Source organism: Pituophis catenifer, unplaced genomic scaffold, assembly GCF_029215685.1.
Source record: "Pituophis catenifer annectens isolate HBS135680 unplaced genomic scaffold, rPitCat1.0.hap2 SCAF_4, whole genome shotgun sequence".
NCBI lineage: Eukaryota > Metazoa > Chordata > Lepidosauria > Squamata > Colubridae > Pituophis > Pituophis catenifer.
The window spans coordinates 70645795-70934152 of record NW_027256884.1 but is presented as its reverse complement, the minus strand read 5'-3'; positions in this window follow the sequence as shown (position 1 = coordinate 70934152).

Sequence of the window (288358 nt, the reverse complement as noted above, 5' to 3'; positions counted from 1 at the left end):
GTCGCTGATGATGTTTTCCAAACACCATGATTTTCAGTTTAGATTTACTAATGATTAGGAAGTTATTTTGGCAATAAGAGCTGAATCTTCTTAATAGCCTACGTAATCCTACTAGTGAATATGATAATAAAATCATATCATCAGCATAGAGCAAGCTGTTACAGTAAGTATTTAGGATCATTGGCATGTGTACCATGGGATCCTTCATTAACCCTGGCAAGTCATTGATATATAAACTAAATAATAATGGGGCCAGGATACACCTTTGCGTTACCCTTTTATTTGTGTGAATCCTGTCAGAGCCCCATTAACCCCATACCACACCCTCAAACGGTACTTGTGTAAAGGGCTTTAATCAAAGCCAGCGGTCTAGGATCTATTTTAAGAGATGTCAGTTTACTCCTTAGTACTTCTCTGTTTACCATATCAAATGCTGTTGTAAGGTCTATAAAAGCAGCAAACAGGGCTCTCCTCTTATAGGCATATTTGGCAATTAGATGGTTCAAGACAAAGCAGTTATCAATAGTGGATCAGCTTTGTCTAAAACCTGCTTGTTCTTTTGTGAGGATATTGTTTTCCTCTACCCAGATTTCAATTCTGTTCAAAAGGAACCTAGCATATATTTTTGTTGCAATGTCAACTAGGCTAATGGGCCTATAATTACTAGGATCCATTTATTTCCTTTTTAATATATGGGGACAAATATTGCCATCTTCCTGGTATATGGCCTGGTATATGGCAGGTGTTATTTATATGTGTAAAAAGACCTGCCAATACTGGACCCCATCAATTGGGAAATTTCTTGAATAATTCTGCTGGTAAAAAAATCCTCACCTGGGGCTTTATTGCTCTTTAAGCTTTTAATGATGGATTGTATCTCCTTTTCTGAGGGGGGGGGCGTGAGGGGGGGAGTTATAGGGTTTACTAGATCACTCCTTAAAGACAATTTCTCTGCAGGTTCCATGGAAGCAAACAAACACTGATAATAATTCTCCCAGTCCTGAACAGAGATTGTTATATCAAATGCAAATCTCCATTCTTTTAGGACACCTGCTACAGAGTGCCAAAATATTACTGAGTTATGACTTCTGGCAGCCAACTCAAGTTCTGACCAGATTGAAATGGCAAAACATTTTTTCTTTAATGTTATAATTTTTTTATATTCCCTTCTTGTATGCAACATCTCAGCTTGTATTTGAGCAGTAGGATTCCTCTGGGCAAGCGTCATGGCTATCTTCAATTTCTTTTTCAGTCGCTGGCATTCAGGATCAAACCAATGGGGTCTACCCACTTGGGGTCTTTTTGTAGCAGGTTTAGTTGTTAGGTGTTTCTTCAGAATATTACAGAGATTAGAGAATGCATTGAAGGCTGACAGTCAGTAGTAGATGACTGGATTGTTCTAGCCCACTTGGTAGCATTCTCTGTTTTAAGGCAGTCTGATATTGCCTTAGTATCAATTTTCGCCCAAATTAACCTTTTATTTTGGGCCACCTCTACCTTTTTGGTGAGCCATCTGTCAGCCATGTTATATGGTCTTAAATCTGAGTGGCCTCGCAATGTCATACTTATAGGCTGATGATCGCTATTGTCACTAAGGTGTACTGTGACCTCCGAAAAGAGGTCAACTTTATCTCTAGACCCGTGTTGGCGAACCTATGGCACACATGCCGGAAGTGGCACACAGAGCCATGTTACCTGGCATGCATGGTGTCGCCCATTCCTCTTCCAGGTTTCGAGGGTATGCATGCACACCAACCAGCTAATCTGCGGGTTACTGGTGCGCATGCGTGCATGACAATCAGCTGGCCTTTAGTGCGGGTGCGCATCAGCCATGCCATCGTTGCCCGCATTCAGCCCCAGGATATCCACCCCTTACCAGCCAGGAGCACTGCCACCAGTCACTCCCCTATGCCCGGCTGCCTGCTTGCCTCATCACCACCACTGCCACTGCAAGGAAAGGCCTTGCAGCTGCGCTGCCTGGAATCCATGTGGGCTGGCGCAGGGGGAGGACAGATATGGCTGCCTGGACGCTGCCTGGAGCGCAAGGGTGGCAGGAGGAGGAGCCGCTGCTGCCTTGTAGCCAGCGTGACCAGCCTGCTGCTGCAGCCTGCCACCACCCTCTCTCTCCCACCAGCTGCTCCTGCCACCGCTGGGGAAGGGGAGTGCAAGAACCGCCGCCGCCGGGTGCAAGGGGATGGTGGGAAGGATCTGCGGTCTGCAACTTCCCTGTCTCCACACCCGAGCAGGCTGTCCAGGGAAAGGGATTGAAGCCCTAGCACGCTGCTTCTGGCGCTGGCACCCCCTCATCCCTGGCAACAGCGGTTCTTGCGGTGCCTGTTCCCTGGCAGCACCAGGAGCAGGACTTCCTATGGGTTTTTTCCCCCCTTCACACTGCAACGAATGAAGAATGGGGGGGGCGGTGGGAGCAACCCGCTTAGCCCTTTTCTGGAGGAGGTGGAAAGGGGGGTGGGTGTGACGTTGTCTTCGTTATTCCGAGGCAGGGCTATTTGGGCCAGCCGATTCTTGTTGTGCCACAGCGGCTTGTAAAGTTCGGGCTGAGCCTGTGGGCTGCCAGGTCTGGAGCCAGCAGCAGCTTTTTCCTGCCCCTGGACAGCCTGGACAGGTCTGGAGCTTGGCTGGGGAGACAGGGAAGCCCTGAAAGCAGATCTTTCCCCCACCCCCTTGTACCCAGCGGAGCCAGTTCTTGCGCTGCCAGAAGCAGCAAGTGGGGGCTTCAATCCCTGCCCCTGGACAGTCTGCTCAGCTGGGGAGACAGGGAAGCCCCGAAAGCAGATCTTTCCCCCACCCCCTTGTACCCAGCGGAGTCGGTTCTTGTGCTGCCAGAAGCAGCAAGTGGGGGCTTCAATCCCTGCCCCTGGACAGCCTGCTTGGCTGGGGAGACAGGGAAGCCCCAAAAACAGATCTTTTCCCCACCCCCTTGTACCCAGCAGAGCCGGTTCTTGCGCTGCCAGAAGCAGCAAGTGGGGGCTTCAATTCCTGCTCCCAAAAGCCCAAAGCAAGTCCTGGTAGAGGGGGCATGAAGCCCATGTGGGGGACTGCGCATGCGCTATGCAGAACATATGCATGTGGGAGTGTGCGCAATGTGGGGTGCATGTGTGGGGTGTCACATGCGCATGCGCATGTGGAGGGGTCGCATTGCATTATGGGTGTTGGCACGCACAGGCGTTATCGCACACACACACACACACACACACTTCCGGCATGCAACGAGAAAAAGGTTCGCCATCATTGCTGTAGACACACAAAAGAGATCCAGTACACTGCTTGAATTGGTTGAGTGGTATGTGTAACGATATGTGTAATTCTTATCCTTACCTCCCAGAATTTGGAGATTACCCTTAAAGATTAAGGAGACTAGGAGCAGGCCAGGAGCATTACTTTTGTGATCTCTCAAGAGCAACTGAGGATGGTTATCAAAAACCTCCCCTGGGACTCCCTTCTTCTGGGCGAGCTCATACAAAGAGGGCCCCAACCTAGCGTTAAAATCTCCTAGTAATAACACTATGGACTGAAGGTACAATACAGATATATCATCTAGGATAACTTCCAAGCCCATCCAGTATTCAGAGTTATAATACCGGGATGTGTTTGGAGGGATATAAACATTTACCAGTATTAACTCGAACTCTTCATATCCAAATTTAACAGCTAGGAAGTACAAATACTTGTCTTCATTGTATAGTTTCTTCCCCTGCCATTGCAACTCTTGCTTTATAAGAATGCATAGCCCACCAGAGGGTCTCCCTTTGTTTTTTGGTCTGGGGAAGCCCATCCCTGAAAGCCTGGCAGTTGTATTGGTTCGTCCACTTTGGTTAACCAGGTTTCTTGAATGGCTATTACATCAAATCTAGGGAGAAAGCTCATTAGTCCACTATCAACCATCCCTTTCCAGCCAGCTACATTCCAGGTCAGCATCTATATGGGATTCCCAGAGACAAGGTGGTCTGGCTTGGTTGGTTGGCTAGATGGTAAAAATGCCGGATGTCAACTTGACATTGGAGCCGGATTGATATCAACTATGGTTCCCATATAAACACAGTTATTGTGAGGTTCAATATTTCTCCTCGTGGGTTACAAAACTTGTTGTTGCTCCTCTTTATCTTGATTGCCAGTGTGCCTCTGCCCTTGCTCCAAGAATGAAATTTTTTCAGATGGGCAGGTACTCCGGCTTTCCCTCTCCTCGTCTAGTTGTTCTACTGGATGGTGAATTTGGACATGTACTACCAAGTCCTGATGGATTTCCCTTTTCTCCTCTTTTTCTTTTGGACTAGTACACCTTCTCTTTTTATTTATTGATGCTTGAGTGCTTTCAGAAGTTGGATTTGATAACAATTCCATGGAGAAGCTGCCAGAAGGAAGCAAAACATTCAAGTATGATCTAGTGAAAACCAGGCAAATGACAAAGAATGCCTTATGTTAGCATGTAATAAAATTAAGCTGTTCTTTTGTTATATTAACATTTGGGAACAACTGATCAGAGACTGCTATTAACTTTTACACTGCTTTCTTTTACGCTATAAAAGAAAGAGATTCATCTATAATTCAGGGCTCCCCCCCCCATTCACTAGTTATTTTATTTATTGATTGATTTGATTTGATTTATATACTGCCCTACTCCTGAAGGATTCAGGGCGGTGAACAGCCAACAATAAAATCCATACATACAAAATTTAAAAGCAGAATTAAAATCAAATTAAATAGTTTTGGCTCAGACAAATTTAAACCCCAATCATTTAAAACCAATTTTAAAACCAATTTTAAAATTTGAATATATAAAATACTAAAAATATTAAAAATTAAAAATTCTTTTATAAAAGAGGGAGAAAATTAGGCCAGGCCCGCCTGGTGAAATAAAAAGATCTTTAGAGCGCGGCGGAAGGTGCGCAGATCCGGGATCCTCCGTATCTCTGGGGGGAGCTTGTTCCAGATAGTAGGTGCCCCCACAGAGAAGGCTCTCCCCCTGGGGGCCACCAGTCGGCATTGTTTGGCCGACGGCACCCGGAGGATCCCCTCTCTATGGGAGCGTACCGGCTGGTGGGAGGCTATTGGTGGTAGTAGGCGGTCCCGCAAGTACCCAGGTCCTGAGCCATGGAGCGCTTTAAAGGTGCTAACCAGAACCTTGAAGCGCACCCGGAAGACCACCGGGAGCCAGTGCAGCTCGCGCAGGAGGGGTGTTACATGGGAACGTCAAGTCGCTCCCATTACCACCCGCGCGGTCGCACACTGCGCCAGTTGGAGCCTCTGGGTCCTCCTCAAGGGGAGCCCCATGTAGAGAGCATTACAATAGTCCAGGCGGGAGGTGACGAGGGCATGAGTGACCGTGTGTAAGGAGTCCTGATCCAGTTTGATTTTTTTCAATTAATTCCTCAAACCTCGTTAACTCTCTACACTCTCCATTTTCTCTTATCCAATTTTTAGTCCATTGTTCCACTTGGCTATAATTTAACCAAGACAACCGTTTTCCTCCTAGAACCTCTTCCAATTCCCCACGTGTCCTCATTCCTCCTAACCATTCCCTTAATTTCATTTTATTTTTCTCTTTTAAAATTTCATTCACTTTATTCTTCAAATTCCCTGGGAACTTTTCCAAAATTACTATTGGTGATAATGGAGAGTTCTTCGGAAGCAACCTCCCTTTATATTTACTCCAAATTTCCCAATGAAACTTCAGAAGAGGATTGCTTATGCTCTCAGCCCATTTCTTTCCACCTTCCATAAAAAATATATTTTCCAACTTCCATTCTAATTTGGTTTTAATTTTAGATTTATCTTCCAACCATTCCAATTCCCCTATTCCTAAAATTGCCTCTATAACATGTGCCTGTTAGCGACATAATATAATTTAATATTTGGGAGTCCTAAACCCCCTTTTTTTTGGCTTAGATACCACTTATTTTTATTTATCCTCGCTTTCTTATTCCCGTTACAATAGTTGTTCAGTATATTCTGCCAACTCTTTAACTCTAATTCTGATATTTTTATTGGTAGCATCCTAAAAGCAAAATTGATCTTTGCTAAAATCTTCATTTTTACTAAGGCAATTCTTCCAAACCATGATAAATTCAACCTTTTATATTTATTCAAACTTTCCAAAATCTCCTTCTTTAAGCTGCCTAGATTTTCCTTTTCTAACTTCTCCATATTTTTTGTAATTCTAACTCCCAGGTATTTAATATGATCTTTAATTGTCATTTCGCTTTGCTTCCCTTCCCAATCCTTCTCTTCCCTATTAGTGTAATTAAACAGCATCAACTCAGATTTTGACCAATTTATTCTTAATCCAGTTATTTCTTCAAATTCTTTTAGATGCCATCCAATTCTTTCCATCTTATCCACTATATTCTTAACTGTTAACAATGTATCATCAGCAAACATATTTAGTTTTATTTTACCTATCCCTTCTATCTCCCCGTCATCTCTTAATGCGTTGGGCAAAAGTTTCATAACCAATAGAAATAGGACAGGTGAGAGTGGGCACTCTTGCCTTGTTCCTCTGGCGAGTTGTATCTTGTCTGTAACTCCATCATTCACTACCACTAAGGCAGAGTTCCGAGAATATAATTGATCTATTACACCTTTAAATTTCTTTCCAAACCCCATTCTGTCTATTACCATCTTTAATGCTTACCAGCTCACACAATCGAAGGCCTTAAAGATATCTAACCCTAATATCCCCGCTTTAAGCTTTAGATTTTTGATCTCGTGAATTACATTTAGCACTCTTCCAACCAAATTATGCATTTGACGGCCCATTACAAATCCACATTGATCTTCCCTTATATAATTACCTATAAAATTATTCATTCTTCTTGCTAAAATAGTTGAAAAATTTTTTGCATCTTGATTTATTAATGATATTGGTCTATACGAGTCAGGGAGCATCGGATCCTTATCTGGTTTAAGTATTAATATTATTAACGACTGCTCCCATGATTCTGGAATCTTTTCCCCTTCTAATATTGCATTATACAGCTTTAATAATTTCAGTACTAATAATGTTTTAAATATTTTATAGAATTCTGTTCCTAATCCATCTACCCCAGGTGATTTACCCACCTTTAAACTTTCAATTACTTCTGCAATTTCCCTTTGCGATATACTCCTTTCCATTAATTCTTTATGCTCCGTTTCCACACCCCTTTGTATATATTTCCCAATATAAGCTTCCATTCTATCCTTCTTAACCTCATTACCCTTGTACAACTCTTGATAAAATTCCTGAAATATTTTTAACTTTCCTTTCATTGTACTACAATAATTCCCCAATTTATCTTTCACTATACCTATTGAATTTTTAGCTTTCTCCTTTTATGTGAGCCTGGCAAGCATCTTAGAATTTTTATTGCTATTTTCAAAAAATTCTCTTTTCATGTATATTAAATTATTCTGAACTTCCTCTAAATTTTTATTCTCTAATTCTTTTTTTTTTAGCTTGTAATTCTATTAATTTCTGTTTATTTCTTGTACGCCAGTACTCTTTTTCCAATTTCTTAATCTGTTCCTCTAATTTTTCCCGTAATGCAGTTTCTTGCCTTTTAACAGTACAGGCTTCCCTAATACATATTCCCCATATCACCGCCTTCTTGGTGTCCCACACCATTCTCGTTGCTATTTCTCCTTTTTCATTAATTTCCCACAATTCTGATATCTCCTTTTGCATTTTCTCAACCACTTTCTCATTTTTAAGAATCCTTGCAGTCACCTTCCATCTAACCGCTTCTCTATAGTCTTTTTTTACCATAAAGTCTAAACTAACCACCGCATGATCTGTTACTTTAATTACTCCCACTTCCATTCTACACAACTTAGTTGCCATATCCCTAGAAACGAAAACATAATCAATTCTAGAATAGGATTTATAGGTTGGGGAATAATATGTGAAACTGGGTTCCCCACCTTTAAGAAAATGCCACCCATCCACATAATCTTTTTCTTTTATTAATTTATTTAAAATGGTGATATTATTCCTCCTTTCAGCACTTGTGGGATTGGTCCTGTCCAATCTATTATTCATAACCATATTAAAATCTCCACCTAAAATGACATGTCCTTCTTTAAATTCTTCTATTACTTTAAACAATTCTAAAAAAAATTCTCTATGTCCCACATTTGGGGCATAAACATTAACCAACGTATATTTTGTACTTTCAATTTGACCTTTAATCATAATAAATCTACCATGCCCATCTTTTTTTATACTCTCCATAATAAATCCAGTTCTTTTAGAAATCAGTATGGCCTCCCCATTTTTTTTTTGAAGTCCCCAGTGACTTTTCATAATGGAGTGACCACTTCAAACGCACTTCATTTACTCCCTCCTTATCCTGGTGAGTTTTCTGCAAGAAAATGATGTCAGATCATTCCTTGTTTAACAATTGTTCGATTCTCCTCCTTTTCACTACTGCCCCCAAACCTTTGACATTGAGTGTTGTAATTCTTATAGTTTTATCCATATTCAGCACATACAAATTCTTTATGATAACAGATACCTTGTGCACTTTAACTTAAATCAACATATAAGAAAACACAAAACGACCTCAACTAAATAACCCTCATAACCTACCCCCTTCCCCACCCCCCACCCCCAAATCTCCCCAAACTCTTTCCCCCCCACTAAATCCCCAGTAGCCTAATGCTCCAGCCATTCCCTTAAAGGGGGGGGAGATGAAGCCCACAGTCCAGAACCAGCAAGCCTTCTAGTATTAATATTTTACAGATTTATCATCTCAGTCTTGTCGCTTTCACTTCCCACTTGCTGTGGCTCCTCTTCCTCCACCATTGGTACTTTTAGGAACAGCATCGTCCTGCAATTCCAGCCCCAGACTTTTAAGTACCTCAATGCCTTGCTCCAAAGAGGTAATCCTATATTGTTTCCCATCATACATAAACCTCATAAATACTGGGTATCCCCATGCGTACTTTATCTCCCTTCTCTTGAGCTCTTCGGTGATTGATTTAATGCTGCGCCTCAACTTAATTGTTTGGTAACAAAGATCGTTATAAACTTGAACTGTAGATCCTTGAAACTTCAGCACAACTAATGACCTCAGTTTCATCATCAGCTGCTCTTTTTTATAATAATTAGAAAATTTTACCAAAATGTCTCTGGGGCGAAATCCAGCACTGAAAGCGCCCACTCTGTGGACGCGTTCACTGTCCTCTTCTCCCGTGGCCAAATTAGGGATTATTTCTTTAAACCATTCCCTAATTGGTCAATTTCCACTCTAAGAAGCTTAATCTGTTTATCATTATGACTAATATTTATAGTTAATTGGTCCATGCGCTTGTCAACTTTTTCTGCATAATCATCCATTCTTCTGAATATTGCTTCTTTAGTGCTAGTCAGCATTTCTCTGAGTTCATCGACTGTTGCTGGCTGTGAGCCAGTTTTCGCCACCATTATTGTTTCACTTTCTGAGCTCTCTTGCTCCGATTCACCCACAGATTGTCTTTTTAATCGTGCCGCGGTGTGATTTGAAGGATGGATACGTTGCCACTTATATTTGCTAACACCTTTTTGTTTTTTCAGTGGCATAAATCTTCACAGCCTGGGCAACAATCAAATAAACCTTCTGCTTCCAGCGGGTGTTTTTTTTTCTTTCTGTTTTTCTTTTTTGTCCGTAATAAAACAGGCTACTTAACCGTGTGAGGTTGTAAAGTTCTTAATCACTCCTTGAAGCTAGCTGCTGTCTAAAATCAATTCCAATTTCTTCCTGTAAAGGAAGAAAATAAAGGGATAAAAGGCTTAATGAGCGGAATCTATAAAATATTGTTGGAGGAAGAGGAGAGGGGAAATTTAGGAAAGATGGTATGGGAAACTGATTTGAAGATACAAATAGGGCAACAGAGTTGGGACAGAATTTGGCAACAAAGAGTGTTGAGAAATATGTCAGTAAGAATAAAAGAGAATTGGTATGGAGGTGGTACTTAACTCCGGTTAGATTAAGCAATATGAATCAGCACTATTCAGATAACTGTTGGAGAGGTTGTAGGGAAAAAGGAACATATTTACATATGTGGTGGGATTGTAAATTTGTGCAAAAATTGTGGAAGATGGTGTTTAAGAAGATAGAAGAAATTGTAGGAATAAAGGTAGAAGAGGCACCAAAGGTAGCATTAATCTCACTATTGGAAGATATAAAATGTAAAAAAGAGACTAAAGAATTGATAATAAATTTGTTGACCGCAGCAAGGCTAATGATCTCTAGGAACTGGAAGATACAAGGTGTTTATAATTTGGAAGAATGGTATAAGGAGGTATGGGATATTGCCATAAATGATAAATTGACTTGCAATATTAAAGTAAGGAGGGGCATAATGAAGGTAAACGATTTCAATGGAATCTGGAAACAGTTCCTAATATATGTGTTTTCTGGAGGAAAAGGGATACCACCACCAGAAGAAGCTTTAAGATTCTGGAAGCAGGAATGATCCCAAGGGGTGGGGGAGCACTTGTTGATTGTTTGTATTCTGTATATTGTTATATATATTATGATTCATGTATGTTATGTATGTTAATTTCTTTTTTATATATGTTAATAATAAAAAAAAATGGGGAAAAAAAAAGGAGTCCCGATCCAGAAAGGGACGCAACTGGCGAATCAGGCGAACCTGATGAAAAATCCTCCTGGTCACGGCCATCAGGTGCTCTTCTAAAGACAGCCGTGAATCCAGGAGGACGCCCAAGTTGCGTGCCCTCTCCGTGGGGGCCAATGATTCGTCCCCAATAGTCAATGATGGCACCAACTGACTATATCGGGACGTCGGAAACCACAGCCACTCGGTCTTGGATGGGTTGAGCCTGAGCCTATTCCTCCCCATCCAGATCCGCACGGCCTCCAGGCACCGGGACATCATTTCAAGGGCATTGTTGGGGTGGTCTGGGGTGGAGATGTACAGCTGGGTGTCATCAGCATACTGATGGTACTTCACCCCAAAACCACGGATGATCTCACCCAGCGACTTCACATAAATGTTGAACAGGAGGGGCGAGAGGACCGACCCTTGCGGCACCCCACATATGAGGGGCCTCGGGGTCGACCTCTGCCCTGCTATCAACACAGACTGTGACCGGTCAGAGAGAAAGGAGGAGAACCACTGCAACACAGTGCCTCCCACCCCTAACTCTTCCAACCGGTGCAGCATGATACCATGGTCGATGGTATCAAAAGCCGCTGAGAGATCTAACAGGACCAGGACAGAGGAGCATCCCCTGTCCCGAGCCCTCCAGAGATCATCTACCAACGCGACCAATGCCGTTTCTATGCTGTACCTGGGCCTGAAGCCTGACTGGAACGGATCCAGATATGTCATTTCATCCAGGTGCTGGGGGAGCTGTTGCGCAACCACACTCTCAACAACCTTCACCACAAAGCGAAGGTTGGAGACCGGACGATAATTTACCAACATTGCCGGGTCCAGGGAAGGCTTCTTGAGGAGAGGCCTCACCACCGCCTCTTTCAAGGTGGCAAGAAAGTCACCCTCACCCAACGAAGCATTTATAATCCCCTGGAGCCAGCCTCGTGTCACTTCCCGGGAAGCCAGCACTAACCAGGAAGGACACGGGTCCAATAAACAAGTGGTCGCTTTCAGTCTACCCAGATTCCTGTCCACATCCTCGGGGGTCACAGGATCAAATTCATCCCAGATAACATTCTCAAGACCTGCCCCAGTCCCTCCCCCTGAGACTACCCAGTCGGAGTCCAGATCTTCTCGAATCTGAGTGATTTTGTCATACAGATTCTGAAGAAAATCCTCGGCTCTACCCTCCAAGGGGTCCTCCCGTGCTTCCTGGTGGAGCAGGGAGCGGGTCACCCTAAAGAGGGTGGCCGGGCGGTTATCTGATGACGCAATAAGAGCAGCAAAATAACTACATTTCGCTGCTTTTATCACCACTAAGTAATTCCTAATATGGGATCTTACTAGTGTCCAGTCAGATTCAGAAAGACTGGCCCTCCAAATACTCTCTAGGCGTCTTTTCCGGTGCTTCAACTCCCTCAGCTCCTTGGTGAACCAAGAGCCAATTGAGATCGGCGCCGGGTCAGAGGCCGCAGAGGCACAACCCAATCCAGAGCTCCAGCAGCCGCCCTATCCCAGGCGGCTACTAGGTCTCCAGTCGAGGTGTGTGCCAGAGCCTCAGGAAATGGCCCAAGCTCTATCTGGAACCTGTCAGGTTCCATCAGGTGCCTGGGGCGGAACCATCTTACCGGCTCCGCCTCCCTGCGGTGGGGTGAAGTGGTTCGAAGGTCGAGATGAAGGAGAGAGTGATCTGACCATGACAAGGGCTCGGTAACTATATCCCCTATCTCAAGATCACTCAACCACTGTCCAGAGACAAAAACCAGATCCAGCGTGTTTCCCACCATGTGGGTAGGGCCATGAATTAACTGGGTCAGGTCCATAGCTGTCATGGAAGCCATGAACTCCCGAGCCACCTCAGACGCCTCACCCATGGACAGCAGGTTGAAATCCCCCATGACCATAAGCCTGGGGGTATCAACCACCACTGCGGCGATGACGTTGAGTAGCTCGGGCAGGGCTGTTGCCACGTGGCAGGGAGCCAGGTACATGTTCAGCAAACCCATCTGAACCCCATGACCCCATTTCACAAGGAGGGATTCACAGCTGGCCGTCTGAGGAACAGTGGCCTCCCTCGATCTCAGACCTTCTTTAATGATAACCGCTAACCCCCCCTCCCCTCCCCTGTGACCTTGGCTGATGGAATGCTTGGAAACCTGGTGGGCACATTTCAACGAGGGGAACCCCCCCCTCCTGGCCCAACCAGGTCTCCGTAACACCTGCCAGGTCCGCACTCCCCTCCTGAACAAGATCACAAATGAGGGGGGCTTTATTTACTACGGACCTAGCATTGCATAGCATCAGCCAAAGGCCCAGGTCCTGAGGGTCTATGCAACCTGGGGGGCGAGTGGAGCCTTGGGGTCCAGAGCACGCCACCACTCGTAAACAGCGAGTGTGCACTCCCCTAACATGATATGGCCCCCTGCTCCCGCCATATCTACCCCTCCCACCTACAATATTGATGTTCAGAACACTATCCGGATGAACTCTACCCCCCCTCGATCCCAGATCCCCCACCCCCATGCCGCGCTTCATGGCCAGACCCGACCCTACCCCTTGTGGGTTATCCCCCATACCCACAACCCAAGTTCCAATCTGACCCTCCCCCTCCCTGGGACCCTTTAAAAGTTTGACTAAAAATTTCAATAGAAAACCCCTCAATCCCCTAGTTTTCACATGCTACCTCTCTGGGTCCCAAGACCCGTCCTTGAGGTGGGCCCTCGATAGCGAGGAAGGCCACATCTGCGAGAGGGGGGAATCTTGCAGACCAAGAAGTTCAGTCCTAGAATACATCTGGGGGACTGTAATAATGATAGATAGGCTGACATAGTCTGGGAGCCTCAAAAGAGGAAACTTCATCGGCTGATGACAAAGTCCAGGGAGAAACGTAGCAAGCGATGAAACCAAAGCCCTCCCCATTGCCCTCTCACTGCAATGTGGGGGAATCCGAAGGTCGAGGACCACATGGACTGCTTTCTCACACCGGCCATGTGGGAGCACTAAAACCCCAGTCCTGCCGCTGGCAGGCAAGTTCCATCAGTCTGGTACATTGTCCCTGGTACCTCCTGGAGGGGAGCAAAATGGAGCACCCAAAGGGCCAGATAGACAATTCCATGCCAAAAGACATTCCAGATGGAACAGATAACAAAAGACCAGCCTCTCACACCCCCACCAACCACATCCCCAATGTGAAACCTGGGGAGGGGTGGCGGGAGGAGACTTGGGGAAATCCCCATCTATCATGTTGACTCCACTGTCTGGCGGCCCCAACTCCTCTGACCACCAGAGGGCCACACACAGTCTTGATGGCATAGCACGGTCCAGGGGCGAGGAGAAAGCCAGGGGCACTTGGGACAGAGTCCAGTGGGAATCCAGCAAGTCCAGCAGCTTCCGCAGCGACGCAAAGATGTAATGGCAGCCGTAACAACCTCAGCTGCCTTGGGGGTGCCCACCAACACTGCAGAAGCCTGGGGCAACCCCCCCTTTTGGCCACCGAGGCCAAAACCACTAATCATGGTTATCTGACTAACTGCTGTTAAAGGATATATTTATACAAAAATTCCTAGCCCTCCATATTTAGTTAGTCTGTTGTACTATTTTTTTCTCATCTCTCAATACAAACTGATTAGGATGCCTCCTCCATGATATTAATGATAATGCGACCAAAAGGTGGGATCAGCCAGCTCCTACTGGCCATTTTAAGCTGTTATAGGCAAGCCCCCTTCTTTCTAGACATTCTGCACTTTTTCCATGATCATTTTAACTCACATCAGTGGTCTCAACAGGACAGAAGAGGATGGTGCAGCACCATTGCAACATCATGACTCAATCCCAACACCACTATACATTTGTGATATTGCATGCATGCCTGCACAATAGGGGCAGTTGAAAGAAGCACAGTTTATGGTGCCACACAATCATTTTGAAGAAAGAAAGAAGCTTCTGCACATTCCCATGGCTTGGTAAAACAGTATTTGATCAACGGAAAGATTTTTATGCTTGGCAGCCCCTCACAACTATTTTTTTAATATAACTTTATTGTTAATTTTTAAAAAGCTCCTCACAATTATTGATCAACTAGCTTAGGACCAGATTTTGACAGTTGATCTAAGCTATTGGACAAAACTTATTCCTCTCTCAGGAAAATTTCCTCATGTTCCTCCCCACCTACCCCCAGGAATCCACTAATTGTTTTCATGAAGTTGTTCTGATTAAATCTGTGAAGATAACACCAGACACAAACCTTGTTGTTGGGGCAAAACGGGGTTCTTTAATAAGGGTAGTGCAAAATATTCTGATTTACTATGAGACATTGGAAGAAAAAACATGCTAACATGGCCATGGGGAAGAGCAATGAGACACTGACAGTGTTTCTGTTCTCTAGTTGCTTTATGGTAGGTAGATAAAGGAAAGAATTCTTCTAAAGTGACCTTCAGAAAGGAGGATTCACAGAAAAGTAGAGACAACATCAATTATCTCCTGATTGGTTTTACAGTTCTCAGAAACAACCTAATCTTATTTTCAGTGCTTATTGCATAAATGTAATACACTGAAAATAAGTGTCTTGCAACAACACATTTAACCTTTGCTGCCATTGATTTTGGCAATCTAGATGGGAGACGCTAAAAAACTTAATTTGCTTTAAATAGCTTGCTTCTTGTTGTGTAGGAGCAATACTCCTTTTAGGATCTCTCACCATCCTGAAATGCTTATGTCTTCCTGATATTCACTTTTATTTACATATTTAAAACCAATGAAAATATCTTTCTAGAGGAAAAATTTCTATTATTGATCTTTCTATAAAAGATATAAGGGACGTGATGGCTCAGTGGCTAAATGCTGAGCTTGTTGATCGAAAGGTCGGCAGTTCAGCAGTTCAAATCCCTAGTGCCAATTAACGGGGTGAACTCCCATTACTTGTCCCAGCTTCTGCCAACCTAGCAGTTCAAAAGCACATAAAAAATGCAAGTAGAAAAATAGGGACTATTGGTGGGAAGGTAACAGCGTTCCGTGTGCCTTTGGCCATGTACCTTTAGTCATGCTGGCCATATGACCACGGAGACATCTTCAGACAGCATTGGCTCTTCGGCTTTGAAATGGAGATGAGCACCGCCCCCTAGAGTCGGGAACAACTAGCACATATGTATGAGGGAATCTTTACCTTTACTTTTTATAAAAGATAAATCAAGGAAATACTAGTCAGTTGATTCTCATAGAATTTTCTATGAACAATCACCCTCATATCTACTCTCTTATAGTGTTTCCTCTATTTGTAACCCTCCTGTCTTTCTCCACCATTTCTTCTATTATTATTTTTTTTTAATGGAGGCAAAGATAGAATAGCTGCACAATGACCTTTGATCAATAGCACTAAAAGCCCTCTATATGGAAGAAATTTTATTTTACGATAAAGTGGACAGTAGTATTATATTGGGCTGCTTACAGAACTTGACACAAAGCATTTCCACACTACCAATTTGCAGTCTCATCCAATTATTACTGTGGCAATATATACAGTAATGAAGGCACTGTAGCAATGGCTGGGCAACACTATGAATCCCTAGTGGATCCATGGGACTTTACAAAGTTTAAGACCATGCTATGGCTATTCTCAGTTACTAATTGCCCATTACAAAACATCAACTTCTCAGAAGGAAAATTGCTGCAATCACTTACAACCACCTCTCACCACCCCTTTAACTTTGCAGGAAACTCTCTGCCAGCTTAGATGACAGTTTCCCTTTCTAAGGAATGATTTCCAGTCATGACTCTAAGCTGCAGACACTTATCATTTGCATTTTTTAAGAACACTTGAGTGGTCCATTATGAGGCTTGAAAGGCACTGTTGAAAACAGAGAGGCTGATATTTTGCTTTACAATGTAATAGCTTTCCATTTTTAAAATTAAAAGAATCTTTAAAAAGTCACATGGGGCATTAAGACTGGGAGGTTCCAAGGAAAATATTGTGGACATGTTGAAGCCAAAGGACTCCCATGTTTGAAACCTAGGGTACATTCAATTATTGGAACAGTATAAAATAAGAATATATGACATTTCAATTTCTACTTCAGACTGCAGGAGGAAACTACAGATTCATCATAAACTGGGAAGATTGGATGAACCTGCATAAACTAATATGTGATTGACTTAGTTTACTGACACTTTACTAGCTTTATACTTATGTGGGTCCTTTTTCCTTTTTAACTTGTAGAAGCACAACCCTGATATAAATCTATCACAAAAATTGCCAATTTAAGACATATTGGTAGTTTTTCAACCACTATGTCTCTGCCAAGTCTCATCCAGTCTGGATCACATTTGGCATATACGCTGCTGTTTCTCTCTACTCAAGGTGTACTACATTGTCATGTGTTGCAATAACACATAGAAGCAATAGAATTTTCAGCAAAATAACGAAACACCAAAAATCCTTCTTAACAGTATATACTGGCACCTCATAATAAAGCCAAGTCTTTCTTCCATCATCTAACCAGTTTTCAGAAAACTTCTGTATCATGGTGGGTCTCTTTCTTTTTCTGCTGTTTTTTGTTTTTAATATTGTTTTCTTTTTTAACTCTTCTTTTTCCAAATAGCTCAGAATCTAACATACTTTTCATTTCTTTTCTCAATATGTCCTTACAACAACCTTGTAGATTATATTGAAGAAATAATTTCTGAACCAGTGAACAGCGGAGAAATCTTTTTTCCTCCCTTGTCTTAATCTAACCAATGCACCTCCTTGGCTATATTACTTCTATTTCATTGTACGTAACTTGGGTAGGTTAGAGCCCATGGTATCCTGGTTTCTAGCCTAGTGCCTTAACTATTATTCCAAACTGGCTCTCAGGTGTAACATACTAAGCTAAGATGACATTAAGGCAGTTCTCTGCTTTAGGTTGCTACACAATATAAATACATTTATCTAGATTGTTCATTTTAGAAATTTTCATTCAGAAAATTGAAATAATTATCTACACCATGTTATTGAACACAGTATATTATCCTATATTAAATTGCAATTAAATACATTTTATCCCAAGATACGATACCACATGTATGGAGAAATCTGCAGTTATTTGACTTTGTTGATTCTTATAAAGCTGGGTAAGATATATTTCAGTTGTTTTAAAAATATTCCCATCACCTAAAATCCAATTCAATGTCCTAAGAATATTTCTGGTCAACTGAGTAAATCCTATTTTTTATTCATATATGTCCTTTCAATATCTAGTGGTTTCAAGTTGATCTGTGCTGAATTGTATTCATGTTGAAAATATGATGCCCAACTAAAAAAAACAGCATAAAATGTTTTAGTCTATAACTGAAAGAAATGTGAATGTCTTTCAAGCGTTTGAAATCATTTAAATGTACCCAGTAATGCAATCCAGAATGAAAACTAGTGTCATTTTACCTTTCTCTCTCTTTCCATTCTTTTTCCAAATACCTTTAATATTTGCCTTTAAGTTGCCCCATGAGATTTTTCACAGAAGAGCTAGATAAAAATGCTGCATTATTTTTAACATGAGTATAATCCAGCCAAATTTAGGCATTTTCCAAGCCCACATTTGACAGTGGGAAAATTAACTCAACTTAATTCTGTCTATAATGACAAATTGTATATTATGGGGTCCTAATTTCTTTTTAAGCAGTGATATGTGAAAATGGAAGAAAATTTAACCATCTTCTCTTTAATTTTACATTACATTATAGCTGCTTTATTGCATAGAATTCATAATTCTTATCTGCAATTCTATAGAAATAAAAATGGCCTGGGAGAATACTGTAGTTTTCAATTCCCATTCTCATTTATTTCCTTTTGGGACTTATAAATGCCTTTTTATCCTTGTAAACATCAACATGTAATCCCACAGGGGTCATGGCATTATGCTGGGAACAAATTAAAGCAGAAAGTGGCAGATACTGTATCATCCTCTACTTCTTCATGCAGAACCTGCTGTTCATTAAAAAAAAGTATTGACAGTTCTATGCGTATGTATATAATGCTTGACTGTGCCCTGAGATTCATGGACATTTAAATATGAGTGTAATTCTAAGAAGATCAATTTAAAAAAGAAGACCTTGAAATAGATGCTCTGCACAAGAAGCAATACAGCTCATTGTGAGAATAGTCTGCCAGAAAGAGATTATTGTTGCTTTCTTGTTGAAAAAAAAGTGATATGGTGACCTCATGCATTTACATTTGTTTGCAACAAGTAAATTTCCTCCCAACATGTGTTAGCTGCAAATTTAAAATCACATAGTATCCAAAGACGATGAGGAAAAACACTAATGGATTTTAGTGAAATTGCTGTTTAAAGAAGAGCAATTTCACATCTGGGTAACCAGAAACAATTAGAAGTTCATTTCACACTGACTAAAACAAATGTTGTTGTTTTTAAATCAAACCCACAAAGCTAGTTTCAGGGGCTTGTCAGCATTCCAGAAAAGCTTTCCTATTCAATGTTGTGTAAAAGTGTATAGAACTGCTACTCAGCATAGTTTCTAAAGTCATTTAAAAAGACTCAGTTAGTAAACCAGAAGTCAGAGAATTGCTGGTTAGTTTATCCAAAGCATCTTAAAGATGCATTAGAGAAGTACCTTAGGTCAATACAAATATTCCAGATGTAAATAATATTTTTTAAAAAGGGGGGGGAATTGCTTGCTATTAGTTCGTTATATTTTAATGGATTTTTGTAGTATGATATTGTTAGAAGAAATATCCTTCTGGGTTCAGCTTCAAGTGGGGAAAAAGACACTGGAAACATGGAGACTGCTTGGAAAGATGGTTTAATGGTGGACAGGATCACTTAGTTTGAGTTCCTGAACAGAAAAGGGGCCGAGATGCTGCAAGTCCCTGGGTTTTTATGCCCTCTCTGGGTTTTGAACTTCCTGGGACACAGGAAGAGTATCCTGATTGGTTGTCAGGCTTCCAGGGGGTGGGGGTCTTAGTTAGCCTTGCTGGCTGATGTAATCTTCTCAGGTGCCATGTGGTGAGTTTCTGTTGCTAGATGGGTCCTATTGTGTTAGTTTCTGTTGCTAGATGGATCTTATTGTGTTGCAGATGATGGTCCATTGACAAAGATGGGAGGGAATTGAGTTTCTGCCTCTGGCCCATTGACAAAGGGTGGGGGGCAGGAAGATGGGAGCTGCTTCATCTTTAAAATATGCTTCTCCATTTCTCATCCAGGGAAACATAATATTCTGCCTTTTTAATATTTCCTAAAATATTTCATTCTTCTAGGAAAGGGGTGGGTGCTAACTTCCTACAATCCCTCCTTTTTTTTCAAAACGTGAGTATTGAAACATGTTCTTGGCAAAAGATTAAAATTGATCAGGTCAGGGAGGCTTGATGGGTGCTGTTAATTGTTCTGATGCAAAGGGGAAGGCATTGATAGAGGCAACAGAAAAGGATTCCTTCAGTGGCTCCCAAAAGCTTTCAACCATGAAGGTCTAGCAGCCAGGAGAAAAGTTCTGGTAAGAAGTTTACAGTATCCAATTTCTATGCCAATTAATTTCAGATATCACTTTCTGTGAGCTTCCAGTCAGGTTTCAAGCAAGCACACATCCCAAATTTTTTCACAGCCATGGTTTTCCTTTAAATTACAGGCTGCCCATTTCATGGGTTGGTTAGTAAACCTGCCTACCTCTTACTTTAGTGCATCCAGGATTTGTGAGTCCAAATTGAGGTTAGTCTGTGCAATCCAGGCTTTTTTTTTTAAATTACACACAATGAGCCCTGGGACTTCTACTCATGAGACCACTAGCACAACATATCATGCTTTACTGGGCAACTGGGCAGCATTATTTGTGAGTCACAGTCAGAGCTTGGGTTTTGGATATCACTTTTTCTGCTATCTCTTTAAGTGAGGGAATTGCCTGAGGGGGATTGTCCCCTCCCCCATGGAATTAGCAGGGAGATATGACTTTCAGTCTAATTCTGAATGGGGTGTCTCTCTGTGTGTGCATGTGTATGGAGCTACTTTTACAATATAGGCAATACAGACATTTTGGACAAATTTCCCTCCCACCAGATAGACATCTAAGGTGTTCAGAACTTGCTGTGCCAGCCACTCTCAAATACAAGCCTTACATGAGTACATTAGACTGATTACTATATAAATGAGACAAGAAAGAAAACCTTACAATGAATTTCCACCCTCCCCCATAGTCTTTCCAGCTGTCTTCTGGGGATTGAAAAGAGTCTTTTAGTCTTTACTTGTACATCTCAGGGTATTTTCTTTCATGTCTGCTGGGTAGCATGCTTGGTGGTAAAGCTGGTTAGTCAGGCTTGGGAAGGTCTGCTCCACTTTTGAGAACTCATAAATCAAAGATACTGGCTAGAATGAACGATGTCACTAGGTATCATATTTTCTAGCTGAGAAATACAAATCTCAGCAACCTGTGAGAATAGAGAAATAGAAATAGAAAAAGGTCTTCTAGCCCAACCCCCTGCTTAGGCAGGAAATCCGGGTCTAGGACTTTTTGTATTGTTGTGGTTGAAGCTGAAGTAGTCATTGACAGGAAGGACATCGTGGCAGATAATTTTATGTACTATGCTTAGGTCAGACTGAAGTCAGTGTAGTTCTAAGTTGTCTAAGCCCAAAATTTGGAATCTGGTGGCATAAGGTATTTTATTGTGGTTAGAGGAATGGAGGACTCTTCTCATAAAATATCTCTGGACTCTCTTGATTGTATTTATGTCCAATATGCAGTGTGGGCTCCAGACAGATGAACTGTATTCAAGAATTGGTCTAGCAAATTTTTGTATGCTTTAGTTAGTAGTACAACATTACCAGAGAAAAAGCTATGCAAGATTAGGTTAACAACTCTTAATGCCTTTTTGGCAATGTTGTTACAGTGGGCTTGGGCACTTAGATCTTTAGAAATGAGTGCTCCAAGGTCCTTGACAGAGTGAGGGTCATCTACACGGTCATGTCCATTTAATTTGTATTTTATGTTTTGATTTTTTTTTTTTTGTCAATGTGCAAGACAGAGCATTTGTTGGTTGAGATTTGAAATTGCCACTTGTTAGACCAATCTGACACATAGTCAAGGTCTTTTTGAAGGGTAGTTGCATTGTCGGTGCTGTTGAATAGTTTAACATCATCAGCAAAGAGAACACAGTTGCTTTTACTTTGATCACAAAGGTTATTTATGTAAAATATGAAAAGTGTTGGACTAAGACACTGCCTTGGGGAACACCGCTATTTACATGTACAGGATTTGATAGAGCGCTTCTTATTTTGACCACTTGTTGTCTGTTTGACAGGAAGTATGACAACTTAACAACTGTAACAACTTGACTTAACAACTTGACAACTATGTGACAACTTAACCATACTTCAATTTCCTAATTTGTGATAAACGTGGAGCATGCCCACTAGTCAAAAACTGCTGAAACCAGTGCCCTTTGAGAAATTGACCCCTTAGAATTTAACAAAGCTTACAATGCAAGAAACATACAAAATTTTATTATTTATGAATGTGGAGTTTGCATTTAACCAGATGGTAAATGCCTGCCTACCTGGTTCCACCTTTCACCCAGCCAACAATGTCTATTTGTGAAAGCACAGGGAGGAAAAAGTCAACAAATTATGCCAGAATTTAGTTTTGCATTGTATCAAGAAAATGAAAATCATGGCATTTTATCAATTTTGAGTGGTTTTGTATCTAAGAAGCAAACAATGATGGAAAATATTTCATAATAATGAATATTGCTTTCAATTCCTGTCAACATAAAACGTCAGCTGCTTTGCAAAATATGATGTTTTATATATACTTCAGTTGCTGTAGAATATCCTTATTAAGACAAAGCTGCTAATCAATTACTTCTATTTACAGTTGAAACACCTGAGGGTCACATGGACTTTATATGGTCAGTTATACAGATGAATAGACATTGTTTGAGATCTTTACTAAATAAGGCTATTGCCAGATCCCTAAGGCATCTGTAGTTAAAATACTGTATACAATGCCGTTGTAAATCCAGTCCTGGAAATATCATTTGAGTTATTACAGCAATATCAATATGCATAACCTTGAAGACTGGAACAAACTTACACAATCCAATTTATAGCCAAAATTACTTTTGAATATTTTTTTTCTCTTCATTGTTCAAAATATTTAGCATGTTCTGACCTTTACAGTGGTAAAGGTCCATTCAGATGACAACATTCATGCTTTTATTGATATAATTCTATTTCAATATGCTTTTAAAATGCTTACTACTTACTCTGGCCCATTAGCAAAAAGCTAGAAAAGATGGGTAGAATGCTCCATACACTATGGTTGGAGGTCAATTTCTTGTTGGGAAAAGATATGAAGGGAGTGGTGAAACAACCCCTGAAAGCCATTCCAATCAGAACATCCTCAAGTTGTCTTTTGATTTCAATTCCTTCTGAAGCGATGATTATGGCAAGAAAGTTTTCCATTGAGTATCTGCTATATACTGTAGATGTTTATAAAAATATGCTCAATATGTAAAAATAATCCAGAATAGTAGGACTTTTTTGTAAAAAAAAATTTAAAAAAAAAAACCACTGAATCATCTTTCTTTTATATATTTTCCTTAGAAATTGGGCGGCAATCATTTGTTAATCATTGAGTGAATATTTTGTACATTATTATTCCTAAAAAGGAAGAACAGGTGCTGCCCTGTGGGCCCAGTCATATTGGTAGCAGGAAGCTTCCCAGAGTTTCCCTGTGGTAAAGATGGGCAGCTAATAAAATTTAAAAATAAATCAAAGGGATAACCTTAAGCCATTACTCCTATTTGTTATTCAGCTTCATTCAGGAAAGCAATTCAAAGATGGATGCTTCCCTCTATCTTTTCCATCCCTCACTATATTAGACAATCTGCTTTATATGTGTGTATGCACATATATACATACATATCGCTAAAATATTTCTGAATATATTAAGAACCAAGAGGGACAGAGAGGCTTCTCAAATCTAGGTTTCATTCCATTCTTGGCTTTTAAAATCCTAACTGGTCTACATCTGGGTAGGAGACTGTTTCCTCCAACACAAATTTAATCTTCAGTGAAGAACTTTGGAAGCCTCTCCAAGGGTTTATTTTTCCCATGAAAAGTGAGTCACAAGATCATTTAAATTATTCCCCCGAAATTAGTGAGCAATTTTCCTTTGCAGGCAAAGTCTACCTTGTTCTCTTATGCTTTTAACAGCATCTGATGGCCTTTATAGATTCTGGTTCTTCCTTGTATCTCTTAATGGACTCCTTTCTGCTTTATTTTATTTTTTTTGCAAAAAGTTTTTTTTTTAATTTTTTTTCAAACACACAAATTACATCTTTTTGAAACAGAGCTTTGATCCGGTCATCAATTTGTTCAATTTTTTGTCATCCTTAACCAAATTTTATATATTCTATTTTGTCATATCACTTATTTCTTAGTCTTATATCACATATTCCAACTAATACCATCTTAGAAAAAAAATTACTCATATTTGCTTAATCAAAAAACAACTACCCTTCTATTAACCCACCTTAAATCTTAACAATTAATACCCCATACTACATTTCACAATTCTTACCCTAAGTCCTCACTGTTAACAATACAGTTCAAACATGTTTATACATGTCAAAATTATTTCCATTTCTAAAACTTCCTTACATTTATTTATTACCTCATATAGTTCTCATTAAATCTTTATTCTAGTATTACTTTATCAAATTTAAATCTTATAAACATCAATTAAGTATTTTTTTGTAAATCATAATCATATATTGTTTCAATTTTTCTTTTCTTTTTTGCTTAAGTAAAAAATATTCAACTTATTACAATTGTTATACATATTTAAACAATATCCCAATTATTATGGCTATCAGTTTTCTCAAATATACCATCCAGCATCTTACTAAAAATTGATTCATTATGTCCATTATTATATTTTCTTTTTACTTGGTCTAATTTAACCATTCCTTTTATCATTCCACTGCTATTTCCAGTGTAATAATCTTTATTCCACTGTTAATCCAGTGTAATCATCTTTTTTTCACTGTTAATCTCAGTGTAATCATCTTTATTTTTTCCACTGTAAATCCCAGTGTAATATCTAGAAACCTTCTTTTATCATTCTACTGTTTATCCCAGCATAATCATCTTTTACTTAAATAAATACATTATTAAAAGTATTCAAATTGTTACAAATGTTATAGTTATTTGAATAATATCCCAGTTATTATAGCCATCAATTTTCTCAAGTAATACCTTCTAACCTCTTAATATTAAATTGATTCATTATATCCATTAATATATTTTCTTTTAACATAGTCTATTTCTTGTATGTTTTTCTCCCAAAGTCAAGCTGCTTGTAGACAAGAAAATCCTCCCCATAAGTTCTCACGTATATTATCTGTGAAGTCCACATTTTCCATAACAAAAACCAAGTTGCAATATTCCTTTTTACTCCAGATGGTGTCTCTCTGCAATCCACAATTTCCAGTTGTTTAAAAAGTATCCATTTTGTTTCAATTACATAACAATCTTATTTAGCTTCTCTTTTTCTTTTAGGTTTAAAAGTACCAAATCATATTTAAAGTCCAGTCCAAATTTAAATAGCTCTTTTCACTTCTTTTTTCTCCCCTTTTTTCCTTTTATTTGTACATCAATTCTTTTTGTTAAAGCTTATTATCCATTCTCTTTGTTTTTCTTAAAATTTAAAAAGAAAGAAAAAAAAGATCTCTTTATTTCTTTCCAATCCTTTGACCATTATCCAATTATTTAAGATTTCCAAATAGTTTATTCAAAAATCAATTTTCTATCAGGTTGTTGTCTCTTTAAAGTTACATTTCAGTCTTCTTTGCCCCCACGCTCCTTAGCCGATATTTATCATTAGGAGTCTTATAATTGAAAGATGTTTCTCTTGTTGTTGTTTCATGCCTGGGTTGACTGTCACTCACCCGGCTTCAAAAAACCCAGTTCCATTCCTTTCCTCTCTCCAGCTCTATGCTTAGTCTGGTTGTCCCAGCTTCGTGGCAGCCGCTCGTCAGCGGTTCGTCAGCTGGGGTTTTCGCGGAGCTCATTGGAGCCCACTAATTCCCTGTCTTGCCACGACCCCAAACCAGAAGTCTGACTCCTTTCTGCTTTATGGTCTTGGTGGTCTCTGAGCTTGGTTGCTTTCTTGCAGACATTTCATTACCCAACTAGGGAACATCATCAGTGTTAGGAGGGAGGAGGGGGGAGGGGGGAGGAGGAGGACTGTGGGGTCCTTGGTGCCTTCTGAGCTTGGTTGTTTTCTTGCAGATGTTTCACAAACTAGAGAACATCATCAGTGCTAGAAGGGAGTGGAGCTTGTGGAGAGAAGGAGGAGAAGAGGAGGGGGAGGAGGAGACTTGGTGGCCTTTGGTGTTCTCTGAGCTGAGTGGTTTTCTTGCAAATGTTTCATGATCCAACTAGGGAACATCATCAGTGCTAGAAGGGAAGGAGCCCTGGTGGCACAGCAGACTAAAGCACTGTTATTAACATCAGCTGCCTGCAATTACTGCAAGTTCAAATCTCACCAGGCTCAAGGTTGACTCAGCCTTCCATCCTTTCTAAGGTAGGTAAAATGAGGACCCGGATTGTGGGGGCAATAAGCTGACTTTGTATAAATATACAAAAGTATGAAGGCTATTGCTTAATGCATTGTAAGCCACCCTGAGTCTCCAGAGAAGGGTGGCATATAAATCAAATCAAAAAAAAAAGAGAGAGAGAGAGAGGGAGAAGGTGGGAGGAGGAGGAGGAGGCATTAGCTCACTTTTTAATTTAAAGCTTTATTTTATTTCTGTACTTTGTATTTATGGTGAGCATTTTATTGTTTACTGTGTTAAAGCAAATACATATACACACACTCAGTGGTGGGTTGCTACCGGTTCGCCCTAGTTCAGGTGAACCGGTAGCAGCAGCAGCAGGAGGCTCTGCCTGTTACATCCGGACAGCAAGCATGTGCGGTCAATAGAGCAGCGGATTGGTCCGTATGCCAGCAAGCAGACGGCAAATTGGTTGGCCCAGCTACTGACAGCTCAGTATAAAAGAGCTGTCAGTGCCTCAAAACGCCGCTCACTCTCCAAGGTAGTTAGCTAAGCAGAGCGAGTCACTGTTAGCTTTTATTGTTAGCAAATAAACAGTTGTGAAGTGTTTATCCTGCCTCGCCTCCCTTTTTGAGCCTTTGTTCAGCGAATAGAACACTGCCCACCCACCCGGACATCATCAAATATGATCTGCGCATGTGCAGAAGCTTCTGCGCATGCTCAGAAGTGGTGCAGATGTGAGCGAAGTGAGCGCGCATGAGCGCAAGTGAACCGGTAGCAAAGGTAAGTGAAACCCATCCCTGCACACACTCAAAGATAAAGAGATATGGCATATAAAAGGAGAAGCAACCAAATAATAGTTTAGTTCTTGTTATTCTTACTAAACTATGCTCTTTATACCAGATTTCTCAAATATAGAAAACACATATAGGATAAACATATTTCCATAAGAGCATCCTCTTATCCAGGTGTTTGCTCATGCTAGTAGCGCCCTTTTTAAAATTCTCCTCTTCTGTTCATATCAGAGGAAAAGCATAGATGGAGAGTCTTCTGATATCAGTCCTTAAGCAGTTAGGGTGCCTGAGAACCTTACTCTTTGGTGATCAGCAGTATAAAGATTAAAAAATAAGTCGAATAATTTATATAATTTTGAGAACAATAACATTTTGGGGGGAATTCATCCTGTAACAGTCTGAGTAGAAAAACACTTTGTTGCAGTTCTGTATAGCCCACAAAGTATTAATTTGTTGGGGGGGGGGGGTTGGGGGTTCAATACTAGCTGCTAGCCAGGTTGCTATGGAAACAGGGCTTATTTCCAGTGTTAACAGCTTTCAGAGCACTGTTACATCATATCAACTATCTAATAGGCTAAGAGATCTGCCCTAAACTTCTTTTTTAACAATGAACATATTGCTTCATGTAGAGGATGCAAAAACTAATGTCTCTATTTCATGTAAGTAGAGTGTACAATAAAACCATTGATGGACTTCAGTTTAATCATTTAATCCTTACTTATCTCCTGTTAAAGCTTTCTTGGCTTCCTGCTTCAGACAAAAAGTTTTGAAATTAGTTGTGCTGGATAAAGACCCCTCAAACAATTTACTGTAAGTACGGATGCTCTAAACATCCACAGGACAGCTTTCTTTTCTTAAAGAAAGCTACTCATTTAATAGAAAATGGATGAGTCAGTTTTATTTAACTGTTACTTTCTATTTACACAACCACAGCTTCCATTTGGGTAAATGGGTAGATCTTGCAGGATGGGGACTTACAGTCTGCATTAGGACAATGGCTTCAAATCAATTTATTTGTATTTTACTGGTGTGAACAAATAATCTAGTATTCTGAATTAGGTAAACATTCAAGAAGAATTTTCACCATCCAGTCAGAGCTGAAAAAGCTTCTTGGATAAGAAGCAAAACATCTTCAAAGAAAAACAAGAAAGTCCCATTGCCTCTTGAAAAAACACCTTTGGAACAATCAAGTCCATATAGTTAATATATTAAGACTACAAACTGCATTTATGTTAGTTGTCAGAAAAAATAATATTAAATCTATTTCTTTACTTTTCATATCTCAGGATCAGCATGAAAAAATTAAAGCTAGCAGCCTTAAAATCAGAAAAGTAGAGAGGGAAGGAGGGATGGCATGCTGTTTGTTAATCCTCAGAAGATTTGTAGTAAATCTCATTTCTATGAGCATGATTTTTATATAAGGATGTAAAATCTATGGCTCTCCAAGTCCACCTGTGCTCCATTGTACTCATCCTTGCCATGTCATGTTTTAAGAGAAGAAATCCAATTATCTATAACTAAGCATTTTGAGTGATGTTTTCACCAGGGAGCTAGACCAGGGGTGAAATGCTCCCGGTTCGGACCCGATCACCCGAATGGCGATGGCAGAGGGTGGTTCGGAGAACCGGTAGCAAAAATCCCTGCGACCCCCAACCCCATGCCCAGCTGAGCCGCACGATCATCAGAGGCTGTTTTTTTATTTTTAAAAGCATTTTTTCTACAACCTCTTCGGCTGAAAAAATGCTTTTAAAAGTTTTTTTTTAAAAGCCTCTGATGATCGTGCGGCTCAGCTGTGATTGTCAGAGGCTTTTCAAAGCATTTTTTTCTGCAACCCCTTCGGCTGAAGACGTTGTAGGGAAAAAAATGCTTTTAAAAGCCTCGGGTGATCCCAGCTGACTTGCCTGATCATCAGAGGCTTCTAAAAGGTTGACTCAGCCTTCCATCCTTCCGAGGCAGGTAAAATGAGGACCCAGAATGTGGAGGCAATAAGCTGACTTTGTATATAAAAGAACACGGCTTGTGGGGGGCGAAAGCCCTACTAAGCAGGTATATACAAAAGTATAAAGGCTATTGCTTAACGCATTGTAAGCTGCCCTGAGTCTCTGAAGAAGGGTGGCATATAAATCGAACCAATAAATAAATAAATGCATTTTTTTCCTGCAACCTCTTAAGGTTGTAGAAAAAAATGCTTTTAAATGTTAAAAAAAAAAGTTGGCCACACCCACCCAGTCACATTACCACCCCCCCCACCAAGCCATGCCCACAGAACCAGTAGTAACAAATTTTAGATTTCACCCCTGTGCTAGACCTAAAAGAAAACATTGAAACATTGATCTCAAATTCAAAAACAGTGTATCATGAACAAATCAGAGGTGGGTTTCAGCAGGTTCTGACCAGTTCTGGAAAACCGGTAGCGGAAATTTCTGACTGACCCGTCCCCCATCTATTCTCTGCCTCTTGAGTCCCAGCTGATCGGGAGGAAATGGGGATTTTGCAGTAATCTTCCCCCGGAGTGGAGAGGGAATGGGGATTTTGCAGTAACCTTCCCCTGGATTAGGGAGGGAATGGAGATTTTACAGTATCCTTCCCCTGGAGTGGGGAGGGAATGGAGATTTTACAGTAACCTTCCCCTGCCACGCCCACCAAGCCACAGCCACCAAGCCATGCCACACCCACCAAGCCACAGCCACAGAACCGGAAGTAAAAAAAATTGAAACCCACCACTGGAACAAATCATTTTGTTTTCTTTTAATGTTATATTTTCTGTAGGACTGTTATAGGGGCATGATGGCTCAGTAGTTAAGGACGCTGAACTTATCATCTGAAAAACTGACAGCCCAGGTGCAAGACCCAAGACCCATGTGATGGGGTGAGCTACCATTACTTGTTCCAGCTCCTGCCCCACCTAGCAGTTCGAAAGCATGCAAATATGAATAGATAAATAGGTACCACTTCTGTGGGAAGGTAACAGTGTTCTGTGTACCTTGGCATAGAGTCATGCTGGCCACAGGACCATGGAAATGTCTTTGGACAATGCTGGTTCCCTCGGCTAAGAAATGAAGATAAGTACCGCCCCCTAGAGTTGGATACAATTGGAAAGGGGGAAACCTTTACTTTTACCTTTAGGACTGTGATAGAGGGGTAAGAGATAAGGTTTAAAATAAATACTCTAAGGAACACTGAAACTGCAAGCTGGGCTTAGGTACAGTTTGGAAGCTTTGATATAGCACATTTATTATGCTCAATGCAAGTATAATGGTATGAAATAAAAGTAATGTATTATAATAAAGACACTTCCTTTGTTTCAAAATGTTATTTATGCATACATATACATTAACAAAAAAATTCCAGAAAGCTAACAAAACAATAGAATAATATATAAAATTAAATTAAAGAAATCTAAAAACCAGTAAATATGGATAAGGATAAATGATACAGGAAATTACAAATTCTAAAACATCTGAAGGACCACTGATTGCCTTTCTTATGTGGATTATCCTAAAACAGCTGAGAGCCAAGGAAAGGGCTTCTGAAGAAGATCTGAATATCTAAAGAGGACTATAAAGAAAAAGTATAATTTTTTAATATTGTTTAGGGATTTAAAGATTACAACCAGCACTTTGAAATGGCTAGCAAATAGATCAGAAATAAGACAGCTGACAAAACATGAGCTGGTACAGGTAGTTCTTGATTTACAGCTAATCACTTAATGAATATTTAAATTTATGACAGAATTCAAAAAAGCTGCTTACAACTTATCCTTGAAGTTACAAATCTCTCTCTCTCTCTCTCTCTCTCTCTCTCTCTCTCTCTCTCTCTCTCTCTCTCTCTCTCTCTCTCTCTCTCTCTCACTTTCTCCCTCCCTCCCTCCCCCTCCCCCCCTCTCTCTCTCTCACACACACACTGAGTGTAATGTGATTGCATTTTGGGTACTTGGCAAGCTGTTTGCACCAGTTGCAAGTCCCATGGTCATGTTACCAACATTTGTGACTTTTTTGTCATTTTCTAGCAGTGTTTTCTATGGTGAATCATTTAAGGAACATTGTAAAAATGGACATAAAATCAACTCTGGTCCTCGACATATGACCACTATGACTACAACCTATTCTATTCTATTCTATTCTATTCTATTCTATTCTATTCTATTCTATTCTATTCTATTCTATTCCTATTCCTATTCCTATTCCTATTCCTATTCCTATTCCTATTCCTATTTCTTGGTGGCGCAGCAGACTAAAGTGCTGTTAAATAGCACTTAGCTGCCAGCTGCCTGCAATTACTGCAAGTTCAAATTTCACCAGGCTCAAGGTTCACTCAGCCTTCCATCCTTCCGAGGTAGGTAAAATGAGGACCCGGATTGTGGGGGCAATAAGCTGACTTTGTATAAAAAGAACATCGCTTAGGGGGGGCCAAAAGCCCTACTAAGCAGGTATATACAAAAGTATGAAGGCTATTGCTTAACACATTGTAAGCCGCCCTGAGTCTCCGGAGAAGGGCGGCATATTTTTTATTTATTTATTATCAAATTTATATACCGCCCTTCTCCCGAAGGGCTCAGGGTGGTGTACAGCCAAAGTAAAAAACATAGATACAAACATTAAAATACAGTTAAAAAGATATATATGCGTTTGGCCCCATAATTAAAAGAACAATAACAAACCTATTAAAAACATGTAAAAAAGTGTTAAGCCAGTCCGGCTTGCTGAAAAAGAAAGGTCTTCAGGGCACGGCGGAAGGCACCGAGGTCATGAATTCTTCGTATCTCTGGGGGCAGTTGATTCCAGAGGGCAGGTGCCCCCACAGAGAAGGCTCTCCCCCTGGGGGCCACCAGTCTACATTGCTTGGCTGATGGCACCCTGAGGAGGCCCTCTCTGTGGGAGCGCACAGGTCAGTGGGAGGCCATTGATAGCAGCAGGCGGTCTCGAAGATATCCAGGTCCTATGTCATGGAGCGCTTTAAAGGTGATAACCAACACCTTGAAGCGCACCCGGAAGACCACTGGGAGCCAGTGCAGCTCACGCAGGAGAGGTGTTATGTGGGAGCAGCATGCAGCTCCTGTAACTACCCACGCGGCCGCATTCTGGACCAGTTGGAGTCTCCGGGTGCTCTTCAAGGGGAGCCCCATGTAGAGAGCATTACCGTAGTCCAGGCAAGAGGTGACGAGGACATGAGTGACTGTGCACAAGGAATCCAGATCCAGAAAGGGCCGCAACTGGCGGATCAGGCGAACCTAATAAAAGGTCCCCCTGGCTACAGCCGTCAGATGTTCCTCCAAGGACAGCTGCGTATCCAGGAGGACACCCAAATTGTGAGCCCTCTCCGTGGGGGCCAACGACTCACCCCCAATAGTCAGTGATGGAGTCAACTGACTATATCGGGATGCCGGAAACCACAGCCACTCAGTCTTGGATGGGTTGAGCCTGAGCCTGTTCCTCCCCATCCAGATCCGCACGGCCTCCAGGCACCGGGACATCACTTCAAGGGCATCATTGTGGTGGCTCGGGGTGGAGATGTACAGCTGGATGTCATCAGCGTACTGGTGGTACTTCACCCCGAAGCCACGGATGATCTCACCCAGTGGCTTCACATAGATGTTGAACAAAAGGGGCGAGAGAACCGACCCCTGAGGCACCCCACATATGAGGCGTCTCGAGGTCGACCTCTGTCCCCCTGCCAACACAAATTGCGACTGGTCCGAGAGAAAGGAGGAGAACCACTGTAACACAGTGCCCCCCATCCCCAACTCTTCCAACCACCGCAGCATGATACCATGGTCGATGGTATCAAAAGCCGCTGAGAGATCTAACAGGACCAGAACAGAGGAGCAACCCCTGTCCCGAGCCCTCCAGAGATCATCTACCAATGCGACCAATGCCGTTTACATGCTGTACCCGGGCCTGAAGCCCGACTGGAATGGATCTAGATAAGACGTTTCCTCCAGGTATTGTGGAAACTATCGTGCGACCACACTCTCAACAACCTTCGCCACAAAGTGAAGGTTGGAGACGGGACAGTAGTTGGCTAATACTGCCAGGTCCAGGGAAGGCTTCTTGAGGAGAGGCCTCACCACCGCCTCTTTCAAGGCCGTGGGGAGGTAACCCTCACTCAGTGAAGCGTTAATAATTCCCTGGAGCCAGCCTCGTGTAACCTCCCGGGAAGCCAGTACTAACCAGGAGGGACACGGGTCCCGCAAACATGTGGCCACACTAAGTCTCCCCAAAACCCTGTCCACGTCATCAGGGGTCACAGAGTCAAACTCTTCCCAGATAACATTCTCAAGACTATTCCTCACCACCCTGCCCGAATCTACCCAGTGTTGTGGCCCCACCCTCTGAGCCTATCTCATCAGAGGAAGAAAGCTCCGAACATGAGGAAGAGGAGTCAGCGAGGCCTCCCTCTCCAGGCCCCTCCCCTCTGGCACTGTCTCAGGTGCCGGCCGAGGGAGAGGAGATTAGCCAGGAGCCAGGTGTCTCGGATGAGAGCGTCATTCCTGGATGCCCGCCAACGAAGGCGTGATAAACGGTTGCAGCAGTTAAGGAGGTGTGCTAGGGATTAGAACTGAGTCACTGGACCACACCCCAGAGACCTCTTATATAGATAAGAGAGGGTGGTGGCTGGTAAAACCCCGTGACGAACAAAAACGAACTTTGGCTAGTCACTTGAACAATGTCTGAAGCTGCCAAAAGGGATATTGTTTTTGCTGGACTATTTGCAATGCGTATGTAATTTTCTGTTATCTGTTGCAGATAAAAGCTCTTGGCAGACGGTGATTATATTGCTGCCAAGTTTGAGATAATGACCTGTGTGCGTGCCAAGTACTTTCTTAACCCTCGGCTGGCTGTGTTTGTGTGTGTGTGTGTGGACGGGGACAGATCACCCAGTCAGAGTCCAAATCCCCCCGAATCTGTGCGATTTTGTCATACAGATATTGTCCGAATTCCTCAGCCCTGCCTTCCAGGGGGTCCTCCCTGGAAGTAGCAGGGAGCGGGTCACCCTGAACAGGGCGGCTGGATGATTATCTGATGATGCAATAAGAGCGGAAAAGTAATTAAACTTTGCCGCCTTTATCACCACTACGTAGGTCTTAATATGCAACCTTACCAGTGTTTTGTCAGATTCAGCAAGACTGGCCCGCCAACTACTCTCTAGGCATCTTTTCTGGCGCTTCATCTCCCTCAGCTCCTCGGTAAACCATGGAGCCCCATGGGATCAGCACCGGGTCAGAGGCAGCAAAGGCACGACTCGATCTAAATCCCCCCAGTCGCCCGATCCCAGGCAGCTACCAGGTCATCGGCCGAGTCGTGTGCCAGGTCCTCAGGAAATGGCCCAAGCTCCGTCTGGAACCTATCCGGATCCATCAGGCACCTGGGGCGGACCCATCTTATTGGTTCTGCCTCCCTGCGGTGGGGTGTAGCGGTTCGAAGGTCCAGGCGAAGGAGCGAGTGATCTGTCCATGACAAGGGTTCCATCCCGATAAGAACCAAACCCAACCACTGGCCAGAGACAAAAATCAGGTCCAGAGTGTGTCCCCCCCGTGAGTGGGGCCATGAACTAACTGGGTCAGGTCCATGGCCATCATGGAAGCCATGAACTCCCGGGCCATCTCGGATGTTTCACCAACGGATGGCAAGTTGAAATCACCCATGACCATAAGCCTGGGTGTATCAACTGCCACTGTGGCTATCACGTTGAGTAGCTCGGGTAGGGCCATTGCCACATGGAAGGGAGCCAGGTACATTAGCAACAAGCCCATCTGAACCCCCTGACCCCACCTCACAAAGAGGGACTCACATCTAGCAATCTGTGGCACAGTGGTCTCCCTCGGACCAAGACCTTCTTTAATAATAACCGCCACCCCCCCCCACCCCTACCCTGTGACCTCGGCTGATGGAATGCTCTGAAGCCTGGTGGGCACATCTCAACCAGAGGGACCCCTCCCTCCTGGCCCAACCAGGTCTCCGTAATACTCGCCAGCTCCACTCCCCCCTCCTGTATGAGATCGTAGATGAGGGGGGGCCTTATTTACCACGGACCTGGTGTTGCACAGCATCAGTCAAAGGCCCAGGTCCTGAGTATCTGTGCAACCTAGTACCCGAGAGGAGCATTGGGGACCGGGGTGCGCAATTGCTCTTGTTATGGTGTGTCTAAAAAGTATTTGTTGCTTGTGCAACGAGCAGAGCAGAAACACACAGGGAAGGAGATAAACGTGCAGCTCGTGTGAGAAAAATACTTTATATACAAGATAATAAGCAGTCTCGGTGTAGGTAAAACAGTCCAAGGTCATAAACAGTAATATCAGTCCAGTAAGTATCTTCCCTTACCAAAGCAAACAGACTTTAGTAACTCTCGGTATACAGTACCATATAACAATCCAGTCTAACACCAATCAGCAGAAAGACGCAGGAAGCAACAGGAACAATCAGGAACAAACAATCAGGAACGTTTCTCTGCGCTGCTTATTTATGCACTGTAGCCTAATTACAGGGTTCAGCAAACCCTGATTACGTGGCTCAGTTGTTTCTTAAAGAAACAGATATATTGCCTGACCAATAAGTTAGGGGTAAGCTACAAGCTGAACCTAACATTCTCCCCATTGGGCAGGACAATATACACAATAGATACAGAAACAAAAATACACATCCAAATCATACATTGTACAGTGGTATCAGTTACATTTCAGATTCTTAATCCAAATCATTCACAACAATTAGTGTGTTTAATGGCACCTTGCGCTTTGGTAAAATTATTGGCAATATTGTCCTCTGATGCACAATATTCCAATGTAATCATGTTATCCTTAACATATTGCCGAACATTCAGATAACGTATATCAGTGTATTTAGTCCTTGTCTTTACAGCAAGATTCATTGCCATTTTAATGGCTGCCTGGTTATCTTCATAAACCGTAATAGGATAGTCCATTTTGAATCCAATATCTTCCATCAACTGTTTATAATAAATCAGTTCAGTACATGTAAGTGATAGACAAGAAAACTCCGCTTCCATGGTAGACAAACTGATGTGTTTCTGGCGAATTGATCTCCATCCAATCAGGCAGTTATCCAACATGATTGCTATTCCAGACGTAGATTTTCTGGCAAAACTGGCATCAGCATATGCCTTTAACACCATATTGGCATTTGGTTCTAAATACATAGCAAAATGTAACGTTCTTTTAAGATATCTAAGAATACGTTTTGCAGCTTGCCAATGCCTATCAGTAGGCTCTGAACTATATTGTGCTAGTTGATTAACACTAAAAGCTATATCAGGCCGTGTCCAGTTGCTCAAATACGACAAACTGCCTATTAATGATTGATACAGTTCTTTACTGAACTGTGGACTCTGCAAACTATCCTGCTGGAATTCTTGTGTCATAGGAGTCTTGGAAGGTTTACATAATTCCATCCCATATTTTTTCAACAATTTGCAGATTTTATTAGATTGTGAAATTTTAAATCCTCTAGATGTTTTCAGGATATCCAGCCCTAGATAATGCCGTATATGTCCTAGATTTCTAAGTTTAAATTTTGTTTGCAACTGACCGATAATCTCTCTGGCCTCAGTGTCAGTTCTGGTAATTATGGCAATGTCGTCTGTAAAGAGTAACAAGAATGAAACACATCCATCCTGTTCTTTTTTAAACAGACATCTATCTGCTACGCCCTCATAGAACCCAATGTTATGTAATTCCTGCACTATACATTGGTTCCACTCGTAACCTGATTGCCTTAAACCATATAGGCTTTTTTGTAGCCTCCAACACTCAGTGCTATCCTGTGTATCATAACCAGGAGGTTTCTTCATATATATTGTATGCCTCAACGGAGCGTTCAAGTAAGCTGTCTCGACATCTACATGAGTAATAGAGCATTTATTCCTAGCTGCCCAAACCAGCATCGTTCTCAAAGTGCTCGCTCGTAAACTTGGAGCAAAAACCTCATCATAGTCTCTATCTGTCTGTGAGAACCCTTGTGCAACAAGCCGAGCTTTATGGGTTACTATCCCATCTACACTTTTCTTTACCTTGTAGACCCACCTACAGCCTATAAGTTTCTCATTTGGTGGTATTCTTACAACTTCATAGACACCAAGCCTCTTCAATGAATCAATTTCTCTATCCATTGCCTCTTGCCAGGCTTTTTGCTCCTTTTCTGGATATAATTTTATATCATGATAACTGGATGGTTCGATATCTACTTGGCAAACCACTGTGGCTTTATAGCGATCTGGTGGATGCCGGTCCCTGGAAGATCGTCTAGGCATAACAGGACTAACATCAGGTATATTGGGTTCATCTTCCCTTAACCCTGATTCCTGTTCCTGTTCTTCAACCTTAATAGATGGTTTATCATCCATCTCAGATGAACTATCATCAAGAATATGGTCTACCTTAACATCCACATCTGTAAAACCATAGTCTGCTTTTTCTAACCTGTCCCAGCCTTCATGTTCTAGGAATTTAGCACTAGCGCTACACAAAACTCTTGTTGTTCCTTTTTCCCAGAACCTATAGGACCTATGGTTAGCCTCATAGCCAACAAAAATCATTTTCTTTGCTCTCTGTTGGTCCTTCCTTCTCTGACTAACCGGTATATGCACCCAGGCTGGTGCACCAAAAGTATGTATATAACTTAAATCAGGCTTCCTCCTGTGCCATAAAGTAAAAGGAATTTTTCCTGTAGAGGAGTGCACCACATTATTTAAAATATGATTGGCACATAGTATTGCTTCTCCCCACAATTTATCAGGTAAACAAGCATCAGCCAGCATAGTCCTAGTCATAGCTTGTAGGGTCTGGCATCTTCTTCGACAGCAGCATTCAATGCAGTTATGTCCGGTGGATTATTAACCATGTCCCACAGTCCTTCTTTTTGCAAAAGTAGACAGCATTTTGTGGACCAGGTAACATAGTTTGTAGCATCCAACCGGGTTATGGTAGAATAACTTGTACCTTGCTCAAAAGCCATCATCTTGACTACTACACCCACTGCCTGCACTTCTCACTTCCGCAAAAACAAATTAAAGAGCCCTGGAACGTTCTGGGCCCATAACCAATGTTAGGGTGTGTGTAAAAAGTATTTGTTGCTTGTGCAACGAGCAGAGCAGAAACACACAGGGAAGGAGATAAACGTGCAGCTCGTTTGAGAAAAATACTTTATATACAAGATAATAAGCAGTCTCGGTGTAGGTAAAACAGTCCAAGGTCATAAACAATAATATCAGTCCAGTAAGTATCTTCCCTTACCAAAGCAAACAGACTTTAGTAACTCTCGGTATACAGTACCATATAACAATCCAGTCTAACACCAATCAGCAGAAAGACGCAGGAAGCAACAGGAACAATCAGGAACAAACAATCAGGAACGCTTCTCTGCACTGCTTATTTATGCACTGTAGCCTAATTACAGGGTTCAGCAAACCCTGATTATGTGGCTCAGTTGTTTCTTAAAGAAACAGATATATTGCCTGACCAACAAGTTAGGGGTAAGCTACAAGCTGAACCTAACAGCTCTCAAACAGCGAGTGCACAACCCCGGCACACAGTATGGCCCCCTGCTCTTGCCATATCTGCCCCTCCCATCCACCATGCTGATAGTACAACCCTCATTAGGATGGCCCTCCATCACCTCCCCAGCCCCTCGTCCTGCACCCTCCCAACTGTTACCCTGTGCCAGGCTCGGCTCCAACCTTGGTTGATTACCCCCCCCCATCCCCCTTGGTCACCCTCCCAGTTCCCCTTAAAAGATCATTAAAAGCCCTAATAAAAAAACCCCTCAATCCCCGCTGTAAAACATGCCATCTCTCGGGGCTCCGAAGCCTGTCCTTGAGGTAGGCCTTCAATAGAGTGGAAGACCACCACCGCAAGAGGGGAGCATCTCGCAGCGCAAGCAGATCCGCCGAAGTGTAAGCCATACAAGTGTGACGAGGTAGGAGAGAGTAACTCTGGGTGTCAGCAATAGTCCTAGAGGCGCGAGATAGCAATACGGTTGAATATGAGCAAAGCTGGGGCCCCTCACTCTCTCACAGCGATGGGGCATCCGGGTCCAATAGCTGCAGTGCAGGCAGATGGCCACAGCCATTCTCTCACAGCGGCTGGGTGACATAAAGCCAACAGAGTTCAGCTCCTTTCCTGCAGATGGAACAGCAGCCATTGTCCAGGACTCTCAGCTTCTCCCTCCAAACCTGCAATCTCCCTTCCCCCGAGCCAAGGCCAAAAGGCGGTAATCGGGAGGCAGGAATAGAACAACCAGCAGCAAAGAGGAGATAAAGATCAAATGGCAATAAATTCAAAGAGGGTGGTAGTAAAGTCCCAGAGTCAGTGGTGATGGAAAAAATGATCCGACCTCAAACAGAGAGTCTGGGCAGCAACAGGGGAAGGCCATTTTATAAGGAGGAGAGTGAATCCAAGGGGGAGACCAGATGGCTATTCATCGATCCTCCTCTATCACTTCAACCTCCTTTCAGTTTTCCGGACCAATTCACCCGTCTTCTCAAGGCAGACTCTGCCATGCTCTTCCCAGGTCCAGGTCCATTTAGGGGGATTTTCAAGCCTCAGCTAATAGCTGGGCCATACACCCCCCAATCCTCAGGTCTGGGCTAAATGTCTGTTTGATGCGGCCTAAGAGCCTCCGGGCACTGATTTCGATGCCATCAGCTTCCCCCCCCCCCCCCGCAGCAGCTGATCACTTTTCCGGCCGCCATAGCATCATAGGGGGCTTGGGTCGCTGGAGATGGTTCCCTCGGCTCCCTCGGCTCTCCATCTGGCTCCCTCGACCCCCTTAACTCCTTCACCTCCTTCGGTCGGGCCACAGAATGGATCGCCCGATCTCTGGGGCACCGTGGCTGTGGAGTCATCCTGGAGGCCGCCGCCACCCTCCTCGTGGCACTCCGATCACAACTCCTCGTCGCAGCTCTGCCATCCTTGAGCCGATCCTGACAAGGGATGGCTCATCAAAACCGCCAGACCTTCGGCATGCTGAACATGGGGCCCAAGATCGCTAGGTCATCCTCCAATGTTCCCAAAGTCCTCCGTTCCCTCATCGGCCTCACCAGTGAGCCCCTTGGAGGTCCGCCATCTTGCGCATGCACAGAGAAATATAAATGTGCAGGGCATGCGCAGGGAAATATAAATCGAACCAATAAATAAATAAATAAATAAATAAATAAATAAATAAATAAATAAATAAATAAATAAATAATCCTATTCCTATTCCTATTTGAATCACTGCTCTATCTGCCTAAAGCAAACCTCTGACCTTCTTCTTACAGAAGCATTGTAAAACATATCCTGTAGCATCCAGATAATGCAGGTATAAAGATTGACAGTATCAAAAACTAGAGCAATCAAATCACACTGCTTTTGTTATACCTCAGTAAAAATTGAACCTGCTCAGAAACACCAAATCTCAGGGCTGACCAAAGACACTTGGGCACCTGAGTGAAAGCAGCAAATATATTCTCCACGAACACTATCAAGCTAAATTGACCAAGTTATTTTATCTCCTGAGGCAGAAAATTTCACAATGTCACTTGTTCTGTCTCTAAAAATATTATAAATCAAACATTCAAGGATTTCATCACAATCCAGATTAACAGTCTGTAACAGATACTTCAGTCTGTTTAATAACAGAAGGTCTGGTGATGTCTGAAAGTATTCTTTTTTTAAAAAAAATATGTTGACTAATTAATGGCACTGTGGGAGAACTGTAATACTAAAATGGATTACATAAATAGTATCATATATATTTGAAATATCTGTATTCATTCTGTTCTCTGTAATGCTCTAAGATGAGAACAAGAACAAGTAGAACTTCAGTTCTTCTTAGAAACAATTCAACTGTGCTTTGTTTGTTTTGGATAGCATGTCCCCATTGGCTCTTGGCTTTACCAATACCAGCCTTCATTTTTCTTCCTTGACAAACAAAGAGGGTGTGGATGGGGGAATCTATGAAGCAGGGAAGAAGAAAAAAATTGCTTTTGTGGCTTGGGACAGAAATAATATCACAGTCAATGAGAGAGTGAACTAAAATCAAGGGTTTAAAATATAATTGCTATTGACATAAAGAAAATGAAGAGTAATGTCTTACATCTATATGAAATGAAATGAGATTAGCAATTACAAATGGAGCTGCAAAAAATGGGATTGTGTGAAAAACTGTTTCAAAGCACTTTGATCTTCTGTCCAAAACTGGCATTCTGTGACCACTCTGTATACTCAACCTTCATTGGGATGTGCTGTGATTTAATGTTGCCCTCTCCTAAAGATTTATTTAGTGAAGGTAATTCTGGAAAAAGCTTGCCAGTGGTGCTCCTTCATTAGTATTATTATGGCTAAATAAATAAATAAAGTTCAGAAATAGAAAAATGATAAGAGTAAATCATTCCTGGAAAGCTGGGGAGGGGTCCTATGTGTACCAAGCCCATAATATTTACCTCTGAACATCTGGAAATATTACAAATTCAAAAGTAATACATCAAATAATATACCGCTTTGGTTACTAGAAGCTATTGTTGTCTTGAGTGTTGACGCTCAAGAAAAATAACCATTCTTCTTCGTCTTTCTGTTACAACAAATCACATTTAAACAGATTCTTTTGGTTTGATTTACACAGTGATGATCCATACTATTTTAATTACCAATAAAAATATCCAAAAGTTTCCCCATCCATAATAGGGCTATCTGGTCCCTTGCCCAATAGATTGCTTGAAGCAGGTTATCTCACCTTTTGCATGGTAAAACAAGAACTCTAGATTTATAGATGGGAGTCAGAGTGTCCAAAAGACTAAGAATCACAATTATCACCAAATGAAATATTAATTGAGACTATTTCCTTTTGCTGCTGATATTTCTGTTTATTAAGCAGGGCATAAGCATTCTAAATCTGAATGTTCTGCACTTCTCTCCTGAGGACAGGGAAAAAGAGAGAAAAGAAAATATGATCAAGCAATGAGCAGCAAACAACTGAATCCAAAAACAATGTTTGCAAAGAGAAATATATTGACTCACAAATAACTGTAAACTTAGGCCTAGGGAATAATGAAAATACTATCATGAGAGCACACTGGACTGTAAAAAGAAAAAGAAGAGAAGCTTATATTATAATTGCATTCCTCAATTGTCCTTTTAACCATTAAGTGGAATCCAGCTTTTTGGAGTACACAAAAATACCCATCTTTTTCATCTGTTCTATTAGTAATTTGTTGGTGTGCAGACAAAACACTAAGCAAACAGTTATACTTTCCCTAAAACATATATATTAACAGCTTCTAAAGGCAAAAAACCCCACAGCAGATGGCAGCACCTATCTTTGGCTACTCTAAAAAGAAAAAGCTAAGCAAAGTTGGATCCAATTAATGCTTGGATGGCGAACACTGTAGAACAGACTAGGAGGTTTTAAAATGGCAGAAGGTAATCAAGGGAAACTTTTAAATATTGCTGCCAAGAAAGCAACACAAATATATCCATGTAGGCATGAGAAATTTATCTTGAAGTTTGGAGGAAACTTAAAAGCAGCCCTCTGCCTGCTCAGCAAACAAGGAATATATTAGCATTGATCAGATATATTGGGGGCTGAACAAAACAACTACTATTTCAGAAAATGGCAGAAACTTCACAGCCCTGCAACATGGTTTCAGTCAGTAGTGGGTTTCAAATCCTGTTGCTACCAGTTCACTCGTGGACGCGCGTGCGCAACACTTCTGCGTGTGTGCAACACTTCTGCGTATGCGCAGAGACATCCAGGCAGGTGGGCAGAGCCTCCCCCCTGCTGCCGCTACCGGTTTGCCCAATCCAGGGCGAACCAGTAGCAACCCACACTGGTTTCAGTGTATAAAAATGATAGGCAAATGTGGCAAACATAGGAAAACTTTAATCCAGATCAGCAACCTGGGACTACAAATATTAATCTTTTCAGCAAAAGATCTGTGTCTGGGTAAGCAAGTTGGAATCCAGGAAAAAATATTTTTATAATAATAAAGACAAATATATTAATGCAGATAATGTTCTATCTAATCGAGGCAATAATACAGAGCCATATAAAACTGAAGCTTGCACATTATTTTGTTATTTTGGAAAAGTACTTTCTGCTCTTAATACAGAAGTTTATTAAACTTGCAAGGATTTCAACACTACTGTGGGAAACTGGAATTACACTGAAACCTTGCACATGGAATGTGAATTCTATAGTTCTAATTCACCCCTTCTTCTGAAAGAACCCCAAAACCAAACAGATGGTATAATATGAGTTGCTGCTATCTTGTTGAATACATGAAAAGCAGTGGTGATATTCAGCCGGTTCTATCCGGTTCAGGTGAACCGGTAGTGGTGGCTGTGGGAGGCTCTGCCCACCCAACCAAATGTCATCACGTCCCGTTTTTGACGCTCTGCGCATGTGCACATGCTCACATCTGCAAACCGTAGCGAAGGTAAGCGAATACCACCCCTGATTAAAAGTTGTCATGGGACTGATAAATCTGTAAAATTCCTAGCTTTGTGATGTTCCTTAAGAATATAGGTAGTCCTCATTTAGCAACTGTCTCATTTACAGACTATTTGCAGTTACGACAGTGATGAAAAATAACTTTTTGACCAAGCTGTCCCAAAGGTGCTTTTTCAAGAGGCAACTGGACTTTCTGGTTTTTCTTTGAAGACATTTCTCTTCTCATCCAAGAAGCTTCTTCAGTGGATGAGAAGTGAAATGTCTTCAAAGAAAAACCAGAAAGTCCAGTTGCCTCTTGAAAAAGCATCTTTGGGACAACTATGACTTGCATGACTGAGAATCGCCATAGACATTTTTAACCAAGCCTCACAATTATAACCTTCACAGGTGTGTGTGTGTGTGTGTGTGTGTGTGTGTGTGTGCAAAATCTATCTATCTACGAAAGAGAGAGAGAGATCTACTATGATTAAAGGAAGTGGTTTTCATGAAGGTATAAGTTGGGCTGAGCTGCAAAGTTTTAGCTTCTTGCGCACAGCATGTGAATTATGTAACAGTCAGGCATCTGATGCAAATTTACTAATATGAGGTGAAATAAATGAGTGGAAACACAACAAGCCACTTTTCTTTGGAAATGAGTAGATAAATACATCAGGCTGGCTTTTTGTAGCTGAGTTGGAGAATATTAAGTAGGTCATCCTTGTTATCTGTAGTCAATAATATTTGAAAACATTCAGCAGGCTAACCTGCATGTATGATTACAGGTCTTTTCTATAACTGCAGCGTCAGTCTTGTACTTCCTGGTTTATAAATTGTGTATACAGCCATGGGTTCATCATTGAGATGGATATCTTGGTATGATTTTATTATATATTTAACAGTGATAGAAAATATGACGTAGATGTTAAAGAAGAGAGGAAAGAGCTTTGAAACCTGTAACATAACAAGGCGATGAGGACAAACTCACTTCCCCCCACCAACATTGATTTGGGCCAGATATAAGGGAAAAATAAGAACCACTGTAAAACAATGCCTTTAAATTTAAACAATGCCTGTAGGGGGTCCAAAAGGATACCATAATTGATGACATCAAAGACTACTGAGAGAGTACTAGGATGGATATTCTACCTCCATCCCACTCCTTCACAGGTCATCAACAATTTGACTGTCTCAGTCCTGAATCTCAGCCTCAAACCCAACTGAAAGAGGACTTAGATACTGGTAATGAATTTCCTCCAGAGTTGTATGCAACTACAGCTGACCACCTTTTCAAAAACTTTCCCCCAAAAGGGAAGACTGGCAATAGGGTGGCAGTTATTTAAAAATCATAGGTTCAAGACTGGTCTCTTGAGGAGAAGGTGTGTCACCATCTCTTTCAAAGCCAAAACACAACCTCTCTCTCAACATAGCCAACACCATAGCATGGACCCAACTACAGATCACCCACCTGTCTATTAACAACAATAAACAAGAAGTGTCTGAACTAACAAAGCAGAAAGCTCTGTTCACTTCCTAGCTGTCACTGACTCAAACTCATCCCAGATTGCACCACAAGACTGAGCCCCAGGCCTCTCTGCCAGACCTCTCCATTTGAACTCCAGTGGATCTGAGCAATTTTATCCACCAGATTAATATTCTTCACAGTGGCCCTGCAGATGACCAAGTAGCCTATCCCACCCCAGCAGATATCAAATTACTCTAAAAAGTGCCATTAAACTGCTGATAGAAGTAATAAGGATGGAGAAATACTGACATTTCACTGCTATTATTGACACAGAGATATGTCTGTCTGTCTGTCTATCTGTCTGTCTGTCTGTCTGTCTGTATATACCTATATATATGTACACACACACACACACACACACACACACAATATACAATACAATTAATACAATTGTAGTTGTACTGTAGTTGTATTATATTTGTAACTGATGTTCTACGTTTCTAAATAATACAAACTAATATAAATATAAGGGAGATGTGCGGTTAAAAGGTTTGATATATAAATAAAGAAAGTAAGAAAAAGAAAAGAAAAAGAAAGTAATCAGAAAACAAGCTAAAAGTGCAAAAAAGGGGGGAAAGGAACAAATGTAAAAGAAAGAAAAAAGATAAAAAGAAATAGCTTCCAATCTCCTTTATAGCAGTATTAAGTATAATTATTAACTTACCACTTTCTCTAACGTTACAGTTGTTCTTTCTATAATCTAATTTATCTAATCATCAAACCATATATCATAGGTTCATTTTTTTCTGTTTTATGCAAAAAGTTTATAAGGGATTTCCAGTCAGCAATAAACATAGGTAATGTCTTTTGTCTGATGAAACAAGTCAAATTAGCCATCTTGGCAAGTTCCATCATCTTCATCAACCATTCCTCCTTAGTGGGTAATGCAAAATCTTTACATCTTCATGCATTTAATAATTTCACTGCAGTTTTCATAGTTGAACAGCCCATATCTTCTGGGGTCGGGAGACCCCAGTGAGCTGAAAAGGCAATCAAAGAATGATCTGCCCATAGCAGTGGACTGATGTTAATGTCCCCTGATACCAGATCACGCTGCAACCGCTCAGGGAAAAAAAAAAACCAGACCTAATGCACAACAATTAATATGTGTCAAGCCATTAATGACTTGGGACATGTCCATGATTGCCATGGAGGTCATGAACTCCTGAGCTCTCCCAGATTCAATATCACTAGATAGCAGATTGCAGAATCCCCAAGCACTAATAGCCTTAGCATCTCTATTGCCAGCTGTTAGGAAATAATTATTACCTACCTTGTTGGGTTGGCAATATAAAACCAGCAATATAGCTTTAAGACTGCTCTATTGCATCATACTGTATCTTGATTGGTTAGCTCTGTAGCCAATGTCCTTAAGAGGGAGCTAGAAACATGGTTTGGTCTCTTTGCTGTTTTTGCTCTCTGATATCTCTGTATGCTACTGTTTGCAAATCCAGAAGAACTGTTTATTGTGAATGACTATGACGACTGGTAAGAAGACTTTGTTATTGGATTATCCCTGAACTGTCATTTTGGCTATCTCCTGCTTTATATGTGTATGACCTGGACTGTTTATTGGACTGTGCCTTACTATTTCCTGAAAGTAAACACAACTCAGTGTATCTCTGTGTTGGCTGTGTTTATTCGTAACTACTCTCAATCGCTTTCATGTGCACACCCTTGCTACTCAAGGGTTACTCTGCAAATTCCTTAACATTAGCATAACCCATCAGATTAGACAAGGGTATCACATGGGAACAGGAGATGTGGATACTACACCAGCAACAATTCCAGCATTCTCTTAGACCCAGCTTCAACCAGAGCGCCTCACACCCAGTTATCAATGGAGTGGAACTTCTGAAAGCCTGTATTGACTTACTAATGACAACCACCACCTCTGTTCCTCTTCCCTGAGCTAGGAAGTCTGAAATCCAGGTGGGCACAACTCTGTGTAGTTTTAGCCTTCCTGTAGAGTTAACTTCATAACCTGGTCTACCTAGTGGTACTGATACAAATCTTGCAAGTCTGATTATGCTGCACCTTCTAGAATAAGACAATGACAAGCCACTTCTGTAATATAGACAAAAAAATTACATGCATACAGTTGTCAGGAGTCAAAGGGTATTTTTACTTTTATAGTTGAGAGAACTCACTCAAAAACATCCCTGAGCAAATTAAATCTGTGTTTAATTTAAACAGAGGTTTTGATTAGCAGGTGGAGGATTTTGAGAAGTACATCTTGTAACTTACTTTTTATTGCTATCTCCATCCAAATATCAGTGTTAAAAACTTGCCCATTGAAGGCTAATTTTTAAAAAAGAAAAAGCATTCCATATCAACTTTCCTAAGACTCATGTAGGCTAAAGGAAATGGGAGTTGTAAGCCAATGTAGCTGAATGGCAGCAGATGGTAAAAACTGATCACATCCACAAGCGGCCAGAGAGACCATTCTGAAAATGAATGGAAAGAGGAAAATGTAGACAGGAAAGCTTATGACAGTTTCACACTTATTACCAAGGCTAAGTTTCCTTTAGTTCCAAGCTTAGGTTTGCAAGAAACTGATGGAGATAATGTTATTTTTGCAAAGAAAGCAATTTTTAAGAGTTGTGGGTATAAAAGTTCAGTAGGACATTAGGACATTAAAGGTAAAAAGTTGAAGACTGGAAAACAGGAAGAGACTGCTATTCCGATAAGCGAGTCAGCTTGGCCAAGCAGATTAGTTAAACAGTTTTAACCACACAGTCAAGTAATGTAGTGGAGAAAGTTTGCCTTTCTCCACTATAGGCAAATGTTGCCTCAATTTATTATGCTTATGCTGCAAGGATTGTAAGGAAACAAGAAATATAGGTTAAGAAATTTAAAAAGGGACAAAAGGTAGTATGGAAAAAGGGGAACTGGGCAAAAGGTGGGAAAACAGATTAAGCATGTGGAAATTCATGGAGAAACAGGTGTTCCGGGAAGATTGCAACCATGTGGTTTTTGTCAAAGGGGACTGCAGAGAGGGATTTGTGGTTTGGGTGGAGGGAATAAAAAATTGAAGAAATGTATTTCTCGGTGTGCCTACCTGTTAGCCACCCACTCTTGCAAGAACGTATTTTACATGCAATAAACTGCTTGTTGCTTCACTTTATGACACTGTCAAATTTCTGACTGGTGAATCTGTTTCTCACAGGTTTTTGTGTTGTTTAGATAAAAAGCATATTGTTTTCAGTGGTTTTGTTTAGTTACTACAGCAGAAATTTAAGTTTTCAGCAACTACATGAATATCAATTCAAGTTTTGAATACAGAAAAATTTGCAAAGTTCATTTTTAATTGAAGATACATAGCTGATCTTTGAGTCAACATTCCTACAAATTAGTTTTCCCACTTCAATATAATATTTTTATATATTATTTTCTAAAGAATCCTTTTGTAATTCAGAATCATTCATTGTATTTGTTTATGGCAGTTATGTCTTCTCTGTGACAGTAATAACTTTTACATAATGTTTTACATAACACTTTCAGGAAAAAATATCTTTAAAACTTTTGTTAGCAGCCTAACAGATATTCCAAGGCTCCATCCAATATTTCCTTATCTCTTAATGCCCTAGCTTGTACAATAAAGGCATTTTCTTTCTGGCTGATTTTTTGTTTATTTCTTTTGAGGTTTGAATATTATCCCATTGTAGGAGCTGTTCAACATTTAGAAATGGAGAAAAGAAAATGTATTACTAATGTTCCCTTTAAGAAATTTTAGAAATAGCTTTGAAAAGGATTGTTATTGTTGACTTCAATAAACTACTATTTAAAAATGCAGGTATGTAAATCAGGTGAATGTGTAATCTTGTTTATTTAAATATGGTTTCCTCTATTCAGCTTTTCTGAATTAAATTAGGAGTTGCTGACATTAGCATATGCAGCATCTTGCTGCTGTCATCAGAATGTAAAAATCTGTGTTACACTACAAGCTTCCCTCTTTTGTGATATGCATGCAATACTAAGATGAACTTACAAAAGGGGCAGGGCTTCCTTCTAGTCTTGCTTGTACCCAATGCTGCTTTTGCTACTCTGACACATTGCACACTCCCACTTTGCCACTCCAGCAGATGTCACTGATCTTTAAGCCAGACTGAATTCCTGATGAATTTGGGACAAATATTTACTATCTTGACCTTTTTCCAGCAAAAAACTGTAAATCTTCCAAATACTTTCCGTGATCTCTTTGAGTTTATTGGCGTATCTTAATCATTTTCTTTCTCTCCCTACCTCTCTCAATTTTGCCAAGCTTAGCTGTTTTTCCTACTCCATCATCCACTCATGCAGCATATTCAAAGTATGGAAGTTTCTGCTTGCTAATCAACACCTCAAGAAAGCAATCAGGATTTATTTGATTCTTCTTGCAGTCTGTGGGACTCTACTGCCTTTTAAAGCAATATGATTGAAAAAAGCTGCTTTAACTAATTTCATCTTGGTTGACATTGAAATGTCCTTCTCTTTCAAGAACTAAGTATGTAATTGTTTATTTTCAAGGATTAATTATTTCTTTACTCATCTGGCATGCCGTTCATCTATTTTTCTTGAGCCAACGCAAATAAATCTATCACCTCCTCTTTTACACTGTCAACTATCACTATGTAATACGGTTGACATTTTTTTAGTCTTATTAATCCAGAGTTTTAATTTCCAATTTTTAGTTTCATATGACTAAATTCTTCTAATTTTGCATTCTTTTCAGTTAATAAAGTGGTGTCATCTGCCTATCTCAAATGATTGATGATTGTTGATAATGGGGGGGGAGGTGGCAGGATGAGAAATGGGTAATGATGTCATCATGAAAATGCTGTGATTTGTGGATTTCCACCATTCATTGTGATACAATTATGCAATTGCAATATTTGCATAATACATTTGTATAATGATCTCACTGAACATGTGTCATCATTTTAGGTTTGCAGTTTATTATGATGTGATGGCTGCCTATACTCTTCTTGGTATGATTTTAAGCAAAATTTCCCTTTTTGCAATAGCTGAGTAATTTGTACTTTCTCTTGCATCTCTCTTTTTCAATAGGGATGTACTGGTATTTTCTAGTTTCTGGAGTTTTGTGTTGGTAAACAGCCAATAATACTTTAATTATCTCTCCTATTGCATCTTCAAACATTTCACAAGGTATTTCACCTGTGCTTTCTTATTTGATAGTTGGACTCTTGCCTGCCATTTTTCGCTTTCCAGCGTGACTCCTGAATGTATAGTGTACATACTTTCTTTCTACAATGTTATTATTATTTTATAGTCCTATTTATAAGAATTGTTTGGGACTTTCATCTTTCATCTTTCCCTGACTACCACAACCACCTGATTTAAAATATTTGGATTTTTTTTCTTTGCTTTGACTTTTTACAATGTCTTTTATCTCTTCCCATAATTTCTCAAGTTCTTTTCCATATATGAAATGTAATGTGCAGTATGTTGTATACATTAAATCTTGATAGCACACCCAATGTCTCATTTTCTAAATTTCACCATAATGTTAACTCTAATAATCCATGGTTTGCTACATTTCCTACAGTTTAAAGTATTGTGAATAACGTTTTTCCGTCTTGTGTTTCCTTATGCTTATATGCAAAAGTTAGCCATCCCTGGTTGTATTGTGTGTTTCAGGGAATCTCTAAAGCAGGGGTATCAAACTCATGTCATGGCGGCATCACATGATGTATCAGGACTTTTTTCCCCTTCGCTAAACTGGGCGTGGGCATGGCCAGCACGTGATGCATCCTGCCCATGGGCCGGAAAGTTGACAACCCTGCTCTAAAGAAACAGAGACTGATAAAGTTTAAATGGACAAAATTAAATACAACACATTTTCACAAATGTGATTTTCAGTAATATTCACATTTGGAAACTTTCCAAAAACTTTATCTTTCTTCATGGCTGATCTGAAGGTATGTTTTAGATGGTTGTGGAAATATTTAGCATCAATTTTTTCAGATTATGGACTTAAACTTCTAGGATATGTTTATATTTAGCTGAATCCATTCTTCTTTCTACCCTCCAATATTTCTTATACTACGCATGACTACAAAATCCCAAAACATAATACTGTAAAGGCATCTTTGTAATTAACAGCACTTTCCTGAAGGTCATTAGGGTTGGGGCCAACTGTATTCCCACTGAAACAAACAAAACGTTAAAATGTTATGATATTTATGTCGTTACTTACCAAGCACATCTAAATTATATTAAGGTAACCAAAATATCTTTACAATTCCCAAGGCATGTCACAACTTTTGAGAACCCCTAATGTAATGATGATGGGCATTACATCAATACTGTGGGTGGGAGGGGCAGATATGGTGGGAGCAGGGGGGCATATCGTATTGTGGGAGTACGCACCCACTGTCTTCGAGCAGTGGCGCGCTCCGGCCCCCAATGCTCCTCTTGTTCCCTGGGTTGCACAGATCCTCAGGGCCTGGGCCTTCGGCTGATGTTATGCAATGCCAGGTCCATGGTAAATAAAGCCCCCCTCATTTACGATCTTGTTCAGGAGGGGGGAGCGGACCTGGCGGGTATTACGGAGACCTGGTTAGGCCGGAGGGGGTCCCCCTCGTCGAAATGTGCCCACCCGGTTTTCACGCATTTCATCAGCCGAGGTCACAGGGGAGGGGCAGGGGGTGGCAGTTGTCATTAAAGAAGGTCTTGGTCCAAGGGAGGCCACTGTTCCTCAGACTGCTGGATGTGAGTTCCTCCTTGTGAAATGGGGTCATGGGGTTCAGATGGGCTTGCTGATCATGTACCTGGCTCCCTGCCATGTGGCGGCGGCCCTGCCCGAGCTGCTCAACGTTATAGCCGCAGTGGTGGTTGATACCCCCAGGCTTATGGTCATGGGAGATTTTAACCTGCCATCCATCGGTGAGGCGTCTGAGGCAGCCCGGGAGTTCATGGCTTCCATGACGGCTATGGACCTGACCCAGTTAGTTCATGGCCCTACTCACACAGGGGGAAACACACTGTACCTGGTTTTTGTCTCTGGTCAGTGGTTGAGTGATCTTGAGATAGGGGATATAGTGATTGAGTCCTTGTCATGGTCGGATCACTCCCTCCTTCGCTTTGACCTTCGAACCACCACACCCCGCTGCAGGGAGGTGGAACCGATGAGGTGGTTATGCCCCAGGAGCCTGATGGATCCGGATATGTTCCAGACGGAGCTTGGGCCATTCCCTGATACTCTGGCACACGACTCGACTGAAGACCTAGTGGCTGCCTGGGATAGGGCGGCTGCTGGAGCTTTGGACCGGGTCATGCCTTTGTGGCTACTGACCCAGCACCGGTCTCACCTGGCTCCTTGGTTCACTGAGGAGCTGAGGGAGATGAAGCACCAGAAAAGTCATCTGGAGAGCGGTTGGAGGGCCAGCCTTTCTGAATCCGACCGAACTCTGGTAAGGTCTCATATTAAGACCTACCTAGTGGTGATAAAAGCGGCAAAATGTAATTATTTTTCCACTCTTATTGCATCATCAGATAATCGCCCAGCCGCCCTGTTTAGGGTGACCCATTCCCTGCTCCACCTGGGAGCGCGGGAGGACTCCTTGGAGGGCAGGGCCGAGGATTTTGTACAGCATCTGTATGACAAAATCACTCAGATTCGGGAAGACTTGGACTCTGACTGGGTAGATTCAGGAGGGAAGATGGAGGCAGGTCTTGAGAATGTTATCTGGGAAGAGTTTGACCCTGTGACTCCCGAAGACGTGGACAGGATTCTGGGTAGACAGCGCGGCCACATGTTTATTGGACCCATGTCCCGCCTGGTTGGTGCTGGCTTCTCGGGAGGTTACACGAGGCTGGCTCCAGGGGATTATTAATGCTTCATTGAGTGAGGATGACTTTCCCGCCACCTTGAAAGAGGTGCTTTGTGGCGAAGGTTGTTGAGAGTGTGGTGGCACAACAGCTTCCCCAGTATCTGGATGAAATCGTTTATCTAGATCCATTCCAGTTGGGCTTCAGGCCTGGGTACAGTATGGAAACGGCATTGGTCACGTTGGTTGATGATCTCTGGAGGGCTCGGGACAGGGGTTGTTCCTCTGTCCTGGTCCTATTAGACTTCTCAGCGGCTTTTGATACCATCGACCATGGTATCATGCTGTATCAGCTGGAAGAGTTGGGGGTGGAGGCACCGTACTGCGGTGGTTCTCCTACTTTCTCTCTGACCAGTTGCAGTCTGTGTTGGCAGGGGGGCAGAAGTCAACCCTGAGGCGCCTTCTATGTGGGGTGCCACAGGGGTCGGTCTTCTTGCCCCTTCTGTTCAACATTTATGTGAAGCCACTGGGTGAGATCATCCGTGGTTTCGGGGTGAAGTACCATCAGTATGCTGATGACACTCAGCTGTGCATCTCCACCCTGGACCACCCCAATGATTCCTTTGAAGTGATGTCCCGGTGCCTGGAGGCCGTGCAGATCTGGATGGGGAGAAACAGACTCAGGCTCAACCCATCCAAGACCAAGTGGCTGTGGTTTCCGGTGTCCTGATATAGTCAGTTGGTGCCATCACTGACTATTGGGGGGGTGAGTCATTGGCCTCCACAGAGAGGGCTCGCAACTTGGGTGTTCTCCTGGATTCACGGCTGTCTTTAGAAGGTCATTTAACGGATGTGGCCGGGAGGACTTTCTATCAGGTTTGCCTGATCTGCCAGTTGCGTCTCTTTCTGGATCGGACTCCTTACGCACGGTCACTTGTGCCCTCGTCACTTCCCGCCTAGACTACTGTAATGCTCTCTACATGGGGCTCTTCTTGAGGAGCACCCGGAGGCTCCAACTGGTCCAGAATGCAGCTCCGCGGGTGGTTATGGGAGCGATGTGGCGTTCCCATGTAACACCTCTCCAGCTGCACTGGCTCCCGGTGGTCTTCCAGGTGTGCTTCAAGGTCTTGTTACCATCTTTAGAGCGTTCCATGGCTTAGGACCTGGGTACTTATGAGACCGCCTTCTGCCACCAGTAGCCTCTCACTGGCCAGTACGCTCCCACAGTGGAGGGCTCCTCAGGGTGCCATCGGCCAAACAGTGTTGACTGGCGGCCCCCAGGGGGAGAGCCTTCTCTGTGGGGGCACCTGCATTTGGAACGAGCTCCCCCTGGAGATATGGAGGATCCCAGATTTACGCACTTTCCGCTGGGCCCTCAAGACCTTTTTATTTCAACAGGCTGGCCTGGCCTAACTTCCTTTTAATTGTTAATTTTAAATTTGTTTTAAAACAGTAGGGGTGTTTAATCTGTATGGGCCAAATTATTTAATGTGCTTTTACATTGTTTTTTAAATTTTGTATTATGTGTGTTTTATCTTTTGGCTGTTCACCGCCCTGAGTCCTTCGGGAGTAGGGCGGTATATAAATCCAAAATAAAGTAAATAAAGTAAAAAGTTTGGAAATTGAAAGTTGAAAAATTTGACATACCCTAATCCAGGGAGAGGCTGTTCCATAATGGCAGAGAATGCACAAACATCTGCTCCCTGATGAGATTGCAGGAGATATGTGGCAATGCCTTTGAAATCAAACATTTTTTACATTTACCTTGCAGACACAAAAATGTTTTATCAATCCTTCTCACTACTTGCATAAATGTTTCTGCATAGTTACTTACAAAATGGAAATTTGAATTGTAATAGTTACAGCTGTATTAGTCCTTGTTTAACCTAAGAACTCCTCAATGCATTTTAAAAGGAATTTTATAATGTTTTGAGATACCTAATGAAGTCTGTCTGCTGCAGTTGAGTCATCTTAATGATATCGTAAAGATTAACACCATAGAATAGAATGGTTACAACCTACCTGATGAGAATTTTAAAACTGGGTCAATTACAGTGGGGGGGGGAGAGATCATAACATTGTATGCCATGCATCAAAGTACATTTTGCACATTATGATTAATAAAAATAATTTTAATACAATTATTTCAGAATAAAAAATGAAGAATTTGGTTATGAGCTCATTGGCCCAGGTAGGTAAATCTGATGAGTGTTGGACCCCAACAACCTCTAAGTATTCTCCTATAGTTTTTAGAACTGTTCATATCATTCGTGTGCAAATGTATCCAACAGAAAAAGAAGTAAGTTCCACATTCCCAGGTAAGTATGTCAGAGAATCTCACAATCGTTTTAGCACTTTTTTACTGTTCTGAATAGAACAGTATGTCCTGACTAGCTGAGTTTTAAAGTGTTCAGCCTTGAGGTACAGAAAAACATTTTTAGAAAGTAAAAGTTCATTATTATATTTTCAAAATGAAGCTTCCTTCCACTGTAGGGTATAAGGATTGAAGAGAAAATAGGACTGACTGAGAAGATCTGTAGTCTTGGGGTGATCAATAAACATGCTAAAGAAGCTATCAACCCTGACTCTGTTAAAGAAACATGCTTTGGTGATTTCTTCCTGCCTGTGATGGGTCATCTTTTTGAATAACTATAGCCCCATGAAATGGTTGAACCATAGCTACTATTTCAGTTAACTAACTACATGTGCCCTGCAATGTAACATATAACTTTAAATAAGGAGCTGAAATACACGAGTGTGTTGTTAGGCTAGCAACCCACATAGCCACACTCAGACACATGTTTATAGGCCAAGCATAGTAAGAAGTGTAACATGGTACACTTACATAGTAATATGGCAAGGGACAAGGAAAGCAGAGGAAAGCTAGACCCTGCTTACTTGAAGTATGGTTTACTGAATGTGCTCTTCATTGATTTTATGATTGGTTCAAAAGAAAACATATTTTATCTTCTCACTTACCAGTTTATATTCAAGCTTTTCATAAGAGAACACCCCAACTTATTAAAGGTAGGTACATAAGCAGCATGGGGGGGGGGTCGTGATGGCTCAGCGGTTAAAGACACTGAGCTTGTCAGATGGAAAGCCAACAGTCCAGGTTCGAGACCCAAGTGCCATGTGACAGGATGAACATCTGTTTCCCTAGCTCCTGCCCACCTAGCAGTTCAAAAGCATGCAAATGCAAGTCAATAAATTGGTACCACTTCTGTGGGAAGGTAACAGCATTCCATGCACCTCAGTATAGAATCATACTGGCCACATGACCATGGAAATGTCTTTGGACAATGCTGGCTCCCTCGGTTAAGAAAAGGAGATGATCACCACTCCTTAGAGTTGGATATGACTGGAAATGGGAAACCTTTACCTTTACCTTTACCTTTACCTTTACCTTTACCTTTACCTTTACCTTTACCTTTATAAAAGCTGCAAGAGAAAAAGAATTGAAAAAGGTCTGTGCAAAGATTACAGTTGCATAATGCATCTACCCATGAATAACTTAACCACAGTTTATTTGGGGGATCAAATTATGCACTGAAATATAAACTAGGTTTAGAGGATGGATTTGCACATATGCCAGTTTAAAATCTGGTTGTCTATTTTGTGATACTAGGTCTTCAGCGAACATAGCAAGATCTCAAAAGCATAGCCTAATGTTATAACAAATAATTCTTCCAACGTACTGCCACTTCTCTGCCAGGTCATAATGAAGTAAGGTAATTAATCACTTGTTTTATTTGTATGAACATGTGGATTTGTTTCATATGATTAACTTAATGGCAAGGGTGGGAGCTTTTGATGAAAAAAGGTCATCAGAAAGAACGAACATTTTGTGCTAAATTTTATGGGGCAAATAGCTCAAGGAGACTATGTTGTTTAGGAATGAACATTATGTTACAAGTTATTCATAAAATTAAACTCACAATGCTATTTCTTTTACAAATAAAAAAAACAAGTGAGGCTAAGAAGTAAGACAATTTTTTCAAGATGTGGCCATTACATTACATTGGCAGTGGATATCATAACTTGGCTATGCTCAGTTTCAAATGTTAAGTATATATGCTTTGCTTTCCAACTCTACTTGAAAATCAAAACATGGGACTTAGATCAAAGTTAAAACCAATAGGACATTAATTGGTATAACTGAGTATTTGGATGAAATTGTTATTCAGTGTACCTTGTTTCTAAGGGAAAAGAAGTTCAAGGGTTAGGGTTAGGGTTGTTATTTATCTATGTTCAATTTCTTTCACAGAAAGTCATGGTAGACTGTTGGCATTTTCATGACATTAAGTTTATTTAAACCTAGAATCAGTCTAATCATACCATGATTATTCACAGCATTAACACTCTAGCAGAATCCTATTCCTCACCAGATTTCCAGGGCATTAGTGCTGTACAGTGCCAATTATATACAAGAGACTAATGAAGATGAATAATAATAAATAGCGAGTTAATGAAGACTAGCACCATTCCAATCCACTAGCACAATTCCAATCCAGTCACCTGATATTTCCCAAGAAGCTTCTAATCTCCAACCAACCATACAGACATTCAAATTTCACACAGATTATAACTATTGCAAAGCAATCTCAACTTCTGAGCCCTTGTGCTGGAAAGCAAGATGAAGCATCTTTTAAAAAGAGAATTTATAAATCAATCTTCCTAAGATACTTCAACAAAAAGTATCTGCAAGATACAAAACTCAAGGAGTTCCCAAATTGCACAAATTATTGCCCACACTGCTGCAGTCTGGACCAATTGCAACTTCCAAATAATTTTCAAGGGCAGCCCCATAAACAGCACTTTGCACTAATACACACAGACAGTAACTAAGACAGGAATGACAAAGAGAAGGGATTTGGTTCCAGGAAATGTTGTAATGGGCATATTAGACGAATATGGGCAGAGTCCCCTAGTCACAGCTGCCCCCTGATCTCTGAAAAGGAAGTATAGTTCCAGGAAGATCCTCAAATTCTGCATCAACCATGCTTAGGTAAGTGCAACTCCATTCAGAATTAATGAAGGATAATCCATGGGGTCAACAGAGTCAGAAACTCAGTCTGGTCAGAGTTAAGTTTAAATCTCTTCCTCTGCATCCAGACACAAGAACCTTCAGGCACTGGGACAAGACCTCAACAGAAGTCTTGGGTCAAATATACAATTGGTTATCATCAGCACATATGATACTTTACTCTTTGCTGATAAATGATCTCACCTAGCAGCTTCATGTAGTTGTAAAGAATGTCAAGCCACAAGTCAAGAATCTCAGTTTTATCTTCTCCCCTTCAACATTCTTATCACATTATAATCTTTAATGAAGATTCCTACATGTGTTCAGTTGGAGTCACTCTTTATCGCCCTCCAATAATGCTGTACGCATCTATTCTGTCCTTTCAGGTGTCTTCTGACCTTGGAAAAATAGGAAGTCACTCAAGATCAACAAACAGGGAAAGCACATATAGGAGCAATCTGATCTAAGACCCTGAACATTCCACACAGCCTACAGATCTCCAGAAAAAAAATTCAAATTTCCCCATCAGGGTTCATAAGTCACCTAAGCTTTCCATGGGGAGAGCCAGCTGTCAGGCTTGGAAGCCATCTTTTTCATTGGATCTCTTCAGGCCTGCCACATTTACTACTGTGGGAAACTGGGTGGGGGGATTGCATGGACCATTGGTGACATATAGTCATAATAACATTCCTTTCTCAGAAAGTCAAGGACATCTTGGCCTGCACCTGGATGGCTGGAACTGGGAGGCATCTCCAGTTGGGACAGTGCTTTGATTGGAACATGTGATGGACATGTGGGTGTTGGGCAGGGACTTGACTTTCATTTGGGTGGGGAAAACCTGGAAGCTTTCAGATTCGGGTTTTCCCAGATGTGCCAATATAACATCTCTAATAAAATGGAACTTTGAGGAAACTCAAGCCTTGGAGTTTTCTTTCATTGGGGGTGTTACTTGGAACCCTGACACCAGCACTGGCCAGCTGAAAAGCAATAAGAGTGACATGACCAGGGGATTAATTGTAGCATCCTTTATCTTCATATTTCATCTCAACAGCCTGAAGATATGCCTCCCCACAAGATTTAATGTGTGACCACGAGTATGAGATCCTCAATAATCTGGAATAGACCCATGGTTGCCATGGTGTCCATGAATTCCTGAAGTGAACAGATTCATTGTTACATAAAAGCAGGTTAAAGTCTACAAAAATTAACTTCTTTGGAGACTCCATCACCATCCAGCAACAAAATGAAGCAGCTCAGGCAGGGATGTCGCAAAGCAGCAGGAGTCCAATTGATCCCTAGAACCTAACTTCAACCATAGGGGTTCACATCCAATTATCTGCAGTACAATGCAGATACTTTTCAGATGCCTTTGCAAGTCAGTTCTTGAGAAGTATAATCTCAACGCTAGATTGAAAGCATTTCTAGATAAGAATTTTGTACCAAATGGAAAGCAGCTCAGGCCTTCTCATAACATTAGCAGTGCTTTGTTGCTGAGCTAATCTACTGCTAGTTTTGTAGCAGTGAAGTATGAGAAAGAAAAATGCTACTGAAAAATGCTGTTGTATTAAAAACAAATCAAGTTCTCTCTACCTAGAATATTAGATATAGCAAGATGAAAGTAGAAAATACATCAGTTCTCAGGAATATTTGGATGGGAGCGGTGGTGGTATTGGAGTTACTTTTCTTGTATAAAAATATAAAAAATACTTACGTTTTAACATAACATAAAAACATAAGTTAAGAACCTATCACAGATTTCTGGCTAAAGCATATTATCTTCTTATATAGAAATAGAATACTCTTGAAGCAAAGATGTGATGCATTCTAGCTGGACTTTTCTTGACTTCAGGTTCTAAACCTGAATTGGAGGCTGTGAGGAACTGCAATTATATGCCTGTTACTTGATCCAAAGCATGCAGACCTCTCCCTGATGTGTAGCAACACTCTGGTATGAGGGGTTGTTCTCAGTTATGAGAATGTGTATTGTAACTGTCAGGCAATGAGAGTACATTCCCAACAGTTCCAAATGAATCTTCATACCAGCAGTCACATATTGGATTTAGGAGGAAAAAAGAGAATGGAAGATAAAGAATTGTAGCAGAAAATCAATGAATGGGATTTCACATTCACATTTACATTTTGCCAGCTTGCTTATTGAAAACTGTTCTTTCCTGTACCTGGTTTTCTGCAGTAAAAGCAGCTGCTGAATTTCAAGATACAATTTTGCAATGGGTAATTTGATTCATAGGCTGAACTGAATAGATAATTGGCCATGATGACAAGCAAAGGTATTCTGAATGGGAAATAAAATAGGAAGGCTCTTTCTATGAAAGCTCATCTAAAAGCATATGATTGTTTAAGTTCTACAGCAGGGGTCCCCAAACTTGGCAGCTTTAAGACTTGTGGACTTCAACTCCCAGAATTCTCCAGCCAGCATAGCATAGCTGGCTGGCTGGAGAATTCTGGGAGTTGAAGTTCACAAGTCTTAAAGCTGCCAAGTTTGAAGACCTCTGTTCTACAGTCTAGGACAGGGATGTCAAACTCGATTTCATTGAGGGCCACATCAGAGTTGTGTTTGACCTCAGGGGGCGGGGTGGGCATGGCCAGGGTTGGCATGGCCAGCTCAACGTCATTCCTGTTAGGGGCGCCTGTGGTGGCCTGAGGCCTCTGCTAGTGAAAATGGACTGCTGTTTTTGGCTGCTATGGCCTCCTGCAACCCTCTGCCAGTGAAAACAGAGCTTGGGGGGGCATGCGGCCCTTCCGAGCTCTGTTTTCACTGGCAGAAGCACCACAGGCTGATCCTTTTCTGTTTCCAGGGTAGCCCTGCGGGCCATATCTGAACATCCTGTGGGCTGGATCCAGCCCCCGTATCTTGAGTTTGACACCCCTGGTCTAGGAGGAGGAATACATATGAACAAATTGATTCTAGTTGACAGAACAGTAATTCTCCATGTCTTAAGTTACATAAAAGAGAGCAGGTCCACTCTGAGTTTGAGGTGCTCCCTCTAAATATGCACCCTTATAGACTCAAACGCTACTGCTTCCTCCTGTTTCCTTCTCTTCCTTGCTACTGGCAACACATCCTTTTCCTCTTTAATTGTTGTTCTTTCTTCCTCCTCTTCCTTCAATTGCCTCCTTGGTAGTCAGCATTCACAAGAAGTACCATACCAGTCAGTCACCTGCCATTTTAAGAAGAAAATGAAATACTGAAATATAAGCCACAAACTGTGGAAATAATTAAATGCTGTCTGTAGAAATCATAAGAGCCATGGTGGCACAGTGGCACAGTGGTTAGAATGCAGTTTGAGTCTCACCAATTCAATAGCAATAGCATTTAGACCAGGGGTGGGTTCTACTTACCTTTACTACTGGTTCGCAACAGGGCCGTGCAACCTTCTAACTTTGTGAGATCTTTCCCCCCCCCGAGAAGTTGGAAGGTCTGATTGTACTTTTTTTAAAACTGGTAGTCACATGGTCTTCTTTTGTTGCCCTACACGCAGGAGTATGGAGCTGGAAAGCAGGTTAGTGAGGGAATTGTGGTTGCTCTGGGATCGGGTGGGAGTGAGGATTTTGCATTATGATTGCTCTGAGATGGGGTGGGAATGGGGATTTTGCATTATGGTTGCTCATAAGTAAGTAAGAACCAGTAAAAGAGAAATGGAAAAATCCCAATTAGCGTTTCTCAGTCTTGGCAAGTTTAAGATGGGCAAACTTCATGCTGCCTGGGGAATTCTGGGAATTGAAGTCCATGCACCTTAAAGTTGCCAAAGTTGAGAAGCATGGGTCTAGACTAGAATTTAGGATTTTCCATTTCTGTTTTATTTAGAGTTTGGTGCAATTAAATAAATCAGCTGTGGTTTCCTTAACAAATAGCGATTAAAGCGATATGACCATTACTGGACTTTTTGTGAGAAACGGAAATTAAAAATTGATCTGGGGCTTTGATGATTAGATATGGGATTATGGAAATAATGTAGACAAATGTTAATCTTAGAGTAAGAGTTTGATATATTTTTTACTTATATCTGTACTAAAAAAGGTTGGAAGTAATTCTTTTTTGGGTTTCCTTCTTTTCCTCTTTCTTTCTTACACTTTCACTCTTTTTCTTTCCTGAGCCTTTTCTTTTTTCAAATCTGTTTTTTATTTGTTTATCCTTTAGCTTTGTATTTTTTTGGTGTATGAAGGATCAAATACTCAGCCATTATAATTCTACATTTCTTATTTACAGAAATCATATCAAAATTTAGAATGAAATCCACTGGGAGCCATCTCATATAAGGCAGGCTCTGAGTCCCTCTAACCAAAAAATGTTTATCGATAGAAAATAATATTTGTAGCTCAAGGTTGAACTGTGGGGTCTTGGTGCTCTCTGAGCTTGATGGTTTTCTTGTAGATGTTTCATTACCAAACTAGGTAACATCATCAGTACTAGAAGGGAGTGGAGTTTGCTCTTATTTTCATATACCAGTGGCTTACCCTGTCATGTTGATCAGTTGCTTCACAAAAAGTGTTTTGATTGGTGCTGGGTCTCTACAGCCTCAGGCAGAGAAGGGCTATTCTGCACCCCTCCCTCAAATGTTCTCTAAAATACAGAGTTTCCCAGCATTCCTTTAGGAACCTCCAACATGCAAACTGTGGTTACTCATCCTAAAATGAATCCTCCTTACCTGAAGCTTCAAAATTTGCTGTTTTCTGGGAAGGTGTGTAGCTAATAATCAATCTACATTTACTCTACATCTGACTTTGGGGATATTTCTTCATAACCAAACAAAAGTGTATTTTCTGTGCAGTTCACACCCCTTGCTCACTGGATCTGGGTGTCACAAAGCAAAGCCCTCATTTTCTAATTAACCCTTGCGCCCCATTTTGGCTGGCAGAGTGCTCCAGGAGGCTGAGTTCTATCACACCCATCCTAGCCACGCCCCCAGCCACACATCCCCTAGCCATGCCCCCAGCCCTCTGAGGTCAAACACAACCGTGATGCAACCCTCAATGAAATTGAGTTTGACACCCCTGGTCTAATTGCTTCAAATTCTTAACGAAAGGAATCTTTTCAACTAAACAAAGGGAATTTAAATTAAACAACAGGGACAGAGAGTTGATACAGAACATTTCTGTCCCCAACAATTTGGGGACTAATAGATTTATCTGTACATGTAACATAGATGTTTGTGCAGGAAAGAATATCAACCTTGCTGTCAAGCAAAATCAAGCATTTAATAGTGAGTGCAATACCATATGCACTAACCAAACAGGTGGTAAAGAAGTAGGGGAAGTCAGGTACAACACAGGTTATGTCGAAAGTAAACACAGGGTTAGTCAAAAAGGTCTCAAATGTCTATACACCAATGCACAAAGTATGAGGAATAAACAGGATGAATTAGAAATTCAAGTAAATGAGGGCAGATATGATATTATTGCCATTACAAAAACTTGGTGGGATGAAACCCATAAATGGAACATACAATAGAGGGATTTAAATTATTTAAAAGAAACAGACCAAACAAAAGGGGAGGTGGAGTTGCACTATATATAAGAAATAACTATATCTCTACAGAAATAGAGTACGACAAGGATGAAAACTGATTTGAATGCATTTGGGTCAATATAAAAGGGGGAAGGAACGACATTGCCATAGGTGTATACTATAGGCCACCCAACCAAACAGAGGAAATAGATGAACGTTTTGCTAGTCAGTTAACTAAGGTAAGTAAGAACCACATCACAGCAGTAATGGGGGATTTTAACCACTCTGACATCAACTGGGAGTGCGTGATGACATCTCAATCCATTGCAACAACCGTACAACTTCCCTTTGTATAAACCAAATTTCCTGATGAGCTGCAAAAGAGGATCCCCTCTCCATCATAACCTGGAATATAGCAGGTTGGACTGTTCCATCAAAATACCAACTGTTTTTTGACTATATATCACAATTTGACATTCTCTTTTTTCAGGAAACCTGGGCTTCCGCAGAGATACAATTAGATGGTTATTGGGTTAACTCTATCCCAGCTGTCCCAAGTAAGATGGGGAGGAGAGCTAAAGGGGGTATTGTAACATTAGTGAATACATCCTTGCAATTTAAATGTGTATCACTGCCATCTTTGCAGCCATGGGTTGTGACTACCTTACTCTTATTTAAACAGGTGGAGATTTTGCTCTTTAATATCTACATTCCCCCAATCAATAAGAATAATTTGATCAAAAAGATTTGGGATGGCATAGAAGATTTTATCCTGGGCTGCTTAGATGAATACCCTACAGCAGAATAATTATTGGGGGGGGGACTTAAATGCTAGGATGGGCCCAAACAATCAAGCATTATTTAATTAATTTAAGATCCATTATGATGAGAATGTACCAGGAGAACCCCTGCATCCCAGACAATTTAAAGACACTAAGGCAAATCGGGCAGGACTGTGTGTAGACAGATGACTGTACGCTTGGACCTTTGTATCCTGAACCGTTCCACTTGGGGTGACTACCCAGCAGACTATACTTATCGGGGAGCAGGAAGAAAATCCACAGTTGATTACTGGATAATATCAAACGACCTCCTGAAGTTCTTGAAGAAGATGGAGCTAGACTCGCATCTGGAAAGCGATCACGATTCACTTATCCTTACTCTTACATTACACCAGAAATTACTAAGGGTTGGCTCAATCTACCTACCCAGATTAGAGAGCCAAAATACCCAGGTAAAAATTAAATGGGCCGAGAAAAATGCAAAGGAAGTTACTAAATGGATGTTAGCTCCAGAAACCATAGAATTACATATATCTCTACTAAGAAATAAGTTTGAAGGACCATACTTAGAGGAGTTTGAAACTTTAATTTCAAATTTGAAATTGGTTCTCACTAAGAGAATACTAGCTCACTACAAAAAACCAGTTTTAAAGAACAAAAAATGGTTTGGTAGAGATTGCATGCAATTAAAAAGGATATATAATAAGGAATACAGAATAAGAAAAAATGACCCTTCTGAGGATCATACTCACTTTTTAAAACAGTTGAAAGCACAATATAAGACCCTCCTAAAAGAAAAGAAAAGTGCAGCTTTGAAGGAGTCTTGGCAGAAATTAATTACATCAGTCAGAACAAAAAATACATCCTTCTTTTGGTACATCACCAGAGGATTGGTGATGTACCAATACTAATCAGGTACCGATTCAGTCCTGGGAAGAATATTTTAGAGACCTATATACAGACCCCGACTATATAAGTAAGGAGAGCCAAATTAGTTTGGACCAAACTGCTTACTGGCCCCCTGTCACACTAGAAGAGGTATCCCGGCTGATCAAATCCCTCAAGACTAATAAGGCACCTGGTGCTGATAATGTCCTACCAGAAATAATCAAAAAGAACACCAGTTGGTGGGCCCCACTTTTAGCATCACTGTTTACATTTATAGATAAAACAGGCCGTATGCCAAGAAATTGGGGATTAGCAATTATTATACCACTCTATAAAAAGGGTAATAGAAATGATCCAGGAAATTATAGATCCATTAGTCTTTTGAGTGTTATTAGTAAATTGTATGCTAAACACCTACTATAAACTCCAGGATTGGTTAATTTCAGGAGGGATAATCAAGGATGAACAAGCCGGTTTTAGAGAAGGAAGATCTATGGTAGATCATATCCTGATACTTCACCATTTGGTGCAAAAATATACGCACAAAAAAAAATCCTCTCTCTACATGGCCTTCCTTGATTTTAAGCAGGTCTTTGATTCAATATCCAGGAACATCCTATGGGAGAAATTAGAATCCACTACAATTGATAAATGTCTCCTTTTCCTCATACAAAAATTGTATGCCAATTCCACCTTGAAAGTGAGGTGTAATCCTCAAGGGACTTTAACTGGCCCAGTAAGGGTTCAAAAAGGGGTATGGCAAAGCTGCATCCTGTCCCCCTCCCTTTTTAACTTCTATATTAACCCCCTGATTGATCTCTTACAGAACCCTGATCTACATCCTCCTAACATAGCACAATGCAAAATCCCGATTCTCCTTTATACCGACGATGCTGCTATCATTTCGCAAACGCCCATAGGACTGAAGAGGGCAATTAGGGCAACACTTGGCTTCTGTAGACAGAACAAGTTGGTCCTTAACTTTGATAAATCAAAAATTTTAGTTTTTGCTAAAAGACCCAGACAATACTCCTGGAAAATTGAAGGACACAGATTGGAACAGGTTAGGACATTTAGATATCTTGGGGTGGTCTTCCACTCGCAAGGGACATGGAAAGCACACCTGGAGCGAACATTGCAAGCAGCCAATAGGTCCTCAAATGCAATTAAACACTTCTTTTATACAGGCGGATATCAGTTAGTACCTGCTGCCTTAAAACTTTTTGAGGCCAAAACATTGGCGCAAATTCTTTATGGGGCACAAACAGGAATCCTTGCAAAGAAAAACTTGCTAGAAACTATACAAACCAAATTCCTGCGAGCCATTTTAGCTGCACCCAAAGGAACTCCAAATGCCCAGCTAAGAATTGAGACAGGTATGCCTCAAATTCAGGTAAGAGCCTGGAAGATGATGATCATTTATTGGCTGAAAATTCATTACTTTCCAGAGGGACTGTCCCCGCTAGTGCTGACTGACAACTTCCCCTCCCCCTGGAAACAGGCGATAGATCACAAGCTGGGCTCTTATGGGCTCTCATCAGTATTCTTAATGTCCCTCGGCTTTGACAAAGCAAAGCAAGTGGTAATTGATAGAATGAAGGACATGGAGTTCTAAGAAGGACTAAATAGGTTGCCTCTCCACAGTAGGGACAGAATCAAGCAGGGTGTGTGGGAATCAGCAGGATATCTAAATGATCTGATCTTCCCAAAACAAAGAATAGCTTTCTTCAGAGCTAGATTTAATATTCTCCCCTCAGCACTTCTCCAGGGTAGATACAAGAGAACACCAATAGCAGAACAGGCATGCATATGTGGAAAAGGAGAAGTCGAAGATATCTCACATGTTTTATTGTACTGTGAGTTATACAGAGTATGTAGATCAATATACATTATCCCCTTATTAGAGAGATTGCCAGGGAGGACAGACGACTTTTATGTAGGCTTTCTCCTCCAAGACTCTAATCTGGCTACCATGCGTGCAGTGGCAAAATTCTGTGTTGCTGCAATGTCCACAAGAAAAAAATTGGTTACCGAATTATAATATCAACTGGTGCCAATTTTTTGAGATCTATAACAATACATTTACCCACATACTTACACATATGTAAATTAGGTTTGAGATCATGTATTTTATCACAGAGATGTTATTATGTTAGAGATATGTTTTATCTCTAACATAAAATAATGTTAGAATTATTTTTAATTTATTGTATGTCTATTGCTGGTCAATGACCATAATAAAGTTTTATTCTATTCTATTCTATTCTATTCTATTCTATTCAACTGGGAGACAAACTATGCACCAAGTGGAAGATAAAACAAGTTCCTGACAAATCTAGCAGACAACTTTGTCTCCCAAAAAGTAGAGAAGGGAACTAGGGGATCAGCCATATTGGATTTAATTCTCACTAACAGAGATGAAATAATAGAAGATGTTGAAGCTACAGGAACCTTGGTGTGGAGAGTGATCATGCAATATTGGAATTCAACATTATGCAAGCACAAGCAATAGAACAAAGTCAAACTAGAATCTTAGACTTTAAGAGAGCTAATTTCAATAAACTTAGAGATAGCTTGGGAAGGATTCCATGGATGAGAATCCTCAAGGGGAAAAGAACTCAAGGAGCTTGGGAAATTTTGAAAAGTAAGATTATAAAAGCCCAGTCTATCACAATACCAATGAAGAAGAAAAATAATAGCTCTCAAAAGAAACCAACATGACTGCATAAAGAACTCTCTGATAAATTGAAAGATAAAAAGGACATGTATAAAAAGTGGAAAGAGGGGTACATAACTAAGGCAGAATATCAACAAATAGCCTGAGCCTTCAAAGATGAAGTGAGGAAAGCTAAGGCTCAAAATGAACTAAAGATTTAGGCAAAAGTAAAAAATGACAAAAAACCCTTCTTTCAACTTGTTAAAAAAAAAGTCAGGGAAATGATTGGTCCATTAGTGGGAGAAAGTGGTAAGAAGGTGACAAGCAACAGGGAGAAAGCAGAACTACTTTACTAATTTTTACACAAAAGGGAAAAACAGTCCAACCTATCAAAAACAGCACCGTAAAAAACAGGTTAGGAACACAAGTTAAAATAGGGAAGAAAATACTAAGTGAGCACCTGTCCACCCAAGACAAGTTCAAATCACCAGGACCAGTTGGATTACACCCCAAGGTTCTGAAGGAACTGGCAGACATGATCTTAGAACCACTGAACTATATCTTTCAAGGATCCTGGAGCAACGGGTAACTAGCAAAAAACTGGAAAAGAGCTGATATAGTTCCCATCTTCAAAAAAAGGGGAAAAATAGATCCAGGAATCTACAGACATATTACCTCAATACCTGGGAAGATTCTGGAAAAGCAACAAATCAGTGAACACCTAGAAGCAAACAAAGAAATAACCAAAAGTTAACATGGGTTTGTCACAAACAGATCATGCCAGACAAATCTTATTGCATTCTTTGACAAAGTGACAGAATTAGTGGACCAGGGGAATGCTGTGGATATAATTTACTTGGACTTCAGTAAGACATTTGATAAAGTAGACCAGGCATCCTCAAACTACGGCCCGCAGGATGGATGCGGCCTGCCGACCCAATTTATCCAGCGCACAGAGTGGTGGGGTTAAACCCCACCCCTTGTCCCGCCCCTTGCCCCTCTCCTCCCAGCCACTTCCTGCATAGCTGACTTTTCCTGGCTGATGGGGGCTCTGGGGAGGCGTCCTCCAGCCGTCGCCCTTATCTTCCACAGTCCAGCCACACTTCCCACTTCTCATTTCAATGGTTCATTGCTCTCCACATGTTGCTGCACAAAGATAAGGCTGAACGGCGCGGGTGGGCAGGGGAGGGCCTGTGGGCAGAGGGGTGATGCTGCTGGTGCAGCCACGTGCTTCTGCACCAGAGGGTGGGTGGGTGAGCAGCTGTGGATGGCTCCCCTTGCCCCAGAAGCACCAACTTCACACTCTCCCCTAGTGGCCCACCACCTTCTTCACAAGGAATTGCCCAGCAGCTTGACACGGGATTGCCTGCCTAGGCCAGGGCAACTTGGGGAAGAGCCAGGGCAAGCTCTGATGCTGCCATCTCCCACATGCTCTCCTCCCTCCCCACCGCCAACCTGGCCACAGTGTCAAAGATCGGGAGGGCCACACAGGAAGAGAAAAGGCAGCAAAACTTGCAAGAGCAGAGAGGCGAGAGCAAAGCAAGTGAGTGAACCTTCAGCCTGCTGGCTGGCCTCTTTATTCCCCCTTGCTCCCAAGGCAGCTCTCTGGAATGGTAGCAGAAGCACACGTGGCTGCGAGAAGAAGAGAGGCTGGGTGAGATCCAGACACTTTCCAGCTCCCCTTGTCCCAGAAGCATCAACCTCACACTCTTCCCTCTTTGCTAGCAGCCACCCCTTTTTCACATGGGATTGTCTGGCAGCGAAGAGGGAGAGGGAAAATGGGGCAGCTACTAGGAGAGAGAGGAGAGTGCGAGGTTGATGCTTCTGGGATGAGGGGAGCCGGAAAGCGTCTGGGTCTCACCTGGCCTCTTTTCCACTCAGCCACCTGTGTTTCTGCTGTCATTCCAGAGAGCTGCCTCAGGAGCAAGGGAGAATAAAGAGGCCAGCCGGCAGGCTGAAGGTTCACTCACTTGCTTTGCTCTCCCATTTCGGCTCTTGCAAGTTTTGCTGCCTTTTCTCTTCCTGCTCTGCCTTCCCGATCTTTGAGACTGTGGCCAGGTCAGTGGTGGGGAGGGAGGGGAGCATGTGGGAGACGGTGCCATCAGAACTCTCCCTAGCTCTTCCCTGAAGCACCTCCTACCAGCTGAATACCTTGGCATGAATTCCACCGCTGCCACTCCCTGCCTTGCTCAGGATGCTTGCAGCACTTTGGACAGGACGATGGCTGTGGTGTGGGGTGCTATTGAGGCTTCCCAGAACACTGCCTGGGCAGCGGCAGTGGGTGAACTGATGCGCTCAGGGAGGGAGCGCATGGAAGATGGTGTCAGAACCCTCCCTGGCTCTTCCCTGAAGCGCCTCACTGAATCTTGCTTGGGATGCTCGCAGCGACATTTTGGATAGGATGGTGGCAGTGGCGGGGGCTAGCAAGGCTTCCCAGAATGCTCTCTGGCTCTTTCCTGAAGCATCTTGCATGAACCAAATCCCCTGCCCTGAATGCTGCCTTGCTCGGGACACTCACCCTTCACTGCCTAGTTCCAATGGGGCAGGCAGAGTTTAAGGTGTTGGTGACCACCTTTAAAGCACTCCATGGCTTAGGGCCAGGGTATTTACGAGACCGCCTTCTGCCACCAATAGCCTCCCACCGGCCAGTACGCTCACACAGAGTGGGCCTCCTCAGGGTGCCGTCTGCCAGACAATGTCGGCTGGCGACCCCCAGGGGGAGAGCCTTCTCTGTGGCGGCGCCCACCCTCTGGAACAACCTCCCCCCAGAGATACGTACAATAACAGACCTCTGGATTTTTCGTCGGGCCCTGAAAACCTATTTATTTCAACTAGCTGGGCTGGCTTGAGTTAAATTTTAAATTGATTTTAAATTGGGTTGTTTTAATTTACGGCCAAAATATTTAATTATTTTAAATTGCTTTTAAATTTTGTATGTTCTGTTTTTTACTCTGGCTGTTCACCGCCCTGAGAAGGGTGGTATAGAATTGGAAACAAATAAATAAATAAATAAATTAATTAATTAATATCTGCCCCTGGGGAGCATGCTGAGGAGGGGGGGCTGGAGTGGCCAGATCCCTTTCAGGAGGCCCTCACGATAAAGAGGGCCCATCACCCCTACTTCACCAGTCAGGTGGCAGTGGGGCAACATCACTGGTAGGAAAACCCCCCAACCTCTGGCCCTGTGGATGTCACCTCTGCTGTGGACAGGCTTGCACAGCGGCGGCAGGAGCAGGAGCCCTGCACTAAGGGTGGTTTTCCTCCTCCCTGCTCAAGAAAAGAGTTTTGGCGCAACATTCTGAAAAAGCAACATTGTAGATTTTAAGTTTTCTTAATTGGAAAATGGGAGCAGATCTCCCGTGCTCCTCTATCCTTCTTCCTAGGTTTCAGATTGAGACTATGGGCTCCCCAATCAAGAGCAGAGCTGAGGGGAAGCTAGCCTTAATTTCAATAGCCAAATTGGGGGCAGGGATGGGGAGGGGGAGAGAGAGGCAACTCTTTCTGGGATGGCAGGCCAGTCTAGTAATGCCTCATTTTCCCTTCCCCCACCAGGCAGGCTACTATACTTGGTAGTCTAGTTCAGCCCAGGAAGGCAGAGGAGGCCCTTGTGCCAGAAGGGGCTTACCTGGGTCTCATGACTGCTACTTCAGCCACAATGAAACAGATTATCTTGGCAAGGGAGCTATTGGGGAAGGGGCAGAGGAATCAAGCCCAGAGAAGAAGCACCCCTTTTCCTTCTTGTCTATTCTGGCACTGAGCAGCAGTGGAGGGAGATCAAAAGAAGCCCATGCTGGTTGGGGGACTTGGCCAGGGAACAGTCCCAAGTATGCAAGAGGTTGCTGCTGATGAGTGCCTTTTTCCAGGTTCTGGGGTAGACATAAACCTGCTCCTTTGCCTCTCTAAGGAGGCCCAGCTCTTGGGCTGAGTCCCTTGCCTCCCATCCACCCAAAACAAGGAGAGGCAATGGCTTCCTTGGCTTGTTCTATTTGTTGATTGTAAGCTCCTTGGGGCTGAGAAAAATTGCTGAAAAACTGAATTTCCTGAAGTGGATCACTAGACACCTAAACAACTTAAAAAATGATCTAGTAAAAAGAAAAGTCAATCAAAAGAGCAACATGCAAACAAAAGCAAATAAAACACCCCCAGGAGCAAAACAAATTAAACTTTAATTTGGGTGTATTGTTTAATGGACTGCTAAATTGGCAAAATGGATTGCTAAATTGGCCATGCCCACCCAGCCACGTGACCACCTAGCCACACCCACCCAGTCACATGACCACCTAGCCACGCCCACCCAGCTGGTCTGGGCCCCCAACAGTCTGAGGGACCATGAATTGGCCCCCTGTTTAAAAAGTTTGAGGACCCCTGAAGTAGACCATAACCTATTACTTGAGAAAATAAAAAAAATGTGGGTTAGACAGTATAACCACCAGATGGATTCATAACTGGCTGACCAACCCCACTCAACATGTAGTCCTCAATGTAACTGCATCTACATGGAGGGAAGTATGCGGTAGGATACCCTAAGGCTCTGCTTTAGACCCAATACTCTTCAACATCTTCATCAATGATTTGGACAGCGGGATAGATGGGAAATTCATGAAGTTTGCAGCTGACACCAAGCTAGCAGGAATAGCCGACACTCCAGAAGATAGGCTTAAGATACAGAAGGATCTTGACAGACTTGAACATTGGGCGCTATCTAACAAAATGAAATTCAATGGTGAAAAAAGTAAGGTTCTGCATTTAGGCAAGAAAAACAAGCTGCACAGGTACAGTATAGGATTAGGTGGTACCTCACCAAATAGTAGTAACTGTGAGAGGGATCTTGGAGTCCTCATGAACAATCATTTAAATGAGCCAGCAGTGTGCTGCAGCTGCCAAAAAAAGCCAACACAGTTCTAAGATGCATCAACAGAGGGATAGAATCAAGATCACGTGAAGTGTTAATACCACTTTATAATGCCTTGGTAAGGAATTGGAATACTGCATTCAGTTTTGATCGCCATGATGTAAAAAAGATGTTGAGACTAGAAAGAGTGCGGAGAAGAGCAACAAAGATGATCAGGGGACTGGAGGCTAAAACATATAAAAAATGATTGCTGGAATTGGGTATGTCTAGTTTAATGAAAAGAAGGACTAGGGGTGACTTGATAGCAGTGCTCTGAAATCTCAGTGGTTTCCACAAAGAAGAGGGGATCAAGCTATTCTCCAAAGCACCTGAGGGCAATGGATGGAAAGTAATCAAGGAGGGCTTTCGGTCTGGCTTCCATCACCACCAGACGGTCCTTTGAGACCGCCAGCCCCGTTGCCTGTAAAGAGCCGCATTTACATCTGAAAGGCGGCTCGAAAAACTCCATTTCCTGAAGGAAATGTGAGACAGAGCAGGCAAGGGCAGGTAGAGCTCTCTGCAAAGTCCCCAGAGTTTTTTTTTTACTCTTGGGGACGAGCAGGTTGTGGCTCCCTATTTCCGCTCGCCGCTGCTCCGGGCTTCGGGAGAACTCTGCCTTTTTGCAGAGCTAGGCGCTGGAACCAGACCAATCAATGAAACTAACAGATGGATTAATTAAAAAGGATAAGATTTGGACTTGGGACCCTAAATCGCAAGTATTTTTAATGATTTTACAAGCGTTTCAGAGTGAAGGAAAAAAAAAAGTTTAAAATGGCGACTGCTGAGGCTTGAGAAGAAGAAGAAAGCCAATAGTGAAAGTCCTTCCGTAACAAGCTACAAAGTAGCGGAATAAACAGTGCTGGCTAGAATCTGGAAGAAAAATATCTATTTTAAGTTTCTTTTTTCTTGGAGATTTGTACTTGATCTTGTTTGGGGAAAAGTTTTCTTTCTTTAAAAAGAGTTTGTGTGGCAGGATGGCGTTAAAACTATAAATAAAGCCTGACAAACAAGCAGTGGGGGGGAGGGTGTTCCCCCATTTACAATGTGAACAAGTTCTGAGCTTACAGACTCAGCAGAATGGATTTAATTTAAAAGAATTTGTCCAGGAGGAAATGGCAAGATATCACGAGACTGTGAACCAGAAATTTGAAAAATTTAGGCAAGAAATTAAAGAAATGATACAACTAAAGTATGATAATTTGCAACGAAAGATTGTAACAGTGACTAAAGCTTTTTCAGAAATTGTTATAAAGATGGATACAGATATCAAGTTATTAGAGTCCAAAATGGAGGAAGTTGATGATAAGATTAATAATTTGGACAATAAAATACAAATAATTGAAAATGATTTGACAAATATTCAAGACAATAGTTTAGAAGTAAAGCCTAAAAAGGAAGCTGCTCACGAGACTTACAATGCAGAAGATATAAAGCATGGGATTGAAAAAGAAATTACAATGATGAAATACAGGCTCACGGAATTTGCGGTTAGAATGAGAGGGTTACAGGAAAATAATAGAGATGATTTAAGAAAAATATCTGCTCAAGTTCTGGCTGGGATTTTAAAGGTTCATCCTGAGGAAGTATCTTGTAAAATTGACAAGGCTTATAGGGTTAATTCTTGGATTGCAAAGCAAAGGCAATTGCCTAGAGATGTGGTGATTTACTTCACAGACAAAGAAATAAGAAATGATATTGTGCAAAAATCTTTTAATTCTACTCCACAATTGTATGGAAGAAAGATCTGGATATATAAAGAGTTGCCGCCTAAGATTCTAAAAGATAGAAAGAAATTTGGATTTTTGGTGACTGAGCTTAAGAAACAAAATATCTCATTCAGGTGGGACGTTCCAGTTGGTATAATATTGAGATATCAAGGAGAAAGATATCAGCTAAATACTGTTGAAAAAGCGGAAGAATTTTACTACAAGGTTCTCCAAAAGCAAAATCAACAGGAGACAGAAATTCTAGATAAGCAAAAGGAGGTGGAAATAATGAAAAAACAACAAGTTACAGAGGTCCCCCTAGAGGAGCCACTTCTGGATTCTCCTTCAGAGGTCTCAGCTGGACTATTTATAAATACAAGAGAGGCGGCTCTGGATTCTAAAGTGAGGACTTATCAAGTTACAGACCAGCATGGAAATCAATCAGTTGATATAAAACTTATAGAACCAGAATGGAGATTTAAGCCACAAAAGCAAAACCAACAAGATCAAGTTATAGATCAGCATGAAAACCAAACAGTTGATATACAATTTATAGAAAGGAAATCAGGATGGAGATCTAACCCACAAAAAGTCAAGAAAGGAAGAAGCAGGTCACACAAAAACAAAAACTTTTAAACCAAACAACAGTGTAATGCCAGTTATTTAAGAGATGATTGAACATATGAAAAGATAGTTGAGGCGAAGTATTGGTTTATATTATCCTGAGGAGAGTGACAGACTTCTGCAGTGCTGTATTTTTGGGATGTGAAAAGGGCCTTAAACTGAAATGATTGGAACTATCTTTTTTTTTGGACTCTTTGATAAATATACTATGTTTATGCTGAGTTACAAGGCGAGAGAGTTATGGAATTGGGGCACGCAGATGATCTGGCTGTTACCCTATTACGGTGGTTGGAATTAACCACTCGGGTGGTTTTTTTTTTTTTTTTTTATGAAGATATTTGCTATTGATGGGGGCAGATGGTAATTGAAGATACCGAACATACTGTTGGAATTAGGATGTGATGTTACCCTAATATGGGTGATGGAGTTTACAATCCAGTTGAAAGACATTACAGAAGATATCATATGGATTACAAGCTTAAAGTCTTTTTTTAAGAGGATTTTATTTATATAAGGGAATATTTTTTAGTGGTGTGGGCAGAAGAATAAAGATATTACGAATTATTAAGTATGGTAGTCTTTTGGAAAGTGGGTGGAGACAGGTTAGGTTATTGATTGTTTAGTTTAAGAAAAGAGATATTATGTTTAGATATGAATATATGTAAAAGATTTGAGTTAAGAGATATAACGATGGGGGTGAAGGAAATGGGTAGATTACGAATTGAATAAATGTTAAATTAGGATTTATTATATAGTTTTATAGCGGAAGGTTGCTTTGAAATGTTATATTAATATACATAAAAGATTTGATTTAAGAGATATATGTATGGGGGGGTAGAAAAAGGGTAGATTATGAGCAGAAATCGCTAAACTGGGAGATATAATAATATTATGCTAAATTAGGAGTTATTACATAATGTTATAGTAGAATGTCATTTTGAAATGTATAGTATAAGGGGGATATGATAATATTATTAGAAAGAAAGGGTCAGCACATGGGGATGGAGTAAAGGGATGGTAAAGTATTATATAATCTGTTATGAATTTGGGTTTTATTATGAAGAAGCCACAGGGGGAGGGGAGGGGGAGGGGGGGTTAGGGAGGGGGGGGGAAGGGGGAAAAATTTGTATTTGAAAAACTTTTTCAATAAAAAAAAAAGAAAAGAAAGTAATTAAGGAGAGAAACGACCTAGAACTAAGAATAAATTTCCCTACAGAATGATTAATCAGTGAAACAACTTGCTTCCAGAAATTGTGAAAGCTTCAACACTGAGAAGAGATAGCCTAAGCAGAAAACCCTATACCATTTCTATTCTGTTTTGTTCTGTTCTGTTCTGTTCTGTTCTGTTCTATTCTTTCATTCCACTCTTATTTTCAGTGCCATGTGGCCCTAAACATCAACATAGCCTGCATATAGGTTTATTTATTTGATAGCAATTATCAATCAGTCAGGCAAATATCAATACCCGTCTGATCATAAAAGTCTTATGAGGTATTCCTGTTCTGTCCTCATTACATGTTAATCTATGTGCAGCTTGACATGCAGATAAACCCACCTATCCTCCAATAAAACAGACCGTGTGCGTAGAATGCCTTATTGAAAGATATGGTGAAACTGGGGGAAATAGAATATTTCCAGGATACATACAATGGGAAGCAAATACAAGATAGACAGTATTGAGTTATTGCTGAACATAGCAATTAATAAATACAAGCAATTTAAGTCTCACCAGTGATGCTTTGTGTGTGGGATGGGTTTGTCCTTGGATGACCATGTGCCACAGATTAAGATGGATTCTTCTTTTTTCTTTTAAATAATCTTTATTTACATTTTCCATTAAAAAGAAACAAAAAATAACAACACACCATATAAATAACATACAACACAAAAAACATCACAAATAACAAACAAGTGATAGGTGCAGCTAGCACCTTAGCAACTAACTATTCAATATAGTATTACAATCTAGGGGAGATAGAACAATTTATATCTCTTTATATATCAATTAGGTCTAATCGACCTCACTTTCCTTGTATAATATAGTTTTCTCCATAACAACCTTTCCTCTTTTGGTTTGGGTTATGATTTTCTCTTCTCTAGCCAAGTATATAATTTTTCCCAGGATAAACATGATTGTGTTTGGTCTCTATCTTTTAATTTCTTGGTCAATTTATTTGCTTCTGCACAGTCCAACATTTTTTTTATAATTGCTTCCTCTGATGGGATATTTTGATTTTTCCAAAATTGCGTATATGTCAATCTCGCCGCCGTGATAATGTGAAGAGCTAAATACCATAGATCTTTCTTAATCTTATCCGGTTTGGAGCCGAGCAGGCATGTCTCTGGTGACCATTCAATTTTTTGATTTAAAATCTCATTCAGCCATTTTTTATTTTTCCCAAAATTTTTGTGCTTCCGGGCATGTCCACCATTGATGATAGTAAGTGCCTCTTTCTAGCCCACACTTCCAACAATCAGCCGATTGTCCAGTAAACATTTTGGCCAGTCTATCAGGGGAGAGGTGCCACCTATATATCATCTTGTAAATGTTTTCTTTATATGCCGTAGAAACTACTAATTTCATATTCTCCCACCATATCCCTTGCCATTTGTCTAGGTAGATTGAGTACCCAAATTTTTTCCCCCAGGCAATCATTGTGTCTTTGATTATCTTGTCACCTATCTCTAATCTCATTAATAATTTGTAGCTTTTGGAAATCATGCCTTTTTCTTGGCCCATCATGATTTTATCTAATTCTTGTAGATCCACATATATGCATTTCCCATCTCTGCTTTTTTAAAATTTGGATTGGATCTGTAAATAAGTCCACCAGTCTAATTGTATTCCTAATGAGTTCAATTCCTGTTTAGATTTTAATTTTCCCTGTACATTCAGTAGGTCTTTGTATGTTACTTTCTTTGTTGGGTTATAAAGTTTGGGATATGTCAATGCTTCCACAGGTGATATCCAACACGGTGTTTTAATGTAGTATTTTTTGCTGGCCTTTTCCCAGTTTCGAATTAAAATGTTTCTTATGTAGTGTCAAGTGAACCATTTGCTTTGTGGGGTGCCATTTCGCCAAAGTGCCATATGCCAGCCCTGTTGTAGGTCGTAACCTTCTAATTTAAGAAGACGATTATTACCCAAGGTAATCCATTCTTTTATCCACACTAACAAAGCTGCTGAATAATAGTTCTCCCAGCATGGCAGTCCTAGGCCTCCTCTTTCTTTTATCTCCTACATCATCTTTTTCTTAATCCGTGGCTTTTTCCCCTGCCAAACAAACTTAGTTATTATTTGATTTAATTCCCTAAAAAAAATTTTGGGTAAATTCGCTGGGGCAGTTTGAAATAGGAAGTTAAATTTTGGTAAGATGTAGGATTTGACTGTTGTTACTCGTCCCAGAAGTCCCTCTGGATTCTTCTGCCTTCTCCAAATGCTAAAGGAAAATGGAGTTTGGCTTCCCAGCATGCACTTGGTTTGAGAGAGCGGGCTGATGGATAAAATGGGTTGGGTCAGCTTCAAACAATATACTTGGTATTTTGTCTCTCCAGCCACTAGATGGAGAGTATATACACAACAACAGTATATAAAGATTGTATGTTGGGGCATATTTGTCCGTCCAGCCACTAGATGGGGCCAAGAACAACAACAGTATATATAGGTTATATGCTGGAACATAACCGGGGGTGAAATCTACTTACCTTCCCTGCCGGTTCAGAAGCGCACACGCCACACGTGCATGTGTATCACATGCACATTTGGACCCTCTGTAAAAAACAGGTTGCTTCCTGGTTAAAACTAGTGTGAGATGTAAATGCCTTATTCCCTAATGTGTAAATAATGTATATATGGGACATCGGGGGTTAACTTATTCTTTGGTTCCTAATGTATTCATAATTCACCACTCCCATTCTTGGCTCCACCCCTTGTATATATAAGGAGCCACCTTCACCATTTTCATTGCTTCTATCTGTGAATATTCAGTGAATATAGAATGCCTGTTATAATTAAAGAGAAATATATTTAAACCTCTAACTCTTATTATCATTATTGAGTCTGATCCTGAAAATATTGCAACAAGCTGGTAGCAGAGGATGGTTAATTGACTCAATAAATACTTAAAGATGCCTAAGAAAGATAGGCCCAACACCAGGGCCTACAGCAAAGAAATAGAAACTGAACAAGAAATAATCAACGAATCCACAAACGCGATTTCGAGAGAATCCGAAGAATACACCACTGAAGAAGAAGAACTAATAAATGAAAATAATGACCAGGAGGAAATCGAAATAGAAAATAACGAACTCAGGTCAGAGATATTAAAACTATTAAAAAGCCAGAAGAATGATGAAAGCCTCATCGCGAATCTCCAAGAAATGCTGAAAAACAGCGGAGCAGCGAGAGAGAAAAACATTGCTAAAGAGAAACCCAAAGACCAAAAAACTGTGAGTGATATGACTACAGAGAAAGTCGTTATGAAAAAGAAAAGATGTGATCCCGCGCGAAATTTTGAATGGCAGCCATCTTGGTTCCAACAAGCCTCCAAAGTGAGCGAAGCAGAGCCAATCAAAATGCTCAGTTCAAAATTTCTGGCGCGAAAAACGTTATCAGACAACGAAAGCGAAAAGGAAGATTCAAACTCTTCAGAAGAACCAGAATCAGAAAGCGAAGACGACTTAACGAAATCCCAAGTAAAGTCAGCAATGAAGACGCTTTTTGCTGCATTTGGGCCAAAATTGAAAATTTCCAAAGCGACAACGAAGAAGCTAGAGAACAAGCCGATACCTCAAGACCTGCACGCTCCCATCCTGACTTCGAGAGCGACGACGCCCGAGCCCAGAGAGCCATGTCGATTCCGCCCTACACCGCAGACCGGATCAAGTACCAACGCACACAAAAGAAAGAAAAGAGCAGTCGCCGCCATCAAAACTCCTAAAACCGAGCCAGAAACCGACTCGTCTGAAGAGGAGCGGAGCGAGCGAGCTGCAATGGAGAGAACCTTCCACGACGATGCCAAAGAAGAAATGAGCAACGCGCATGTGCGAAACTACGTAGACGGTCCGGAAAGACTTGAACTGGCCAGAGAACCGCGCAGACTCGTTGCGAGCATCCCCATGCCGTTTTGCAATTTCCTGCACTTGCGAGACCACGGACTACCTCAGGTTGTAAGTAATGAACAAAATAATGTGGGAAACTTACCCAGTGACTTCCCAAAACTTAGAGTTGATGGCATTAATTTGCAAGAATGGTATCAACAGCTCCAGGTTGTCTTTATGAAAGAAAATTTGCTATTCTTTATCACTAGTCCTCCAAGAAGACCTTGGACTTTAAAAATAGATTGTTTACATCATAGAGCATTTTTCTTAATAATATCTAGCGTGTCTCCTACAATGTATCATAGCATCAAACCAAACCTAACTGTTTCAGAAATAATTCAATGCATGTTTAATCTGTTTCACAGCGATAGTGTAGCTACCACTACAAGAATGTCTAAGGATTTCTTTTCTTCCAGAGTAAAACCAGGGGTTTCCATAAGTGAGCATTTGATATCTCTAAACAAAATAAGAGCTGAGCTGCATTTGAGGGGGGAAGTGATTTCAGATCAAACAATGAAAAGTGTTATTATCAATTCACTTGATTCATCATGGGATAGTTTTATGTCACACTTAGACACCATCAATCTAGGATATTTATCCATAGAAAGTCTATCTAACAAATTGATAGCAGAAGACAATTCAAGAAAAAATCGTTCCAGCAATCACACAGAACACAAATCTTTTAGGAAGGTAGCTTTCCAGGAAAAATACAATGAAGCTTTTAAATGCCATAATTGTGGGTCCAGGGAACACAATAGAAGAGACTGTCCCAAAATCTCAAAGGAGAGACATAGGTCAGAGTATAGGAGCAAATACAATTATAGACAGTCTTCCACAGATAGACATAAATATAGAAGCCCACCAAATTACAGAGATAGTAGAGGGGGTAGAGAAAATTCAAAAGAGAGAAAATCTGGTTCACTGAATGGACTAAATAAACAAGACAGCACTAAAACACAACAAAATGAGAACAATAATTGGCTTATTGATTCTGGGGCAACCAACCACACCACTAATAACAAAAATATACTGTCTTCATTTACAGAAGATAAATTTGTAATAAAGGTAGCTAATCAAGAAAAGGTTCAAGTATTAGGCAGAGGAAATGTGACCTTGCCTGGCCTAGGAAAAATAGAGGGGGTATTGTTAATTCCAGAAATACCTCATAACATACTAAGTGCCATAAAACTAAGCAGAGATTCTGACATCAATATAGTTTTCTCAAAGGGGAAAGCAACTTTAGAGAAGGACAAAACAAATGTAGGCACTGTGATGATTAAAGGAGGCCTACCCTATCTAATAACAAAAGAAAGATGGTTACATAACATTGATTCAAATATGGAAGATTGTATTGAGGCAGATGATGAAAATGTTAGTAACAGTGACAATGATGAATGTAAAATATCTCATGATCACGCAAATACACACAATGAGAAGAAACCAAGAATAGGTAAACCAATTCATGATGAGTGTGCTCACATCTTGCATAGGAAGTTAGGACATGCAAGTTTTCCTGTAGTACAAAAAATGACTGAACACGCAGAAGGTGTCAAAATAAAAAATTGTGAAAATTATTTGGAATGCTCAGTATGTAAATCCACTAAACTAAAAACTAGTCCCAGACCAAAAAAATCCAACAGATCAACTAACAAAATTTTTGACTTAGTACATATGGACCTAGTTGGTCCATTAACTCCATCAATCACTTATAGAAAACGTTACTTCCTAACAATAGTAGACGATTACAGTCGCTATGGTTTTGTTTACACATTAAAACACAAGGATGAAACCTTTCAGAAATTTAAGGAGTTCTACAAACGCATAGAAACACAACATAATATCAGAATAAAACAAATTATGACAGATAGGGGATGTGAATTCATGTCTAAAGAATTCTCCCAATGGTTAAAGGATAGAGGAATGCTACATTTCACGTCTAGTCCATTTTCTGCGTTCCAAAACGGGATTGTAGAGAGAAAGAATTCCACACTACAAACCATGATTAGGTGCACATTAGAGGATGCTGGTTTAGGCAAACAATTTTGGTCAGAGGCCTTACATTATTCAAATTACACTCAAAATAGAACCTGGTCCAGTATTGTGAATAAAACACCATATGAGGTGATGTATAATAGGAAACCCAAATTAGCACACATGCACATATTTGGAGTCACTGCAGACGTACACATACCTAAGCAGTTGAGAAGAAAGGGAGAAAACGTATCCAGAAGATTAAGATTTATGGGATATGAAACTGGCACCAAAGGGTACAGATTCATTGATAATAATAACAAATTTATAGTCTCCAGAACAGCTGTGTTCCATGAACAGGCCAATTGGTCTAAATTACATCTTAATGAAATATTTCCAAATAAATGCAAAGATACAAAATCTTGTGAGGAAGGGACAATAGAAAATCAAAATATCAACAAAAATAAAAACAAAACCAAAACTTGGACAAATAGTCAGCACAAAATAAAGACAGACACATTAACAAAAAAGGAAGCAAGATATTTGCATGATAACCATAGCAAACCCGAAAGAGCTATTAGAAACAATAGAAATCAAGTACCAAATAAATACAGAGATTACATAATGCATATGGATGGTGAACAAATGACACCTAATACATATGAGGAAGTATTAAAACTCCCTCGTGAAGAAAAGGAAAAATGGGAACTAGCTATGAAAAAAGAGATGGAAAGTTTGCAAGGATTAAATGTGTTTACACCTGCGATTGCACCTAAAGATAAAACGATTATAGGTACCAGGTGGATTTATAAAATTAAGAATCTAGAAGGAGGCAATACTCTATACAAAGCTAGATTGGTTGCACAAGGTTATGCACAAAAATATCCGGAGGACTACACTGACACATACTCCCCCACAGTGAGAACAGAGAGTGTTAAAACAGCTCTAGTAGTGGCATCTGCACTCAATCTTGATGTATTTCAATATGACATACAGACTGCGTATTTACACGCAAAACTAGATAAGGAAATATATGTAAGAGCACCACACAGTCAATACACTAATAAGAATGAAATTTGGCTATTGAACAAGAGTCTATACGGATTAAAGCAATCTGGCAAAAGATGGTACGATTGCTTGGTAAAAGTACTTAAGACCATGGATTTCAACGCTACCACTGCTGATAACTGTTTCTTTGTAAAAAAGAGTGATGATCATATTGAATTTGTATTAATTTATGTAGACGATATTTTATATATAGGAAAACACAAGGAGAGAAGAGAAACCTTTGTAAATAAGCTAAACGAACATTTCTCGTTGAAATCTCTAGGTAAAGTAAACAAATACCTTGGTGTACAAATTAACAAAACTAGAAGGGGATTCAAACTTACTCAGAAAGATAAAATCATTGAACTTCTGAACAAATGCAATTTAAACAATGCCAAACCCTGTGACACTCCTATGCAAACTGATTTCCTTAGAAACACTGATGAATCTTCCCCTGAATTCAAGGATAATACATTTTATAGATCAGTCATAGGTTCACTTCTTTATATATCTAATTGGACCAGGCCAGATATTGCATTACCACTCAACTTATTGTCAAGATATGTTAGCAAACCAACAATGTATCATTGGGAAGCAGTCAAAAGAATTCTAAGATATCTGAAAAGTACATTAGACTTTTGCTTAGTATTAGAACCTAGTAATGATAAAGAACCAAAACTTACATGTTACGCAGATGCGGATTGGGCTGGAGATATATCATGCAGAAAGAGCACTTCTGGTTATATTTTTCTATTAAATGACTGTCCAGTTTACTGGTACACTGGTAAACAAGAACTGGTAGCCACTTCGACCACAGAAGCGGAATATGTTTGTTTGTCCAAAGCTGCAAATAACCTTGTATGGTTTAATGATTTGATTTCAGATGTTTGGAAAAAACCTGCTTTGCCTTTTGTTATGCATGAAGATAATAAAGCAGCCATTGAAATATCCAGATCCGATGCCATTGGACAAAGGTCCAGGCATATAGATATAAAATTTAAGCATGTGAGACAATTGTCTCAAGATGGATTTATCAAAGCGGTGCATTGTGATACCTCTGAACAATTAGCTGACATATTGACGAAGCCTTTACCTTCTAAACAGCACAAATATTTAACATCAAAATTATATGTCTTATATTGTCCTGAATCTGAATGTAATTGGTGTTGTATAGCGAACCGGCATTTAGAGGGGGATTTGTGAGATGTAAATGCCTTATTCCCTAATGTGTAAATAATGTATATATGGGACATCGGGGGTTAACTTATTCTTTGGTTCCTAATGTATTCATAATTCACCACTCCCATTCTTGGCTCCACCCCTTGTATATATAAGGAGCCACCTTCACCATTTTCATTGCTTCTATCTGTGAATATTCAGTGAATATAGAATGCCTGTTATAATTAAAGAGAAATATATTTAAACCTCTAACTCTTATTATCATTATTGAGTCTGATCCTGAAAATATTGCAACAACTAGGAAGTAAGGACGACCAGGTGGGTGGGCGGAGCCTCATGCTTCCGTCACTACCGGTTCATGAATCACCCACCACCATCACTACCAGTTCGGCTGAACCAGTCCGAACCAGTAGCATTTCAGCCCAGACATGACCCTCCCTGCCTGGTATCAACTGATACCACTATTTGAGTTCTGAGATGGTACCGTGTTTCTCCTAAAACACGACCCATCCCAAAAAGAAGGCCCAGCACTGGTTTTTGTGCATGCATTAAAATTAAGCCCTACCCCCAAAATTTGGCCCTATTTAAGCACATGTGCAGCCAGGCTTGCCGGAGTGGATGATGGAAGGCTTTTTCGGGTGGATAGCTACTGGTAGTTGGAGATAGGCAAGGGTGCATGAGGCACATGGGTCACATTGCTCGTTCTTTTTGGCCATGAAAGAAGTGGCCTGGTGGCCTGGTGAGGTGCGTTGGGCAAGTGGGTCACTTTTTTCAGCTGTGAAATAAGCAGCCTGGTGGGCAGGCAAGGTGCGTGGGGGGAGATTAAGGCACCCCTCTAAAAGAAGGCCTACCTGTTTTTTGGGGGGTCAAAAGAAAATAAGTATTTTCGAAGAAACACAGTAGCATTAGGTGAGCTGCCATTGCTTTTTTGCTGATATGATTGTCAATGAGGTGGTGCCACTGCAGTTTCCAATGAGGCCTCTAGGAACCTAACAGTGATCTAAGTCTGGAATATAACATCCCATTGCTAGCTTCTCCCTTAGAATTGCTGAGGTCATATGATATATATCTAGCACCAGTGGTGAAATGTAAAATTTGTTACTACTGGCTCTGTGGGCGTGGCTTGGTAGTGGGGTAATGTGACTGGGTGGGCGTGGCCAACTTTTTTAAAAAAAACTTTTAAAAGCATTTTTTGCAGAAAAAAATGCTTTTAAAAGCCTCTGACGATCAGGCAACTCAGTTAGGATCATCAGAGGCTTTTAAAAGCCTCTGTCAATCCCAGCTGAGCCGTGCGATCATCAGAGACTTTTTTTTTTAACTTTTAAAAGCATTTTTTCTGCCAAAGAGGTTGTAGAAAAAATGCTTTTAAAAATTAAAAAAACAGCTTCTGATGATCACATGGCTCAGTTGGGCATGGGGGGCCACAGGGATTTTTGCTACCAGTTCTCTGAACCACCCGCCACCATCGCTACCAGATTAGGCGATCCGGTCTGAACCAGGAGCATTTCACCCCTGTCTAGCACCATTCTGTTGAACAGATACTGTGGTAGACATTGCAGAAGACTGGTTCAATTGCTTTTTGAAGCTTGCTGTTGTTTGTGGTGTGGCTGTAGGCTGCTATGCCATTTGAGTTGTGGCATTGTTCACAGGCTCTGAGGTATGAATGGCATAGATGGATTCTGGAGACTGTGGCAAGGAGCAGGCTACAGCTCGTTCTTTATTGTTAGTAGGCCCAAATGGATGGCTGTCAAGATGGAGGACTAGTAGGATATATGCTTCTCCCACCCGGCTTCTAAGTTTTTATTTCGTCTTTTATTGCGGTTTTTTTAACTGTGCTTTCAGCTTTACCCCCCGATTCCTGCAGGGGAGTTTTAAGGCAAATTGCATACCCGTTAATTTTCTAACTCTCCGGCAACTCCGATTTTACTCTGGCAACGAGCCCGGTTTTGCAATTCTTCTGATATCTTTGTTTGTTAGGCCTAATTGCCTGGCCCAGCGCCCTGCCTTCATTACTCATACTGCTTGCGAACAACTCGGCAAATGTTCCCTACAAGCTGCTTTAACTGCTCTAACTGCTTTGATGTATATGGGCTGACCTCTGTTGAAGCTTTACCCATATAATTTGTTTCCAACCGGGGGACTCTATAAACCAGGGACATTTTTTTAATCTACTATCAGAACGTTAACCTGCTTTGGGCCTTATTACTACCCAACATCCTCTACCAAAAAATCAACTGGTTGCCCTGATATGAGTCCACACAAATGTTGTTGTTCCTTGTCCCCGAGGGACCCTAGTCTGAAGACCTCCCTCGAAAATACAATGGGCCCCTTGCCTAAGATCAAAAAGACTGACACAATGAAATTGAACCAAGATCTGAACATATCAATTACTTCCTTGGACGAATTCTTCCAAAACTTAATATCTTTGGAGTCTCTGCCCAGCTCTCCTCTGGAAGAATCGGAATCCCTGGCTGCCTCACTCTGTAACACACCTTCTTTGCTGGACTGTCCGACACCATCAGATGCTAGTTCTGTCTTGCCCTGTTTCACTGCTTTGCCGTTCCCTACCGACTCAGTTCAGCCCTCGGATATCCGGCTTTTGCAACAGTTCTGTCTCCGTCTGGCTGACTCTATTACCCTTTTGACATCCTCTGTTGGAGTGCTGGAGGACAAAGTGGAATCCCTTAGTAAGTCGGTCTCAGCATCACATTCCTGTAGAACCATCAGACATGCACTGGACCTATCCCGAATGGATAGCCATCTCCCTCCACGACCGACGCCGTTAGTGAATCTCCAATTGCTCACAGCTAACTTATGTCTGAACCTGGCCCATTCTCACTTTAACAAGCACGACTGGACCAACCGTAAAACCATATTAGACTCATTGAGGCTCTTATCCAATTCTCACATCCTGAACAATGAGCTGCTTTCTGTGGAATGGCTTCCTAGCACATCCCACCACAAACGCCTGATTCTCAAGTTCAGCTCATCCAAGACCTCCTCGCTTTTATGTGGTCTTTGTAACCATCTGACCCACTTTGGAGTCTTTCCTCAGAGATCCTTTATAAATTTTGCTTAACGTATTGCTTAATGCATTGTAAGCCGCCCTGAGTCTCCGGAGAAGGGCGGCATATAAATCAAATTAAAAAAAAAAATACTCACCTATCCTCTCTTGGGAGTAAGCCAATCAACGTGGACACTTGTCGTCAGACAGGGACGGAGTGCAAGGACCTTCACATGGAAGCTGGTAGCCCTTTGAGGGCCCCAACTACCAGTTCCACAAATCCGCCGGCGACCCAGCAACAACAGGAGGACGACCTCCGGACTAGAAATGTTGCGCTCCCAGATCAACCCCTCTCTACCTCTGATTCTGAAGGCTTATCAGGACTCGGCCCCTTATCTCTGATCACTTGTTCCCCTTCTGCTCTGAGAATCTCGCTTCCTGAAATGCCACACTCTCAGTCCCCACAACCGGCTGATTTGACCTTTCAGACTCCTCGGGCTCCCCCTCTTTTGCCGTCTATCATCATCACCAAATCACATAACGGCTGCATTTTCTTTGATGACAACAACACCATACAGTTGTCTCCCCCAACAGTTCTACCTGTACGACATTCAAGCCACTACCAAGACCAGGATGATAACTTCAGTCCAAATCTGGCTTCCCACCAGAATTCTCCAAGATCTAATAATGACCCCAAAACTAAGCAAGGAAACCAAGGCAAGATAACAGATTTTTTCGGTCTAACTGTCCCCCGGTCTTTCCACCAGCCCCCTGTTGCTTCTAAATGACAGTCAAAGATCCACTCTCCAACTCTTCCTTGGTCCATCATGAATTGGAACATCACAAGGTGGGCATCCAAAAAAGCCGACCCAGACTTTTTGAACTACCTCAAAAACTTTCAAATTCTCAAATTTCAGGAAACGTGGGAGGTCAATGACATTTCGCTATGTGGTTTTGAAATCATATCCCTGCCAGCCCGTCCCTCACTGCTTGGTGGTCATTTGAAGGGCGGCCTTGCAACAGGTATCTCCCTGGATTTGCATGCAAACGTGGTTCTTTTGGACTCTCTTCCCCCTTATGCCCAGGCAAATTTGATATCCATCGGGAAGCTCTCGCTCTTGGTGTTTAATGTCTACCTTCCTCCCGGGGGCTCTCACCAGGACTTGGACAAGCTGTGGGCCGGTCTGAAAGATTTTCTCACTACCATCATACTTAGATTCCCTCATTCTCTGGTTCTTCTGGCAGGGGATCTAAACGCCCGCACTGCGGGGACTTGGGAAACCCTAGTTGCCTCTAGTTGGTGGACAGGCCCGGCCAGGAATGACCACCCCCTGGATACCCTGAAAGGGAGAGTTTCCAAGGATCGGAAAGTTGACAAAGCGGGGACTTGTCTAGCTCTCCTTACTGTCAAACTAGACCTCTTCCCCCTTAATGGCAGATGTGCCCCGATGTCCCCGGGGAATTTACCCACTTGGCCAAAAATGGCAACAGCACAATAGACTATACTTTGATTTCGAGAGCCTTTTTGCCATACATTTCTTCCTTCAAAGTAGATGACAAGATTTTCAGTGACCACCTTCCTCTCATTACGGTTGCATGGCTATATAGACCTCAAGGCCATCCCGCTCACGTTGTCTCAATAGACTCTAATCCCAGAGGCTCCCTGATGTTGCCGAAATGGTCAAAGTGTCTGGCCCTTTTCCACGCACGCTTTTATCATCAAGAAGCAGCCAATACCTTGTCAGCCTTAATCGGCACCGAGGCTACACCTGGTGTGCTACTGATTGCCTTCACTGAGTGTCTAAGCGGTCTTATAGCCTCCTTTCAGCCCCCCACCCTTATCCCTGGTAGAGTTTCCCAGAGGAAGGGAGCCCCTTGGTTTAACTCACAGTGCAAACAAGCCAGGAACCATATGAGATTTATATATTCTGCCCACAAATGAACAGGTTCATCGACGCCCCTCCCTCCCTGCCTATTTCGAGACCAAGAAGGCATACAAGCTAGCCCTTTCAAGAGCTAAGCAAGACTGGCACCGGCTAAGGTGGAACGCATTATTAGAGACCGCGAAATCCAGCAACCCCCGAGACTTCTGGAATCTGTTAAATAGGAGGCCAACTAGTAGGCTCACTCATTCCATCTCTGCCACTATATGGGAACTCTTTCTACGCCGAGTCTTTTACGACACTGACGTACCAGTTTCTTTGACCTCAGGCTCTCTCCCTAACCACCTTCCCAGATGGCCTCCTGTCGAACCATCCATGATTGCCAAGCTAATCGGACAACCCAAACTTCGAAAAGCTCCTGGCCCGGACCTCATCCCAGCCGAAGCCATTCTAGCCCATAAGGACTGGTGGATCCTGGTTCTTACTGAGGTATTCAATGCGATCAACCAAACAGGCCTTATCCCCAAGCTCTGGAAGGATGCCATAATTATCCCAATACATAAGAAAGGTGCCCACTCCGATCCCAGCAACTTCCGTAACATCAGTCTTCTTTCAATTTTGGGGAAACTCTATGCCCGCTATCTCCTGTCCAAACTGGAGTGCTGGGCTGAAGAGGCCAACCTGCTCAGATATGAGCAGGCGGGGTTCCGTCCAGACAACTCTACAATTGACCATGCTCTGATCCTTCATCATCTTGCCATAAAATATTCCACCCCCAGGAAGGGTCGTCTCTGCGTTGCCTTTATAGACCTAAAGGCTGCCTTCGACAGCATCCCTAGAGCTAAGCTGTGGGCCAAACTTTCCGCTTGTGGTATTGACAAAAGATTACTCTGGCTTATCTCCCAACTGCACGACGGAACAGAAGCAAAAGTGCACCTTACTCCGCAGGGGGATCTCTCTAATGCTATCCCCGTTAACAAGGGAGTTAGGCAGGGGTGTATACTGGCACCCTTTCTCTTCAACTTATATATCAGTGACTGGAGAAAGGCATTTTCGGATCACATGGTCTACATCCATGCCCCTAGATTAGCTGATTATAGATGTCCGCTCCTGCTCTACGCTGACAATGCCGCAATACTTTCATTTTCCCGGGTGGGCCTACGTAGAGCCTTAAAAATCCTTTCTGCTTATTGCTCTGCTAACCAACTCCATATAAACCACTCTAAGTCTAAAATCATGGTTTTTGCAAGAAGCAGGAAAATTTATCATTGGAATCTTGATGGCATCCCAGTGGAACAGGTCCACAGATTTCAATATCTAGGTATCCTCTTTCAATCCAATACCAAGTGGCCTGCACAGGTTAAGTCTCTCTGTAATAAGGCTAAGATTTCCACCCATGCCCTCTTGCACTTTTTTCATACTGAGGGAGCTCATCACATCCCCTCAGCAATAAAAGTCTACAGGGCAAAGGTGATAGCTGCTATCACCTATGGCGCCCCCCCTCTGGGTCCAATCCAACATCTCCTCGCTTGAGTCTGTCCACAGCCAGTTCCTACGCCATTTGATGGGAGTCCCCCCCTGCGTAAGTAATGCCGCAATTCGTTTGGAACCGGGCATATCCTCACTTGTTACAATCTTGTGGAAACATGCAATTGGCTATTGGTTGTCCCTGTGGACTAGACTCCCAGGCAATTACCTAGGCCAATGCCTATGGCGGGACCCTTTTCATAGTCCCTGGGCCCATAATATCCATACAAAACTTTTGAAGATCAGGATTTCCCCCTCTGAAGCTTTTATTTTAGGCCCTGATGCTGCCAAATCGTTGATTTTTCAATGGCTGGACGACATTGATAGACAATTAAATCTGGCAAACGGATCGGGAACATGCTTACCGTTTTCCCTTGGTATTGTTCCCTCGCCTCACCCTCCGCCTTACCGCTCCGTGTTACACTCTATCAAACATAGGCTCGCATTTATGAAGGCATGATTTAATGTGATCCCCTCGAATGTCCTCAACAGTAGGCTCTCGGGGGGAGTAAAACCCATCTATTGTACATGTGACGGCCGATCCCCGGAATCTCTGTTCCACATTACATTCGTATGTCCCCATTACCGAGACATAAGATCAAGATTCATTTCTCCTATTTCCCAGAGATTCCCTGGTTCACCTGATCAGTTCAGCCTTTATTTCCTACTCCAGGACGCAGACCCCAATATAACTCCAAAGGTGGCAAAATTGTTTGCTGCAGTCGTGGCTGAAAAAAAATGGGGGAAGAGACTGGTAACCCCTACGGTAGAGGATCACTAGTATTGACAGTACAGATTGTATCTGAGGCAGTACATGGTGTACTGTCACATGATCTATCTATATTTGTAAAATATACTCCCCTTCTATGTTTATTTTAATTTGGTCTCTGACCGCAATAAAAAGCTTACTTACTTATTTATTGTTAGTAGGTGTCGTCTCTGTGGTCTGAAGGGAAGAGGGATGACCCAATTGTCACTAACTTCTTTGACTAATCCCTGCTCTGTCTTTCCCAAAGGGAGTTTGTCCTCAGTAGATATTTCCACTTGACTGTTATCTTCCAATCTTTTGGAAGACTGTGCACAGTGGTGGGTTGCTACCGGTTCACACTGGATTGGGAGAACCGGTAGCGGCAGCGGCAGGAGGCTCCACCCGGACACTTCTGCGCATACGCAGAAGCATCACACACGCAAGGGGGCGCCCACGAGTGAACCAGTAGCAACGGGGGGGGAGGTGGGTTGAAAAATTTTATTTTTATTTTTAAACAAACATACATAAAAACATAAAACCATCTTCAATTACACACAGTGTGTCAGTTGGTTACAAGTCTTTTGTGCATCTTCACCATATTCATAGCTTACAGTTTTCCTAAATTCTTGTATTATTTGTTGCGGTATTTTCAGGATCAGACTCAATAAATAATTTGAGAATTAAGAGTTCAAATATATCTCTCTTTATTTACATAAGGCATTCTATATTCACTGAATATTCACAGATAGAAGCAAGGAAGGGATGTATGCAGCTCCTTGTATATACAATGGGTGGAGCTAGATATGGGAGTGGTGAAGTATGAATACATTAAGAAGTGAAGAATAAGTTAACCCCTGATACCCTGTTCATGTACTATTTACATAATGGAGAATAAGGCATTTACTTGTGACAAATCCCCCTCTAAATGCCGATTCGATATACTACACCAATTACATTCAGATTCAGAACAATATAAAACATATAACTTAGAAGTCAAGTATTTATGCTGCTTAGGCGGCAAAGGCTTTGTTAATATGTCAGCTATTTGCTCTGATGTTTCGCAATGAACTGCTTTGATAAATCCATCCTGAGATAACTGTCTCACATGTTTAAATTTTATATCTATATGTCTGGACCTTTGTCCAATAGCATCAGATCTAGATATTTCGATAGCAGCTTTGTTATCTTCATGCATGATAAATGGCAAAGTGGGTTTTTTCCAAATGTCAGAAAGTAAATCATTAAACCATACAAGGTTATTTGCTGCTTTAGATAGACAAACATATTCTGCCTCTGTTGTTGAAGTGGCCACTAAATCTTGTTTGCCAGTGTACCAGTAAACTGGACAACCGTTAAGAAGGAATATATAACCAGATGTACTTTTTCTACATGAAGTATCGCCAGCCCAATCCGCATCGGCGTAACATGTGAGGATGGGCTCCTTTACATTATTAGGTTCCAATAACAAACAAAAGTCTAAACTATTCTTTAAATATCTTAATATCCTTTTGACAGCTTCCCAATGGTATAGTGTTGGTTTGCTGACATGCCTGGATAATAAGTTGAGAGGCAAAGCAATATCAGGTCTAGTCCAATTGGAAATGTAAAGAAGGGAACCTATGATTGACCTATAAAATGTATTATCTTTGAATTCAGGGGATGATTCGTCTGTGTTCTTTAGAAAATCAGTTTGCATGGGAGTGTCACAGGGCTTAGCATCACTTAAATTACATTTATTCAAGAGTTCTATGATCTTATCTCTTTGGGAAAGTTTGAATCCCCTTCTGGTTTTACTGATTTGAACACCAAGATACTTATTTACTTTGCCCAAAGATTTCAGTGAGAAATGTTCATTTAGTTTTGTTACAAATGTTTCTCTCCTCTCTTTATGTTTACCTATGTACAAAATATCATCCACATAGATCAATACAAATTCTATGGAATCATCATCCTTTTTTACAAAGAAACAGTTATCAGCAGTAGTGGCACTGAAATCCATAGTTTTAAGTACTTTTACTAAACAATCATACCATTGTTTACCAGATTGTTTCAACCCGTATAAACTTTTGTCTAATAACCAAGTCTCATTTTTGTTTGTGTATTGACTGTGAGGTGCTCTTACATATATTTCCTTATCTAATTTTGCGTGTAAATACGCAGTTTGTATGTCATATTGGAACACATCGAGATTGAGTGCTGATGCTATAACTAGAGCTGTTTTGACACTCTCAGTTCTTACTGTGGGAGAGTATGTGTCTGTATAATCCTCGGGATATTTCTGTGCATAACCTTGTGCAACTAATCTAGCTTTGTATAGGGCATTGCCTCCCTCTAAATTTTTAATTTTATATATCCACCTAGTGCCAATAATGGTTTTGTCTTTTGGTGCAATTGCAGGTGTAAATACATTTAGCCCTCGTAAACTATCCATCTCTTTAGTCATTGCTGATTCCCATTTTTCTTTTTCTTTAGGAGGAAGTTTTAACACTTCCTCATATGTATTAGGTGTTGTTGATTCTCCATCCATATGCATTACATAATCCTTGTATTTGTTTGGTATTCGATTTCTGGTACTTCTGATTGTTTTTTCAGGCTTACTATCATTGTCATGTAAGTACCTTGCTTCCTTTTTTGTTAATGAATCTGTCTTTATTTTGTGTTGACTGTTTGTCCATGTTTTGGTTTTGTTTCTATGCATGTTGTTACTGTGTTCTTCTATAGTCTTTCTTCCTTGGAATTTGGTATCTGTGTTGGTGTTTGGGAATATTTCATTAAGATGTATTTTAGACCAGTTGGCCTGTTCATGGAACACAGCCGTTCTGGAAACTATAAATTTGTTATTATTATCTATGAATCTGTATCCTTTTGTACCTGTCTCGTATCCCATAAATCTAAGTCTTCTGGATACGTTTTCTCCTTTTCGCCTCAATTGTTTAGGTATGTGTACGTCTGCAGTGACTCCAAATATGTGCATGTGTGCTAATTTTGGTTTCCTATTATACATTACTTCATATGGTGTCTTATTTACAATGCTGGACCAAGTTCTATTTTGTGTGTAATTGGAATATTGTAGGGCTTCTGACCAGAATTGTTTGCCTAAGCCAGCATCCTCTAATGTGCATCTAATCATGGTTTGTAATGTTGAGTTCTTTCTCTCTACCACTCCGTTCTGGAATGCGGAAAATGGGCTAGATGTGTAGTGTAACATTCCTTTGTCCTTTAGCCATTGGGAGAATTCCTTAGACATGAATTCACATCCCCTATCTGTCATGATTTGCTTTATTTTAATATTATGCTGTGTTTCTATACGTTTGTAAAACTCTTTAAATTTCTGAAATGTTTCATCTTTATGTTTTAATGTGTAAACAAATCCATAACGACTATAATCATCCACAATGGTTAGAAAGTAACGTTTTTTATAAGTAATTGATGGTGTTAGTGGACCAACTAGGTCCATGTGTACCAAATCAAAAATTTTGTTGGTTGACCTTGTTGATTTTCTAGGTCTGGGACTAGTTTTAAGCTTTGTAGACTTACATACTGAGCATTCCAAATAGTTTTCACAATTTTTTATTTTAACACCTTCTGCGTGTTCAGCCATCTTTTGTACTACAGGAAAACTGGCATGTCCTAACTTCCTATGCAAAACATGAGCACACTCATCGTGAATTGGCTTACCTATTTTAGGTTTTTTTTCATTATGTGTATCTTTGTGATTATGAGTTACTTTACATTCATCATTGTCACTGTTACTATTGTTTCCATTATCTATTTCAATGCTATCATCCATATTTGAATCAATGTTGTGTAACCATTTCTCCTTTGTTATTAAATAAGGTAGGCCTCCTTTGATTATTACTGTACCTATATCTATTCTATTTTTCTCTAATGTTGCTTTTCCCTTTGAGAACACAATGTTAATATCAGAATCTCTGCTTAGTTTTATGGCACTAAGTATGTTATGAGGTATTTCAGGTATTAGTAATACCCCCTCTATTTTTCCTAGGCCAGGTAAGGTTACATTCCTCTACCTATTACTTGGACTTTTTCTTGGTTAGCTACTTTTATTACAAATTTATCCTCTACAAATGAAGACAATATATTTCTATTATTTGTAGTGTGATTAGTTGCTCCAGAATCAATAAGCCAATTATTGTTCTCTGGTTGTTGTATGTTAGTGTTGTCTTGTTTGTTTAGTCCATTCAGTGAACCAGATTTTCTATCCTTTGAATTATCTCTGCCCCCTCTATTTTCTTTATAATTGGGTGGACTCCTATACCTATGTCTATTAATGGAAGACTGTCTGTTGTTGTACTTATTTCTATATTCTGACCTATGTCTTTCTTTTGGAATTTTAGGGCAATCCCTCCTATTATGTTCTTTAGATCCACAATTGTGGCATCTAAATGTTTCATGATATCTTTCTTGAAATGCTACCTTTCTATATAGTTTGTGTTCTATGTGGTTGTTAGAGCGACTCCTCCTTGAATTGTCTTCAGCTATTAACTTATTGGATAGACTTTCTATGGATAAGTATCCTAGATTGATTGTGTCTAAATGTGACATATAATTATCCCATGATGGGTCAAGTGAGTTGATGATAACACTTTTCATCGTTTGATCTGAAATCACCTCCCCCCTTAAATGCAGTTCTGCTCTAATTTTGTTTAAGGATATTAAATGTTCACTTATAGTAACCCCTGGTTTTATCCTAGAAGAGAAGAAATCTTTAGACATTCTTGTGGTAGTAGCTACACTATCACTGTGAAACAAATTGAACATGCATTGAATAATTTCTGAGACAGTCAGATTTTGCTTAATGCTGTGATACATTGCAGGAGATACACTGGAAATTAATAAGAAAAATGCTCTATGGTGTAAGCAATCTAACTTTAGAGTCCAAGGTCTTTTTGGGGGATTAGTGATAAAAAACAGTAAGTTTTCTTTCATAAAGACAACCTGGAGCTGCTGATACCATTCTTGCAAATTAATGCCATCTATTCTCAGCTTTGGGAAGTCACTGGGTAAATTTCCAACATTGTTGGGTCCATTACTTACAACCGGGGGTAGTCCGTGGTCTCGTAAATGCTGGAAGTTACAAAACGGCGTGGGAATGCTCGCAACGAGTCTGCATGATTCTCTCCGCGTCTCATGTCTTCCTGGGCCGTCCGCGTAGTCTTGCGCATGCACGTTGCTCATTTCGTTCCTGGAGTCGTCGTGAGAGGTTCTCGTCGCTGCGGCTTGTTCGCTTTGTTCTTCTTCCGATGAATCGGTCTCCGGCTCGATCTTGGGAGTCCTGGTGGTAGCGGGTGCTCGTTCTCTTCTGTTGAAAGCGCTGGTCCTTGGATCGGTCTGCGGCATGGGGTGGTATCTGCAGGGCTCTCTGGGTTCAGGTGTCGGTGCTCTCGTCGTCTGGATAGGAGCGGGTAGATTTTGAGGCGTTGGCTTGCTTGCTCGTTTTTTGGTTGATTTTTTGGTAATCTTCAGTTTCGGTCCAAATGCAGCAAAAAGCGTTTTCATTGCTGACTTTATTTGCATGTCTGTTGAATCTTCTTCGTTCTCTGATTCTGATTCTTCTGAGGTATATATTTTTTCTTTTTCATTTTCTTTATCGAGTAATGCCTTTCGCGCCAGAAATTTTGAATCAAGCTTTCTGATTGGCTCTGCTTCGCTCACCTTGGAGGTCTGTTGAAACCAAGATGGCTGCCATTCGAAATTTTGCGCGGGATCGTTGTTTTTCTTCTTCACTGCGTTTTTGTCTGTAAGCGTATCACTCACTATTTTTGAATCTTTTGGCTTTTCAGTAGCGATGTGCTTCTCTCTCGCTGCTCCGTTGTTTTTTAGCATATCTTGGAGGTTCGCAATGAGGCTTTCATCGCTCTTTTGGCTTTTTAAAAGTTTTAGGATCTCTGACCTGAGTTCGTTGTTTTCTATTTCGTTTTCTTCTTGGTCATCATTTTCATTTATTATTTCTTCGTCTTCTGTGGTGTATTCTTCAGATTCTCTTGAAATTGCGTTCGTGGACTCATCGATTATTTCTTTATCCGTTTCCATTTCTTTGCTGTATGCCCTGGTGTTGGGCCTATCTCTTTTAGACATATTTAAGTTTTTATTGAGTCAATTCAACCATCCTCTGCTACCAGATTGTTGCGATATTTTCAGGATCAGACTCAATAAATAATTTGAGAATTAAGAGTTCAAATATATCTCTCTTTATTTACATAAGGCATTCTATATTCACTGAATATTCACAGATAGAAGCAAGGAAGGGATGTATGCAGCTCCTTATATATACAATGGGTGGAGCTAGATATGGGAGTGGTGAAGTATGAATACATTAAGAAGTGAAGAATAAGTTAACCCCTGATACCCTGTTCATGTACTATTTACATAATGGAGAATAAGGCATTTACTTGTGACATTATTGATCTAATATATATCTATGTATTATTGTCCTCATTAATCATTTATTTGACTATAGCTATTCTTCCCTCATTTTATACAAAATATTCTAAGATTTGAGTTAATTTATATTATAACATTCATTTCATCATCCTGAATTGATCCAATAATAATGCATCTTTATGTTATATTTTATATAGTTCTACAATTCTTGTATTATAAAAATCTCTATCATATTTCATTTCCATATTTTTATCTAAGCATTGATAAAATAAATCTCATATCTTATAATATTGTTTGTCTTCTTGTTCTCTAATTTCAAATGTCAATTTACTCATTTCAGCACATTCCATTATTTTTTTAATAACTTCATCTTGCGTTGGTATTTTCTCATTTTTCCAATTTTTAGCAAACACAATTCTAGCTGCTATTAATACATTCACAATCAGATATCTCAATTCTCTATTATATATTTCAGGTACAATCCCCAATAAAAAAAATCTCTGGTTTAAGATCTATGGTTTTTTTTTAATCATTTTTTCCAACCATGTGTGGATTTTAGTCCAATATCTTTTGGCTTCTGCGTACGTCCACCATATATGGTAATATGAAACCGGTATCTGATGACATTTCCAACATTTTTCAGATTTATTCTTGAACATTCTGGCTATTCTCGTCAGGGGTAAATGCCACTTGTAAAACATCTTGTACAAATTTTCTTTATATGCAGTTGACATTGTCATTTTATAATTTTGCGACCACAATTTTTGCCATTTCTCTAAGTCAATCCCATGTCCAAAATTTTTCCCCCAAGCAATCATTGTTTCTTTAACTTGTTCTTCTTCCAATTTAACCTCCAATAAATATCCATATAGTTTTTAAATTACATTTTCATCAGTACCTGTTAAAATTTTATCTAAATTAGTCAAATTATCATAAAAACCTTCTGTCTTAAAATCTTTATCGTATCTAGAATGTATTTGCAGATAGGAAAACCAATTCATCTTTATACCTTGTTCTTCTAATTCTTGCATAGATTTAAGTTCACCTTTTTCATTCAATAATTCACTATATCTAACAATTTGTTCCTTTCTAAATGTTATTGAATATGAGAATGCTTCAATAGTTGATAACCAGACTGGAATTTTAAAAAAATGTTGTCTTTTAATCTTCTCCCAATTTAATAGCAAAGCCTTTCGTATAAAATGTCTTCTAAAATACCCCTGTGTTTTTGTTCCCTTGTACCATAAAAAAAGCGTCCCAACCCAATAACAAATCATGTCCTTCTAGAGTCAATAATCTAGTATTTCTTAACATTATCCATTCCTTGATCCACATCAAATTTGTCGCTTGATAGTATAATTCCCAATTAGGCAAGCCAAATCCTCCTCTCATTCTAGCATCTTGCAACAATTTTAATTTTATCCTTGCTTTTTTCCCCTGCCAAATATATTTCAACACTATTTTATTTAAATCTTCAAAATAATCTTTCCCCAACCTAATTGGAATTGTCTGGAACAAGTATAGAATTCTAGATAGTATATTCATCTTAATCGTTGATATTCTCCCTATTAATGATAATTGTAAATTTTCCCACTTTGCCAAGTCTGTCACTATCTGTTGTTTGAGTTTATTATAATTGTTCTCTTTGAGTGTACTACATCTTGCTGTCAAATATATCCCCAAGTACTTAACCTTATTTGTGACTGTATCTTCAATACTTCCGCCAGGTCTTCTTTTTGTTTTGTTAACATATTTTTTCTCAAAATCTTCGTTTTGTCTTTATTTATTTTCAAACCTGCTACTTTTCCATATTCTCCTATCTTGTCTATCAATATAATTGCTGTTTCTAATGGATCTTCAAGAATAAAAACTAGGTCATCTGCGAATGCTTGCAATTTGTATTCTTCCTTTTGAATTTACATTCCTTTTATATCTTTTTTTTTCTCCAATATTTCTATTTAGCACTTCTAATGTTAACACAAACAACAAAGGTGACAGTGGACAACCTTGTCTCGTTCCTTTTTTTATTTCAAAGACTCTGTCAATTCTCCATTTATCATTACTTTTGCTGTTTGTTTGTGATATATGACTTCTATGGCTTGAATAAATTTTCTACCAAAGTCCATCTGCTCCAACTGTAATAACATAAATCGCCAATTCACATTATCAAAGGCTTTCTGTGCATCTAGAAATATCAAAGTCATTTGTTTTTCAGGATGTGCCTCATAATATTCCAAAGTGTCCAGAGTTATCCTCATATTATCTTTGTCTTTTTGGCAGAAACCCATCTTGATCAGAATGTATGAAATTATTTAGATATCTTTTAAGTCTTTCTGCCAATATTGAAGCGAAGATTTTATAGTCTGAATTTAGCAGGGATATAGGCTTATAATTCTTAATTTGTTGTGGGTCGGTATCCTCCCTTGGAACAAGTGTAATATATGCTTCTGACCATGACTTGGGTAGTTTCATCTTTAACATGACTTCATTCATGACTTCTAACAATGGGAGACTCAACGATTTCTATAGTGTCTTATAATATTCTGCTGGCAGTCCATCCGGGCCTGGTGCCTTCCCATTCTTTTGTTTTTTAAGTGCTTCAGTCAATTCCATCATCGTTATATTTCCTTCTAACATCATTTCAGTGTCTTTAGAAATCTGGGGTAGATTCGCTTTCTGCAGGTATTGTTTAACACTTTCCTCCTCAATATTCTCTTGCTCATACAGTTTTCTATAATAATCTTGTATATTTTTTTTCTTCTCTTTATTCCCATATCTAATTTGCCCTTGATCATCTACTAGTTGTGTTATTTTTCTTAATACTCTCTCTTTTTTCAGTTTGTATGTTAACCATCTACCTGGTTTATTTGCATCTTCAAAATAGTTCTGTTTGGCATTTCTAATTTTTTGTGCTAAGTCCTCTTTTTCTATTAATCCCATTTTATGTTTAGTTGTGTCCATTTTTATTTTAATATCCTTTTTTTTGTGGAGATTTCTAGAATTCTTTTTCAAATTTCTTATATTCATCCTCTAATGTTTTATAAGCTTGTCTTTTCCTAATATTTCTTTTCCTTGTATAGTCTATAATCAGGCCTCTAGCATAGGCTTTCACTGTATCCCAAAGGTTTTGCGTTGATGTGTACTCCTTTCTATTTTCTTTAAAAAAGAAAGGCAATTCTTTCTCCTTTTTCTGTGCAAATTCCTTTTCTTTTAATACTGTATTATTTAAAGTCCATCTGGATCTTCTCCTTTGTCCTTTCTATTTCATTGTTATTGGATTATGGTCTGCCCAGGTATTTGCTTCTGTGTCAATTTCTTCTATATTAAAAGTCAATTCCATTGTCGTCCATATCATGTCTATTCTAGACCATGATGAGTGTCTATTTGAATAAAAACGATATTGTCTATTTTTTATATTTCTTTCTCTCCATACATCCTTTAAGTTTATTTCCTCTATCATTTTAAAAAAAAGATTTCGGAAGTGTCTTTCTACTTTGCTTTGTCATCTTCTGTGTGTTATAATCTAATTTCTCATCTACTATACCATTGAAGTCTCCCATCAAGCAAATGTTGTCATAGTCCAATTCAATTATTTTCATGTGTAATTTTCTATAGAAATCTTCTTGCTTATCATTAGGTGCATATATTGCTATTAAAAGTATTTTCATATTGTTGTCTGTTATTTCCACCATCAAAATTCTTCCATCATCATCTGTATAAATTTGCTCATTGGGATTGTGTCTCTAATATATAAAACAACTCCTCTTTTCTTACATTGTGGCAATGAGGTGAATATTTTCCCTAATTTTGGCTGCACCAATATTTGTTCATGTTGCTTTTTAATATGCACTTCTTGTAAACAAATTATATCAAACTTTAATTTCTCTAATTTATGAAATATCTTTCTTCTTTTAGTAGCTAAATTGAGTCCATTTATGTTTATTGTAATCCGTTTTTTGTCTTCCATGTTTATATTTTATAAGAAGGGTTTATTGCTCTAGTAGATCTCAGTTCACATTGCTCTTTGTATTCCACCTTGCCACCCACTGCACCTTTTTCTTTTTCAATCATTGCTAGGCATTCCTCTTGTAATTCAGTCAGTGATTTTTCTCTTCTTATCTCTCCTTTTCTTTCTCTAAAGTATTCTAAATAAAAGGCTTTTGCTTTATCAATTGAATCTATTCTGTATTTTTGTTGTTGCCAAGTAAACACCAGGCCTTCTGGTATCAACCATCTGTAGTTTTTTTTTTTTTTTTATTTGATTTATATGCCGCCCTTCTCCAGAGACTCAGGGTGGTTCACACCTTTCTGAAGTAATATTTTGGTCAAAAATGATATTTTCTTCTCATCTCCCTCACTCTTCTCGGTATTTGCTTCAGAACCACAATCTCCTTATCCTTATATTTCAATGTTTTCTCTCTAGTAATCTGCAGTATTTGCATTTTAATAGATTTCTTAGTAAATCTTATATGGACTTCTCTTGGTAGTTTATTCCTCATTGCATATCTTGTATAGACTCGAAATATCTCGTCTATACCATCCATCATCTTTTCTTTGCAAATTTTTAATGCTTCTGCTAAGATTTCTATCATTATATCTGCCAAGTTTTCACCCTTTTCTCCTTCTATATTTTGAAATCTGAGATAAAATTCTGATTTGTCTATCTCCCATCCTATTCCACTCTTAACTCATTCAACCTCGTCCAATCTAGTGTCAATATCTCTGACTTTTTTATCCCTTTGTTCTTCCTTTTCTTCAATTTTTTTGGAGTCTTTCCTCATATTTCTTCATCATTTGGTGTATGTTCTCCACTTTTTCATCTGTTTTTTCTGTTCTTTGTTCAATTTTTTCTGCTGTCTGCTCAATATTCTGTACTCTTGATTGTATGTATTGAATTCCTTGCCAAATCATCTGCAACGTCGCTTCCTTTTCCTTCTCTCATTCCTTCTCCTTTTCCTGTTGCAACATCGTCTGTATTAATCATTGACCTCCAGGTGGTGAAGAGGAAGAAGTCGATGTAGAAAAACCAATAGCTGCTGCCACCTTTTTGCTCATTTCTGTGAAGTGGTTATGAAAAGTTCAATCAAATAAAAACATCTTCAGGTTCTTCTATACCTTAATCCATTTATACATGGGACAAATATTATCCCAAGTGGCAATAAGAAAAGGAAAAGCCAAATAAAACCACAAGCAATAGAGGAAAGAAAAAAATCTTCAGGCTCTTGTATGCCTTAATTCAATTAATTAGAGGGATATTGAACACCTTAACAATCTCTCCTCAAGAAAGGAGAAAAAGGAAAGGGGGGTGGGAGAAGAAAAAAATTCAAAAAAGAAAAGGAGAAAAAATAAACACAAATAAAAAATCTATGTATATATAAAAAATTAAAAGTCTTCCAAAAAATCACTGTTCTTTGTTCAATGTTTGTTCTATTTTTTCCGATCTTTGTTCAATTTTTTCTGCTCTCTGCTCAATATTCTCTACTCTTGATTGTATGTTTTGAATTCCTTGCCAAATCATCTGCAACGTTGCTTCCTTTTCCCTCTCTCGTTTCTTCTCCTTTTCCTGTTGCAACATCATCTGTATTGATTGTTGTCCTCCAGATGGCGAAGAAGAAGGAGTCAATGTAGAAGAACCAATAGTTGTTCCCTTTCTACTCATTTCTATGTAGTGGTTGAAAAAAATTCAAACAAATATAAAATCTTCCGGTTCTTCTATACCTTAATCCACTTATATGGAGACAAATATTGTCCTAAGTAACAATAAGAAAAAGGAAAAGAACAAGAGGGGGGAAAAAAAGAAAAAATCTTCAGGCTCTTGTATGCCTTAAGCCAATTAAATAGAAATATATTGACCAAATTAACAATCTCCAATCAAAGAAAAAAAAAGGAAAGGAAAAAAGCCAAAGAAGAAAGGGGGAAAAAACAATAATAAAAAATCTATGTTTGTATAAAAAGTTAAAAATCCTCTAAAAGGCCACAGTCCAGCTAAAAATAATTGAATAGGGGGGAAGTGGAGAAGTAACACCAATAAAAGTAAAGAAAAGAGGGGGGAAAAAACAAGCTTTCCGTTTGGAAGGAAGATCCACCATTGTATAATAACCAAAACTCTTTTGTTAAATTTCAAATAATTATTTACAGCTCTTTCCAGAGTCACTGCAATCTTCTTCTTTTCAGTCTTAGACTCCTGCCACTGATAGTTTCCCAGAAGAACACCTGAATAAACAATCATGTAAACAGTCTTTGATGCTCTTCCCACTATCTTATCTGTAAATAGTCTCTGAGTCCTTGAAATGTAACACAGGAACACAGTTATTACTTTCTTAAACCAGAGAAAAGAAAAGAAGAAACAATGTTTCCAGTCCACTAGATGGCAGTGTTACTTATTATCTCCACTTTCCCTTCCCTTCTTATATTCAATACACAATAAAACAAAAAGAGAAAAAAAAAGTAAACGAAAAGTAGGGCAAAAGAAAATTTATACAAAAAGGCACTAAGAATTTAGTAGATAAGATGGAAATCTCCAGTCCAATCCAGTCCAGTCCGAATTAAAAAGTAAAAGCATCCATAAACATCCACAAGTAAAAATATGTTAAAAAATAGGGAAATCTACATTAGACTCAGGCTTAATTTCACCACTTAACCTCTTCTGTCTTCGATTTTCATTTTCTTTTAACCTCAGGATATTCTCTCAAATAATATATTTAAAAAATTATCTCACCAAGCCAACACACTTTCTTCCCAACTTCCGTTTCGGAGCTGTCCCAACTTCAGCAGCTTCAATGGTTGCCTCTTCGCCGCCAGAAATAAGTTCCTGGATCAACCAGGGACTTTGCGGTGTCCCTGCGATCAGCAGGATGTGCCTTCCACTATCACCATCTCTACGGGACAGTGAGGTCCAAAACGGACCATCCAGTGGCGAAGATATCGATGGCGATCTTGGAGCTTCAAGATCATCTGCAGTACCATCGCAATGCCAGCTCCGCCCCCGCCCCCCCAGTAGCAACAGGTTTTGAAACCCGCCCCTGCTGTGCACCTTAAATGACCTTGGTCAGTATCACAGGCAAGGTTATCATTAAAGAAGCCTGTGAAGGGACAAGGCAAATGTGTGATGTGCAGTGGTTCCTTTAAGAGGAACTGGTTGTGGCTTGGCTGAAAAATAGAAGGATGTCTATTCTCTAATGTACTTGTCAGCATGCTGTTAACAGAGATTGGTTTGTGCATGCTTCCTAAATAGACATCTCCTAAACAGACATCTATTAGACCCACCCTAGGTCTAAGTTTGAGCTTAGGGAGCATTGTGGGGACCATTGAGCTGAGCTCTTGCCTTGTGGACTCGTAAAATATCTCTCCCTAGGAGCAAGACTATCTGAGATGGAGGACTGAGCTCTGGTATCAGATGTGCTATGTGGTTCAAATGTGGGTGATGATTTGCTGCATCTGGTGTAGGGATTTCAGATCTATGGTCAGGGATTTGGTTGCATTCAGTAAGAGTTGGTAAAGTCAGGCATATTTTCCCATCTACTGACTCAACTTGGTAACCAGATCCTCTTCTCCACACCGTCTCCACAATTCCTGCACAAGTTGTTAAGGAATATGGAGTGCTGGGGCCTTTAATGCCAAAGGCATCAAAGAAGGCTAAGCTGACCTGTTACTTTGGTTGTCTATGATGGCATAAAGCTTAATGGCTTTGTCGATTTGGCCTGCTGGGTAGATTCTGACTAAACAGATTTTGGAGCAGGACTTGCTGTCTGCAATCTCTTTGCAGACTTCTGTGCATTTTGTATTTATTTCTGTTGTGGTTGTAGCAGTGTGTTCTTCCTCCCTGCTGTGCTCACTGCCACTGTAAGTGTGTTGTAAAGTCCATGGTGCTGACCCTGGGTGCAAAGCTGTGTTGGCACCTGTGCTGCCACATTCCATGCATTTTACACTGACTTTACAGTCATTGGCAAAGTGAGGGACTGATGAGCAGCACTTGTAGCAAATGTTGTTTTCTTTCAGGAAAGCTTTGCAGTCTTCCATGGACTTCTCCCTGGAGGCTCTGCATTTTAGGAGAGGGTGTGACTTCTGGTGTAGAGGACACTGCTTACCAGGATCTCTGATCTCAGTTTCTAAGTGAGAGGAGCTGGCAGACCTGTGAAGGGAATCTGGAGGAGTCACATTAGTTTTGTGGACTGCTACTGGAGGCTTGCGAGAATTATGTTCTGAAGGGGCAGCACATGACGATGTGAAGTCAAAGATAGGATCATTTCTTGTTTTAGCTTGTTGGCACACAAAGTCCACAAAAACAGAAAAGGTGGGAAATGGAACATTGTACTCTCTTTTGTATTTGGAGCCATGTGTGATCCACTGCTCTTGTAATTTATAGGGTAACTTTTGTATGCTGGGGTTGACACCTCTGGCTATGTCAAGGAATGCAAGACCTTGCAAGTCCCCTTCTGACTTAGGTACTTGAAGTTCATTAGTAAGTCACTAAGTTCCCTAAGTTTCTGATAGGCTCTGTTTGGTATTTTGGGAAAGCTATCGTCTTTTTGAACAATGCATTTTCCACTGCTTCTGCTGAGCCATAGCACGCATCAAGTATGTCCCGGATTGCTTTAAGGCCTGTTTTGGGGTAGTTTATGTTTATTGTCCTGATTCGTTTTGCATGCTCAGCAAATTCAATTCTGAGCCATTTAATTATTAGATCTACCTCCTCGCTAAGCTTCTGATGACATTTTGGAAGGAAGAACACCAGGCTCTCTAGCTTTCAGGATAATCATTAAACTTTTCAAGTCCTTATGGGACTAGCTCACATTGTGCAAGGAACTTGGCAAGGTCTATGGTGGTTTGATTAGCCGATTGTGCATTGCTGTGGTGAAAAGGTGTTGTGTAGTCATAACTTTTAGGAGTCTCTAGTTTCACTTGGTCCTTTCTATGCTGCTCTGCATGAAGACGGATCCTGTAGGATAATTTGCAGACTCAAGTACCTTGGGTGTGGAGGGGTCTGCTGTTAGCCTGTAGTGGTGTTGAGTAGCATCTTTGGCTTGTTTCTTGTAGGGTGTCTTTTCCATTGAAGTGAGCATTGCTGCTTGGCCTGGAGTGCTGATAGACATACTCTGAAGTGTGTCGCAGAGGATCTTGGGGTTCAGCTTCTGGCTCAAGCACATTGCTGCGTTTACTGCATTCGTCATCAGAATATACAGCTCTCTCTAGGGCTTTGACTTCGGCTTTGACAGCTGCTACTTCTTTCTCTATGGTGACCCGCTCTAGGCTCAGTTCTAACAGGGCTTTCTGCATTTCCAGGGATGCTTCTTACTGCATTCTTTCAGCTTCTAACCATGCACTCTCTTTTTTCATTTCTATTTTTTGTTAAGCAAAGGCAGCTTGTGCTGGCAAGTGCACTACTGGCTGGTGACCGTTTGGAAGAATTAGAGACTTGAGACCTTGTCTTGTATGAAGATGCCTGGCTCTGTGACATGGTGTCTTCTGGAGGTACTTGACTGTCTAGAGGCTGCTGTATGGCCGTATGCAGATAACTGCATTGGCAGAGTAGCAGGTCTTTGTATAGTCATTACCCTGGATGACACTTGCTGAATAGCCACTGTTTCATTGTTCTGTCCTCACTACACGTTAGTCTGTGTGCACCTTGTCATGCAGCTAAACCCACCTATCCTCCAATAAAACAGACCATGTACATAGATCTGAACGCTTTATTGAAAGAACAGGATATGGTGATACTGAGGAAAATAGGGATACATACAATGAGAAGCAACTACAAGATAGACAGTATTGTGTTACTGCTGAGCATAACAATTAATAAACACAAGCAATTAAAATCTCACCAGTGATGCTCTGTGTGGGATGGGTTTGTCCTTGGATGACCATGTGCCCCAGATTAAGATGGATTCTTCTTTGTGCTTTTGCCTTCTCCAAATGCTAAAGGAAAATGGAGTTTGGCTTCCCAGCATGCACTTGGTTTGACAGTGCGGGCTGCTGGGTTAAATGGGTTGGGTCAGCTTCAAACAATGTACTTGGTATTTTGTCTCTCCAGCCACTAGATGGGGCTAGAGCTCAACAACAGTTTATAAAGATCATATGTTGGGACATATTTGTCCCTCGGGCCACTAGATGGGGCTAGAGAGCAACAACAGTATATAAAGGTTATATGCTGGGGCATGACAATTACCATAACTTTAGAAAGACAACTAAGCAGTGCTTGACCTACCACCATAATTGAGCCCAGAATTATACTATAAGATGTGGCAGCCGTGAAGCAGGTCACTATGTGAATGCAGACTTATAACTGGATTTTGGGTTTCCCAGGTATGATAATTAAGTGACGACATGGGTCCTAAAGTGGATGGAACCAAGACCTTCCTGCCAAAGGAGGGCAGGCAATTGGTTTCCATGCACAGAAGAGAACTGCAGCTCTGGGCTGGAGAGAAGTCGGGTCTTTGTGATCTGAGCTTCTTTTCTCCAGCCCAGCATTGAAGTTCTCCTCCAGCCCACTGGAAAGACTCCACCTGTGTGAGGTGAAATCAAACTGTCAGGCAGCAATTTTGCTCTCAGAAAAGCTGGATGGAAGAGTCTCCCGCTGATAGACAACACATTCACTCTCAAAAAGGGAGTAAAAGGCTGCTGGGACAAACAGCCAATTAAAGAGCATCTAATGTTCACAATGTTATAAAGATTCAGAAAAAAATGGTACTTCATTTTTTTTCTTTTAAATTTTACCTTGCAATGGTGTTTAGATGAGTAATTTCCTGATAATAGATCTGAAAAGTGAATTTGTAAACAAAAGAATGGCCCAAATGGAGCTGGGAAAGGGGGAAAATTATGCACCAAGACATCCAGGATAACAGTAAGCTGCTTTACGTTAATGATTTCCCTTCCCTGCAGCCCTTAGCAATACATCTAAAGTATCAAGTTAGAGCTGATCCATAGCATATAACCGTGATGGCGAACCTATAGCACGTGTGCCACAGGTGGCACGCAGAGCCCTCTCTACAGGCATGCCAGCCATCACCCCAGCCCAGCTCCACCGCACATGCGTGCGCACCTCCCACCGGGTCTCTGCTGGGCCTGCACGGGGGGCACATGCATGGGGACACGTGCGAATACGTGGTGGACGTGTGCGCATGCACAGGGGCACTCACATTGCATTTTGGGGGTTTGGGCACAAATGTATGCATTTGCATGCTTGCGCGCATGCTTTGGACACTCGGCACCAAATAGGTTAACCATCACTGACATATAATATCAGCAAGTGAGCAATATGACCCATATCCAGGGTTGTTAAAAAGATAAAGCAGCAATCTTTTAAATCATATCATCTTTAAAAATGATGTATACAAAGTTATCTGACCTAATGTATCTCAGATATATTAGGACCACAACTTTCTTCTAGGTAGTATGGCGCTTAAGTAAATTGGCTTAGAATTCTAGGAGTAGTAGTTGCAACATATCAGAAGGGCAACTATTCAGAAAGATTTATCCAGAAAAAAAAAACTTCTGAATATTAATTGTAATAGATCTTTAGTTCTCACAATACTTAGTTCTTATAATATACACTAATTCTGCATTTCATGTCTGGATGGGGAATTCTGAGAGTCTACATATCTTAAATGTTGTCAAGATTGAGAAACACTAGTATAGACAATCTTTTTTTTTTTAATGATTTTTATTGGGGTTTTTTTTTTCTCCTCTCCCACCTTCACCCACTTCACTTTTTTTTTAACAGAGTGTTGGTCGTTTCTTATCTTATACAATTAGTCAAATTCAAATACATTTTACTCAATTACAATTTTTACCAATATCGTCTTCCCCCCTTTTCCTTTTTTTAAAAAACATATCTCAGTTGTTAGGGTGTGTGTAAAAAGTATTTGTTGCTTGTGCAATGAGCAGAGCAGAAACACACAGGGAAGGAGATAAACGTGCAGCTCGTGTGAGAAAAATACTTTATATACAAGATAATAAGCAGTCTCGGTGTAGGTAAAACAGTCCAAGGTCATAAACAGTAATATCAGTCCAGTAAGTATCTTCCCTTATCAAAGCAAACAGACTTTAGTAACTCTCGGTATACAGTACCATATGACAATCCAGTCTAACACCAATCAGCAGAAAGACGCAGGAAGCAACAGGAACAGGAACAATCAGGAAACAAAGAACGCTTCTCTGCGCTGCTTATTTATGCACTGTAGCCTAATTACAGGGTTCAGCAAACCCTGGTTACGTGGCTCAGTTGTTTCTTAAAGAAACAGATATATTGCCTGACCAACAAGTTAGGAGTAAGCTACAAGCTGAACCTAACATTCTCCCCATTGGGCAGGACAATATACACAATAGATACAGAAACAAAAATACACATCCAAATCATACATTGTACAGTGGTATCAGTTACATTTCAGATTCTTAATCCAAATCTTTCACAACAATTGGTGTGTTTAATGGCACCTTGCGCTTTGGTAAAATTATCAGCAATATTGTCCTCTGATGCGTAATATTCCAATGTAATCATGTTATCCTTAACACATTGCCAAACATTCAGATAACGTATATCAGTGTATTTAGTCCTTGTCTTTACAGCAAGATTCGTTGCCATTGTAATGGCTGCCTGGTTATCTCCATAAACCGTAATAGGATAGTCCATTTTGAATCCAATATCTTCCATCAACTGTTTATAATAAATCAGTTCAGTACATGTAAGTGATAGACAAGAAAACTCCGCTTCCATGGTAGACAAACTGATGTGTTTCTGGCAAATTGATCTCCACCCAATCAGGCAGTTATCCAACATGATTGCTATTCCAGACGTAGATTTTCTGGCAAAACTGGCATCAGCATATGCCTTTAACACCATATTGGCATTTGGTTTTAAATACATAGCAAAATGTAACGTTCTTTTAAGATATCTAAGAATACGTTTTGCAGCTTGCCAATGCCTATCAGTAGGCTCTGAACTATATTGTGCTAGATGATTAACACTAAAAGCTATATCAGGCCGTGTCCAGTTGCTCAAATACGACAAACTGCCTATTAATGATTGATACAGTTCTTTACTGAACTGTGGACTCTGCAAACTATCCTGCTGGAATTCTTGTGTCATAGGAGTCTTGGCAGGTTTACATAATTCCATCCCATATTTTTTCAACAATTTGCAGATTTTATTAGATTGTGAAATTTTAAATCCTCTAGATGTTTTCAGGATATCCAGCCCTAGATAATGCCGTATATGTCCTAGATTTCTAAGTTTAAATTTTGTTTGCAACTGACCGATAATCTCTCTGGCCTCAGTGTCAGTTCTGGTAATTATGGCAATGTCGTCTGTAAAGAGTAACAAGAATGAAACACATCCATCCTGTTCTTTTTTAAACAGACATTTATCTGCTACGCCCTCATAGAACCCAATGTTATGTAATTCCTGCACTATACATTGGTTCCACTCGTAACCTGATTGCCTTAAACCATATAGGCTTTTTTGTAGCCTCCAACACTCAGTGCTATCCTGTGTATCATAACCAGGAGGTTTCTCCATATATATTGTATGCCTCAACGGAGCGTTCAAGTAAGCTGTCTCGACATCTATATGAGTAATAGAGCATTTATTTCTAGCTGCCCAAACCAGCATCGTTCTCAAAGTGCTCGCTCGTAAACTTGGAGCAAAAACCTCATCATAGTCTCTATCTGTCTGTGAGAACCCTTGTGCAACAAGCCGAGCTTTATGGGTTACTACCCCATCTACACTTTTCTTTACCTTATAGACCCACCTACAGCCTACAAGTTTCTCATTTGGTGGTATTCTTACAACTTCATAGACACCAAGCCTCTTCAATGAATCAATTTCTCTATCCATTGCCTCTTGCCAGGCTTTTTGCTCCTTTTCTGGATATAATTTTATATCATGATAACTGGATGGTTCGATATCTACTTGGCAAACCACTGTGGCTTTATAGCGATCTGGTGGATGCCGGTCCCTGGAAGATCATCTAGGCATAACAGGACTAACATCAGGTATATTGGGTTCATCCTCCCCTAACCCTGATTCCTGTTCCTGTTCTTCAACCTTAATAGATGGTTTATCATCCATCTCAGATGAACTATCATCAGGAATATGGTCTATCTTAACATCCACATCTGTAAAACCATAGTCTGCTTTTTCTAACCTGTCCCAGCCTTCATGTTCTAGGAATTTAGCACTAGCGCTACACAAAACTTTTGTTGTTCCTTTTTCCCAGAACCTATAGGACCTATGGTTAGCCTCATAACCAACAAATATCATTTTCTTTGCTCTCTGTTGGTCCTTCCTTGTCTGACTAACCGGTATATGCACCCAGGCTGGTGCACCAAAAGTATGTATATAACTTAAATCAGGCTTCCTCCCGTGCCATAAAGTAAAAAGAATTTTTCCTGTAGAGGAGTGCACCACATTATTTAAAATATGATTGGCACATAGTATTGCTTCTCCCCACAATTTATCAGGTAAACAAGCATCAGCCAGCATAGTCCTAGTCATAGCTTGTAGGGTCTGGCCTCTTCGTTCTATATATGCATTATGTTCTGGCCGAAAAGGGGCAGAACGTTTATGCTGTATCCCAGCATCCTTCAAAAACTTAGCCAACTGATGGTTAGTAAACTCAGTTCCATTGTTAGTAACAATGCATTTCACCTTAAACCTCTGCTTCCTTTCTACAAAACGAAGCCAGTTTGTGATACATTGGAACGTATCACTTTTGGACTTCATAAGGTAGCAAAAACCATATCTGGTAAAGTGATCAACTATACTCAAAATATAGCATGCTCCCCCTAAACTGGGTTTCTTTGGCCCTATTAAGTCTAAGAAGACTACCTCCAAAGGTTTAGTTGTTTTAAACCCATTGCAGCGGTTTGCAGGTGTAACTTTACTTTTATGCTGGTTATAAGTATTACAGTTCAGGTATTTGCTGCAAGCCCTTAACTTAATGCCTTTAGACTGCTTAACAGTCGAATGCAACAACCTGAAATTCAGATGACCAAGCCTTCTATGTAGTAAATGTACGCATTCATCATGCGGCTTTACATTTCCAAATTTAGCTTTTGTCTGAACTAACAGTAATGACTTATCCCTAATGACAAATAAGTCGTTTTCTAATTCTGCAGTAACTACAGTGCCTTCACATTCCAGCAAACATTTGTTGTTTTTAAAAGTTACTGTAAACCCAGAATGTAGTAATGACTTTACAGATAAAAGGTTATATTTCAAACTAGGGATATAAAGCATGGGTAAAGGGTGCTTACTAATAGAACATTCAACAAGTCCCTCCCCAGCTACAGTCGCATTCCAGCCATTAGCTAATTTGACCTTTTTAGTACTTTTCTTCATGTTTAGAAACAGTTTTCTGTTTTTTGTTATGGATTGAGAGGCACCGCTATCAATCACCCACCAATCATCTTTTATATTATTAGATGAACTGGTTGCTAAATTACACCCTTTCCTGGGTTTAGCAGAGTTTCTAGCAGACACTTTCTTATTTTTACAATATTTTGCAATGTGCCCCTTAGCCCCACATGCATAACAGCGTTTAACAATATTGACATTCTCATATACAGCTTCCACTTTTGGTTGCTGTTGCATCCTTAACTGGTTTCGTTCTTGCCTACGTTTGGCCTCATCCAGTAACCTACCAGTTATACTGGCCAATGTTAGTTCATCTCTAGACAATACTTCTAATGATGAAACAAAAGAGTCATAACTGTCATCCAACGATGAAAGAATAATATAAACTTGCTGCAGTTCAGTAAACACAAGGTCTTTCTCATGTAGCTCCTGGAAAAGCCCTGTCATGGAGTCCAGGTGAGCCATCATGTCTCCTCCTTTCTGAAGATGTAAGCAAAATAATTTCCGTGTCAGGTAGATATGGACACCCACAGAGTCACGAACGTAGAGCTTCTTTAGCTTTGTCCAACACCTCGCAGCAGACTCTTCGCCCCGGAAATGGACAAGTTGCTGGTCTCCCAGTGTCAGGCCAATGATGCATAAAGCACGCTCGTTGTCCCTGTGAAACTTCGCTATCTTTTTGGCATCTTCTTCGTCAGCAGCATTCAATGCAGTTATGTCCGGTGGATTATTAACCATGTCCCACAGTCCTTCTTTTTGCAAAAGTAGACAGCATTTTGTGGACCAGGTAACATAGTTTGTACCATCCAACCGGGTTATGGTAGAATAACTTGTACCTTGCTCAAAAGCCATCATCTTGACTACTACACCCATTGCCTGCACTTCTCACTTCCGCAAAAACAAATTAAAGAGCCCTGGAACGTTCTGGGCCCATAACCAATGTTAGGGTGTGTGTAAAAAGTATTTGTTACTTGTGCAACGAGCAGAGCAGAAACACACAGGGAAGGAGATAAACGTGCAACTCGTGTGAGAAAAATACTTTATATACAAGATAATAAGCAGTCTCGGTGTAGGTAAAACAGTCCAAGGTCATAAACAGTAATATCAGTCCAGTAAGTATCTTCCCTTATCAAAGCAAACAGACTTTAGTAACTCTCGGTATACAGTACCATATAACAATCCAGTCTAACACCAATCAGCAGAAAGACGCAGGAAGCAACAGGAACAGGAACAATCAGGAAACAAAGAACGCTTCTCTGCCCTGCTTATTTATGCACTGTAGCCTAATTACAGGGTTCAGCAAACCCTGGTTAGGTGGCTCAGTTGTTTCTTAAAGAAACAGATATATTGCCTGACCAACAAGTTAGGAGTAAGCTACAAGCTGAACCTAACATCAGTATTTCTATACTTGCATACATAAACACCATCTTCATTTATCCCTAAATTCTAACTTTATTATTTATTCATATTTATTCTTAAACAATTCATTCTTTATCTTAATATATTTATATTTGTTTGTTCAGAGCTGCCTTTCTTCCACTTCATCTTTTTTTATTGTACAGCAATCTTTCTCCTCAAACCTACCCTCTCCCTCTGCTCCTTCCTACTTTCTTTCCCCACCTTCTTCTTCTCTTCTCTACTTCCCCTTCCCTTTTCCTTCTCCTCCTCTCTTCTCCCCTGTCTTACCTTCTCTCCTACTCTACTTTCCCTTCCCTTCCTTCCTCCCTACTCTTCCATCTCTCTCTCTCCTTCTTCTTCCCTTCCAATTCTTTTCCCCTCCTTCATCTCTCTCTCTATTGCTGTATTCATTTCCAATTTAATATTTTCCATTGTGGAGTCCAGGCAACCCCGATCCTTTGTCTTTTTAATTATTAACAATATATTTCATCTTGTTCTCTTTTTTCCTTCAAATCTTTACTCAAACAATTTTCTAATCCCTTATCTTTTTTACTTTTACCAATATATTTTTTTCTGCTTTACTTCTTGCAAGTATAATATTTAAATCATTTTTATCATTTCAATTTCATTCAGTTTTAAATTCAATTCCAATCATTGAATATATTTCTCAAAACATCCTAACAATATATTTCCACTTATTCAAATATATATTTATAAAGCACATCTTAATCATTTCTCATTTTACCCAATCCAATTAGTTCTTAAAATATTCTTAATTTGTCTTCTTTTCTCTTTTTAATTATGTTTCAAATATATAGTTTAAAATATTCCAATTATTATATTTCCCCCAACTGGTTTATTCCTATTATTAAAATTTATCATTCTATAGACCTCCAATATTATTAAGCATGTGACATTTATTACAGTGTTCTCATTGTTTCCACTTTTCTTTTCCTTTTTCATATCTTTTCATTATTAATCCCAATGTATTTGTTTTGTATTTTAAAATCATGAAATCTTTGCCCTTTATTTCCTATTATTTTCCATCCCTTTTCCCTCTTTCTTATATTTCCACTGTAAATCCCAGTGTAATCATTTATATTTTTAATATTTTTTCTTCTCCTCCACCCTCTTTTTCTTCTTTTCCTTTTGTTTTTCCTTCTTCTTCCTCTTTTGTGTTTTAGAATTCTGCACTCTCCGATTGTGCCCTATATTTCCCATTGTTTCTCCTTTCTCTTTCCTTTTTTGTGTCTTTTCATTGTTAATCCTAGTATGCTTATTTTGTATTTTAAAATCATAAAATCTTTTATTTTGTCCTTTATTTCTTATTATTTTCCATCTCTTTCCCCTCTTTCTTATCTTTCCACTGTAAATCCCAGTGTAATCATTTAAATTTTTTATATTTTTCCTATTCCACCCTCTTTTCCTTCTTTATTTCTTTTCTTTTTGTCCATACTTAATATTACAATTGTTTAATTTTCCATAGTCAGTCTCTTTGTCTTTGTCTTCTTCATTATCCATCTCTCTTTCTTGTTTCTCATTAGAAACATGTTTCATGTTTCCTTTTCATTTTCAGTGCATTCTAGCTCTGTCTTCACCTCCTCAAATTTCGATTTTCCATGCAAATTTATTATCATTTCCTTTATTTCCAAACACATTGTCTTTATCAATTCGTTAAGTTCCTGTTCCATTTTATTCTTTCCGGGTTGATATTATTCCAGTTTTAAGTCACATTAAAGTCCTTCTTTTTTAATAATCAAAGGCAAAACATATCCTCCTTATTTCTCGCCAGTTATCTTTTTAAAAGTTCAAGGTTTTGTGTGTTTTTTTCCTCGCTTCTTCAAAGGTTTTCTCAAAGTAGACAATTCCATGTCATGCTCTTCCTTCTCCTGCAGATGTTTCTCTATAATCCACAGTTCCACTGTGCCATTTTATTTGTAATCCACATCCGTGTTTATTGAGTCACAAAAGAGAAAAAGCCAGTTTTCACTTCTTCTTTCACCTTTATATACAACCAATCAGTTTATAATCCGATCCAAATCAAATCCAAATTCCAAATTTACAGTTCCACTTGTCAATCAGTTTTAATTCTTTATTCGGGTTCTTCTATGGCATGCTTGACTAGTATAAACAATCATAATGAACAGTCATAATCATAGTTTGATTTGAAATTTCATACATGACATTAGTTAATGGATTACAGAGAGATGCTTTTCCTTATTCTATGTGCACATAATATAATTTATTTTATGAATATTTCTGAATTGTACTTTTTGTTTCAAAAAGGTGAAAGTGATTGATATTCTTTAAATAAGACTGAATTTTGTTTTGGGAAATTTGCTTCTTTTTTTCTTATAAATACAATATAATTGGTGTACACATATGGAAAGCCATATTCTTTAGGGTAATAAATGAAGCATTAAAAGAAATTCATCTTTCCATGTAAAAATCTACCAGATTTGTTGCCTGACAATGCACCCTTATACAAACTGCTGAAAAAGTAAGTACCACTGAGTTCCATTCCAGGCAAATACATATAGGATCATAGCTTACAACATTTTAAACTTTTTCCAGTTAAAAAAAGAAATCCCCATTGGGATATTTTATAGTAAGAAACATGTTTTCTACGTGCCAGACAACAAAATTAATTTTGAAAAGTTTGGATATTAAAAGTAGGAGACTGCATTTAATGCCAATCATTTTACCACCACCAAATGCTCCCTTAGTCACATAACCCTGTTCCTGAACTGATGCAGTAAATGTGATTTAGATATAAATAACACCTACATGCCCAAAAAAAAAACAACAACAACAACTAGAAGGCAGGAAGAAATACTAGAACCTACAACTTTTTTTTGCTATTCACTTAAGGAGAAACTAATTTTCCTTTTCTAATTGAAACCTTCACTTAATAAATAGCCTAATTACTTGTCTGAAGGCTGATGGAAGAAAAGGTCAGAACTCTTAGGTATGTCAAGGATGCTGAGAAATAAGAACAGAATAAGCAGGCCTGCAGCTTCAGGGGATGACAAGAGATGCTAGTATGGTTTCTCCAGTTCCCCAGCCAACAGCAGACTTTTGTGTATGCAATATTTTTTATATCAGGCAGAAAAATTGTTCCACTTTTTCTTTATTCTTCTTCCTTCCATTGGATAGCATTACAAACATAATAAGTAAATGAAACAGTTGCCACGCTTTCTGCATCAGCCAGCAGGTTGAAATTTTCTTCTTATAATAAGTCCCATACATTTGTACAGATCAGTAGTCAACAATAGCTATTGCTATTCTTTGCATGCAACAACAAATGCATTTAATATAGCTCTGATTTACATTTTAATGCATGTTTGTGCCTTTTGAGAGGATCAGAGGATAGCTTTAATCCAAAAACTGCCTCACATTTTCCTATTGTAGTTATTCACATTTGGAGAAATGAAGCCAATTGAAGATAATCTGCATGAAATGTGCAAGCTGTGTGAGCAATATATTTATTAGACTTTGATTCTTCTCTTTATTCACTGACTTCAAGAAGCTCTATTTGGTTATTTTCTTCCTTGCTCAGTTGCTACAAGCAAATCTCAAATGGTAACTAGACTAAGAGGAAGGGACCAGTTAGGGCTCTCCCACACATCCCCCTAACTACAGCTTTTACAGGCCATATTAACCATTTTTCTTAATTCCATGAACCTCCAGATGATGCCTTAATTTCCTATAATGTACAGTCATTTTTAACTGTTACAATTTTAAAGTACAGCTTTCCTTCTTTTCCTACTATAATGTTTGCCATGGATACAATTTACCACGCTTCACTAACTATGTAGTTGCTGACACAGCTGGGTCTAATCTGTCCAAATCTTATTAGCCAGTTGAGTCTGCTGTAGGTATGCCCTTACCTCCAATTCTTGGGACCTGTCCTCCATGGTAATTTTACCTTGGTTGCAGAAAGGACTAGATACCTGGCTTCCTTTTACTTAGCTCTCATTTGCACTACACATTATTTTATAGAAGTGGAATAAGCTTTCACATAAAATTTGTGTTTCAGCAACTGCTTTTTCATTCATAAAAAGTGTGGGGTTTTTTTTTTTACTTAAACAACCATACAAATCTTAAAAATTCTAATGATTGTTTCTGTAATGGTATATGGGAATGACTTTGGGAGAAAGGGGAAAAGCCACAGCCAGGGGAACAGTCACATAAGAGGCAGCTTAGTCCACAGAAGGAATGCAGAAAGGAGCCTTGTCTTGGGCTGTAAAGGTGAGGGGGGAGAAATGTACTTTAAAGCTTTCAACATTGATGCCAGCCTTGTGATGTCCAGACAGGCATGTCTAGATGAACTAATTCTACATTATTGTAAAGTTACATTAACATAATTTTGCAAGTCAAAAGTACAACTATGCATATAGGTGTAATGCAGCCTATGTGGATATAAAGTTCACCAAGCCTTTTTTAAACATTTCTAAACTTATAGTAAGTTTTAAGTAAATTTAAAAATGAAACAATAAAGAGATAGTTTTACTATTGCAGCTATAAAATATAATTTTTCCTAAAGAAAGATATAGTTATAATTTTGACATAGTAGTAAAAAATGAATGCCCTGCATTTGGATTTCACTGAGTGTCTGACTCAATGCACTTCTTCTTATAGTGGGTTGTCAACTTCAAACCGAACCTGGTCGCAGCCATCTCTCTGTTCCTCAGTTGCCACATGGGGGAAGAGGTGGGAGGAGGTTGGAATGCATTACTAGACACAACAAAAAGCTTTCTCATGAGAACCAAGGTCATCTCCACTGGCAACAAATAAGATTGAAAAAGGAGTACCTGAAGAGCCCACCAATTAACTTAATTGGCCAACGTGACCTGTGACACTTGGGGATGGGGTTATTTCCTAGTTTAATTATACTGAAACCGTGGGAAAGATTTGGATTTGGCTTTCCATTGAAGCTGTTTCAATATAATGTACTCATTAAAGAAGACCTTTGAGAAGGAGGCAAATCTCAGGGTTCTGATTTGCTTGAGTTCATTAGTTGGAGCTTTGACAATAGTTGGATATGATTATCTCTCAATTAAAAGAAAACAAACTTTCCGCTTATCCTGAAGAAATATAATGCAATGAAATTACTGTTTGTCTCAAGCAAAAGAAAATAAATGTAATAAATTTTACATTTATTATTATTTAACAGTATTAAATACTTTTACATATGAGCTCATAGCTAGTAACATATCACAAGTCCTCTTCAATGCTTTATACCAGTGGTCCCCAACCCCCGGTCCGCGGACCGGTGCCGGGCCGTGAAGTACCTGGCACCGGGCCGCGCAGCGGCCGGGGGACAGGAACGCTTCAGCGCAAAGGCTCCTGGGCCGTGCGCAATGGGCCTGCGCAAAGGCTCCTGGGCCGTGCGCAATGGGCTTGCGCAAAGGCTCCTGGGCCGTGCGCAATGGGCCTGCGCAAAGGCTCCTGGGCCGTGGCCCCACCCCTGCGCGCGCTCAGTGGGCCGCGGCCCCACCCCTGCGCGCGCTCAGTGGGCCGCGGCCCCACCCCTGCGCGCGCTCAGCGGGCCGCGGCCCCACCCCTGCGCGCGCTCAGCGGGCCGCGGCGATAAAAAGGTTGGGGACCACTGCTTTATACTACCCACTGGAAAAAAAATACTCGGGATAAAGTATCTTTTCCAGTGCTATTCTTATTCTCTTTCCAGTGCTACAACCATACTCAACAATCCATTATTCTCCATTTTTTCCATTCTACTCACAGAATATTTCTGCAAACCACAAATAGCTCATGAGTACTTTCTCAGTGATTGAAAAACTCTGGGATAAACCACATGCATTATATTGAGCTAGGAACAATGCTTTATAAATCTCCTCCCAATGGATTAGCACCTTATTATGGAGGGATATACCAGAAATTTGAGTGATCTTGAAAGTGATGACAACTAGAAGTTCACAAGTCTTGAAATTGCCAAGTGTGGATATCCCTGGTGTAGAAGAAGACTTTGAGTCCTGCCTTAGAAGGCTGAGTTCTAAGATAAATTCTGAAATTGGAGTTGGGCCCCCAAAAAAGGTCTCCTATTTGAGCAGGGGTTAAACTAGAAGACCTCCAAGGTCCCTTCCAATTTTGTTATTCTGTATTCTGAAGAGTGGGAATTCCTATCCTTGCCAGTAATGTTTAAAGGGGAAGACAGAAGGTAAGTGTAATCTACAATGGGATGAAGGCATGTGGATGAAGACATGTACGAGAGAAGCCAACCCATCTTTAAGAAGAAAGTACAAAATCAAACCTGACACTGTAACAATCAGCTCTAAATAATGCAGGTTGAATATTTCTGGATCTTATATTAAACCAAGAGCATACACACATCTGAATGAAACATTGCTTGCAAGGATTTTATAAATGCAAGCTAAATATTCCTGTAGCAAATAGAAAATATAAAAGAAATGAAGTAGTGATTCAGTCCAGAAAATAACTAACAGTCTCTTGGTATGTTAATGTTCTCTCACTATAGCATAATCTGTAGTGAGGAGAAAGTTAAAACTATAACCTTTTATCCAGCCACATCAGAGGAAATCAACACAATTTGGTTAACAAGCCTCACTTATGTGTGAACAAATTGCAGCTTAGTGCAAAGCTGGCAGTTCAATTATAAAATACGTCAAGGCCTTGTAGAAATGATTGCAACCCAACATTGAACAAAGATCACAAGCAAGAATGACTAAGCAGGCAATTTTAACACTATTTTTAAGTACTAAATAGAACTGTGTTCAAACTATGTGGCATATTTATCTACATTGCACATTCTGCACCAAACACTATAACTGCACTTAGCTACTACATCTCTAACTTTCCCATGTATATAAGATTAGGGGCAAAAGGTCATAGGCATCTATGTGAAGAGAACAAATCATGAAATGAGTGTTGTAATGTCATGGCACAAATTCTGTCTTGTACTTGCATGCAACATCACAAACAAGTACATTTCTGTCATTTTGTTGTGGTAATTAGGAACACATCCCTGCAACCACTTGTGTCTCCTCTACACTTAGAAACTTTGATGATCTGAAGAGGGATCTGGACATTGTTGTAGTCACTCAAGGCAATTTTAAAACGTTATTTTTTTATGTCCAGCATATAATATGCATTTTGTAATCCTAACAATGCAATAATACAGCCTTTCTCTCATTTCTTGCCTCACCTCAGATGTCAATCAGTGACAATCAATAAGAGTTTAGAATTGCCAAAATCCACTTGGTTATTGCAGACACTCACATACTGTAACTCCCTCCAGTTGTTCGGCATTGGGGTTGACTAGCTCAGTGGTGAAATTCAAAATTTTCCCTACTGGTTCTGTGGGCGTGACTGGGTGGGCATGGCTTAGTGGGAATGTGGGAAAACCAACTATCACACTTTACATAAAAATAAGACAAAAGCTACACAACTGACTCACACACAATGCAAAAGCAACTGGACTTCACACAAAATGACCCCTGCAACAAGCAGGAACTTCACAGAGTCACAGAGACCTCAAAAACACACTTTACACAAAAATACCTATTCGGGTAATAGATAGTAAAAAAATGCTTTTAAAAGTTTTTTAAAAAGTTCCAACGATCGCGCGGCACAGCTGATTGTCACAGCTGATCATTGGAACCTTTTTTTTTTACTTTTTTAAAATATTTTTTTACTACCTATTCGCTCGAACCAGTAGTAAAAAAATGCTTTTAAAAAGTTTTTTAAAAGTTCCGACGATCAACAGTGCTGCACGATCATCAGAACTTTTTTTTTTACTTTTTAAAGCATTTTTTTACTACAGGTTCAGGCAAACCAGTAGTATTACCGGCCCGAACCGGTAGCATTTCACCTGTGGGCTAACTCAAAAATTGGGCACCAGGCTGGTGCAAAGGCATTTATTTATTTATTTATTTTTATTTTATTTTATTTTTATACCGCCCTTCTCCAACAGGACTCAGGGCAGTGAACAGCCGAGATAAAACATAACATATAAAATTTAAAACCAGTAAAAGACATTTAATAATTTCGGCCCTCAATTTAAAACAACCCAGTTAAAACCAATTTCAAATTAAAACCAAAAGGATGGGATCAAGCCAGCCCAGCTAGATGAAATAAATGTGTTTTCAGGGCCATACGAAAGGTCCGGAGGTCTGGTATCGTGCGTAACTCTGGGGGTAGGTCATTCCAGAGGTCAGGTGCTGCCACAGAGAAGGCTCTCCCCCTGGGGGTCGCCAGCCAACATTGTCTGGCCGACGGCACCCTGAGAAGGCCCTCTCCGTGCAAGCAAACTGGCTGGTGGGAGGCTATTGGCGGCAGAAGGAGGTCTCGTAGATACCCCAGCCCTAAGCCATGGAGCGCTTTAAAGGTGGTCACCAACACCTTGAAGCGCACCCGGAAGACCACCAGAAGCCAGTGCAGCTCGCGCAGGAGAGGTATCACATGGGAGCACCCCGTCGCTCCCATAATCCCCCGCGCGGCCCCATTCTGGACCAACTGGAGCCTCCGGGTGCACCCGAAGGGGAGCCCCATGTAGAGAGCATTGCAGTAGTCCAGGCGGGAAGTGATGATGCCTGAGTGACTGTGCATAGGGAGTCCCGATCCAGAAAGGGACGCAACTGGTGTATCAGGCGGACCTGATAAAAAGCCCCCCTGGCCATGGCCGTCATATGCTCTTCTAAAGACAGCTGTGCATCCAGGAGGACGCCCAAGTTGCGAGCCCTCTCTGTGGGGGCCAGTGATTCGCCCCCAATAACCAGCGATGGCACTAGCTGACTATATCGGGATGTTAGAAACCACAGCCACTCGGTCTTGGAAGGGTTGAGTTGGAGCCTGTTTCTCCCCATCCAGGCCCACACGGCCTCCAGGCACCAGGACATCACTTCAAGGGCATCATTGGGGTGGCCTGGGGTGGAGATGTACAGCTGAGTGTCATCAGCGAACTGATGGAACTCCACCCCAAAGCCACGGATGATCTCACCCAGCAGCTTTACATAAATGTTGATCAAAAGGGGTGAGAGGACTGACCCTTGCAGCACCCCACAAACAAGGCGCCTCGGGGTCGACCGCTGCCTCCCTGCCAACACAGATTGCAATCGGTCAGAGAGGTAGGAGGAGAACCAACGCAAAACAGTACCCCCCACCCCCAACCCCTCCAACCGGTGCAACATGATACCATGGTCAAAAGCCACTGAGAGATCTAACAGGACCAGGATAGAGGAACAACCCCTATCCCAAGTCCTCCAGAGATCATCCACCAACACGACCAATGCCATTTCTGTGCTTTGCCCAGGCCTGAAGCCGGACTGGAATGGATCTAAATAGACAGCTTCATCCAGGTACTGTAGAAGCTGCCACGCCACCACACTCTCAACAACCTTCGCAATAAAATGAAGGTTGGAGACTGGACGATAGTTAGCCAAAACAGCCGGATCCAGAGAGGGCTTCTTGAGGAGGGGCCTCACCACCGCTTCTTTCAAGGCGGCCGGTAGGACACCCTCACTCAAAGAAGCATTAATAATCCTCTGGAGCCAGTCTCGTGTAACCTCCCGGGAAGCCAGCACTAACCAGGAGGGACACAGGTCCAATAAACATGTGGTCGCGTTCAGCCGTCCCAGAATCCTGTCCACGTCCTCGGGAACCACAGGATCAAACTCCTCCCAGATAACACTCTCAAGACCTGCCTCAATCATCCCGTCCGGACTTACCCAGTCAGAGGCCAGGCCTTCCCGAATCTGAGCGATCTTATCATACAGATACTGCACAAAATCCTCAGCTCGACCCTGCAAGGGATCATCCCGCACTCCCAGATGAAGGAGGGAGCGGGTCACCCTAAACAGGGTGGCTGGGCGATTATCTGATGATGCAATAAGGGTGGCAAAATAGCCAGATTTTGCCGCTTTTATCGCCACTAGGTAGGTCTTAATATGAGACTTCACCAGTGTTCGGCTGGATTCGGAATGGCTGGTCCTCCAACCGCTCTCCAGGCATCTTTTCCAGCGCTTCATCTCCCTCAGCTCCTCGGAGAACCAAGGAGCTAGATGAGTTCGGTGCCGGGTCAGAGGCCGCAAAGGCACGACGTGGTCCAAAGCCCTGGCGGCCGCACTGTCCCATCAGCCAGAGTCTCAGGAAATGGCCCAAGCTCCATCTGGAACCTATCAAGATCCATCAGGCGCCTGTGGAGGAACCACCTAGTCGATCCCACCTCCCTGCGGCAGGGTGTAGCGGTTAGAAAGTCAAGTCGAAGGGGCGAGTGGTCAGACCATGACAAGGGTTCGATGACTATATCCCCTGTATCAAGGCCACTCGACCACTGACCAGAGATAAAAACTAAGTCCAGAGTGTGCCCGCCCGTGTGAGTAGGGCCATGAATTAACTGAGTCAGGTCCATGGCCGTCATGGAAGCCATGAACGCCCGAGCCACCTCAGACGTTTCACAGATGGATGGCAGGTTGAAATCCCCCATGACCAAAAGTCTGGGGGTATCAACCGCCACCTCGGCTATGACATTGAGCAGCTCAGGCAGGGCCGTTGCCATGTGGCAGGGAGCCACGTACGTGATCAACAAGCCCATCTGCACTCCACGGTCCCACTTCACAAGAAGGGACTCACATCCGGCTATCTGTGGAACAGTGGTCTCCCTTGGATCAAGACCTTCCTTTATAATAACCGCCACCCTCCCACCTCTGCCCTGAGCTCTCGGCTGGTGGAATGCACGGAAGCCTGGTGGGCACATATCTACGAGGGGAACTCTCCCCTCTTGGCCCAACCAGGTCTCCGTAATACCTGCCAGGTCCGCTCCCCCCTCCTGAATAAGATCGCAAACGAGGGGGGCTTTATTTACCACGGACCTGGCATTGCACAACAACAGCCGAAGGCTCGGGCCCTGAGAGTCTGAACAGCCTGGGGAATGAGAAGGGCTATGGGGACCACCGCTCGGAAATAGTGAGTACGCTCCCCCACCACATGATATGGCCCCCTGCTCCCGCCATATCTGCCCCTCCCACTTAGCGTAGTGATGGAAAAGCCCTCAGCAGAATGAGCAGAATTTGCCAAAGTAAGGCCTGTCCAATGCTTCACAAAAGGCCTTTCAAGCTTTATGGAGACATATAGAATAGAAATAGAAATAATAGAAATAGAATAGCAGAGTTGGAAGGGACCTTAGAGGTCTTCTAGTCCAACCCCCTGCTTAGGCAGGAAACCCTATACCAATGATGGTTAACCTTTTTGGTGCTGAGTGCCCAAAGCATGCAAGTGTGCGAATGCACATGCATGTGCCCAAACCCCCAAACTGCAATGCGAGCACCCTTGTGCATGCGCCCCACACTGTTCATGTGCCCTGTCCCTGCATGCGCCCTGCCCCCACGCATGTGCATTGCCCCACACATGTGCACTGCCCTGTGCATGTACGCATCCCCACACATGCGCCCCTGCCTCCCCGCTTATGCACCCCACACCCCTGCACCCCATTTTGGCTTCCAGGTTGGTGCAGGCTTTCCAGGCCCAAAACAGGGCACACACAAACCCCCAAAATGCAATGCAAGCACCCCCATGCATGCTCCCCCTGCGCATGTGCCCCACCCCCGTGCATGCGCATGTGCATCCCCGCATGCCCTGCCCCTCCCCATGCATGTGCAGCAGAGACCCGAAGACCAGCTGGCCAGCAGCTGCCCACAGAGGTTTGCAATCAGAGCCCTATACCATTTCAGACAAATGGTTATCCAATCTCTTCTTAAAAACTTCCAGTGTTGGAGCATTTACAACTTCTGAAGGCAAATTTAATCTGATTAATTTGGTATACAGATGTTCTTAGAAATGTGTTTGGTGATGTTTTGACATAGCAGTAGATCTGTATTTAAAAAAACAAGATCAACATTTTCTTTAAAGAAGATCCATTTTAACCAAGGTAGAGAGCTGGGCTCTTCCAGTTGTTTACTGGATGGTTCTATCCCAAATGATTGTATTACAGATTTTCTGTTGCTTTTGCTGACAAGAATGTTTTGCTTTGTTTCGCAGGCATGCTTTTATATTTCATTATTTTGCAGTGCTAACATTTTGCCTATTCCAATGTCATTTTGCATACTTTATGGCTAATACTACAAAGAATATCATTCATTGGCAGCATTAACATATCTAGGGTATTTAAGAGCCAGGTAAAATGGATAATTCTGCCAGTGTCCCATTCCAGCCTGAATTTCAGGTCACAGGCTCAGCAGAGGAGTACAAGGTAAGGCAAAAGGGAGTACCCCACTGTACTTAGCAACTGCTCCATCATGCATGTGACCTGTCACTTGGGATATTTCTAAATGCAAGTCTATTGGTTTTATGGAAAAGCAGTAAACCGGTGTCCAGAAATAGTCTGGCTGACAAGTTGGTGAGGCAGATGACAGGCCCAGGAAAGAGGGAATTCCTCAATACTACATACTAGTTCACACACACACTTCATAAACTCCCCACCACTCTGTCAGTCAAATTATTTTTAGACACTGTAGGCCTATGTTTTCCAACCTGCAGCATTCTGGGAGTTGAAGTCAACACTTCTTGCTATAGACCTAAATTCAGAAACAACTTTAGTTCCAGGTTGCTCTCATGAAGCACCAGTGACCTATGTCTTAGGCAATTGGCTAAAGCCTCCATCTTGGAGACCCTGACCCATTAAATAGAAGGATTGGTGGTGGGCTTTCCCATCAGCTGATGATGCTGGGTGGAGGAGTCAAATGAACTCAGACAAATCCACCAGTTACTGCAACTGACCTGCAATAAATCTGTAAGGGCAGGACCATTTGCAAACCTCCTTACAGAAATCAACTAAAACCCATCCATTGGACAATGCAAATTAGCCCAGCTTTCTTTTCTTTTGATTCAAGGTACAGGAGTGCACATTAATATAGCCAGGAAGAAAAACCATTATCCTTTAATTTAATGGATTTTTAAAAGTTAATGCATTTGTTAGTACAAATCAAAATTATCCTGCTGTTATGGTAAACTAGTTTAGAACAGGCATAACTGACTAATGAAAAACTCTATAATTTGAATTACTGAAATACATCTTACTGACATATGATTGAAAGCTGCAGGCTATTGTTAAAGATAATGCAAACCACTTTCTAAACCCATTTAGTTCCAATGAGGCCTTTTTCCAACATAAATTTATGTAATTTTGAGTATGTTTGTATGCGTGTTAAAAAATAGTTTAAGTTTGCATTTCTGCTAGTCTGCTTAACAAGTGTATGGTTTAAATAATTGCCCCATTCTGGAATTGTAAATGCATTCCCTATATCATTAGATTTAAACTGAATTATTGGACAAATTATTAGGGAAGATACTGTAAACATCTTGCATTCCAACTTGATATATTTTAATTAGGTAAAATCTAATGCATCAAAAGAGGCTTCCTTCAAAATGTCCTAGATTAAACCTTTAATTTGCAACTTTGAAACATATAAATGATGATATGATATATCTTAACAATTTGATGATATACTCCAGATTTTTTGACATTACAAAATAATAGAACAGTTTATAAAAGAACAAAGTGTTAAATTAAGTCCCAGACACCCACAGTAAAAGCTTGAAGTGTAACCTGGAAGGAACTCAGAATCATATTACAGAACAGGGATCGAGAAAAAGACTCAAGATAATACATTTACACCATCTGCTCTTTTTTGAAAAGGTGTAAACAGAAGGTTTACAGAACTATTCTGTTGCCAGAAGTTTTGTCAACTGAGCTATTGTGTTGGAATCTGTAACAGATATGTGGGGGACTTTTAATGTATTGCCTCTTGTGTACTCATATTCATGGTGCCAATGTTTAGCAAAATACACAGAAAAGGCTTCCTGATTGCCACAGATTATGGCAGCTGAAGTTCAGCACAATTAGAAGACATTAAGAATGTAAATCCTTCCTTAGAATCATCAAGCACAGATGTGCAAAGTCAGTAACATCGTTGTAGATATCTTGAAAATTATTATTTTATAATAGTATAGAGCTTATCAAGAAATTTTGACCAAAAGTTTTCATATAAGGATCCCAAAGGAAATGTTCCAAAACTGCCATAATTTAAATAAGTAATAATTTTAAATTTTGCTTTGTGGTTGTTGACCAGGCATTCAGGATGTTTCCAAGATGCAACTCCCATAGTCCCTTCCAGCTAGTAAGAAGAAAATAAATTGCATCAATGCATAAATATACTGTAGGTTACTATTTTATAACATGTTTAGCACATCTCACTTAGCAACATAAATTTTGGGCTCAATTATGGTTGTAAATTGAGGATTACCTTAGTTTGCAAAAAAACAGATGATCACTAGATGACAGCAAAATGTTCACAGAAAAGACAACAAAGAATGTTCTTCCTGCGCCAACTCAGAAAGCTCAGGCTGCCCAAGGAGCTGCTGATACAGTTCTAAAGAGGAATTATTGAGTCTGTCATCTGCACCTCTATAACTGTCTGGTTTAGCACTGTAACCAATCAAGACAAATACAGATTTCAATGGATAATTAGAACTGCAGAAAAAAACATTGCTACCAATCTGCCTTCTGTTGAGGACCTGTATACTGCACGAGCCAGAAAGAGGGCTGTGAAAATATCTACAGACCCCTTGCATCCTGACATAAACAGTTTCAACTTCTATCCTCAAAACAATGCTATAGGGCAGTGGTTCTCAACCTGTGGGTCGGGACCCCTTTGGGGGTCGAATGACTCTTTCACAGGGGTCGCCTAAGACCATCGGAAAACATATATTTTCAATAGTTTTAGGAATAATTTTATGGTTGGGGGTCACCACAACATGAGGAACTGTGTTAAGGGGTCGCAGCATTAGGAAGGTTGAGAACCACTGCTATAGGGTATTGCATGTCAAAACAACTAGACACAAGAACATTTTTTCCCCATGCCATCACTCTGCTAAACAACTAATTCCCACAACACTGTCACACTATCTAAAAAGGCAATATTAACAACATTATTCTCATCTTCCCTATTATTTATCTCCTTATCTTCTTACGACTATAACTTCGTTGCTTATCACTATTGTTGTATGTACATTGAGAGCTTAAGCACCAGAAACAAATTCCATGTGTGTCTAATCACACTTAGCCAATAAAGAATTCTATTCTATTCCTTTCTTTCTTTCTTTCTTTCTTTCTTTCTTTCTTTCTTTCTTTCTTTCTTTCTTTCTTTCTTTCTTTCTTTCTTCTTCTCTCCCTTTCCTCCTTCCTTCCTCCTCTCCTTTTTCTTTTCCTTCCCTTCTTCCCTTCCCTCCTTTTTTCCCTCCTTTTCCTTCCTTCCTTCCTTCCTTTCTCCCTCCCTCCCTCCTTCCTTCCCCTTCCCCTTCCCCTCCCCCCTCCCTCCCTCCCTCCCTTCCCAGAATATGGCTGCTGTTGGGTGGTAGAGGGAGCAAGGGATTGTGGAAATGGCCATGAAGCTGTCAGGGAACATTGAAAAAGAGGATTATATATCCGCAGTAGTGAGCGGTGGTGATGAAACAGCCACAATTTTCCTAAATTTTCTTCCTTGTGCCGGCATTCTGTAAATTAACTAATTTGAGATACCTAGATTAAAACACTTAAACTACCTAGATTTAATCTGGATACCTAGATTAAAACATATAGTGCACTATTTAGCCCAGTTAAAGTTACAAATAAAATCCATGACCTATTAGGTCATAGTTTCAGATATATTTTTTTTAGCTGTAGAGTGAAAGAGAATGATCATTGGGAAGAAAAAAAAATTAGTGGCAATGGGAGTAACTTCCAACATTCTGCTGACCTGACCACCTTCCGGCAGTTGATCACAGGACCCGTTTACCCAGCCTCTAGAGGGCTAGGGTGGGATTAGTCTATTTAACTTCTGGGTGGAAGGATGGTGAGATGGTAGCTCAGCAGCAGTGAAGCAGCCACAAATTTTCTAAATTTCAATCCCATGGGAATCATGGGTCTGGATTTGGGGCGCATTCTGTAAGCCTATTTGCCGTACCTTGGTTCAAAAATTGTTGGTCTATGATACACTGTTTCGCTAATAGAAGGTTACAGCCATAAGAAAACTGGTAGTATATAGATAGATTTTATTGAAAGAGCTAGAGAACTCTTTCCCACTGAAATGTCTTTGTGTTTTCACCAGTAGGTGAATGCCTCTGTGTTATTCTTTTTTAATTTTAAAAAACAAAACTTTATTCATTCTTAAAAACATTTAAAACATACAAAAGCTTGATTAAGTTAAAAGTTAACTTAATCAAGAAACAAATTTACATATACATATACAATACACAACTTCAACTACTAACTAATTTCTATTATTATATATACATATATACAAACCTACAGTGACATATTTCATTTTCTATCTATCTGACAGTGCAGTTTTTAATTATATTAATTTCCTCTAAATTTCATCTCTACCCATTTGCCCTCCTCTGATTTATCCACTGGTACCATCTATTCCATATTGTAAAATATTTTGAATCCTCCTTATCCTGTAACTCTAAAGTTAATTTGTCCATTTCTGCACATGTGTATATCTTTTGTATTACCTCCTGACCTATTTGTTTTCCAAAGTTGTGCTACCGCTAATCTAGCCGCCATTATTATGTGAAGTATTAAATATTTTATATCATTCCTAATGTTCTTTTTAATCATGCCTAATAAAAAATTTTTGGGTTCTAATTCAATTTCATAATCTGTTATTTCTGCTATCCATGTTTTTATCTTGTTCCAATATTTCTTAATTTCTGGGCAGAGCCACCAAACGTGATAAAAAGTTCCCTGTGCTTTTTTGCACTTCCAACAGGTCGGATTTACATTTGGGTACATTTTTGCTAACCTTGTGGGGGGGCCAGATACCATCGATACCACATCTTATAGTGATTTTCTTTGTAAGCTACCGATTTTGTCATGCTATAGTTGTTTTCCCACGCTCGTTCCCATTCTTCTAGTTGTATACTGTGCCCAATGTTCCTCGCCCAGGCTATCATCTGCCCTTTAACCAATTCTTCTGCCAAATCATATTCATAAATCATAAATATTTATAAATTTTTGAAATTAATTTCCCTTCTTTGGATTCTAATAATTTGTCCAATCAATTTTGTTTTAAATCTATTCCTCCCTCCTCCTGATCCTTCCTATATCTTATCTTTATTTGTGAGTATGGCCACCAGTCTATTGCTATTTCTTGCTCCTTTAATTCTTCCCTAGTTTTCAGTTTCCCCTGTCTATCTAGTATTTCTCTATATCTTAATATTTTTTGTTTTGATAATATATTGGGGTGGGTTATTGCTTCTATTGTCGATAGCCAGCCGGGGATTTTCATGTAGTGTTTGTGTTGGATTTGTTGCTATGTGTTGATTAAAGATTTCCTAATAGTGTGGTTGTTGAAGTGTTTATATATTTTATTCCCGGTGTTCCAAATAAAGGCATGCCATCCCTTCATCAGGTCATGTCCTTCCAAGTTTAACAACCTTTGATTATCCAAGGTTATCCATTCCTTGATCCAAAGTAAGCTTGCAGCCTTGTAGTATTTTTGCCATGCCAGGAAACCAAATCTGCCTTTAATTTTATCGTCTTGCAATATATTTAGTTTTATTCTTGGTTTTTTCCCTTCCCACACAAATTTTGTGGTTATTTTATCCAAATTGTCAAAGAATTTCTTGTCCAATTTTATTGGAATTGTTTGGAATAAATAAAGGAGTCTTGGCAGTATATTTGATTTTATTGCTGCTATCCTCCCCAACAAAGATAATCTTAATTTCCCCCATTTCTCTAAATCCTCTTTTATTTTCTGGACTAAAGGTTCATAATTATCTTGTTTTATTGTTATAGTTCTAGCCATCAGATGTATCCCCAAATATTTCATTTTTTTAACTGCCTGTAATCCTGAATCTTTTACTAATTTCTCTACTTGTTTTGTTGTCATATTTTTTTATTATCATATTTGTCTTTTCTTTATTAACTTTTAGACCTGCTACTTTTCCAAATTTTTCAATCTCTTTTAGTAATTTCGGGCTTGTTTCTGTTGGATTTTCTATGAAGAAGACCAGGTCGTCAGCGAAAGTTTGGACCTTGTACTCCTCTCTCTTAATCTTTAATCCTTGTATTTCTTTGTTTGCCCTAATTCTAATTAGCAGGTTTTCCAAGGTTAAAATAAAAAGTAGGGGTGATAGTGGGCATCCCTGCCTTACTCCTTTATTTATTCCAAAAAAATTTGTTGGATCCCCGTTTATCAAAATACATGCTTTTTGGTTCTGATATGTTGATGTTATCATTTTAGTAAATTTCTCTCCAAAATTCATAGTTTTAATTTGTTGTTTCATAAATTGCCAATTTACTTGATCGAACGCTTTTTGTGCATCCAGAAAGATCAGAGCCACCTGTCTCTCTCGTAATATTCCAAAACATCCATTACATCCTTAAATTATTTCTTATCTGTCTTGTGGGCAAGAAACCGTTTTGGTCCTGATGTATTTTATTGTGTAATATTTTTTCAACCTATTGGCAATTATACTCATGAAAACTTTGTAATTGGTATTCAACAAAGAAATCGGCTTATAGTTTTTTATTAATGTGGTATCTGCCCCCTCTTTTGGTATTAGGGAGATATACGCTTCTTTCCATGTGTTTGGTAATTTTGCCTCCATCAGCGCTTCATTGTATATTTCTAATAGCATTCCATTTAATAATTCTCCAAATGTTTTATAAAACTCCATTGGTAGACCATTCCCCTATCATAATCTCCTTATCTAATAGTTGTTTTTCTTCCTCTGTTAGTGTTTGCACTCCCTCTCCTTTTAGATAATGTTCAATTTCCTCCATTGTTACTATGTCCTTCTCATAAAGTTTTTGATAATATTGGACTACTATCTCCTTTTTTTTCTCTAAGCTCTGATGGATCCTTCCTTCATCATCTTGTAGCTTCTGAATTCTCTTTTTTTTCTTTCCTTCCTCAGTCTGTATGCCAACCACCTCCCTGGTTTGTTTGCGTGTTCGAAGTAGTTCTGCCTTATATATCTTAAAGTGGTTGCGTATTTCCCTTGTTCTAATATATTCAGCTTGTGTTTTGCTGCTATCCATTTTACCCATAAGGGCAAATAAGGGAATGCCTCTGTGTTATAATCTGACTTTTTCTGCATTTGACTCAGAGAACAGGTGATTTCCTAAATGAAGCAACAAACAACATGTTCTACTTCTTCAGAAGCAAAGACCCTTTATTTCATTAAAGTAAGAACTGTTATTTGATTTATCAACTAGTATACATTTAGTTTCACCTTTGAATTATTCATAAAACAATGTTTTTGAATCTCTTATTTACTTTATTAATTTATTCATTTGCATGCCATCCAAAGGCTCTGAACAGCTAACTATCTTGAGCTAAAATAGCATCCATAAAGGAAGAACGAATAAAAAAAATAAGAATCCCAAATATAAAAACCAGATAATACAACAGTCATGTGCTTGTGAAGTCAATCTTCAGTTGTAGTATATTCTCAAGCTGTGTCAGAGGAAACAAACATGTCCTGTCAATTTAAAGTACTTAAAGTACAAGAGTGTCAGAGCTGAATGATCACTGCAGAGATGGAGTTCCAAAGTATGAAAAAGTCCACTTCCAAGGCTCATCAACTGATCTCATAAAGACAGGAAGTGGAAGAAGTTGTCACATCCAAGAATTACTATAATTGGCACACAAGATGTAATTATGCAAAAGCTTCCCTAGATACAGCTGCCAATTGTTTACCAAGCAAGAGTAGGAATCTTGGAACACCTCAAAATTATGAACTACCTCTTAACAGCAGAGTACAACTCCAGCCAGAGTTAGAAATGGTACTTCTCTGGAATGATTACACCCAGAAATTCAAAACTACTCCGTCTTGGAGGGACTCAATCTGTGTCTGTTCCCCCTCATTCAGATATAGATATCCTCCAGGTAATGAGTGAGCACTTCTACCCTATTGACCTTTTGGCTTAGGGCCAACATTCATAAATAAATAAATAAATAAATAAATAAATAAATAAATAAATAAATAAATAAATAAATAAATAAATAAATATTATCAGCATATTGATGATGCAGAATCCTGTGTTGATTTTTCAAAATTGACATCTAACATTTGACTGGAAATTTCAAGAAGAAACATTCATTATTATTTTATATCATATTTCTATTTTAAGGTCATATAACAATGGAGGTATTATTTCATATCAGCACTCTGGTTAATATGCTCTCTTTTGATACCAAAGGTACAAAAATCTAGGAGCATATGAATTTTTACTTTCTCTCCCAAAAACCACTTTAAAGAGATTTAAGTAGAAAATCCTCAATCAAGTTGCTTTATTTAAACAAACAGAAACTGCTCTACTGGATGATCTGAGTCTTCCTCCTTTCATTCTTTTTTGCAAGCATCAAAAATCTGATAACAAAAAAAAATGTTCAAAAAGCAATTAAGAATAACCATTAGAGATAACTACATTTCAACTTTTAATACACACAAAAATTATTGGGGGATTGATGAGCAGTTTTCATATTCTAAATAAACTTTTGTATTAAGTATTTAAGTCCAAAAAAACCAAATATCTTCATAAGTAATTCACATTTTTGTACAAGTAGTCCTTATTTGGTGACTGCCTCATACAGCAACCATTCATAATTACGATAGTAATGAAAAAATAGCTTGTAAACAATCATTGCATTTACAGCCTGTAAGGAAAGTTGAAGTAAGGTAATAACAGCCGTGGTTTCTCTTAGTGACAGCTTCACTTAACCAAATTGCCAAATATTGCCAAGTATCTGGAAAACTAACCAGATACTATCATAATAATATAAACATGTGAGTGGTTTCGTGAAAGAAAACCAAGACATAGAGAGAGGTGAATTAAACTCAGAACTCTACAGGGGAAACTGCAATATTGAAGGCTTTTATCAGTATGATGAAAGCAGAGTTCCACCATCACATAAACTCCACCTCTCTGTATATGCATATGATGTACATTGACAATTGCTGCACTGCAATTAAGAATTACTGCCTATGGTCAATTGATAAATTAAATTCAAACAAACAAACACATAAATAAATAAATAAATAAATAAATAAATAAATAAATAAATAAATAAATAAATAAATAATCAAGCATTTTGAGAAGGATTAGTTAAACCCTGCTTTTCTGTTGCTTAAAGATTTTCTTAGTGATTTGGGTGATTCAGTAGAATCATTCCTCTGAATGGAATTGCTATATCAATGCAGTGTGTTGAATTGAATTGGTTGCCTTTTAATTAATCTGGACCTATTCATACATTCTCTGTTACAAGTAAATGTCTAACATTGTGTTCCCATGGTAGGGGTTAACACCATCCACCCTACCTAGCCCTTCCCTTGACCCCTCCTTACCTTGACTCTGCCTCCTAGGTATATAAGTCTCTGTCCAGGAGTCCAGGGGCATTCCAGATGTTCACCTGCAAGAGATAAGTAATATGTAAATAAATGCTTTTGATTCAAACTTAACTTGTACTGGAGTTATTGGGCTGGATCCTTGGAAACACTTAACAGAATGGTAGCAGAGGATGGTTGGCCCATAACTCAAAATAATGGCAGAATCAGTAACTTATTCTGAAGCAGAAAACAGAAGAAACACAAGAGCCTACACCAAGCAAATGGCTGAGCTACATGCAATTGAAGGCACCACAGCAAGAATCGCAATGACTGAGAGTAAGCAGGACTGCAATCTGAACCCACTCATCAGAAGCGAGAGACCACGAGAGGAAGCAAGCAACCGCGAAAGAGAGGAATCACCAGAAAGAGATGAATTCAGGGCGACCATACTGAAGATGATGGAAGCGCCCATCAGCAACAGGGAGCTCATTGCGAAACTCCAAGGCCTCCTAGATAACCATGGAGCAGCGATGATCACCCAGGAACAAAACAATGAAGCCGCCAGTCCGGTAAGGGAAAGGTTTTCCCAAGCAGAAGCACCGGACATGATCGATTCCATTTTCACGCCATGCTCCTGGTGGCCATCTTGGGATGGCCAACAGCCAATGGGGAGCTGAGATTCAAACCAAATAGTGTGAAACAACGAGAACCCCAAAACAAAACGGGAACAACCCGAAAACAACCAAGAGGGAAGAATCCAAACCAACGGGAGCTCACCTACCGAGCTCGAAGTAGAAAAAGCCATTGAGACTGTAGCGGCAGCATTCAGCTCCGCATTCAAGCCTCCCGCACCAGCCGCAAACCACAACGAAACACTCGGAAGCCGAGAAGACAACAGACAGCCACTCCTCAGAGGAACAACACGCCCCGAAAATGAACGCCGAACCCCGGCTGCCTACAGGACCAACCAACGGCAGGATTCGAACTCACCACCCAACGCACCAACAAGGCGAGACCCAAGGGAGGGAAGGCAAGCCAGTTACTCACCTGCCCCACGACCTCCACCAGGCTTCCTTGCTCGTCCGGAGACCAACGACCACGAACTGGGGCCCATCGTCGCAGCCACCGCCGCCGCGCCGCCAAACTTCGGAGTTCCTCGACTTACGACCGCCGCCGCCACTGCGCCGCCGAGCTTCGGAGGTCCTTGACCTGCAACCACCTCACTTCCACAACTTCTGCCACTCTTCGCCAGAGACCCAGCTGCCCAGCAACGATATCCGATATCCAGCGAAGGGTCAAGGTACGCCAGGGGTGAGTCCAGCCTCCCACCAGCAGGCCTAGGCCTAGGCCTGGGAGCCACAGCAACGAGCTCCTCACCCGATGACCTCCGGCGCAAAATGAGCTTCGCGCATGCTCAGTCACCACCTGTAAGAAGAGAAGAGAGAAACGTAGAGATAAGTCCGTTCAGAGTTGTAACCAGTATCCCTATACCATATTGCGAGTTCCCTCATCTGCAAAACCATGGACAGCAACAGACAGTGAGTAATTTTCCACATAACACAATGACTTTACCAAATGATTTCCACAAACTGAAATTAGATGGGTCAAATCTTCTGGAGTGGAATCATCAACTCCAGATTGTTTTCTTAAGGGAGAATATGCTGTACTTAATCAACGACCCACCTAGAAAACCTTGGACTTTTGAAGTGGACTGCTTGCACCACAGGGCTTATTACATATTAATAGCAAGTATCTCACCCAGCATCTACCCTAGCCTTGGCCACCATTTGACTGTTGCAGAAATATTACAAAAAATATTCAACTTATTTTATAGCAAAAGTGTGGCCACCACCACCAGAATCTCCAGAGAGTTCCACTCAGCTAGGCACAAGGCTGGGACTCCTATGGGTGAACATATCTTAAATTTGAACGCTATCAGTGCCGAACTGATACAGAGAGGGGAAGCCATCTCTGAGGAAAGCATGAAAAGTATAATTATTAATTCCCTAGACTCAAGTTGGGACAATTTCATAGTGCAGCTAGATAGCCTCAATCTAGAACATCTCACCCTAGAGACACTCACAAACAGACTCATAGCAGAAGATAGCCTGAGGAGAGATCGCTCCATGTGTCACAGAGATAGTAGACCAGTAAAAAGGGTTGAATTCCAAACCAGGAACCACAACATCCCAGAGTGCTTCACCTGTGGTTCCAGGAATCATTATAAGAGGGACTGTCCCAGGAACTCAAGAGATAGGGACCACACTCACCGCAGAGACAGGCAAGGCCGGAGACCAGGTTTTTCAGATAGGCATTCACCGGACAACAGGTATAGATGCAGGGATTCCCCCAATCCAAGGGACAGAAGGGGGCAAAGAGACAGCTCCAGGGAAAGCCAATCAGGGTCATTGTATGGCCTTGGGGAATACAAGCCCAAACACATACAGCTAGGGGAAGGGAATGTGTGGCTCCAACCACACTACCTATGATAGAAAAATCCTCACATCATTCACAGAAGAGAAATACTACATCAAGGTAGCAAACCAGGATAAGGTTTTAGTGACAGGAAAAGGAGACACGTACATAAATGGGATAGGCAAAATAGAGGGGGTATTACTCATACCTGAGATACCACACAACATATTAGCCACACTCAAACTTAGCAAGGACTTGGGTATCGAGGCAACTTTCAAGGGAGGAAAGGTATACATGACCAAGGACAATAAAGACATCGGAAAGATCATTATCAATGGGGGGCTAACATACCTCCAACCTGAAGGGGATTGTCATTCAAGCATAAACACTCACCTAGAGAGTAAGGAAAACAAGATAGATACCTCCGAGGAGACAGAGGGGGATGAGACAGAATGCAACACCAAAGACAAATACACTCATGATACAGCACACAAGGGGAAAATGTCCATTGGCAAGCCTATTCATGATGACTGTGCCCACTTACTTCACAGGAAGTTGGGTCATGCCAGTTTTCCAGTCATTCAGAAAATGACTGACTGTTCAAATGGTTTGAAGGTAAAGAACTGTAAAAATTACCTAGAGTGTTCCGTGTGTAAATGTTCTAAACTCAAGACAAAACCCAAACCAAAGAAAGCCACTCACACCACCAACTCAATTTTCCAGTTAGTACACATGGACTTAGTGGGACCCATGAAGCCATCTATAAAATACAAAAAGAAATTCTTTTTGACTATAGTAGATGATTTCAGTTGTTATGGGTTTGTGTATACACTCAACCATAAAAATGAGGTATTTCAAAGGTTTAAAGAATTTTACAAAAGGGTGGAAACACAACACAACACAAAAATAAAACAAATAATGAAGGACAGGGGGTCTGAATTCCTATCAAGGGACTTCTCAAATTGGCTAAAGAAGCATGGGATATTACATTTTACGTCTTCACTGTTCTCTGCATTCCAGAACGGGCTGGCGGAACGAAAAAACGGTGTCTTACAGACCATGGTAAGGTGCGTGCTAGAAGGTGCAGGGCTAGGGCAATCTTTCTGGGCAGAGGCACTCACGTACTCTAATTACACCCTAAACAGACTGTGGTCTAGCGTAACAAGCAAGACCCCTTATGAGGTTATGTACAACAGGAAACCTCAAATAGCACATCTACACATATTTGGGGTCACAGCAGATGTGCGTATCCCAAAGCAGTTGAGGCGCAAGGGAGACAAAGTCTCAAGAAGGTTAAGATTCATGGGGTATGAATCTGGGAGAAAAGGGTACAGATTTATTGACAAAGACAATAAATTTATCATATCCAGAACAGCGGTATTCCATGAAAATACTAATTGGTCAAAATTACACCTCAATGAAGTATTCCCCAGGCAGGAAAGCACAAACAATACAAGGGATAAGAGTAAGCAAGACACAGTAGAAACCAAGGGAGAATTTTTTAACCATTTTCACAAATAACATCCATTCTGACAACAGGATTGTCTTTATTTCCCAGTAGAACTCCTGCAATTTTGATAACTGAAGAACAGTAAGGATTGTATACCTCCTTGCTCTATTACTAAGTTAAACACAATTTACCAGGTACATGTTCACATACTATCTAAGGATAAGTAACCATTCTGAAGATTTCATTCTCATAAATACTTTGTTTTTATAAATTATATGTAATTGGTTGGAATACATAGAAAGGGAAAATTATAAACAAATACTTATTTATACTAATTTTAGTCATTTTTCTCCTCCTTTTCCTTTTCCTCTTTTTTTTTTTCTGGATCATCACACAGTCAGCCAGATGTTTAGGCTGGATTTGGCATTTTTACCCATCTATCAAGTCCTTCCCAAGCACCTGCAATAGGCAGATGTTGTTTGATGATGTTAAAGTTATTGTCACAGGTTTTGAGCTGTTCCAAATAAAACTGCCTTTACAATTGACTGGTGATGATTTTGTCAGTGCCAATGGTGTTAAAGTGGTGCATCCACAGCATCAATTACTACTGGTGCTATCTTTGCTTTCTTTTGACAATGTTGTTCTACTTCTATTTGCAGATCTTTGTGTCTTATGATTTGTTGTAGATCTTCCAATGCACCATTGTTGCTACTTTATCATGCCATTGTTTGCAGTCAGTTTGTGTGATCTTCTTGCAGCAGCTTATTCACTTTCTTTGCAGGGAGAGCTGTCTGCAAGATTTGCTGTCTGTTGCTGTCTTCTCAGTTCTGGCTTTGTATGCATTTGTAAGTAAGGCTTAATCTTGTGTTAGCCCCTCTGTCTATATTACTCATCACATAAATGCTCATTATTTTAGCAGAAATTTTGGCACTAGGTTCACAGATTTATCCTCTTTTTCATGTCCTAAAAATAACAGAACACATTTTGTTTAGTATGGTCAAGCTTTTATTAATGTTAAACTGAGCATTAACTGTATAACTTTAGTAATTATCTTTGTGCACTTATTGTGATTATAGCTTCTGAAACTGTATCTTTGTTTTAGATAATAATATTTAAAAGATTCACTTGTCACTCTTGTGGGTGATGATAGCCTCACTGGGAATGAGAAGTACTCTTGCTCTTTCAACTTTCAAAGGGATCTAGCTGCCAATGAGAGCCAGAAGGTTGGATTGTGAATAAACAATGCTTATTCAGTCTTCAAATCTGTCTACAAAATTGCTGTTTCTGTTTGAGCAATTCAGAGAGAGTGGGGCTGTCACTAAGCTACTGTGCCAATGCTTTCATTCAAATTGCTCCACTTAGATAGACTTCAAGATACTTCTTCTGATACCATTTCCATTCCTTGATCTCACAAAAGCAGTTTCAAATCAAGATTCTTGCTTGAAAGAAAGACCAAGCAGTGTGGAACTTTGCAAGTCATCAATTTCACCTCTACTTGTTTCTATTGGGCTATTGGGGATAAGGCAGGTTTCTCCAAAGGGGTCAGTATTGGCCCACAAGAACCAGTGGGACTACCTATTATTGCTATTGTAACTATTGTTACTGTTATTAATATTGTTAGTGGTACTATTGTTAAAATAGTATTTGTTTGTTTGTTTGTTTATTTTCATATAATAAATGTTTCAGGCTTGATGAACAATTTGAAGCTTCAAGATAGAGTCAATTTGCTGAAGGGTTTGGGAATTCCTAGGGTAAGGTGTCAATGCTAGCATTCCCCTTATAGGACCTGTCAAGAATTTGACCGAGAAGACAAGATAATTCTACCATATTCTTGATTTCATATTAGTAATAGCAGTGTATCTTAAGAATACATTATTGTAATGATTACTAGCATTGTATCTTTTTTTCACTTTTAATACTGTAACAACAGTAGTGTAAAAACTACAACAGTAAAAGGCTTTTTTTAAAAAAAGAATACAAAGTAATAATGATGAAAAATATCTTGTTATTTTACAATGATTAAAGTAAGTTTAAACATAGTCAAAAATAATTAATTAATCAAAAGGGAAGGGGAGATTAATATAATAACCATTGGTATTAGTGCAAAGCTTATTCAATCCATAAACTTAAATTAAATTAAATCTAGACCCTTTCTCAGTTGTAGTACACAAAGACTTAAAAAACAGGCAAGAGACTCATATCTTAAATTCCTTACCATTGGGAAGATAAGTTTTTACTTCTTCTTCTTCTTGTGCCATATCTGTCATTGGACGTTGGCTATCATGTTGGCAATCCTATTTTTATCAATAGCTACACAAAAAAGTACTGTTGAATTTTATCCAAACCAGTCCCTTAGATTTTGAAGCCATGATATTCTTCTTCTGCCTGGACCTCATTTTCCTTCAATCTTTCCCTGGAGAATTAAGTAAAGTATGCCATATTCGTATGCCCTCTTCATATTTCTGCATCATCTAAGTATTTTTGGCCTAGTCTCACATTTGCTACCTGATGCCAATATAGATTCTTTATGTTTCGGATCTCTTTGTCATCTAGTCCCACTTGTTTCAAGATTTGAAATAGTTTACTGTGTCTTATTATATCAAATGCTTTTTCAAAATAAATGAAGCACATGTAAACACTGTGATTGACATCTCTACAACGCTGTATAAGAACTTGAATACTAAATAGGGCATCTCGTGTACCAAGATTGTTTCTGAAATCAAATTGTGTGTTACTTAGACTCCTCAAATATACAATTTTTTTGTATATTCTTGTGTGAATTATTATCAGGAATATTTTCAGGGCATGACTCATTAAGCTTATTGTTCTGTATTCAGTACACTTCTTTGCGTTTATTTTTTGGGGGGATTGTCACAAAAGTTGACTTTAACCAATCATTTGGTATCTTTCCTGTTTCATATATTCAATTGAAGAGCTGCAGTAAAAGTTTCTTCCCTTTGTCTTCCAGCAATTTAAAAATTTCTACTGGAATATCATCAGGAGCTGTGGCTTTTTTTGTTTTCACTATTTTTATTGCATGTTCAACCTCTCCATAATGATGTTTGGTCCAGTTGTTATGCTTCCCATATCAATATTATCCCTAATGTCCTCAAAAAGTTTTTCAACATATTCTTTTCATCTTATTAGTTTTTCATCCTCATCTAAGTTAATTTTCCCCTCCTTGTCAACGAAGTTGTTGGGGTTTTGTTTTTGTTTTGTTTTTTTTTTTTGTAGAGGCCTGCTGTTGCTTTCACTTTTTTTTCTTACATTTATATAAAATTCCCATGCCCCAAACATAAATTCGTCTTTTAGGAATATAAGTCAACATCCCATTAAGAGTTTTTGTTCTTAGGGAATCTCTTCCATTTCTGTATCTTCGAGGAAATTTCAAAAGTCCCCAATTTATATAACAGTATAAAAATAATAAAATAGATAATTAATAGATACCTTGTATGGCTCTGTTTACTGCCTGAATAGCCTCTCTCCAAAGGCCTCGCAGGACAAGCTATTCAGGCAGCAAATGGAGCCCTTCATATCCTTGGTAATTAACTGCCCATCATTGGCCTGAATTCCAGATATAAAATGTAATTGTTTTTGTTGCTTCAACTGATAAGACAATAACACTCCAGCTTTCTCTTCTGATTCCCAATAGTGCTGATTAATACATTTTAGGGACTATTCCATTTGTTCTGAGCATGGTGGCCCAATTTACATTTTCCTGCTATAAATGCCCAGTATGATTACTCTGCTGGGTTTCTGGCATACAACAAAAGTGAATCCTTAATTGTCCTTTTCAACTGTATAATTATAGTCTCTGATTCTTTTTTGCTCAGGCAAAAGCAATAATAGATCCCCAGATGGAGAGGATCCGGAAGCGGCGTGGCGTTACTGGCTAGGAAAATGCCAGGCTCCGATGAGCTTGGCAAAATCCAGCCAGACGAACCGTCACCAGGGAGTCTTTGGAGCAAAGCTGTCCTGTAGGGACAGTGAAGGAAGAGAGGCAGCTCGGTGTCTAAAGAGGGCCAGGCAAATCCCTTGGATAACCCAAGAAACTAGTGCTAGTGACGGGGGGCGCCAATCAGAGTGAATCACGATGAAGCTGGAGCCTCTAAAGCAAACAATGTGCAGGAGGGAAGATTTGGACAGAGTGCTGGTGTTGGGTGAGTGATTGGCTAACCCACACACAATAAAAAGAAAATTCTAAATATTTTTAACTACTAAACTATTACTAAAATTACCCCACCATGGAAATTGAGGCTAAATAGCGGCAGGGAGAGATGGCGGATGGAAAGAGAAAGTGAGAATGACAAGCGCACCATAGAAAAACCCAAATAAAGAATTAAAAGTGATTGACAAATGGAAATGTAAATCTGGAACTTGGATTCAATTTGGATTGGATTATAAACTGATTGGTGGTATATAAAGGTGAAAGAAGATGTGAAAACTGGCTTTTTTTCTCTTTTATGACTCGGTAAACACGGATGTGGATTACAAATAAAATGGTGATTTGTTAATTAGTCGAGTGGAACTGTGGATTATAGAGAGACATCTGCAGGAGAAGGAAGAGCATGACATGGAATTGTTTACCTTGAGAAAAACTTTGAAGAAATGAGGGAAAAAAATAAAACCTTAAACTTTTAAAAAAGATAACTGGTGAGAACTAAGGAGGATACGTTTTGCCTACAAGAGGATAGACTTTGATGATTATAAAAGAGGGATTTTAATGCAACCTAAAACTGGAATAATTCAACCCAGAAAGAATAAAATGGAACAGGAACTTAATGAACTGATAAAGACGATGTGTTTGGAAATAAAAGAAATGATTATAAATTTGGATGGAAAATCGAAATCTGAGGAGGCAAAAACAGAACTAGAATGCACTGAAGATGAAAAGGAAATGACTAATGAGAAACAAGAAAGAGAGATGGATAATGAAGAAGACAAAGACAAAGAGACTGACTGGAAAATTAAACAAATGTTATATTAAATATGGACAAAAAGAAAAGAAACAAAGAAGGAAAAGAAGATGGAACAGGAAAAATATAAAAAACTTAAAAGATTACACTGAGATTTACAGTGGAAAGATAAGAAAGAGGGAAAAGAGATGGAAAATAATAAGAAATAAAGGACAAAATAAAAGATTTTATGATTTTAAAATACAAAATAAACATACTAGGATTAACAATGAAAGGACACAAAAAAGGAAAGGAGAAACAATGGGAAATATAGGGCAGAATAGGAGAGTGCAGAATTTTAAAATACAAAAGAAAGGAAGAAGAAGGGAAAATAAAAGGAAAAGAAGGAAAAGAGGGTAGAGGAGAAGAAAAAATATTAAAAATATAAATGATTACACTGGGATTTACAGTGGAAATATAAGAAAGAGGGAAAAGGGATGGAAAATAATAGGAAATAAAGGACAAAGATTTCACGATTTTAAGATACAAAATATTAATAATGAAAAGATACGAAAAAGGAAAAGAAAAGTAGAAATGGCAAACTCTGTTCATTGGCTGCAATACTGCCAAAGACCATTATAACATTTTTTTGCACGAAGTCAAAAGAATCATCAAACTATATGTACCACTAATAACCCCCCAAACCAGGAAAAACAAATTACCCATAACAATAAGGAAGCTTCAGTCCCCCCAAAAAAACTTGCTGCAAAAACAAAACTGGCTACGTAGCTAACCTCAAAAGTTGCTACAAAACCTTATGCCAACAGATAAAGACAGAATGCATCAGTTATCACAGCAAACAAGAGGAAAACCTACTACACACAAAATCCACTCATGCCTTCTATAATTTTGTAAACAACAAACTTAAAAACTCAAGATCCATCCCACCACTAAAAGGGCCAAATGGGAAAGACTGTAATGATGAAACCATTAAGGCCAACCTCTTCAACATGTTCTTCGGTTCAGTCTTTATAAACAGCAACGGCTCATGCCAAACATTTTCCAATCATACCACAACTAATTACAATGATCTACTACATGTCGATTTTACAGAAGATGCCATTGAAAAGGCACTACGCAACCTAAAACCATCTCTATCTATTGGCCCTGATGGATTATGTGCCTACTTCTTAAAAAAGCTCTCAATTACCATAGCAGAACCCCTTAGTATAATCTATGAAATATCTTTCAGAACCAGCTCTTTGCCTAACTTATGGTCACTAGCCACAGTCATCCCTATCTTCAAAAAGAGTGACCACAGCCTAGTTGAAAATTACAGATTAATCTCATTATGTTGTGTCACCTGCGAAGTCATGGAATCAATCATAAACCATCCATTACCCTCTACTTAGAGACAAACAACCTACTCTCTAACAAGCAGTTTGGCTCCAGAAAAAAATTGTCCTGCAATCTGCAACTCTTACACTGCAAAAACATATGGACTTCACAACTCGACCAGGGTAAAGCAATAAATGCAATTTATATAGACTTCTGTAAAGCCTTTGATTCAGTGGTACATAACAAACTACTTCTAAAACTAAAATCATATGGCATTTCCGGATCCCTGCATAAGTGGATAGCTGTGTTCCTATCAAACAGGCAACAAGTAGTCAAAATAGGGAACACCCTATCAAACACTGCACCTGTTTACAGCAATGTCCCCCAAGGTAGCGTTTTAGGACCCACACTCTTTATACTTTACATAAATGACCTTTGCGATCATATTATAAGCAACTGTGTTCTCTTTGCTGATGATGTAAAACTATTCAACACCACTGACAATACTGCTACCCTACAAAAAGACCTTGACTACATGTCAGAATGGTCAAACAATTGGCAACTCCAAATCTCAACCAACAAATGCTCTGTCTTACACATTGGCAAAAAAAAATCAGAACACAAAATTCAAGCTGGGCAGATATGACCTCGTAGATGACCCTCACTCTGTCAAGGACCTTGGAATACGCATCTCAAATGATCTAAATGCCAGAACTCACTGTAACAGCATTGCCAAAAAGGCATTAAGAGTTGTTAACCTAACCTAGCTTCTTCTCTGGTAATATTGAACTACAAACTAGGGCATACAAAACTTTTGCTAGACCAATTCTTGAATACAGTTCATCTGTCTGGAACCCACACTACATATCAGACATTAATTCAATTGAACGAAGCCAGAGATATTTCACGAGAAGAGTCCTCCACTCCACTGCTCACAACATAATACCTTATGCCACCAGACTTGAAATTTTGGGCTTAGACAATTTAGAACTTTGCCGTCTTCGGTCCGACCTAAGCATATAAAATTATCTGTCCTACCTGTCAATGACTACTTCAGCTTCAACCACAGCAATACACAAGCACACAATAGATACAAACTTATGGTAAACCGCTCCAAACTTGATTGCAGAAAATATGCCTTCAGTAACAGAGTTGTTAATACCTGGAATACACTACCTGACTCTATGGTTTCTTCCCCAAACCCCAAAAACTTTAACCTTAGACTGTCTACTGTCAACCTCACCCCATTCCTAAGAGGTCTTTGAGGGGCATGCATAAATGCACCAGCATGCCCACCATCCCTGTCCTAATGTTCCCTTTTATTCGTATCCATTTCATGTATTCATAATCATGTTTACACTTATATCTGCTATCTAATACAAGCTTGCTGAAATAAATAAATAAATAAACAAACAAACAAACAAATAAACAAATAAATAAATAAATAAGTTTATGAAAATAAAATTTTTCAACCTTGGCAAGTTTAAGATGGGTGGACTTCAAGTCACAGAATTTCATCAGCCATGGTTCTATAGAGCAGTTGGGGAAAAAAATGGGTGGAAAAATGCAGATAGATAGATAGTGTTGTGGTCCGCCAGCAGCCTGCGGAGCTGGCAGCAGAGTCGGACAGCGATGAAGCTGAGGAAGAACATGGGCCAGTCCTAGAGGCTGGGGAAGGCCCGGATGAGGGCTCTGCATCAGAGGCAGAAATAGGGCCAGGGCCATCGGGGAGTGATGTGCAGACTTCGGAGCCTCCAGAGGCTGACAGTAGAGAGGCAGAGAAACAGGAGGAGCCTGTTTCTAGTGCACATATGAGAAGAGCTGCCAGAAGGCAGGAGCAGCTAAAACAGAGAGGATGACTCAGGAGTAGGGCCAAGAGATGATTGGCCCCTCCCATAAAGCTTAAAAGACCAGCAATGGCTCTTGGCCTCTTTGCCAGAAAACAACCGTTGAGAGATTTACTTCGTGTTTGGATGTATTTCTTTCTTGTCAGAGTCTTCTGTTCCTGAACTGTTGCCAAGAAAAGCCTTTGGCAGTTTGCCTAATTATCCCAAGGTCAGAGATAAACTGAAGAATGGTGTTTTGAAGACTTTGCTTTCATTTAATTTGGAATACGCTGAGAATGAGTTAATTCTCAGCTGTTTTAATAAAATCTGTTTGTTTTTTGGAACTGTTTTGCAGTTAATATTAACTACGTGGGCCTGGGTCACAACAGATAGATAGATGATAGATAGATAGATAGATAGATAGATAGATAGATAGATAGATAGATAGATAGATAGATAGTGTTAGGTTCAGCTTGTAGCTTACTCCTAACTTGTTGGTCAGGCAATATATCTGTTTCTTTAAGAAACAACTGAGCCACGTAATCAGGGTTTGCTGAACCCTGTAATTAGGCTACAGTGAATAAATAAGCAGCGCAGAGAAGCGTTCTTTGTTTCCTGATTGTTCCTGTTCCTGTTGCTTCCTGCGTCTTTCTGCTGATTGGTGTTAGACTGGATTGTTATATGGTACTGTATACCGAGAGTTACTAAAGTCTGTTTGCTTTGATAAGGGAAGATACTTACTGGACTAATATTACTGTTTATGACCTTGGACTGTTTTACCTACACCGAGACTGCTTATTATCTTGTATATAAAGTATTTTTCTCACACGAGCTGCACGTTTATCTCCTTCCCTGTGTGTTTCTGCTCTGCTCATTGCACAAGCAACAAATACTTTTTACACACACCCTAACAGATAGATAGATAGATAGATAGATAGATAGATAGATAGATAGATAGATAGACGTGTGTGTGTGTGTGTGTGTGTGTGTGTGTGTGTGTGTGTGTGTGTGTAGTGAGAGCAATATGGCATGTTAAATGACACACAGGACTTTAATTGCTATATAAAGGGACAAGAATCTTACCCTCAATCATGCATATTCTTTATGTGTATTTTCTCATGCATGTAATTTAAAAGGTTGCTATCAGTTAATTTATTAGTTTATTTGATTTATTAACACTACTTTAAAAGACTCTCAACAGGTTACTATCATATCAATTTACACCAGTGTACACAGTACAAAATAATCAAATTGAAAAAATATCTGAATATCTATCTTCTCCATTAAATCTTTTTCTTGTTTATCTGTAACATTTTTAACTAATATTTTAGTTTTCTCTTTATTCATTTTCAATCCTGCAACTTCACCATATTCTTCTATTATTTTTATTAGCTTGGGTCCAGTTTCTTGCGGTTCTTCTAGAACAGTAATGGCAAACCTTTTAGAGACTGAGTGCCCAAACTGCAACCCAAACCCCACTTATTTATTGCGAAGTGTCAACACAGCAACTTAATCTGAAGGCCAACACGGCAATTTAATCTGAGGAACATTGTCCATGGGGTCGGACACGATTTCGCAACTAACAACAAAAAGTTTAGAAAAAAACTCATACATGATTAATGTCTTTTCTCTGAAAAACGAAAGCACAATAACAGAGGTTTCAATGAATCAAACAACTTTTTATTGAAAGGTAAAAGTTTGCATTTGGCATGCTTTTGATTAATGTGACTTTTGCTGTTGTATGCATGTTGATAATTTTTCTAACCTTGGCTCAAAGTTTGTAAGTTTGAGAGCAACACATGCAGGTCATCTGTTAGTCCAGGGGTGTCAAACTCAATTTCGATTAGGGCTGCATCAGGATTGTGGTTGACTTTGGGGGCTGTGGTGGCTGTGGCAGACGTGGCCATGGTGGGCATGACCAGCTCCCACTGCTGCTGTGCTCGCTTTCCTTGGCCAGGTTGCTCATGGTGTGTGCAGGAAGACAAAGTATGTGGATCAGAGGGAGGCCCACTCCCTCTCCTTATGAGGAGACCTGGCTTTGTAACCAAAGCATCCGTAGTGATAGGATGGGAGATCACTAGGAGAGGTCAGCAGGAAGGGGACAAGAGGATGGCAAAAAGCAGCTGCTGGTGGTCAAGTGCTAAGGCAGGATTTACCTCAGACCCTCACTCTCTCTCATTATAATCTCCTTCCTTCCTTCCCTTCTTTTTCCTTCCATATTCATTCTTTCTTCTTCCTTTCCCTCTTTCCTTCTTTTTCTTTGTCTTTCCTGTCCCTTCTTGGATGCTCAAATGCAAAAGGGGAAACATTTCTCGATGCCTCCTCGCCTTGTGATCAAATGCCACTTTTGCAAGTAGTTTGTGGCCACTTAAAAGACTGAGAACAAACCAGGCTCAGCTTATCCCATGCTTGCATTTCATGGGTCCACAGATTACAGTACAGCAAAACTGTCAAAATGATGGCTCCGATGGTTGATCAGAGCTCCTCTGTTTTTTATGTGCTACAGCTTTAGCATTTAAGAACAGAGGTAAGTTACTTGCTTTTCTATTAATACATAATCCTTAAAAGGGCTCTCCTGTAGGAACCCTGCCTTAGTCTAATCCAGATTGGAAATATAGCTAAGGAAACTATTTTTCCCCACTTGCTTTGTCCTGTTTTCTCCACTGGAAATAGCTGTTTGCAACACACTAGAGGGGATACTTTTCTAAGAGCTCACAATTCAAGAATACCAATGTGCACACGAGGTATCTCAGGGTGGGGAAGGCCATGGGGGGCCTAGAGATAGAACAGGCCCTCAAGGCCTTTCCAACCCACTAAGATACCTCATGCTTCTCCCTCCCTTCCTGCCACAAGGACTCACTTACCTTGCAAACATCTATCTCCTCTCTCTCACTGGCACATGCAAGCGAGCAGCACACCAGGGCCACGGACAGCATTGGCCAATTCCGATTCCATGGCCAGCCTTACTGTTTGAAGGCTGAATGAAGCCTTCAACTGAGCAGGAAGCACTGCAGAGCCAGGCCCTTCACACTTCAATGCCACTGCCAGCACTGCTCAGCTGGAGGAGTAAAGATGATCAGGGTAGCGGGAAAAGGGGGCTGGTCCTGCCAAACCTCGCATGCCCACCCCGGGGATCAGGCTCAGAAAAAGCCAAAGCACCCTTGCCAAAAGGTGCCAAAATATACAAAAGAATGAAGGCTATTGCTTAACGCATTGTAAGCCGCCCTGAGTCTCCGGAGAAGGGCGGCATATAAATCAAATTAAAAAAAAAAACATTCACCCATCAGCTGTCAACCTGCCCACCCCATGCGTCTTTGCTGCACTTTGGCCGAGCTCAGCCGCTCGCTTGAGGAGAGTATCCCCGCTTGTGCGCACCTTCCCGGCCCCACAACGTCTGGCCAGTTGTGGGGCCAGGGGGTTGTGTGAGGAGAAGGAGGAGGAAACTGCCACCACAGTTCGTGCTCACTCCTCAGCTGTGGGCCTGTCCCCCTTTCCATCATACCCTTCTCCCGGATCCCATTCCCACCCCGCCAGCCCTCATGTTAGCGAGGTTGGCATTGGTCATGGCCGGGTTGGGCCAGTGTCTCAGGGCGCAGTGATGTGTGCCCACAGAGAGGGCTCTGAGTGCCACCTCTGGCACCCATGCCATAGGTTCGCCATCACAGTTCTAGAATAAATACTAGGTCATCTGCAAATGCCTGTAATTTGTATTTTTCTTTTTTAATTTCCATTTCTTTTATTTCTGGATCTTGTCTGATCTTCTGTTTAATACTTCCAATGTTAGTATAAATAGTAAAGGGGATAGGGAACACCCTTGTCTTGTGCCTTTCTTTATGTTAAAATTCTTTGTCATGTCCCCATTGGCCATTACTTTTGCAGTTTGTTTAGAATATATTGCCTTAATCATATTAGTAAATTTCTCACCAAAGTCCATATATTTTAATTGTAATAGCATAAATTGCCAATTTACATTATCAAATGCTTTCTGTGCATCCAGAAAGATCAACACCATTTGCTTTTCGGAATCTACTTCATAATACTCCAACGTATTCAAAATAATTCTCATGTTTGTAATTTGTCTTTTAGGTAGAAATCCATTCTGGTCCGAATGTATGAATTCATTCAAAAATCTTTTTAATCTCTCTGCTATTATTGAAGCATATATTTTATAATCTACATTTGATAATTTTTTATCTGTGTTGTGTCTGAGTCTTCTTTCGATATTAAAATTATATTTGCTTCCATCCAAGTATTTGGTATCTTAGCTTCTAACAATACCTCATTGTAAAGCATCTTGTAAGTATTTATAAAGTTCTGCTGGTAACCCATCTGGTCCTAGTGTTTTGTTATTTTTTTTTTTGTCTTTTAATCACCTCTGTTAGTTCCTTCATTGTTATCTTTTCATTTAACATAGCCTTCACTGTTTCAGGTACTTTCAAGTCTTCTAAACTCTTTTGATATTGTATCTTTTTCTTAATCTTTTTCTTAATTTTTTTTTTTTTTTTGCTATATAGGTTATAACTAGTTCCTGAATATATACTTTTGCTGTGTCCCATACGTCTTGTAGTGAAGTACCTTTTTTTCTATTTTCTTTAAAAAAGAAGCCCATTTCTTTTTCCATTGTTTGTATAAATTCTTTATCCTTTAATATAGATTGATTCAACATTGATCTCAATTTTTTCTTTTGTCCCTTCCATTTCATTTTTATTGGATTGTGGTCTGCCTATGTATTCGTTTCAATTTCTGTCTCTTGTACATTGGGTCTTAATTCCAATGACATCCATATCATATCTGTTCTTAACCATGATTGATGTCTATCTGAGTAGAATGTATTCTGATTTTTCTCTGGGTTCATTTCTCTCCATATGTCTTGAAGGGATAATTCTTCTGTCATTCTAAAGCAGCGGTTCTCAACCTGGGGGTCGCGACCCCTTTGGGGGTCAAATGGCCATTTCACAGGGGTCGCCAAAGCCCTCTCTTGCCCCCCCCACGCCTTCACTCACCCTCACCCTCTGCCTCTGTTGGATCGCCGTTTGCCATTCGCTTACCCCGCCCACTCCCAATCTATTGCTGCCTCCTGAGTCCCAGCTGATGGCTAGAGGGAAACAAACGGTTTAAATTCTTGCCGGGGGGCTTCAAAGGGCCACCCTACAGCTGATCAGTGTTAAAAGAAAACAAATGAGAAGACCGGTGCCTGCAAAAATAGAAAAAAACAGCCCCTTTCAGCTTCAGCATAGGTTAATTACCATAAGTTGATTTGATCAGCCTCCGAACGCTCAGTTGATTTGCTCTCAGCTGTTTTGCAGAGGGCTCTGTTGCTAGCTGCAAAGAGAGGAGCAGATTTTTCCCCCCTAGCTATGCTGAAAAAACAAAACTGAAAGTAAAGCAGGGTCTTTGCTGCAACGTGACAAAATGAGGCAGAGAGAGATTTCTTTTTCTTTTTCCTCACCAAAAAAGGTAGGTGCAAAACTGCAAACAATGAGAAATTGAGAGGAAAAGAGGAGGTTCAAGATTTTAAAACACAAAAGAAAAAAAGCTCTATTTAACTAGGGAATTGTAATAATTGAGATACTATTAATTGTATATTGTGTTGAAAGCAGAAATGGTTAAGTTCTGGTTTGGAGGAATATACGGGGGAAATTATTTGGTTTATTATTGTTGGTAAATATAATTAATTGATTTGTAAGAAATTGGATTGCATGGAAATAATTGGAATATTCATGTTGATGTTGATTGATATACAAAAAAGATAGTTATATAACTCATTGATTTATATTAAAATGTTGAATTTGTATTAAACAACTGTTTTACATAATTACATAATTAACCAATGTGAGGATGGATATAAAAATAGATGACAATGGGAAGGGGTATAATATAGAATAGAAGGGAAAAATTGAATTTGATTAAGATTAGAGATGAGGATGAAGGGTAATATTGGTTTTTTTAAAAAAAATAGATGAGGAATAAATATGGCAAAAAGGAAATATAGAAATTGTAAATTTAATTGAAATGACTAAACACTGTTTAAATTTGTGAACCGGCCAAATATTCTGTTCAAAGAAAATACATTGTATGTTTGTATGTGTGTTTCTAATCATTGCTATTTATTCATGTTTGTTCTCTTTTATTCTTTAAAGTTTAACAATTCATTTTTTATCTTAATATCTTTATATTTGTTTGGGGTTGGTTTTCTTCCCTTTCATCTTTTTTATTGTACAGCAATCTTTCTCCTCAAACCTACCACCTCTCTCTTTTCTTTCCTTCTTACATTCTCTTCCCCCCCTCTTCTTCTTCCTACTTCCTCTTCCTTTCTCCTTCTCCTCCTCTCTTCCTCCCTCTCTTACCCTCACTCCTACTCTAATTTCCCTTCCCTTCCTTCATCCCTCTCTATTGCTGTATCCTTTTATGCATATGGACTACTCAGAGGGCTGAAAAAGTTATTTTTGACTGGTCCTCGCACTTTTGACCAGTCCTCGAACTTACAACTGTCCTCACATTTTATGTTTTTGCCCTATCTTGTCACCATGGTGAAGAGAAGTAGTTGTGAAATGAGTGACACGGTTGTTAAGAATGCTACAATGGGCATAAATGATGACCAGTCATAAGTGCAATGACTGGTCAAAAGTGCGAGGATCTGTCAGAAATCACTTTTTTCAGCCCTCTTGGTAGTCCTTTTGTGCACATGGACTACTCAGAGGGCTGAAAAAGTTATTTTTGACTGGTCCTTGCACTTTTGACCAGTCCTCGAATTTACGACTGTCCTCACATTTTATGTTTTTTGCCCTATCTTATCACCATGGTGAAGAGAAGCAGTTGTGAAATGCGTGACATGGTTGTTAAGAATGCTGCATGGGCATAAATGTGAGGATGGTCATAAGTGTGAGGACCAGTCAAAAGTGCGAGGACCTGTCAGAAATGACTTTTTTCAGCCCTCTGAGTAGTCCCTATACACATAGCCAGGCCACCCAGTCACATGACCAGCTAGCCATGCCCGCCCAGTCACATGACCTCCAAGCCATGCCCACAAAATAAGCCACGCCCACAGAACCGGTAATAAAATTTTAGAACCCACCCCTGGTTGCGGGTCACCACAACATGAGGAACTGTATTAATGGGTCACGGCATTAGGAAGGTTGAGAACCACTGTTCTAAAGAAAGTCCTTGGTAGAGTTTTTTGTGCCTTTTTACCTATTTTCCTACTTCTATAATACAATTTTGCATCCACAATTGCATTGAAATCTCCTAGCACACAAATATTTTCATAATCCATTTCAGTTATTTTTGTATGAAGTTTTTAATAAAATTCTTCTTGTTTGTTATTTGGTGCATAGATTGCTATCAGCAGTATTTGTTTTATTATGTATTTATTATGGTTTATTACTGCTCATTCTTTTCTCGGGCTCACTTTCTTCTTGATGCATACTTTTTTCCACATTTACTGGTTCCTTTTGTCTTTTACATTCTACTTCCTTTCCCCTTTCCTGTTCCTCAGTTGAACCAAAGTGATGATCATAAAAGTCGTATGCTTTGTCTAATGAGTCCAATCTATATCTTTTTTCATTCCATGTAACTAGTATTCCCTCAGGTGTCAACCATCTGAAGTTTACATTATGTTTAATCAGCTGACCTATCAGGAATTGATATTGTCTCTGTAGATTTCTTACTCTTCTTGGCACCTGTCTCAGCACCACAATTTCTTTGCCTGTATATTGCAATGGTTCATCTCTTGTTTTTTTGAATATTTCATCTCTTATTATCTTCTTAACAAATGTCACATGTACTTCTCTTGGGAGGTTATGTCTTCTTTTTTTTTTTATTGAAAAGTTTTACAGAAAAAAAAGATTTTCCCCCCCCAATATTCCCCCCACCCTTTTCCCTCCCCACATCCCCCCCTAGACTTCCCAGAGCAAAATACAGGGTATTTCAATTAACAATCATAAGCTAATTCAACCTATCTATCCTTAGACTACAAAATCCCCCCCTGAAACCTGAACTCCACTACAGGTAACATAATACTTCTAATACTTAACATTCATTCATAAGCTATTTGATATTTTCTTGTCTGATACTTATTTTGAATATATTCAATCCATCTTCTCCATTCCAATACGTATCTTTCTTGTGTATAGTCCTTCAAATACGCTGAACGCTGATGTCACAAAGTGTGTACCTAATCTTGAATTTATCAAATATTTTTGGTCTGATAGTCTAATATGTGTTTCTTGCAAACAAATAACATCATTTTTAAATTGTTTCAAATAATGAAATTTTTTCTTTTTTGTGGTGAATTTAAACCATTAACATTCCAAGATAAGAATTTAGTTGCCATCTTTGGCTTTTCGAAGCTTCATGAGCATCAGCTGAACTTCCTCCTCCACCTTATCTTCGGCCTAGCTCCCCCTCCCACTGCTTCTGTTTTTTGAACTTCTTGAGGTAAATCTTGAAGTTGTTGCTCTTTTAATTGTTGTTCTTGACGTTTATAAGTTGCTCAGGTCAGTCGTTGTTCTCTTGGCTCTCCCTTCTTAGATGGTTCCAAAGTTGGGGGTGGGCCCCCAAGATCCAGATCTTTTTCCATGGTGATTCCTCCAGCTGCAACTTCAGCATAAGTTTGTATCTGCTTTCCATCTTTTTCTTGTTGTAACATCTCCATTTTCTTTCTACCCCCTCCCCCCTGGTGAGGGTGGGTATCCAGCCTTTAGAACATTAACATAAAAATCTTTTGCCTTCCAAACTGTGTTTAACCGGTATCTTTCTCCACTATAAGTCACTATTAGACCAGTTGGAACATCCCACCTGTAAGGCACTTGTTGGTTTCTCAGTTCATTTACCAAAAAGCCAAAATCCTTTCTACTTCTTAACATTTTTGGAGGGATCTCCTTCAAAACCACCACTTCTTGTCCAGCCACTTGAACCTTATTCTTGTAAGAAGCTTGTAAGATGTCATTTCTGATCCTCCTGGTTGTGAAATAAATCACCACATCTCTTGGCAGCTGTCTTTGTCTTGCCAGCCAGGAGTTAACCCTGTAGATTTTATCAATTCGACTTGCCACATCTTCTGGTCTTTCTTTAATTATCTCTGCAATAGCTTCAGCACAAATATCCTTTAAATTTTCCTTACTATTTTCTTTCAGGCCTCTCAATCTCAAGGCAAATTCCATAGATCTGTATTGTAACATTACCAATTCATCATCCACCTTCTCTGTTTTAGTCATAATGTCTCCTACTTTGTTTTCCAAGTTCAGATTGGCTTCATTGATTTCTTCCACTCTCTCATCCACCTGAATAACAAGTTTTGCCAATCCTGAGACTGCAAAAACAATATCATCTCTTATTTCATCATGCTTTACTTCAACAACTTCTTTAATTAACTTTATATCCTCCTCAAATTTCTTTAATTTCCCTTCCACAATTACTGTTAGATTGTTCATAGCTGCAGCTTGATTATTCATGGCTTCTTTTATAAATTCTTTGAGTTCATTAAAAGAAACCTCCTGACTCTGTGAATCAGCCAGAAGTTGTGCTTTCTGTGTCACCACTGACACTACTGGAGAACCTCCTCCTCCTTTAGCAACTCCTGGCTTAACTTGTTTAGAAGCCATCTTTTTTCCTTTCGCAGCCACAAAATCCCTTGAACAGTTTTCAAAAGCTTGTAATTTATAGTCTATAATTTATTTCTCAAACCAAATAGTCTTTTCTCCACAAACTCTCACTTCCCAGCGGCTTTAATCCACTCTCAGGGTGCAAAGTTCTCAATAAGCACTTTCGTTTCTAACTTTCACTTTCACACCCATCACAAAGGCGCCATCTTCAGCCTCCAGCTCAAAGAAATTCAGTTAGAAACAATGTAAATCTGGAGTTAAGCACTGTTACTTTAAAGCTTGTTCTCCTGTTTCCGCTCTGCCTGCGCTTGTAATCAATCAAACTCACTTTTGACAGCAGGATTGGCGTCTGGCTCTGTTTAAACAGAGTTGTCCCGAACTCGGAGCTTCTTAGTGGGCTGACTGGGGAGCTCTCACCCTCCAAGCCTCTGGAGTTATTCCAGAGGACTTTCGAGGAGCTCTACTCACACCCACCGGCTCTCCTCTCCTTCTTCTCCCGATGGAGAGGTTTTTCATCCGCCAGACAGCCGATTAGCGCTGTCAAGGCAGCTTTTACGAGAACGTGGGGCTGGCGGTCCGAGGAGACCGTCCACAACGCCTGCGGTGCCAACCGGAAGTCGGAGGTTATGTCTTCTCATGTACCATATTTTTTGGAGTATAAGACGCACCGGAGTATAAGATGCACCTACCTTTTTTGCTTTGTTTTTTTTTTATATAAAAAGTTTTTTTTTTTTTTTTAGACAAACACACATACAAACATACAATGTACTGTATTTTCTTTGAACAGAGTATTTGGCCAGTTCACAAATTTAAACAGTGTTTAGTCATTTCAATTAAATTTATAATTTCTATATTTCCTTTTTGCCATATTTATTTCTCATCTATTTTTTAAAAAAAACCAATATTACCCTTCATCTTCGTCTCTAATCTTAATCAAATTCAATTTTTCCACTTTATTCTATATTATACTTCTTCCCATTGTCATCTATTTTTATATCACATTGGTTAATTATGTAATATTACAATTGTTTAATACAAATTCAACATTGTAATATAAATCAATTAGTTATATAACTATCTTTTTTGTATATTAATCAATATGAACATGAATATTCCAATTATTTCCATGCAATCCAATTTCTTACAAATCAATTAATTATATTTACCAATAATAATAAACCAAATAATTTTCCCCATATATTCCTCCAAACCACAACTTAACCATTTCTGCTTTCAACACAATATACAATTAATAGTATCTCAATTATTACAATTCCCTAGTTAAATAGAGCTTTCCCCTTATGTTACTCATTTTCACATCTTAAACTCTCCCAATAACCCAAATAGTTTTGCCCATATAATCCTCCAAATCACAACTTAATCATTTCTACTTTCATCACAATATATAATTAAAAATATTTCAATGATTACAATTTCCCTAATTAAATTTTAAAATGTTCTAGCTGTTATCCAAGCTACAACTTAATCCTTTTTACTTTCACCACCATATACCATTAAAGGTATTTCAATTGTTACAGTTTATACTTGTTCATATTTCTAAAAAAAATAAAAAAAATAAAAATTTATCATTGTCTAGATTTCAAAAATACAAAAACAAATATTCCAATTATTATTCATTTCATTTTTACAATCATGATTTCCCATTTATTTCTTACTACTATTCATATTTCAATTCTAAATATGTATAACATCTTTCTCTTTCATTTCTTTTTCTCTCTTCCCATTTTTGCCTTTTTCTTTCTCCTTTTTTTCTTTTGTGTTTTAAAATTTTGAACTCTCCTCTTTTCCCTAAATTTCCCATTGTTTGCACCTACCTTTGTTGGTGAGGAAAAAGAAGAAAAAGAAATCTCCCTCTGCCTCTGCCTAATTTTGCAATGTTACAGCAAACAGCAAACAGCCTGCTTTACTTTCATTTTCATTTTCAGCATAGCTTGATTAGCACAAGGGAAAAAAAAAATCTGCTCCAGCAATTTACCTCTTTGCAGCAAGCAGCAGAGCTCTGGACAAAACAGCTGAGAGCAAATCAGCTGAGAGTCGTGAGGCCGATCCAATCAATTTGTGCTAATTAGGCTGTGCTGAAGCAGAAAGGAGCTGTTTTTTCTTGCTGTCTGTTTGCTTGCAAGGAGATAACTGCTGTGAGGCACAGGCCAAAGGGTGCGGGCCAGTGGGTGGGCGGGGCTACATTTGGTGTATAAGACACACCTAATTGTCACCCCCTTTTAGGGGGAAAAAGGTGCACCTTATACTCCGAAAAATATGGTAACTTGTATGTATTCTAAACACTTCATCAATCTCTGCCTCATTTTCTACTTGTTAATCTATATGGCATTCGCCAACAACTCTGTCATTATGTCAGGGAGGTCTTCCCCTTTTCCTCTTCCATATTTTGAAATCTCAGAAAATAAATGCTTTTCCATTTGCAACGAGATCACATTTCCTCCAGCTCTTTGTTTTCCTGTGTCAATCTTTGATTTATTTCATCTATTTTTTTCTCTGCTTGTTTTCATTTCTCTTGTATTATCTGAACCCTTTGTTCATTTTTTACTATCATTTGTTGAAAATTCCCTATTCTTTCCCGTCTCCCATTTCATTTTTCATCTCATTGTGATTTTTTGTTGTAGTCTCCTGTAAAGACTGAAACATCATCAACATATCTTTTTGGAATGTATTTGATTTTTCTTGTTGCAATATACTTTCTGCTGATCTTTGATTTGATGGACTTGATGCTGCTGCTGATGGTGCAGATGATGGTGCAGATGACGGTTTCTTTCCTAATTTGCTTAGATTTGGGTTACTTGCCATTTCCACCTTTAAAGGTGGTCACCAACACCTTGAAGCGCACCCGGAAGACCACCGGGAGCCAGTGCAGCTCGCGCAGGAGAGGTGTCACATGGGAGCGCCTCGTCGCCCCCATAATTCCCCGCATGGCCGCGTTCTGGACCAGCTGGAGCCTCCGGGTGCACCCCAGGGGGAGCCCCATGTAGAGAGCGTTGCAGTAGTCCAGGCGGAAAGTGATGAGTGCCTGAGTGACTGTGCGTAGGGAGTCCCGATCTAGAAAGGGGCGTAACTGGCATATCAGGCGAACCTGATAAAAAGCCCCCCTGCCGTCAAATTATCTTCTAAAGACAGCCGTGCGTCCAGGAGGATGCCCAAGTTACGAGCCCTCTCCATGGGGGCAAGTAATTCGCCCCCAATGATCCTATTAAGAGACAATATGGAGGACATCAGAAAATCATAGTAACAAACAGCAGTTCCCTCTTGCTAAGGATTAAATTTCTATTTCATCCCATCCAGATCCCACATAGCCTCCAGGCACTGGATCAGATTACTGACACCATCTTCTGGTCCAAGAAAATTAAATAGTGTCAGGATGGCGGCTTGTAGGTGAAGCTCCGATGCCTCGGGGGAGAAGTAGGGCCTGCTGAGGGCTCTCGGGGGGCCGAATATCAGCTGTTGGCCCCGGCCCAGCAAGAGGAATGTGTGAGCAGCCTGTTGCGAGCTTTTGAGCTCTCTGGACGATCAGCGTGGGCGGCTGTAGCTGAAAAACGCCGCGAGGCTATGGCGGCAGTGAATGGGAGGCTGGAACAGGGTCGGGGTGGCGCCGGGTTGCCTTGGTGCCCCCCCCAGTGGCACCGGAGCAGGGAGGGGTGTGGGGAGACAGCGGCTCGTTGGAGTGTCGCTGGACCCCCCCCCGGAAAAGCACCCCGACATGGTTCCCAGCTGTCAGCAGCGGCCGCGATGATTGGAGTGGCGGCTGCGGTGGCTGGGGATGAAACGACGGCCACTGGGGCGGTGCTGGGTGGAACGGCGCTACCCTGGCTGTTTTCAGACCGACTTTAGACCTTTCTACCAGGGTCGGTTATTCACTGTGGAGGGGAGGAATGGAAGAACGCAGTCTGACCAGTTGCTGACTCCTGAAGACCCCTGAAGACCGGGGACTTAAAGGGGATTAGAAGACCTAATGGAGACTGGGGGTTTGGCAAAGTTGGGTGACTGGCCTGCCTCCCCCTGGTCTGTATCCATTTTCCCCTCCCCGCCGCGGCCTGTTTATGGGCGTGGTTGGGGCTGTGGCCATTTGATCTGGACCTTATCTGCACCGGCACTGGACTGCATTGGACTTATTGGACCCCTGACCTGACCTGACTATACCTGATTATAATTGACCCCCGGTTTCCAGCTATTTCATCAGTCCCAGTCACATTTATAATGCCTTGCTGTGAGGAGAGGCTTAAGCCTGGGTGTGGTCACCGAGGGAGTCACCTTGCTGTTATTGCCACTGAATTAGACCTGTCAATACCAGCTGCCGTGAGAGGGTGGCTTGGTCATTGCTTTTCGGGGCATCGGCTTGAGACTCCTCTCCACTGCTGTGAGAGGACAGTGGAGTCCCGGTTTTGATCAGCGCCAAAATGGTGAACTGTCTCTCCTGGACCTTTAAACGTACCATCACTGAATCCTTAGCCTTATTCCATTTCCCCAGGCGGACTTGCAGGAATGTATTCACCGTCTGAGCTCTTTGCCTTGCGAGACTCCCCCCTCTTGCAAGCCTGGCCTCCCATGTTATCGAAGGCCTACCTCGATGAAGGGCTTTGGAACCCAGAGAGGTGGCATGTCGCGAAGAGGGGGTTGAGGGTTTTTTTATATAAAGTTTTAACGAATGTCTTAAGGGGTTCCGGGGGGGAGGGTTGGATCAGAAGTAAGGCCGTGGGTATGGGGGATAACCCACTAAGGGGAGGGCCAGGTACGGCTGTGGAGCACGGCACGGGGGTGGGGGGCCCAGGGTCAAGGGGGGGGCTAAAGTTCATCCAGATAAAGTTTTTACCATCAGTACTGTGGGTGGGAGGGGTAGATATGGCGGGAGCAGGGGGCCATATCATGTTAGGGGAGCGCGCGCCCGCTGTCTTCGAGCAGTGGCGCGCTCCGGCCCCCAAAGCTCCACTCGTTCTCCAGGTGGCGCAGATCCTCAGGGCCCTGGCCTCCATCTGATGTTATGCAATGCCAGGTCTGTAGTAAATAAAGCCCCCCTCATTTGTGATCTTGTTCAGGAGGGGGGAGCGGACCTGGCAGGTATTATGGAAACCTGGGTCCCCCTCGTTGAAATGTGCCCACCAGGACTTCCGGTTTGCTGCTTGTCCCTGCTGGACGCTCCTTCAGGATCGTCGAACCCACTGCCTGTAAGAGCCGCCTTTTTCAGCGGAATGGCGGCCTGAAAAAACTCCGTTTCCATTAGGAAACGGAGATAGAGCCGGCTGGGGTGGGTAGAGTCCTCTGCCTAATCCCAAAAGTTTTTTATTTACTTTTGGGAGGGAGCGGAAGAGACTCCCCGTATCCCCAGCCGATGCTCCGGGCTCTGGGAAATCTCTGCTACACGCAGAGCTAGGGGGCAAAAGCAAGCCTGTAAATCTGTCAAATAAATTAATTAAAGAAGATATGAGCTGGACCTCTGATCCTGAAGCGCAAGTATTCTTTTTATTTTATTTTGCCTAAGAAGTGAAGTGAAGGGAAAAAAGTTTTTTAAAATGGCGATTGCTGCTGCGGCTTGAAGAGAGTCTGAAAGGGAAACTCCTTCCGTTTTCAATTACAAAGTAGCGGAATGAACACTTTTGGCTGTAACTGAAGGCAAAACCTCACTCTCACTTCTGTTTTTTTTTCCTTTTTTTTTCCTTGGGGATCTGATATTGATCTTGGTTGGAAAAAAGTTTTTTTTTTCTCTTTTCCAGTAAATTTCGTCTGCGTGGAAAAATGGCACTGAGACTTATAAAGCTAGACAAACAGGCAGTGGGGGGGGATTCCCCCATTAATAAATTACATCAACAAGTTTTAACTCTCCAGTCTCAGAAACCTGACTTTAATATAATAGAATTTCTTCTTGAGGAGATTGTAAGAAGGGATGAGATTGTGAATCAGCAATTTGAAAAATTTAAGTTGGAAATCAAAGAAATTGGTGAATTGGTGAAATCTAAGTTTGGCTTTTTGGATCGAAAGATTTTAAAAACAGCTAATGGCTTAGCAGACTTTGTGATTCAGTTGGATGCAAATACTAAATTATTAGAGTCTAAAATGAAAGAAACTGAGGAGAATTTGGATGACAAGATCCAAAAAATTAAAAAGGATTTGGCAAACACTCAAGATAATAGTTCAGAAGACAAACTTAAAATGGAGGCTGATCAAAAGACTGGTAATGAAGAAAATGTACAACAGAGGATTGAAAGAGAAGTTTTAATGATCCAACACAATTTTACAGAATATGCAATTAGACTGAGAGGTCTGCAGGAAAATGACAGAGATGATTTAAGGAAGATATCTTCTGAAATTCTGGCTGGGATTTTAAAGGTTCAACCTGATGAAGTGTTTTGCAGGATTGACAGAATTTATAGAATAAACTCCTGGTTGGCAAAACAAAGGCAATTGCCTAGAGATGTGGTGATTTATTTTACAGACAAAGAAATTAGAAATAATATTGTGCAGAATTCTTATAATTCTACTTTGCAATTTCGTGGAAGAAAGATTTGGATTTTTAAGGAACTCCCGCCCAAGATGTTAATGGAGAGGAAGAAATTTGGTTTTCTAGTGAATGAGTTAAAAAAAAGGAATATTCTATTTAGGTGGGACGTCCCAGTTGGTTTAATATTGAGACACCAAGGAGTAAGATACCAACTGAATACTGTCGAAAAAGCGGAAGAATTTTATCAAAAAATTTTAAAAATAAATTTAACATCTTTAGGCATAACACAGGACAAGCAAAAGGAGCTGGAAATAAAGGGAAAACATCAAATTACAGAGGCTGTGGTAGATAAACTGTCTTCGGACTCCTTGGATATCCCAGCTGGACTGTCTATAAATTTGAGAGCAGTGTCATCTGATTCTAATGTGATGAATTATCAAGTTACAGACAAGTGCGTAAATCAACCAGTTGATATACAAGTGATGGAAAAGACATATGAGATAATAAAACAAAACCAACAAGATCAATTTACAAAGCAGAATGACAACCGATCAGCTGATACACAACTTGTAGGAAGGAAATCTGGATGGAAATGCAACCCGCAAAAGAAAAAGAAAAGAAACAGATCTCGTAGAAATAGTAGTTTCTAAACCAAGCAACAGTGAAGCCAGGGATTTTAAAAAATAAATGAATATGTGAAAAGATATTGGAGGCGAATTATCGTTTAATACTATCTTGAGGAAAGTGGCAGATCTCTGCAATGCCGTGATTTTGGGATGTGGAAAGAGCCTTACATTGTTGGATTTGAACTATCTATTTTGGATTTCTTTTACCGATAAATATATTATAACTATTTTGAGTTACAAGGCAAGAGAGTCATGCTGGGGCATGCAGAAGATCTGGCTGTTACCCACTAAGATGATGGGAATTTATAATCCTGATGAAAACCACAATTACAACTATATGGAATATAATTATAATGTCACTCGGGTGGTTGTTTTTACTTTTATATATACATGAGGATATTCATTATTGATGGGGGCAGAAGATGACTGAAGATTTTGAATAAACTGTTGCACCAGGATGCTATGTTACCCTATTATGGATGATGGATTTAACAATCTAGTGGAAAGACATTAAAGAAGATACTAAATGAATTATAAATTTAAAGTTATTGTCTTTTCTCTTTTTATAAAATGGAATGTATATATAGACATATGTATATTTTAGCAGAGTGGGCAGTGGATTATATTTAGAATTGTAGTGTATGGTAATCTTGCAGGAAACTGGGTTGAAATAGGCTAGTTTAGTGATTGATTAGTTTAAGAAAAAGGATTTTTAAGTCATATATTTTGGGGAGTGGAAGAATTGGATAGAACTGAATAAATGTTAAATTTGGAGAAGGCTGCTTTGAAATGTTATATTAATATATATAAAAGATTAAAGGTTATGTTGTTGTAATAATAATAATATTTTATAAGTTTGGGGGAGGAGAAAAAGGGTAGATTATTGCGAAAAGCGGAGAAAAGCGGAGTTATAAGAATATTATGCTAAGGGTCAGTACTTTGAGGAGTGAGTAAGGGCATGGTAAAATATTATGTAATTAATTATGAATTAGCTTATTGTTGTGAAGATGAAGTCACAGGGGGGGATGGGTGGTGAGGGGGGGTTAGGGAAGAGGGGGGGAAAGGGGGAAAAACTTGTATTTGAAAACTTTTTCAATAAAAAAAAAAAAGAAATGTGCCCACCAGGTTTCCACGCATTCCATCAGCTGAGGTTGCAGGGTAGGGGCGGGGGGGTAGCCGTTATTATTAACGAAGGTCTGAGACCGAGGGAGGCCACTGTTCCTCAGACGGCCGGCTGTGAATCCCTCCTTGTGAAATGGGGTCACGGGGTTCAGATGGGTTTGCTGATCACGTACCTGGCTCCCTGCCATGTGGCAGCAGCCCTGCCCAAGCTACTCAGCGTCATCGCCGCGGTGGCGTTTGAGACCCCTAGGCTTATGGTCATGGGGGATTTCAACTTGCCGTCCGTTGGTGAGGCATCTGAGGTGGCTCGGGAGTTCATGGCTTCCATGACAGCCATGGACCTGACCCAGTTAATTCATGGCCCTATCCACACGGGGGGAAACATGCTGGATCTGGTTTTTGTCTCTGGACAATGGTTGAGTGATCTTGAGATAGGGGATATAGTCACCGAGCCCTTGTCATGGTCTGATCACTCTCTCCTTCGTCTCGACCTTCGAACCGCTACACCCCGCTGCAAGGAGGCAGAGCCGGTAAGATGGTTCCGCCCCAGGCGCCTGATGGAACCTGACAGGTTCCAGATGGAGCTTGGGCCATTCCCTGAGGCTCTGGCACACACCTCAACTGGAGACCTAGTGGCCGCCTGGGATAGGGCGGCCGCTGGAGCTCTGGACCGGGTCGTGCCTTTGCGGCCTCTGACCCGGCGCCAATCTCATTTAGCTCCTTGGTTTACTGAGGAGCTGAGGGAGTTGAAGTGCTGGAAAAGACGCCAAGAGAGCAGTTGGAGGGCCAGTCTTTCTGAATCTGACCAGACACTGGTAAGATCTCATATTAGGAATTACCTAGTGGTGATAAAAGCAGCGAAATGTAGCTATTTTGCTGCTCTTATTGCATCATCAGATAATCGCCCAGCTGCCCTGTTTAGGGTGACCCGCTCCCTGCTCCACCAGGAAGCACGGGAGGACCCCTTGGAGGGTAGAGCTGAGGATTTTGTTCAATATCTGTATGACAAAATCACTCAGATTCGGGAAGATCTGGACTCCGACTGGGTAGTCTCAGGGGGAGGGACTGAGGCAGGTCTTGAGAATGTTATCTGGGATGAGTTTGATCCTGTGACCCCTGAGGATGTGGACAGGATTCTGGGTAGACTGAACGCAACCACTTGTTTATTGGACCCATGTCCCTCCTGGTTAGTGCTGGCTTCTCGGGAGGTGACACGAGGCTGGTTCCTGGGGATTATAAATGCTTCGTTGGGTGAGGGTGTCTTTCCTGCCGCCTTGAAAGAGGCGGTGGTGAGGCCTCTCCTCAAGAAGCCTTCCCTGGACCCAGCAATGTTGGTAAATTATTGTCCAGTCTCCAACCTTCGTTTCGTGGCGAAGGTTGTTGAGAGTGTGGTTGTGCAACAGCTCCCCCAGCACCTGGATGAAACGACGTATCTGGATCCATTCCAGTCGGGCTTCAGGCCTGGGTACAGCACGGAAACGGCATTGGTCACGTTGGTTGATGATCTCTGGAGGGCTCGGGACAGGGGGTGCTCCTGTGTCCTGGTCCTGTTAGATCTCTCAGCGGCTTTTGATACCATCGACCATGGTATCATGCTGCACCGGTTGGAAGAGTTAGGGGTGGGAGGCACTGTGTTGCAGTGGTTCTCCTCCTTTCTCTCTGACCAGTCGCAGTCTGTGTTGACAGGGGGACAGAGGTTGACCCCGAGGCCCCTCATATGTGGGGTGCTGCAAGGGTCGGTCCTCTCCCCTCTCCTGTTCAACATTTATGTGAAGCCGCTGGGCGAGATCATCCGTGGTTTCGGGGTGGAGTACCATCAGTACGCTGACGACACCCAGCTGTACATCTCCACCCCGGATCACCCCAACGATGCCCTTGAAGTGATGTCCCGGTGCCTGGAGGCCGTACGGATCTGGATGGGGAGGAACAGGCTCAGGCTCAACCCATCCAAGACCGAGTGGCTGTGGTTTCCGACGTCCCGATATAGTCAGCTGACGCCATCACTGACTATTGGGGGCGAATCATTGGCCCCCACGGAGAGGGCTCGCAACTTGGGCGTCCTCCTGGATTCACGGCTGTCTTTAGAAGAGCACTTGACGGCCGTGACCGGGAGGATTTTTTATCAGGTTCGCCTGATTCGCCAGTTGCGTCCCTTTCTGGATCGGGACTCGTTACGCATGGTCACTCATGCCCTCGTCACCTCCCGCCTGGACTATTGTAATGCTCTCTACATGGGGCTCCTCTTGAGGAGCACCCGGAGGCTCCAACTGGTGCAGAGTGCGGCCACGCGGATGGTAACGGGAGCGACATGGCGCTCCCATGTAACACCTCTCCTGCGCGAGCTGCACTGGCTCCCGGTGGTCTTCCGGGTGCGCTTCAAGGTTTTGGTTACCACCTTTAAAGCGCTCCATGGCTTAGGACCTGGTTATCTACGGGACCGCCTACTACCACCAATAGCCTCCCACCGGCCAGTACGCTCTCATAGAGAGGGACTCCTCCGGGTGCCGTCAGCCAAACAGTGTCGACTGGCGGCCCCTAGGGGGAGAGCCTTCTCTGTGGGGGCACCTACCATCTGGAATGAGCTCCCCCCGGAGATACGGAGGATCCCGGATCTGCGCACCTTCCGCCGCGCTGTGAAGACCTTTTTATTCCATCAGGCGCGCTTGGCCTAATCTCTTCCCTTTTTTAAATATGTAAATTTTAATCTGTTTTTAAATTATTGGGGTGTTTTAATTTGTCTGGGCCAAAATGATTTAATTTGATTTTATCTGGTTTTTAAATTTTTTGTATCTATGTATTTTATTGTTGGCTGTTCACCGCCCTGAGTCCTTCGGGAGTAGGGCGGTATACAAATCAAACAAACTAACTAACTAACTAACAATTGAAAAGAGCTTGGGAAAAATTATTCTCAATCAGTAGAGATTACTGAACTAAATTCTAACTCTGCTACAGCTGTAATTATAAATATAGCTCTTAAAATTATTCAGTGGCCAAGGTTAGAGCCCACACAGTATTCTTATGGGCACATTTCTGCATTTTGTACTTCTGTGTCTCTATAGATTTTCAGTTCTGGGAGGAGAAATTGCTCCATTTGTGCTTTACATGCAGGAATATATGCATCATCCAACAAGATAAAGTAACTATTTTCTTCAGCATTTGTATTCTTGTTCTTACAGAGTTCAAAATCATTACACACTTTAAATGGTTGCCCTTTAAAGATACAATCTCTATTTTTGTTGTGTTCTTTTAATTATACAACCAAGCAGGCCAGATTTCTTATCCTCTTAGCTTTCTGCCAATAGAAATTCCTGTTCCAGGATTTTGGTTTCCTCAAGGGCATTCAATCATTAGTCGCACTCATAATCTATCTGCTTTTCATTTCTATCTTCCTCCTCTTTCTTTGTGAAAGAAGAGAAATACCATAAATTCATTACAAACCAAGGATTTTACTTTGATTTTGCCATTAGTTGAATCATCTTACAGTTTACAGAGAGAGGAAGGAAGCATGCCAATATGCCATTCTGATTCTGTTCCCCCCTCCCCCCACACACATTTCTTGCCTGCTGCAGGAAAGTAACTGGCAATCCAAATGACACAGGTATTTAGGTGGCAATATACCACATGCAAGTTATTATAGGCTGTAAAACTAGTCTGGTTATTTGTTTCTACTTCTAAATCCCAGGCCTTTTCAGAAAGGTTTTTTTCTAGTTATGCCAGCTATGAGGGTATGTGACTTTTTTTTTCTTGCCCAAGAAGTAGCTGCCAAACCCAGCACTTTTTCCTAGAACAGTACAGATGCCACACATTTCTTTCTAGTTATTCTGAGCTTGATTACCAGACCTATCCTAGGCACATGGTCAAAAAAGGAGAGCTATTGCATCATCCCTAAAATCCTCTGTGCATTGTGTAATGTTCTGTATTTCCAGATGTATGTGGATGGGATCCAAGTTCTCAAGTTTGTTTTTTGTAAGTTTTTTTTTTCTGGCCTATATTGCAGTGTCATTAAATAATCAGCAAATTGTCAAACACAGCTATCTTCTCCACCTTAGCCACAGTGGGTATATATATGAAGAATGCCAAAAATGTGATAATTCTTTTTTTGGTCACTAACTTTATTCAAAAGCTAGCTATGAGCAAACTAGCCATTTACTGAAAATTTCAATTTAATAGGCTGCTGATTCACATAAAATGGGGTCACACATCTTTCTGGAAAGCAACCATATTAACATACATATAGCAATTCAACACTCCAACCATTGCAGTTGATGCTTGAATGTGCATGCACTCAGATTTGTAACTTTTTTTCATTTATTCATTTTAAATCCATTCATTTCCCTAACCAAGTTATATTTCTTTATTGTCTCAATGAAATAGAAACAACAGGTAAAAATATATGTCATCTTCAGAGACTAATCTGAGAGAGTGAATTGAGATCTCTGAAGATTTGGTACAGTGCCATAACTACCATAAAGAATGCTGCATCTCCTCTCTAATGAAAGCTTGATTTGGCAATAGTGTTAGAAGAACAAGCAGTCCTTTTTTTCAGAATGGCCTTTAACCAATGCACTACACCAGAGAGGGAAAATCATGTATTGTATAGCAGTCATAAAGTTTAGCACCCTATTGCAGGATGTACCTTTTAAGTACCCCATAAAACATTTATTGAAAAATTGCAATCTTCAGGGAACAAACAGAATGAGGTTGAAACTTTGTGAAAGGGCATTTCCCTTTCTGATCCTTCTGGGATTTAAGACACCCTCTGGAGCAAATTATGAGATAAAGACAACTATAGAAAAGGAGAAAGGAAGGTAATAAATCAAATTTGGATCTTTACTTCAAATATTTTTATTCACAAAGGAGATTTGCCATTTCTCAGCAGATACCCCCACTAGGCTTCACTATTATAGTTTGTTATTGTTCATTATAATCATGGGTATATTTCATTTGAATTGCCCTAAATTTGTTTTCCTCTTTAATATAACTTTTTCCAATACCTTCTAAATATCAAAAAACATATTTGTATTCAGTAAAATCAAACCACATAATCAATAAAAACTGTTCTACCAAACACTTTGGCCCTATATGTATACTATGTTTCACAACTTTTATTTCATTTTATTTTCTATAATTAACAGGGAAACAATGCTACAGAGGGTATAAAAAGAGAATTATAAACCAGCGGTGAAATCCGGCCGGATCGATCCAGCTCATGCAAAACAGTAGCACCAGCAGGAGGATGCTCCGCCCACCCACCAGGACATCATTACGTCCTGTTTTTGACCTTCTGCTCGTGCACAGAAGGCTCTGCGCGTGCGCAGAGGAGGTGCGCGCACTCACACTCCCGAACCAGTAGCGAAGGTAAGTGGATTTCACAACTGTTCTAAACCCTTATAGGCAGTGGTGGGATTCTACTGGTTTGGTAGAACCGGTTGTTAACTAGTTAAGCAATTAGGAGAACCTGTTGTTAGAAGAAATCTCCTTTTGTTTTTTTCCACTTTACAGGGTTAATCCTGTAAGGAATTACAAATTTCTGGTGTTGTTTCCTAGCCTAATCTTTATTGCCCTGCTTGCAGAAACTGCCTCTCCATTAACCCTTATTACATTATTGGCAATAGCTTAGACTTACTGTTGTTTCCAGTTCTGGAGCTTCTCTGAGGGTTTTTTTTTTTTTTTTTTTTTTGCTTGACTTTCTTAAAGGGGAAGGGTTGTTTTAAGCTGTTGGGAGGAAATACTCCCCTGTTGGAGTTCTTCCAGCCAAGGTGCAATGATCAGCACTTTGAAGAAATAATGAATAATGAAGCAGAAGTTTTTAATGACAAGAAACCAAGATGAGTGACATTCAGCAAGACTTATTGGCTAGCTAGAAAGATGGACATTCAAACGTGAGTTTACATACCCTTTCTGACTTTTGGTCTAAAACTGGTTTTTGGTGAAGTTTAATTCTGTGCTTGGTGATGTTTAATCCTGTGTTTAGTGATGAGATAATTTTCCCTGTTCAGCTTTGTTGGGAAGGAAAAATGTTAATTTCTGTTCCTGAAAAGCAGCAGCTTCAGAAATCTGACTAGTTCCTGTGTCTATTTGTTCTGGTAATTGTTTTAACAAGCAACAGATACTCTGCTCCTTTGCTTCATTCTGGAGAGCTTAAATGATCTCTCTGCTAAAGAGTTTCACTTTATAAGCAAAAATTGGCTGCTGATAGTTATCACTGCATTTTAATTCCTCAAGGTGCTCTGGCACCCTGCCTGATTTGTAACTCCAGTTTGCAGGTATTTCTAATCTAATGATTGGTATTTAGGGCAGCTTTTTGCAAGCAAAGAAGCTTTTTGTATTTTTGTACAGGTAATCCTTGATTTACAACAGTTACAATGGCACTGAAAAAAGTGACTTTTGACCGTTTTTCACACTTATGACCATTGCAGCAAACTGTCATTAGGGCAAAGAAGCGATGCCACATGACCACCTGGCCATGCCCACCCGGTCACATGAAGCACCTCAGTTGTGAAATGAGTGACACGGTTGTTAAGAATGCTGCAACGGGCATAAATAATGAGCGGTCATAAGTGCAAGGGACTAGTCAGAGGGCTGAAAAAGTTATTTTTGACTGGTCCTCACACTTTTGACCTGTCCTCGCACTTACGACTGTCCTCACATTTTACATTTTGCGCCCTATCTTGTCACCATGGTGAAGAGAAGCAGTTGTGAAATGAATGACACAGTTGTTAAGAATGCTGCAATGGCATAAATGACGACCGGTCAAAAGTGCGAAGACCAGTCAGAAATTATTTTTTTCAGCCCTCTGAGTAGTCCCTATGCACATAGCCACGGCCACCCAGTCCCATGACCACCTAGTAATGCCCTCCCGGTCACATGACCACCAAGCCACGCCCACCCAGTTACATGACCACCAAGCCATGCCCCCAAATAAGCCATGCCCACAGAACCGGTTGTTTAAAAAATTGAATTGCACCACTGCTTATAGGTAACCTATTGATTCCATTAAGTATACACTATCTGTTTATAATTCATCTCAATTTGTTTGCTATTTGTTACAGAAATACAAGCAGCAATAAATTTATTTCAATTTAGTGAGTTTTTAGTTTTTTAAAAAATAAAAATGCAACATTCCAATTTTTATTTATATTTTATCTGGTATAATTATTTTTCTTTTCTCAGAACTTTTTAATTTGGTTACTGTCAATGTTCAATGTTTGCAAAATAATTACTGGTATCTTCTCTGAAGCATAAATTATAAATTAAGAAAAGAAAAGAGTGGGTCAAGCTTGAAAGTTCTTTTTTTTAAAAAAAAATTAACCCACACTTCATCTATTTAAATATTTAACAAGATTTTTATATCCAAAGGACATAATAAATATGCAGCAATAGGCTCTGAAGTGTGCTTAAGCAAGCACTATCTCTGAGCTCACTCTGTCTCATGGTGTTATTTTTATGGTGATAATATTGGAAAAGGGTTATCATTTTTCTACCTTGAACTCTTAGAGTGAAAACAATATATGTCTAACAAGCAATAAGAAAAGTAACAAGCCACTTTCTTGTTATCTCTTCAAGATTGGCTCCTCTCTTCTTACTTTCTCCAAATCAAATTCAAAATACAGAGAACATGAAGGTTTTTTTCCCCTTCATCAAAGTTAAATAAACATAACTAAACTAAATTAGGTTTTTTAATATATATAAATGTATATGTATATGTGTGTACACTACAATTATCTATACTTGTCAGAATTAGTGGAGGAGAATAGCAGAAGCTTGTTAGATTCAATGATAGAAGAGACGGACACAGCTCTTTCAGTGACAACAGCTCTTTATTAGTAGACGAGTACAACCCAACAACCTGCTTGCCTGGCAGTGTCCCCTTTTATAGAGGGCTGCCAGACAGCTTAACCAATGAGCTTCAAGTACTTTCCTGCCATTTTGGAGGACCTGAGTGAAGCCTATGGCTCACTCCTTATATGGTACATAACACTCCCTCCCCTCCTAGAATACAATTACTTAAGTCAATATATGTACATATTTACAGATGTAATCACGCAGGTAGGCGGGGCTGGTGTGAGCCCTAGTAGACCTGCGCAGTTCAGTTTGTTCCTGGGCATCGACTTCAGTGGGTGGATTAGTTGCAGTGTTGTGGCCCGTCAGCGGTCTGTGCAGTTAGTAGCTGATTCCGACAGCGAGGAGGCTGGTGGAGGCTGGTGGAGCGCGCAGAGCTGAAAAAAGGCAGGAGTGGCTCCTCAGGAGAAGGTCTCCTCGAGAGTAAGGCTTGGGGCTAATTGGCCACTCCCCTAGCCTATTTAAGGAAGGACAACGACTGATGCAATTTGCAGGAAACAACTTCGTTCAAATTCCTTCTTGTCTTGATTCCAGAAAACGTTTTATTTGGCTCTTGTTTCTCTCTTATCAGTTTTCCTGCAAATTGTTTCTGGGCATTCTGCCAACCACAGTAAGATTATGGTTATCTGAAACACTGTGCCTCAGAACTGAGTTATTATTCTTTGAATTCTTGTCAGCTGTTAATGAAGTTAAATTAACAGCCCTTGTTCAGAAAAGACTGATTTATTGTATTTGTGTTCGAACAATTACTAAGAAAGCTCATTAGTAGTCTTTAATTAGTAAATTAAGGTTTGTACAGACTTTGTGTGTGCTGTGTTCTTTGGGATCCGTAGCTGGGGCAGAACATGCAGTGTCTGGACCTGCCAATGGAACCTCCTGGAACACGTCGCTGGACATGGTTGGAGCTGAAAGTCCCAACTCCTCGGGAATTCTGTGCTGGAGTCTTGATTCCACAGGTAGGCAATCAAGCTGCACAATCAGGTTTGAGTTAGTATTAGACATTGGATTTAACAGTTTAGAACAGTCAAGGTCTGTCCACTTGTCAGTTTGAGTTTGGTCTGCTGTGCGAAGCAGAGAGTTTGAAATCCGGCCGCAGAGTTGGTCCACATGCCGATGCCACAATCTCCCATCCTCTAGCTCAACCTTGTAGGGGCAAGGACCAGATAGTTCCACAACCGTGCCAGGAATCCAGAGAGCGCCCCCAGCATAATTGTGGGCATAGACCTTGTCAGTGGTGGGTTTCAAAATTTTTTACTACCGGTTCTGTGAGTGTGGCTTGGTGGGTGTGGCATGGCTTGGTGGGTGTGGCAGGGGAAGGATACTGTAAAATCTCCATTCCCTCCCCAATCCAGGGGAAGGTTATTGCAAAATCCCCATTTCCTCCCGATCAGCTGGGACTCGGGAGGCAGGGAATAGATGGGAGCGGGGCCAGTCAGAATTTTTACTACCGGTTCTCCGAGCTACTCAAAATTTCCGCTACCGGTTCTCCAGAACTGGTCAGAACCTGTTGAAACCCACCTCTGGACCTTGTCCCCAATTTCAAACTTCCTTATTTTCCCAGTTGAATCAGAGGGAGTGTCAGCAATATAATTTGGATGCAATCGGTCCAATTGTGATCGGATTCTCCATTCCATGAGGAGCTCCGAGGGGCTTCTATTGGTGGCAGCACAAGTGATAATATGTTGAATCAGTAAAAACTTATCTATTCAGGCCTACCAATTTCCCGGACCCATTCTGGACAATGCCTTCTTTGTAAATCTCACTAATCATTCGGCCTTCCCATTACTGGCCAAATGAAATGGAGCCACCAGGGCATGTCTGATGCCCAAGTTGGCTAAAAAGGCCTTGAATGGGACGGCCATCAATTGTGGGCCATTGTCCGAGACTAGCATGTTGGGGAGGTTGTGTGTAGTGAACAGTTTTCTCAGCTCCTTAATAACAGCCTCAGCAGTGGTAGAAGTCATTAGAGTAAGCGTCAACAACAATAAGGAACGTTTGCCCCTTTATTGGCCCCGCAAGTCAATGTGCATCCTGGCCCATGGTGCCTGGGGTTCCTCCCATGTTTTAGCCAGGGCCGGGGGGGGAGCCGATCAGGATTCCTGGCACAGGGAGCAGGTGGTGACCCATTCTGCAATGTCATGGTCCATTTTTGGCCACCAGACGTAACTCCTGGCCAGGCCCTTCATCCTGACTATACCAGGATGTCTAGCACGCAAAACTTCCAGCACTTCTCTTCGTAGTTTGGAGGGTATGACCACCCTTTTCCCCCATAATAAACAACCTTTCAATACAAACAGTTCATTTTGGTGCGAGAAATAAGGCTGTGCCGCTTCCGACACCAGGTTCCTCGGCCAACCTTGCCACACATAGTTTAAAATTTGCATTAGTTCAGTGTCCTTAGCAGTATGCTGGGCAATCTCAGCCACAGGAGGACTTGGCAGACTGGTGCAGGGTCTTCCACAGGGCAGGCAGGGAGCAGTGGCTCAGCACGTCGGCATGGCTCAGGGACTTTCTGGGCCGGTGAATTAGCCAGTAGCTGTAGGCTGCCAAGAATAGCGACCATTGCACCATTCGAGGTGGAATGACAGTCGGGGTCAGGCGGTCACACGCCAACAAGCCCAGCAGGGGCTTGTGGTCAGTCACAAGGGTAAAATGTCTGCCATACAAATAGTCATGGAACCTCCAGACCCAAGCGACCACAGCCAGCATTTCTCTGTCCAACTGGCTGTAGTTACGCTCAGTGGCGGACAAGGTGCGGGAATAGAAGGCAAGAGGAGCCTCCCAGCCAGTAGGAAGCTGATGGCTGAAAGTGGCCCCCACCCCAAAAGACAAGGCATCACAAGTTAGGATCAGGGGTAGAGAGTCACTGTAATGGACCAACACACTGTCAGATGTCAGCAGGTTCTTTACTGTGGCAAAGGCAGCTGCCTCGGCCAGGCCCCAACACCAAGAAGCCTTTTTTCCCAGCAGCCTATGTAACGGTTTGGTCACAGTGGCCTTTTGTGTCAAGAATATGCTATAGAAATTGAGCAGCCCTAGAAAGGCTTGCAGATCCCTCTTATTTTGTGGGGTAGGGGCATTTTGAATGGCGGCAATGTTGGACTTGGTGGGGTGACTCCCTGAGCCATTGATCATTTTTTTTTTTTTTTTAAATAAACTTTATTGAGGTTTTTTACAGAACAAAAAACAAAAAAAAAATATAAAAAATAGAAAAAAGAAAAGAGGAAAAACAAACATTCAAACAGAAACATAAAACATGAAGTACATAAATATGATAACATTTTCAATTAGTATCGGATGTGCAGTGTTTTAACTATTTACATAAATAGTATTTGGTGACATTTCAACTCACTTTTAACCAATATTTAATACACCTTTAGATCTTTCTTTCATTTTGTCATGCAACCACTTGTACCACCTTTCCCATACCATATAGTAAACTGACTTCTCATCATTTAATCTAGCCCTTTGACTTCCGGTTGGTGAGCTGCGGCGATATGGTGCTGAGTGAGTGATCGCTACTCCTCAACACTGCCTGTCACCACGTTTTGGGGATCCCTTCGGGGGCGCGGGACCTGGAGAGCCCCGCGGACAATAGAGGGAGTCCGGCGAGCGAGAAAGTGAAGCGCAAGCACTTCTCGCAAATCCGGGCGGCTCTGTCAAACCAGCGTGAGTGTGTCAGCCTTTTAATGGCTGACTTGAAGCTGTGGGGAGCTGACAACTAGAAGGAAGCAAGGAAGATCGGAGGTGGCAGTGGCGTGATCGAAACCTACTTTCCCTGCCTATGTGGATTTAAACATCAAAAAGGGGTCGGCGTAGACGAGATCGAGGGGCTCAGAGTGGAACCAAGCGGCGCTGGAGATCAAAGAGCAGTTTGCCAAGGCACAGAGCTCGTCTAGCCGGCGCAGAAAAGGAAAGTCTGAGGGCGCTGAAACTGTCTGCGTTAAAAGAGGTTTGGTGGTGCAAGGAACACATAAGAACTCAGAAAAATTTGTTCCTCATTTGCTGGCCATAGCGGGAAGGTGAATTAAGCTGAAGATCGGATTTTACTTGCCTGTATCGGAGAACAGGAAGTGCAGCCATTAAAGAAGCCTGACAGAGCAAAAGCTGAAAAGGACAGGCATAGAGACAATCTAGCTGCGAGATTTACCATAGAGCTTCGGCTGTGGCTAAGGAAGAATTGGAGGAGATTGGAGGAGATTGCTGACTGAGTGAAAAAAAAAAAAAATCAAAATCAAAAAACTTCCTCTTTGTGGAAAATACCATTTGTCCCTTATTGTATCTTGATAGCTTTCCTCTTTATTCTTTTTACTCTTTATAACGCTGTCCTTAACCCCCTGACCCTCTACATAGTAATAGTGTTATTAATAAGAACTGTTAATTTTTAGGCTATTTAAGTCTTGTTTTTATTTGCCTATAAGAAATACTATTATACAGTGTTATTTGATCTGCACGCATTTAATTAATTATTTAAGGATACTCACTTCTATCTATAGTAAATCTGCATATTCTATATATCAACTTATTAATATTTAGTAATATAAGAATTACAGTATTTTCTTGGTCTAGATATACATAATATACTCTCAAGCTATGATATTTTAAATCTTCTATATATATTCCGCTGCTTAGCATTTATAGTATTTATTTATTTATATAGTATTTATTAGTATTTTTATAATATTTAAAACTGTAATTGTATTTAAAATCAAGTATTCAAAAATTCCCATTTACAGCATTTATAGTACTTTAAGCATTTAAAAGTACAATATTTAGCCAAATTAATTGCTATAGTGATATATTGATTGTGACTTGTTGATTAATTGATATATTGATTGTATAGTATTGAATTGTCTAATCCATATCTATATATATAGATATATATCTAAAAAAAAAAAAAGATAATAGAGGCGCCAACTGGCGAATGAGAATTTGGAGTAACATTGATAGGATAATTAGAGAGCAAAAGAAAATTTTGAAAGAAATGACAAGCATGTCATTCACAGCGGGGAAAACAGGAAAAAAGACTCCCTCTAATCCCACTATAACGACAACCTCTCCGGCGACACAAAAATCAGCAGAAAGCCTGGCAATGCAAACTCTGCAAGCATCATTAACCCTGATCCAAGAAACAATGATGGCAATGCAGGAAAAACTGTTAAATAACCATGTCGAATTAAAATCAGACATACATGCATTGGACCAGAAAATGAATGAAATCCAAACATCAATAGTTAATAATGAACAACGAATTCAAAAAGCTGAAACTAGAATTGACCAAACTGAAAAGAAATTGGATATTGTGGATCAAACATTAACAAGTCAAAATAAAGAGTTAGAAGACTCAATAATCCAATTGGAGATGGACCAGGCTTCCTTCTATTTGCGATTTCAGAATGTTGTCGAGGACAAAGAGGAAGACCTAGGTGAAAAGATGGCGGAACTGATAGCTGATGCACTTCATCAAGACAAACAGGCGATAATTAGGGAGCTGGACGACGTATACAGGGTCCAGACTAATTACGCAAGAAGGAACAAGCTTCCTAGAGAAGTACATATCCGCTTCGCACGGAAAAAAGTTAAAGATATTCTATATAACATGGCAAGAGACGAACAGATAACATATCGAGGAAAAGAAATAATAATCCTAAAACAGATACCAAGAAGAGTCCGGGAGATGAGGAAGGGATACAGATTTTTGGCCATACAGTTGAACAAAAGAAAGATACTATTCAGGTGGCTTCTCCCAGAAGGGATGCTAATAACCTGGCAAGGAAGAAAAATCAAAATAGAAAGCCTGAGTACAGCACAAGATTTCCTTGACCAGTTGAGAGGTGTGGAAGAAGAGCAGGGTAGCAAGGAAGAACTAGAAACAGCAGTAGTGGAGGAGGAAGCCCTACACCAACAGAATACGAACGAAGCAACTGCAGAGGGGAAGACAGAAGAAGAAGAAGAAGCCAAAGAGAAGAAAACAAGACCAGTAAGGGCCGTAAGAAACAAACAAGAACCAATAATCAGATAGAGGTATAGAGATGAATGACTTGAAGCTAATATCTGTAAATGTCAATGGACTAAATGACTACAAAAAGAGGAAAAGAATTTTAACAAAATTAGGTAAACAAAATGTTGATATAATGTGTTTACAGGAGGTACACATAAAAAAAGAAGAGAGTAAATATTTAGAATATAAAAAATTCGGTCAAACATTTGATTCGCTGGCAGAGAAAAAGAAAAGGGGGGTGGTAATTTACGTAAAAAAAGGAATTGAAGCAGAATTGAAATTCAAAGATACAAAAGGTAGAATCCTCATGATTGAAATTAAGAAAGGGAATTCCAAGGTATTAATAGTGGGCATTTATGCCCCAAATAAAAAACAGGGAGAATTTTTTAAGAAACTCCATGAACAATTAGTGAAAATGGCATATAACGAAATCTGTATGATAGGGGATTTCAATGGTATTGTGGACCCGGAGAAGGATCACAAGAGCAATAAAGAAAAAAAAAATAAAAGGACAAATCTACCGAGAGCTTTTTTCGAGTTAGTCGATGAACTAGATTTAATTGACATTTGGCGTACCTTGCATCCAAACGATAGGCAATATACCTTCTTTTCAAATGCACAAAAGTCGTGGTCCAGGATTGACATGGCATGGGTTAGTAGGAATTTGGGGTTAGAAATCGGAACAGCAGTAATTAACCCAAATGATTGGGCAGATCATAATCCGCTAGAAATTAGATGGAAGCTTGCTCAGAGGAAATACCAACGGAGGTGGAGGTTAAATGCTAAATTATTGGGCGATAAAGACTGTATACAAAAATTCAAAGAAGAAATAAACTTCTTTTTTAAGGAAAATGAAAACAAAGGCACATCTCGCGCAATAGTATGGGATACAATGAAGGCCTATCTGAGAGGAGTCGCGATTTCATATACTGCACATAAAAATAAAGAAGAAAGGAAGATTCTGGAAGACTATTTAAATCACATAGGAGAATCAGAAAGAAAACTCCAAGATAACCCAGAAGATGAAGCTGCCAAAGAAAATTGGATGATGTGGAAGCATAAAGTAAATATTATGGAGCAAGAAGAGCTGGCACAAAGAATGAAAAGAACGAAACAATATCTTTTTGAGAATACTAACAAATCGGGCAGGTGGCTGGCTTATAAATTAAAAAAGGAAAATGAAAGGGGAATAATCCATACCTTAGAAGACTCTAAGGGCGAACTATTGTCTAACGAGGAAGGAAAACGGGATAGGGTGAGAGAATACTACGAATCCCTATACAAAGAAGAGGAGATACCGGATGACAAAATAGAACAATATTTGATAAAAGCAGAGCTCCCACAAATAACTGAAGATGAGAAAGAAATGCTCAACAGAAAGATTACAATTGAAGAACTAAAAACAGCCCTCTCCAAATTGAAAAATAATAAAGCTCCAGGACCTGACGGATTCCCAGGGGAAATATATAAAAAATTAGAAGAAATACTCCAACCGAAATTAGTAGAAATTTTTAATGATGTATTGTTAGATCAAAAAATCCCAGAGTCATGGAAAGAGGCGCATGTTACACTTGTGCCGAAAGAAGGTGCCGACCTAAAACAAATTCAAAATTACAGACCAATTTCGCTCCTAAATACTGACTACAAATTATTCATGGGTATAATGGCAGAAAGAATGAAAAAGATTTTAAATAATTGGATATACAAAGACCAGAACGGATTTTTACCGGGGAGACAAATTAGGGATAATTTGAGAATCGTGCTAGACACACTAGAGTATTATGAAGAGCACCCCGGAAAACAGATGGCTCTGATCTTTGTTGATGCTCAAAAAGCATTCGACAATCTAAATTGGAAATTTATGATTAAACAAATTGAGATTATGAAATTCGGAACAAATTTTGAAATGATGATTAAATCTATATATAATAACCAAAAGGCGAGCATCCTGGTGAATGGGGATAGGACCAAAACATTCCAAATTAGTAAGGGAGTAAGGCAAGGTTGTCCCCTATCCCCCTTATTGTTTATTTTGGCCCTAGAAGTTCTTCTCCGGAAAATTAGATCTAACGAGGAAATAAAAGGTTTGAAGATCAGGAAGGAGACCTACAAGACGCAAGCATTTGCGGACGACGTAGCTTTAATCCTTGAAGACCCCATAGAATCGGGACCTAAAGTATTAGAGGAATTAAGTAAATACGGAGAGGTGGCAGGCTTTAGACTGAACAAAACTAAAACCAAAGTATTGATCAAGAATACAACTGAGAGTCAGAAGAACGAGATAGAAGAAGCATTAGGATTACAGGTTGCCAAAAAAATTAAATACTTAGGAATTTGGATTACATCTAGATGTTCGACCTTGAAAGACGACAATTATATTCCCCTAATTAGAAAAATGAAACAAGACCTAGATAGCTGGAAAAAAATAAAACTATCACTTTTGGGCAAGATAGCCACAATTAAGATGAACATCCTCCCCAGAATATTATTCTTATTCCAAAATATACCGATAAATCTAAACAAAAAATTTTTTTTAGAATTAGACCAAATCATTAGAAAATTTATATGGGAGGGAAAAAAACCGAGATTTTCCATTAAAATTTTAAGGGGCAAAAGAGATATAGGCGGATTTGGACTCCCGGACTGGGAAACATACTACAGGGCAGCTAAGCTAGTTTGGTTAAGAGACTGGATCACCCTGGAAAACGAGAGGATTCTCACTTTAGAAGGCCATGACTTGCAAAAAGGCTGGCACGCCCACATTTGGGACACGGAGAAGAAAAGGAAGACACATTTCCACAGACATAAAATTAGAGACTCCTTGGTTCAAACATGGACTCAGATTAGGCAGAAATATTACAAAAAAATTCCAAATTGGCTCTCAACAATGGAGGCCCTGACCCACCCAAATAGGTGGGAGAGGGAGAAAATGGGCAGATACAAAGATATTTTGGACGAAGGAGGGAGGCTTAAACCAAATGACATCCTACGAGAGCAAGGAATAATCCTAGATTGGTGGACCTATTCACAAATAAAATCCAGATATCAGAGAGATAAAGAACAATACGGTTTAGAACTTGGACCAAATGGATTGGATAAAGTCCTGATGGGAACAAATAAAAAGATTCTGGCAAAACTATACAATTATTTATTAGGCGAGGGTAAGTTCGAAGATGTCACAAAGAACCAAATAATTGCATGGGAGAAAAATATAGGGCGTGATATAAATTTTGGGGAATGGGAGGAGGCATGGAACAGAAATCTTAAACTTACTAGAGCGGTGGCATATAAGGAAAACCATTACAAAATGTTGCATAGATGGTACCTAGCCCCGGCCAGACTAGCAAAGATATATTCCAATATACATCCCAACTGTTGGAAATGTGGCCATGGTCAAGGCACCTTCTTCCACATGTGGTGGACATGCCCGGAAGCGAAAGGATATTGGAATAAAATTAGGAGGTGGTTACAAGAAATAATTGACGAAGATATTGAACTAACACCAGAGATTTTCCTCCTGGGAATAATAAAGAAACCATATAGAAAGGAAATGATACATTTAATGATCCACATAATTACAGCCGCTAGATTGGCATATGCACAGTACTGGAAAGAGAAAACTCAACCACCAGAAGAGCTTACAATTAAGAAAATACTCGAGTGCGCAGAGATGACTAAATTAACTTATGAATTAAATCCTGAGCCATTGATCATATATCCCAGGAATTCCACCCGGGGCACTGCGATGTGGCATTTTTCCCACTTAACTTTAAGACCCGCCTCTCTGAATCTGGACAGGACAGTCCTGAGATGGGCAAATAGGGCAGGTTTATCGGTAGCAGACACCAGGACGTCATCAAAATAAGGCACCACCCCAGGGATGCCTTGTAACAGCCGTTCCATTAAACTTTGGAACAATCCTGGTGCCACGCTGACCCCGAATTGCAAGCGGTGGCATTTATTTATTTATTTATTTCATTATAAATTTTTATTTATTTAAAAATACAAACAAAACAAAACAAGTAACAACAAAACATACAGAACAGGTATACATCTTATCAAAGTTGTCACAATTGTAATCTATGTTCTTATTTTTGCTTTTGACTCCTCCTTGTTTTGGTCTATTCTCTTATATCTACCTTTGTAGTTCACTGTTAACCTGCATTAGTGGTTTGTGTTCGTATCCCTATATTAGGTCATTCCAGTCACTTCCTAATCTTTTTTTCCTTTTCTATCTTCCAACCAAATGTACCACTTCTCCCATACTAAATAATAGTCATGTTCCTCTTTTTCTTGTAATTCCTTTGTGAGTCTGTCCATTTCTGCACATTCCATGATTTTACTAATTACTCTATCTTCTGTTGGTATGTCATTACTCTTCCAATTTTGTGCAAAAATTATTCGTGCTGCTGTTATTATATGAATGATTAAATACTTTATTTCCTTTTTGCATTGTCCATTTATTATACCTAATAGAAAGGTTTCTGGCCTCATTTCTATTCTTTGTTGTGCAATTTCTTCTATTTGTGTTCTAATCATTTGCCAGTATTGTTTTGCCTTTGGGCAGGTCCACCACATGTGATAGTAGGTTCCTTTCTGTAGTCTGCATTTCCAGCATGTTGGGGAGGTGTTCTTGCCAGTCTGGCCGGTGGAAGATGCCACCTATAAAACATTTTGTGCAGATTTTCTTTATAGGGTACAGACATTGTTAATGTGTAATTTATTGTCCATAATTTTTCCCATTTGTCCAATTCAATATTATAGCCAAAATTCTTTGCCCAAATTATCATGTTTTCTTTGACCACCTCTTCTTCTAATTTATACCCTTGTAAATAATTATAAACTTTTTTTATCAATTTGTCCTGTGATCCTTGTAAAATTTTATCTAGTTTGTATTGGTCTTTTTGGAATCCAAATTGAGCCGAATCTTTCTTATATCTTGATTTTATTTGTAAGTATGGCCACCAGTCAATGTCTGTACCCATCTCCTTCAATTCTTCTCTTGTTCTTAGTTCCCCTTGGTTGTTTAGCAATTCTTTATAGATTTTCATTTTGGTGGTATCCTGGGCGTTTGGGTAGATCTGAGCTTCCATGGTTGATAACCATTCCGGAATTTTATTATAGTGTGTTTTTTAAATGCTCTGCCATGTCTGATATAATGCTTGTCTAAGAATATGCCTCTGGAAATATCCATGTCATTTATCAGTGCCCTCCCATAGAAATGTGTGCCATCCTCGTTGTAGATCGAATCCTTCTAAATTTAGTAATCTTTTATTTTCTAAATTCCATCCATTCCTTAATCCAAATCAGTGCTGATGTTTATAATATGTTTCCCAGTCGGGTAGTGCTAGTCCTCCTCTTTCTATTGTATCTTGTAGGTGTTTTATTTTAATTCTTGCTTTCTTCCCTTGCCAGATGTAGTCTGCTATTAATTTATTGAAATCCTTAAAGAAATTCTTCCCCAGTTTTATTGGGATCACTTGAAATAAATATAGAATTCTAGGTAGGACATTCATTTTAATTGAAGCGATCTTTCCCAAAAGAGATAGTTGTAGTTTTTTCCAAATTTCTAAGTCTTTTTTAATTTGTCTTGTCAATTTGTCATAATTATCTTCTCTAATTGATGAGCTTTTATTACTGAGCCATATTCCTAGGTATTTTACCTTCTTTGTCATTTGTATACTTAATTCGTCTTCTAGTTCTTTTCTTGTTGATTGGTGAGATTTTTCGTTAGTGCCTTTGTTTTTTGTTTGTTGATTTTGAGTCCGGCTACTCTCCCATATTTTTCTATTTTATCTAATAATTTAGTGCCAGTTGTTATTGGCTGTTCTATGATAAATACAATATCATCGGCGAAAGCTTGGAGTTTGTATTCCTCCCTTTTAATTTTCAGGACTTTTATTTCCTTATCTCTTCTAACTTCCTTTAAGAGTGTTTCCAAAGCTAATATGAATAACAGAGGAGACAGAGGGCATCCCTGTCTCACTCCTTTTGATATTGGAAATTGTTCTGTCATGTCGCCATTTATTGTTATTTTTGCCGTTTGGGAAGAATAAATTTTCTTTATCATATTTATAAATTTATCGCCGAATTTCATAGCTTCCAGTTGTAATATAAGAAATTTCCAGTTTAGGTTGTCGAAGGCCTTCTGTGCGTCTAAAAAAATTAAGGCCAATTGTTTGTCTGAATTTGTTTCATAGTATTCTAATACGTCAATTATTAATCTCATATTATCTTTTATCTGTCTCTTTGGGATAAAGCCATTCTGATCCAAATGAATGTATTCGTTAATTATTTTCTTCATTCTTTCTGTGATAATCAATGTAAATAGATTGTAGTCCACGTTTAAGAGTGATATCGCTCTGTAGTTTTTAATTTGTGTATGGTCTGTCTCTTCTTTTGGTATCGATGTAATGATTGCCTCCGTCCAGGAATTGGGAATCATAGCTTCCAGGAGTGCATCATTAAGTACTCCGAGTAAAATTTTGTCTATTGAATGCTGGCAGGTTTTATAGAACTCTGCAGGTATACCATCTGGCAAGCGGTGGCATTTAAATGCACTCCTATGTGTGACAATAGTTTGGGCTTTGGCTGTGCTGTCATCGACCGGTAGTTGTTGGTATGCTTGCGCAAGATCGAATTTGGCAAATGTTGTTCCTGTTCCCAATGAATGCAGTAGGTGTTGAACGATGGGAACAGGATAGGTGTTCTGCTGCAAGGCCTTGTTGATCATGCATTCATAGTCTGCGCAGATGCGGACCAAGCTGGCATTACTATTGGGGTCTCCCAATGGGCATGGTCCACCGGCTCAAGGATTCCCTGGCCAATCAATTTATCCAATTATTTATCAATTTTAGGTCTAATTGCAAGGGGAACCCTATGGGGCTTAATTTGAATTGGGGCCACCTTGGGATCTAGACTGAAGGAGATAGGCATTCCTTTGTACTTGGCTAGGCCACTACCGAATAAGTCCTCAAACTCCTTCACAAGGTCCTTGGCACCGTCGTCTGCAATGGCATTGATACCGGTCACTCCCATGCCCAGGGCCTTGAACCAGTCCAAGCTGAGCAGGCTTGGCAATGCCCCTTTGACCACAGTTATTTTAAAGGGACCGGAAAACCCCCCAAATCACATTTGGAATGTTCCACTGCTCATAACGGGGATGCGGTTTCCTACAACTCCTTTCTTTGAGTTGTAACCGCTGTGGCCTCAAGTCTTTCTTCCTTATGCCTGGAACAATGTTCATCATGGTGTTCCATGCATCAATGGTTAGGGACGATCTCGTGTTAATTTCCATCTCGCACTCTGTCCCCTCGAACAGTACTGTCACATGGATCTTTTTGGCCGATGAGCTGGTCTGTCATATATTCATCTGATACGCCCCTCTGTCAGCAGCTGGAGATTTCTCACCGCAGTTGGGTTTCCATGGTCTGGGTTTCCTCTTCTCTGGTATTGCAGAGGCAACCAGTTACTGTTTAGCTCTGAACGCATATGGCATACTAGCACGGCAGACCCGAGCCAGATGTCACACCTCTGGCACACAGTGTCCTTGTATCTGCATGTTGCTCTGGAATGTGGCCCTCTGCACCATGCACACAAGAGTTGTCTCCACTCTGCGTCGGGTTAGGCTCTTTTCTTATCATCTTGTAGCCGGTAGATGTCATTTTCTTCTTCTAATGACTCGATCAGCTCGGTGCTCTCATGATGCACTGCGGCGGTTTGGCGCAAAGTCAGCATGTTTCCCGCTCTTTGCAGGGCAGCGGCTGATTTCTGTGAGTTCTCTGCCACTCTGGCCTCATCTAAGGCCATTTGTAGAGTGAAGGCCTGCTTGGCTAACAAAGCTAACATCCCTCACCCCACTTATGAGTTGTTCCAACGGCACATCCTCCAACTCTCGGAACTCACAGTGTGCGGCAGCTTTTCTAAGTGCCGCTACATAGTGGTTCATGGACTCACCTTCTTCCTGCATTCTGCAATGAAACTTGCGCCGCCGTACAAACTTTGACTGCACTGGGCCATAATGTGCCCGTAGTGTGTTCTGTAGCGTGGCCCACAGTACCACTTGAACCGTGACTGGTTCAACGAGTGCCTTGGCCATGCCAAACATGTCCATACCACAATAACTGAGGAACAGTGCTCACTTGCGGTTATCGGAGAGTCCCAGGAGATTGTTCGCTTCCATGAAGCATTCAAAACAATTCATATAGGAGTCCCAATTGTCGGTGGCTGGGTTGAACGGAGCCAGTGGGGCATACGCGGTCATCATGCTGGCAGATGGTGATTCTGCAGGACAGCGAGTGATGCTGGTTGTTCCCTACTCCACTGGGTTTCTGGTCTAGGAGTCCTTATTCTTCCGATCCCACCTTTGTCGCCAGTGTTAGATTCGATGATGGAAGAGACGGGCACGGCTCTTTCAGTGACAACAGCTCTTTATTAGTAGACCAATACAACCCAATAACCTGCTTGTCTGGCAGTATCCCCTTTTATAGAGGGCTGCCAGACAGCTTAACCAATGAGCTTCAAGTATTTTCCTGCCGTTTTGGAGGACCTGAGTGAAGCCTATGGCTCACTCCTTATATGGTACATAACTAAGCTATTACTTAAAAAAAGATTAAAAGCCATTTGAGATGCAACACAATTTTGCTTTTTATAGACCTGGTTTTTTGCAAGATTCAAGATAGTATTCTGTTTTCCTAGTAAAAGTGGAAAAAATATCTTATGCAGGTCTGTTATCCTACCATATTTATAATATTTTCATACCTATAACAACTTCAAAAATGTCACCACATTTGCACACTGATATGATCCTGTCATCCCACTATTTAAAGATTTTAATGTTAGAAAAAAATGCTCATCTCTAGGACAAAATTACACACATACATAATTACAAGATATCCTTCCATATAAACTCAGTTTGACTGTCCCAGCTGAAAATCAGCCTCGCTAGTCATTCAAACAATATGCAAAATACCCATCTATAGAAGAATTATATGAGTGCAAGGAAAATATTGAAAACCATTAAAATACCTAACCTGTTCATATACATACATTGTGTTATGTTCAAATAGCATAGAAGTTTCATTTATTACTATTTCAAACTATGGTGTGTTTAATCATGGCTTATTATTATAATATTTTATACTTTACAAATTATGTACAATCAAACAAATTATATTACAATGCAAAGCATGCCATAAAGTTATACATTCTGTGGACAATTCAGAGCATTTTTCTCCTGGTTCCAGTTTTCATTGGCTCTGATAGATTTGAGCAACTATCAGAATGTTAGCTTCAAAGAGGAGATACCAGATAAGTCTTGAACTTCATGATGTAAAGATCACCCAAACCAAAATCTTATATCCTCAGTCCTGCCCGCACTGCTTGAAGTCTTAGCCGAACTGACGGTTGAGCTCTCCAACCTGATGATTGTGGGAGATTTTAATCTCCCATCAGCTGGTGAGACATCTGAGCTGGTTTGGGAGTTCATGGCCTCCATGACGGCCATGGACCTGACTCAAGTTGTACAGGGCCCTACTCACAGCGGTGGGCACATACTCGACCTGATTTTTGTCTCTGGGCAGTGGATAAATGCTCGGGGTAGGGGTGAACTTTCCATCCAACCCCAACCATTCCCTCCTTAAACTAGATTTTCCGTCCATCAACCTCCACCGCTGGGAGGCAGAACCGACTCGTTGGTTCTGCCCCAGATGCCTGATGGACCCTGATAGGTTCCTGATGGAGCTTGGGACATTTCCCATTGACCTAGCCAGCGATTTGCCAGAGGCCCTGGTGGATGACTGGGAACAGGCCACCACCGGGGCACTGGATCGAATTGCCCCTTTGCGGCCTCTCCACCGACAGGGATCCCGGACAGCTCCATGGTTTTCCGCAGAGCTATGGGAGATGAAGCGTCAGAAGAGATGCCTGGAGGGCTGTTGGAGATCGTCCCGCTCTGAATCCGATCGAGCACAGTTAAGAACCCATATTAGGTCTTATCTTGTGGCAATGGAAGCGGTGAAATGGGATTATTTCGCTGCTCTCACTGCGTCTGCAGAAAATCCCACAGCGGCCTTGTTCCAAGTGACCCGCTCCCTCCTCAATCAGGGAGCAAGGGAGGACCCCTTACAAGGCAGTGCTGAGGACTTTGCACAGTTTCTGCAAGACAAAGTCACTCAGATCCGGATGGGATTAGACTCTGATTGGGCAGGATCCAACGAGGAAGTGGGAGTTAGTGTTGAAGGCAACATCTGGGTCGACTTTGACCCTGTTTCCATTGATGAAGTGGACAGGATTATGGGTAGACTGAGGGCCTCCACATGTTTGTTGGACCCTTGTCCCTCCTGGCTTGTTATGGCAACCAGAGAGGTGACTGGAGACTAGGTCCAGGCAATTATCAATGCTTCTTTGAGGGATGGGGTCTTCCCCGCCGTACTTAAGGAGGTGGTGGTTCCACCCCTCCTCAAGAAGCCTGCTCTGGATCCGGCCTCCTTGAACAACTTTCGTCCCATCTCCAACCTTCGCTTTATAGCGAAGGTTGTTGAGTCTGTGGTGGCATACCAACTTCCACAATTCCTGGAGGAAACTGATTATCTGGACCCATACCAATTGGCTTCAGGCGTGGGCACAGCATGGAAACGGCATTGGTCGCCCTGGTGAATGATCTCTGGCGGGCCTGGGATGGGGGTTTTCCTCCATTCTGGTGCTACTTGACCTCTTAGCAGCTTTCGAAACCATCGACCATGGTATCCTGCTGCGATGGCTCCGGGGGTTGGGTGTGGGAGGCACTGTTTTACGGTGATTCTCCTCCTATCTCTCAGGCTGTATGCAGTTTGTTTGGGCGGGGGATCAGAGATCCTCCCCGAGGCCCCTCACCTGTGGGGTGCCGCAGGGGTCGATTCTCTCCCCCCCTGCTCTTTAACATCTACATGAAGCCACTGGGTGAGATTATTCGTAGTTTTGGGGTGGGGTATCATCAGTATGCTGATGATAACCAGCTCTACATCTCCACCCCAGACCAACCCAGGGATGCCCTTTCCGTGATGTCCCAGTGCCTGGAGGCGGTACGGGTCTGGATGGGTAGAAACAGGCTCAGACTCAACCCCTCCAAGACTGAGTGGCTGTGGATGCCGGCATCTCCTGATCTAGCTGCCCCATCACTTCAGATGGGAGGAGAGTCTCTTGCTCCCTCTGGAAGGGTTCGTAATCTTGGCGTCCTCCTTGATTCTCGGCTGTCCTTGGTGGAACATCTGACGGCCATGACAAGGGGGGCTTTTGCACAGGTTCACCTGGTGCGCCAGTTACACCCTTTCCTAGACAGGGATGCCCTCCGTACAGTCACTCGTGCTCTTGGGGTGCACCCAGAGGCTCCAGCTGGTCCAGAATGTGGCCACGTGGGTTGTTACGGGAGCTTCTCGTTACTCCCATGTGACACCTCTCCTGCGTGAGCTGCACTGGCTGCTGGTTGTTCTTCGGATCCGCTTCAAGGTGCTGGTTCTTACCTGTAAAGCCCTTCATGGCATGGGCCCGAGATACTTGCAGGACCACCTCCTACCGGCCTCCCACTGCCCTGTGCAGTCACATAGGGCTGCCCTCCTCTGGGTACCATCGGCCAGACAATGTCAGCTGGTGGCCCCGAGGATGAGGGCGTTCTCAGTGGCCGCACCGACCCTCTGGAATGAGTTACCCATCGGGCTCCAGATGGCCCCCGACCTCTGCACTTTCCGCACTGACCTGAAGACATGGCTGTTTCAGCGAATTCCCTGATCTGCTACGAGATTTTATTTTGTTTGGGGTTTTATATTGGCTGCTTTTAGGGTTTCTATTGTTATATGTTTTAATTCTGTACGCCACCCCGAGTCCTACGGGAAGAGGGCAGCATATAAATTTAATAAAAATAAATAAATAAATGCAGACTGAAACTCATTTAATCTGTCTGGGAACTGGTACATTCTCAATTAAATATTCCATGCTTACTTATGGCCTCATGCAAGAGGCAACTAAAAATCCATCTGGAAATAAGAGTACCTCAGTGAAATACAAATATCCAGATAAAAATGTGTCCCCTACAACGAGACCTGCTTCACAGGGAGAGGATAGAAGTTAAGATCACTATTAGGAGTAAGAAAATTCAGGTTACCTTGAGCAAGCTCTTTTCTTGCTGGAAACTGTCCAAGATGTTGCAAGTGGAGATTTTCAAATGTTTTGTGCTTGGCAATGTCATGAATGTTGCCTTCCTGTGAAGTAAATGGATTGCTGTTAATGTACTATTAAGTTCATCCACCTAGATATTCACTGATGTGGAACACAAAGTGAACCTTGTTCACTATTACTCTAGAAACTATTTTCTTCTTTTTCATTTTTGTTGATAGATTTTTAGAAGCTCTTCCAAACTTCTCTGGGATATGGGTGGGGTGTGGGGTGTGTTTTTTTAAAGTATCTTTTTTCTGCTTCTAAACTATTGAGATTCCAATTCTATGCACACTTACTCTGAATAAGAGCTCAATGAGAGCTCAATAAAACCTATTTTTGATGCATTGCATAGGATGGAGTTCAAGGTGTTAGATCAGGCGCAGGAAATGAAGACGTGACCAGCTCGATACATTAAGTAACTTTATTAGCTACAAAGTATAAGACAAGACTGAGGGCGCGCTGCCGGAGCTCTCCTTATATTCGCTCTGGCAGTCGCACCGCCCCTGACAGAGATTCAAACTTTCCCGCCCGATGGCTGGCAGCCAATCCGGGCGGATGTCCTTATAAGGACATAACACTCCTCCCCTCTTAGTCCGGGAACTGTCAATCCTCATTAATAAAAGTCACGTAATCACGCAGGTACGTAGGACGCCTCGGCACCCTAGTTGACCTGCGCTGTCTCACTTCTTCCTCGTCCCCAACCTGGACAGACGGGGCTCCTGTGTCTCCTGGTTCCCTCCCCGGAACCGGGCTCGGTTTGGCTGGCGAGTGTGCGGGGTCACCCTCAGCACCTCCGGCCGGACCGCAAACCTTGGATGGCTGGTTCTGGTGGTCTTCCTCCTGGCCTGTGGATCTATAGTCTCGTCGCGGTTGCTCGGTTCCGACCCGGGAAGAGCATCTGAGTCTCGGTAAGTCCCAGGCTGTCACTTGCTCCTCCCCGGTCTCCCGGGCGCTGCGGTTTGGCTGCGGTTCGGCTTGCTGTCGTTTGGGGGGTGGTTTGGATCGGTGCCCTCGGGTCCGGTCTGCCAGCTGTGGATGGTGTTGGCTCGTGTCGTGTTGTCCGACCTCGCAGGGGTGGTGCAGGTCCCCTTGGTTGGGCTGGCGTTGGCCTACCCCGTCGGGTTGGCGGCGGTCGACCTGGTCGGGGTGTTGTTGAGGGGCTACCTCTGCGGATCGGCGGAGGTCTCCCCTGCCGGGGTGGTGCAGGTCTCCCTGGCCGGGTTGTTGTCGGCTTTCCCTTCACCCTAGTCCCTGGTCTACCGCCGGTTGGTGACTGGGGTCATCTGGGTTGGGTTGTTGTTGCCGGGCTGTCTTCTGTGTTGGGCAGGGGTCCCCCTCACCGTGGAGTCGTATGCCACCCTCACCCATGGGTAGTGGGGTGCCCGTCTTGGCTGGGTCCCGGTCTACTCGCCTGGAGCGGAGGTCTCCCTGGCCGGGCTGGCGTCGGCTGTCTTCACTGGTGGGGTGCGATGCTTCCCCTCTGGGTAGGTCCCGGTCTACTCGGGGGCTGGGTTGGTAGTCCCTTGCCCTGTCGTGCCGGGTGCCCACCTCGCTGGGTTGGTGTTGCCATCCCCTATGCGGCTGGCCCCGGTCTACCTCGCTGGACTGTCAACGTGACAGTGCCTGGTAGTGTGCTTGGCCAGCCTCGTTGAGATGGTGGCAGTCTGCCTCGCAGGGGTGTGGTAGGCCTACCTCGTTGGGGTGTTGTAGGCCTACCTCGCCGGGGTGTTGTAGGCCTACCTCGTCTGAGTGTTGTAGGCCTACCTCGCCGGGGTGTTGTAGGCCTACCTCGTCTTGGTGTTGTAGGCCTACCTTGCCGGGATATTGTAGGCCTACCTCATCTGGATGTTGTAGGCCTCCCTCGTCAGGCTGGTTTTCGTGTGCTCCCCCCCACCTTTTCCGGAGCTGGTCGATGTGACGTCTACAGACCTGTCCATCTTCCAGCTCCACGGTGTAGGACTTCGGGCCGGTTGTGCTGTCTATCTTTCCCTTCAGCCACTTAGGAGAGCCGTTGAAATTCAGCGCGAAAACTGAATCTCCTTTGCTGAAGGCGCGAAGCGGGCGGCTGGCGGTTGCGGTCACTTCTGGGATGTATTGGGGGTGCAGCCGGTCCAAGGGTGACCTCAACCTTCTGCCCATCAGCAGTTCGGCCGGGCTCTTGTGGGTGGTGGCATGTGGCGTGATGTGCTGGGTGAGGAGGAAGTTGTCTATCCGTTCCTGCCAGTCTCCCATGCCCATCTTGGTGAGTGCCTCCTTGGTGAGTCTCACCATCCGTTCCGCTTGTCCGTTCCCCGCCGGCCTGTATGGGGCAGACAGGGCATGGCGGATGCCCAGTCCTGCCAGGAATGATTCCATGGCCAGGGACGTGAGTTGGGGGCCGTTGTCGGAGACCAGCACATCCGGCAGTCCATGTGTGGCGAAAAGGCGGCGCAGGGCCCGGATCGTTGCTTCTGTTGTGGTAGATGCCATGGGTACCACCTCGAGCCACTCGGACAAGGCATCTACCACGATGAGGAGGTGTCGCCCTTGCATCGGACCCGCGAAGTCGATGTGGATCCACGACCAGGGGTTGCTGGGGGTCTCCCACTTTGCTGTCTCGGTTTGTGGCGGCGCTGGGCGTACTTCTTGGCACGGGTCGCATTTGGAAACCCACTCTTCGATGTCTCTGTCCAGTGAGGGCCACCAGACGTAACTCCGTGCCAGGGCCTTCATGCGGACGATGCCCGGATGCCCTTTATGCAAAGTCTCTAGCGTCCGCTGTTGCAGAGTGCTTGGGATCAGCACCCTGTCTCCCCATAGCAAACAGCCCTTCATGGTGGACAGCTCCTTCTGCTTCCTAGCGAACGGGCTGAACCTCTCCTCCGTCTTTTCAGATGGCCACCCCCTGAGGATCCAGGACTTCACTTGGCGGAGTGTGGGGTCCTTTCGGGTGTGGACGGCCACATCTGCGGATGAGGCTGGACAGCTGGCGTTGTCATCTATGTGGAATAGGTGGAGCGTGGGGGCTGGGTCTTCTACGGGATCCTTCAATGGGCATCTGCTCAGCGCGACGGCGTTTCCTATGGCTGTGCCTGGCTGGTGCACGAGCCTATAGGAGTAGCCGGCTAGGAAGATGGCCCATCTCGTCATCCGCGGGGACATGAAGGTCGGGGTGGGTTGGTTGCCTGCGAGGAGCCCCAGGAGTGGCTTGTGATTGGTGACTATGACGAAACTCCTCCCGTAGAGATACTCGTGGAATCGTTTCACTCCTGCAACGATGGCCAGGGCTTCTTTGTCCAGCTGGCTGTAGTTGCGTTCCGCGCCAGACATGGTTTTTGAAAAATATGCGATTGGGGCTTCAGCGCCGTTGGGCAGTTCGTGGCTGAGGACTGCCCCCACCCCGTAAGGCGACGCATCGCAAGTCAGTTTGATGGGGAGCGTCTCGTTGTACTGTATGAGGACGCTTTTGGAAGTTAACAGTCCTTTTATGGCTCGGAGTGCTGCTTCCTCTTCCTGGCCCCACTTTCAGGAAGCCGATTTCCCCAGCAGGCAGTGGAGTGGCTCAGCAACTGTGGCTTTCTGTTTGAGAAAGATGGCATAGAAGTTAAGCAACCCAAGGAATGCCTGAAGTTCCGTTTTGTTTTTTGGGCTTGGAGCTTCATGGATTGCTTTCACTTTTGATTTGGTGGGGTGGATGCCAGTACTATCTATGAGATAGCCCAGGAACTCGACTTCCTGTACTCCTAGGATGCACTTATCATGCCTGACCCTCAAGCCCTTAGCCTTGAATCGCTGCAGGACAAGCCTGAGCCTTTCAAGGAGTTGTGCTTGTGAGTCTCTGGAGATAAGCACATCGTCAAAGTAAGGCACCACCCCTGGAACGCCTTGGAGAAGGCGTTCCATCATAGATTGGAAAATGCCGGGGGCAGCGCTGACTCCAAATTGGAGGCGGTTGCATTTGAATGCCCCCCTGTGCGTGACAATTGTTTGTGCCTCCGCCGTTTTTTCGTCCACTGGCAGTTGCTGGTAAGCCTGGGCCAGGTCCAGTTTCGCAAAAATTGAGCCAGATCCCAGGGAATGCAGCAGATGTTGCACTACTGGGACTGGGTATGCGCTCTGTGCCAACGCCTTGTTGATGGTACAAAGGTAGTCGGCGCAGATGCGCACAGACCCATCATGCTTCAGTGGGGTCACAATGGGGGTCTCCCATGAAGCATGATCGATCGGTTCCAGGACGCCCTGGGCGATCAGCTTATCCAGCTGCTCGTCTACTTTCGGCTGCAGGGCAAACGGAACCCGGTGGGGCTTAAGCCTACTTGGGGTGATTCCCTTGTCCAGATTAAAGGAGATTGGCCTTCCCACAAATTTCCCCAGCTTACCATCGAAGACTTCTTTGAACTCTTTGATGAGGTTGTCGAGTTCATCCCTGTGAATTTGGTGGATGCCTTCGATGGATAGCCCCAGCGGCTTAAACCACTCCACTCCTAGCAGGTTCGGTCGGCTGTTCTCCACGATTGTGATGGGAAGCTCGCCTTGGAAGTCCTTGAATTGGATGTGGATGGTGGTTCTGCCCAGGACTCCGATGGGGTTTCCGCTGAAGTCCACAAGCCTCGCCTTTGGGGGTTTCAGCTGGGTCTTTTTGCAGGATGGCTTCAGATGCTGCAGATGCTGCCAGTCCATGATGGAGTAGGCGGACCCGGAGTCTACTTCCATCTTGCATGGTGACCCCTCTGTCAACAGAGTCACATGGAACTTGGTGGCACCCTCGTCGCTCGTGTGGGCGATGGTGGTCTGGTGCATTGCTCTGTTGTGGGGATATTCTTCTTCTCCGCGCCGGGACTGGTTCGAGGACCGTTTGGATGTCCTCTGGGTTTCTCTGCGATTCTCACGGAATCTTGGCCTGGGCGGTTCCGGGGCTGGATCTGCTGCTCTGCAGGCCTCGGCGATGTGTCCCCTCTTCAGGCATCGGCAGCAGGTTGCATCTCTCCATCTGCAAGTTGCCCTGGGGTGGTCGCCTTTGCAACTGCCGCAACGTTCTCCCCGGTCACCATGCTGAGGGTTTTCCCGCCTGGGAGGGCGGGAAACCTTGTGGACGGCCATTTCCTCATCAGACTCTGATGGTGTGGTCGAGTCATCAGATGAGTTCAGGCCGGACTTGTGGATCTTGTGGATCCCTCTTGCCTTCACCATCGCGGCGGCTGCCTTTTCGGACGTTTTGGCAGCTGTGGCTTCGTCGAGGACTTCCTTGAGTGGGATCCTCTTTCGGCTCAGAAATTTCTTCTGCAGACCCACATCCCGCATTCCGAAAACAACGCGGTCTCGGATGGCATTATCCACGTTGTCGAATTCGCAATTGGCAGCGATTTGGCGGAGCGCTGCCACGAATTCCTTGATGGATTCACCTTCCCATTGGTTTCTTTGTTGGAAGGTGAACCTGTTGGCTATCGGGGTGCCTGTGGGTGCGTAGTGCTCCTGTAGGATTTCCTGCAGGTCATTCCAGGACATCTCCTCAATGTCCCTGGGCGCCACGAGGTCAATTGCCATCTCTAGGACATCGGACCCGCAGTGAGCCAGGAAGAGGGCTCTTTTCCGCTCATCGTCGAGGTTCTGGTAGCCATTCCCTCGCAGGAATTGCCGGAATCTGACCATGTACGACCTCCATTTCTCTCGTGCCGGGTCGAATGGGTTCAGCGAGGCAATCGGAGCTTGTGGGTTTGCCATTCTGAAGGTCGCTGCAGTTGAGTGACTTCAGCTCGGTTGGCGATCGTGCCACGAGTCTTGCTCAGGTTCTCTTCTCTAGTCCTTCGTCGCCAGTGTTAGATCAGGCACAGGAAATGAAGACGTGACCAGCTCGATACATTAAGTAACTTTATTAGCTACAAAGTATAAGACAAGACTGAGGGCACGCCGCCGGAGCTCTCCTTATATTCGCTCCGGCAGTCGCACCGCCCCTGACAAAGATTCAAACTTTCCCGCCCGATGGCTGGCAGCCAATCTGGGCGGATGTCCTTATAAGGACATAACACAAGGGATAATAAAAAGTCCTGTTTCTTGTAGCTGTGGAGAAACAAATTTTGAAAGACTATGTTTAGCTGCTTCCTATTCTAAGTAGAAACTGCTTTTCAGACCCAGCCCTCAATATACAGCACACCATTGTATCAGTGACATCTGCAGCAAACTGCATTTTTCCCAACTGACAACACACACGTAATGACATTATTATGCAAATATCTTAGTACCGTATGTAGTTGCCCCCTATTGTCTATTTAAGTTTGTAAGAGAGTCAAGTTTGTGTAATGGTTAAGGAACCAGGCTAGAAACTGAGAGACGGTGAGTTCTACTCCTGCCTTATGCATGAAAGCTGGCTAGGTGACTTTGGGACAATCATTCTTTTTCAACCCAATCTACCTCACAGGGTTGTTATTGTGGGGAAAGTAGGAGGAGTAAAGAATATTTGGTATGTTTACTGCCTTAAGTTATTTATAAAAAATAATAAAGGTGAAAGAGACAGAGACAGACAGAGAGACAGACAGAGAGACAGACAGAGAGACAGACAGACAGACAGACAAAGACAAACACACACAAAATTCTGGCATTTGCATGAATATTTTATCATACATGTTTTTTTGTCATTTCTTCCCTGGTCCTCACTGGTGCCAAAGCACTATGGCACACTTAATGATCAAGGATTAGCATTACAGTTAATGTTTCTGACATGATAGGAGCCGAAATCCAATATGTGTGGTTAGGGGAAAGATTGATGTAAATCATTCTTCTCAGTTGATTCATAGTTTTACATCCTAGATACTGTTGGTAATCTATTTAGTATTGGTGTCAGTTTAGGGGAAAATTAGAAATCTAATTTTATTTCTCATTGTTTTCCAATTGGGGTTGTTTACAAATGGTAGATCTTTAACTGCTCTGCTAAGAGGAAGAGGAGAATGATGCATGGCTTGATTAATTCCAGAAAAAGCATGTACATTTCTAATTGGTTATTGTAATGGAAAATCTTTTCTAATTTCTAGCTCAGAAGACGTTAAGGAATTTTAAAAATAAAATCTAATGTCTTATTATTAGCATTATGGATTGTCCATATATGTTTGTTCTATAAGGAATCCCTGGTCACCTTTTTATGTCAGAAGGAAACAGTATGTTGGAGGAGGGACCTAGTGTGGTAGTCCCATATGTGTTGGATTACATCTTTATAGTGTCAAGGATGATGTGATATGAGTTGTATTTCTACACATCTAGAAGAAAGCAGATTGAGAAAAGTTAGAATATCTTGCTTTTCCCAGTCCTTATAGTATCAGATCTTCTCTAATGTGTATGATTAAAACATCTTTTTAAAAGTCATTTAATCTTGATTTGAAGAAATGAAGATATTTCCCCAATTGTCTCTTCCAAAGGTTAATTACTTTCATTATTACATGTGTGCCTTCCTTTTAATTTTAATGTATCTGTATTACATTCAATTAAGGCTGAACTGAATATTCTTTGACAGACATTTCTAGAGCAAGAAGTTTAGTTTTCTAAAACATTTCTTAAAAGACAGACACAACTTTTTTACATAATGTTGTTGCTGGTCTAAGATACCAGCAAATGCAGCACCATTTCTGGATGTTATTTTGTGCTTACATATTTAGATTTTTGCCAGGTATTTAATTTATGTATATTTAGTGATCTTTGCATTCTTTTTTTAGAACGTTAAACAATAATTTTGAATTTTGGGAATAACATGAATAGTTGAATGATTATTAAAATTTAGAAAATACCAGTTATTATGCAGCCTTTGTTTCATTTTCACTTATATATTATCCATTTAGAAGGAAGCCAATTGGGATTCAACAGCACTTGAATGTTCCAGCCGCATTAGATCCCATAACCAAAGAGGATATAACTACTGCATTGTTTCACCTAAGTTTTATCAATAGGAAGCAAGAAAATAATGATAGAAGCTGAATAAGGGAAGTACAGTAGATCTGAAATTTGTGTGGTCAGTCAAATTGCTACTATAAAAAAACATCCACCTAATGAAAGAGAAGTCTGAGATATAGTCCACCTAGCAATCAACAGCTTTTAGAAACACTACATTTGTAATCATAGCAAAACCTAAATTAATTTAAATACTATCCACAGTACAGGTTGACTTGTCGTTGATTTATATTACTGTTTATGTTTTAAAATGCTCTTACCTGGATCTATCACTGAGTTTTCCATGCTCACAAAATGAATATCAAACAAAATCTATCTTATGTCATTCCAGCTGTCTTTTACAATCAGAATCTTTAGCTTTATTGCACTTTATATTTCCCAATCACTGGACAGTCTACTGTTAATATGATCTGTATTTATATAAAACCTATAAATGTATCACAATTACTTAGTTCTACTATTCTTTCTTTTTCTTTTTTATAATAATTTTTATTAAAGATTCAAATTACAACAGTAAAAACCAATAAAACTGAAAAAATAGAATAAAAAGAAAGAGTAGAGGTTGCAAAAAAAGAAAAGAAAAAGTGAACAAGTAGGAAAAGAAATAGGAAAAAAAGAAAAAAGAATATCATAAAGAAAAAGAACATTCCATATCTCACCTCTTATCTATAAACAACTAATTAAAGCTTCATTGTTCAGTTCTCATCAGCAAAAGTCCATTAAGGGTTCCCAGAGGTAACAACATATCTACTGTATCTTAACTTTGATCAAATAAACTACCATTATATTCCTTCTTTTAATAATCTTTATATTTAGTCCCTTCAAATATGTCCTAAAACTTATTTCTTTTTTCATTTTTTCTTTGTCACTTCTCACAAAATTCTCTAAAACTTTAACAAGCCTCTTTGGTAAATCCAATATGGAAAATTGTCCAGGTTTCTCTCTTGGATTGTTATTTGTATATTTCTTTTAATTTTTAAGACATCAACTGATTTCTTTTATTTGTATGTCCAATGTACCATTTTTTTTCCATACCAGTCTCAATCCTATCAGGTAGAACTTGTTCCTCTGTTCAAAAATATCTTTCAGTTTGTCCAGCGTTAAAATATTTTGCTTTATTCTGTAATTGTAAGTCAATTGTTCTTTAATTACAGTCTTCAATTCCTTCTACTTTCCTCTAATGTCTGATTTTAAAATTGTTGTATTATTATTGCTGTTTACTCCAAACAAAATGTTTAAGTTCTTAAGCTTATAGTTAAAACTTCTTTTATTAAGGATTGAAAAAAACTCCTCCATAAAATGTATCAATTCAAAGGTTCATGATAGCTGAAGAGCAGTTAACAAGCAATTTCTGAAAGTAATTAAGAAAAGGAAGTATGTAAATTTAGTGTCCTTTCAAAGTCTATGGAGATTCTCAGTCATCCAGATCATGATTGTCCCAAAAGTACTTTTTTCAAGAGGAACTGGACTTTCTGGTTTTTCTTTGAAGAGATTTCGCTTCTCATCCAAGAAGCTTCTTCAGCTCAAAGAGTTCAAAAACCATCAGAGAACATTATCTTAAGTTTTCCTCATAAGGAACAGCTATGTAGGGAGTACTTGTGGGTGATTTCAAGTCCTGTCTCTGTCTGAAGAAGAATTATCTTAAGACAATGACTATTAAGATCTGGCAAAACAGCTGTCAACTTGCAAAGCTTTCAAGTTGCCATGAGCAGGAGGGAGGGAAAACTGATAGAGCTGATTGATTTCCCTAACTGAAGCTACATTCCATACATGCTTTCTTTCCGCAATCAGAAGAAGGGTGTTGGATTTCACAGTTAGCCAAAGTGGTTAATTGGAGAATGTGATTTATGACATGGCCAGGGAGGAGAGGACAGGGTCATAGGGGAACGTAAATCTATGTGGGATTAGTTCTAACTGCATCCGAATATTGCCGAAATGGTGCTCCTAATAAATGACCGTATTTCTTTTGAAGTTTGGCTCATGGCTCATGAATTAATTAGGGCATCTTTCGGAAACCTCACAACAGCAACTACATACAACAGTTGTATTGTTAAGGTTTGTAGACAGTCAAAATATGCAGATTTAATCTAACAACTTGGTAAACTGTACTTGGTTTAGAACAATACAGATTCCAACAAACTTTTAATTTTTTTTTAATGGTTTTTCCATATTCCTCAGCAGACTAGTTTAGAATCAGGATTTTGACCTTCCACTGTTACCCAAACCAACCACACCATGGCAAACTATTGGAAGCATAACAAATTTTTTTGCTTTATACCAGTGCTAGGTAAGATAAGTGCAGTGCTGTTAAAGTAAAACTACATCCGTAGGGACCTCTATAATATATTTTAAAATACTATGGAATAATAAATTATTATTATTTTCTTGTCTGTCCTATTCTACAAGTCGGAAACAGAGAGAGCCTATACCAGAAATCTATGTCTGCCCCCATCCCCTTCTATCGTTGTTTCTCAATAATAAGTATTTAAGACATGGAGGCTATGATTCAGGAAGCTGTAAATAACTATATGCAGACACTGATAGCTTAATTATTCATGAACCAGTTGGTCTCCTTTTAAAATTATTTAAATTGGTTTCCATTACTATAATTGCTGGCAGTAAATCTTACAATTTAACTATGTGCTCAGTAAACAAATATTTCCTTTTCTCAGGCTTGCTTCTCATATTTAATTCTAATAGATGACTTCCAGTTCCAGTATTGTGAAGACGTGAAAAAAATATTATCTCTCCTTGTTCTTTATGCCATAGGTCTTCTTTTACCCACTTATATTATAGTGGCCCAGTGCTGTAGAGTTTTCCAAATTCCCTAATCATTTTGATTGCATTTTTTCACCTTTTCTAACTAACATTCTTCATCAAGTATGATGTGACCTTGCTTTCTATGCTGTAATCTGACTGTAGAATTGTATAGCATTATTATTTATGGGTGTACTTATTGCAGTTTAAATGCTTGGCTATTTCCAGAAATTTTAAGTAGTTTACCGAATTAATATCAGAAGAATAAAAACAAAAATCAATTAGTATAATTATGATGAGTGTGATACACCATCATTCAGAATAGCATGGTTTTATAGCTCCCCAAAAAATAAATTAAAGGGGGGGTGTATTGTTCCAAAGCACAGCAATTATCTAAGCAGCTCTATTTTCTACTCTTAATATCGCAAGTATGGAATGTCCCTCTTTTTTACAGCAGCTGCACAAAGAGAGGGCATTTTCATTAAGCTATCCGCTATAGTTCAAAGTTCTCTCTCCTGATAATTCATTGACAGTTCAGACTTTATTAATATTTAGTTGAAGTTTGGATATATTTATTTTGTGCTAGCATACATCACTTTATGCTTATTTACATTAAATTGCATTTGCCATTTTGAAACTCATTAACTCAGCTTAAAGAGATCTTTTTTGAAACTCTGCACAATCTTGTTGTTGTGTTTTGTTTTTTACTTTACTATCTTAAACATCAGCAACCTAGCCATTTCACTTTTCAGCCTTATCTCCAGGCTATTTATTTGCAAAATTGAAAGGAGTACTATTCTCTGGGGAACCTCATAATCTTACTAGTATGAGAATTGCTCATTTATTCCTAGTCTGTTTCCTGTTTCTTAAACATTGCCACTTTATGAGAACATCAGCTCTCTTATTCCATGACAGCTGAGTTTCCTTAAGAGCTGGAAGGCGGGGGGGGGGGGACTGGAGAGATCACCCTAGCCAAAAAAGAGCAGCAAGCAAGTTTACCAGACAATGGAAAAAACAAAGAAAAATCTGTACAGTCCTATAGTAATTTCTGCATTCTTTATACCGAGATTCCTCTTACACAGTGAAAAAAGTCAGTTTGATGCAAGAATCTATTTGTGAAAAAAGACCTAAATGTTAACATCTCCAGTCATTGGGATCATCAGGAAGAGGTGATATTAAGGTATTACAGGAAATTTTACCAATTTTTAGGCAATCCCAATTTGTCTTTCTTGACTTATGCTGCATGTATGGTTTACGCTCAAAGGCAAAAGAATAATTCTTACTCAACCTTTCAAAGACATGAATTTTGCCTCTAGATAATTTAACATGCTGAGTTCTTATAGATTATAGTTTGAAATACCAAAAATATGCTTCATTAAAGTGGACTTCTTCAGACATCACATCAAATCCTATTATGTCTGTGTGTGTATTATCTCTAGACATATTATCACCGATTCTGCCCAGAAATTTTTCTTGTAACGTTCATCAATATTCTGTCACACACTTAAGGTACACCTTTGTTCTTGTTATGTATCTAATTTTGGAGGGAAATTAGAGCGGGAAAAATCTCAATGTTCATTGGTTAAGACACTTGGCAAGTAGCTATAAAAGGAGAGCTGTCGAACTGCAAAGCCCCTGGAATCTCACTGTATAATAAAGAGTTGTTGTTCACTACGACCTGGCTCTTGGCTCCTCACTCGCCCGATCTAACACTGGTGATGAAGGTGGGATTGAGGCAGACAGGTTGCACAAAAAGAGCTGACAACTGATTCCAGCCAGGCGGAAGAAAACTCTGCATGTCTAATCTGTTGAGCCGAAGACAGCAGAACAATGTCCACCTTTGCACTGCCAATGCCATTCGATCCCGCGAAAGAAAAATGGGGATCATACATGATGTGGTTTGAATGCTTCCTTGAAGCAAATGACTTCCAAGGACTGTCAGATAATCGGAAGCGAGTTCTCTTCCTGAGCCACTGCGGCCATGAGGTTTTTGACACGGCCGAATCGCTGTCAGAGTCAACGCCGGTACAGTCTGCACCATGACAGGTCTTGCAGATCACATTGAGGACGCACTATGCTCCAGTGCCATCCAAATTCGTGCAGCCCTATGAGTTCCAGCAAAGATTCCAGATGAACGGCGAGTCAATAAATACCTACATGGCAGCGTTACGCAAGACTGCCACCTATTGCGAGTACCGTGATCTAGACGATATTCTCCTAGATCAACTAATCTGTGGGGTCAAGGACATTCACCTCCAGAGGGGTCTGCTGGAGTGGTTCAAAGCCCCAGGAATGGGGGTGACCAGCATCCACTCCATCAATGGCGGCATGATGGACTACCAGCTCCTCGAATTCCAGGATGTTTTCGACGACTGCCTTGACAAGTATGTGGGGACTCCTATTTCTTTTAATTTGAACCCTAATATAGTCCCCATTAGACTAAAGGCAAGGAGGGTGCCATTCGCGCTCAAACCTAAGATAGACCAGGAGCTGGACAAGCTCATATGCCAGGGAATATTAATACTGGTCAACCATGCAAAATGGGGGACCCCAATAGTCACCCCTCTTAAATCTGATGGGTCAGTGTGCATATGTGCCGACTATAAGTGCACCTTAAATAAGTCCCTACAGCAAAGCACCTATCCTGTCCCCATTGTGCAGCACCTGCTCCATTCCCTGGGCCCCAGCAAGGTTTTTGTTAAACTAGACCTTGAGCAGGCATACCAGCAACTGCCAGTAGATGGCGCTACCTTGGAGGAACAGACTATCGTAATGCATAGAGGTGCCTTCAAATGCACCAGACTACAGTTCAGGGTTAGTGTTGCCCCCGGGCTATTCCAAAGTGTGATGGAACGCCTCCTGCAAGGACTTCCGGGGTTGTCCCCTATTTCAATGACATTCTAGTCATCGCTGCCAACGAGCAACAACTAGGGGACCGTTTGTGGGGGGTGCTGACTATTTTCAGGAACACAGGGCTACGAGTTAAATGGGACAAATGCCAGATAACTGTGCCCCCTGTTGAGTTTCTAGGGTACAAGGTCAATGGGGCTGGCATACACCCTACAGAAAGTAAAATCTGGGCTATTCACAACATGCCAACCCCAACGAACCGGCAAAACTGCAGGCGTTCCTGGGACTTTTAAACTTTTATGCCATTTTCTTAAATGACAAAGCTACAGTGGCCAAACCACTCCATAGACTTCTGTCAAAATAGTCTCCTTGGGTATGGGGACGGACAGAAGCCGCGGCGTTTGCAGCTGTCAAAAAACTCCTCTCGGCTGACAGCCTCTTAATACAATAAAATGAACTGCTTCCCCTTGTCCTCATTTGTGATGCCTCCCCTTTCGGTGTGGGGGCAGTTCTGAGCCACAGACTGCCAATGGGACTAGAAGCCCCCATCGCCTACTTCTCCCGCACCCTGTCCAGCGCTGAAAGAAACTACAGCCAACTAGACAGGGAAGCCCTGGCGGCTGTTGCTGGGGTCAAAAAAATTCATGAATATCTGTTTGGGTGAACTTTCGACCTGGTCACTGACCACCAACCCCTGCTCGGACTTTTGGCAGGGTATAGACCAGGGGTGAAATGTAAAATTTGTTACTACCAGTTCTGTGGGCATGGCTTAGGGGATGGGGTAATGTAACTGGGTGGGCGTAGCCAATTTTTTAAAAAAAACTTTTTGAAGCATTTTTTCTACAACCTCTTTGGCTGAAGAGGTTGCAGATCAGACAACACAGCTGGGATTGTCAGAGGCTTTTCAAAGCATTTTTTTTACTACCTCTTTGGCTGAAGAGGTTGCAAAAAAATGCTTTAAAAAGCCTCTGCTGATCAGGCAACACAGCTGGGATTGTCAGAGGCTTTTCAAATCATTTTTTTTACCACTCTGGCCAAAGAGGTTGCAGATCAGACAACACAGCTGGGATCGTCAGAGGCTTTTCAAAGCATTTTTTTTACTACCTCTTTGGCCAAAGAGGTTGCAAAAAAAATGCTTTGAAAAGCCTCTGACGATCCCAGCTGAGCCGCACGATCATCAGAGGCTTTTTTTTTTTTTTACTTTTAAAAGATTTTTTTGGCGGAAGAGGTTGTAGAAAAAATGCTGGGCATGGTGGGGGGGGGGGGGTTTGCAGGGATTTTTGCTACCGGTTCTCTGAACCACCCACCGCCATCAATTGGACTATCCGGTCTGAACCGAGCATGCATTTATTTGTTTGTTTGTTTGTTTGTTTGTTTGTTTAATTAATATGCCGCCCTTCTCCGGAGACTCAGGGCAGCTTACAATGCATTAAGCAATAGCCTTCATACTTTTGTATATACCTGCTTAGTAGGGCTTTCGAGCCCCCCTGAAGCAGTGTTCTTTTTTATACAAAGTCATCTTATTGCCCCCACAATCTGGGTCCTCATTTTACCTACCTTGAAAGGATGGAAGGCTGAGTCAACCTTGAGCCTGGTGAGAATTGAACTCACAGTAATTGCATGCAGCTGGCAGCTAAGTGCTACTTTAACAGCAGTTTAGTCCGCTGCACCACCAAGGCTCCTGGGATAGACCCACCCCTGCAGCTATGTCCCCCCCGTTTCACTAGGTGGGCCATTTTTCTGGCTGCCTACTTGTACCATCTCGTCCATTGGCCTGGCTGGCGCCTTGTACATGCCAATGCCCTCAGCAAGTGCCCACTGCCTGATTTGCTGAAAGACCCGACCCCGGACATCCCTGTCTTGCTTATTGATGCTCTGGACTTTAGCCCCATCACTTCTGCTGAAGTAGCAAGGGCCTCTGCTAAAGATTCTGTATTATGAACCGTTATGAGCTGGGTGCATAGGGGGTGACCTCTCGGCCTGATTGGTGGGGAATTTGCCTGTAAACAACATGAACTGTCTACGTAAGGGGGTTGTTTGCTATGGGGTGACCAGGTGGTAATTCTGCCTAGCCTAAGGGAAGAGGTATTGGCAACGTTGCGTATTGGTCACCCAGGCATTGTTAGAATGAAGGGGTTGGCAAGGAGCTATGTGTGGTGGCCTAACATGGACAATTGCATTGCTGAATAGTTGCCAAGTGTACTCCCTGTCAAGAGTCTTGCCCATTCCCCCGGTAGCCCAGACCAAAGAGTGGGAAAGGCCCTGGGCACCATGGTCCTGCATTCATATCGATTTTGCTGGGCCATTCCATGGTCAAACCTTTCTGATCATGGTGGTCGCATATTCTAAGTGGCTGGAGGTCATTCTAATGCACTCCACTACTGCGGAGGCTGTAATTAAGGCACTCCAGAAACTATTCGCCACACATGGCCTACCTGACACCCTGGTGTCAGATAATGGGCCTCAACATACGGCTACTCATTTTGAGGGGTACTTGGCCAAGATAGGGGTCCATCACACACTCACAGCACCTTTCCATCCAGCCAGTAATGGTCAAGTTGAAAGGATGGTTAGATCGGCCAAAGAGGCTTTGGCCAGACTAGGACCAGGAGACTGGCAAGCTAGGATTGATACTTTTTTAGCAGCCCAGCACATTACCCAGTGCATGGCAACGGGACGAAGTCCGGCAGAGCTGCTAATGGGCAGGAGACTCAGTTGCACCTTAGATAGGCTCCACCCCACTTACTCCCCTGAGGGGTACATGGAAGCCGAAAGTAAGACCAAAAGTTTTTCCATTGGGTCCGCTGTATTCGCAGGGAATTATGTGGAGGGTCCCCTCTGGGTGGCTGGGCAGGTCACAAAAATTACCGGGCTCCAGTCATATGTTGTAGAAGTCAGTAATGGAAGGGTATGGTGAAGACATATTGATCAATTAAGGAAACGTCTTGCCCAGACAATGCCTGACGAACCAGACTGCAAAATAGATAAACCAGTCCCTGACTCACCAATCATTCATCCAACAGCTAACTCAAACCCAAAGTCGCCAGAAGCCTTACCTGATGACTTCGGTGTCCAATACTGCCTCCACGAGAAGCCAGGCCCATCTGAAATGTGCGATGCCCATAAGAAATTCCAGGAGGTTCCATTGGCTGGGCTGGGAGAGACAAAGGGTCCCTCCGACCAGCCCAAATCTCCGCCTCAGACTGAATTGTGCAGGTCAACTAGAATCAGGGAATGCCCTAGTCACTTGTATGATTATGTATGTAAATAGTTGGTAAAATGTCTTCTGGGAGGGGAAGAGTGTTATGTATCTAATTTTGGAGGGAAATTAGAGCGGAAAAAATTTCAATGTTCATTGGTTAAGACACTTGGCAAGTAGCTATAAAAGGAGAGCTGTCAAACCGCTGGAATCTCACTGTATAATAAAGAGTTGTTGTTCACTACAACTGGCTCCTGGCTCCTCATTCGCCCGATCTAACAGTTCTCTTTCTATAAAATTTGCAAAGAGGGTCTGCAGTTTCCCCCCACGAGTACCACAGGAGTAAAGGCCATGTAGGAGACCATGTATCCTCTGAAAACAGAAAACACAATCATCTTAATACTCCAGCTTTAGCATGTTTACATATTTAAAGCACTCTGGAATATGTAGGAAGCATTTAGAACTGAATGAAAAATTGTGTACATGTCAGTCTTTATATATCAAATTGTTCTAAAGAAACCCAAACTTCCTCTGTTTTAGAGCTGCATAACTTCAAATAATCAGGCCTGTGCAAATTCTATTTCTAGTCTATATCTGTTATTTCAATTTAGCCTCAAAAGCTAGATCCAGATCAGAAGCTTCCTGTTCATCTAACAAAAAAAAGTCTGTTCAGACTACAGAAGCTGTTAACCAAGGAGCACTGGCCAATTTTCAGGGGAACTGCTAGCATAAACTTTTCCATCTAGTGCCCTCCCTTATAATATGACTCCTAAGATTTCCATTCAGCAGTATTTAGAACATTGCTGCTGAAATATACATATATGTTTGTATTTTGCAATGCATGCTACACTAGAGGAGTCTTCATCTCATCCAGATAGCCATTTCTATTAAGGATCACTTATCCCAATTAGTCATGCATTAACTTGTTAAAATTCCTTATTTGACATTCTTTCTTTGAATGTTTATATGTATAAAAACACTTGGATGGAGCTTGGAAATATATTAAGCAAATGAGAAAGATCTGAAGGAAAAGCAAGTCACATTAAAATGTTATTTTTATTGGGGCCTAATGGAAATAGTTGTTATACCCAAATCCTTCTCAGGAATGCAAAACACTTTGGAGAGTATGGTATTAGATTTTTGACTGATCACACTTAACTATAGATTTAAGCCTGGTTATGAGACAGAAATAGCATTGGTCACACTAGTTGATGATCTCTGGCAAGAACAGGATGGGGTTAGTGCATCCATCCTTGCTCTTCTTGAACTCAGGGTCCTTTGATACCATTGACCATGGTATTTTTTGGGGCAGGTTATGAGGTTTGGGGCTGGGCAGCATAGTTTTGCACTGGTTTGGCTCCTATCTCCAAGTTTAGTCCCAATCAGTGTTAATAGGGAGTAAGAGACTCAATCCATGATTGAGTAAGAGACTCAATCCATGACTGGATTTGTGGCATCCTGCAGAGCTCAGTACTTTCTCCACTCCTACATGAAGCCGCTGGGTGAGATCATCTGCTACAATGGAATGAAATACCTTCAATACACTGATGATACTCAAGTCTACATTTTCATCTCAGATGACACAAGTGATGTTGTTGCTGTTGTCTTATGGTGCCTGGAAGCTATGTGGGACTGGATGGGGGACAATAGGCTCTGGTTGAACCCTGGTAAGACTGAGTGGCTTTGGATACATGGAGCTCCAGATTCCAAAACTTTAACATTGTTAGTTCTGGATGGGTTGCACTACCCCAAATGGATTCAGTGCACAACCTGGAAGTTCTCCTGGACTCACAACTCTTGCTCAATGAGCAGGTGGCAGTTGTGGCTAGAAGCCTTTGCACAACATATGTGCCAAATGTTTTCTTTCCTGGATTGGGAGTCCCTGACCTCAGTCACTCAAACCCTGGTCGTCTCTCAGTTGGACTATTGCAATGCACTTTACATGGGGCTATCTTTGAAGAGTATTTAGAAGCTTCAGCTGGTGCTGTATGCAACTGCATGGACAGTTCTTGGAGCCCCTTGGGCAGCCCATGTTATATCGCTGTTCTGCGAGCTACACTGATTGCCAAATTGCAATCTGGGCTAGGACCCCTAGCTGGGCTAGGACCACTATGGGGGAATGGAATCTTGGAAGTGACTAATGGATTAGTCAGACCCCCACCTCATCCCCATGTGCACTTTGCTACCTACCTTTCCATTTTGTTTAAATTAATTTTAATTGATTTTTAAAATAATTCACATTAACATTAAAATCAATGTGGTTCTTATTTATAGGTCTTATATGGTATTTTAACTATATAACTGTAAACCACCTAGAGTCACCTCAGTGAGATAGGCAGCATTTATTTTATTTTTTATAATAAAATAAATAATAAATAAATAAATCTCTTGTCATCCTAGTATCCAGGACTGAATCTCTCAATATCCATCATTTGTTTGTTTGTTTGTTTACATTTATTTGTTTATTCATTTATAAAATGTATTGGCTGCCCATCTTACAACAGGATAAGTCATAATAAAATCAAACTTTAGATTTAGATTTCTTACTTTGTCATAGGTACACCTGAATAGCCTAATACTTGAACCACATGTTTGAAACAACCTTAATCTGCTAAATATATACTCACCAAACCAATCATTACTGTTATAAATTCTTGGGTCTCTAAGTGGCACAATCTCTTTTTCTACATAGTCTTGTCCTGTCTCCACTATCCATTCATTTCACTTATCAGAAATTTCTCCAAATCTCATTCATTCAGAAATATTCCCCTCTCAAGTTATTCTTGATTCTTCTATTATCATCAGTCACATATATCTATCAACAACTGATGCATTCCTAATGTCATATGCACCCACAATGACAGATAAACTACCTGTAGTTCATGCTTTCGTACAAATATTTTAGCCTATTCACTTATTATTAAATCTTCACTGTGATTTCCTTGCATATATTCATCAGCTACATTCCACAAAATCCAAGCACTTTCACTTAGTTCTAATGCATCTTCTCCTTTCTCTTAGCTTTACACCTATGTGTGTATGTATTTTTCTGTCATTCATTTCACTTGTTAGTTATATTTCAAATCATAATTTTTCATATTCCATTGTTGTTAACTAATGGGCCCATAACTACTGACTCTGGGTTCTTTTCACTTTTTGGTCACACATAGATTTCATACAACATTTTTTTTGATAAATATTACTGGCTGGAAATGCCCCCTTTTTAAAAAAAATCTAAACTTCATATGATTTCTCAGAAGAAGGTCTCCTATTTTAGAAAACAACACAAAAAACTATTTAATACCACATTTAAAATCATTGATCTACTGGCTTTGTTTTAACTACACTGGCTGGTTTAGTGTTTTTCCTCATCCCATCTGGTAAGACTAGGAATTATATTTCAGGCTTCTGCATACAAAATAAGTCTCTTTCCATTAGTTCATTTCCTTTTCTTTTTTCTGAAAACATTGGTAAGTGTTCTGTATAGATTAGTAATAAAGACTGTAGGGACTATTGGTTGCAGTGAGGGCTGGAAGAGGGAGACACACAAATTGTTTTTTTCTATGCATAACATAGGTTTTATTTAAAGGGAAGTAAGCCCTAAAACTGTTAGGCAATTTCCCCTGAAAATAGAGATGTTACCTAACTTTTCCAAGTATATTTTAGGCTCTACACTTTTTTCTGATGAAGAATGATAGGTGGCTGCAGAATTTACTACTTTCATTTGGACCATAGTGGAATCTGGTTTGACAGATGTGTCATTTTGATCAGAAAGAACTCCATAATGAATCATTTACATCTCTACATCTAGACAGCAGTCAAGGAGACATGTAATTTAATACAATCCTGATTCAGCATTTGGTGCAAAGTTATAGAACGTCTGCATCAGTGAAACCACATGGGTATTAGCATAGGAAAAATACAACAGAATAGAGAGATGCAAGAAAGGAAATGAAGTATTTTTCCCAGTAAGGAATCCCTTTTACATTTCTTAGTATAATATTCCGAAATACATATATTATGAGTTAACCTAAAGACATTACCGTTATTTCACACATATGGCTGGTCTTAGGCAAAACTTGACTACAGCCAGTATATTTTTTGGAAAATAAGCTGAGAGGAGATAATACTATACATTTAATGTTATTTGGTTTTACCAAGGACATCAACTGGAGAAGGCAATAAGTTCTCAGAAACAGCCTGTATAGTAAAAGTATTATGATAATATGTGTAAAATTGTTTCCCCTTTCCTGCATTGAATAAGTACCAAGTATGAGGTTTGATGGAATGTGCTCAGAACCTAGAGCAAAAGCCTTTCTCTGATTAAAAAAGTGACATTAGATACGGAATTTACTGGACTCTGCTTAATCCTGGTACATCTAAATGGGATGACCCAGATCACTTGCCTAATCACATTTCTTGCCGAAGTTCTGGGGAGCCCTCTTGAAACCACAAAGTCTTGGCTAAAGCCAGAAGCTCAAAACTTATATTTCAAGATTCCTCTTTCTGGAAGATTAAAAATTAAGAGTATCACTCCCACTGGAAAGAATAATAATTTTAATCAGAATTTTAAAATGTACTGCCAATCATGTGCATCCAGTGATCCACCTCCATATGTCACACTGCATTTGAGAGTCACTAATGGACTGCTGATAACGTTTTCGGGAAAGTAATCTCAACGATTTTACTCTTAGGTAATTCTATAAAAGGAAGTTTGGAAGGAAAGTAACAAACCTGTAGTTGACCTAAAAAACAAAGAAGGATATAGACAAATAACAGGAATGGAATTTAGTCTTTTAAGATAATTTAAAATGTGAGCAGAGAAAATTTAGAAGAGTGAGCCCTCTATTTCCAATGCACGGTCCTGGAAATCAGATGAATACTCAATAAGAAAGGAACATTTCCTCACTAGATCTTCCATTATTAAGCAGACCTATTAATTGGGCACCCAAATGTATTGAATTCTGAAGAGGATATTTTAAAAAAATCAGAGCTTCCATTACTAATGATTACATACATAATAAGTGCATCAGAAATCACAACAAAACCTGCTTATTCAGTTTAACTTCTGAATATGTATAAACAAGGATCCATGCATACAGTACCTGATCAACTGTACTCAATGTGTAGTCCTCAATGGAACTGCATCTACAGGGAGGGAAGTATGCAATGGAGTACCCCAAGGCTCTGTTTTAGGCCCAGTACTCTTCAACATCTTCATCAATGACTTGGACGATGGGATAGATGGGGAACAGTGGTGGGTTGCTCCCAGTTTGCCCCAGTTCCGATGAACTGGTAGCGGCGGCAGGAGGCTCTGTCCACCAACCCAGATGTCATCAAAAATGCTCTACACATGCACAGAAGCACTGCACGGTGGCTACCAATAGTGAACTGGTAGTGCCAGGTTCCCACTACTGATGGGGAACTCATCAAATTTGCAGATGACACCAAGCTAGCAGGAATAGCCAACACTCCAGAAGATAGGCTTAAGATACAGAAGGATCTTGACAGACTTAAACATTGGGTGCTATCTAACAAAATGAAATTCAATGGTGAAAAAAGTAAGGTTCTACATTTAAGCAAGAAAAACAAAATGCACAGGTACAGTATATGTGGTACCTTGCTCAATTGTAGTAACTGTGAGAGGGATCTTGGAGCCCTAGTGGACAACCATTTAAATACCATGTTTCCCTGAAAATAAGACCCTGTCTTATATTTTTTTGAACCCCGAAATAAGGGCTTGGTCTTATTTTCGGGGGGTCTTATTATTTTGGGGCACAATTTTGGGATGGCAGGTGAGGAGGGGTGGGGAGGGGGAGAAGTGAGGGGCAGGAAGCTCTGCCATGCCTGGCAAGTGGGGGGCGGGGGGAAAAGAGACAGCAAGAATCACGGCTGCTTTTGCAGCCGATTGAGGTCTTACCTCAATCGGTTGCCAAGAGCTTGGCCCCAATTGAGGCTCCCTGGGGTAGAGCCCGCAGCCTGGCACTTGAGAGAGTCTTGGGGGCGAAAGCCTCTTTATGCAACCCAGCCTCTCTTTCAGGTGGTCAGGAAGCCTTCTCCTACCATGCAGCCAGCTGATTGAGAATCGGGCAGTCCTGGGAACTGCTCCTCAGCTGGACATGGAACTCCAGCAGGAAGGTGTCTCCTTTGGGCTACTGAGCGCCAGCCTGCATGCCTACTTGGTGCTGCAGGTGCCAGGCTACAATCCTGGGTCTGGTGGGTGCTGCAGCTTCCAGGCCAGCTGTGTGCAGAGCTGGCATGAGAGTTGCAGCAGTCGCCAGGGCCCGAAAAGCACCTGGCTCGGCGTAGCTGTAGCCCAGCCCCTGCAGCACTCAATAGGCATACAGGCCAGTGCTCAGCAGCCCAAACATTTGACAATGCAGGCTGGCACCTATCAGGCACCCAAACAGTTTCACCCACTTCGTCTCCCTCTAGGCAAAAAGTGTACAGTAGTTCAAGAGATCAAATATCTCTGTGTGTGTGTGTGTGTGTGTGTGTGTGTCTTTGCTCCTGGTCTTTTGCAACAGCCCATGCCCGATGTCCCATCCCATCTTGCCTCGCCCCACCCACTGCCCCAGGAAGGGGAGCAGGCACCTCGGCTGTGCCGGCCGCCCTGGAGAACCCTGAGCGGCTTGCCCAGGAGGTGCAACAAGTGAGGTGGTGTTGCCCCCAGCAGGCTTGGAATTGCAGTGTCCAGATCTGACCCCCAAGGCAGCTCCCCTGAGCGGACCCACCACCCAAGGAGCGCGATCTGGGGGCAACCCAGCCCGGGCAAAGCCAGAAGTGGTGAATTCCCCAACTCTGGTTCAGCAGGCCAGGGATGGGACGTCGGGCACGGGCTGCTGTGAAAGACCAGGAGCAAAGACACACACACACACACACAAAACCCGCATGCACAGCGGTACTGGTGAGGTTTTTAGCGAGCAGCGCAGGAAGACAGACTTGCCTTCACAGGTATGAAAGCTTCCTACAAATGGAAAAACACCAGGAGCAAGCATGTACTTCTTTTTGCACTTGCTCCTGCAGTTTTTCCATTTGCAAGACAGAGAGGAGGAAGAAGAAGAAGATGAGGGTGACAATCCCTCATGAAACAAGGCATGAAAATCCACAGCAGGAAGCTTGGGGTGAGTGAAAAGAGGAAGCAGCCGAGCGCTTTGTTTCTCCAGAACCGGTAGTAAAAAAAATGCTTAAAAAGTTTAAAAAAAAGTTCCCACAATTGTGCATCGCTCAGCTGATCGTCGGAACTTTTTTTTTAAAAAAAGTTTTACTACCACTTCGGCGAACCAGTAGTATTTTTTACTACCAGTTCAGGCGAACCGGTCCAAACTAGTAGCATTTCACCCGTGGTTTGACATAATATATAACATTGTTTCCAGTTTCCTCTAGTGTTTTAAAATGTTTAAATATTTTTTGCCTCTATGATTATTCTTACTGCTATTTGTTTGGCATTTATAATATCGTATAATAAAAATTTGGCTAATCATGTCATTCAGAAAGCATTTTGAGTAATGAACATGCTTCAAATAAGAATTGGCCAATATGCTCTGTTCAAATCTCTCCTTCCTCCCCCACACCCCAGCCATTCCACCCTACATGAAAGTTCTTTTGAGCAAGCTTCCTTAAATAATCATGGCAACAATGTTTTTTGGGGCTTTAATATTTTTCAAGTAGTTTAACATTTCCATTTGCCAGAATAAATTCCAGATCTCTGAAATTAGCAATAGCACTTAGAATTATATACCGCCCCATAGTGCTTTACAGCCCTCTCTGGGCAGTTTATAGTGTCAGCATATTGGCCCCAACAATCTGGGTCCTCGTTTTACCTACCTCGGAAGGATGGAAGGATGAGTCAACCTTGAGCCTCATCAGGATGAAACTCCAGGCTGCGGGCAGAGTTGGTCTGCAGTACAACATTCTAACCACTGTGCCACCATGTTGAAGTGTTAACATAGCAAAAATATTATGAACCCCTCCCCCCCATAATTTCCATGATACAGTGTGTTACTCAGGAAAATACTGACTGCCCATGTAGTCTCCCTCTTGTATAACATCAATCTTTATTTAATCTCTGCCTTTTAATACACAATGCTTGCCAATTTTAAAAAGGAATATCAAATAAGTGTCAATTTAGAACATAGCTTTGTATATGAATGTATTACTACAGTGATAATCTCTTGATCACCAATGATTAGAAATGACTTGGAGGCCCTTGCATCTCCCACCTGAACATATCAATTTCTGCTGATGTTATAAAGTAGGAAACTGGTGCATCAGCACTCCTTCTTTTATAATCCCTTGAAACATTGTTCTGGAATCCAGCTAAAGTTACTATTTACTCCCTTCTAAAAGATTGCTGATCTAATTATCAAGGGTGGTATCATTCAGCAAATGAGTTTGCTATTTGGCTTACTTTCACAAACAGATAAAAATGTTCTTCACAATTACCACTACCCCATTCTAGCTGTATTTTGCTGCAATATAATTTGTGAAAGATTAAATTTGGACATTCTAAGTATGTAATAAAACAACTTTTATTATTGATATGCAGAAAACAAAATAAACAAGTAATATGCTATTAAATAAGAGCCTGGGTGACACAGTGGTTAGAATGTAGTATTGCATGCTAACTCTGCCCACAGCCTAGAGTTTGATCCTCCCAGCTCAAGGTTGGCTCAACCTTCCATTCTTACAAGGTCAGTAAAATGAGGACTCAGATTATTGGGGGCAATATGCTGACATTATAAACTGCCCAGAGAGTGCTATAAGCATTGTTGGGCTGAATATACAGTAAGTAAGTGCTATTGCTATTGCTAAATTCTTTGGAAGGAGTTTGGCTACTAGCACATATCATTCACCATATTTCAATAGAGGGTGCAAGATGGGCTTTTCCAGATATTTTGCAGGATTTTTTTCATTTCATTTGAAGAAGTGCCTACAATAAACATCAGTAAAAATGAAAGGAACTGCAACATATTCTTATCCCACTCTATATGGGGTGCTAATGATTCCTTATCTAAGGGATCAATCAGGCCCAGTGGTGGGATTCAGCCAGTTTGCACCACTTCAGGAGAACTGGTTGTTAACTTTCTGAGCAGTTTGGTGAACTGGTTGTTGGAAGAAATCATTAGGGCAGAGAACCAGTTGTTAAATTATTTGAATCCCACCACTGATCAGGCCCATAGCTCATCAAATGAAGCAGCTTCTTGAAAGTGGTTTGTGGCAATCAGCCTGTCTATTTATCTGCTATCTTATGCTTAAATTTATTGTGCTGCTTTTTGGGTAAGAACTATAAGGAAGAATCTGTATTTTAATGAATAATACTTCTTTCCTGAAAATTCTACTTCCTACTCAGAACTAAATCTATGTCATAAAACAGAGATACAGTAGAAATGAGTACAGTAGAAATGAACAATTGGAGGATAAAGGTTATATATGCCCCCCCCCAGATTTTCAGTATACCAGAAAGCTTCATTAAATTAACATTTTTAAAGTGATAAAAGATATTTAGTTAAATATAAATAAGATTGGCAATACTTTTAGCTCTAGCCTCATTAACTGGTTTTTAGAATGAATCCTCAATTTGGTCTAGACCTCACATCCCAACTACCATGATCAGTGGCCATGTTGGAAACAGTTTGAGGAGTATTTCTGTAAGGATGCCATGGATCCACCCCCAAACTCCTCTCCAGACCTATATGCAGAGGAGGAAAGTGAGCTTAAGTTGGCAGAGGAAAGAATGGAGCTGACTGTTGGTCAGGATCAGGGCTTGGAAAGCCATAGCACGACAGAGCAGCTTCAGCTGAGTTGACTGGATGAGCAACAGGCTAAGGAAGGAGAGCCACAGCTGCAGCCAGTTGTCCAGGAGGCTCCAGGCAAGGACTGGGAGCAGCTGCCACCCATTAGCAATGAGAAGGAGGTAGACTCCATATCTCCTTCTGATCCAAGGACACATAGAACAGAGATGAGACAGACACAACACCGGTCAGCTAAACTACTCATAAGGAAGCAACCTCGCCTCTCATGAAGGGATGCACAGGTATCGCCTACTTAATCTTGCCCTGAGGACTTGAGCATTGCTCAAGCAATGTGCCCAGTTCTGTGCCTTGTGTGCTTGTGCCATGTATCCTGACCCGTTCGACTCATGGACTGCTTTCCTAGACTTCATGTGTGCCCATTGGACATGCTTACCCAGTGACTCTTGCTGTACTGAGCTTGGAATCTGGACCTATGCAACGAAGGTGCTTTCTGGAGACTTGTTTGAGGGGTTTGAATAAACACTGTAGAACTTTTGCTGTGGTGGGGGAGCAGAGCAGCACAAAGGGTTTCATGAGAGAAGAACAATATCTGTGTTACAGGCAGGCTGTATGGAATTTAGAGAGTTGTTTTGCTTTGATAAATGTTCCAAAAAGCTCCTTTTAAAGGTGCTTTGCAGAGTGATGCAGTATTTCACTTCCAGAAGCAAAGTGAAGAAGCCACATTGGTTCACCTGCCATGACCTTACAATAACTGGATGGCCTGAATTGCACATCTGAGCTTCCATAGGCCTATTTACAAGAAACCTTCATTCCTAGCTATTCTAGTAAATCAAAGCTACACCTAGGTGATTTTTAAAAGAATATAGAATGTAAATTCCACAAGATGATGCTTACCTTGTTAGAGTCAATTTGTAGTCTTCAGTAAATGAAAGCAATATAGATTTTCACAGAATTATCAGTAACAAATTATCAGTGAGGACTAAAAATCAATGGACTCACAAGCAATTTTAAAGGAATAATTTGCAAATTGTTGTTATGGAAGATGTTATGTATGTAGATTTGGGCGGGCAGTTTGAATTAACTGACCATCAGCTGATTGGCTGACCACCACAGCTGCAAGATATATAAAGGGAGCTGTTTCCCCTGGTCAGTTGCTGGGTTCTCACCCTACAATAAAGAGCTGTTGTCACTCACTGCCTGGCTTGCTGCGTCCTCATTCACCCAATCTTAACATTGGCGACGAGGAAGGGATATTGAGGCCAGAAGCCACGGAAAAAGCTGAAGCCACGAGCCGACAAGAGAGCTGCAAACCCAAATCCAGCCAGGCGAGCGAGCGGAATGCTTGGAGAAACTACCGACGATGTCTGCCTACGTACCGCCAGCGCCTTTCAACCCAACGGAGGAGAAGTGGGGATCCTACATGTCCCGCTTCAAATGCTTCCTGGTGGCCAGCGACCTACAGGGGCTACCTGACGTACGGAAGAAAGCCCTGTTCCTGAGCCATTGTGGCCCCAAGGTGTTCGATTTGGCCAAGGCCCTGTCGGAACCGAACTCGGTCCACACCATCTCGTGGCAAATGCTTCAGACACTGCTGAAGGACCACTACGTGCCAACGCCATCGAAGTACATGCAGCGGTTCGACTTCCGGCAACAGCTGCAGCATGAGGGAGAATCGATCAGCGAGTACGTCGCTTCCCTGCGCAAGGCCACAAACCAGTGCGAGTACCAAGACCTCGATGAGATGCTACTAGAGCAACTAATCTGCGGAGTGAGAGATATTCGCTGCAGAGAAGGTTGCTCACAAAGACAAATCTCACACTACACATCGCACTGGATGAGGCGAGGGCTCACGAATCCTTCTCCAAGGCAGCTGAGAGACTACTGGGGATGACGCAGAGCAGAACAGCATAGAAACCAGCCCTTGGTTCATCAGGAAACCGTAGGCATGGGGAGCGAGGAAGAGTCAGACGAGGAAGTCTGCCGGACCGAACAGGACCGGCAGGACCGGCGAAGCCACCAAGATGCCTGTGCAAGTTGTGGGGGACCCTATCCGCGCCAGACCTGCAAGTTCCGAGACGCCATTTGCAGGCAATGCAAGCGGAAGGGACACATTGCTAGAGTCTGCAGAGCCAAGCAGAACCCCCATTACAAGCCGTGGAGCAACGCTAGCCAATCAGAGATGGTGCAGCGGATGAAAACCAATCCGAAGGGTGGCTACAGGAAGAGCGCAAAATCCGAGAATCTCGAGGCCTGCACCATTCGAATCGGCCGGACCTGCACATCCCCCGGGGAGAAGACCTAGACGACGGTCAACATCGAGGGGCATGAGTGCGTAATGGAGATCGACACCGGATCCCCAATTACCATCATGTCCTGGGACAAGCTAAAGAAGGCTGTCCCCAGCATCCAGAGATGGCAACTACGGCACCAGCGGCTGGGACTGCGCGATTACCAGGGGAACCGCATCACTGTGGAAGGAATTGGCGAGTTCCAGGTGAAGTATGGGGAATTCCAGGAGAAGCTGCCCCTCACCGTGGTCAGCTGAAAGCTCCCAAGCCTCCTGGGCATGGACTGGTTCAGAGCCCTGGGCATGGGATTCACCGGAGTCTGCAACGTGCGAAGCACCCTGAAGGATGACCTGATGCAGGAATTCCAGGACGTGTTCGTTGAGCGGCTCAGCAAGTATGTGGAGACCCCTATTTCATTCAACCTCGACCCCAATATTGCCCCCATCTGGCTGAAACCCAGGAGGGTACCTTTCGCCCTAAAGCCCAAGATCGATGTGGAACTGGACAAATTAATCAAGCAGACGGTGTTAGTGCCAGTCGATCATGCCCAATGGGAGACCCCAATTGTGACCCCCGTTAAGCCAGACAGGTCTGTGCACATCTGTGCAGACTATAAGTGTACGATCAATAAGGCCCTGCAACAGAGCGCTTACCCAGTTCCGATCGTACACCATCTGCTGCATTCCCTAGGGCCAGGCAAGATCTTCGCTAAACTCAATCTTGCACAGGTGTATCAGCAGTTGCCGGTAGATGGTGCTACCGCAGAGGCACAGACTTTAGTAACACATAGAGGTGCCTTCAAGTGTACCAGACTCCAATTCAGAGTCAGCATAGCTCCAGGACTGTTCCAGAGCACCATGGAGTGACTGTTACAGGGGATCCCCGGGGTGGTCTCGTATTTTGATGACATACTCGTCACTGCAGAAGACAAACAGCAGCTAGGGGAGAGGCTGAGACACGTCCTAGGGAAGTTCAGAAGTGCAGGACTCAAGGTCAAACGCAACAAGTGCATGATCACAGTCCCTTCTGTGGGGTATCGGGTAGATGGAACCGGCATACACCCGACCGAGAGCAAGATTAGGGCGATCCAACAGGCCCCCACCCCCAAAGACAAAGCGGAACTACAAGCGTTCCTGGGACTATTGAACTTTTACACAATTTTTCTAAGGGACAAGGCAACAGTAGCGGAGCCCCTGCACAGACTGTTGGCCAAAAAGTCCAAATGGGTTTGGGGGAAGGCTGAGGCTACTGCGTTTGCTGCCGAAAAGAAACTCCTGTCGGCCGAGAGTTTTTCTAATTCAGTACAACTCTACGCTTCCCCTAGTACTAGTCTGTGATGCATCCCCCTTCGGCGTGGGGGCCGTCCTGAGCCATAGACTACCAAATGGTCTAGAGGCACCCATTGCCTACTACTCCCGGACTCTTTCAAGTGCCGAACGGAACTACAGTCAACTTGACAAGGAGGCCCTGGCAGCTGCTAATGTCCACCCCAAGTGACTTCTGGGAGGGGAGGAGTGTTATGTATGTAGATTTGGGTGGGCAGTTTGAATTAACTGACCATCAGCTGATTAGCTGACCACCACAGCTGCAAGGTATATAAAGGGAGCTGTTTCCCCTGGTCAGTTGCTGGGTTCTCACCCTACAATAAAGAGCTGTTGTCACTCACTGCCTGGCTTGCTGCATCCTCATTCACCCAACCTTAACAGAAGAAAAGTCAAAAGGAATTGGTCATTGAGGTCACAACAGTATTGCTAAACTTTCTGGAATTTTACTTGACATTCCCTAAATGACATGTATGGGGAAGCAAATATAACGATTTTCAAAGAAATTTTGCTCAGAGCAAAGGATAATGCAAAACATTACCAAAAGCAAACAGCATCTCCATCACACAGAGCTGCATGTCAGCATTATCAAATGGAGATCAAACAGTGCGTTTAATAAATAAACATCTGTATATTCATGTTGTCACAACACATATCCACATGCAGAAGACTTAAGCTCACTTTTGTCCTGACCATCCACATAATGGAGACAATGAGGTTAAGCACAATATAAGCTAAATATGCTTTTTGCGGCCGCCACTAAGAGCTTGCTCCCTGGTGTGCAAGCTACGGTTTGCGGGAGCGGCCTCTGCGAGGCAGTTCTGGGTAGATGACAGGTGCACGTTGGGCATGTTCACCCACTGTTCCACCCCCACCTCGCCTCCTCACCTCATGCTGTTTGCACAGCAGCTGCGCAATGCGTATAAGTTTTTGGTGGGGCTTATTTTCAGGAGGGCTTAATATAGCATGTGCGCTCGAAAGCCCAATTGGGCTTATTATCGGGACATGTCTTATTTTCAGGTAAACACTGTATTATCTGTCCCTTTTCCTGAACTCTCTTACCATCAGTCTAAAGTAGCTTTTGGTGGTGTAGGGTTGGACAGCCCACACATTGTAAGCATATTATCCTTCCTTTGATTTACTCAGCTGGCCACTGTTAGTAAGTAGCTTTCAGTCCCATGTTAACAAAACAAAAGTAAGAAAGAAAAAAGCACAGTTCATTTCTGGAGTGCTAAAAGATATTGGAGTTGTAGAATGCGCTCAGAAAAATGGGAATCCCAGAACACCTCATGTTCTCATGAGAAACTTACACACAGGTCAAGAAGCCGCAATACAGATAGAACATAATGAGACAGACTGGCTCTAGATTGTCAAAGGAATGCGACCAAGCTGTATATTCTCCCCTTATTTATTCAACCTATATGCTGAATATATATTAAGGACAGCAGGATTGGAATGAAATCGAAATGGTTTTAAAACTGGAGGAAGAAACACTGTGCTGACATTATTACTCTAGAGCCACAAATGCCAAGAATATGCAAGTTCTAGAAATAAAAATCAAGGAGCAAAGTAAAAAAAAATTGGACTAAAATTAAATATAAAGACCAAACTGATGACAACAGATAAAACAACCAGTCTTAGAACTGACAACGAAGATATCAAAGTGGTGGGTTGCTCCTGTCTTTCAGGATCAACTTTCAAACATAGAAAAACAATCAAGAAAATAAGAGAAGCAGTTTAGTGTAGGAGGCTTCTGTGTTCTAATACTGCCTTGAATTGAAGGCACCAAAATAACATTAAAAGACCTAATATTCTAAAATGTCAGAACAAGAAGATCTATTTTGAACCTTCTTCTAAACTTGAAGAGCACTCGGAGGCTCCAACTGGTCCAGAATGCGGCCGCGCGGGTGGTTATGGGTGCAACTCGTTGTGCCCATGTGACACCCCTCCTGCGCAAGCTGCACTGTCTCCCAGTGGTCTTCCGGGTGCGATTCAAGGTGTTGGTTACCACCTTTAAAGCGCTCCATGGCATAGGACCCGGGTACCTCCGAGACCGTCTTCTGCCACCAATAGCCTCCCACCAACCAGTTCGCTCCCACAGAGAGGGTCTCCTCCGGGTGCCATCGGCCAAGTTATGTCGGCTGGTGACACCCAGGGGGAGGGCCTTCTCTGTGGGAGCCCCAGCCCTGTGAAACGAACTGCCCCCGGAAATACGTAAGATCTCCGACCTCCGGGTGTTTCGCTGTGCACTGAAGACCCTGTTGTTCCGCCAGGCCGGACTATCAACATAATAGTTTTAAATTGGGGTATTTAAATTTTTTGGGGTTTTAAATCTGAGCCAAATTTATTTAATTATTTTAAATTTTAATTGTTGTTTTGTCTGTGTTTTTAAATAGGCTGTACACCGCCCTGAGTCCTTCAGGAGAAGGGCGGTATAGAAATAAAATTATTATTATTATTATTTATTGGTTAATCTTTAGTGAGATTCACAGCCTTTGAGGCTGGTTAATAGCTCAGCAGCTCGAGTCCTAACCAAGGACCTAGGAACTGTTAAGGTATTGTCGGAGGATGTAAGCTGTTCCGAGTAAGGTGGTTTTTTGTAGAGTCAAAATGTTCAAGTCCGGCAAATTTAGAATTTCTAAATAGCGGGGTAGCCCTTTGGGTATTGCTCCGAGGGCTCCAATTACAATCGGGACAACACACGATTTCTTTTTCCACAGTCGCTCAACTTCAATTTGTAAGTCCCGGTACTTTGTGATTTTTTCTTGCTGCTTATCTTCAATTCGTGCATCACCAGGTATTGCAATGTCAATGAACCATACTTTTTTCTTTTCAACTATTGTTATGTCAGGTGTGTTGTGGACCAAGTGCCTGTCAGTCTGAATCCTAAAGTCCCACAAGATCTTGAGTTTCTCATTCTCTAAAACTTTCTCAACCTGATGTTCCCAGTGGTTTTTGCTGTACTTAAATCCAAACTTCTGGCACAATTTCCAGTGAATGATTTTAGCAACACGGTCATGGCGTTGTAGGTAGTCAGTTTGTGAAATTTTGCTGCACCCACTGATCAGGTGGTCAACTGTCTCCTCTTTTTCATTGCAGAGGCGGCATTTGCTGTTGGTGGTAACATGTTGAATTTTTGCCTTCATACAGTTTGTGGCTAGGGCTTGTTCTTGAGCTGCCAAAATAAAGCTTTCTGTTTCTTTTTTCAGTACTCCTGATCTTAACCAGTTCCAAGTTAGTTTCTGGTCAGCTTTGCCTTCAATACTTTTCAAGTATTGGCCATGCAGAGCTTTGTGTTTCCAATTTTCAGCTCGCTGCTCAATTACTTCTTTCTTATATTCTGCTTTTGTTTTAGTTGTCTTTAAAAGGCCTCTTTTATTTACTTCCTTAATCATTGGTTCTTCACTTTTCTGGATGTAACCATTCAAGCTGCATTTTTCTTCTTCCACAGTCTGCTTTACTTGTAGGAGTCCTCGACCACCCTCTGCTCTTGGTAAATATAATCGGTCAACATCACTTTTAGGGTGCAAGGCATGATTCATTGTCATAAGCTTCCTTGTTTTTCTGTCCAAATTGTCTAACTCCATCTGGGTCCAGTCAATTATTCCTGCAGAGTATCTAATCACAGGTATAGCCCAGGTATTTATGGCTTTTATGATGTTTCCTCCACTCAATTTGGACATTAATATCTTACGAATTCGTCGAATGTACTTGGCTGAAGTTAATTCCTTGACTTTATTATGCATTAAGTCAGAGGCTTCTAAAATCCCCAAGTACTTGTAGCCTTCTTCTGATTTTACTGCCTTTATCATTTCTTCATTCTCTAGTTCTATTCCATCCTCTTCTATGATCTTGCCTGCCTTGCCTTATTATTATTATTATTATTATTATTATTATTATTATTATTATTATTATATTCTTTACCTCCAACAGAAATTTGTTCCTCAATATAATCATTGACATGTGTTGCCTGTCTAAACAAATAGAGGATTGTCACACAAATCTGTTTTTGACTCAGCTTGTGTTTTGTTTTGCTTTGTTTTGTTTTGTTTTGTTTTGTTTTGTTTTGTTTTGTTTTGTCTGTACTGATTCTAGGAACTTTTTTTTTCTCGTGCTGATTATTTTTACTTAAATAAAATACTTTATGATGGCTAGGATCCATTTCTAATCTTGGATATCTATGTATAAAAAGAGCAATAACATATAAAATAGAGGGCCCATAAAGTGTGTAGTAAGTTGTATGATATTAAGCAGTACTGTATACTATTTTCTCTGTTGCTTTTCTTCTACTTAAAAATGGAATTGCTGCCTTTGGGGCTAATAACACCTCAAATTAGGGCCTTTTTTAGTTACCTTCTACAACATAGGTATGAAATGCTTTAGAAACAAAAACAAGCTGCAGCCAGGAACACTGGGCTTGTATCTATCTTAAATATCCTTCTTCGTTGAATGTCCTCCCCAATTTAATGGAATTCATAGTAACTAAAATATTATTCTTTCAGAGAGGAGAGCAGAGGAGAAGAGAGCAGAGGATGTCAGGTTCCAAAAGAAAAGAAAAAGAAAAGAACACAACCAAACACAAACCTGGTTTGTTACTGCCTGCTTTACTTCCCTTCTGGCACACACTGACAATCACAAAAGGAATATTTTGTTAAGGCTACTTGCCCATGCTCCCTACCACCGTTTAAACACTAATCACTGCCACACCCACTCATGTGCACAGCTCCCTCCCATGTGCTCTGGAGTTGAAGCCACCATCTGCCTGCCTTCAGGCCCTTCCTTCTTTGCCTGCGGCCCAATAACGTCTTTGTGGGAGGACTGGTCCTCAGCTGAATGGCCAGTCCAGGATGGCCCAGGAGAGCGATGGCTACCTCCCGGCTACAGCCGTGCCTCCCTGCTGATGTCATCGCTGCACAACTGCCTCTCAGGTGTTCGGTAGCCGCGCTGCCTCCTCCCGGCATGCGCATGGCCAGCTGGCTCTTCCAGGTGTCTCCACTGTATGTCCGCTGCCCGGAGAGGTGAGATTCGGCGGGGCTGGTGGCTCCTGGTGTCCTGGTGGCTTCTGGGCTGGTGGCTGAGCTGGCAGCTGGCCGGAGGCTTCAGTGCAGTGGCTCCCCACCAAATGGCAGCTCTGGGCCAGCTGGCACACTGGAGTTGACAGAGGAGAGGAGAGGATGGGGGCAGGGGAGGGGAGGGGAAGGGAAGGGCAGGGAGGGGAGGGGAGAGACAGGGAAAACTGAAAAATGGGAAATGATTTCAACTCTTACTTAAATAAGATTAATGTAAATTACTGATAATAATAAGGCATGCCTATGACAGCATCTTAACCCTCCTGCTATTTTGATTTACATGCCAGGCATATATATACCAGCTAACTGGCAGAGGGGACTAACATGGTAACAATCAACACAGATCAGTAAATATAGGTCTTAAGGATAGAGTGTTTTAAGCTCCTTAATAGTCCTCTGCATCAGATTTGTCTATATTATGAAAATAATTCATTTCCTTTCTGATCAACTGGGGTGTTCCTCAGGGTCAGTTCTGTGGGAATCAAACATTATAGATTATTAAACAGGCTTATGAACTCAGGGAGTCCAAACTGAACTATAATTAATAAATAATTGTTGTAATTTATTAAAAATAGAATCAAATAAAACATAAGGCAATCACATAATCATTTCATATTCAACAATCACTAACAGAGAGACCTTAAAGTAACATCTAAAAGCTAACCAAAGGATTCAATTAACACATCTTTAAAATATTAAGTACTGATCATACAACATAATATAACAAGTGATCTATAAACTCCTTGGAGAAAGGACAAGCCAAGAGAAAGATCAGAAAAGAGAAAGGGTGGCAGAAGAATTAAGGGGCATTTAGTGTCAACTGGGAATTCAGAGCATTCAATTCACCCATTTCATTTAGAGACAAAGGAAGCAGAGACATTAAAAAAAAAATAGAAGTAGATACATTGTAAGGTTTCTTACAAAGCAACAGGGTAAGAAGACCAGAATATGGTTTCCTCCTAGCATGAGCAAAGAAGAGGTCAAAGGGGGATTGTTTCAGTTTCTTAAAATGGATCTGCCCAAGAAGAATGCATGGTTTAGAGACATTCCAGAGGCTCTCTTAATAGGTTTCTCATATTTTATCACATTTTATCAGAATCCATGCAATAATCTTTGCATATTCTTAGAGTCACCTGGTATTTGAAGGCTACCAAGTTCTCTATAGTCAACCATGGGGTCAGGCTTCACCTAATAAGCAGGACTGAAAGCAATTAGGTAAGCTCACAAGAATCCAAGAAGTTCTAATGAACAATCATTAGAAAAATTAGAAAGATGTAACAAAAGAATTTTAATTCTTGCTATGTTTCAAGAGCAAGCTCTATATATTGAAATAATATTTTATTTATTTGTCAAGAATGTATTAGGTATTTTATAAAATTATAAGCATGCATTTAATACATAAAATAGATACAAGTAGAGGAAACATTAGGACAGGGACAGTAGGCATGCTGGTGCTCTTATGCACGCCCCTTAAAGATCTCTTAGGAATGGGGTGAGGTCAACAGTAGACAGTCTTAGGTTAAAATTTTGGGGGTTTTGGGATGAAACCACAGAGTCAGGTATTGCATTCCAGGCATTGACCACTCTGTTGCTGAAGTCATATTTTCTGCAATCGAGTTTGGTGCGGTTTACCTTAAGTTTGTATCTATTGTGTGCTCGTGTATTGTGGTTGAAGCTGACAGGTAGGACATTGTAGCAGATAATTTTATGAGCTACAGTTAGGTCATACCGAAGATGGCAGAGTTCTAAGTTTTCTAGGCCCAGAATTTCAAGTCTGGTGGCATAAGGTATTTTGTTGCAAGCAGAGGAGTGGAGGACTCTTCTTGTGAAATATTTCTGGAAACGTTCAATTGTATTAATGTCCAAAAAGCAGTTTGGGTTCCAGACAGATGAGCTGTGTTCGAGAATTGGTCTCACAAATGTTTTGTATGCTCTGGTTAGTAGTGTGATATTACCGGAGAAGAAGCTATGCAAGATTAGTCTTACAACTCTTAATGCCTTTTTGGTGATGTTGTTACAGTGGGCTTTGGCACTTAGATCATTAGATATGAGTACTCCAAGGGATGGAGAAATGGATTATTATGCTAGACATGAAAAAACAGAACTTCTTTTCTCAAGTGGCCTGTTTAATTCTAATCTAAATACAGTGAAGAAACAGTGTATCAACTCACGAAGCATTCCTGACCTGCTCTCGAGTTGCCATAGGCAGAGGGATGGGGAATCGAGCCTTGCAGCTGCAGCGAGGAACTTGCACTTCAATCAAAACAAAGCACATTCCAGCTGGCAAACGTCAAGGCCATTTCCATGGAGATCCACAGTGGCCAGAGGGAGTGACTTCTACAACCTGCGAAATTGCTTCATTGGGGAATGTGACTGATGACACACCTTGGGGGGAGGGGGAACAGGGTCAGAGCCAAGGTGCAGAGTTTCCTTCACTTGGTCAGTATTTATTAGTTATTTATCCTAATAAATAACTGGATTTCTTTTGAAGCTTGGCTTGAGGCTCATGATTTAATTAGGGCATTGGTTGGAACCCTGACACAGTGCTTCATTCTTCCTTCATTATACTCTTTCCTACTTGAGGCAATTCCTGATTGCCTTTGATGATCAGGTGGATTCTTAACTACCAATTGCTTTCAAGCCAGTCTTCACTATAGACCACATCATTACAAAAGTATAAATAATGTATTTATCCTTCTCCATCACCCAATTTTCTTATTATCTTTGCTTTCTTATGAAAAAAATCTGCAAAAAAGTGTCAATTTCAGAATAAATGTATTCATTGTTAAAGATGGGGGCTTTTTTAATTGCCAAAGACTTTTAATTTCTTCAATACAGAGTTTGGAACTGGGGCAGAGAAATAAAGGCTATGGTCCTACACAAATTTTCATGGGAATAAGCTCCATGAACTCTATTAAGACTTCTGAGTTTACATGTTCAGATATTTATAATGTAATAAATTATTATCAGTTCTAGCACATATGCAAATGAATAAATAAATGAAACAAAACTCTGCACCAGTGGTGAAATCTAAAATTTGTTACTACTGGTTCTGTGGGCATGGCTTGGTGTGGGTGGGGGTGTAATGTGACTGGGTGGGCGTGGCCAATTTTTTTTACTTTTAAAACCATTTTTTCTATAACCTCTTCAGCGAAGAGGTTGTAAAAAAATGCTTTCAAAAGGCTCTGACGATCCCAGCTGAGTTGTCTGATTGTCAGAGGCTTTTGTTTTCTTTTAAATGCCTCTGATGATCAGACAACTCAGCTTGGATCGTCAGAGGCATTTAAAAGAAAAAAAGGGTTTTTTTCTTTTAAAAGCCTTTGATGATCCCAGCTGAGCCGCGCGATCATCAGAGGCTTTTTTTTTTTACTTTTAAAAGCATTTTTTCGACCGAAGAGGTTGTAGAAAAAATGCTTTTAAAAGTTAAAAAAAAAAGCCTCTGATGATTGTGTGGCTCAGCTGGGCATGTGGGGAGGCAGGGATTTTTGCTACTGGTTCTCCGAACCACCCACCTCCACCACTACCAGATCGGGCGATCCAGTCCGATCCGGGAGCATTTCACCCCTGCTCTGCACTCTTCTCCAAATGCATTTTTTCTTGATCTTCTGAAGTTTCACTTTCCCGTATTTTCCAGACAGAAATATTTTGGGAAGTTGTAATACAACTTATCTGAAGGATACCAAATTTATGTCCTTTCCAATTCTCCCTCTTTTATTAACACGTTTGGGACTTATTCCAAAAGAAATATTTGGCACAAATAAATGAGGCTGCTGTTGCTTGCCTATTATAGTGACATAAAGTCCATACTAAGCAAACATGCTACATAGGGAACATATCCAAGAGACAGGAGCTTCTATTCATGTGCATATTCATGCCAAAAGACATTTCAGAGTACAAAAGTCTGATCTTCTGATTTGGAATGAATATACGTGTAACTTTGGGCCTTGGCTCTTGCAAAATTTCACAGACCTAATATTATATAATTTTCTCAAGAGTTTTTTACTATCAGAATTTGGTGGGGATTTTGGGGGAGGCTGACAGTATTGAATTTTGAAAACCATCTGTCTGAATATACATTAATACAAATTAGTAATCCAGTTCCTTAATAAAAGATGAGATCAGCAATCAAGCTTTGCATTAGTCCCCACATCATCTTCATCATCATCATACAAGCATATGCTATCTGAATCTGATAGTCTGGTGCCAATTTCTGAGTTCTAGTCAAAACTTATGCATATAGGCATGGTATTTCCTGTGTGGTACTACTAGAGAACAAAGGACACTATGAAAACCTGTCTGACCAGTGAATAATGACAGCTTTGTCTTGGATCCTGTTTTGTTATGCAATAGAAATACAAGATATTTGAAAAGAAGCAAGAATTTGCAAAAGAAGAAGATCCATAAATGAGTTTGCTGTTTTAGTCCTGATTTAGTTATATAGATTTGGGCTCTACTGAAAGAACATCCAGAGAAGAAAACAACTGAGTCAAGTCTAGATACAATGAATTGTCAACTCAGTAAGTCTAGACAATATGAAAGAAAAGAAGGCTGATTTACAACATAAATGATGATGCTGTTTGAAAAATACTACTATCCATTTTGCCTACATTAATGACGATGTTGAGTATTTCAAGTTCCACTTTAAAGGTCGTTTATGACTTTAAGGGAAAATATCCCTTAATATCCCTTAATCTAGACATCAATTTGCTTCTTGCCATCTCAAAAGGCTCATCCAACATGCCCATTTAAAATCCAAGAGTTGTTCCTCTGTGGACCCTGAAAGCCAAATTGTGAGTTCTTACATACCTGTTAATGTTGGAGTAGCATATCCATATGGAGTGTTTATTGCTCCTATATTATTTTTTTTAATTTAATCTCTTAAACCAGTTTGTAATAGGCAATAAACAGTATTCTAAGCTAATATAAAAGTTGATAAGATGGCATGATGATGATGATGATGATGTTATCCATGTCCAACTCTTGGCAATTCTATAAACCAGATCTCTCCACAACTTCCGATTTTGCACTAAAGATGGCATAGAAAATAATAACACCTCATAAAGCAATAAAATATGACATGTAAATACTAAATTAAATATTAAGGTATAATAAATGCATTTAGAAAATAATAGCACTGCACATATTAGTAAAATATAAAATAATTCAATAAAATTTCAGGTACAAATAAAAATGATTTTAACATAGCAGTGGCAGCTAGAACAATTTATACACCCAAATCTATCAAAAGTAAACTGGAATAAAAAGACATTAGTGTTCACATGGATATTAAAAAGGAAGCGGCCAACGTATTTCCATGGATAGGATATTCTAGTCATGTTGTATCACTACAAAAAGGTCTAAATGACTGTGATCTAGTTCTGTTCAGCAAGAAAATAGAAACTAAAGAACTGAACATTAATTGATCATTCTGATGTAACACAGAAGCCATTCTATGAGACTCGACTATTTTGAAAATTTAGTCAATGTTTATAGTGCATGGGGCTACACTATTATTTAAACCAGCCATGTGTAACCCTATTTTTCAAAATACATTTTGCTGGATGACCAAAATAAAAAAGAGTTGACTCCAACTATGAGATGATATTCTCTAAAAATCTTCAGTGATATGAATCAATTCTCTTCAGATATTGTAAAATAAAATGCAGATGTGTAACAAGACGTCAGCATTTGAAATCATTAAGGTACCATCATTGCTGAAACCATTATTACTGCACCATTTCAGCCATAGTTCTTTTTAATATATGCATAAAAATACCCTACCTTCCATAGACGACATGTATATTGTCATGTATATTGCCTCAGAAGGACAGCTGAGAAGATATCTACAGATTATCTTGGACAACTCTCCCCCTTGGGATGGCACTATAGGGCATTGCAAGCAAAAGCAACTAGACCCAGGGAGAATTTTTTCTCCTTGTGCCATCAATCTGCTGAACACTTAATTCTCATAGTACTGTGTAATGTCTATTTATAGTTACCTATGTAATATTATCATTTATCCTTATTATCTTCTTTCTTCACCCCTCTTATTGGTATGATGATGATGATTTGGTTGCTTTGCATGTACACAGAGAGCATCTACACCAGAGACAAATTCCTTGTATATCTGATCACACTTGCCCAAATAAAGTATTCTATTCTATTCTACAGCATTCTATTCTATATTAATTTGCAAAAATCTGTTTTGTAATTTTTTAAATTACATCTGAATTACACCTGATCTGAAAAAAATAACAAGTGCTATTTTTAGAAAATTAATGCACTGATAAATATTTTTAAACCTTGGAACAACTGTTATATTTGTTTTTATTTGGCTATTAATGTTTTGCAGCAAAAAAAAACAAAAACTAGCCATATTTTTTCACAGAAAAAGGCTGCAAGTCACACTGGGTGAAAATGAATGTGGAAAGAAAAATGTAAATACTAAGAATACAGAAAGAATTGCTCCATTGAATCAGCTCATAGCTCCTTGACCCTGTTTGTCATTGGAGCTGGGTTGTTCCTAAAATATTTTCCAGACCAATGCCAGAGGGGGGCATTGTTTATGTACTGCAGGTCCTGTCCACTTCCTGCAAGAAACAAAATCAATACTATGTCTATGGATTATGGATAGACATTTGTGTAGTTATTGATTCATTTTCTACATCATTTCTGGTGTCTATATATTGCATAATGCAGTATAAATCTTCAAAGGGGCATTCTAGTAAAGGACTTTGCATGGCTGGAAACACATTCTGATATTTCCAGGAAGCTTCTGTAAGCACATAGAAGGCTTATTGGATTTTTGTATTCATTGATCAAATCCCAAGGCAAGAAAAACTGCCTTATTAAGAGGAATTGTGTCTCGTCTTTGCCTGATGGAAAAATTTGTGTTGTCTCACCAAAGCAAATTCAGTGCATGTTGCACTGTCTTTTACATTAACATTATAGCAGGGCTAAAATGCTATCAGTTTGGACCGGTTCGGCCAAACCGGTAGCGATGGCGGAAGGTGGTTCGGAGAACCGGTAGCGACGGCAGTATGAGGCTCCGCCCACCCACCCGGTCGGTACTTCTTGGTTTTAACCAGGAAGTAACCTGTTTTTTACCCTCTGCACATTCACAGAGGGTCCACACATGCAGATTTCACCCTGCATTATAGGCTGGTCAAGATGGTTGAACTAGGCTCAAAAATCTTAAAACGGTTAAAAATTAGAAAAGAGGAGTATAAAACACAGGCCTTCGCTGATGATATGGCTTTTATAAGAGGATCCTCTCGAAATGGGAGAATTGTTATTACAGGAAATAGAGAAATTTGGTATAGTTGCTGGCTTAAAAATAAATAAAAATAAAATGAAGATAATTACCAAAAATCTTACGCAGGGTCAAAACAAGAAATTAGAGGAGAAATTAGGGATTCAAGTAGTGAAAAAAGCAAAGTACCTGGGCATTTGGCTTACAGTGAGAACATCATCGATAAAGGAAGATAATTACTTACAATTATTGCAACAAATTCAAAAAGATTTAGAGAATTGGCTCTAAAATATCATTGACTGGAAGAATTGCTACTATAAAGATGAATATCCTACCAAAAATCTTATATTTATTTCAAATAGTACCTTTTTTTAATTTTTTTATTGAAAATTATTAAAAATTACAGAAAAAAATATAGCAATATGGATAGAATTACAGAGAGTAATATAATACATATAGAGTTTTAAAGCATTAATTTTTGCCTAGAGATCGTACAAAGCTCCATTAAACCAACTCATCAAAAAAAGAAGATTATCCAGAAGAAAAAATTCTCAACTGCCATGCAATGCTCCTATAAATATTTACCCACATTCACACTAAGATTCTAACATTTTACATTCTTCTTAAGATTTCTTTTTTTTTCTTTTTTCTTTTTTTTTTTGGCAGCCAAGCATACCACCTATCCCAACTCCTATATAACCCCGATTCTTGTCTATCTTGCAAAAACTTGTCTGCTTCTGCACAGTCCATGATCTTTGCGGTTAATGTAGCCTCCGATAGAGTATTTTTGGATTTCCATTCTTGCGCAAACGAGATCCTGGCTGCAATGATGATGATGTACCTATTAAATTAGGATTTTTTTTAAAAAAAAACTGAACAAAATAATTCTTAAATTTATATTGTTGGGGGGGAAAGGCCAGAATTAAACTAAAACTTCTTCAAGATTTGAGAACTAAGGGTGGCTTTGGCCTCCCGGATTGGGAATTCTACTATCAGGCAGCAGGGATATCAGGGCTCAAAGAATGGATAAATCTAAAAAATGGAAGATTATTAACAATTGAGAGACACAATTTACAGAGGGTTGGCATGCCTTTATCTGGGAGGGAAAGGACAAAGCCCACAAGAACGTCCAGAGACATCTGGTGAGAGAAGCTCTGTTAGAAATCTGGATGAAGATAAAAAGGAATTTTTGTGTAAAAATTCCCAGATGGCTATCAACAATGGAAGCCTTGGTCTACCCCAATTTAACTGATTTAAATAAAATGGTAACCTATAGAGTTATTAGATGGACAAGGGAATTTGAAATCTAAGCAAAAATTATTAGAACAAGGAATCAAAATAGGTTGGTGGCCTTACTTACAGATCCAAATAAAATATAAAAAAGATTTAGAATTATATGGATTCCAAAATGAACAACAATTATGAAACATGGAATAGCTGCTATAATTGGCTGGAAAAGAAATCTAAAATCAATGTATAGTGATTGTTAAGAGAAGATATTATAATAAAAATATAATATTTAATGCATAGTAGGTATGTATATTATGTAGTGACTATATGAATAAGTATATAACAAACAAAATGCATAGGTATATAATTGGCCAAAGGATAAAATGGATATGACTAAAGATGCCGGCATTGGAAAGCTGTTAAAGTGTAACTAAGATTTTAAAGATGTAAATGTTGAATAAAAATATTTTTTTAAAAAAATCTTAAGAGCCAAAGCACTGATTGGTTTTAATATACTTTATTAAGGATTACTCTATAGGCAGAAAACTGCAGCCAGTGTAAAATATTACGCCTAATACGTTAAAGAGACAGCTAACAAGAATAGTGTCCTCAACTTTAAACAAATCTGCTCTGGCTGCCAATATGCTACAAAGCTAAGATTTACATATGAAACTTATGTACATGGCATAGGAGATGGATTTCTGACTGCCCCTTTGTTAGTGGCACAATTGCCTGAGATTCATTATTTGGTGAACTTAAAGGAAATATTCTTCACAGAGCAGCCATCCTAACTGAGATTTTCTCCTTTGTCCATAACAGTTGGTAACAAGCATTATCAATGTTCAACATCAGTTAAAAGACCTTCACAGAAGGCTTTTGAGTGCATTTGTGCATTCCATGTTCTTCTTTCTTAATGGTTGCACATTTTCAGATTTGTATTATTTTGTAACCCTTTGAGTAGTCATTTTATAATGGGAAACGAAATAACAAATTATTCACAAATATACATACAAGCTCTATAATCCTCTCTTTGGAACATTATGCATATCCTTCTTTAACCTATCTTTGAATGAAAAACTAGCTTGTCCATAAGTTGTTACCTATTATCTATATTCAGTGGAAAAATTATTATGTGGTTTATGTTAGTCTATAATCAAAATAAAGTGGTGGTGGTGTTATTTTGAGTTCCATGTTCAAATTAATGGAAATTTAGCTCCTTCTGACAGTCCCATACCATTACAGAGTGTAGTCTCTTGGTTGTTTAAATGCAGGACTTCAGCACTTATACAATTCTCAATTTTCAATTCTGATTTCCACATTAGTAAATATGCAGAAGAGGCTAATGCTATGACTCTTATCCATAAAACTGTTGCTTAACTAGGATTCACACCCAAATAATTATGTGAAAAGGCACCCAAATAATCATATGCAAAGGCTAGAGCCATCAACTATAATTTCCTTTTCTTTCCCATGGGCCACCTATTTTGAGAACATCTTAGACTGTACGGCATCACTCCACCTGCTCTATTTACTTTTAATTCTTTGTGCCTTCCAGCACAAAGTGTGTTCTTTGTTTTCTCTTCATCCCTGCCCTCTCTTACAAACCTGAGTAATAGAATTTTCAAGCTAATTTCTATAAAAGTAGAATCATGAATGCTGCCAACAGAAGCAGCAGACTAAATCAGATGTACATTTCATTTCTAAAAAATCCAAAGGCCATTGGAAATACCAAATATGTAATCTCTTATTAGGAACTGGAATTCAGCAAAAAGGGATCTCATTAATGAATTTTGCTATCTGAGATATGAGAAAAAGATTGTTATGGCCATACCACTTCTCTGAGCAGAGTGAAGTTCTAAACATTCTCACCAAGGGCTGATTTTCTTTGGAATGCAATCATTAGAAGCTTCTTCAAATCTGGTTCAGAAATATCTATACATAAATTGAACATAAACTCTAACCCAGGGGTGAAATTCAGCAGGTTCTGACAGGTTCTGGAGAACCGGTAGCGGAAATTTTGAGTAGTTTGGAGAACCGGCAAATACTACCTCTGGCTGGCCCCAGAGTGGGGTTGGAATGGAGATTTTGCAATATCCTTCCCCCAGGAGAGGGGAGGGAATGGGGATTTTGCAGTATCCTACCCCTGGAGTGGGGTGGGAATGGAGATTTTGCAGTATCCTTCCCCTGCCACGCCCACCAAGCCACACCCACCAAGCCACGCCATGCCCACCAAGCCACACCCACAGAACCGGTAGTAAAAAATTTTGAATTCCACCACTGCTCTAACCCAAAGATTTGTTTGCAATTTGTTCCTTTGATTTTTCCCCTTACAAACACCTTGCTTAATAAGAAGAAAATGAATAACTATGAATGAAATGAGTAATTATATATAAATACTATAAGTTATATATGATACGTTTTCAATTAATAAAATATGATGCATGACCTTTAGGCTGCTTGTACAGAATTAATTTTAGCAGTGCAACCTGAGATGATGGAAAGAATTCTTGGAGTTCCATGGCAGTATACACCACATTGTTGACCACATTCACTTAGAAAGACCAGATGTAGATTGGCTGATGAGATGCCAGAATTTATCTTTATGTGAGGGGTTTATTTCACTTTCACATTTACCCAAGAGTCTCATGCCAGAGGATGCTAATAAGTGGGAAAAGGGAGAATGTGAGGGCATTCAATGCAGAAAATAGGCAAGTCCAAAATCAAATCTATTTTTCCCCATAATCTAGTTACCATTTCTCCATTTACTTTCTCTCATTTCTAAAGTTAATTACAAGTCAGTAAAAATCAGCCAGTTAAATGGGGGCAAAATATTGAATGCAGAGACTGGAATTTTACATCCAATTATCTAAGAATCTATTCCATCTCTTCTCAGTAACCATATATGAATAAAAAAGTATTGTTAATTACCTTTACACTTATTTGAATAATTCAGGGTTGGGATGTAAGACAATCCCATTCAGAAGTGCACATAAAAATGCAGATGTAATATATAAGAACTTGTAAATTTGAAAATACCTATATAGGTCGGCTTCCGGCGGTGACGTCAATGTGTTAGGGACGAAAGGAACGGCGCTCCATTTCCAAAGCCCTTAATATCCTCGCTTCGGGCACTGATTTCGGCGCTACCGACCCCGTAGAGGTCGGTAGAAAAAGGGGAAATTTCTGAGGACCTCGGGGAGGACGGCAATCCCCCCAAAGGTTCAGGATAACTCCTCTAACTCGGAACGAGGAAGAACCAGCCACCCGGCTGGCCAGAAATGCTGACAGCTGTTAGGAGGGAAAAGAAGATTGAAAAAGAAAAGCATCGGTGAAAACAGAAGTGAGGATTAAAGATTGAAAAGGTATATCCGCATTTTCTAATGGTTGGGAGAAAGCAGGTGGAAGGAACCCCTGAGTAAAAGAGGAGAGAGAGAAGCGGCGACCAATAAGTGGAGTGAAGGGGAGGAATCCATATTGAAAGTGACAGCGCGTAATCTGGTAGTCAGTGAAATTCGAAAAAATCCAGAGGGAATACGGTTGAACGAAGTGTGTGATCGACAACCAGAGCTTTATAACAAGAAGCTGCAGGAGCGAAGGTCTCAGAAAATTTAAAAGACTTAACGGGAGGATTTTTAGAGCCCTGGATACTTATAGAAGAAAGGACGGAGAAGCCATATTGAGCAATGCAGTCAACTTAGAACTTATAACATTGTTGCTGATACTTACTGGACAATTCAGATAAAGGCTTCCTTAACAGGATCGAGTTAACCGATCGAGTTAATTGGATAATAAAGCAATGGGACTATTGGATTGAGCTATTTGGGAAAGCAGACACTTGATACTTTTGGCGCATGATCGGTGTGTATTGGACAAAAAGTAAAGGGAGGAAAAAAAAAAGTACGATCGGACGTGAAATATACTGGATTTATAATTTTTGTTTCTGCCACAGCTTACCCCGGTGAGGACTTGAACTGAGGATTACGGAACAAGTGGATAATACATGGATATATTATATTGAAACTTTTAACAGTTGAAAAGAAGTGGACTTGAACTATAATTGGATATTTGATATAAGGATTGCCAGAATACAAGATACTACCAAGACCAACTACTAATTACCAACAGTGACTAAGAAGTAATACTTGGTATATATATACTTACTGCTTTGGAAATCTATACTTATATGACTGCTTAACATTACCTTATACTTATCTTGTACTCATTAAGTGAATTATTGCCTTATTAATTTGTTTTTATATATTTATATATTTAGAATCAAAGATATAGACTCTATTATAGCTAAATATAATTTCTATTAATTTGTCTTTATATAGTTAGAATCTCAATGATTTGTTAATTTGTCTTAATACAATTAGAATCCAAGATCCGGATTATATTATACTTATCATAGCTATATTATAATTACAAAAGTATATCTATATACGTATGTTATATAAATTAAAATAAATTGGATAAATTAGATAAGTAAGATAAATATTTAGACAGTTGCTTAAGGAATTTACGTTTGACATATGATTGCATAGTACGACCTTATTTATAAGAAGTGTATATTAAATAGATTAAGTGATATATTAATTTGATCTATATATAGTTAGTGTTAAAGACTCAGTCCATAGTATATTAGATATATTCATAGCACTCATTCCCTTCTTACTAATATAACAGTTACTCAAATACTTAATACCAGGGAGAATTAGCTGATGGATTGCTAGAACGCTACATTTTCCCCTCAACCCTCCCACTTAGCTTCCCATGCTGATTGATTCATAAGTATAGAGGAGCCTGGAAAAAAGCAAAAAATAAATTTGGGTGAAATTTTAAAACAGACCTAGAAATATTGACCAGTATTTGAAAATCTGGGAAAGAATAAAAAAAGAGATAACAATGGCGACCACAAGTATAACGACAACAGCTAAAATAAGTAAGAAAACACCATCGAGCCAAATGATACTTATGACCTCACCAGCTCAACAAAAAGTAACTGAAACCACAGAAAAGGAGAAGATGAGCCCTGCTCTACAGAACATCCACTCCGCATTAGCAATGATCCAGGAAGGCATGAATAGAATGCAGGAAACCATGGCACATAATCATGAAGAGACCAAGAAAAATCATGAAGAATTGAGGTCAGATGTGAGTGAAATTAAAGATAACATCAAAAATATGGATGAGAAGATAGAACAAATTCAACAAAACATAGCGGAAAACGAGCAGAGGATCCAAAAGGTGGAAGAAAGAGTAGAATATGCAACCAATAGAATGGAAAGAATGGAACAAGATCAAGGGCCATTTAATAAGGAAACTGAGGACGCGTTAACCTATCTGGAAATGGAAAAGGCATCATTCTACTTACGGTTTCAAAATGTAGAAGAGCAGAAGGATGAGGATCTAAGTGAAATAATGACTGAGATACTGGCAAAGGCAACCCAGGTGGAGAAGGATGAACTGCGAAATGGAATGGATGAAATATATAGGGTGTACACGAACTACGCAAGAAGAAACAAATTACCCAAAGAAATTCACATAAGATTCACGAAAAAAATCTATTAAGGAAGAGATCTACAGGAAGATGAGGGAAGAGACAATCATGCACAAGGGAAGAGAAATCATAACTCTCAAACAAATACCAAGAAGAACAAGAGATCAAAGAAGAAATTATAATTTCCTGACCACCCAGCTAAATAAATTTAAAATAAAATTCCGCTGGCTGCTACCGGAAGGCCTACTCATCTCCTGGGATGAAAGAAAGTACAAGATTGATAATTTGGCTCAAGAATTATTTGACCAGCACTTTACAATGGAAGAGGAACAGGAGACAAGGAGAGAAACGGAACCCGGGACACGGCGGATGGAGAAGGAAGAAAAAGATCAGGAAGAGGCAAAAAGATTGGAGAGAGAAAGAATGGAGAGAGAGGGAGCAAGGGAAAAGACTCAAAGAGTCACCAGAAACACAACAAAGTTGAAAATCACAAATAGATAAACTTGATAGAAATGGAAGGAGAAATAAAAATTATATCAATTAATATAAACGGACTCAACTCCCCAAGGAAAAGGAAATATATATTTACGAAATTGCAAAAATTGGACTTAGATGTGATAACTTTACAAGAAGTACACATTAAAAGACAGCAACAAATATTGTTGGAGAATCAAAAATTAGGAAAATTATTCACATCCCTAGGAGATAATAAGAAGAGAGGAATGGCAACTTATGTTAAAAACCATTTAAAAGCTAAACAGATATATACAGATTCGGAAGGACGTATTTTAATAATTGAAATACAAACAGAAACAAAGAAAATATTGCTAGCTTCTATCTATGCACCTAATGGAAACCAGAGGGAATTTTACAAGAAACTACACGATACAATTAAGGATTTGGAGTACGAAAATATCTGTGTTGTCGGAGACTTCAATGCAATTGTGACTATACAAGACGACTATCTAAGTAATAAACAAAGTAAGACCCGAAAGAGAATCCTACCGGATACATTCAAGGATATGGCTGAAGAATTGCAATTACATGATGGATGGAGAGAGGCCAACAAACAAACCAAACAATATACCTTCTACTCAAATCCACACCAGTCATGGTCTCGGATTGACATGGCCTGGATGACACCAGACCTCAGGAAGGATTTACAAGACATCGAAATTATACCGAACACATGGGCCGACCATAATCCTATAAAAATAACATGGAGAGGACAGCGAAAGCAGAAGAGGTGGATGATGGACACCGGAATAATAAAAGATAGAGATTATGTGCAGATGATGGAGAACGAACTTAGAATATTTTATCAAATAAACACAAAGGAGCAGACGTCAGTACAGAATTTGTGGGACACTACCTATATAAGAGGCCTCACAATAGCATACACAGCAAAAAAAAATAAAGATAAACAACAAAAGAGGAAAAAATTAATGGAAGAACTCAACATATATGAGTCACAATTACAGAAACAGCCTGACGACAAAACAAGGGAAAAATTGAATTGTACTAAACATGAGTTGAACTTAATTACGCAAGCAGAAATCGCACAGAAAATGAAAATGGCCAAGCAGAAATACTTTGAATATGCAAACAAAACAGGTCACTGGCTGGCATACAGACTGAAGAAAGAGAGGGAAAAAAGAATAATATACCAATTGCAGGATGAAACAGGACAACTATATAGTATGAATTTAGATAAAAAACGTATAGTAAGGGAATTTTATCAAAACCTCTACACACAAGAAGAGACTCAAGACCAAGATATTATGGAATACCTACGAAAAGCAAATATCCAGAAATTAGAGGAATCCCACAGAGAAATACTGAATAAACCAATAACAATGATGGAGTTGATGGAAGCCCAAAAGAAACAGAAGAACAACAAAGTCCCAGGTCCGGACGGAATTCCAACGGAATTTTATAAAAACTGCCAGTCTGCAATAGACGAACTACTACTACAAGTTCTCAATGAGGCACTGTTGGAAGCAGAAACACCTAAATCTTGGGCCGAAACAATCATCTCACTCATCCCCAAAGAAGATACGGATCCGACTAAAGTCCAAAATTATAGACCCATCTCGCTGTTAAATGTAGATTATAAACTATTCACGACAATTATAGCACAGAGGCTGAAAACAATTATACATAATTATATACACCCCGACCAAAATGGTTTTGTCCCAAGGAGACAAATAAAAAACAACATGAGGACAATAATAAACGTCCTGGAATACTACGAGCAAAACATCAATAATCAGGTAGCACTAATCTTTCTTGATGCGCAAAAGGCGTTCGACAATTTGAACTGGAAATTCCTTATAGCACAACTGCAGATTATGAATTTCGGCGACAAATTCCTGAAAATGATTAAGAAAATATATTCTTCCCAGACAGTGAGAATTATAATTAATGGAGATATGACTGAAAAAATAAACATCCAAAAGGGGGTAAGACAAGGATGCCCGATATCGCCTCTATTGTTTATAATCTCACTGGAAGTCCTTTTAAAGGAAGTAAGAAAGGAAGAAGAAATAAAAGGACTGAAGATAAGGAATGAGGAGTATAAATTACAGGCTTTCGTGGATGATGTGGTCTTCATAGTGGAACAGCCAGAAGTAGCGGGAGTCAAATTACTAGAGAAGATAGAGGAGTATGGCAAAGTGGCGGGGCTTAAGATCAATAAACAAAAAACCAAAGTCTTGACCAAAAATATGACAACGACACAAGAGGAAAAATTAGAAGAAGAATTAGGAATGCAAATTGCGAAGAAAGTAAAATATTTGGGAATCTGGCTTACTATAAAAGCAACAACTATTAGAGAGGACAATTACATTAAATTGATGAAGCAAATTAGAAAAGACTTGGAAAGATGGAATAAGGTACAACTATCATTTCTTGGCAGAATAGCATCTGTAAAGATGAACATATTACCAAGACTCTTATATCTCTTCCAAGTGATACCAATTGGTCCGGGAAAAGATTTCTTTAAGGATCTCAATAAGACAATAATGAAATACATCTGGCAAGGAAAGAAAGCTAGAATTAAAATAAGATGCTTGCAGGACACAAAGGAGAAGGGAGGCCTAGGTCTACCAGACTGGGAGCTATACTACAAGGCGGCGGCGTTGAATTGGATCAGAGAATGGATAGATCTATCAAATAGGAGAACGTTATACTTAGTGGGATTTGATCTGAGTCAAGGTTGGCATGCCTTTCTGTGGGAAGGCACAGACAAGCAACATCCGTACTTCCAGAGACATGTAATAAGAGGTGCACTATATAAAACGTGGCAAGGTATCAGAAGACAACACTATAGTAAAATCCTGCGATGGTTGTCGCCTATGGAGGCCCTAATTTATCCAAACACTATAGAAATAGGAAAGATGCGGAAATATCAAGAATTGTTGAGTAGTGAGGGAGACCTACTTACGAGACAAGAACTGGAAAGACGAGACATTATGGTTGATTGATGGCCATACCTTCAAATTGAGTCAAAATATACAGCAGACCGGAGACATTATGATTTTCAAAGCCAACCAAGTGAACTGGATAAAATTTTAAAAGGCACAGATGAGAAAATAATATCTAAAATTTATGGATATTTAATAAGGTATAAATTAGAGGAGGAAACAGTGAAAGAAAACATGGTAAGCTGGGCAAGAGATATAGGTCACAATATAGAGTTGGATAGATGGGATAAGCAATGGGCAGAAAATTATAAGATTCCATACAAAGAAAATTTATACAAGATATTTTATAGATGGCACCTTCCTCCGGCACGTTTGGCTAAAATGTTTCCAAACACATCACCAATGTGTTGGAAGTGCAAGACACAAAAGGGGACATATTACCATCTCTGGTGGTCTTGAAGGCACAACACTACTGGCAAGAGATTAAGAGAATAATTGAAGAAACAACAAGGCAAAGAGTAGAAATGAAACCAGAATTCTTTCTATTTGGAATGACTACACCACAGTGTACCAAGGAGATAAAATATCTTACCATCCACATATTGGATGGTAAAAATATCTTACCATCCACATATTGACAGCGGCACGCATAGTGTACGCTCAGAATTGGAAATCCGAGATAATACCAACAGAAGAAAAAATAATAACAAAAATAAATGAATGCGCAGAGATGGATAGGCTCACAAAAGAGCTCCAAGATAAAGAGAACACTGACTTTTATTTAATTTGGCAAAAATGGTACACATGGTTAGAAGGAAGGATAGGGCCAACAACATAGGACACTAGGAGAACATAACTCAAGAATTGCAGAAATAGATACATGAGATGAGCCGTAGGATGGTACAAATAAATGGTTAATATGATTGTAGAAAGATACTGCTGAACTTCTATGAATGTATTAAGGTATAAACAAGTAAATTTGTAAATAGTATGATTAAGGAAAATTGGGTAAATGGACATTAATCACCGATGCGAAGGTTTTCTAGAAGTTAGTCGATGGACTTCTTGTTAATGTATAAGTGTTTACATGTATTTGTGTTTTACATTTGTTTATGTTAATAAATAAAAAAAAGAAAGAAAATACCTATATAGGTCAAGGAAGAAGTATTTTTACAATACATTAAAAAATAAATATAATTAATTCACAATCTGGTATAATACCATGCATACAATGAGTTTCATTGGCATATTATTTTGAATTGCTGTCAAAGAAACAAGCTAAACAGATATTTGAGAATTGCAGCTCACAAACTGATGTAATTACATCTATATTTTCTGTTGATAGTTTAACTTTTTTTTTTTTTTTTTTTTACAAAAACAAGACTTCAAAAATACCATCTTGCCTAAACTCAAATCTTGTGGACTTTTCTAACCCATAGATTATTATTGGAGATTTAACTAAACCATGTGAAATTCAAAAGGGCGTGAAACAAGGATGCCCCTTATGTCCCTTGTGCTTTATATTGCTAGAAGTTTTTAATAAGGATAATTATAAGGCGTGTCAAATTTTCAGCTTTCAATTTCCAATCATTAGGGGTGCTCAAAAGTTGTGACATGCCTTTGGGATTGTAAAGATATTTTGGTTATTTTAATATAATTAAATATAATTTACTTGGTAAGTAACTACATAAATAACATAACTTTTTAACATTTTGTTTGTTTCAAGATAAGAAAATAACAGGAATAAATATTAAAAAGGAAGTTTATAAATTAAGAGCATTTGCTGAAGATTTAGTTCTATTTTTGCAAAATCCAAAAGCCGGCATAGAACATTTGATGAAGAAACTAAATTACTTTGGAGCTTTAGCGGACTTCAAGATAAATAAACAAAAAATAACAATGCTTGTTAAGAATATGACCTCTCAAGACTATGAAATATTGACCAAAAAGTTGTGTGTCTCAAGATGGAGATAAAGGTGAAATACCTTGGGGTTACACTGACAAACAAATACTAAACTGTTTTAAAACAATTTTGTGCCTCTGTAGAATAATATCAAAAAAGCCCTATTAAGATGGGCTAAATTGGAATTATCTTTATAGGGTAGAATCTGTGTAATTAAATTAAATTACATATGAGTTAATTTACAAACTTTGGTGCATGTAACGGTTTAAATCTTGTTAAGTTTTTTATTTGCAAATATAGTTATAAGTTGTTGAGAGTTACCCAGGGTTATGTTCTATGATAAATGGTCGTAAAATATATGCATTCATACAAACGAAATGTTAGAATATTATGTGAATATAGTAGAGCAATTGAAATATATGGCCATTATGGTCCTCTGGATTGCATTGTTTATTCTAATCAAGTAAGACTGGCTCTTTAGAACCCATTAGATAATAAAAATTATTTCTATGGCACCAAATTCCAATTTGATTCCATTGTTTCAAGTCAGATATGAATCTTGACTTATCCCCAGTCCCTTGCTCAACTATAGAGCTAAAGACAACTGCTCCTCTGGCTGAACTGCTCTCATCTAATCCACCCAACCAGTGGTGAAATCTAAAACTTTTCGCTACTGGTTCTGTGGGCATGGCTTGGTGGGCGTGGCTTGGTGGTCATGTGACCAAGTAGGTGTGGCCAACTTGACATCACTCACTGTTAGAGCCAAGAGCTGCACATTCTGCCCTTCTGAAGCCCCCAACACTTTGAATTTCCCTCTGCCCATCTGGTTTGACTGCCCAAGCGACCCTGGAGCCTTCTCTTGCAAAACGCGGTGGCATGGCACACGCATGTGCAGCAGCCTCGGGATGTCTGCAGCCCGCTTGCCTTCCCAGAGCACCGCCACACCGCTGCCTTTCACTTTCTTCCTTTTCCCGCCGTGAAACGAAAGCAAACGGCAGTGGGATTGCTTCAGGAGGTTGCTTCAGGCAGGCAGATGTCTGCAGTCAGGCGGGGAGGGAGGGTGGCGAGAGTGGCAGCAGCAGCCCCTTCCACGCGCAGCGCATGGAGGTGGTAAAGGGGGGCAAGGTGGCCCCAAGAGCCTGTTGCTGCAGAGGTGCGGCGATCGCTCGGCTAAAGCAGCCTCGGCGGAAGCTGCATATGCCTCTCCACCTGCGCCATATTCTGCTCCGGCCAGCCGCGCAACTTCCCTTCGGGAAGATGAAGGGCTAGTCGCGCTGGCCCGCCTGGGTAAGTGCTACTGCCCAGGCTGAAGTGAAAGCACCACGGGCTATGCGGTAGCACAGTCGGGCCTGGCCCTCTCCCCACATGGGGGGCTGCTGCCCTGCCAGCTGCTGCTGGCTTCTGCCCCTCTCACTATGCTTCTTCGTCATTGGGAAGTGGTGCCACTGCTGAGCCTCCTTCCCCGGAGCGCCAGACTCTGCAGGCCAAGTTCCCGGAGAAATCCAGTGAGCTGCTTTGGAGCCCCAAGCCTCACAGAGCTGGCATGGGAGGCACATGGGCCAAGGTGGAAGGTGGCCTTTTCTGAAGCATCCCCCTCCCCTCTTTAAATCACTTTTCAGGGGGGCTCTGCCTTTGCAGAAATGGGGCAGGTGCATGTGCAGCAGCCCAGGGATGTCTGCTTGCCCTCCCAGAGCACCACCACCACTCCTCTCAGCCCCAGCTCAGCATTTGTGTTTCCACCAGGGTCCACCCACCCACCCACTGGCCAGGATGGATCTCGGAAGGCAAGCCGGGGTGGGGGACCGCCGGGAAGGCAGCATGAAAGGCAGGCAAGCATGGCAGGGCTGCGGGGAAGGGAGTAGGCTGCTAGCTCCCTTCCCCACAGCCCTGTCATGCTTGCCTGCCTTCCACGTGGCCTTCCGCTTGCCTGTCTTCGCAAGCTAGCCATGGGGATGCCAGGAAGTCTGCGTGGAAGGCAGGGAAGCATGGCAGGACTGCGGGCTGCGGACCGGTTTGGGGGCATGGCCAGCCAGCGATTGCTACTGGTTCGGTGAACCAGCCCCAATCTCCACTACCAGTTCTCCCGAACAGGTCCGAAACGATAGTATTTTACCCCTGCACCCATCAGTTCTCCATGTTGTTTCCACAGTCATCATATTTGCATACATAATTCCTTTCTGATGTAGACCCATGCTACAGCTCCTAGGTTTATTGTTTTGCTTTAAATAGAGAGAAAATCTTGAAGAACTGTTGTACATTTTGCTCAGATTTAATGAAAACTCCATGTTATGACAAATTTAGTTAAGCAGGATATCTTGTCTGTTAACACTCATAAAGTGGTAACTGATAACATCTCCATAGAGAATTGATACAGAAAATGCTTACTCCTTTTTTACAAGGTGAAATATTTTTTTGCAAGATAAGACTAGAAACATTTAATTAACATTAGCTAAAAGATATAGCATCATTGAAAAAAGGAAACTTTACCCTTATGGACTTATTATACCTGAATTTGTTAATCATTTGTTTACTATCCATGGTTTTCTCTGTTTTAGAAAAGACAATTTTATGAACCACCTCTGCTAAGTACAGTATGAGAGGTTCAGCCATTATACAGATACCTCAGAGAAACACTAATATAGATTTTGTGGAAGATCTATCTTCACCCATGTCCACCAAATCTTACTCATGTGCCTATCTATCAGATTGTGGTCCTGAGGGATAGAGCCTCCTTGGTTGTACAACCTTTTCCTCTGTGTAAACCAAAGGTAGGATTCAGCTGGTTCGCACCAGTTCAGGCAAACCGATTGTTAACTTTTTGTGCAGTTTGGCGAACTGGCTAACCCCACTATTGGCTAGCCTGCCCTACCCCACCCCACCCTGCTCCACCCCACCCATCCCAGGAGTCCCAGCCACTACTTATCTCACCTCTCCCACCATTCAGCCCCGACGGCCCGGCTCAGTTGCCTGCCTTTGCCACAGCCTCCCACACGATCCAGCTCCCTGCCTGATGAGCCTTCCTTCGTCGATCTCTGCTCCTTGCCCAGCTACCTCCCATACGGCCCAGCTCCCTGCCCGGATCTCCACTGCCTCCCATGCAGCCCAGCTCTCTGCCTGTCATGCCCCCGTCATGGCCTGAATCTGTAGGGGAAGATGAGCTGGAACCTGAGCTGACAGAGATTGACGGGGTGGCTTCACTGTCTTCAGAAGAAAATGGGGAAGGGATTAAGACAGATTGTGGGCAGGGAGGAACAGAGGCAGGATGAACATGAGACAGAGATTGAGCAAGGAGCAAGGACCACCCCCTCCTGATCCAAGGGCTCAGAGAGTAGACAGAGAAGGCGTGAACAGCGCAGACTGAGCAGGCTACTTGGGAGAAGCATGCCCCACCCATCTTCACAAGGCATACCTGGGGAATGAGACTTAAGGAGTTGCTGGGGGGAGGGGCCTTTGTTGGGAACAAACTCTGAGTTCCTGAAGTGTTGCGTGCTGATGTTTGAACTTTCCAAGAGTCCTTGCATTCCTTCTGGCATTCTGGACTAATTACCTGGATCTTTTGCTTCCTGAACTCCTTGATTTGCCCTTGATTTGCCAAATAAATTTGGATTTATTGCTGTGCAGCCTTGGTGCAGACAGCGCTGGGCTGGACTAATTGCAGCCAGAGGCTGCTTGAGGTTTGCCTGGGGGTTTGTTACCATTCTGTTCTGGGACTTGCCAGAAACATGGGAGTGTTTGGGGAAATTTGGAGCAATAAAGGGGCTGTTTGAACTGCCAGCTCTTTGTGTTATCTCTGTGCCGTGCCCTGGGTCATCACACTGCCTGCCTGGTGAGCCTTCCTTTGTCATTCTCCACTGCATCCCACACAGCCCAGTTCCCTGCCTGGTGAGCCTTTGTGCAGCAACAGCATTCTGCCTTCATCGCAGTACATTTGCGCTCAAAGCAGCCCTTGCCTCCCACCGCTTCGGGCTCAGAGCTGTAAGTTTTTTGCAGCAGGAAATGGTGGGCGACTACCAGTGGTGGGTTGCTACTGGTTCACCCAAACCCAAATATGATCTGCGCATGCGCAGAAGTGGCGCATGCACGAGCAAACCAGTAACAAAGGTAAGTGAAACCCACCCCTGGCAGCTACTTCCAGCCTTTATTTTATTATTTATTTTTTATTTATTTGATTTTTATACCGCCCTTCTCCAACAGGACTCAGGGCGGTGAACAGCCAAGATAAAACATAGCATATAAAATTTAAAAACAGTTTAAAAGATATTAAATAATTTCGGCCCACAATTTAAAACAATCCAGTTAAAACCAATTCCAAATTAAAACCAAAAGGATGGGATCAAGCCAGCCCGGGTAGATGAAATAAATTAGTTTTCAGGGCCCGACGAAAACTCCAGAGGTCTGGTATTGTGTGTATCTCTGGGGGTAGGTCGTTCCAGAGGGCAGGTGCCACCACAGAGAAGGCTCTCCCCCTGGGGGTCACCAGCCGACATTGTCTGGCCGATGGCACCCTGAGAAGGCCCTCTCTGTGCGAGCGTACTGGCCGGTGGGAGGCTATTGGCGGCAGAAAGCAGTCTCGTAGATACCCCGGCCCTAAGCCATGTAGCGCTTTAAAGGTGGTCACCAATACCTTGAAGTGCACCCGGAAGACCACCGGAAGCCAGTGCAGCTCGCGCAGGAGAGGTGTCACATGGGAGCGCCCCATCCCTCCCATAATCCCCCACGCGGCCGCATTCTGGACCAGCTGGAGCCTCCGGGTGCACCCCAAGGGGAGCCCCATGTAGACAGCATTGCAGTAGTCCAGGCGGGAAGTGATGAGTGCCTTTATTGGTGCAGCTACTTCCGCCTTTGTTGGTGCAGCTGTTCTCTGCCCCAGAGACACTGGCCTGCCATGGCCAAACAACTCAGCTGCAGGGAACAACTCAGCTGCAGCACACGGAGCTTCATGGAGGAGCAGCAATGGTTTGGAGCTTGAAATCTGGCAGGAGAAACCCGGGCAGAGAGGTGGACCTATCTCCCCCACTCCCTTTCCTTGAGGAAGGCCGTCACCATGGACAATGTGGGGAGCATGGAGAGCATGGACTCTCACAGATGGACTTCAGAGTGCACAATCTTCCCCTCAAGCTCCCAATGCCCGAACCAGGTGATCTGGAAGAGAGATTCGCCATCGTGCTGGTGAGTGCAGACCGAATGGGCTTTTTGTTTTTTTCCCCCACCTCCTCATCCCAGTCCAGCGCAGTGCAGACAGCCCAATGGAGGTGGAAAGGGGGTGTTTCCGTTGGCCCTTCTCTTTTTTTCCCCCTAGCCTCCTTTTGCCAGGATGTACCAGGCAGGCTTGGCAGGCAACGGTGAGGGGAAGCAGTGAGGTTTATTTTGTCAGCCCAAGGGGAGAGAAGCTTGGAATGGTACCTAGGAAATCACCCTGTCTCTGCAGCAGCTGATCCATTGTTTGTCAGCAGGCAGGCAATGAGGTGGCGACGGGTGGCAGGCCTTGCCCTGAGTGATGTTGAGTAGGCCACGTCCACTCAGTCACATTACCCCATCCAGCCATGCCCACCCAGCCGGTCATTAGGAAGAACCGGTTGTTAAATTACTTGAATCCCACCACTGATATAAACTTGTTTCAGGTTCTTGTCAATCCTGTTTTTTATTCTTATTTATTTACCTTAGCCTATAACTGGATGAGGATTCTGCTAAACTACTGAATACACAGTAGTTTTCTTGTGACTATTTTGATTTTGTCAGTGTTCATTATTATTTGTACTATTATTTTTTTCTAGTTAGTTTCTGTTGTATACCAACTATGGAAAGTTTATCCTAAAAAGAAGTTCATACATCTTTTAAATAAATAATACAAAAATGCTGTCCATATTTTTCAGATACAGAATATATATTGAAAATATTTTATACTGCAATGATATTTGAACACTCACAAGATTAAAAGATTAAATAAAATACTACAGCACTGAAAAACCTAATACCAGCAGATAATAGATACACCCAAGGGCAGTAATAATTCATATCCAACTATGCTTGCAATCCACAAATCATAACAAAAGCATGATGATAATTACAAATGATTGCATTTAGAATTATACTTTATAGAACACTGAACCATCAGCCAGAAACCTGGATGACAAGATAGTCCGTAATTACAAATGCTAAATATGCTCTTGTCTTGAAAATAAAAATTAAAAGTATGTTTTCATTTGTGTAATGCTACACAACAATTTCATTTAAATGTAATTTTTTCACTCTAAATTTTTAATCTTAAAAACTAAGGGCCACTCAAGCACAGAAGAATCCATGAAATCATGACATTTCAAAATATGAATTCACAGAGACATGAGATTGCAGATGCTGGGGGAAGGGGGGAGGCAGCTCTGGCTTGATTGGAGGCATTAATGTTTTACATTGGTTTCTAAAATATCTGATTATGAGAAGCAAGAAAAAAATAATTAAAAAGTCATGGCATTGCAACCTCAGTTTCTCAATCTTAACACAGCGTATCAGATTTTATTTTTATATATGATTGCAAGAAATAATACCCCAATAACAGGTACCTAGCTCTGCTTTAAAACACTAGTTTTTATATAATTGATTAAAAATCTTTCAACAATTTATTTCTCATAATAGATATATAATTGATACAAATACAGAAGAGTTGTAGAGACAGGTAGAGACAGATGAACAAAACCAAACTGACAGAAAAATAAATATTATAATTTGATATTATGTTTTATACCTTAAATTTATAGAAATTTAAGATAGCTAACAAGCAATCCAATGCATGTTTATTTGGCCAAAAATCTTACTATGTATGCAATGGTGGGATTCAGCCAGTTTGCACCGGTTCTCTAGAACCGCTTGTTAATTTTATGTGCTGAATTGCCTCGGCCTAGTCCCATCTTGCCTCCCTTGCCTGGCCCCGCCTCGCCCCTCCCCTCCTGAGGCTCTCCCTCTTTTGAGAAAATGACCTGTCTCAAGATCCCGTGGACAACTTTGGCTCAGGCAGTCGAATTCCACGCTCGTTCCCTCTCTCCACAAAGCGAAGGAATTGCCAAAGGAAAAGTGCAAGCAAGGTATACAGCTGCCCAAAAGTTCCTTTCCTTTGTGCAGCAAGGCGGCAGCATCAGTGTCCATAGCAGGAACGCAGGAGGAAAGCCCAGCAATGGAAAAGCAGCCATGGTCCCACTTTGAAAGCAGGCTGCCAAGAAGTGCTCTGGCTAAGCATTTTCATGTGTATTTGGAATCTGAGTTAAATGTCTAGATTGAAACTGATACATTCAGGAGATGCTATCTTAGGTCACAGGTAATAATCCATAAATATTGAGAAGGAATCTATGTGTGTGGGGGGGTAAATAGGATTATTTTAAATACTATGTCTTCAGTGGAAATATTCAAATAAATACTATATCCTCAAGGAAGAACTGATTTAGTTTTACATTTCAGACAGGATGGTCTCTCTCCCAGCTTCAATTTCCTATCTATAAAATGGGACCAATAACTATTTCACAAGGTGTCACAGGTGATGGGAATGCAGACTCCCCACACTTGCACACAAATGAACATCTGAGAAAATGCTAAGTATCCTTAAATTTGGAGCTCTTTTTTCCTGAGCTGGACAGGATCTGTGTTCACCTGAATGCAGGATGCATTTTGGTTTGGAGAACAGTATCACCTCTATGTCCCAAAGATGCTTTTTCAAGAGGCAACTGGACTTTATGGTTTTTCTTTGAAGACGTTTCACTTCTTGGATGAGAACACATCCATTTCGGGGGGGGGGAGGGGGGACCTCTCCAAAAGTCCAAGAGCGGAGTGACGGAAACCAAACCGAGACACAAGAAGAAGCGAGAGGGGAAAGAAAAGGCCAGGAGAATTACTTAATCACCAGTCTAACAGCTGCTGCGGCTGTTTTCTTTCACCTTGCCTAGCCATGCTTTTTTTCTCTGCCTCTCCCCCCACCCCCACCCCGGCCGCCTCATGTCTATATAGGAATGATAGAGGAGGAGGAGTAAGATGGGCAGAAGCAGCCCGTTATTTTAGCTAATCACCCTCCAGGTTTTCAAGCACTAGGAGCCTCTGTGATGTCGCGCTTACTCTCCGAACAAGTGTGGAGTTAGAAGCAAAAGCAGAGATCAACTAGATTCCGCTCACACCCCACCCGGTGATTAATTAGCCATTCCTGCAGGATTTGCATAATCTCTCATTGTGGGTTGGGAATACACCTTCCTTCTAACCTGGCTGCCTTCGATCCCAGAGTGAAAATGCCACTCGCAGAATTTGGGGAGCTGATGCTTCCCCCCCCCGCTCCCCCCCTTTTTTTTCAAAAAAAAAGAAAAAAGACTGAAATGAAAAGTTTGAAGAATGATTTCTGTGTCACCAAAAAGACAATCGCGAAGCATGAGGATGGAGCTGGCACAGAATGGAAGAATTCTACTTGACTGTGTAAGAAAAGACACAACTTCCCCAAAGGAAAAGCCCCCCACATTAATACAGAACCCCTAAGGAAGAGAGAAGCTAAGCAAAAGAACACAGAGACAGAATGCCGCTGCCTGCCAACGTAGCCCCCACCCCCAGGCCTTCACTTCCTGGGCCGAGAATCCCACTGCTGATGCTGCCCTGCCTGCCATCACCACCAGCCGGAGCCTCCAGGCCTCGGAAGAGACCCACAACTCGGAGACCCGATTGGCAACTTGTGCTTGGGGTGAATCGGTCGAGTACAATGGAGCCTCTGCGAATCACCGGCGACGGAGGTTGTGGGGGGGGGGACGGAGTTGCAGAGCTAGGGGTCCCTCAGCATCAGAGAAACGCCAGCAGAGGTTCAGCTGAGTCTGAATGCCGGCTGTCAAGGGGCAGTGGCTGGAGAGCTGGGGCGAAGGGGGCGCAAGCATGTGGCGGAGGCGAAAAGTCTGCCACCGCCATTGCCTCGCCCGTCCAGTTAGGCAAGCTCTTCGTCCAACTTCTCCGTAGGGGCTGCGGAGTTTAGACTCCGGCTCCTCCAAGGCAGAGAAAGGAGTCGCGGCCACCACCATCGCCGCACCTGGCGCTCTGCACACCCTCGGTTGCCCTAGCGCCCACTCCGAGTTGCTCTCGCAATTGGCACACTCAATACCCAGCAGGGCAGAAACACCCGCCCGCCGCAATGAAGAAGAACCGGATGGGAGGGAAGGTGAAGCTACCGCCCGCCTTCCTCTTTGCCCCCGCTGCCCCCTCGTCTCGCCCAGCCAGATGGACAAGGCAACTCCCCAACTATCCGCCCCCACTAGCCGTGCCAAGCTGTCCCATTCTGTCCTGGTCTGCCCCCTCCCCTCTCCTGCCACAACTTCTTCTCCGCTTCCGCTGCTATCCCTGTTCCCAGCCCCTTGCAAATGAAAAGTAGACCACTTCCAGAAGAAGGCATAAGTCAAACATGTGTTTCCGCTGCCAAAATATTTTCCTGCTCTCTATTTCACTGTTTCCAGAAATACAAATGAGAATTGATTACAAAGGAAACACCAAAAGCTCTTAAATGAAGCTCGGTGAAGCGCTGCGAGGGAAGGCAGACTTTCCCTTGTGGGAAAGTTGCTTAGAGGGGGAGAGATCCAGCCCAGGACACAGCTCCCTCTCCTGTTTCTGCTTCCTCCCCTCCAGGTGGCAAGTCCTCCCAAGAACTCACCATAGCAGCCCCCCCCCATGAGGCCCCCAGCACCGCTCCCAGGAGCAAGAGGGACACCCATTGCAGTTGCAGCGCTCTCCAACCACCTGGGCTTTTACATCTGCAATCGAAAACATCCAACCGCAGCCACCGAGGAAGCATTTGGATCCCAGCAAGTTAAACCCTGCAAAGCAATTGTCCGTTTATTTATTTATTTATTTATTTATTTATTTATTTATTTATTTATTTATTGCGATTTATATGCCGCCTTTCTCCCTAGGGACTCAAGGCGGCTTACAAAATGACAACTTCAATACAAATCACAATACAATACCAAATTGAAATCAGTAACCCAATTAAAAAACGATTTAAAATTATACCAGTGTACCCCCAAACGGATCAGTTTAATTGGCGGAAGAGCCATGTTTTCACGTGGCTCTTTCACGTTTCACGTTTCTACTGAAGAGACTGGCTTTTAGTTATTTTAGAAAAAAGAGTAAGAAGGGCTTGTGTATCTATAGTCTATCCAGCAATGAATTTATTCAGTGAAGCAATGATTAATGTTGCTAGACTGGTTTTACTGATTATTTAGAATTTTGTATTAAACCAATTTTATGTGGTTTTCTATGTCTCTTTCCCCTGTATATTCAATTTTATAGAGCGAGCTTTGGCTTCAGTGATTTAATAAGGGAACTTTTCATTAAAACATCTCCATGTGAAAGACTGCAGTTGCAGTTACCTTTCAAGATTGGGTCAAGATTGCATTTCTGGGTTTTGAGTAAAAGAATCCAACCTACCTTCTTTTTTATTTTCCTAGAACTGGACTGAAAATTGTGGAATTGTTTGGCACTGCAATTATCATAACATTAGTATGAAGATACTAATGAAGTTTGTCTGATTGAACAATGGATTTTTAAAAATGTCAGGCCCGAAGAATCAAGAGTAGTTCCTTTATTGTTATTTACTTACAAACAAACATCTTACCAGACTAAAGCAATTATCTGCAATAACTAAAAATAGACTGTGAATTGCTAAGGAGAGTCCAACCTGGCTCTCTTCCTGCCCATCAGACATTTCAAGCTCCTCTGTCTTTTGGCTCTCTGGGAAAGAGCTCCTGCACTCCAACTACATTCTACTAGAAAAGTAGAGTCCAAATCCAAGGCAGAGGAGAAAGAGTTGACCTTTACTCAAATCATTGGGAATTATAGAGCTGTCAGTGAAGCATTTTAAAATTCTTCTGAACATAAGAGAATGAATAAAACAGTGTCCTTAAAAGCAACTCATGAATTCTGATTCGTGTGTTTTATCTAGGGCTCAGTTTGTATATTTCTAATTGTCTTCATTTCATCTCTGATTGCAATTCCTCTCATATGGGTTGAGGGATAGCTTCTGCCAATCAGGATGTTTTCTATAAAATCCTATGGGTTCCTAATTCCTTTTCGGGAATTGGTTTTGTAATCCTAGGGATGGCTCTGAATTATTTGTCGACTCAAGCAATGCATGGAAGGTAGTATGATTTGTGGAATGCACATAAAGCATATTGCACTCCTTCATATTTTGTACAACAAATCCCATTAACTCTAGCCAATGTGAGCAACTGAGAATTCTGAGAATTATAATCCAAAGCACTTGGAGTAAAGCAGGTTCTCCATCTCTTTGTTAGAGAAATTCCAGTGCACCTGTTCCATTGGCAAAATGCACTTCTGGCCTAGTTAGCAACACTTGTAGACATATTTTGATTTCATTGCAGGTTCCAAATTAATGAATTTAAACTAGGAGCTCTACTAGTTCAGCTCCAATCCAAAAAAAGGCATGCAGGTTGTCATCATATCAAATGGAGCCCAAAGAACCAGCCAGGAAAATAGAAGAAACTCACAAAGCAGTGACAAATTTTGAAAAGCAAAACAAAAGAAAAACTTTGTACCTGGAAATCAGTGAGAAAGAAAGCCAACTGATCCACATACGGGAATCTGCTTCGAAGTTCTAGGGTGGTCAAAAAAATATTCAGGCCCTAACCCTTTCGATATATTGTTTTTTTATACTTAAAATGGTCATTAGGGCAGAGAACCAGTAGTTAAATTATTTGAATCCCACCACTGTATGTATGTATATACAATAAAGTAATATTAGTTTTCTAATAAAGGTATCTAAGTGTTTTTTAGAGTTATCAAGCTTTTAAAATTAATCTTATGATTCCAGGTAATCTCTGTGTCCAAGGGTGGGAGATGAAAACGGGGGAAAATCAAGGAAGCAGGGAACCAGAACTTTTCTTTCCATATTGCACTTTGTGCCAGATCAATCAATGTTTATTTGGAAATATTCCTTTGATTAAAACCAAAGACTCACAAATAATTTGCAGAAGGTGCAGTCTTCAAATACTGAAATACCATATGTACATGCCCAGAGATACTGTTTCCATATATCCCTTTTATATCAGATGAATCAAAATATTAATTAAATAAAATTCTTTACTAAGTACACATCTGACGATGAATAGAAGGGAGTCACCTTATAGGGGAGATGGGTGACACAGAAAATTAATTAATAAACAAACAAGCAAGCAACAAATTATAATATCTACCAGTGGTGGGTTGCTACTGGTTCTCCCCGGTTCTTGCGAATCAGTAGTGGAAATTTTGAGTAGTTCGGAGAACCGGCAAATACAAACTCTGCCTGGCCCCGCCCCCAATCTATTTGCTGCCTCCCGAGTCCCAGCTGATTGGTTAGAAGGAAAAAATCAGGGCTCACTTGACAAAGAAGAGAAGAAAAAAACAAGACACCGTCGCTTTAAATTGAGAAGCCAAGAAGCCTCCCAATGGATCGGCTAGAAGGAAAAAATCAGGACTTGCTTTTCAGCCAGGAGATCACTTGGCAAAGAAGAAGGGGGGGGGAAGACGCTGTCGCTTTAAATTGACAAGCCAAGAAGCAACTGCTGGAAGGAGGTTTTTACTTGCAGAAGCGAAGTAACATTCAGCAGTTCGTTTCTGGGTCAGCTGAACAACAAACTGGATAAGAGGAGGGATTCTTATATGGTTCTATGTTTTTGAAGTTTTGGGGTTTGTGCAACATGGGCTTTGTGTTTCTAAAAAGGTTTGGGTGATTTCCATTGTGAAATATTCTGTCTTGAATGAGTTTTCTGCCTGCTTGTAAATGGAGCCGAACTTCCGGCTTCCACCTTCTATTATCTCTAAGCACAGGTAGCTGTTTTCTTCTTACAAAGTTTTCTTTATGCAGCTGGCAGGAATGTGGAATGAGTATCAGGCAGGTTCCTTGTTAGCAGCTTGATTTTTCCTTGCTTTTCTGGGAGCCTTTTCTTATGAGTTATATTTTATTTGGGGAAATGAAGAAAGGGGAGTTTGATTCCTTCCCATGAAGTTAGCGGGGTGGGGAGGGAATGGGGATTTTGCAGTATCCTTCCCCTGTCATGCCCACCAAGCCATGCCACGCCCACCAAGCCACACCGACAGAACCAGTAGTAAAAAAAATTTTAAAACTCACCACTGTGTAAGTCCATTTTAATATGCTATTCCTAGTATGTGATGTTTTATATACATACAGAGAAAGAAGCACTCTTGTAATCTTTGACTTTTAGGCTTGCTGTCAAACATCAGCCATAATACTAATGACTGTTTTGAATAATATTCAGGTTGTATTACATGAATGGCTATTTTATATGTGAAATTATGACTGAAATATTTCTGCACCTATATTGGTTCACACTGTCAGGAAGTTTCTCCTTAGTTTTAGGTTGCTTCTCTCTTTGTTCAGTTTCCATCCATTGCTTCTTGTTTTGCCTTCTGGTGCTTTGGAAAATACATTGCCCCCCCCCCATTCTTTCTGGCAGCCCCTTAAAAGCCTGTTGTCTATCACACTCTTGGGCAAAGCATGTGAGCCATTTCCTCCTTTCAGTGGTCCATGAAAGTGCATCTATAGTATGTAGATAATAAAGCTGAAAAAAGGTGAACAACATTTTTACAGAACTATAGATACATTGAGGCTGGGTGTGACAAGGAATGGCTGGGAGGGGAGGGGCCAGGTGAGGCACCCATTGACATGAGTGACATTGAGTTGGCCATGCCTACCCAGTCACATGCCCATCAAGTCACGCCCACAAAATAAGCCACGCCCACAGAACTGGTAGTAAAAAAATTTAGAACCCACCCCTGATACCTACATTTTAAAAATCACTTTTGTGGAACTGACTATTGAGTCTCTTTGCTACTATTTGAACTATTGAAAAGCATCATAGCAATTGGAGGGCCGATTGTTAATGGAGCTTATGACTGTGTAATTTTTTTCTGAACTGCTAGATTCTATTAGGCTGATAGTACAGTCCCCAAAGCTGTGACTGCTCAGAGATTTTAATTTGCTGCCTGATGGCATCAAGTCCGGCGTGGCTCAGGTGGCTCAGTTTATCTTCCCCATAACAACCATGGACCTATCTCAGGTCATTGATGATAGCACAATAGATCTGGTTTTGTCCTGGGGCAGTTCTAACATGACCTGGTTATGGAGGACATTAACATCAGTCTGTTACCATGAACACTTCAGTTTCTGTTTGCCTTCTAACTCAATATTACTGAGACATTGCAGACTTATACGACTTGTTAGATCAGCCAAACCAAGGTGATCGACAGGCCACCTGGGGCTCCAGAGGAATGTCAGATTTATTTATTTTTTTGATGACCTGTGGGGTGTACTACTTAAGGCTGGTCCTGTGGGGACCAGCCTTAAGTAGACCTTTTTTTGCTGCCTAATATGAGCAGTTGGACTACTTCTATTCAGTCTCTCTTATGCACTCATCCTGGGATGTACCTGGTTTACTTGGAGAACCACAGGAAATGAAGCACCAGAAGACATTCCTGAAGCATTCCTGTTGAAAGGAAGATTTGAGCAGGTCTGACAGAATATGGGTAAGGACTCATATTAAGACTACTTTGTGGCAATAAGGATGACAAAATATTAATATTTCTCCACTCTTATTGTGCCTAATATACCATGTTTCCCCAAAAATAAGACTCAGTGTTATATTATTTTGGGCTCCAAAAGATGCATTAGGGTTTATTTTCGAGGAAACACGATATCAGGTTGATCAGCTCGGCTGGGCACCCCATCCCCAGTGCACGCACAAGAAGTGGCAAGCGTGCAGGGGCTGACTGTGTCTGGCAACAGCTGCAGTCCGTCATCCCCTTGGTCAGCGCACTGTGGAGCTACACAGCCCACGTAGAGCAGATGAATTGATTACCTGTCCAAGCAGAAGATGAAGGCAGAAGTGCTTTGGAGAGGCACGTGATCTAGATGCCCTGCACAGGCCATGGGAAAGCCAAGAGTTGGTGGGCAAAGACGGGCCTCCTGCAGACACCCACCCACCCTGTCTCATCTCTCGGCTTTCTTGTGGCCTATGCAGTGTATTCGGATCACCTGCCTTCCCCCCACGCCTCTGCCTCCGCCTGCTGCTTGGATAGGTAATCAACTCACCTGCACTGCACGGGCTGTGGCTACTGCTGGACACCATCAGTCACCATGTCCTCACTGCCTCTGGTGCTGGCCATGCCCACCCCCACACACCCCAGCTGATGACGACCTTAATTGGGGCTTATTTTTGGGGTAGGGCTTATATTAGCAGCTTTTTGCTATAAATGCTATAAAATAATATAATAATAATCAGGCTAGGACTTATTTTCTGGTTAGGTCTTATTTTCAGGGGGAAACAGTGGCCCTGTCTAGAATAATCCAGTCCCTGCTGGGCAAGAAAGGGACCAGGATCAATTACAATGTCATGTAAAACTAAAACTAAGTGACTGGATGTTGGAGCCATTTTTTTACCTTAGGTGTGAAGTATGTACAATGAAACCTTGAATTGGGCAACAGATATGCAAACAATTTTTATGTTCTTCAGAAGGTTATTGAGAAACATACTGTATATGTGTGAGAAAGTTTACTGCATGTACTGGTTTATGAAAAGTGTATAATAGTATAGTATTACTATAATAGTAAATGATAATATGAGTCCTTATGAATTATTAATATTTTGTAATATTTTGCATGAATATGGAACAATGTTGGTTGCTGAATGCAATAAAAGCAGTTTATGATGACTGTAAGCATACTGTATGTAATTTAATGGAATTGTCAACATTCTGACTGACGAACCCAACCAAAGCAAGCACGGTCCAGACGTTCCAATCTCTGAATATGTGTGTTCTTTTGTAAGAAAATGATATAACTGTATAAGGTTCTCTTATTATAAACAGATAAACAGGCATTCAAGGATACAAGAACTTCTCAAAAATAGTTTATTCTATAAAAAATAGTTTATTCTATAAAACTTCTATATTAATGAAGCTATTATGACATAATTCCAACTGTTGTCTATGACATATAATCCCAGGTTATAAAAAACCAAGGTTCAAATACTTGCATCTCTTTCTTGAGTCTAGGACAGGGGTGCACACGGCCTGGATCTGTCCCGTTATGGGCCGCGGAGTTGGCCCACGGGCCATCCTGAAGATGGCAAGAGACCATCCCCTGCCACCCCAGGCCTGGCCACAACCACTCAGTCAGCCACAATGGCCAGGCCACACCCACCCCAGCCCCCCAAAGCAAACAAAATCCCAACGTGGCCCATGACGGGATCAAGTTTGACACCCCTAATCTAGGATAACTTGGCACAGCCAACTCATCACTGCCAATTCAGCACTGCCAGGTCACCACAAGAAAACTCCACACAGCTATTTCATCATGAGGACAACTCACCATAGGGTGGCCAGAGGGACAGCTAGGGGGTGGGCAAGCAAGCAGGTGGGCAGAATGCAGAGCAGTGACAGTGGCTGGGGAGGATTCCCATTTTTACACCTCTGCTGCTGCAACCAAGCTCTGGGCCGAAGAGGCCAGGGGCAACGGCGGCTTTGACGGATGGGGGTGTGTGACAGGGAGGTGGCAGTGGCAGACATCCAATTTTCACACACTCCGCCACTGCTGCCATCACCACTGCCACCACACAGAGCTCTGGGCCAAAGAGATCAGGGATGGTGGTGGCAGGCAGCAGGGAGTTAGTGGCAGTCCGGAGCATTCCATTTTTATATTCCTCACTGCTGCTGCACCAAGCTCCAGGTCTAAGAGGCCAAGGGTGGCAGTGGTGGGTGTGTATGAAAATGGAAATGCCCAGCCACTGCTATCTCCACCTGCCTGCCTCCCCCCACCACTGCCACCACCACCATTTTCCCTGGTCTCTTTGGCCCAGAACTTAGCGACAGCAGCGGTGGTGGTGGGGTATATGAAAATGGGAAGCCCTCAGCTACTGCCACTCTGCACTCTGCCGGCCAACCAGGGGTGAAATGTAAAATTTGTTACTACCGGTTCTGTGGGCGTGGCTTGGTGGGGGGGGGTAATGTGACTGGGGGGGCAACTTTTTTTTTTTAACTTTTCAAAGCATTTTTTCCAATGCTTTGAAAAGCCTCTCTGACGATCGTCAGAGACTTTTCAAAGCATTTTTTTTACCACCTCTTCGGCCAAGAGGTGGCAGGAAAAAATGATTTGAAAAGCCTCTGATGATCCCAGCTGAGCCACGCGATCATCAGAGGCTTTTTTTTTACTTTTAAAAGCATTTTTTTGTCGGAAGAGATTGTAGAAAAAATGCTTTTAAAAGTAAAAAAAAAAGCCTCTAATGATTGTGCGGCTCAGCTGGGCATGGTGGGGGGGGGGGGCAGGGATTTTTGCTACTGGTTCTCCGAAGCACCCACCACCATCCCTATCGGATCGGGCGATCCGGTCTGAACGGGAGCATTTCACCCCTGCCGCCAACCCTCCCTCCAGCTGCCCACGGCAAGTTGTCCCCATGGCAAGTTGCCCTTATGGAATTATCCTGCGATGATTTGGCAGTGAGTTGGCAAAGGCAACTTGGCAGTGATGAGCTGACCGCAGTAAGCTGGCCATGCCGAGTTGTCCCATTAATGCTCTTTTTCCTATCAACACAATGCAATGGGTTTTAAAACATCTCTTGGATGATGAGAACAGACCAGGTTTGTGATTATATGAGAATTCATTCTCAGGGATACTATGTCAAGCACCAGGGAAATTAGAAGATCCACCAGTTCAAATGGGTATAAAGCTTTCTACAAGAATCTGAACTTTTTTAAAAAAATTTGATTTATATGCCGCCCTTCTCCGGAGACTCAGGGCGGCTTACAATGCGTTAAACAATAACCTTCATACTTTTGTATATTTATACAAAGTCAGCTTATTGCCCCCACAATCTGGGTCCTCATTTTACCTACCTTAGAAAGGATGGAAGGCTGAGTCAACCTTGAGCCTGGTGAGATTCGAACTTACAGTAATTGCAGACAGCTGGTGTTAATCACAATGTTATAAGTCTGCTGAGCCACCAGGCCAAGATTACTATATTTATTTCAAACAATACCAATAAAACTGGAAAAAATATTTTGAAGAATTAAATAAAACAATATTAAAATATATTTGGCAAGGGAAAAAAGCAAGGATAAGTTTGAAAATGTTGCAAGATTCTAAAAATAGAGGTGGTTTTGGGCTACCAGATTGGGAATTGTACTACCAGGCTTCGATACTTACTTGGGTGAAAGAATGGATTGGCTTGAGGAACAAAAGACTATTGACCTTGGAAGGACATGAATTAAGTTGGCATGCTTTTTTATGGTATGGAAGAAACAAAATACATAGCTATTTCCAAAGACATGATGTTAGGAATATATTATTATTAATATGGGAGAAAATTAAAGAACAACATTATTTGTAAATACCGATCTGGCTCTCCACAACTGATTTACCCAAATGTTATTGATATAGAGAATGTTACCAGATATAAAGATGTTTTAAATGAAAGGGGGGAATTTAAAACTAAGCAGGAACTGAGTGAGCAAGGGATTGAGATAACATGGTGGTCATATGTGCAGATACAATCTACATATATGAAGGATGTTAAAATATATGGTTTGTATAAATAATTAACAGAGTTAGACCAGATATTAACAGGGCAGATGAAAAATTAATAAAGAAAATATATAGCTACTTGTTAAGTATTAAGATGGAAGAGGAACAAGTAAACGAGACAATGATAGTATGGGCTAAATTTTTTGGCTATTTAATTGAGTTAGATAAATGGCAGAAATTATGGGATAGAAAGTATAAATTAACAATGTCTACTGCATACAAAGAAAATCTTTATAAAATGTTTTATAGATGGCATTTTCCGCCATCTATACATTGGACAAAAATGCATACATGGCTGGAAAAAATTATAAAACAACATATAGATTTGAAACCAGAGACATTTTTGTTGGGCATTCCCAGTTGGGAGGGGCCCCGGCCACCCATGTTACGGAGCCTATGAGGCTGGAGATGCAAGAGCACTGGGAAGTGATTCGGTTCATTGTGGTACCAACAATGACCGAATCCATCACTTTGGGTCTGGCCTGGTTGGATAAGTGGGGTCCTAGAATCTGGTGGGAAGAAGGGTATAGGAAATTATGCATAGGACCAGGCCTCCCCACGAAAAACAGGCTAGAGAGGAGGGGAGATCAGAGCAAGCAGTGGCAGGAAGGAGGCAGTTCCCATTGAGCCCCAGCCAAGTCCCCACCCCTCCTTTTCCTCGGTCTATGCAGACCTAGAGGAAGTATTTGGTGAGCAGGAGTGTGATCTCCTACCCCAACCCCCACCACCACCCTACTGACTGTGCTATTGAAATCATCCCTGGCTTGAAACTACCAAAACCAAAGATGTATTTCTTGACACCTAAGGAGATGGATGAGTTACAGAGGTACATCGACAAGAACCTGGCCAGGGGATTCATACAGCCAGCACAGTCACAAATTGCGGTTCCTGTACTCTTCAATGTTTATGCATTGATTTCCATGACATCAATGAAGTGTGTGTGTAAAAAATGTATCCCCTTACCGCTGATGAACGATGTGTTGGCCCATTTAGCGAAGGGTAGGATCTTTACAAAGCTGGACCTGAGGGAAGCCTACTACCAGGTCAGAGTGAAGCAGGGGGATGAATGAAAGACAGCTTTCAACTGCCTCCTGGGAAGTTACCAATTTAGGGTAATGCCATTTGTCCTCCAGGGAGCCCCTGCAGTATTCATGCAACTGATTAATAGTGTGTTGCATGAACATCTATACCATGGGGGTGCTGGTGTATCTGAACGCTATTTTGATTTACACCACCACCATGGCGGAGCATACCCAGTTGGTACGGCAGGTGCTATAGAAACTGTTGGCAGCCAACCTGTATATGAAGCTCTCCAAATGTGAGTTTCACCAGACCCAGATAGACTATCTGGGCTATTGCATCTCCAACACCAGTGGAGATGGATCCAGGCAAGGTCCAGGCTGTCATTGGAGTGGCAGGCACCAAAAACCCGAAGACAATTGCAAAGCTTCCTGGGGTTTGCGAACTTTTACAGGCAGTTTATCCCCTTGTTTGCCAATATTGCATTGCCATTAACAGATTTGTTAAAGACCAAGCATGCGGCTGCTAAACCCCACCCTGGCCAGCCACTTCCATGGACGTTGGACTGCCAGCAGGCCTTCAAGGGTCTGAAGGCCCTATTTGCAAAGGAGCCCATCCTGAAACATCCAGACCCTGAACGGCCCTTTGTCATCCAGGTTGATGCCAGTGATGTGGCTGTTGGTGCCATCCTTCTGCAGACAAATGCACAGGGCCAGTTACTACCCTGTACATACACATCGAGATAGCTGTCTGAAACGGAGCAGGCATGGTGATCTGGGAGAAAGAGGCCTTCATGGTCCGATGGGCAATGTTAACATGGCAGCATTTCCTGGAGGGTGCCAGGAAACCGTTCGAAGTGTGGACAGACCACAAGAATTTAGAAGCCCTATAAATCCCATGTCCCTTGTCCCTGAAGCAGGTCTGGTGGGCATAGTACTTCCGATGGTTCCGATTCACCATCAAATATATCCCGGTGGGCAATAACTTCCTGGTGAATGCCCTGTTGCAGATGCCCCAGTATAACAGACACCGGGAGGAAGTGGTTCAGGCCATAATGCCTCCTTATTTGCAACAGGCAGCCTGGGTGCAGAGCCCTGCGGACAACCTATCCCATGATATGCAGAACAAGTTACGGAGCGATCCATGGTTTCTGGAGCACCAGCTTTTGCTAACCCAATGGGAGGGATTGGCATGGAAGGGCAGTAAACTATATGTCCCACTGGCCTTGAGAGCGAAGGTGCTTCACAGATGCCATGATGTCAAACAGGCTGGACATTTTGGATTTCTCAAGACATTACACCTCGCCAAACTTCCGTTCTGGTGGCCCCGACTGAAAATGGATGTGGAAACCTACGTGAAGAGCTGTCCAGTCTGTGCAATGTCAAAGCATCACTCGGGGAAGCCTCCTGGTCTTTTACAGATGGTGGCAGACCCAACCTGGCCTTGGGAGGACATAGCAAGGATTTCATCATGAAGCTGCCAGAGAGCAATGGCCATACTGTTATATGGACTGTTAGCAATCTCTTCTTCAAACAAGCCCATTTCATGTCATGCATTGGATTGCCATCCACACGGAAACTAGCCAAATTATTCATCATTCACATCTATTGTCTCCATGGGGTGCCCCGATGGATAATATCGGATCAGTGGGCACAATTTATGGCAAAGTTCTGGCAGGACTTTGTCCATAAGATCGGTTCATCGCAGGGTCTTAGTTTAGCCTTCCACACAAGTACCAATGGGGCAGCTGAGCAAACTAATGCCATGTTAGAGCAATACCTCCGATGTAATGTCACCTACCAGCAAACCAACTGGACAGAGCTCCTGCCATTTGTGGAGGTGGCATATAACAACATGGTGCATAGAAACACTGGCTTCACCCCATTCCAGGTGGTCAATGGGTTGGACTTTGTACCTATTCCCAAGTGCCCTCAGGACCCTCCTTCCTCGTGCCGGCCCAATGAGTGGATGGACACCATACAAGGAGTATGGAGTGCCGTCAAAATGGCACTAATAAAAGCAGCCAAATCTACAAAGCCAAAGCAAACAAAAAACAGGCCCCTAACAAGCTGTTCCAGATGGGAGGGAAAGTGTATCTGTCCACCAAGTACCTCCAGTTGAAAATACCCTGTAAGAAGCTGGGTCCAAAGTATCTGGGCCCCTTTCCCATAGTGAAGATGATAAATCCAGTCACTGTGGAGTTGAAACTGCCTCACCTTTTGGGACGAGTTCACTTGGTATTCCATAGCAGTTTGCTAAAACCAGTGGAGGACTCCCACATCAGGCCCCTTCCACCTCTGCCAGTACCCGTTGGCAGTGATCAATATGAAATTGATCAAGAACTGGACTCCCATGTCCATAGGGGTAGAATACAATACCTGGTGTGGTGGAAAGAGTACCCATCTACAGAGGCCACCTGGGTGGCGGAGAGGGCCGCCCGATTACTTCGAAAGTTCCACAAAACCTATTGTCAGACCTGGAAGCCATCTTTTGCATTGGGTCTTCAGGCCTGCCACATTTCCTAATGTGGGAAACTAGGAGGGGGGATTGTACGGAGCATAGGTGATATATAGTCATAATGATATTCTTTTCTAAGAGAATCAAGGACATCTTGCCCTGCACCTGGAGGGTTGCAACTGGGAGGCCTCTCCAGTTGGGATGGTGCTTTGATAGGGTCATGGGATGGACTTGTGGGTGCTGGGCAGGGTCTTGGACTTTGTGTTGGGTGAGGAAAACCTGGAAGCTTTCAGTTTTGGGTTTTCCCAGATGTGCCAATATGATATCTCTAATAAAATGGAACTTTGAAGAACTTCAAGCCTCAGAGTCTTCTTTCATTGGGGATATTACTTGGAACCCTGACATTAACCCAACCTTACAGACTTTATCTGTAAGGATTAAAGAGCATAATTATAAGGTTGTTTGGAAATGGTATTTGACTCCATTAAGATTGTCATTGATGGATAAAAAAATTAGTAAACAATGTTGGAGATGTGACATGGAATTAGGGACTTATGAACATATGTGGTACAAATGTGATAAAGTTAAAAAGTTTTGGCAACAATTGGAGGAAATGATATTTGAAATGATGGGGAAAGCAATAATATTGAGACCAGAAACTATATTACTGTTGATAATTAAGGAAATAGAACCAACAAAATATGAGAAAGAATTGATTAGAATTATGATTATAATGGGTAGAATTATAATAGCCAGATATTGGAAATTAGATGTGAATTTTAGAATAGAAGAATGGTATTGTGAAATGTGGAAATTAGCTTTAAATGATAAAATGACATGTGATATTAAAATTAGAAATGGTGACTATAAAGAAGATATTTTCTGGAAAATTTGGAAACCATTTGTGGACTATGCGCTGGGAAAATTGGATGCTTCGGTACCTGTACCCCGAGAACGTGGATTTTGGCGATCATGAGGATATATCCGAAGAACCAAATCTTCCTTTCTTATGTATAGCACAGGGTGAAATATTGTATATGTTGTTTGTAATGTTAGTAATTTAAAATATAAAATGAATAAAAAAAAAAAACCCAACCTCCCTTAAAAAATTCAACCAGCTCCCCGGATTCCAGGGTGCTGTCTGTGATCCTGAGCCCCAAACAGCGACCCAAAACCAGGCAGCGTGAAGACTCAGGGAAGATGGAGGAAAACAAGACGGCTGGATATAGCCCTGTGAGGCAAAGCTGTGGGAGCTGTGCCACTCCAAGAGATGATGACCAGGGCAATGCTGTCAGAACCACGGATGGGTGGAGGCAGAGTGGAACAGATCCCAACTCTCAAGTGGAAGATGCCAGGGCAAGCACTCCCAGGAATGGGGATTCCCACCACCGTCACACAGCCAGTCACTAGCCAGCCTCCCAGAGCAGTTCAGCCAACTCAGCATAGGCAGTGCTGCTCAACCCCTTGGGACCGAGCAGCCCAGATGGGGTCTGGCTCAACCTACATTCACCTTTCCGAGCCAGGAAGCCACAGCACCACTGAGTGGGACACCAACCTCCTTTCACTCAGCACAGAGTGGGTCATTCCATAGCCTCACGCATTGGGCCCAGTCTATTGGGGAGACAGCCACCACAGGAATGGGAATTGTGCAGCAACAAAGTTTACTGAACCAGTCCGGCCTGGTGATACAGGGACCATTGGGACCAAGTACTCCACCCTTGCAACTGGTTTTCAGGCTGCCTCCAGCAAACCAGATCCCTCCTGGATGGGCATTTTACCCGGTCAGGGTGGGTGAAATATCAGTGGATGCCTGCCCTGGTCCTTCACCCCTTCCAGCCACCAGTCATGGCCCAGCAGTGGGTACTGGCCCAGCCACCACTACAGTTCCAGCAACCAGTCATGGTCCCACAACAGGTTTTGGCCCAGTAGCCAGTGCCAGCCCAACAGCCCACGCCGGCTCAGCAACCGGCCCCGCCAACTGCTCCCTCTCCTCAGTTCAGAGCAACATTTGACGGGACCCCAGGAAGACTAGCCTACTTCCTCAATCAAATCTGGGTTTACATCGATCAATATGGGAATCAATACCCATCGGATCAGGAATTGATTTTGGCTATTGCAGATGGCATGAACGGGGGAGAAGCAGCAGAGTGGATAGTGGAACTTCATGATGAAGAAGCCCCCAAGTTGGAAGTTGCTGACAAGTTTGTCCAACTGCTTCGAGGCCGGTTCAAGGACATGGCCCACAGAGTAGAAGCGGAGGCCCAAATTAAGGTGATGAAACAAGCCGGCTGGCCTCCCAAAGAGCTAATTTGGGAGTTTCAAAGGCTGGCCAGGAAGCCGAGAGACTGGCTGGAGCACCTCCTCATTCATCATTTCAAGGAGGCCCTTGACCCAGACCTTAGGCAAGCTTATGGCATCAGAGGGGTACCAGAACATATACAGGCATGGTACTGAAGCGGGAAAACCCACGTTACCAATTCAGGAGACAAGACCACAAGGATTGGAGAATACAGGTTTTATTTGCGCAAAGGTTCAGGGCATTCGCATGTCAAATCCTGAACTCTGAGTTGCTCTCAGAGTCTGTCTTTTATGCAGCTAGCATCTCTATTTTCACTGAAGCGTTACACTTTGTCACACTTATTTTTGAGTACATAAGTTCATAAACAGGATACAGAAAAGGAGAAGTTATTATGTTATACAGTACTTTCCACTCAAGGTATCTTACACCAGTGGATCTCAACCTTCCTAATGCCGCGATCAATTAATACAGTTCCTCATGTTGTGGTGACCCCCAACCAGGGGTGGGTTCTAAAATTTTTTACTATCGGTTCTGTGGGCGTGGCTTATTTTGTGGGCGTGGCTTGGAGGTCATGTGACTGGGTGGGCGTGGCTAGCTGGTCATGTGACCGGGTGGCCATGGCTATGTGTATAGGGACTACTCAAAGGGCTGAAAAAAGTCATTTCTGACAGATCCTCGCACTTTTGACTGGTCCTCACACTTATGACCATCCTCACATTTATGCCCATGCAGCATTCTTAACAACCATGTCACTCATTTCACAACTGCTTCTCTTCACCATGGTGATAAGGTAGGGCAAAAAACGTAAAATGTGAGGACAGTCATAAATTCGAGGACTGGTCAAAAGTCCGAGGACCAGTCAAAAATAACCTTTTCAGCCCTCTGAGTAGTCCATGTGCACAAAAGGACTACCCAGAGGGCTGAAAAAAGTGATTTCTGACAGGTCCTCGCACTTTTGACCGGTCTTCGCACTTATGACTGGTCATCATTTATGCCCATTGTAGCATTCTTAACAACCGTGTCACTCATTTCACAACTGCTTCTCTTCACCATGGTGACAAGATAGGGCAAAAACGTAAAATGTGAGGACAGTCGTAAGTTCGAGGACTGGTCAAAAGTGTGAGGACCAGTCAAAAATAACTTTTTCAGCCCTCTGAGTAGTCCAATGCATAAAAGGATACAGCAATACAGAGGGATGAAGGAAGGGAAGGGAAATTAGAGTAGAAGTGAGGGTAAGAGAGGGAGGAAGAGAGGAGGAGAAGGAGAAAGGAAGAGGAAGTAGGAAGGAGAAGAAGGGGGGAAGAGAAAGTAAGATGGAAAGAAAAGAGAGAGGTGGTAGGTTTGAGGAGAAAGATTGCTGTACAATAAAAAAGATGAAAGGGAAGAAAACCAACCCCAAACAAATATAAAGATATTAAGATAAAGAATGAATTGTTAAACTTTAAAGAATAAAAGAGAACAAATATGAATAAATAGCAATAATTAGAAACACACATACAAACATACAATGTATTTTCTTTGAACAGGGTATTTGGCTGGTTCACAAATTTAAACAGTGTTTAGTCATTTCAATTAAATTTACAATTTCTATATTTTCTTTTTGCCATATTTATTCCTCATCTATTTTTTAAAAAACCAATATTACCCTTCATCCTCATCTCTAATCTTAATCAAATTCAATTTTTCCCTTCTATTCTATATTATACCCCTTCCCATTGTCATTTATTTTTATATCCATCCTCACATTGGTTAATTATGTAATTATGTAATACAGTTGTTTAATACAAATTCAACATTTTAATATAAATCAATGAGTTATATAACTATCTTTTTTGTATATCAATCAATATGAACATGAATACTCCAATTATTTCCATGCAATCCAATTTCTTACAAATCAATTAATTATATTTACCAATAATAAACAAATAATTTCCCCCATATATTCCTCCAAACCACAACTTAACCATTTCTGCTTTCAACACAATATACAATTAATAGTATCTCAATTATTACAATTTCCTAGTTAAATAGAGCTTTTTTTTCTTTTGTGTTTTAAAATCTTGTACCTCCTCTTTTGCCCTAAATTTCCCATTGTTTGCAGTTTTGCACCTACCTATTTTGGTGAGGAAAAAGAAAAAGAAAAAGAAATCTCTCTCTGCCTCATTTTGTCACGTTGCAGCAAAGACCCTGCTTTACTTTCAGTTTCGTTTTTTCAGCATAGCTAAGGGGGAAAAAAATCTGCTCCTCTCTTTGCAGCTAGCAACAGAGCCCTCTGCAAAACAGCTGAGAGCAAATCAGCTGAGAGTCCGGAGGATGATCAAATCAACTTATGGTAATTAACCTATGCTGAAACTGAAAGGGGCTGTTTTTTTCTATTTTTGCAGGCACCAGTCTTCTCATTTGTTTTCTTTTAACACTGATCAGCTGTAGGGCAGCCCTAATTTAAACGGTTTGTTTCCCTCTAGCCATCAGCTGGGACTCAGGAGGCAGCAATAGATTGGGAGTGGGGTAAGCGAATGGCGAACGGCGATCCAACAGAGGCAGAGGGTGAGGGTGAGTGAAGGCATGGGGGGAGCGAGAGAGGGCTTTGGCGACCCCTGTGAAATGGCCGCTCGACCCCCAAAGGGGTCGCGACCCCCAGGTTGAGAACCGCTGTCTTAAACCATCTGTTAGTTTCGAAGTCCATCCTTACCAGACATTCAGTTACACAATAATATAGTACATAGGTTATTTAAACTCATAGTTATATTTAGCAACTTTCCTGTACTTTCCCCAAGCTGATAGCATCTAAGCACATATCTCTCTATAAAAGCTCCTAAGTTGCCATGGATCTGGAAATCCACCCCTATAAGAAAGCCAACTGCAGAGAAACCAATCAGAAGACCCCTAAGTCACCGATCCCTGGCTAAGGTGCCTGAAGCGTCGCCGCCCACACTGTCTGGAACTACCAAATGCTACCGGTGTGGCCACCATGGGCATCAGGCTTCCGAATGCTTAGCTCCAGCCCCGGGCCCCCAAGCCTGGACTCCAGCCACACCCTGGACAAGGAGGACCCTGTGGAAACTGCCAGACAAGGGGAGAATTGCCAAGCAGGCTGTGGAGGTTCCACTCCTTCCCAATAAAGTCAAGGGAACTCCAGCCAAGGAAGCCCCTCCAAGCTCCGCCCAAAAGAGCAGTGGCGATGATAACCCAATGGTAAGTGAAGCCATCCACCCCTTCACCATCAAAACCAGGATAGTAGTGCCAGAAATGGGACCCCAAGGGGAAGGGGAAGCCATCATAGACAATGGCTGCACCATTGTCTATGATGACAATGAGAGAGGCACACAGTCTGGCCTGCTGGATTTGCTGGGCAGCCACCTGCCCCGTCCCAGCCACATGGGATGGAGCAGGCATGTCCGGTGGTCTGCATTACATGCCTCTGCCCCCACTCTGCCTGATGCCAGTGCTGCTGCTGCCTGTTGCGGCCCGTCAGCGGCCTGTGCAGTTCGCAGCTGATTCCGACAGTGAGGAGGCTGGTGTGGTGCTGCGCCAGCAGCCTGTGCAGCTGGCACTTGAGTCAGACAATGAGGAGGCTGGAGAAGATGTGGTGCCAGAGGCGGGGATTCAGCCAGGGCCTTCAGAACCTCCAGAAGCTCCCATAAGTGAAGAGGAAGAAGAGGAGGAGCCTCTTCTCGATGCACGGGCACGCAGAGCTGCCAAAAGGCAGGAGTGGCTCCTCAGGAGGAGGTCTCCTTGAGAGGAAGGCTTGGGGCTAATTGGCCACTCCCTTAGTGTATTTAAGGAAGGACGATGACTGAGGCAATTTGCAGGGAACAACTTCATTCACTCTCCTTCGTGTCCTGATCTTAGTTCTCTTATCAGTTTCCTGCAAATTGCTTCTGGACTTTCTGCCAACCATAGTAAGATTACGATTATTTATTCTTTGATTCTTGTAGGCTGTTAAGAAAGTTAATTAACAGCCTTTATTTGAAAAATGCTCTCTACATGGGGCTCCCCTTGAGGAGCACCCAGAGGCTCCAACTGGCGCAGAGTGCGGCCGTGCGGGTAGTTATGGGAGCAACATGGCACTCCCAGGTAACACCTCTCCTGCGCAAGCTGCACTGGCTCCCGGTGGTCTTCCGGGTGCGCTTCAAGGTTTTGGTTACCACCTTTAGAGCGCTCCATGGCTTAGGACCTGGTTACTTACGGGACTGCCTGCTACCACCAATAGCCTCCCACCGACCGGTACGCTCTCATAGACAGGGGCTCTTCCGGGTGCCGTCGGCCAAACAGTGTCAACTGGTGGCCCCTGGGGGAGGGCCTTCTCTGTGGGGCACCTACTATCTGGAACGAGCTCCCCCCCGAGATACAGAGGATCCCGGACCTACGCACCTTCCGCCACGCCCTCAAGACCTTTTTATTCCATCAAGATGGCCTGGCCTAATCTTCATTTTCTCCCCTTTTCCTTTTAAAATGTAAATTTTAATTTGTTTTTAAATTATTGGGGTGTTTTAATTCTGTCTGGGGCCAAACTGTTTAATTCGGTTTTATTCAGCTTTTAAATTTTGTATATATGTATTTTACTTTGTGGCTGTTCACCGCCCTGAGTCCTTCGGGAGTAGGGTGGTATATAAATCCAATAAACTAAACTAACTAAACTAAAAAGACTGATTTAATTTAGTAAACTAAGCTTTGTACAGACTTTGTGCGTGCTGCGTTCTTTGGGGTCCATAGCTGGGGCAGAACACTGCCATGCCTGTTTCTTGGATGGCTAGCTGCAGAGTCCCTGGTGCTGGACACCTCCCCCCCACACATACACACGCACGCACACACCTGAAAGGCTGGTAAGGGCAATTGTCCTCAAAATGGTAAGAGGCCAGCCAGCATCGCTTTGGTCCTGCCCATCCCATCCCGGCATGCGTGCATGTAGCTTTGGCAGCCCATGCCATCCTGGCAGGCATGCGTGTGCACAGAAGGAGGTGGGCACATGCATGCACAGACCCAGCCCACCCCATCCTGGCGGGTGCACAGGTGCCTGCCTCCTGTGCTCATGCGCGCCTGACAGGATGGCATGGGTTGGCCTGTGCGCATATGCGCCCTCCACCTCCTGTGCACATGCGTGGCTGCCGGGATGGCACAGGATGGGCCTCTGTGTGCATGTGCCCACCACCTCCTGTGCACATACGCGCCCTCTTGAATGGGTCGGGCTGCGCTGAAGTGATGTGGGCTGGACCCTTACTGTTTCCACGACAGCCACGCGGGCTGGATCTGATCACGCCATGGGTTAAATCCAACCCATGGGCCTTGAGTTTGACACCTCTCGCTTAGATTAATGCCCAAGTACAAACAACAAAATTAGAAACTAGACATCTACTATAACTAGACTACAGTTATATAATACTCCTTTCCTAGTCTCACTAGAAATAATATCATGGAGATAAATGAAATAATTCATACTGGTAGTAAAAAAAACAACATATGGGGTAAGAACTGTCTCAGCGTTTCCAGGACTGGATGCGTAAGAATGGAATTATTCATCAGACTTTGGCCCCTTACACACCGGCTCACAATGGAGTCGTAGAACGAAGACAAGAGGTACTGCAAACCATGATGCATTGTCTCCTAGAAGATGCCAACCTTGATATGATATACTGGGGTGAAGCTATCAAGTATGCAAATTACATTGTCAACCGTACTTGGAGCAGTGTAACAAATCAGACTCCTTTCTTCATGTTGTATGGCTACAAACCCGATCTTAAAAACATCCATATTTTTGGTTCATATGCTATGGTGAACATTCCCTTAGCTCAAAGAAGAAAAGGAAGTCCAGCAATAAAGAGACTGAGATTTATGGGTATTGATGATAACTCAAAATGGAGCAGATTTATTGACTCTAAACATGTAATTGTGATTTCCCAATCTGCTAATTTTGAAGAAGATATTGACTGGTCCAGGATTCATTCCAATGATCCTGGAGTTTATTTTCCCAGAGATGATACTGCTGATGCTACGCAGATTGATGATCAAGATTCCACTGATTCTTCTCAACCCGATGTTCCGTCTTCGCAAGCTGCGGATGCTGACACTAGCGACGAAAGTGAGGACGAGGACGAAGCAGAAGAAGACTGGACTGTTGTCCCGAGACGTTCCAAGAGGGTCACAAAAGGAATCCCTCCACAACAATATTCTTGGCAACTGACAAAAGCACTCTTACCTTTGATTTGCAATGTTACACTTCCACCTGATAATTTCACACAAATCAAGCAGCTCCCTGATTCAGAGCAAGACAAATGGTATGATGCAATGCAGGTTGAAATGGACAGTCTAAAGAAACTTAAAGTGTTTACACCTGCAAAAACCTCCAGCAAACAAAAAGGTCATTGGCACTCGATGGGTCTACAGAATCAAAAAGAAACCAAATGGTGAGTCATTATACAAGGCCAGACTTGTAGCTCAGGGTTTCGCTCAACGTTATCCTGAGGACTACACAAATACTTACTCACCGACAGTCAGAACTGAGAGTGTAAAAATTGCTTTAGCAACTGCAACTATCCTTGGTTTAGAAGTTTTCCAGTTTGATGTTGACACGGCTTATCTACATGCAGACCTAGATGAAGAGATCTATGTGAGAAGTCCTCCAGGATTCCGACAGCAAGAAGGGGATACCTGGTTTCTAAACAAAAGTCTTTATGGTCTGAAACAATCTGGTTTAATGTGGTATTTATGTCTTACTGACAAACTAAATTCAATGGGCTTTATTAAGTCCGAAACTGATGAGTGTGTGTTCACAAAAAGATCTAACAATGCATATGAGATAGTTCTTGTTTATGTTGATGATATTGTTTATATTGGTCCAAATAAGCAAATGAGTGAAATTTTTGCCAAAGCTTTGCAGAGATACTTCACATTGAAATCATTAGGTCACATTAGCACTTATTTAGGTGTTCAGATTGAAAAAACACAGAAGGGGTTTAGTCTTTCACAAGAAGATAAAATTGAACAGGTTTTGCATCATTGCAACATGAAAGATGCTAACACAACAAAGACACCCATGCAAACAGATTTTCATAACTTGACACAAGAAGAAAGTCCTGAGTTCGAGGATCAAACACTTTATCGTTCAGTCATTGGGTCACTATTGTACATTAGTAGTTGGACCAGACCCGACATTGCACTTAGTGTTAATCTTTTATCTTGTCACGTAGGTAAGGCAAAACAGTTTCATTGGACATGCATTAAGAAATTATTGAGATACCTAAAATACACTAAACACATGAAATTATTGTTAGAACCAACACATACTGATTATGCAGAATTATGTTGTTATGCAGATTCTGATTGGGCAAGTGATAAGAAATCACGTAAAAGTACTTCAGGTTATATGATGTTCTTAAATGGATGTCCTGTTTATTGGCAAGTACGTAAACAGAATTTTGTTTCTTGTTCATCTACTGAAGCTGAATATGCTTGTGTTTCAGATGCATGTAATTCTCTAACTTGGTTTGATGCTTTAGTCACAGATATCTGGACACACCCGATCCAACCAATCACCGTGATGGAAGACAATGAATCGGTGGTTTATATTTCTGAATCTCATTTTACAGGTTCTAGGTCCAGACACATTGACATTCGTTATCAAAACATAAAACATTTAGTGAAAAAAGGTTTTGTCAAAATGCAATATGTATCTACACATGATCAAATTGCTAATATGCTCAACAAACCACTCCCAGCAGCTCAACACGAGTATCTGCGTAAGAAGATGTGCCTTATTTGATGATGTACTGATATTTTGCTCAATTGGCAAAGAAGGGGAATGTCACTGCGTTTTTTTATTTCCCAGCTGAGCTTCATTATTTCTGGACTATCAGACTTTCCGTACCTTGCCAAGAATTGTTATCAGTAAGCTACGTGCTTCCGCATTCCTTTACATTCCTTTACTCACTCCTTCCTTTGTTCTCTTGCCAGAAAGGTCTGGCTGAGAAATAGCCGGCAAGAACTATTTCAAAATGTAGCAATTATCTTTCTTAGTTAGTGAGGTGTTTTATTTTCTTTATAACAAATAAATGAGTTTTATTAGAGAACTTTTCTTCGCGTTTCTTTTCAGAATATTGCAACAAAGAATAAACCACGATCCATCCTCTAAACCAGGGTGATTTTTCCCAGAGCCAAAGATGGGATTAATCGATGCCCTGACAAGAACAGGGATGAAATGCTGCCGGTTCGGGCCAGATCACCCGATCTGGTAGCGATGGCGGCGGGTGGTTTGGAGAACTGGTAGCAAAAATCCCTGCCCCCCCCATGCCCAGCCTAGCCACACACTCATCAAAGGCTTTTTTTTTTTTAATTTTTAAAAGCATTTTTTCTACAACCTCTTCCGACGAAGAGGTTGTAGGAAAAAAATGCTTTTAAAAGCCTCTGACGACCCCAGCTGAGTTGCCTGATTGGCAGAGGCTTTTTTTCTTTTAAAAGCCTCTGACGATCCCAGCTGAGTTGCCTGATCGGCAGAGGGTTTTAAAAGCATTTTTTTTTAACAACCTCTTCGGCCAAAGAGGTTGTAGAAAAAATGTTTTTAAAAGAAAAAAAGCCTCTGACGATCAGGCAACTCAGCTGGGATCGTCAGAGGTTTTAAAAAAAGAAAAACCTCTGCCGATCAGGCAACTCAGCTGGGATTGTCTTCAGCCAAAGAGTTGTAGAAAAAAATGCTTTTAAAAGCCTCTGACGAGCCCAGCTGAGTTGCCTGATCAGCAAAGGCTTTTAAAAGCATTTTTTACAACCTCTTCAGCTGAAGAGGTTGTAGAAAAAATGGTTTGAAAGTAAAAAAATAAAAAGTTGGCCATGCCCACTCAGTCACATTAACCCCCCCCCACCAAGCCACGCCCACAGAACCGGTAATAACAAATTTTACATTTCACCACTGGGTAAGAATCTATTATTTCAAATCATCATATCTTACAAATAGCTTTTTATGGCATCCTTCTAAGCTTGGGTTTTTAATAACCCAAGGTTTATGCAAAAATGAGATCTCTACAAGGTAACTAGATAAAAAATATTAAAAGTCTGTGCAGAAGCAGTATACTGTTAACAACATCTGTTGTTACAATGAGAAACAGTATACTGTTATCAACAGCTGTACTAGGCCTGACCAAAGATCAGTAATGTTTCTTTACTGTTGGGTTGTTCCAGGGATCCTCAAACTACGACCCATGGGCTGTGCTGAAGCCATTAATCTGGCCCACACAGGACCATGAGGCCAAGGTATTGGAAGTCACACAACAAAATTCTATGACGTGCCAACAAACCAAATGCCAATCTAAAAGAAGCTCCAAAGTTTGGCAGTGGGCCTCTATTGTCCCTGCCGGAAAGAATGAGATAGATTGGTGACAATTTAAATAAATTGTATTATGCGGCTCTGTATGCGGAAGAACAAATTCCTAATGAAAAGGTGGTCCAATACTTGTCAAAAGAAAGTCTTCCAAAAATCGGGGAAGAGGATAAAGAAATACTTAATAAAGAAATAACGATGACAGAATTAAGAATGGTAATATCAAAACTTAAAAAGAACAAATCCCCAGGCCCAGATGGACTTCCAGGGGAATTTTATAAAAATTCGGATTTGGGAGAAATTTTGTTACCAAAGTTGTTAGAAATTTATAATGAGGCCCTAACAGAATCCAAAATTCCAGAATCATGGAGAGAGGCGTATATTACTCTCCTCCAAAAAGAAGGAGAAGACCCAAAATTAATTAAAAATTACAGACCGATATCCCTCCTGAATACGGACTACAAAATCTATATGGGTATTTTAGCAGGAAGGCTAAAAATAATTTTGAATAAATTAATACACAGTGACCAAAATGGATTCCTCCCTGGGAGGCAAATCAGGAATAATACAAGGATGATAATAGACATATTGGAATACTATGAGGAACACCCGAACAAAGAAATGACATTGGTCTTTGTCGACGCCCAAAAGGCATTTGACAATCTTAATTGGCAATTTATGAAACAACAAATTATCCAAATGGAATTCGGATCAAATTTTGTCAATACGATATCCACAATCTATCAAAAACAAAAGGCTAATATATTACTGAATGGAGAACTAACTAAGGCTTTTCAAATTAGAAAAGGGGTCCGACAAGGGTGCCCTCTATCCCCACTTCTATTTATCTTAGCACTAGAAGTATTCTTGAGAAAGATTAGGAACAATAATGAAATAAAGGGTCTGACAATCAGAAAAGAGATATATAAGACACAGGCATTTGCAGATGATGTGGTATTAATCATGGAAGAACCATTAGAATCAGGCACTAAAATTCTGGAAGAATTGGGCAATTACGGGGAGGTAGCAGGCCTTAAATTAAATAAATCCAAAACTAAATTATTAACAAAAAATATGACGGAGGCAAGGAAAAAAGTACTGGAAGAATCAATGGAGATCCAAATCGCCAAGAAGGTAAAATACCTGGGGGGTCTGGATTTCATCAAGGTGCTCGGCCCTCAGAGAGGATAATTATTTACCATTGATTAGAAATATTAAACAGGATCTGGAAAAGTGGGGAAGACTACAGATATCATTATTAGGCAGAATCGCGGCAATAAAAATGAGCATATTACCCAAGTTATTGTATCTATTCCGAACGGTCCCTGTTAAATTAGATAAAAAATTCTTTCTGGAGCTCAATAGCATCATCAGGAAATTTATTTGGGAGGGAAAGAAACCAAGGATAGCATTTAGGAATTTACAGGACAAGAAGGAAAGAGGGGGTTTCGGATTACCTAAATGGGAGTTATATCAAAAAGCTGCAAACCTAGTATGGCTGAAAGAATGGGCAACCCTAAGAAATAAAAGACTGTTAACTCTAGAAGGGTATGATCTCCAGAAGGGTTGGCATGCATATCTCTGGGATACTGGGAAGAAGATAAAAACTTACTTCCATAGACATAAAATAAGGGAGATCTTGATACAAATATGGGGAGAGATGAGACAGAAGCACTATAGGAAAATTCCGAGATGGCTTTCCACCATGGAGGCTATAATATATCCAAATGTATTAGAAATGGGTAAAACGTTCAGATACAATGAATTATTAGATGGGGGAGGGAACCTTAAAACAAGGGAAGAATTGATGGAACAAGGTATTTCTATAGACTGGTGGCCATATAACCAAATTAAATCCAGATATAAAAAAGATAAGGAGGAATTTGGCATTGAAATGAGCATAAATGGATTTGATAAGATATGGATGGGTACGGACGACAAAATTTTAGCTAAATTATATAATTACTTATTGGAGTACGATATGGCAGAGGAAGTAGTTAAAGAACCGATGTTAGCATGGGCCAAAAATATAGGACAGAATATAAATTTGAACGAATGGGATTCAATATGGAATAATAACCTTAAAATGACAAAGGCGACGGCTTATAAGGAAAACCAATACAAGCTGTTTTATAGATGGCATATGGCCCCAGCCAGGATAGCGAAGATCTACCCCAATTCGAGCCCTAAATGTTGGAAATGTGACCATCAGCAGGGTACTTTTTATCATTGCTGGTGGACATGTAATCAGGCACAAAAATTCTGGAGGATGATATGGGTGTGGATTAGAGAAATAATAAAAGAAAATTTTGATTTTGACCCAAAAGCTTTTCTCCTGGGAATTTTGAAAACTGAATATGCAAAAAAGAAAAAGTATTTAATTATACATATTCTGACAGCCGCTAGAATTTCCTTTGCCCAGTATTGGAAAGAAAAACAAATACCACCTCAAGAACATGTTATTGGAAAAATATTGGAGTGCGCCGAAATGAACAAATTGACTTCAGAAATTAATGACAGAGAAGATTCAGAATTTTATAGCGTGTGGGACATGTGGTACGAATGGATGGGGGAAAGAAATAAAGAAGGTAATAGAGATTAAATTTTAACTAATTAACAAAATCTATATGAATAGTATTAGATTTAGTCTTAGGGAGTTGAGCACTATTATTTTTAAGTGTTTGAAATTAAATCTAGCTTCAAGAAACAATATCAACAAAAGACAAGCAATAATGTATGTAGATGTATATATGTATATAACTGCACCAATGAACCGAAAATGTACCGATTGTATCACTATATGTCATAATAAAATCAAATTAAAAAAAAAATTAAATAATTGGAGCTTGGTATTACCAAAATGTTGTCCTTATCTGTATTCTGTATCCAGAAAAAGACTGTGTGTGAATATCCTTTTTCAATCCTTTTGTCAAGCTTCGATGCTATCTCAAAATAAATGACCTTTCAAACTGCCAATCTTTAAGGAAATTTTCTCTTTATTCGAGTACAGCAACCGGATCATGACTCTGCGCGGTCAGTACTGACCTTTGCCCCCCAATCTCTCCCTTTCCAATCCCCAATTCTCTGCTTCTCATTGGCTATCTTCCAAGTCACTCTCCTGATTTCTTTTCCTGTCAGTTCACAGGAATGTTTCCCCTCCCCTCTTCATCTCCAAGGAGATCGAAACTTCAAAGGGATTTAGCAGGCAAAAGTTCAAGTTTCATCCTCCCTTTTCTATGTCAGCGCTGAGACGCTGACATCCAGCCCCTCTCCCTTCACTCTCCCAGTGAGGCCTGTGTGAGACAAACAACAAGTTTAGTACCTTACCCCTCTGAGGGTGTATCCCACCCCCTCCCGGCTTGTCCGGGTGATCTGCATGGAATTTAGCTATGAGGCAGTCAGTTTGAATGTTCGTGCTCTTCACCCAAGAAGCTTCTGACAAGGAGTAACCCTTCCACTTATTTAAGTATTGGAGGCGTCCTCTGTGCCACCTCGAATCAAGAATTCGCTGTACTTCATAGTGGGTTTGGCCTCCAACAATCAAGGGCCCTGGGGGATCACGTGGCACCGGCCTTAAAGTTGACCCTACTACAGGCTTCAGGAGGCTACTGTGAAAAATGGGGTGTATCCTCCCTAGTAACCAGGGCAACAGCAATTGTACTGTAACCGGGTTGATTATTTTTACTATTGGAAATGGTCCTATGAATTTCAGGCCCAGCTTTCTAGTTGGGAGTCTGAGTCTTAAATACTTGGTGGAGAGGTAGACTGTCAGATGTAAATGCCTTATTCTCCAATGTGTAAATAGTATATGAACGGGGTATCAGGGGTTAATTTATTCTTCACTCCTTAATGTATTCATAATTCACCACTCCCACATCTAGCTCCTCCCATTGTATATATAAGGAGCTGTCTGCATCTTTTTCCTTGCTTCTATCTGTGAATATTCAGTGAATATAGAATGCCTGCTGTAAATAAAAGAAAATATATTCAAACCTCTAACTCTCACTAATCTTATTGAGTCTGATCCTGAAAATATTGCAACAAGCTGGTAGCAGAGGATGGTTAATTGACTCAATAAAAACTTAAAAATGTCTAAGAAAGATAGGCCCAACACCAGGGCATACAGCAAAGAAATGGAAACAGAACAAGAAATATTCAACGAATCCACAAACGCAATTTCGAGAGAATCCGAAGAATACACCACTGAAGACGAAGAAATTATAGATGAAAATGATGACCAGGAGGAAATCGAAATAGAGAATAACGAACTCAGGTCAGAAATATTAAAACTATTAAAGAGCCAGAAGAACGATGAAAGCCTCATCGCGAACCTCCAAGATATGCTGAAGAACAGTGGAGCAGCGAGAGAGAAAAACATCACTAATGAAAAGTCTAAAGACCCAAAAACAGTGAGTGATATGACTGCAGAAAAAAATATTGTGAAGAAGAAAAACGGTGATCCAGCGCGAAATTTTGAATGGCAGCCATCTTGGTTTCAACAGGCCTCCAAGGTGAGCGAAGCAGAGCCAATCAAAAAGCTCAATTCAAAATTTCTGGCGCGAAAAACGTTATCAGACAACGAAAATGAAAAAGAAGATTCAAACTCCTCAGAAGAATCAGAATCAGAAAGTGAAGGTGATTCAACAAACTACCAAATAAAATCAGCAATGAAAACGCTTTTTGCTGCATTTGGGCCAAAACTAAAAATTACTAAAAAGCTAACGAAGAAACGAGCGAGCAAGCCAATGCCTCAAGACCTGCCCGCTCCCATCCTGACTACGAGAGCGCCGACGCCCGAACCCAGAGAGCCCTGCCGATACCGCCCCACGCCACAGACCGAAGCAAGCACCAACGCCCTCAGAAGAAAAGGAAGAACAGCCGCCGTCGTCAGGACTCCCAAAATCGAACCAGAGACCGATTCATCTGAGGAGGAGCGGAACGAGCGAGCCGTGGTGAGGAGAACCTTTCACGACGACTTCAAGGAAGAAATGGACAACGCGCATGCGCAAGACTACGCAGACGGCCCAGGAAGACATGAACTGGCGAGGAGACCGTGCAGACTCGTTGCGAGCATCCCCATGCCGTTTTGTAACTTTCTGCATTTACGAGACCACGGACTACCTCAGGTTGTAAGTAATGGACCTAATAATGTCGGAAATTTACCCAGTGACTTCCCAAAGCTAAGGGTAGATGGCATTAATTTGCAAGAATGGTATCAACAGCTCCAGGTTGTCTTTATGAAGGAAAACTTACTATTTTTTATCACTAGTCCCCCAAAAAGACCTTGGACTCTAAAAATAGATTGTTTACACCATAGAGCATTTTTCTTATTAATATCTAGTGTGTCTCCTGCAATGTATCACAGCATTAAGCCAAATCTGACTGTTTCAGAAATTATTCAATGCATGTTTAATTTGTTTCATAGTGACAGTGTAGCTACCACCACAAGGATGTCCAAAGATTTCTTTTCATCTAGGATAAAACTAGGGAACACAATAGGAGAGATTGCCCCAAAATTTCAAAAGAAAGACATAGGTCAGAATATAGAAACAAATACAATTATAGACAGTCTTCCATAGATAGACATAGATATAGAAGCCCACCAAATTACAAAGAGAATAGAGGGGGCAGAGATAATTCAAAGGATAGAAAATCTGGTTCACTAAATGGATTAAATAAACAAGACAACACTAACATACAGCAAAATGAGAACAATAATTGGCTTATTGATTCTGGAGCAACTAATCACACCACTAATAACAAAAATATATTGTCTTCATTTATGGAAGATAAATTTGTAATAAAGGTAGCTAACCAAGAAAAGGTTCAAGTATTAGGTAGAGGGAATGTAACCCTGCCTGGTCTAGGAAAAATAGAGGGGGTATTGTTAATACCTGAAATACCTCATAACATACTAAGTGCCATAAAACTAAGTAGAGATTCTGACATTAACATTGTTTTTTCTAAAGGAAAAGCGACTTTGGAGAAGAATAAAATAAATATAGGCACGGTGATGATTAAAGGAGGCCTACCTTATCTGATAACAAAGGAAAAATGGTTGCATAACATTGATTCAAATATGGAAGATTGTATTGAAGTAGATAATGAAAATATTAGCAACAGTGACAATGATGAATGTAAAATATCTCATGATCACATAGATACACACAATGAAAAAAAACCAAAAATAGGTAAGCCAATTCATGATGAGTGTGCTCACATCTTACATAGGAAGTTAGGACATGCCAGTTTTCCTGTAGTACAAAAAATGACTGAACACGCAGAAGGTGTTAAAATAAAAAATTGTGAAAACTATTTGGAATGCTCAGTATGTAAATCTACAAAACTAAAAACTAGTCCCAGACCAAGAAAATCTACTAGATCAACCAACAAAATTTTTGATTTAGTACACATGGACTTAGTTGGTCCATTAACTCCATCAATCACTTATAGAAAACGTTACTTCTTGACAATAGTAGACGATTATAGCCGCTATGGATTTGTTTATACATTAAAACACAAAGATGAAACCTTTCAAAAATTTAAAGAATTTTACAAACGCATAGAAACACAACACAATATCAAAATAAAACAAATTATGACAGATAGGGGATGTGAATTCATGTCTAAAGAATTCTCCCAATGGTTAAAAGACAAAGGAATGTTACATTACACATCTAGCCCATTTTCTGCGTTCCAGAACGGGATTGCGGAGAGGAAGAACTCAACATTACAAACCATGATTAGATGCACATTGGAAGATGCTGGCTTAAGCAAACAATTCTGGTCAGAAGCCTTACATTATTCAAATTACACACAGAATAGAACCTGGTCCAGCATTGTAAATAAGACACCATATGAAGTGATGTATAATAGGAAACCAAAATTAGCACACATGCACATATTTGGAGTCACTGCAGACGTACACATACCTAAGCAATTAAGAAGAAAGGGAGAAAACGTATCCAGAAGACTCAGATTTATGGGTTACGAGACAGGCACTAAAGGATACAGATTCATTGATAATAATAACAAATTTATAGTCTCCAGAACAGCTGTGTTCCATGAACAGGCCAACTGGTCTAAAATACATCTTAATGAAATATTTCCAAATAACAACAAAGATACAAAATCTCATGAGAAAGAGACTATAGAAAAGCAAGATATCAACAAATATAAAAACAAAACCAAAACATGGACAAATAGCCAACACAAAATAAAAACAGATACACTAACAAAAAAGGAAGCAAGATATTTGCATGATAACGATAGTAAACCTAAAAAAACTATTAGAAACACCAGAAATCAAATACCAAATAAATACAAGGATTATATAATGCATATGGCTGGTGAGCCAACAACACCTAATACATATGAGGAAGTGTTAAAACTCCCTAGTAAAGAAAAAGAAAAATGGGAATTAGCGATGAAAAAAGAGATGGAAAGTTTACAAGGACTAAATGTATTTACACCTGCAGTTGCACCTAAAGATAAAACAATTATTGGTACCAGGTGGATATATAAAATTAAGAACTTAGAGGGAGGCAATACCCTATACAAAGCTAGACTAGTTGCACAAGGTTATGCACAGAAATATCCGGAGGACTATACTGACACGTATTCCCCCACAGTAAGAACAGAGAGTGTCAAAACAGCTCTAGTGGTAGCATCAGCACTCAATCTTGATGTATTCCAATATGACATACAGACTGCGTATCTACACGCAAAACTAGATAAGGAAATATATGTAAGAGCACCTCACAGTCAATACACAAACAAAAATGAGATTTGGTTGTTAAACAAGAGTTTATACGGGTTAAAACAATCTGGTAAACAATGGTATGATTGTTTAGTAAAAGTACTTAAAACCATGGACTTCAATGCTACCACTGCTGATAACTGTTTCTTTGTCAAAAAGGGTGATGATTACATAGAATTTGTATTGATTTATGTGGATGACATTTTATACATAGGAAAACATAAAGAGAGAAGAGAAACTTTTGTAACTAAGCTAAATGAACATTTCTCGTTAAAATCTCTAGGCAAAGTAAACAAATATCTTGGTGTTCAAATTAATAAGACTAAAAGAGGATTCAAACTTACTCAGAGAGATAAGATCATAGAACTTTTAAATAAATGCAATCTAAATAATGCCAAACCTTGTGATACTCCTATGCAAACTGACTTTCTAAGAAATACTGATGAATCTTCTCCCGAATTCAAAGATAACACATTTTATAGATCAATCATAGGTTCACTTCTTTATATATCTAATTGGACAAGACCAGATATCGCTTTACCACTCAATTTATTATCCAGACATGTCAGCAAGCCAACAATGTATCACTGGGAAGCTGTTAAAAGAATTTTAAGATATCTGAAAAGTACACTAGACTTTTGTTTAATGTTAGAACCTAATGATAATAAAGAACCAAAGCTTACATGTTATGCAGATGCGGACTGGGCTGGAGACACCTCATGTAGAAAAAGCACATCTGGCTATATATTCCTCTTAAATGACTGTCCAGTTTACTGGTACACTGGTAAACAAGAACTAGTGGCCACTTCAACGACAGAAGCAGAATATGTTTGTTTATCCAAAGCTGCAAATAACCTTGTATGGTTTAATGATTTAATTTCAGATGTTTGGAAAAAACCTGCTTTGCCTTTTGTTATGCATGAAGACAACAAAGCAGCCATTGAAATATCTAGATCTGACGCCATTGGACAAAGGTCCAGACACATAGATATAAAATTTAAACATGTGAGACAATTATCTCAGGATGGATTTATTAAAGCAGTGCA